This window comes from Stegostoma tigrinum, chromosome 5, assembly GCF_030684315.1.
Source record: "Stegostoma tigrinum isolate sSteTig4 chromosome 5, sSteTig4.hap1, whole genome shotgun sequence".
Lineage (NCBI taxonomy): Eukaryota > Metazoa > Chordata > Chondrichthyes > Orectolobiformes > Stegostomatidae > Stegostoma > Stegostoma tigrinum.
Genome location: NC_081358.1, coordinates 20,055,862 through 20,320,152, shown reverse-complemented (window position 1 = coordinate 20,320,152; position 264,291 = coordinate 20,055,862). Strand labels below are relative to the sequence as shown.

The window sequence follows — 264,291 nt, the reverse complement described above, 5'->3', positions numbered from 1 at the left end:
TATCATCACCCCCCATATTCTCATCTATATTGTTTATGTTGTCTATTGTTGGTATATATCATGAACAATATACCTGGAATAATTCTTGTATCTTTCATCCACCATCTCTAAAGTCTCCACATTTTACTTGGTGTAGTACGCCGAGTTGAGTATTGGGTACCCAATAATTCAGTTGAGGCTGAAATAGAGTTCTATAAAGGTGCATAATTCCTTGCTTTCACACCGTGTACCTATGTTTATAGAACTCAGGATCCCTTCTTTATCACTCCCCTGCCACCTTCAACAATTTATGCACATGTATTTCCAGTCCTTTCCATTTCCACGCTCTCTTCAGAAGTGTGCCCTTTATTTTGTATTGCTTCTCTTCGTTCCTCCTACTAAAATAAATAATTTCACACTTCTCTGCATTAAATTTCATCTGTCATGTGTTTGGCCATTCCACTAGTCTGCTGATGTTCTTTTGGAAACCATCAGTATCATTTTCATAATCCATAATACTTTGAAGTTTTTTGTTATCATCAAATTTTGAAATTATGCTCTGAATATCCAAGTCAAGGTTATCGAGGATTGGGATAGTGGTGGACATTTTGCAGCAAGGTTTTTTACCATCCTGGGAAATGATGCCTGGCTGGGTTATTTTCATGTTCGTTGTTTGCAGAATTCAGTTAATTTGTAAACGATCTTTTTTTAAAATTCAATTTTAGAAAAAAGTTAGAATACAAGTTTATATATCATTACTCAAAATGTCATTCATTCTGATGTTTATGCATTTCAAGTACAAATCTTTTCTATTTATTGATGCACCAAAGTAAGAGGGACGGCCTCTCATTCTTCCATGTCACTGTTGTAATGCATCAGGACAGACTGCAGGAAAAACACATGGATTGAGCTGGAGTACGAATAAAACAAAGAAGCTACAGATGCTGAAGATCTGAAATGAAAACAGAAGTTGCTGAAGAAATCCAGCAGGTCTGGCAGCATCTGTGGGGAGAAAGCAGAGTTAATGTTTTGAGTCCAGTGACCCTTTAGAACTGAAAGGAAGAAATCTGATGTGCTGTTCTCTTTAGTAGCTCTCATGTGACTCTAGCTTGCAGACTAAGAATTGCATTGGTATGATCTGAGGAAGCTAAGGGAAAATATCTTAATTTTATAATTTTAATATAATTTTATTCCTCACTTTAAATTCTCGTGAAGCAACTATCTGTGTTTGTTATGTAGTTTGTATCTATGAACAAATGGTGTGTTGATGTGGTTCACTGTCTTAACTGTCCTACGTTGACCTTTCAGGGTTATATTCAAATGTACACTACAAACCTCAATCAGGATCTGCACAATTTACTGAATGAATTGATCCTTTCTTGACAATTATCTATGTCAGAAAATTAACAATTATTTATCAACTGAAGAACGATAAATGACAACATGAATAAAGGTTACAAGGGTAGTTCATTGCAATTCAGCAATAACAACATTCTACTTTTCAATTTAATGTTTACACTATTGACTAATGTTGATATTAGTTGGTGAAAATCATTTCAGGTTACACACTTATTAAGATGATAAGTTAGCAGAAAGTAATGCAACTATTGAATAGATTAAAAGCTCTGTGCTTGTGGCTGGAAACATTTTCAGACTTAATGTGGTGCCTATCAGTGCCAGCTTGACTGTTGCCTCATGATTCGCTAGGAAAATGGTATTATCCTTCTGAAACAGCAAAAGAAATACATCTCCTGCACTCATGGTTCTGTCTGGTCAAGCTATCATAAATTACACCCACCCCAGAGTAACTAAACTCAATGTTTCATGGTCTCCCTCATGTGATATCACTGCCCTCTTAAACACTCTTGGTTAATCTCTGGGTCCATAACAATCTTCCCTATCCATATTCACGGTCACCCTCTTGACAATACTTTCACATGTGGGTTTGACACCTCATGTGGTCTCTCTGCTTACATCGGGTGCCAATCACTATTTCCAGTCACTTCCTTGGATCATTCTCTCCTCCCATATTTCTTCCCAAAACCTACTTCCTTCTTTCTCTATTCCTGGAGAAACCAATCTCTTTCCTGATTCTCTTATAAATTCATTTTCAAGATCCCAACTGTTCTGTCGCTGGCCTTTCTTTCAGCACAACATTTCCACAGTGAACAATTTTCTCGATCGCAACCTCATCTTCATTTGCAATGCATTGTTACTCAAGAAAACATTAGTTTCTCCTAGCCTGCCTGTTTCTCATGGCACAGCCTCCAATTCCAATCCCTTAGGTCTGAAGGACACATAATTAAACCTGTGTCCTTCAGATTAGTCTGGACCACATTAAGCAATATTGGGCCATTCCCTCCTCTGCACAAACTGCTCACCATTGCAGGATCATTTCGCAGTGGTGTTGCCCAGTTGATATTGAATGTTCCTTGTGCAGCTTATTTTCAGATCGCTTTCATGAGAATTTGTATTCATTGATGTGAGTTACAAACATGCTTAAGACCCACGGTATCTTCTCGTTCTACATGCCTCTGCCACATCATGATCTCAAATTCCCAAATGGTCCTTCACCCTCCCATTATTTCAGCTGAGTCAGTTTTATGTTACCATCAATGTACATATTTTACCCCCAGAGACTCGGACTATCAAGGTCCCGATGCCCTTTTTGCCACTGCGCTCTCTGTATCTTAAGGTCACAGTGACCTGACTTGTCTTGAATATCTCCCACACTCCAAGACTATCCAATCCCCTTCCTCATCCTACCAGGTGCTACTCTGTTCAATTGCTGCTCCACCCCGTGACTGTAACCAATCCCTCAGCCAGTGAATACAACTTAGGCAAATGCCAGTATCAAGTTACCTACAGCTTCAATGACACCCAAAGAAACCCCTAAAAGATAAAATGCAACTTGCCCCCCTCCCGCCCCCAGTCTTGACTGGCAGACTGTGACCAATGCCCTAGAGAGAATCTGTGCAAGACAACCCTGAAAGATCAAGCTTGATTTCACTCAGCATCCATCACTGACAGAGGTCTAAGTCCAGATTGAAATGGACCCAATCTCTGGACTTGATACAGACCAAACTGAATAACTGAATATAGCCAAACTTGCAGACAAGACTCCCTGACCAACTGGAGTCTATCCTCAGGAGTCTCCTGTTCCCTTCACACATTGCTATGCACATGGCACTGAGTTTACCCCTTAAATTGCTGGAACATGCATCACCTCTTACACTGATGCAGCATCGATCCATAGAGCAACATGATGTGTCACATTGAAGCCTTATTGTTTGCTGCAACTACATGCCCCTGACTAGCCTCCTGTACAAAGGTCTTCCTCTCTGCCAATAAACTGCCTGCCTTGCTGCCTGACCCTGTCTACTGACTTGCCACCTGTGAAACTTAAGTACTTTGCCATTCTCCAGTTGGGTACAGCAATGGGCCAAGGACACTTCCTGCCCTAGAGCCCAAGGAGGAACCTACAGCAGTTGAAGAGATTACAGCAAAAGTGAAGGCAATGACCGTTGAGAAAAATTCCAACAGAGACAGCTGCGCACTCACCCAGACTGGAGACAGAAGAGTAAAGTTGTCAGTTTACACCCTTGGTTTATGCAGTCAAATTTCTGAAGCATCGAGCATCTCAATTGGGCAGAAATTAATTGGGAAGGGGAAGTTAATCAGATAAGTAGGGTAATTAGTGAGATGCAAATACATACGCAGCAGTTTTTTCTTGATGTGGTGGCTGGACACAGGTCTCAAAAGCCACAGTTTTTCTCAGTTGCAATAAACTGGTGGACGGTTTCTCACGTGAATTAAATCATTGTACTTACTGCTATTCCCTCGGCTCAGGGTAGGGAAAGCACCCCCTTTGACAGTGAAAACAACTTTAGTGACAACAATATATTTTGCTTTATTAGCTGTCCTGGTTAAATTAGCATTAATTGTTTTTGATAATAAGATACAATGGTGGAATCAGAAAGACATCAATCGAGAATAGATACGTTTTCTAACAGACATTCTGAGCAGGAGAATGTTTGATTATATCCTGGAGAAGTCACAGAGATCCCTGGAATTAAGATTCAACTTGGGAAAGATAAAAATTGCTCTCTTTTCCTGGTAGCAGAATTTCCCAAGCTATAGCAAGAATCAGCATATGAAGGAATATGGACTGAGCTGCCAACTCTCAAAGACAGATAGAGAGGGGGAATGCATGTTGCATTTGTAGTGGACAAATAAATATGGGAGCTGTGTCCAATATTAAAACCTTCAATTTGTTCCTCCTCATGTCCGACAGTCAATATAAGATTCCTGATGGGGCTGTGGGTCCTGTATGTGTGCGTGTTTCATGCAGTATATCCGTAAAAGATGACCTGCTAGTCTGGAGGAACTGGTGGTGACAAGGCCACAGGATGCATACATTCTTTTCCAGAACCCTTATCTTGCCTGAATTTCTATTGAATAACCGGTAGCTAAAATTTGCACAATGAATTGTTTAACTTTTAGCATTAAATGTCAAAACAGGGACACTGAAGAGGCCCTTTATGAAGAAAACAGTTTCCATCATTGCTTGCCGTTATTATTATCAGTAGGGAATAATCAAGGTCATTGCCTAGTGACATTATTGGGGACAAGTTAGAATCTGACTAAAATAATTTTTAAAAACCTCCCCACTTAAGTTACATATAACATCTAACTTGCAAGTTCCATGGTGTACTTTTCATTGATAAAAGCACAAACATATTTGATGCTATATTGATGGGATATTGGGTAAAGGTTTTCAAAACGAAGTATAATCTGTGAAGCAAATAGAAAAATAGAGAAAAAAAAATTAATTAGGGAAAGGCTATAGGGTATTGCCGTACTCAGGGAAGTATTTTCATAATTGAATCAAAAAATGTTAACGTTGGGCCTAGTAAATAAGTAGTAAAATAATTGTAATATTTGCCTTTTTTTGTAAAGCAGATTGAATGTTTAAAGTAAGAAACTATTGCTGCAATCAAACAGGGCATTGTTGGAACCAGATCTAGAGTACAACATATAGTTTTGGTCTGCCGATTTCTGAAGAAATAATCCCGCACTGGGGGCAGTTTAGGTAAAGTTCACTGATCTATTACTGGTTTAAAGGGACTGTATTACGTGGAAAGGTTGAACAAGTTGGGACAATAATTACTGGAGTTTAGAAGTGTATGAGGTGATTTTATTTTAGATTCTTAGTGGACTCGACAGAGTAAATGATGAGAAAATTTTCTCCTTCACAGCCCAATCAGAACTAGGCGACGCCATTTCAGAAAAAGTTTAAGACAGAGATGATTTTTTTTCCCCCTCTGTTGGATGGTTGTGAATCTTTGGAATTCCCAGGAAACTGTAGAGACTGAGTCATTGAACATACACAAAGCTGAGAGAGATAGACTGTTGAATTGTAAGAGAATTGAGGGTTATAGGAAACAGTCAAGAATAGAATTGAGGCCAGATCATTCCTGGTCTGATCTTACTGAATGGCAGAAAAGGTTCAGAGAGTATATGGTCTATTTTTTGCTTTTATTTCTGTCTGAATGTTCAACACATTATTCAGCACAAATAATTAAAGCTGGTACAAGAAGTGAAAGTATATGCCTAGCAAAGATTGAACAGACTTGCGACTTGATTCATAGATTCTCTAGTAAAGACAAGATTGAGGGGTGATTTGATAAAATTTATACTTATCAAATTGAAGGAAATCTGCTATTCTTACATCCAAGATGAGCGCTGTCTGGTTCATTATTACCTGACATTGGAAATGGCCCAGCAAACCGTTCAGTTCAAGCCGATTAGGGATAGACCATAAATACAGATTCTGTCAGTGATGTCTGCAGTCCATGAAAAAAAAATTAAAAAGTCAATTAATCTACTTGCTATAAGTGCTGCATGAATTCATTTAAAAATAGTTTTTGATTTATTCATTTCATCTATTTTTCCATATGCTGACCCCATTTGCTGGTGCGCTCTTGTGTTTGTGCATTTTGTTCCTTTCATTCACATTCTGATCATCATAGTTGTCCTGTTGTTTTTGCTTTCTAAATTTCAAATTGAAAAGCAAATCGACTATTACAGGAGAAACTAAGATTTGTTGTCCATTCTGAGCTCCTTCTGTAAACTCTTGCAGCCTTCAGTTCAGGTCTTTTGGATGGCCATCATCTTCACACCTCCTATAACGTGCCAACCGTTGAAAACAAACAAACGTGCTTCTGCTGAATGGGTTTATTACATTTTACCATGGCTATCAGTTCAACCATTTCCAGACATGTTATCTACTCAGTCAAGAGTGAATGTCCCTTCAGGGAATCCAATACCCAGCTACTGGAACTATTGGAAACAAGAAAGTCTGAATCACTTCACTAAATTGCACAGTTCAATTCTCCAGGAAAAAGAGATTAAGAAGAAATTCAATGGCAGTGTTCAAAATCAGGAAGGATCCATACAGAATATATAGAAACTGTTACCAATGGTGGAAGGGTTGAGAATGACAGAGCATTCATTGACTCTAAGGAAAAATTGGCCAATCCAGGCTTGTTTCCTCTGGAGTTCAGGAGCATCAGAGGTGACTTGTTTGAAACCTATAAGATCCTGAGGGGACATAACTGATTGGTTGTCAAAAAGATGTTTCCTCTAATGGAACAGTCTAGAACTAGGGGTCATAGTTTAAAAATAAGGGGTTGTCCATTTACGACAGAGATGAGAAAACTTTTTTATTTCCTCTGAGTGTTAAGAGTCTTTGGAATTCCCTTCATCAGAAAGCAACGGATGCAAAAATCTTTAAATTCTGTTAAAATAGAGGTACATGGATTCTCAATAAGTAGGGGGTTAAGAGATTATCAGCATGCGCAGGAATGTAGAGTTGAGCTTTAGATTAGAGTAGCCATGATCTAACAGAATGATACAGCAGACCAGAAGGGCAGAGTGACATATTTTTGTTCCTCATTCACATGTTTGAATTTAAGATGACTGGTAAAAGAGCTAATGATCACAAGAGGAAAAACATTTAAGATTTGTAACGCACTGCCTGAAGTTTCTCAGGCCTTTCAAAAGGGAATTGAAATTTTTAGGTCTTTGGAGAAAAGGTAGGGCAGCATGAAAACTGGAGAATGGATAAAGCGTTGGCTAATATTTAAAAAATAACAGATAGGGGCTTATCAGAGAATTTATATTGGATTGGAAGGGACAAAATGTGTATGGTATAGGATTTGACACTCTAATGATTGTACTTGTAACTTCGATTGATGACCTCCATCGAGAAATTTGCAGATGATACTGAACAAAGAAAGACAATATAATTGGAAAAGGCTGCTCAAATTATAGAATGAGTGGACAAAATATCTGTGTGGGTTGAATTACATCAGATGGTGAAATACGTGACACAGTAGTGTTATGGACCAGACCAAACCCTCTCAAAATATAGTAAAATAGACTGGTCACCAATCTTTTCTTACTTCAAAGGTAAGTGTAGGGCATCGTGTTTCAGAAATAATTCAATTTGTCAAACTGCTGAGCTCTAAGCAGTACACAGTTTGTTTTTATACTACAGTTAAGATTACAGATGGACTAAAAAGAAAAGAATCAGCTTAACTGTAACTCTATTGAAATAATATATATATACACACTAACCAGTACTAATGAACTCTTCCAATGCAGTAATATCCTATAAACATACCTTTGGCTAAGGCAAATTCAGTAAAATGGACTGTCTCACACATAATTCTAGAAGCAGGAAGGGAACCCCAGCTTTTAGCTGTAACATAGAGAAGAATAAAAGCTTCCATATCCAGTTCCAAGATGCCAGAAACTGCAGAATGCTAAAACTAAAAATCCCTGGTTCTGTGGGAGGTTGAGCTCACCCAGCCAGGTTGCTACTATTGTTCCAACTTTTTAAAAAATTCAAGGCGTCATAAGCTGTTTACTTTATTGGCTTAGAGCAGCCAGCTTGTTGCCTCTGTCTGAATCTTTCTTCACAAAAAAGGACAAAATGCAACTCTTAAAGCCATAGTATTGTCACAGTAGGTAGAAATTTACAAGACTGAATGAGTAACAGCAAAGGAGGAAGATGAAAATTACCTGGATGTCTTAATAAACTTAACATTCTACATGTTCAATCAATACAGGAAAAAAAACCACCAAGAAATGCAAGATACAGTTGGACTTCATTGGTAAGACAATTGACTATAAATCAAAGGAAAAGAAACATTAGCCAGACCACATCTACAATGTTGTGTTCAGTTCTGACCACCATGAAAAACATGCAAATACTGGAAACATTGAAGGCAATAGGCACAAGGCTGATCCCTGTCAATATTTTGAATTGAAAGGCAAAGCAAGCCTTTTGTTTTACTGTGTTATGGGGATGTCTAAACTGTTCTTTGTCAGAGGTTCATGAGATTTTCTAAGAAATGCAGGGGTAGATTTACATCCTTGAGGAATGGTCGCTTTGACGGTGGTTGGGTAGTGAGGCGATGGCAGACGGGCTATGGACTCTCTTTAAGCTATTTCTTTATATTCTTAAACTCTTAAAATGGTGCCTGATTGATGTGACAGCGGAAGCTTTTCACTGTAGTTTACTGTATTTTTCACTGTAAAATATACACGACAGTAAAACCATTCATAATTTATTCATCAGGTAGCTGAGTGTCGGGGAATTATTGTCTTGGCCTGCCTGTCTCAGCAGAAAGGACAGGATCTTCATTGCCTGGAAGTGGGTGACGGTGACAGTTGGCGAAACCCTGGAAAATGTTTGGATACTGGCATAGAAGCCTTCAGGCACCAAGGCAGTTTGTAAAAGAACCCACCTCGGTGCGGGGGATATCGTCCCAGCAACAATAAATCAGAGAGATTCTCCAATTCTTGCTGCTTAGAACGCTTCATCCTTCCCCATTCATACACTCCACATGCTCCATCCATGTGACTTCATGTCCCCTCCCAACATCAATGGGCCCTCGGTCTCCCATATCAACAGTCCCCATGGCACTTTAAGATCACCAAGGTATTTCCATGACTATTCACCCTCTGTTCACTGTACAGAAGCAATGTACCCACTAGTGAAAGTTGGATGTGTGAAAATGTTACTCATTGATAGTTTACACTACGTTTAAAAAAAACTTATGATCAAGCTATAGAATTGTCAATCATTTAAAGTTTCTAATAGCTGTCTTTAAATTCTTTAATGTTCAAAGTTACTGTTCCAAATGTGGAGTTGAAAAGTCACAAGCAGAAGCAATATTCAGCTTTACGATGCCATTGCAATTTTTGTAATGAAGTGGAACTTTCCAGAGAATGTGTACGACTCAAAGAATAACTATTGAATCACGGATTTAATAATGCTGATATGCACTAAATGGTTAACACCAAACAGCAAGTGATCTTGCAAGGAAACACAGAATATGGAGGTATATTTTCATTTGAGCAAATATCGCTAAATCATGTTGCACCACATTTCATGATACTGATCAGCTTGTTTTAGGGGTAATAGATGATTCATCCGGATCACATTTGTTCCTGCACCACTTCATATTTCTGCCCTCTCAGACTTTGATTTTTCCTGTGATTTTCTTTAAATGAATTTTAGGAATAGAGATAGATATAGAATCCCTATAATGTGGAAACAGGCCCTTTGGCCCAAAAAGTCTGCACCGAACCTCAGAGCATGCCACCTAGACCCATTCCCCCCTATAACCCACCTAATCTACACCTTCATGAATGCTATGGGCAATTTAGCATGGTCAATCCACCTAGCCTGCACATCTTTGGACTGTGAGAGGAAACCGGAGCACCCGGAGGAAACCCAAGCAGACACAGGGAGAATGTGCAAACTCCACACAAACAGTCGCCCGAGGCTGGAATCAAACCTGGGTCACTGGTGCTGTGAGGCTGCAGTGCTAACCACAGTGCCACCGTGCTGCCCCAGGGAGGATTCAGAATATTCATCAAATGCATGCAGCCATGCAAAGCCTAGCACGAGTGGTAATTGATAATTTACAACGTACTTAATATAGATTTCAAGCATCAGTTCATGTTGAACAGTCTAAATGGGGGCGCTAGAGAGGGACATCACAGGGACAAAACAGGGACTGTCTTATGGAATTGAGAGTACAAAATAGAACAAAAAACTTCTCATACTTTGCATTGTAGTTTCAAAATGTTTTTCTTCAGGTCCATTTGACTTTATGATCATGAGCATATAAGGGATCCCCCAGATAGGGGGCCATTTTCATAAACTAATGGAATCTACACCCACCTATCATGTGACCTTTTCCTTAAGCAGTTGAAAGTTACCATAGGAAATACTGCATAATTTAATAAAACTTGGTGTTTAATTAACTAATTGACTAATCTTATGTTGGCAAGGTGTGGGTTCAGAAATTGTGCTGCGGTATGTGGTGATACATCTTTATACTTAGAATTGTTGCTTCATTAGAAATGTGAATGAATGTGATTTCACATTCGTTAATCTAATTACACGCACTAAAAAATGTTTTCCCTCGGGAAAACAGAATGCATTTGACACCCTCCCTCTACTTGACAGTGGATCCAGTCCTGCTAAATTTGTACTTTTTTCACAATAATACACGAACATGGCAGTGGGGATCGATCGAGTGCACCAACAAATTTTCAGCAGTTGAAAGCAGGTTCCATAGATCTGACTGCCAACAGTGCCTTTTGCTTGAACAGTATTTTTAATATTTTCTTTCATTCAATGAGAAACTTTTTTTATTAAATGCTTACCAGTTTTTAAAATTAGAATATGGAGCATGATACTTGCCTTTTAAATTAAAGGTATGCAGACTAAAACAGAATATACTGGACATGAATAAAGTCAAAATGAAGTTAGCACAAACTTAAAATTAAAACATTCTTATCAGCTCAGTTTTATTTTCTTATTTTTTTAAAATAAGTGCCTCACTGACCCCGCCATAGTTTTATACCCAGAGCACTCAGGTATTTGTAGAACAACTATTGATTTGGGTACAACCCCATGGCTATAAAATTTGATAAATATGTTACTTATTAACTTCTCTGGAGGTCATTTGTTTGTTTCTCATAGGTTATGTTAAAAGCTCCCACAAATCCTTAAATCAGCATTATTGATTTTTTTTGTTGGAACTCTAATCATGATGTGTCAACCTTAAAGTGGGCACGCCAAGGTTAATAGTTCATTTATGCTTTGCATTCTGGGAATGCAAAGATTTAAGCTTCTTTGTGTTTTTAGGGGATATGTATTTCTTTGCTGTCAACGGTAAAAATGCAATTGCATTACTTAATTCTGGCTGCTGTCACGATTAGCTTTTTGTGCAAATATGTTTTTGCAACCACTTTTGTAAGGAATACAGTTTGGAGCTATGCATCGTAAGGCTGTTTTTTTACGCCACTTTCACACAGTTTGCTGAATGTTAACAGAATATCAGGGCAATGGCACAAAATATCCACAAATAAAGCTTCAATACGATTGCCGATCATAATATTGGACTTATTTTTCAGCCTGATAGTTATCAGAGAGCTGTCTCCCTCTGCTATCTAAGAATAGAATAGTTATTGACCTGCCCTACTATATATGAATTTAAACAATACAATGAAGAAATGAAGGAGAACATATTGAAACACGTAAACATCTAAATGGAATTTAGTAGAAGTGGTTGTAAAATAAAATTAAATAGTTGGATTAAATTCTAAAGAATATTGCTCATCTAAGTCAGTTAGCATCTGCAATAAGGCAGGTTAACTTTCAAGGTAGACAAACAGAAGGCTGGAAGAACACAGCAAGCCAGACAGCATATGGAGGAGCAGTCAGCTTTTTGGGTATTACACTTCTCCTGGATGTGAGGTAGGGGGCGCTGCAGATAAAAGGGGAGGGGAAGAGGTGGAGGTGGAATGGTGATGATTGGTGGTAGATATGACCCAGTTGGTCGATGAGATTTATGAATCCGATTGGTGGCTGGAAGGGAGTGTCAGGAGGTGGAATGGAAAGGAGGAGTGGGGATGAAAAAGGAGCTCAACATTAGGTGGAAAGGTTATTTGAAATTGGAGAACTCAATGTTGAGTCCTGTGGACTGTAGGGTGCCCAGGCAGAAGATAAGATGTTGATCTTCAAATTTGTGTTCCGAGTCACTGCGACACTGGAGGAGGCCGAGGATGGACAAGTCAGAGGGGAAGTGGGAAGGAGATTTGAAATGGCTGGTGTCTGGGAGGTTAGGTTGGCCGTTAAGAGCCAGGCAGAGATACTCGGTGAAACAGTCACCTAGTCTACATTTGGTGTCACTGGTGTAGAGAAGATCACATGGGGAACACTGAATGCAATAGAGTAGGTTGAAGGACATGCGGGTGAAGCTCTGTCTCACCTGGGAGCACTGTTTAGGCGCCCTGAATGGAGGTGGGGGAGAAGTGGTATGTGGGCAGGTGTTGTATCTTTTATGGTTACAGGGGAAGGTAGCGGGGTGGGTGGGGAGGGGGTTTGGAGTAGTTGGTGGGAAGTGTGACGCGAACTAAAGAGTTGCGAAGGGAATGGTCCTTGTGCAAGGCAGAGTGGGGTGGGGAGTTGAAGGTGTTCTGGGTGCTGGGGTCTAATTGTAGTTGGCAAAAGTGTTTGAGGATGCTACATCGGATACGGAGGTTGGTGGGGTGGAAAGTGAGGTGACCGTTTTGCCTCGTCCAGGGTTGTAGCGACTTGGACTGCAAATTTGACGAGCAACACCTTAGTTCCACCTGGGAACCCTACAGCCCAGAGAACTCCACACTGAGTTCTCCAATTTCAATTAACCTTCCCAACCATCCCCTTCCAGTCTCACCTCCCCCCTTCCATTCCATCTTCTGAACCTCCCTTCCAGCTATCAACCAGATTCATACCCCCATCGACCAACCAGGTTGTGCCTACTACCAGTGTGCACCTATCGGCACTATTCTGACTCCACCCCTTCCTCCCTCACTTACCTGCAGCTCTCCCTACCCCCACATCCAGTTCTATAGAAGGGTAATACCCGAAACATTGACTGCTCCTTTCCTCCAGAGGCTGCCTGATCTGCTGTGTTATTCCAGCCTCTTGTTCATTTACTTTGCATTCCAGCAGCCGCAGTTTTTTATTTGTCTCTAATCAAGGTTAACCTTCATGATGCATAACCCCATTAGGTCGGAATATTTAAATAGTGAGCAAACATTTTAGTGATATAAAGATGGCGAGAAAGTAGGAACAGCAAATATTCGGTGAGGGAGCAACACATGCCACAGGGTAGGAGAAAGTTATTTGTCTCATTAAATCTGTGCCAACATTGTCAGAGATCAATTCACTGAGTCCCACTACACCATTCTTTCTCCATATTACTGGAAATCTTTCTCCACCTTACGTTTATTCAATTCACTTTTGAATTCTATGTTGAATCCATTTCCAGAAGGGTGAGAGAGCAAAGATTTTAAATTAAAGTGGCTTGATCAATACAAGATGTTCAAGGAGAAGGTGCCAAATGGTTAGGAAGACAGACCACAGAGTCCCTTTGCAATGACAGACACACCATACAGTACAGTGATTTGGATGAGGCAAGAGGTGAGGGATGTTATCACGAAAGGGAATGGTTTCTTCACCCAAGTTTCTGTCAGTATACCAATTCAATTCTCCATTAATATGCTCATTGTTGTCAAGAGAAATTCTCATGAGTGAATGAATGCTCTGGAGGCAGAGGTTGAGAATTGATCTGTTCACTCAGTTTACAATATCAGTGAGACACTAGGATGGAGCAGAGCCAAATAAAATGTTATGGTTGCTACTCAGAATGAGGAGGAGATAATAAAACCATAAGACGTTGGAGCAGAAGTCAACCATTTGAACTGTTGAGTCTACTCCCGCATTCACGATCTGATCATCTCAATCTGCTTTCCTGCCTTATCCCCATAATAGAAGGGGAACGGAAGTATTTTTGAAATTATTGTGGTAATTTCATGATCAGTGTGGGACAAAGGTAGGGCTGAAATGCTAAACTTGATTCTCTGATTCACAGTTCCTTCATGTGTAACTCTCTGTTGTTGAAAGTGGTGTTGTGCAATTATCCTTAAAAAGCATTCCACAAATGCTGTGAAAAGCAGATAAATAACTGGGGCTGATGCAGATTCTCATAACAAACATCTCCTTTTAGAGTGAGTGAGTCAGTGGAATTCAAACAGATTTGTACAGGATCAGAACAAATTCAGCTGAGGGTGGAGGGTAAATGCACCATAGAGCCACAGAGTCATCGAGTCATACAGTGTGGAAATAGATCAACCAGTCCATGCTGACTATAGTCCAAGCTAAACTAGTCCCACTTGCCTGTGCTTTACCCATATCCCTCCAAATATATCTTATTCATGTACTTATCTAAATAACTTTAAAAAATAACTGTACACATATCCACCACTTTCTCTGGAAGTTCATTCCACACACGAACCACAGTCATGTCAAAAAAAGAATTGCCCATCTTGTCTCTTCTAAACCTTTCTTCTCTCACGTTAAAACATGGCCCGTAGTTTTGAAATCCCCCACCCTAGGGAAAACACACCTGCCATTCACCTTATCTATACCCCTGGTGATTTTATAAACCTCTATAAGGTCATCCCTCAACCAGCTGTGCTCCAGTGAAAGAAGTCCCAGCCTATCCAACTTCTCCTTAGAACTCCAACAGTCCATTCCTGGCAACCTTCTGGTAAATCTCTTTTGAACTCCGTCCAGCTTAGTAATATCCTTCCAATAACAAGGCTATCAGAACTGGACACAGAACTCCACAACAGGCCTCACCAAAGCCCTCTACAATCTCAACATGATATCCAGAATCTGATTTTCTTTAAGGTGTCAACAGGCAACAGTAGAGTTACAGCTGCAGGCTGATTGAAACTCGATAAGGCATCAAAGCATACAGTCATGGTAAGAGCATATTAGTTTATGAGGATAAAAGACTAATTACAACTGTTTCCCAGGCAGAACTGGTGCCATCTCAGTTCAATAATAGGCACTTTAGTTATGACCAATAGAATTGAAGGACAGGGTAAATACAGTGTGGAAGAATTTTTTACTTGTAAATTTTACTTGGCTTTAATTTGTCTCATCTGTTTAGGTTCTCACAGTTTGATCATTTAAGTTCCTGGTATCATTTTGTTCAACTTTTTTGGATACCATTTAAGACTAATGTATTTTTCTTGTAGGTTATTTTCCAAGACTAGATTTCAGATGAGCCCTGATTAAGATTTTGTACAATCAAACATCAATTCCTCACTTGAATTCTGATCTTTCTTTTTTTAAAAGGCCAACAATTTATAAGTGTGCTTGATTACTTAATGTAGCCACGCCTAGCATTTGATGATTTATGCTAATGGTAGCCTGATCACATTACCTTGCCTCATTGCTGAGTCTTTCACAATAAAGAAAATATTTTAATTCTAATTCAGAGTGCATCTTCACATTCAGCCTTATTCTTTCATAGATTTGGCCACTGCGCTGTATCACCTACATCCCTTTTTAACTTTCTGATGCCATCAGCACAATTTATTGCATCTCCTAACTGTGTGACAATGGGAACTTGGAGAAACAACATTCTGTTGTCCAAATTATTAATACACAATGGTGAAAACCACAGGTCACCGTAGAAATCCATATGGAGCACCACCTATCACATTCCTTCACCAAAACACTTTATTTCCTACATGTCAATTACCAACCTTCAGCACAAGGTTGCTTTTAATTCTGCACATATATTTTTGTAAATAATCTCTTGCATGGAGCCATATTAAATGCAATTTACAAATTAAGATAGATAACATCCATGGATAATCCCCTATGTACCATGCTAGTGATCTCCTCAAAATGCTCACCTAAATTAATCTGACATGATCTGCCTTTCCCAACTCTATGCTGATTCTCTTTAACCAGCTCACACCACTTCAAATTCTCAGTCATTCCATCCTATTGATATGTTCCAATAACATCTTCCTATTGATGCTAGACTGCTACATCTGTAGATATCCAGTTCTTTCTCTCTGCTTTTTAAAATGTTGGAATGACATTTACAATTTTTGAATACAAATCTGGAGAGTTTTGGGCAAACTATGACCAATGCACTGGTGATTCCCTCAACTGTTTCCTTTTGATGGTTGGAAACCAATAGATTTGTGTTAAGTCTCAATATTTTCTTAATTATTATTTATTTCACCTTGAATTAAATCTGTTAAGCTTCTCAACAGGCTAATTTTAACATTCCTGTGAACTGTATGTATTCTGTCCTCTTCAATATGAAAACAGATGTAAGCTATTACTTAACAAGTCTTCTAATTTCTTGTTCTCCATTATAACCTAACTGGCACCTGTCTTATCACTCCTCATTTCTCTTTACCACTCTCTTTCTCTTACTATGTGTATATAAAGTAAACTTTAACTTCTGGCTTTCTTAGCCCTTTCAAGATTTTCGTATTTATTTTTGCAGTTCACTAATTCCTTTGTGTCCCTTAGTTGTTATTTATAAGTTCTCTAAGTTTGCTCGTTTTCCATTCTGTCTTGTATTTGTGTAACCCTTTGCTCTGAGCATGATGCTACCTCATTTTCATCATCACATTTGCTTGACTATACAAATGGCGTCTCCTATGGCTTACAAAGCCCACATGGTCACCTGGCCTGCAGTTTCCTGGATCTACCTGATGATCAGTACTTTAGGGGGCTGTACTGCTCTAGAGAGATTATTGCTGATTACTGCAGTTTAGGTATTAAGGGTTGTGTTCTTCTTCTGAAGAGTAGTGCCGAGAATGAACCAGAAGAAAATGGAAGATTTGGCATGATGGACTGGACAGTCATAGTTGGCAGGCTTCACAATGCAGCCTGAAATTGTCGAGCAAGCTGAATACATAACTTGCTACCTCAAAGGTACATTGCACAAGAAATTGTTATGGACCAGGCCAAATCCCCTCAAAATTTATTTAGAAGATATCTGCGACCCTAGCTTTTCCTTATTTTAAAGACAAATGCCTGGAATTGTGCTCTGGATGCAATTTGATTGGCCTAAATGAAAGAAGAAATTGGAATAATATAATTCTATTGGAAAACTTAACAAAATAATGAATTATATAACAAATAAATAGTAACTGTTCCAATATAATAGCATGCCATAAACACATGGTTGGCAAAGGCAAATTCAGTGAAATAGGTTGTTTCACAGGCAACTCTCCAGTCAAGGACAACACATCAAGAGAAAAATCCAAGAGAGAAAGTAACAGGGAAAAATGTACCATAGCTTCCAAACCAATAGAAAATTCTGATTCGGTGAGAGCTTGACCACACCCAATCAGGCTGCTTTTATTGTTCCAACTTTTAAAAAACCCAAGGTCTCACAAGCTGTTTGCTTTATTGTCTCTGATTAAGCTGACCATCACCGCTGTCTCAACATTTCTTCATAGAAAAAGCCAGGACAAAATACACCTCGTAAAACCATAATATTGTCATAAAATGCCACTATTTGCAGAGCATCCTGCTCCCTTTAGGTGAGGATCATGCTATTGGTATGATGCATGATTCTTTCTGGGCCTTACATTCTATTTTGGACTAACCTGGCCTGCAGCAAGATGGTGAGAATTAGTGAATGATTACTGAAAATGGGAGTGCATAGATGTGGGACTTCTGCTTGTAGCCTTCTTACAGATAGAAGGAAGGAGTAAGTTGCAAGCAGAATGGGGAAATGTTGAATGGAAAGTAAGCATCTGGAATGTGAAGTGCAGAGAAAGATAATATACAAGCTGCACAACTGGAGCCTTGAGTAAACAGTTAGTAATTATTGTGAAGGTTATAAATAAGAGATATATGTGTCTATTTGATTTGTGAATGAGATGTGATATAATATGTCCTTTTGGTTAACTGTGAAGAATGTAATGCAGGTGAGGAGAAGGATAGTTTCTAGATGTTATTGGGAGGAGTAAAGATATAGAGAACTGCACTCACTGTACAGTTCTTTTCAAATCATTACAAAATTTTTTATGTTTCATCGAGATCCTAGAGTAAAGTACCTAGAATTGATCTAGTGATGCACCCAGAGTATAAAATTCTAACTGGACTAGACAGAGTAGATACAGGGAGGATGTACCCAATGGTGAGTGTGTCCAGAACCAGGGGTCACAGTCTGATGATTCGGGGAGACTATTTAGGACAGAGATGAGGTGACATTTCTCCGCCAAAATAACAAGGAGCCTGTGGAATTCATTACCACAGGAAGTAGTTGATGCCAAGACATTGAATATATTCAAGAGGTGGCTAGATATAGCACAGGGGGGTATGGGATCAAAGGTTATGGGGAGTACCTGGATTAGGCTACTGAGTTGATTGATCAGCCATGATTGTGAAGAATAGCAAAGCAGGCTCGATGGGCCAAACGGCCTCCTCCACCTTCTTTCTTTATTTGTTTCTGTGACCACCTCTATCATCTACCTCCAGGCAATGCCTAAGTAGGTCTTGGCAATCTTCTTTCCATTTCTCAGAACCAAAATGCCCTTCCTGGCCCTCAGCCCTTAGGCATAGACCCCCAATTACATGAGAACCGTGGGACAGGGGGAGCAGGGAGCCTTCTGATTCAGTGATGAGAACCTCCATTTATCCCAGAAGTATTCAGTGGTAGGGAAGCTACTGGAGAAGATACTGAGGGATAGGATCTATTCCCATTTGGAAGAAAATGGGCTTATCAGTGATAGGCAACATGGTTTTGTACAAGGAAGGTCGTGTCTTACCAACTCAATAGAATTCTTTGAGGACGTGACAAAGTTGATTGATGAGGGAAAGGCTGTAGATGTCATATACATGGACTTCAGTAAGGCGTTTGATAAGGTTCCCCATGGCAGGCTGACGGAGAAAGTGAAGCCACATGAGGTCCAGGATAATAAAATGTGAGGCTGGATGAACACAGCAGGCCCAGCAGCATCTCAGGAGCACAAAAGCTGAAGTTTCGGGCCTAGACCCTTCATCAGAGAGGGGGATGGGGTGAGGGTTCTGGAATAAATAGGGAGAGAGGGGAAGGCGGACCAAAGATGGCAAGAAAAGAAGATAGGTGGAGAGGAGAGTATAGGTGGGGAGGTAGGGAGGGGATAGGTCAGTCCAGGGAAGACGGACAGGTCAAGGAGGTGGGATGAGATTAGTAGGTAGGAGATGGAGGTGCGACTTGGGGTGGGAGGAAGGGATGGGTGAGAGGAAGAACAGGTTAGAGAAGCAGAGACAGGTTGGACTGGTTTTGGAATGCAGTAGGTGGAGGGGAAGAGCTGGGCTGGTTGTGTGGTGCAGTTGGGGGAGGGGACGAACTGGGCTGGTTTTGGGATGCGGTGAGAGAAGGGGAGATTTTGAAGCTGGTGAAGCCCACATTGATACCATTGGGCTGCAGGGTTCCCAAGTGGAATAGGAGTTGCTGTTCCTGCAACCTTCGGGTGGGATCATTGTGGCACTGCAGGAGGCCCATGATGGACATATCATCTAAAGAATGGGAGGGGGAGTGGAAATGGTTTGCGACTGGGAGGTGCAGTTGTTTATTGTGAACCGAGCGGAGGTGTTCTGCAAAGCGGTCTCCAAGCCTCCACTTGGTTTCCCCAATGTAGAGGAAGCCACATCGGGTACAATGGATGCAGTATACCACATTGGCAGATGTGCAGGTGAACCTCTGCTTAATATGGAAATTCATCTTGGGGCTTGGGATAGGGGTGAAGGAGGAGGTGTGGGGGCAAGTGTAGCATTTCCTGTGGTTGCAGGGGAAGGTGCTGGGTGTGGTGGGGTTTGAGGGCAGCGTGGAGCGAACAAGGGAGTCACGGAGAGAGTGGTCTCTCCGGAAAGCAGACAAGGGCATGATGTCCAGGGTGTACTGGCTAGATGGATAAAAAACTGGCTGGGCAACAGGAGACAGAGGGTAGTAGTAGAAGGGAGTTTCTCAAATTGGAGACCTGTAGCCAGTGGTGTTCCACAGGGATCTGTGCTAGGACCACTGTTGTTTGTGATATATGTAAATGATCTGAAGGAAGGTGTAGGTGGTCTGATCAGCAAGTTTGCTGATGACACTAAGATTGGTGGAGTAGCTGATAGTGAAGGGGACTGTCAGAAATTACAGCAGAATATAGATAGACTGGAGAGTTGGGCAGATAAATGGCAGATGGAGTTCAATCCGGGCAAATGTGAGGTGATGCATTTTGGAAGATCTAATTCAAGGGTGAACTATACAGTAAATGGAAAAGTCCTCGGGAAAATTGATGAACAGAGAGATCTGGGTGTTCAGGTCTATTGTTCCTTGAAGGTGACAACGCAGGTCAATAGGGTGGTCAAGAAGGCATATGGCATGCTTTCCTTCATTGGGCGGGGAATTGATCACAAGAGTTGGCAGATCATGTTGCAGTTGTATAGGACTTTAGTTCGGCCACATTTGGAGTACTGTGTACAGTTCTGGTCGCCTCATTACCAAAAGGATGTGGATGCTTTGGAGAGGATGCAGAGGAGGTTCACCAGGATGTTGCGTGGTATGGAGGGTGCTAGCTATGAAGAGAGGTTGAGTAGATTAGGATTATTTTCATTATAAAGATGGAGATTGAGGGGGGACCTGATTGAGGTCTACAAAATCATGAGGGGTATAGACAGGGTGGATAGCAAAAAGCTTTTTCCCAGAGTGGGGGATTCAATTACTAGGGGTCATGAGTTCAAAGTGAGAGGAGGAAAGTTTAAGGGAGATATGCGTGGAAAGTTCTTTACACAGAGGGTGGTGGGCACCTGGAACGCGTTGCCAGCGGAGGTGGTAGACGCAGACACGTTAGCGTCTTTTAAGACATATTTGAACAGGTACATGGATGGGCAGGGAGCAAATGGACACAGACCGTTAGAAAATAGATGACAGGTTAGACAGAGGATCTTGATCTGCGCAGGCTTGGAGGGCCGAAGGGCCTGTTCCTGTGCTGTAGGCTTCTTTGTTTGTTTCTTTGTTTCTTTGTATTCACCGCCAACCTTGTATCAGTGTGTGAATTCTGCCAGGATGAGTTACATTCATAACTAAATAAGCTTATAGATGGCAATTGAAAATCCCAAATGTAAAAGGAGTGCACTGATTGTTTGTGATATAATCTTATACGTAGCCCACCCACCACATGTAAGTGAGTACCAGGCGATGAAACAGTCCAGCCCTCACATTTTGACAACAAACAGGTTTGACATTCAGCTTATCCCAGATACTGCTCACCTAATTTCAGCTACTAGTTAGACTTCCTCTACGTCACAAACAAAAAATGGCTGCGATTAGCACTACGGAAACACAGAGACTGTGATCTTTAAATAACTTTTCTACAAAGCAGTCATATTGGTCTCAAAACTAAAACTCTGTTTTTCTTTCTGAAATGCTGTCAAGCCAGCTGAGTTTCACCAGCGTTGGCTATGTGTATTCTTTTGCGAGCTTTAATTACCCCGACATGCAGTATTTAGATGTCATGAGTTGTACTTCTGTGGGTGCTGCTGTGAATTCTGGAGCTACGCCTTCTGTTTAAGTATTATCTCAGAGGACCTTCACACCCACAACTCCACTATCTCAGTAAAATACCAAGAAATGTAGGCATAAAATTAAAACAGAAAGATTGAATACATTTACAAGTAGAAGACAGTTCAATTTTCACATGCAAATGACTCCTACCTGAAGGAAACACTTTATGTGCAAACAGCTTTAGACTGCCTAACATTAATTTAAAATTTCACTGTGCATTTTTCACGCACAAGGGAGTGTGAATAGTTTGAAAATGATTTCATTGCACAAATGCTATATTGATTGATCTTTTTAATTCTAAGGAATTTCCCAATCTTTCTTTTGGTGCACACTTTGACCTAATAAATCTTAGCATTTACAGCTTTTCACAGCCTTCAAGTGCTGTAGCTTGTGAATCATTTGGCTTTAGACAGTCTTGCACTCTCATCTCCGAGAGGGAAGCATCAGTGAGTACTACTGCATATACCAGGGACTAACTATACCACTCCATCCTTCTCCATAACACTTAGGTTGGTTTTGGGTTGAGGATTCAGTTTATTTAATCTGATTATGTAAAACCATGCTGTTTGGCCGTATGTGTGATTGGCACATCATTATTAGTTAATGATCACACTGAACTGTCACCACAATTACTTTGACAAGGTGACCAGTGATGAATTAGGCTGAAGAGGCGAGGGTGCAATTACTATATCTTAAACAAAGTTTACTTAGGGCTTTTACATCCAAGCTTCTAATTGTTTTCTAAATTTAAACTTTGGTGCTGCCAGCCGGTGAAATGTTCCCAGGACACCCGTTTTTGTTGAGTGAGAATTATTAGGAATGAGTAATTCCAGGTGTTTTCCTTTGGGATGAATTGATTCTTGAAGTAGTAGTAACACGTCAGTCAATTTATGTAAACTGCATTTCAAAATGATCAATGTGGACATATCTTCAGATTTATTATGATAATTTGCATGATATAAATAGAGTAAGAGTGCCACAGTATTCTTCTGAACATTGTGAATTCTTGGCTTCAGCTATATATAGAGGCCAGTAAAATCAATACTAAAGTTTTCCATTGTAGCACACTTCCCAGTGACTGGCTTTCAATAGCTGATGCCTTTAAGCCTGGTGGTAACTAGGTTCTGAACCAAGAAATCCTCCTGGCAATGAGGTATAATAGAGTCTAATCCTAACTATTTAAAGTTACTCTCACATTTGAATGTTTGAAGTGGCCAATATTTTCTGAAACAATGCTGATAATAGAACACAGTTAGATATATGGGGGAAAATAATTTTCAAATAATTCAAATTAAGCAACATTGAACACAAAACTAAAGTACTGCGGATACTGGAAATTAGAAACAAAAGCAGAAATCGTTGGAAAAACTCAGCAAGCCTGGCAACATCTGTGGAGAGAGAGTAGAGTTAAAGATTTGGGCCCAGTGACCTTCTATCAGAGCTGAAGGAGGGCCTCTGGACTCAAAGCATTAACTCTGCTTTCTCTCCACAGATGCTGCCAGACCTGCTGAGTTTTTCCAAAAATTTCTGTTTTTGTTAAGCAACTTTGAACTAAGAGAAATAGATCTAATGTGACGACACATCAAAAGTGCACTAAAAACAAAATACTTCATTCTCACTTTCAAACTTTTTGCACAAAATGAGCTTATCATAATTTTATGTCTTTATCAGCTTGTTCTATAACAAGTCCGATAAATTAATAAATTACTTGATTATCAGTAATTTGTATGGAATATAATTTCTATCTACAAATATTTAAGCAGTATAGATCAATGTCAACAGCATGATCTGTGCCAAATAAGATGGTTGGATACTCTTATACTTTACTTGGTTTGCATATGCCACAAATTTCCTTAGGTCTGAGGGTGAACATCATATTTGTTTTTTTCCAAGAAATACACAAGAATGAGCTACAGAAGGTTACAAATTGTATCTCACTTTGGAACACACTGTGCAAAGAATTGTGAATGTGAAATTTTGTTTAGCTACTCAGTGGCTTAATGCCTCTGTGCCAGTACACTAAATCAACGGCCTGTTTTTCACAGTGAATGGAAAATGATAAGTACAAGTGTGAAATCGACCACTGAGAGAGCTCACAGGGTTTTTTTCTTATACAGACTATCGCACATGGCTTGGCTCTACAGCAAGTCAACTTGTTAATTTCTGTGGCATGTTCAGTAGATCAGTTGGTTAGAGTTACCTCTGCACTTTTCTTTATATTTCAAGCAGTGGAGACATTAACTAGGGCATTAACTGCTACAAATTCTGGACCAATGTCTTTCGCTTAAAGGTCATCTCAGGGGAACTTCACTCTACTATCTCTGTACAATACCGAGAAATGTAGGCATAAAATTAAAACAGAAAGATTGAATACACTTACAAGTAGAAGAAAAGCTCAACTTTCACATGCAAATGACTTCTACCTGAAGGAAACACTTTATGTGCATTTAGCTTTAGACTGTCTAACAATAATTTAAAATTTCACTGTGCATTTTTTCTGCATATGGGAGCGTGAATAGTTTGAAAGTGGTTTCATTGCACAAAAGCAATATGTGCAATACACTTTGTCGTATTTTAACATAATAACATTGCCAGTGTGTGGTATCTGGTTTGGATAGATCACTATCACCAGTACTCCTTCCCCTGTCCTGAGTCTAGGGCTTGGTAACTATCAGTTATAAAGGATAGACCACCAGTGAGTTTAACAGAATAGGCACTTGCCTTGATTATGTCTTGTTGGTAGAAATAGTTACAGTTTATATTAATGTGTGAGGCAGTTATCTGAGGTCTGTGCAGAATACCTTTGTTCCCTTCAGTTAGTCATGCAGAACCTGAGTGTGTCCGTCCAAGACTGCACGATGTCATCAAAATGGGTGGTGCTCAATGCAACGTGAATATTAACTCCTTAGAGTCATTGCAGTATAAAACACACTTGAGCAACCTCAATGCTTATGAAGGATGTTACCCATCCAATTGTAGCCATAGAATTGCCTGCAATACTTTCTTACCCAATCCCACCAATATTAACTGTGGTATCCTGATGAATCTATCCTTGACTTCCTACTATTATTCATATATTTGCTGTTATCTCCTGTTATTGTGTGAGGTGGGTGTTGGTGTCATAGTTCTGGCTGTTGAACTTGTGATCCAGATCCCTAGGCTAATGCTTTGATGACATTCAGGCTGGATTCCACGGAGTGGTGATCTCAAGCAAATTCCCACTCTGGCGTTGCTTTTTAAGAAAGAAAGGAACTCTGCAATCCTGGGCTCCCTCAGAATTCCAGCGCTATACTTCCCATTCTGACAGTTCTTTTTTAGAGCAGGACTGACTGAGGAAGGGAGAACTCCGTCCCCCTTACAAAGCAGTCGTATATGGTATTCTGACCATTAAAGATCCTGGGAGCTATTGTTGAATGGTAAGTACATAAAGGAGGTGTAATATTAGGATGCCAGGCGTGAAGGGTGGATAGAATGCTAGGTTCATAGGGTTCCAGCTGGCTAAGGTGCGAGGTAAATAGAATGCTAACTGGGAAAGGGATAGGGTGCCAGTTGGTTAGGGGTTAGGGTGCTAAGGAGCAGGATAGAAAATTAAATTATACAACATTTAGGGTAAGCCAGGGTAGGTGGGAGAAATTGGGTCCAGCCAGGGACTACTTTGTACCAAGCCACTTTGCATCTTGTCGAGTGGTGTGTGAGGGGGGCGGTGCAGGCAGATTGGTTTGGGTTGGGTCCAGCAGAGAGGATAGAAAGTCAGGTCTCAGTAGATAGCGAGGGCAGGTGTTGGACCCTGGTCTCTGGGTGAAAGAGTCGGGGGAAGATGTAGTTGTGGGTGTGTGAGCTAAGTATAGAGTCAGCTGATTAGTTATTCAGGAGTTAGACTATGTACTTAATAATCTGACTTCTCCTGAGTATCTATGTCACTTAATTTAATTCATTTGAAGTCCCCAGCTTAAATGGAGACTTTCAGAGTCTTCCAGACAAGAGCAATTTCCTGAAAAATGTCTTCAGAATCTGCAACAAATGGGATTCTGCCCCATGCTCAGCTCCTATCAATGCTGGCACAACAACATGCAGCAGAAAATTTGGACCATGTGTTCAAATCCCACAATGGAAAATAGTGAAATTTAAATTCAATAAAATACCGTCATACAGTCATTGAGATGTGCAACACAGAAACAGACCCTTCGGTCCAACTTTTTCATGAGGACTAGATATCCTAAATAAATCTTGTCCCATTTGCCAGCATTTGGTCCATATCCCTCTAAACCCTTTCTATTCATGTACCAATCCAGATGTTTTATAAATGGTGTAATTGTACCTGCCTCCACTACCTCCTCTAGATGTTCATTCCATACACACATCACCCTCCCTGTGATAAAGTTATCTCTTAGATCCCTTTTGAATCTTTACCCTCTCACCTTAAACCTATCCCCTCTGGTTTTGGACTCCCCTACCCTGGGGAAAAGACCTTGTCTATTTACCTTACCCATGCCCCTCATGGTTTTATAAACTCTGATAAGATCACCTCCAGCCGCTGATGCTCCAGGGAAAATAGCCCCAGCCTTTATTCATTCACTGGATGAGGCTGTTGCTGGCCAGGGCAGCATTTATTGCCCATCCCTAATTGCCCAGAGGGCAGTTAAGAGTCACCCACATTGCTGTGGGTCTGGAGTCACATGTAGGCCAGACCAGATAGGGATGGCAGTTTCCTTCCCTAAAGGACATTAGTGAACCAGATGGTTTTTTACAACAATCAGCAATGGATTCATGGTTATCATTAGACTCTTAATTCCAGATATTTATTGAATACAAATTCCACCATCTGCTGTGGTGTGTATTAAAGCCACAGGACATTATCTGGGTCTCTGAATTAAGAGTCTAGCAATAATACCACTAGGCCATTGCTTCCCCTAAGCCTATTTAGCCTCTCCCTTTAGCTTAAACCCTCCAACTCTGGCAACATCCTCGTAAATCTTATTTGAACCCTTTCAAGTTTCACAATATTTTTCTGATTGCAGGGAGACCAGAATTGCATGCAGTGTTCCAGTCGTGGCCTACCCAATGTCCTGTAAAATCTGGTATTAGAAGCTGGCCTAATGGCGACTGACATTGTTGACCGTTGTAATCGCAATAAAACTGACACAATAAAATATAGGAGTTGCTGTTGGTACACAGCGAGTCTGTCACCTTCTCAATTGAGGAAAAATAGGTTGATTTCTCAGGTAGAGGCCATCGATCAAAATTAATCCATGTGCAGGTTCATGTACATTGCTTACAATATGTTTTAATTATATTACTTATTGCTTTGACTTGAAAGGAAATGGGATTCGTTCAGGGAAGTTTTGCAATGGTCAAAATATGGGGTAAAAAATCCACGGGTGAGGCTCACTGAGCAGACAATCTGAAACAGAGTCAGAGAATCTGAGATAACAAGATGTAGAGCTGGATGAACACAGCAGGCCTGGCAGCATCAGAGGAACAGAGCTTTCCTGCTCCTCTGATGCTGCTTGGCCTGCTGTGTTCATCCAGCTCTATATCTTGTTATCTCAGATTCTCCAGTATCTGCAGTTCCTACTATCTCAGAGTCAGAGAATGATGTTACAGTGGGATCGCCAGGTGGTCTTGCAAACTATTTACATTAGGTACTATTTTACTGCTATATTGAGGAGTTTTATGAGGATGGAGCACTTGCACAGCCAATGGGATTCCTGTTTCACTTCATTTCATAGAGAATGACGTATGAGTTTGTTTGAAGTTTTTCGCTAGATGCCCACGGTTAATGAAAGCCATTGGCAGAGACTGTCATGGGACTTAAGGAACTAGGGGGCTCCATAAGACTCAACACAGCTTCCTGGCTCAAAGCCCTGTCATGTCTCTGGTAGTATTATTCAGGCTTAGAAATTGCACTCTTCTCTCAAACCCCTGCCCCCACTCCCACAGCCTTGGTATTTTCTAGCTCCTTACGCTTTCCAGCAAAGATTAATTGTCATGTAATCCCATAAAGCTTTAGTATAAATTGGTAAAAACACAAGTTGTTGATACTTTGATGAAAGTGTTGTTCATGTGTTTGCAAGATTACAATGAGTTCCTTCGTGTAAATTATTCTCATGTATGGGGAAGGCATGAAGATCATGACACAGGGCAGTTTTCTGGAGCCTGCATCAAATTTGTGCTCCATATGTAATTCTGTTGTCAGTGTCTGCTTACTTTACACCTGATGACTGGCTCCCAGGAACACTGAAAGGCAATTTTAGGACGTGTAAATGCAAGCTCTGGGATTCAGAGGTCTTAGATCCAGTCCAAAGATTAAAACAACAGTTGATGGTGAGCAAAGCTGGTATGTGCTGTCCTGAGGCCGGGGTCAGTTGCAGGTCATCCTGAAATGAATATGAGTATTCTGCTCAACTGGCAAAAGCAAGAGTGGGGGTGGGGATGGTGATGGTTGAGATGGTGGTACAGGAGAGACCTCCTCTGCTTCTTGAGCAGTGAAGGTGTTTATCAAGGACAAATCATGCAGAGGTCATGAACCAAGCAACTGCAGATCTACAAAGACATTGCCTTTAGATCCAGGGGTGGATTAATCCTGGCCAGTGTAAACAAACACAGAGGAATACAAAAACTACTGTTAAAACATCTGAAGACATTGTGTGCTGGGTTACAATATTCTGTGTTAAACTATTCCTGATTGTTGTCCTAGTAAATGAGTACATCAGAAGTGTGAGCAGAAGAGTGCTCGCATTGTGAATGGCGCTTCCCTTTATCTGATTGACTTGAATGTAATTGTAGTCATTCAAATTGTTAAGAGGTTGGGGCAGAGATATAACAGAAAGACTGCAGCAGGAGATGGGGGTGGAGAGCTGGCAAACAATTTCATTTGGATCAGTTAAACTATAAATATTCAAGTAAAACCACAAATATTTTAAAAAAGAAACTTATAGACTCTGTTTCAAAATTTCTGCAGTAAATTACATTGTATAAGATTTCAGACAACTCCCTTTTACTTAACTGAAAGTTGTAAAATAATCCAGTAACTGAAGCGTTTGAGTCCTCTTCTTCGAATTGGTTTGTAACGATGGACAATGGCTACCTGACTTTATCAGTCTTATTCTTGGGTGAATTTTGTCAGCTTTCAATAGACTACAAGGCAGCACCACAAAGTCGAAAGCGATTTCCCTTGTGAAGGTGGGTGCGCGGGAGGGGAGATGCTGGCTTTCTGTGGATGAATCACACAATATTGAGCTCATCACAGAAATGTACTCACAGCACCAGCAGATCCACTCTTTTTGATTTTCACATCATGATGACTGGAGGAAGTTTCTGCAGTATAAATTGGTTGCAAAAACAGTAATATTCCAGCATATGATAGAGTGACAAGAAAACATGGGCTAAACTAATCCACCTGATAGATTCCACCACATTGCTCAATGTTCAGCATTAACACCTGAAGCATGACATACCCTAGAATAGGCAATATAAGGCAAGAAAAATATAGATGACTTAGTCAAAAAACTCCTCTTAAAAATTCCTCTCTGATCTTCAGAAACAATTAACAGACAATTAAATAATCACAGTCGGTCAGTGGTTGGCACTGCTGCCCCAGAGCACTGGCTTCAAATGCAGCCTCGGACGATTGCCTGTGTGGAGATAACATGTGCTCACTGTGTCTGTGTGGGTTTCCGCCAGGTACTCCACTTTCCTCCCATGGTCCAAAGACATGCAGGTTAGGTGGATTGGCCATGGTAGATGTGGAGATATGGGGATAAGATGGGGTCTGTGTCTGCATGGAGGGCTGTTTGGAAGATTGGTACAGATCTAATGGGCAGAATGGTCTCTATCTGCCCTGAGAGATTAAATGCTAATGTTGCATATAACTGAAAGTACCTTCTATTTGCATGAACTTACTCAGCTCTATCCGTACTCCTTGCATGATCGAGCAATATCTTTGATTACTCAAACCAATCTCAATAGATGGACGGATTTTACTAGCACCTAGTTTGGGGGGGTCGGGTGGTGGGGGTGGGAGGGGCAACTGGTAAAATAGTAGAGAACCATGTCAGAGTAGGCCCTTTCACAGTTTTACTAGTACTGAAGTTTTGCAGTGGTGATCTAAGAGATAGATAGCTGCCCAATCCACAGATGGGAGCAGTGATTTGCTTATTTAAGCCTCACTTCATAGGAGCTCTGTTGATGATTGCCTTCCGCACATACAGCCCTTTCAGTGTGTAATAGATCCTCTGTCTCTGATGTGGGCTGGGCTGTCAAAAGAATGCTGCCTCCCCAGGTGGCAGGGTGTGTAGGGGTATACTGCCAACAGCAAAATGCTTTGAGAATGGCCCATAACTGGGGGTTTTAATTGTGCAGATCGGTAAGGGCAGCTCATCTGTCCTGCAGCTCATTGCTGGGAAACTTCCCCAAGTGACAGGGAGCAGCTGTGACAGATGTCCTTATTATTTTACTTGACCTCCAATCTCTGTTCCTTTGACGCATGGTCTGAGAAAAGTCAGCCCTCATTTTGCTATGCATTGTAGACTCTGTACATTATCAACTCACAATATTGGTCATAGAACACCAGCATTTCTTCAACAATAATCTCCAAATGTCCCTCCCGCTTCATGTCGATCAACATCTCAATGGGATCCATTGTTTATTTCATCCAAAATGTCATCTGCTAAACACACCTTTGTTTCACCAGCAAGTTTGAGGATTGCACTTCTATGACCTAAATTAGAAAGATGGCAAAAGGTAAGGGCATGAACTAATTTACAATTCAGAAGACTGCCAATCCCCAAGACTCAGATAAGCTTAACTTTAACGGAACATTTTACTTTGCAAACCAAATACACAATATCTATTGTTAATTGTCACTAATCATCTGTTTGACACCCTCAAAATTAAAGTAAGATAGGATTTCGTTGGCATAACTATTTTGGGAATTTCTGATAATTCGTTCCCTTCCCAACTGGATCATGGAGCTATCTCTGATAATGCTTGATTATAAGTCATGCCAAGTTTTCTGATTTATAATTCCTGGCCTCTGACTTAACTCTGATATATGCTGGCAATTTACGGTTTCCACCCAGCCCTAGACTTCAACAACGTGAAAAGTATGTGATATACTATGTAGTATATTTTGTTTGCATTTAAGGGTAAATGCCATTAGAGCAAGGATCCCGCTCACAAGGATAAATTTCAATGCAGTTTGCCCAGACCCGCCCCTTTATAACCCGCACACCCCTGAACACTACGGGCAATTGAGCACGGCTAATCCAGCTAACCTGCACATCTTTGAACGTGGGAGGAAACCGGAGCACCTGGAGGAAACCCACACAGATGGGTGTGGGGGAATGTGCAAACTCCACACAGTCGCCCGAGGGTGGAATTGTCCCTGGCACTGTGGGGCAGCAGTGCTAACCCCACTGAGCCACCATGCTGCCCCTCTACATTAATGATTTCTCTGCCCCTCCCTTTCTATCAATGGCAGTGCCTCTAATCAAGATTTTTGGATTTAATTAATATTTCTTGTTTTAACATAAGATATTCTGAGCCAGAAAAGAAACTGAAATAACTTATTGAAGGTTGGTGCCTTGTCACCAACTCACCCTTTATTTATGTGTACATTGTGAATGACACTGAATAGCTAGCACAGGTCCAGCTCCTGGAGTGAACAAAACCCCTGATACTGCTGTTTATGTATGTCAGCCAAGGCTCCCTGATTGGAAAATGTTAACAGCTCCAGTCAAGGAACTCATATTCCAACTCATATTCCAATTACCACAGGAATGAGTGCAAAATTCTAGAGTAATGTTGTTAATGGTATTTGATTTATCTCATTATGGAAACAGATTTCATTTGTAGGGCTTAAGACCATACAGTGGGAGTTTCTATTAAAACATGTATAGCTTTTTAGCCTGAAAGTTTGATTGCCTTCATAGCTTTGACATTCCCGATAAATTCAGTCAAAATGTTCATATTAATAATAACATTGATAAAACAAGTACACTAGTGTCAAATATGTCTAACCTTATTCAAATGCATTGTTCATAAGCTCTCTAATTACAGCACAAATTGCCCTAATTGTACAAGGATCAGAACAGACTAGCTACCTTTCTTAAGATGAATTTGAAATTTATAAGATGCCAATGGAAAATGGGTACCATAGTTCAGGGATATCTTTTGAGGCCTCAAAATTGAAATGAGGAGAGAAGCAAATGTTGGAAATCAGAAGCAAACGGAGGAAATGCAGGAAATTTGCAGCAGGTTAGTCAACATTTGGTGAGTTACATCCAACAAAAATGAGGGCTTAAAGTTTGAACTGATAAAAGAAAATGCTGGAAATCACAGCCGGTCAGGGAGCATCCATGAAGAGAAAGCAACCTAATGTTTTGAGTCTAGATGACTCTTCATCAATAAATATTCTTCCAACCGTTCCTCAGAGCTCAGTTCACAATCGAAATGTTTATTTCTTACCTGTTCACTAACCCGTTATGATGTTCTGTTGGTTTTATTTAAATCTCTAGGTCATCACCTGGAAACATTTCAATTATGTATTCTCACTCTAGTTGGAGCAATTATAGAGGTCAATAGTCACAACTGAACTAGGAGGTTTTTTTTGCCTAACTGTAAATACTCAAAACCATTTGACGAAAATATACCATTTTTTGATACAATTGCCTTGGAAGTCTTAATGAAGACAATGTGTCACGTTATTATTACATTGTTCTTTGCATCCTGTCTGCCCTTCATCTGTCACATTTCCTTCCCTATTGTACTTCCAAGATTCTGTGCTTGTTTAAAAGCCATTTGTCTCTAAGATCTGGAAGGTCAGCTGAAAGGTCACAGAAAGGTAATCTACCTTCTCCACTCCACCAATGTAACTGCCACCATTCTTCTCTCTGCTGCCTCACACTCACTTTATCTCTCCACTGCACACACCTCCCACCAAGGCTCAGGCTTTGTCACTCTCACTATTGCCTACAAAATCTTCCCTTATTTGCTGTCAGCCATCCTAACCCTTGACACAATTAACTCTGTATAGTCTCAGTACTGCTGACACACTCACTCAGGACACCTCCCCCAATTTATGCCAAAAGTAACAGATAAGCCACTGAATTATGGTGGACTCCTCAACATTTGGCTCCTCACCCTTTCTGTGGGAGAGCATCCTGATTCTGACTGTCCCGAATGGCTAACTGACTGGGCCTAAGGCCTTGGGCTGGTATTGGAAACTACTCTATGCTGGGTTCTCCTGAGTAAAGGCTATCTCCCTTGACCCGTTGTAGAATTACAGACAACCACAACAAGTGTCCTGGCTATGCATTTGTGTTAAACAGCATGGCAATTCAGAGTGTTGTGTGAGTCTGGTACCTATGTCTGAGGGGGCAAAGTGCAGAAAGGCCAGGCAAGTCAAGGCAAGGCAGAGATGCTGCAAGTGTCCATGGAGGCTCAGATAGAGTAAGTGCTATAACAGAGAGTGAAGAAGCGGGCATCCAGTCTATGAGCTGGGTGTGTGTTCCTGAATGCAAAGTGTCCTTGATGCAGCATTCCAAAAATAATTGTTGTTGTGCCTTGAATTCAGCGTTGATGTGTAACAGCAACCTGTAAATGTCTGGAGATGTGATGTGAAGGTTCTTAGAGACGTCAGCTTTTGCGCTCCTGAGATGCTGCTTGGCCTTTTGTGTTCATCCCGCTCCATACTTTGTTATCATTGTAATGTTTGTTGGTGAATGACTCCCAACTGTATCGGCTAATGTGCTAAAAGTTGCTCTAAAGAATTTTAAATGATAATAGCAAATAATCACTGTGGCTTCCGTTCTGACTCTACATTAAGCTATTTACTCAAATCAAAGGCATGGTATAGTGCAGATTGTAGCTTTGTTATTCATTAATGAAATCTAGATGTTGCAGACTGACCCAGCATTTATTTCCCATTCTTAGTTGCTGTTGAGAAGGTGCGGGTGAGCTGCACCCTTGAACTGCCACAGCCTATGTGCTGTAGGTGCAGTCACAGTGCTGTTAAGGACAGAGTTCCATTAAATGTGCAAATAGCTGAAGATGTATAATTCATACCTCACATTCAGAGCATTGGCAGTTTTCATCAAGTAAGCACACCTGCTCAAATTCACCCAAGTAAAACCATGGCCTCAGATCTGTCTCAACAACAGGTACCAAACAAAATAAACATTAAACTTAAAGACACGTTGAACAAACACTTTGTTGTTTGAGTGATGTGAATCATTTTTAATATGTTTATTGTTTATGATACATAGTTGTCAAAAACATATCGCTGTACTGGATGGTTTTTCTCCTAAGTTAATAAAAACATGTAAACACCATTTCATAAGGTTAACTGACATTAACAAATAGAAGTATAATTATTTTACAGGTACAGAGTCAAACCATGCCAGATTTGGGTATTGCATGGTTCAGGTTATGTGATTTGTATCAAGTTGGATTCGGTGGAGTGACGATTCACTTGGTGAGTGGAATATAGTAGTGTGCAAAGTGGTGAAGCCAATAACAAATCAGGAATCATTCTTCTCCAATGCTGCCCTACCTGACTTGTCCATATAAGTTACTATTTTTAAATTTTCTTTTAATTTAAATTGATGAACGGAACATAATACAGGTAACTCTTTGGTTTTTGAAAAACAGTCCAAGCCGCATCTTTGTCTCCCTGAAAAGGAAGAAAGCACAATGCACCAGTTGAGAATCAGAAGTGCCACTCAAGCCAGCTCAGAATTAATGGCTGCAGAAGAGCTGGCTTTGTTGTCAGAACTGGTGATCAATGGCGTCTTGGCATTGTCTGGCCGTCTGAGATGGGATGATCTTCATGGTCTCCTGATATAAAATTAAGCATCTGTTGGTCACATGGCATGCAATACCCACACCTGTTGAATTAATTCCTTGTGATAACTTCGTTTAATAATCCTTTAAATTTGTTAGTTACTAACTGTTGAGAAGCAAGATTGTTTGCTTCGTACAATTTGCTGACAGTAGAATGTGCATTTAGTCACAGGCATAAGCTGTAATGTAATAAACTTTGTAAACAACACTGATTATGTTTTCTGCTTGATAAACAAAGACATCATGACAATAATAAACTAATCAAGTATATTGCTGATCAAGAGGACAATGAGCTACAGTAACCTAATCAGGAGAGCCAAAGATGAGGCTATATCCTGCTCAACACTGAACTAATCAAGTACCTTGTGATGAAGGCAAATGGAATGTTTATTTCAAAGGAAATGGAGTATGAAAGTAGAGAGATACTGGGAAGACTCTACAGGACACAAGTCAGACCACAGCTAGAGTACCTTGAGCTGTTTCAAGTCCCCTTTCTGAGGAAAGACATATTGGCATTGGAGGCATTCCAGAGAATGTTCACGACTGATCCCAGGAATGGAGGGACTGTGTTATGTGGGGAGGCTAAGTAGGATGGAACTACACTGTTTGAAATATAGAAGAATGAAAGTTGACCTTATTGAAGCATTAAACATTCTTAAGGATAGATATAGTCTGGTTGTTTCCTGTTATAAGAGAATATAGGACCAGAGAGCATTATCTCAGAATAAGGAGTTGTACTTTTAAGGCAGGGATGAGGAGGAATTTCTTCTCTCAAAAAGTTGTGCTTCTGTGGAATTCTTTGCCCAGAGGACTGGGACATTCAGTACAGTCAGGGCTGAGTTGGACAAATTTTTAATCAGAATGGGAATCAAGGGCATTCAGTGGCTAGCACTGCTGCCTAACAATGTCAGGGTCTTGTGTTCAATTCCAACTTTGAGTGACTGTCTGTGTGGAGTCTGCATGTTCTCACTGTGTCTACATGGGTTTACTCCAAGTGCTATGGATTCCTCCCACAATCCAAAGATATGCAGGTTGGGTGGATTGACCATGGGAAATTGTTCAATAGTACCCAGGAATGTGCAGGCCAAGTGGAATGTGGGGTTTTGAGGATACAGTGAGGGTGTGTGGTTTTGGTTTGGGTGGGATGCTCTTTGGAGAGTCAGGGCAGACCCAACGGATGGAATGGCCTCCATCTGCACTGTAGGGCTTCTAGTTTCCATTGAAAAGATAGGAAAGGGAAGTTGAAGATTGTCCATTCAGCTGTGATCTCATTGAATGGTAGAGTAGATTCAATGGGCTGAATGGACTACCTCAGCACCTGTGTTTTAATAGGCAAAAACCAGAATAGGGTATAAATAAAAAGGGAATCTTGAGACCTTTAAGCAAATCTGAGGAGAAGAAAGAAACAAAAGATGACTTTGGTCAACAGAAAACCTCAGGAACAAGCACCACAGCAACAGAATGTCCATAGTTCAGAATGCAGCTGAATCAGCTGTACCATATTACTACACCCAGGGTTGCCACAAACGTTAATGATTTAGTCAAATTTTGCAAAGTCCTCAATTTACCCACCTGCTGAAATCGGAAAACATTGACCAATTTCCTGTACTTAACCAGAACTACCATCAGTTGCAAATAAATGTGTTCTAGCCACGTGTGAACAAAACTGTGATCTATCAGCATTTAACTCTAAGACCCTTTTGAAACCCCTGCACACTCATGTACAGACAGACGCAGACAAACAAAAAAAATGGTGTTATGAAGGGAGGAAAAGTTACTGGAAAACAGATTCAATGGCGCTAGTCCAGAGGATTTTATGACCGGCTACTTGTGCTTCCTTTGTTCTCAAATGTCCTTTCTAGATTCTTTTACTTCTTCACAGGAGGCTTTTGGAAATTTTGACACTAATTATAAAATCTCTTAATGACTGGTTAAAGGAAACAACAACTGGTGCGGTACTTTCTTCTGTGAGACTGACTGACTTACTTCAAAGTTAGAGACCCAGATCCTGATTCTTCCAGCCTGGGGACTTTCTGCCTCTATATCATTCACACATTCTGCCCAGGAATCAATCCAAGTTGTTATCGGGTATCCATGGTTGGTGACAACTGTTCTAATTTGGAGAAAGAAAATGGCAGAATGGACTGAGGTCTGGAGCAAAATTAGAATTGCTGGTGAAACTCAACAGGCCTGCAAGCATCTGTGGGAAGAAAGCAGAGTTAACATTTCACGTCTGATGATTCTCCATCAAGCTCGAGGATTGGGCATAGATAAGCCCTCTCAACATAGAAAATAACATTTTTTTGGTGTCTTTTAAGCTATGTTCTCTCCCAGGGAAGCTTTGGAACTGTGCTTTTAAGAGATTCAACTGCCATTTTAATTAAAAACAAATCAGTTACCTGCTTTTAATTAGTGAAAAGGTGTGAGATAGAGTTTTGGGGCAGGTCTGTAGCTATTAGTTTTAATTGCACTTGAACTTCTGCCTTTTTTTATTTTTAAGCAAGTCATTCTTAGATATTTTGTGTCCGGAACATACTTACATTCTGATCAAAAAGAAGTTACCTCTCCCTCCTTTCTTGTCAAGCCCTATCTGCAGATCTGTGTAGGAAGTACAGTCAGAAGCTGATAGTACTGATTACCCAAATTCTCTGATGTCCCAAGCTGTTGTCTGGTTGGTCTCCAATTAGTTTCCCAAATATCTGCTCATGAGATCATGGAGTTTTTTTTGTATAGATAGCTATTACTGCTAATGGCGTGTATTTACCTCCAGCAGGCTATTTTACCTGATGCAGCAAAGTTTATGTGATCCCCCATAATGTAAGAAACCAGGCACAGATATTCTAGTGTTGAAAAATCTAACATATTTATTACAGTTAACAATTAGACAGAAGCATTAGATTACCTCTCAGCAGCACACTCTCGTCATATTTCAAGCGACGCTGCAGTAAGGTAGAGTATGAGAACCATATATCCTTAAGTTACATGCTATGATGCAGTGAAGATATCATGAAGTCATATTGACATACATACTGATAGGTATAACACAACATTGTGAACAAATCCATTCATGAAAGCAAGAACACAGCTATGAGAACTGAATATTAATTTGCATAGTTTATTTTCATAGCTTCAACTGCCTCAGTTGTTGTTCCCTTCTCAATCCACTTTCATGAGCAAATTCCAGCAAACGTGGGAATCCCTGGACTCAAAGCTGAAATGAAATATTACATCAGAAGCACTCTAATTGATTAACATATGTTAAATAGCAATCTTCCTGTCCAGAGGGGATGCTCAATTTGTACCTCATGCCCTGCATTGAAACTGCATTGTGCTCAGCCATTTCTTTACATTACTTGGAGTGAATGGAGTTGGTTGAAGACTATCGTTGGTGGTGCTGGGGGCATCAAGAGGAGGCTGAGATGGATCATCCACTTAGCAACTCTGGTTGAAGATGGATGCAAAAGCTTCTGCCTTGTCCTTTGCATGGGATTCTGGGCTCCTTCGTTGTTGAGGATGGGGATGTTTGTGAAGCTTTCACTTCCTTTTGGTTATGTAATTATCCATTCAGCTGGATGTGGCAGGACTGCAGAGTTTAAAGCTGGTGTTGGCCCTGGCTTGTTCTGCAACCTTCATTAAACCAGGCCTAATGATCCAGCTTAATGGTAATGATCAGTGAGTTGGAGCTGCCTTCCCAATGTGTTACTAATTTCATTAATGTTTAACCCCTACCCTTCCCAACTCTATAGATGGCTGCTTATTGAAGTGCAGCCCTTTGTTTCCATGGGTTATTCTTGCCCCACATTTAAAAGCAGGCCATGTTTCTCACTTTTATTGTTGTGAGCAAGGTGAAACAACTGTTCATATGTACATTATAGTCTCTTCAGGACTTTTAGAAATAGTAATGATATCATCACAGAACATTTTGCTGGAGTTTGGGCCTATCATTAGATATACCTCCACTAATGTCCTGTGCTGAGAGACGATCCAAAACTATGCAACTCCAGGCCTGTCCAACCTTTTCCAACCTATTGATGATGTGTTTCTACTGATTGTTGGAAGCTTTGCACAAATGAAAATGGAGGACAGAGACCAAAGCTTTCTGTCATTACTGTCCTTTTTCTTTACCCAAATCACTTCTACATGACCATTTACATTTTGCACATGAGGCATCTTAACCGCCTGTTCCACTTGCTCCTGCTTCCCCCATTGTCCACGGCATAAAAGCTATAAGTTTACAGGCCATCTCACTTATGGTCAAAACCCAGCCTATCTGAATTTCCAACTGTTCCCACAGGCCTACAATGGGGATCTACCAGATCGGCAACAGAATTTCAAGACTGTGACTCTACGCTTTAATGTGATGCAAAGGAGTGAATTTGTTTAAACATTGCAACATTTATTGAGATGAATAAATTAATTAGCTTTACAATGCCCCCAAAGAAATAAATTAAACAAGTGGGCAATGAAGCCAAGTTAAAAAACGAATGAAGATAAACATAAAACATTATATGAAGAACGAACAAACAGCAGATGGAAATGTGATGAAGAGCTGCTCATGCAACAAATGTAGAAAAATACCTGGATATGATTATTAATCATTCACCTAAGGTTTACAGTCAGTGTGAAGTTTTTATCAACAAAAGTAAATAAATATTACAATCTATCTCAAGGAGATTTGATGAATATGACCTTGCTCATATCATGCTTAAGGCCAAACTTAGAATTATGATCATTTTCAGGCACTAGATCTTTTAAAAGGACAGTAATTTGAGAGGGAGTTTTAAAAAGTAATAAAAATGAAATGACTAAGGGCACTTTATTTTTTTTCTTCTTTTTAAGAGCACTTTTTGGCTGAATGGATCAGTCAGAGATCAATATTGTGAGTCTTTAGCATCAGGCAAGCACATTGTACAGTAGTCACTGACACATGTTCCTCCCGTGTCCAAGTCAAGATGGCACACAACTGCAGGCAGAGGGAGCTAACTGGAGTGGGTATAGGTGGCTGTTCACTTAACCCAGTGCCGGAGACAGTGCTGGCATTATTAGGACAGCTACTGCTGATGCCATGGTTTGCAAAATGACTGACAGGGGTCTACAAATCCCCACACCTGAATGCTTCTTCTTGCCTTTGTAGTAAACAGTGCCTCCAGCTCTTTTTCAACGTCAATAGAATGAATCAATTTAGCTGAAAATGTACATCTGTGATGCTGGAGGCCTTAAGAGGATACTGAAAAGAATTATTGACTTAGCACTTTTGGTTGAAGATGGATGCAACTGTGTTAAAGGGGTTTTACCTTATGGTGTATTTTCTAATGTTCTTGTATCTATCTCCCACCTGAATTCAGAACTTGTATCAGTGATAATGGGAACTGCAGATGCTGGAAAATCCAAGATAACAATGTGTGGAGCTGGATGAACACAGCAGGCCAAGCAGCATCTCAGGAGCACAAAAGCTGAGGTTTCGGGCCTAGACCCTTCATCAGATGGGGGGGATGGGGAGAGGGAACTAGAATAAATAGGGAGAGAGGGGGAGGCGGACCGAAGATGGAGAGAAAACAAGACAGGTAGAGAGGAGAGTATAGGTGGGGAGGTAGGGAGGGGATAGGTCAGTCCTTTTCAATTCAGAACTTGTTGGCTGCTACATTACTGACACAAAAAGAGTAACTCAGCTACTGTAGACCACCTGAGGCATTCAGAATCATAAGACAATTTTGCAATCCATTATACACAAAGTCCCTAATCTTATATTACTAATACTGGAGAAATGTATTGCTGATTTATAAATCTCCCACCTTGATGGAATTGGGAATGTGCAGCTGCAAACTGTAATGAAAAACATTAGGAGCAAAGATACTATGAGTCCATTATGTCAAATAATATCCCAAATTATGACATTGTTGGGTTGATAAATAGATCTGACTATTTTAAAAGAGTTTCTTTCTGTAATGTTTCTATATTTATAGAATTAGTTTTATTCTGTAATTGTTTATTCTGGAATAGTTTTCCCTTGTGAATCCAACTAGAAAATAGACAGGTTCAGGTCAATAATGTATACAATGTGAAATACTGTGACAAAAAACAACAAACAAATTTGTACAATCACATTGAGGAAGGACTTGGTGTTTCCCTGTTTCATAATCTATTGTAGTTCATCAAAACAAACAGGAGAGAGCTTTTAAAAAAAGTATTGTTTACAAAAGGAACCAGGCTAAGTCACATGTGAAACCTATTAACTTTTTGAAGAGTTCTTCTAGAGTGACAACTGCTGATGGGATCATATTGAATAGTTAACATAATTATCTCCTTTAGCCACCAACTAGCTTCAAAGCCCACTTGAAAAAAGAAAACTAAATAATTTAACAAGATTCTGCCTTATTCCTTCTATATTGGGATGGTACATCTGAATCCTAGCACTGCAGATGAATGGTGACTTTCCACGCTGGTTTGTGCCCAAAAGACATTATCAAATAGTTTGCAGGAGAAAAAAAATTTCTACTTTAGCAATAATTATTGCTGCAATATCTAGATGAAGGACCAATTGTGCGAGGGCAGGACAAAAACAACAGTGAATAATGTAAAAATACACTATGAAGCAAATCAGCTTGATTCCAGTATAAGGAAAGCTACATTCCACTTTTCCTGTCTTTTCAGTCTTTTGAAATGAATTGTCTAAACAGTCCCACTTGTCAATAAAATGAGCCAACATGCAGCAGTAAGACCGCCACATAGGTACTAAACTAAAGACCATTTTCAATAAGAAAGAGCAAGACATCCATCAGCACTTCCACCATCAAATTGTTTCCTACCAAATCTTGGATGTGTTGAATAATGAATCCTCACCACTGTATATTGTGTGGTTTAAGATAACTATATTATTGGTCAAAATAAGGCAGATGTTCTGCCACTATCCTCCATTTGGGTTGATATTTTGAGGGCCTGCTGACTTTTCAGTGGTAGAGGAAAAAATCTAGGTAGTCAGACAAGAAGCAGCTCTTATCTTTAACTATATGTCATTTATTGCTTGGCACCAATCGTTCTCATGTTACATTTGTCGGATAGGGTTTGTTACAAACGCTATGAGTGAGACCTAGATAATAGATCTATCTGCTTCAAGATCCAGAGCTTTGCACCCACCTAAATCGATCTGATGTCACCATGTGTGCTGCACTCTTCACACATCCCCTTTCAGAGCCGAAACTCTGAAATGACAGTAATTAGAAGCAAAACAGAAGTTGACCTTTCAGAACCACAGCTACTAGACCAGAAGAGAAACTGGGTACATACATTTGAATAGCTCACTTCCTTATCCTTCAAAAACCCTACACCATCCACAAGGCTCAGACTAGGTTTCTGATGGAATATTTATCACTCACTTAAACAGCCCATAAGAAACTCAAAGTAATTCAGGAGAGAGCTGTGCACATGATTAGGGCTTCTGCCACTCAAATCAATATCCATTGCTTCACCAGTAGTGCAATGTGGCTGCAGGTATTTACTACAGGTTAAATACACTGCAGCAACTTGCCCAGGATGATTCTACAGGATATCCCAGACTTGTTACTGGACGTTAGAACTAAAGGACCACCATTATCTGCAAAATCCCCCAACCCTAAAAACACAATATTCTAATGTGAACCACTCTGTCAATTGGCATACTCGATTTCATTTTAAGCAGGGCTGAATGTTTAGAGTAGTTATTGGGTGGAATATTTGGCTTCTCCAAACAATCTCCAGAAATAAAATCTGCTTCTCCAATTGCAGGCCTCATCCCATCCTCGATAAAAAGGCTTGTAAGCAGTAGGCAGAGATTCTGCTGAAACAAAATCCTGCAGCAGTGCCTGTGCTAGGTTGGGATCTGACGGTGAATCCAAGGCTTATATTCAGGCGCATTCAACTGCGGTTAGGGAGAAACTCTGCTGAAAGGGTCCTGGAATTTTGATCCTCATGGGTTCCTGTCTGTGTCTCTGATCTGAGCCAAGCTAACAACTTATGTCAATAAGAAGCAGTTTTCTTTCTCCATCTTTGTAATTTGGTTATTGCATCAGCTAAATCTAATTTAGGTGTGAGGAGTGAGGGGACCTTCAGGAGTTAGTGCAATGTTAAACTCTTCCAGGCAATGCCATATAATCTGAACATGTGGTACTTTCTGATGGTTAGGAATACTTCATGCTTAATGTCAACCTTTAATGATGTCCCACCTGAGAGTTCAAAGGTCAGTCCACTCTCTGCTAATAGTTTACGGCTTGGAACAAAAAAGAAATGTTTAGTGGAGTTGTGTCAACATACTTTCTCTGCTCAGAAAGTGGCATGGAGCTAGCAGCTAGATGAATGTCACAGTACAGTACATCAGTGCCAGTCTCAAACCAACACTAGACTTATAATTTGCATCCAAATAGACAGATGGGAAATTAGTAAATAATTTCAGGATGACTACCATACCAGCCTCAACAGAAATCACTGACAAAACAGGTGCTTACAGAACAATCATTTTACTAAAATCCTTGAGTAAAAGAAATTCATTTAAATGAAATTTCATTCAGGTTAACATTAAAGCAATTGTGCAGAGATAATGGGAACTGCAGATGCTGGAGATTCCAAGATAATAAAATGTGAGGCTGGATGAACACAGCAGGCCAAGCAGCATCTCAGGAGCACAAAAGCTGACGTTTCGGGCCTAGACCCTTCATCAGAGAGGGGGATGGGGGGAGGGAACTGGAATAAATAGGGAGAGAGGGGGAGGCGGACCAAAGATGGAGAGTAAAGAAGATAGGTGGAGAAGGTGTGGGTGGGGAGGTAGGGAGGGGATAGGTCAGTCCAGGGAAGACGGACAGGTCAAGGAGGTGGGATGAGGTTAGTAGGTAGCTGGGGGTGCGGCTTGGGGTGGGAGGAAGGGATGGGTGAGAGGAAGAACCGGTTAGGGAGGCAGAGACAGGTTGGACTGGTTTTGGGATGCAGTGGGTGGGGGGGAAGAGCTGGGCTGGTTGTGTGGTGCAGTGGGGGGAGGGGATGAACTGGGCTGGTTTAGGGATGCAGTGGGGGAAGGGGAGATTTTGAAACTGGTGAAGTCCACATTGATACCATATGGCTGCAGGGTTCCCAGGCGGAATATGAGTTGCTGTTCCTGCAACCTTCGGGTGGCATCATTGTGGCAGTGCAGGAGGCCCATGATGGACATGTCATCAAGAGAATGGGAGGGGGAGTGGAAATGGTTTGCGACTGGGAGGTGCAGTTGTTTGAATCAAAAACAACTGCACCTCCCAGTCGCAAACCATTTCCACTCCCCCTCCCATTCTCTTGATGACATGTCCATCATGGGCCTCCTGCACTGCCACAATGATGCCACCCGAAGGTTGCAGGAACAGCAACTCATATTCCGCCTGGGAACCCTGCAGCCATATGGTATCAATGTGGACTTCACCAGTTTCAAAATCTCCCCTTCCCCCACTGCATCCCTAAACCAGCCCAGTTCATCCCCTCCCCCCACTGCACCACACAACCAGCCCAGCTCTTCCCCCCCACCCACTGCATCCCAAAACCAGTCCAACCTGTCTCTGCCTCCCTAACCGGTTCTTCCTCTCACCCATCCCTTCCTCCCACCCCAAGCCGCACCCCCAGCTACCTACTAACCTCATCCCACCTCCTTGACCTGTCCGTCTTCCCTGGGCTGACCTATCCCCTCCCTACCTCCCCACCCACACCTTCTCCACCTATCTTCTTTACTCTCCATCTTCGGTCCGCCTCCCCCTCTCTCCCTATTTATTCCAGTTCCCTCCCCCCATCCCCCTCTCTGATGAAGGGTCTAGGCCCAAAACGTCAGCTTTTGTGCTCCTGAGATGCTGCTTGGCCTGCTGTGTTCATCCAGCCTCACATTTTATTATCAAAGCAATTGTGCAGTCTGCTTTAGAGCAGGTTATGGAAAAGACAGCTGGTTTTATTAAAGAATGGATACCCTTGTAAATTGTGGTCAAGGCTTACTCAGTAAAATTGCCATTATACTCTGATAAGAATATCACTAGATTTTACAGTGATAACAATAACTGAGATTGATTAGAATAAAATATTCGCTTTGTAAAAAAGGACTTCAGTAGATGAAGCTAAGGTACAAAAATGAAACAGAGCATTACTTGAATAAAATAAGATAAACTTTACTTAAATTCTCTTCAATTTTCCATACCATCTTTTGGCTGATGAGAATGTAAACTTAGAGTAGCAAGTAACAATTTCACTATCTCTTGTATGAATAGAGGCACTGGGAAGCATTAATTAATGTGCAGATATATTTTAATTCAAAAACTGTATATCTTTCTGACCACTTTGCCTTGCTGTTTCAGCAAAGGATATGTTAGAGGCTTATGAAACTGGGATGATGAACATTTCTGTGTACTTTCTCTCTTTAACTTCTTTTTATTTGCATTAACTGTATGTAAGCCATGCGCAACATTTCACCCATAAATATATTGCAAATTTTAAGAAGCAGGCATCTGCTATCTGTTGGAAGTGGCAGCAATGTTAGAACACATTTATACCAAAACTTGGAATGACTCGGGTAAAGTTCAATTCAGGTATCACGGAGATAATTAACAGATCTTCCCCTGTTTACACTGCAGACTCACCAGGGTATCTTCAAATGTTGATAAGTGTGGTGATGGACAAGCACCAGCAGGATGACATCAAGCACAGTTGACATCACCTTGTTAGCATTCTCTGTCGCCAAATAATGGCAACGCCTTTCAGGGAAGTCTCCTGAAATTGTTTACACTACTGCATCTCTGGTGTCATACTGGTCTGAAGCAATAGATTACTCTCTAAATTAAACACCATACCAATTGCTTCTTGCTGGCTTCATTTAGGCACTGGAATTTACACCAGATGCACAATTCATTTTTTACACAGGGTGTGGGATTCTTCTGAATGTAAGCAATTATAAAATATTCCTGAAAGAAATGGATGAAAAACAATTATTGAAGGGAATGCTGAATTTTTTATGTAACTTACTATGTTGTAGAGACATCTCAGACATTTCATACACCAAATGTATTTTGATATGCAATGATTCATCATTATGTAGACAAATACAGCAGTCACTTTGACCAGTAATATTTAACAAAATAAATCAGTGATGAGTGACAAGTTATTCAGTTTTTGTTTAAAGCACTAACATTGGCTTAGACATGCTTAAGACAACTTCTTGTACTTCCAGGCAGTGCCATGGAATACTTAACAGATGTTTGAATGAGCAAATCGTTGTCTAAGGTTATGATGTTTGGCCGTTTGCTAAGAATAGCTGACTCACTGAAAGCAAGGGTCTTGCAGAAACGCAATCGTTTCCCAGTACTGCACTTCATTGTCAGAAACTTTCTTTTAATTTAACAAATTCTGCAAAGCATGTTACTGAAAATATGTTGCATTAAACTTTCACAATTTCATGGAATTTTGGACTGCTTGGGTTGGATTTTATTTAAAATAACTTAGCTCCCTCTGAACATAAATAAGCATTGCAATAGCAATGTGACTGAGATATAAAATTTTCAATCTCTGCTGGACCAAATCCTGGAAGTTTCATCACATGACCTCTTACCTCCAAACACTGTTTTCCTGGCAATAGTGGCAGGTAAGGATTATTTTATAACTCATAGAAACTTCAGAAAAAATCCACAGGGTTGGCAATATTCTTGTAAATTAATGGCAATCACAAACAATAAAATGGTTTAAAAGCAAACAAAAACATAAATGAGTAAATATTTTAAACAGAGATAATGGGGAACTGCTGATGCTGGAGAATCTAAGATAACAAGTTGTGGAGCTGGATGAACACAGAGGCCAAGCAGCGTCATAGGAGCAGGAAGGCTGACGTTTCAGGCCTAGACCCTTGTTCAGAAATCGGGGAGGGGAAGGAGATTCTGAAATAAAAAGGGAGAAATGGAGAGGTGGATAGAAGATGGATAAAGAAGATAGATGGAGAGGAGACAGACAGGTCAAAGAGGCGGGGATGAAGCCAGTAAAGGTGAGTGTAGGTGGGGAGTTAGGGACGGGATGGGTCAGCCCAGAGAGGACGGACAGGTCAAGGGGGCAGGATGAGGTTAGTCGGTAGGCGATGGGAGTGGGATTGAGGTGGGAGGAGAGGATAGGTAGGAGGAAGGACAGGTTAGCGAGGCGGGGACAAGCTGGGCTGGTACCAATGTGGACTTCACAAGCTTCAAAATCTCCCCTCCCGCAACCACATCCCAAAGCAAGCCCAGCTCTGGCCCAAGCAGATTTAATTGAGTTGCTGAGCATTGGCACAACTGTGACACAGCATTTATTTAATATTCCCAGGCTCGTCAGTGTTTTCGTTTTAGTTACTATTGTGCCACCACTGGTGAAAGGCTGTGATTACAACATAACAAATATACATTGACAGTTACCAGTATAAACTGTGGATATCGGAATTTATAATGGTTAAAGTTCAGACAAGAGTGAGTCAAGAACATGTTAATAGCTCGTCAGGTTTTGTAGGCAACAACTGCACACACGTGAAAAGGTTTTAACATGTTATTTTAAAATTAATTATGCTATTTTGATTTTTAAAAAGGTGAACAAGCATGTATGGAATAAATTAGTTGAAGTTATTCATTAATTAATTGGCTGGAGAAAGATCTTAGAAGTAATATGAGCTGTTGGCAGTGCCCATTGTAAACTTATATTGCCTCCTCCTAAACTTTGAAGGAGAAAATGCTAAGAGATGTGTCTCATTTTGGAAAGGTGGTAGGCCAACTTTCTTTCCTTTAGCACTTTCCTTTAGTAAACTAACAGAAATGGAAAATAGAATTTAAGCATTTTCTCTAACCTACTACTATACAACAAAGTGATGAAGGTGATAATTAATGTGTAAGTTCATAACACGAAGCTACACAAAAGTTATTTTGATCCTATTATTTCATTTATTTGTTCTAAAACATCAGACATCTTGCGGTGATGACACATGGATTAGCAGTATAGTGACTTACACTGTTCATTTAAATCAAATACATTTTCATCTGTCAGAGATGGTCCATCAAACCGTCCAGTCAAGGCTTAGCTGTAACCTAAAAAAAGTAGAAATGACCCACTTGATCTAGGCGGTTGAATGTGATTGACAGCATTGCTAAAGCAATAACTGGCAACAGGTCAAAGGATCCCAATCAGGAGTGGAAAACCAGGCACAGTTTTCTTTCCTGAGTCTAAATGTTAACACCAATACAGTTGTAGTTTTGCCTTAGTTGATATTAGCAAACTCAGCACTCACAGAGGTAGAAACTGGTTCATTCCTGCATTTTTTTAGTTCACATAACATCAAATGTACACTGTTTATTTCCACCATTATAAACGAAAGGGGAATTGCCTCACTGGCAAAAGAGAATAAGAAATCACCTTATTAATGCATAGCTGGGAAAATACTTACAACAATCCTGTTTCACCACTCGATGCTGCACATTGAACAGGACTGTCTACCAAAGAATAAACACGGCTTCAGAAAACGACAAAGTACAGTTGACATAGTGTTTGCACTTTAGCTCCAGCAGCAATACTGAGAACAGAAATGTAACTAAATCTCAACGTTTGTTAATTTGACTAAAGCTATCTGGGCCAGTAGGAACTCGAGGCAAAATTTGAGTGTTCAGAAAATCCATCACGTGGTGTGACAATTCTGCAACAACATGTTTGCTTGTGTCCTGGATGGTAGACAGAGTTCTGATGCTTTCCCGGACACATATGGAGTGAAAAAAGCCTGTGTGGCAGCTCTTACTTGACAATATCCTTTGTCATGCTTTCTGCGTTAGCCAGAGTGGCACTTACATTCGATATTCAGAAAGTAAGGTGTCACTTTAAAGAAATTACAAGGCAAAACCAAAGTGCATGAAGTGCAGTTTGTGACGTTTGTTTTGCCAAGGAATGAGCTCCATGTTCCTGCTCAGGATAAGAACTGCAAATGCATTATGATCAGAATTGAAAAGATTGAAGTCATGCATCAAGCTGTGCCACAAAAACAGTACGCATCTACAAGGCACAAGTCAGGAATGTGATGGAATACTGTACTTGCCTGGATGAGTGCAGCTGCAATGACTTTCAAGAAGCTAAAGACACTATCCAGGACAAAGCAGCCCACTTGATTGACATCACATCCACAAACATTCACTTGCTCCATCACTGATACTCCATAGCAGTTGTGTGGACTATCTACAAGATGCACTGCACAAATTCAGCAAAGACCCTGAGGCAGTGCCTTCCAAGCCCATGACCACTATCATGTTCCACATTTAAATTAAACTTTGAACTTACTTGGAGGAACATACATCATACCGTTGTTAAAGTAGTAAATATGACATTAAAAATCTAGCAGTATTGAAAATAAGATCATTATTAGTAATCTCATCAAAGCCAAAGCCGCCTGCTTAACTGGAAGACCATGCACAAATTCAGGCATTCACTTCCTCCACCACTGACGCAATGTGGTGCATACAATATGATAAACTGCAGCAATTCACCAAAGCTTCTTTGACAACATGCTCCAAATCCATGACCTCTATCTACTACAAGGACAAGGGCAGCAGATGCATGGGAAGACTACAACTTGCAGGTTTCTCTCGAAGCCACATGCTATCCTGATGTGTAAGTACATCACCATTCCTTCCGTGTCTCTGGAACAAAATCCTAAAACATGCTTCCTGGCAGAATGATTGAAACCCCTGCACCAGAAGCTTGCAGTTGTTCGACAATATGTCTCACCACCACATTCTCAAGGATTGCTATTAAATGCTGTCCTTGCACCCAAGCAAGAATTTTTTTAATAAAGCTTATTTTAAATTACAATTTTTGAGTAGTTTTAGATATAATATTTTTAAAACTCAGAATGATAACAATGAATCTGCTCTCACTGTTTGCAGTGCTGGAATTGTATGTTTCCATTTGGCAATAGGCAATGTTGTATTGACAAGAGTACAAATCGAAAATGCTGGATATACTGAGCAGGTTTAGCAGTATCTCTGGTGAGAAACAGTAAATGGGTGTAGTAATATGTGATTTACACTCTTCTGTGTGAATAGCAGCGAAGATTTATTGAACGTAACTATATGTGGTGGATGGTAAGAGACGACATCTTATCCAGAGCCCTAATCACTTCGGCTCCAATTCAGACATCTCTGATGAAGGGTCTAGGCCCGAAATGTCAGCTTTTGTGCTCCTGGGATGCTGCTTGGCCTGCTGTGTTCATCCAGCTTCACACTTTATTATCTTTGTGACATAGTTCCTTTTTCACAAACTCAGCGGCTATACTAAGAATGAAGGTACAGCTCCCATTGCATTACAGTTTTCAAATGATGCTCTTGGCTGATACAGTAGGATATACAATTGGTTATGAAATTGCTGCAGGAGTGGGCTGTGCTGTAAATATTTAACTTCTTGTTCGCTGACATTGATAGGGCACATTGATTGATATGCTGAATCTGTCAAGGACTGCTCAGTAGACAGAGGAAACCTAACAGTTTCTGAAGGGGCTGATAAAACAGTCAGAACACGGAGAAGGGCAGAAAGGAATGTATAGGCTTCCATGGCTCTCTGACCCTTAACTGAAGGCTGTGCTGGAGGCAATAAGGGCCAAGAGAGATATCTTTTCCCTGAGGATAGGAAATGTCAATTAGCCTAATAAAACTGGCATGACATAAGTAGCAGAGGTGGTAAAAAAAATGCATATGATCTTAATGGTGAGAGGCTGCAGAGCTCTGAGATGTGGAGGGATCTGTATGTCCCAGGGCATGAATCACAGGAGGTTTGTGTGCGAGTACAGAAAATAATCAGGTAAACTATTAGAATGTCATTATTTATTGCAAGGGCAATTAAATGCAGGGAGGTTATGCTTCATTGGTGTGACCACATCTGAAGTTCTGTATACAATATCGGTCACGGTTCTTATGAAAGGGTTTCATGTGTTGCAAATAGTTTGGAGAAGTTTCCCGAAACTAATACCTGGAATGAGCGGATTGTCTTATGAAGTAAGGCAGGATAGCGTTAGGCCTGCATGCTTTGAAGTTCAGAAGAGTCGGAAGAGACATAATTGAAACATGAAAGGGTCCTGAGGGGACTTGACCAGGTGGATGTGGAAAGGATGTTTCCTCTTGTGGGAGAATCTAGAACTAATAGTCGTAGATTAAAAGTTAGGGCTCGCCCAGTAAGACAGAGTTCACAAAACAAAATTCTGTCAGAGGATCTTTGGAATTCCCTTCCCCAAATGAAGAATCTTTAAATATTTTTAAGCCAGAAGTAGGTAGATTCTTGATTACTAAGGGGATTTAATGATTGTTGGGGGAATGGAGGAACAAAGAGTTGAGGTTAAAATCAGATCTGCCATGATCTTATTGAATGGTGGAGCAGGGTCGAAGGACAGAATGGTATATTCCTGTTCCTTGTTTTGAGCCTAGGGACAAGGGAAAACTTACCTAGGACAATCAGAACTATTTATATAATGCATTTGACAATGCACTGAAATGTTGGCCTAGATTGTGTACCAAGTTGGGTGGCACAGTGGCTCAGTGGTTAGCACTGCAGCCTCACAGCGCCAGGAACCCAGGTTCGATTCCAGCCTTGGGTAACTGTCTGTGTGGAGTTTGCACATTCTCCCCGTGTCTGCGTGGGTTTCCTCCCACAGTCCAAAGATGTACAGGCTAGGTGGATCGGCCATGCTAAATTGCCCGTAGTGTTCAGGGGTGTGTGGGTTATAGGGGAATGGGTCTGGGTGGGATGCTCCAAGGGGCGGTGCGGACTTGTTAGGCTGAAGGGCCTGTTTCCACACTGTAGGTAATCTAATCTAAAAAGAAGCTGTCTTGAACAGGGCTTAAACATTTGATGTGGAGGTGGAGGAACACGGCAAGCCAGGCAGCTGCCTAGTCTGCTGTGTTCCTCCAGCTCTACACTAAGTTATCTCCGACTCCAGCATTGACAGTTCTTACTATCTTTGAACATGTAATGCTCTGGCTCAGTGGTGAAGGCAGTGGCACTGAACACTGCTCTATTGAAAGTTAATTGTCTCAATGCTCCCACTGAAGGAAGGGAAAATAGCAACAGGATTATTGCTCCTGATTGTGACACTGCAGGATAAGGATTGTCTGATTCTATATTTGATGAGCCTGCACATCTTGTCAATGTTTAGGTGCTGAACGAACACATGGATAAGACATACTGAGGGTAGGTAGCAGCCGTGGAATTGTACACCAGATTGAACTACTGCTTCATCAGAGAGGACAATTTAGATTAATGGGAAAATATCATAGAATAACTATATAGAAAGAGGCTGTTCAGCTCCCTCTGTCAGTGCTGGCTCTCTTAATGAACATCTACTCAGTGCCTCATAATATAGTATAAATACAATTGATAAAACAAACAGGAGAAAATCACTTTCTGAAAATAATTTAGCTGAGACCATATACTGATATTTTATTCATTTATTGGGTGTAGACATCACTAGCTAAGCCAACTGTTATTGCTCATCCGTAATTACACTGATGATTGTGGTTTTAAGTATATGATCAAACATGTTGCACTATGAATAGGGAGACTTAAAATGATTAAAACATTTTGTCGTATTTACAATTAATAAGTCACTTGGTCACAAAGCCCGACTGATATCTTCTAAGAAGCGTGACATGACAAACCTTTATTCTAAACAATAAAATGAAGCTCTCTTTCATCATTTAGTCATTTTAAGTGGCACTTCCAATAAAAGACATGAAGTTCCAATGTGCATTTTGTTTGCAATTTAATAGTGATATCAGGACTTTGCCCAGCAGCCAACTTGTAAGCAGTAAGCATCACAAGGTCATACATGTGCACGTCCAGTGACGACTTTCTGTGCTTGTTATCTGCAATGTAGCAAGTACCAAGGTCATTCTGTTCGTTAGTAGTTGATCCAGCTAAGAGGTGAAATTTCATGGAGATTGTGGTCTCTGTCAAAGACACAACAGTAATTTTCAAAATGAGACAGTGACTGAATCAGTAAACAAAGAAAAACAGTTTTTATGTTAAGCATCTGAAATTCAATGTATCTGAGCAAGCAAAATTCTATTCTAACAAAGATGCCTGCATGGTTCTAAATTATTGTAACTAATGCATTGGATTGAGTTCCGACCACCATGGGAATCAGAAACCCAGGATAAATGTTGTGCTAGATTTAATTAACATGGACACTTAGCAGTTAACATAGGCTTAGTTGGTAACCTGCAAGTAATTTAACATACGGCTTCTAATGATCACCGTACAATTCTACTTCATCTTATTTTTGAAGCTCATGTTAAAAATAACGGCACCTTTCTGTGAAACTCAGAAAGCAAACTTTGGATGAATGCATCAGCTCCAAGAGGGATCAAATGTGAAATAGAATTTTTAAAAAGTAGTAAGAAAACATAGAACAAAAACGTATGCCCATGTGACTGGGAAACAGAGAAGAGTACTAAAAAAGGACAGGATAAAGAAATCAAAAATAACTCAACAATCATTCAGAGATATCCAAGAAAGCTAATAATATATGGAATAAAACATTGTGAGGACTGTTAATCATGCAAATACCCTTTGGGGATAATTAAAAATTATTATTAGAGGTAGACCAGAGGAAAGGTGGATTGTGAAGAGAACCAAAAGGTATTCACATTAATTCTTTTCTTCTTGATCTTCATGGATGGGGGCATATCTTTCACTGGGATATTTGAGTTGAATAGATACATAGATTAAACAATGACATTTAATGAGAGAGACAACACAGTGTGGACTTGGAGGAACACAGCAGGACAGGCAGCACCAGAGGAGCAGGAAAGTTGACATTTCGGGGCGTGACCCTTCTTTAGAAATGGGGAGGGGGAAGTCAGCTGGGAAATAAATGGAGAAGGGGTGGTGTTGGGGACGGTAAAGTAGGATGCTGATAGATGAATGTAGGTAGGGAGTGGTGGGGTTTGGTCAGTGGGATAGATGGGACGCTATCAGACAGGAGTTGGGAAGTACAGATTGGGAGCAATTGTTCCACAGAAAGGGCACATCAGACATGTGGAGGCTGTTTAAGGAGCAGTTGTTGTGAGTGATGTATAAATTTGTTCCTCTGAGACAGGTAAGAAAGGGTAAGATTAAGGAGCCTTGGATGATGGGTACAGAGGTGTTTCTTGTCAAAAAGAAAAAGGCAGCGTACGTAAGGCGGAGGAAGCAAGGGTCTAGCACAGCTTTAGAGGATTCCAGGTTTGCTCGGAAGGAGCTCAAACGCGGACTGAGGAGGGCCAGGAGGGGGCACGAGAAAGGCTTGCAGGAAGGATTGGGGAGAACCCGAAGGCATTTTACTCATATGTGAGGAATGAGAGAATGATCAGGAAGAATGTAGGGCTGATCAGGCATAGTGTAGGGTACTTGTGCATGGAGTCTGAGCAGATAGGGGAAGCCCTAAATGAGTATTTTGCTTCGGTTTTCACGAAGGAAAGGGACCTTGTTGTGAATGAGAACTTTGAGGAGCAGGAAAACAGGCTTGAACAGATCAAGATGGAGGAAGTTGATGTGCTGGAAATTTTGGCAAACATTAAGATTGCTAAGTCCCCAGGGCCAGACCAGATTTATCCTAGGTTGCTCCGGGAAGCGATAAAGGAGGTTGCTAAGCCGCTGGTGAAGATCTTTGCTTCCTCACTCTGCACGGGAGTCGTACCGGAAGATTGGAGGGAGGCAAATGCTGTTCCTCTTTTCAAGAATGGGAATAGGGAAATCCCTGGAAATTACAGACCAGTCAGTCTTATGTCCGTGGTCAGCAAGGTTTTGGAAAGAATTCTGAGGGATAGGATTTATGACTATTTGGAAAAGCATAGCATGATTAAAGGGAGTCAGCATGGCTTTGTGAGGGGCAGGTCATGCCTCACAAATCTTATTGAGTTCTTTGAGGAAGTCACGAGACAGGTTGACGAGGGTCAAGCAGTGGATGTGGTGTACATGGACTTCAGCAAGGCATTTGATAAGGTTCCCCACGGCAGGCTCATTCATAAAGTCAGGAGGTATAGGATACAGGGTGATTTGGCTGTCTGGATTCGAAATTGGTTGGCTGACAGGAGGCAGAGAGTGGCTGTAGATGAAGTATTCTGCCTGGAGGTCAGTGCTGAGTGGTGTCTCACAGGGCTCTGTTCTTGGGCCTCTGCTCTTTGTAGTTTTTATAAATGACTTGGATGACGAGGTTGAGGGGTGGGTTAGTATGTTTGCTGATGACACAAAGGTTGGAGGTGTTGTTGATAGTATCGAGGGCTATTGCAGGCTTCAGCGAGACATTGACAGAATGCAGAGCTCGGCTGAGAAATGACAGATGGAGTTCAACCTGGATAAATGCGAAGTGATGCATTTTGGAAGGTTGAACTTAAATGCTGAATATAGGATTAACGGCAGTATTCTCGGCAGTGTGGAGGAACAGCAGGATCTTGGTGTTCAAGTGCATAGCTCCCTCAAAGTTGCCACCCAGGTGGATAAGGTTGTTAAGAAAGCATATGGTGTTTTGGCTTTCATTAACAGGGGGATCGAGTTTAAGAGCCGCGATGTTTTGCTGCAGCTCTGCAAAACCCTGGTGAGACCACTTGGAATATTGTGTCCAGTTCTGGTCGCCCTATTATAGGAAAGATGTGGAGGCTTTGGAGAGGGTGCAAAGGAGGTTTACCAGGATGCTGCCTGGACTGGAGGGCTTGTCTTACGGGGAGAGGTTGACTGATCTCGGACTTTTCTGTCTGGAGAGAAGGAGGAAGAGAGATGACCTGATCGAGGTGTACAAGGTAATGAGAGGCATGGATAGAGTCGATAGCCAGAGACTTTTCCCCAGGGCAGGGTTGACTGCCACGAGGGGTCATAGTTTTAAGGTGCTAGGAGGAAGGTATAGAGGAGACGTCAGAGGGAGGTTCTTCACCCAGAGAGTTGTGAGTGCATGGAATAGTTTGCCAGTGGTAGTCGTGGAAGCAGAGTCATTAGTGACATTTAAGTGACTGCTGGACATGCACATGGACAGCAGTGAATTGAGGGGAATGTAGGTGAGGTTATTTTATTTTTGGATTAGGATTATTCCACAGCACAACATCGTGGGCCGAAGGGCCTGTACTATGCTGTACTTTTCTATGTTCTATGTTCTATGTTGTAAAATGGACAGGTTGTGTCAGGTCAGGTCAAGGTTGCAGGGTTGGGATGGACATGGGATGAGGCTGGGGATGGGAAGATTTTAAAACTGGTGAATTCTATGTTTAGGCCATCAGGCTGTAGGCTCCTGTCATACCATTTGCGTATGGTGTCAGTGTGACACTGGAGGAGGCCCAGGATGGAATTGTCACCCAGGGAGTGGGAGGGGAAGTTAAAAGCGTTGGCGACCAGGTTTTTTTGGTGTCATTCCTACAAATTATAACAGTGCACAAATCTGAACCAATTTAGGATCAAGTACTTGTAATGTGTTTGAACATGAAAAAGAAAGGTGAACATGATAGCACTTGTTATGTAGTATAGATTAACTTTCCTTTCTAAAGGAAGAAATTTAACATAAAATGAACTAGAAAATCAGAATTATGATGCATTTCGGCATAATTATTAATCATTTCAAATTATACGATAAATAGGAACAAAATTGCCATCTGTATAATTGAGCAATAGGACAAATAGCAATTGAAATTCTTTAGCGTGTTGCAGACCTTTATAATTCAGTCACCTCTGAGATGTAATCAGTGTAAATCTTTACTACAGTGAGATGACCTCTGTAATCCATCTGCTGGTTATCCCTTGGAGTGGTGCTGATGTCTGCTTAATAAAAGTCATGTCAGAAGTTAATCTGTTGCAACCATGTCAACTTCAATGCCTCAGTTGCTGAAGAAGCAACTGTTATGAGGGGGTTGGTTAAACACTGAAACGCTCACACACTTGTTGTCAGTCTCACTTCTAATGTGGACAGTAGAACTCTTTTGATGTCAGTAGCAACAGAGGGGAACGCAACCACACAAGTCAGAAGATTTTAAGTTCCTCGGCTGCTGGATGAGTTAATCTAAGATGCTGATGGAGGGCAGCACAGTGGCACAGTGGTTGGCACTGCTGCCTCACAGTGCCAGGGGCCCAGGTTCAATTCTGGCCTTGGGTGTCTGTCTGTGTGGAGTTCGCTCGTTCTCCCTGTGTCTGCGTCAGTCTCCTCCCACAGTCCAAAGGTGTGCAGGTTAGGTGGATTGGCCATGCTAAATTGCCCGTAGTGTTCAGGATGCCGAGCTTAGTTGGGTTATAGGGGGAATGGGTCTGAGTGGAATGCACTGAGGTTAAGTGTGGACTTGTTGGGCTGAAGGGCCTATTTCCACACTGTAGGGATTCTAATTCTAATAATTGTATTATTGCTCTGCCATTTAATAAGATCACAGCTGATCCTCAACCTTACCTTCAATTTCTCAGTCAATCCTCATGGTCTCGATTTTCCCAGAGTCCAAAATCTATCAAGCTGAGCGAAGAAATTTCTCTTGTGAATGACGTGTCAATCAAGTCGGTTGCTTTATCCTGGATGCTCCTAGTTTGTTCACTCAAGGGATGCAGATGTTGCTGTCTGGGCCTGTATTTATTGTCCGTCCCTAGTTATCCTTGAGAAGGTGGTGGTGAGCTGCCTTCTTGAACTGCTGCAGTCCGTGTGCTGTAAGTAGACCCACAATGCCATTAGGGAAGGAATTTTAAGATTTAGATCCAATGACACTGAAGGAATGGGAATATATTTACAATATTTACAATCCGAAGTCTCCACCTGCTTCAAGAAGCCACCATCATCCCACTGCCAAAGAAAACACATGCAATGCACCTCAAAAACCATTGCCGGTAACTCTGACCTCCACAGTTATGAAGTGCTTTGAGAGGTTAATCATAGCTGACATCAACTCCAGTCTCCCAACCTGCCTTAACCCCTTGCAATTAGTTTTTTGGTGCAACAGGTCCATGGCTGACACCATTTCCCTTCATTCTACACTCATCCCTGGAGCATCTGGACAATAAGGATACCTATGTCAGTTTCCTACTTGTCGCCTAGAGCTCTGCCTTTAACACGATAGTGCCAACCAAACTAATCTCCAAACTCTGAAATTTAAGTCTCGGCTCTGCCCTCTTGAACTGGATGCTCGGATTCCTGACCCACAGACCGCACGCAGTGAAGATAGATAACAGCACCTTCTCTACAATAATCCTCAACACCAACACCCAGCATGGATGCATGCTCAGTTCTCTACTGTACACCTTGCACACTTACAACTGTGTGGGCAAATTTTGTCTGAACGCCCGTACAAGTTCGCTGATGACACTAGTATTGTATGCTGGATACCGAACTGTGACAAGGCAGAATTCAGGAAGGAGTTAGGTTGCTTGGTGTCATGGTGCAAATATAACATCTGTCTGTCAATACAAGCAAAACTAAAGAGCTGATCATTCACTTTACGAAGCAATGAGGAGGGCGGGCCCCTATCTATGTCAATGGAGCTGAGGTGGAGACTGTCAAGTTCCTAGAAGTGACAATAACCAGCGATGCGTCCTGCTCCGCCCATGTAGACGTGACGGTCAAGAAGGCACAACAATGCCACTTCTTCTTTGGGACACCAAGGAAATTTGACATGTCCATGTGGACCCTCACCCAACGTTTACAGATGCACCATAGAAAACATTCTATCTGGGTGCATCATGACCTAGTATGGCAACTGCTCTGCCCAGGACTGTAAGAAACTACAGAAAGTTGGGAACACAGCCCAGACCATCATGTAAGCCAACCTCCTATGCATGGACTCCATTTATACATCTCTTTGCCACGGAAAGGCAGCCAACATCATCAAAAACCCATCTCACCCAAACTCTTCTGTCAGGCAGAAGATACAGAAGCTTAAATGCATGCACCAACAAGTTCAAGAACAGTTTCCTCCCTGTTGTTATTAGACTGCTGAATGGACCTCCCAAATTTCAAATCTAATGTTGATCTTTCTTTTGTGCACCTCCTGTGCAGCTATAACCATGTATGCATCATACTGTCTAAAAAGCCAATGGTGTATTTGTTCACATTTCGGGTGTGGTGACCCTTCCTCATTGACCTTTTGGGTCACTGGACCTGCAAAGTGAACTCTGTTTTCTCCTCCACAGATGCTGCCAGACCTGCTGAGCTTTACCAGCAACTTTGTTTTTATTCCTGATTTACAGCATCTGCAATTCTTTCAGTTTTTATGATCTATTTGTCCTTGTATGTTATGATCTGCCTATACTGCATGGAAAAAAAAATCACTGCACTTGGGTAGAGATAGTAAGAACAGCCAATGCTGGAGGTTGAGATAATACAGTGTGGAGCTGGATGAACACAACGGGCCAGGCAGCATCAGAGGAGCAGGAAAGCTGATGTTTCGGGTCAGGACCCTTCTTCAGAAATGGGGAGCGGAAGGGTGCTCTGAAAAAGAGAGAGCTGGGGCAGTGATAGCAGGTAGGTAGTGGTAGGGATTGGTCAATGAGGTGGGATGAGTGGATAGGTGGGAGAAAAGAAGGACAGGCCAAGGAGGTGGGGATGAGAGAGGGGTGCAGGTCTTGGGATGAGCTCGGGAGTAGTGAGATTTTGAAGTTCGTAAAGTCCACATTGAGATCAATGGGTTGTAGGTGCATGTGACAACAATAAATCAAATCAATTCAAATCAAATTCTTACTTTTCCAAGTCATGTTGGTGAAAGCTTCGGATGGAAACTTACTAGTTGTGGTGTTCCCATGTATCTGCAGCCTTTGTCGTTGGTAGATGGTAGTGGTTATGGATTTGGAAAATGCAGTCTAATGATCGTTCATGAATTTCTGCAATGTATCTTCAGCTTCTTTTAGGTTTCTTGAGTATTCTTGGACCTGCACTCATCTGGATAAGTATGGAATATTTTAACAAAGTCCTGTCTTGTGCCTTCTAAATGTTGGATGGGTTTTTGAAAAATATTGAAGTGAATTATTTGCTGTAGACTTTATTATCATGTCTTGCTGCATTTGGCTATGAATGGCCTCAGTATCTAAGCAATGACAAATGGTGTTCAGCATTGTGCAATGATCAGCAAACATTCACACTGCTGACCTTGTGATGGAGGGAAGGCCAATGATGCAACTGAAGATGCTTGGCCAAGAATGCAACGCTGATGAATTCCTATAGAGATGCCCTAGAGCTGAGATGGCTGACCGCCAAAAACTGTAATCATCTTGCTATGTGATTTTGATTTTATTGTCACATGTTCCCAAGTGCAGAAGTACAGGAGTAGAGTGAAAAGTATATAATGTCACCACACTAGGGACCATCTTAGGTACAAGTAACTAGGTACAGAATCTTTAAAAACTAGGTAGAAATATAGAACAAAGCGAAAAGTTAAAGATTGCAGTAATTATAGTATTGTGTAAAACATACCAAGTAAGATTAAGATTTGCACATTGCGGACGTTGTTCTAAAAGGATCATTTACATCAAAGCAAGCCATTCATTCTTTCAGTTATTGCTGCAAGTCTTATAATTAAGTTGGTGCAAGTAGAAATCAGTGCTCTGATGTACATTCTCATCACAGCGAAAATGACGTCAATACCAAACTGACATCATTGGTCTGTGCCCGTTGTTGGCGTCTCTCCCTTTTTGGTCCCAGTCTTCACTCCCCTCACTGACATTCTGTCAAGCATGTTCATTCCTTCAACCAGACAGTTGTCCAGCGGCTATGGGACTGGTGAATGTGTTGCCTTCAGTTGCGTGAGGCAGTGAGCCGAGCTTTTACCGATGTCAGACTATTTAGTGGGCCCATGGAACACAACACTGCATGGGCCGTTTTGACCAACTGTGTAGACATAGGCTCGGCGAGGGAAAGGAAGGTAGCAGGAGGTGAGCCCTTTTTATTCTCACTGCCACAGGTTGTCCTGAAAGGTGGAAAACTGACTGGTGCGGGGGGAGCAGTCAATTATGGTAATTAATCGGTTTTATTGATCACCGTTTTAAATGGGTGTGGGCAATTTACTGGTATTGGAATAGTACCCCCACCCCTGGCCAAGTTGGGAGAAGACAAGTATATTGAAACAGCCTTCCAGCAGCTTCCCACTGGGAAATGGTTGCAGACTTATTTCCTGGACGTTCCCTGACCCTCAGAAGATCTTCTGGTGGCAACAGCCGGCCCCTGTGTTCATGATGCCACAACTTGAAAGGTTATCCTCCTGTTTTTTGGAGCCTGCGGCCTTGCCTGGCCCAGAAACATGGTATAAAAAATTGTACTGGCCACTCCAGAGTAGCCCAACATGGGGGGATGCTCTCCATCACTCTGTAGCCTCAGCAGCGACCAACTCCCCTTAGGACAATGCAAACACTGGCCCTCCGGTTGAGTGGGCAGTAGGGAGAGGAATGCAGCCACTTCATTGGAATACCCTCTTAATGGGATACCAGTTTTAAAATACTGAACTGTTGATCTGATCACTGCACTGCAGTGTTGCTGTTGCATCTGGGACCCCATGAATATTATGTCCAATGGTGTATCTTCCTCATAAATCATGCCATTAACTGAGACATCCTGCATAATGTAGGTGAGATTTGGCTTTGAGAAGCCAGTGGTCTACAACATCAGAAAAGATCTTAAGTGTATAAAAAAGTTTATAAAAACATATTTACCATGCAGTAAAAGAATAACTTACAATTTTGCTTATGCACCTTTTCGTAGAATGGATGTCTCAAGTGGCCAGTGATATATATTTGCAGAATGTCCGTTAAAATAAAAGGATCCATCATCCCTCCTAGGTGTTTGTGGACACAGCACAAGTAGATGCTGGGGTCTCAAAGGGCAAGAAATCTCCAGGAAATTATCATGATGAGGAGCAGGGCAAGACTCGTGTTGTGACCTTCATTCTCCCATTGTCAGGAAGAAAATTCATTTAAGAAGGACTTTCAGTGGAGCTTTATGACATGGGCACTGAAAAATCTGAGAAAATGTCAAGAAGTCCAGCCAGGCCTTTCTCAAACTTGGGAGGAACTAGTGACATATTCTAACAAAATCATCAAGACAAGATTCTCGCCAGTCAGCAGCAAGATGCCGATTAAGGGAGATTGTTGCTGAAATTGATGCCAGCAAGAAAAATGTTTTAAGATTCATCTCCTTAAGCACTAATGAATAATAACATACCAAATAAACAAAGATTTTCCCCGTAGGTAAGTTCACGGGGTATTCCACTAATTTCCTAGGTGTGGCATGAATATGCTTGCAGTAATAAGGATTTTTAAACATGAGTCTTCATTAGCTATTCCTTGCTGAGTCTGATGTCTTGCTTTTAGATGTGTATTACTAAATGCCATCTGGGTGCTAGATATTTTTGCATTGCAACAGAGTCATAGTCCATGTGAGTGTTCAGCACTGTAACTCCAAGCAAAGACAAAACATTGCAAACTTCAGCCATGTTTTCCCTCAACAATTTATAATCCAGAAATATCACATCAGCTCCTCTTGATGGCCCTGAACAAATTGTAGCGCCATTGTAAAGCAGAGGAACATGGCAGATTTATAGCAGTGACTGGAAAAGGATCAATTATTCTCACCATAACATTGGAATTGTTTTACATCAAACGGGACTGATAGCTATTTATCTTACTCAATTTTGCTTCATTCTGGCTGCATAGCCAGCTTTTTTTTATTTTCAAGTTACATATTATTGTACAAGAAAGGTACAACTGTGCAATTCACAAGGTCTCTCCTCCCACTCACTTCATCAGGAAACAGAATGTTCCAAGGTTTCAAATTAACATTGGTTGACTAGACTGGGACCCGTAGATTTGGCAGAAGATCAAAAAAGTGGGATCTCAAACAGCCAGATGGAACACCGAAAATACTATGACCAACATCCACACACAGCAATTTATTTATGCAAGCTTTTTACAAATTACTTCCAACAAATACCTGCCTATTGTTATAGTTATGAAGTTTTTAAGATTATAATGTTTTGGGGATTGCAGTTTTAAATAAAATTGACAATAAATTAAATCAGGTGACTTGTTCTGCTATCTGCCTGGTGGTAAAGCTGCATAGTTTGTTAGAAATCAATAGTTGGCTCAGTTTTTAATGAGAAGAAGCTACAAGGTATTTACATTTCAAAAGTACGCATGAAATCCTGTGCAGTTCTGAGAAGTGGGCATCAGGGCAGATGGAGACATGTTAGCAGACAAAATTTAATTTCCCAGTGGTGACATAAAAATACGAAATTAACTTGGTAGTGGATTGACATCTCTTGTCATGTATCTTATGCATGCTCTTTCTCACCAACGCCACCAGAAATAGGTACAACTTTACAATTAAATAATCAACAACAAATAAGAAACACGTGCTTTCAGATTTATGGCTGACCACTGGGTTCAGGTTTTACTAATTAAAGTGGAATGGGACGTGGTTGACCGAGGGACAGAAATATACTGGAACTGCGTGAATTCTCTTTGGAGACTGAGCATGGAAGCTGGACTGTGAAGGGAAGACTAATTTTAGCAGATGATAGATCAAACGTAGAAACATAGAAGATAGGAGCAGGAGGAGGCCATTCAGCCCTTTGAGCCTGCTCTGCCATTCTTCACGATCATTGTTAATCGTTCAACTCAATAGCCTAATCCTGCTTTCTCCTTATAACCTTTGATCCCATTTGCTCCGAGTATTATATCTAGTCACTTCCTGAATACATTCAATGTCTTGGCATCAGTTACTTCCTGCGGTAATGAATTCCACAGGCTCACCATTCTTTGGGTGAAGAAATGTCTCCTCATCTCTGTCCTAAATGCTCCACCCCGAATCCTCAGACTGTGAACTCTGATTCTGGACACACTCACCATCGGGAGCATCCTCCCAGCATCTACCTTATATAGTCTTGTAATGATGGAAGGGAGATCAAGAGTCATACAAGGAAGGTTAATGGTAAAGTCCTGAGGGTTGATAGGAAAATCAAGGATGATAAATAGCAGGTTGAGAGTAATGGGAGGCTTTTACGCTGTGCTGGAGGAAACTGGAGGGTCAATGGGAGCTGGCCAAAAGTGATGGGGGATTGATGGCTTGTAGGTCACTTATGGCAGTGCAAGGATGATGGATGCTGTGAAAGGGCCTGATATTGAGTGCTGAATGAAAGCTTCCAATTCAATGGATCCAGGTGGCAGATGGAAAGAGAATGGCAACAATTGCAGTTCCCAAAAGGTCCTCAGAGAGTGAGAATGATATTCCTGCCTTGTGTATCCTGGGGTCCTTGAAATATGATGCCTTAACCTTTGTTCCAGTGAAAGAATGGCAAATCTTTGCCTGCCCCGCTCCTCCACCTGATTTGCTGCATTCCATGACAATGGATCTTTTGGCTGCAAGGTCACAAGTGGCCAGTGTTGTGCTGACAAGTGGAGGTGTCGCACACTTCCTGGCCAGCTGTGAAAAGCTTCACTGTTAAGGGAATATTCTGGCCACTGCTTTTACCGTAAGTAGAGTTCGAGTCTCCTAAAATTTTAAAAAAAGAATAGCTTGCAAGTAGTTAGGCTATAAACTACTTACTGACTTCTAAGATGAATGGGAATTGGGGTCAAAAGTGATATTTTGCATTTACATCTAAAAGCAAATTTAATATATTTTATGTTGCCATCACAAAGAGGTAGAGGAAACCAGTTGGACCTTAGACTGCAGGCTTCCTTACAAGTCAATGAACATGTCACAAATAGATGATAATTGACTTGATGTGATTCATAGCTGCTTAAAGAACAACAAGCAGGAGACAGAGGCTGCTACTTCTGCACCTAAAATCGCGAAAATGGTTATGCTATTATTCACCATGGGTTTATGGGTTTGAAGTTGTGTTTCATCTGATGAGATTGAGTTTGCATGGCTTTAAATGAGACTGGGAGACTCACATAGCTTGGGCTCGAGGGGCATAATTCAGATCTGGGATCATAAGTTGCCCAGCTTGGAACATAAAAGGAAACAAGCCATTAATAATAAAATGCCAGCAACATTGGACTTGGTTTCAGCAACATCTCAGGCTTACTATGAATGATAAAGCCATGCCATCCTCTATCTCTGCTGAGCATTTTATTTCACTTGAATCCTATTTTGAAGACCATCATTTTTATTCCTAAAGACTGCTTTCTTAGAAAATAGCAGCAGAATTAGGCCGTTTGGCCCTTTGAGCCTGTATTCAATTTCATCTTTGCCGATCCTCTATCTCAATGCCATTTTCCCATTTTCTCTTCACATTTCTTGATACCTTTAATATTTCAAAATGTACCAATCTCTTTATTGAATATACTTAACAACGTGGCTTTCACAGCCTTCTCTAGTAGAGAATTCCACAGATTGAGTATCTTATGAGTGAAGAAATGTTTCCTCGTCTCATCTAAGTGGTCTAGCCCATATCTTGAGAATGCCATCAACCTGTACTTGTCTACTTCTATTGATTAGCCGCGCCAAGATTTTAGCCCTTATTTTCAGCTTTCCCACTGCCTTGCTTCACAAGGTTTGAGTGATTTCCTTCAGTCTACATGTCTCTTCTAAAACCCCATGCCTTTTGATTCCAGATTACTGTTCCCTCCATCCCACCATGGGTATTGTTAATCGTTCAACTCAATAACCTAATCCTGCTTTCTCTTTATAACCTTTGATCCCATTCACTCCAAGTATTGTATCTAGGAACTTCCTGAATACATTCAATGTCTTGGCATCAGTTACTTCCTGCAGTAATGAATTCCACAGGCTCACCACTCTTTGGGTGAAGAAATGTCTCCTCATCTCCATCCTAAATGTTCCACCCTGAATCCTCAGACTGTGACCGCTGATTCTGGACACACCATTGGGAACATCCTCCCAGCATCTACCCTATCCAGTCGTGTTATGATGGAACGGAGATCAAGAGTTATACAACAAAGGTTAATGGTAAAGTCCTGAGGGTTGATTCAGACCCATCTTTCAGCTATTGTACCCATGGCCGGTAATTCTCTGTCAAAATTACCTTGCCACACTATTTCTCTCATTTCAACATTTCAAATTACTTTTTGTTTGCCTTTCTTGTCACGTTGGTCACTGCTCAAGTTGAAAATTTTGAAAGCTGAAAACTTTAAAGAGAATTATGATATAGGAAAGTCTATAAAGAATCATTTAACATAAATGATTCTTTATCTAAGGAACTTCCAAAAGTAAACAGGTTAAAGGCTCATATTCTAAAAAGTAAAAATTTCTCTTTGTGTTTTGATAACAATCTATGTTAGTCTTTTGAGTGTTAGAGCTAATTTTTTTATATGTAGTTATTTCTTCAATTGAGCTGAGTTCAAATGTCAGAACATTATGATTCATAGCAAGTATTTGAAGCACATGATTTGCAAACAGAAGGCAATAAAATGTGAGCTAGAATGATAACTGAAGATAAATGATCTTCTTGAATGATTGCCAATTTTACAAGCAAGATTGGTCATGAAAGTGAAATCTAAAGCTTATTAGCTACAGCATTTTAATGATGAATATGTATTTAATAGAAATTGAGATAAAATTGTGAAATATTTCTGTAAAATTATGTATCATTTTGTCATTTTATACCTGCCAGAAAGAAACTTCGACCTGAAGCTATTTTGACAGATGTCATGATAGTGATAAAATATGGGCCATCAATTTGCAACTTCCATCATCTGGTTTTAATACCTGAGGTCTTCATAGGCTAAAATGCTTTTTAAAAAGGAAGAAGCATGACCTAAAGTGGCTTCAGCAATCACTTGAATATAAATCGAAGAAAGTTCAAGAAACTGATGTGGAGTAAATAAAATTGTCTGATGTGAACTTGACATTCATCTAAAAACATCGAAACACCCGGCAAGATGGCAGAAGGATAAATTGCTTCATTCTCTCCAGAGCTCCACTCTGATTGCCAGTTCTTTTTCCCTTTCTTTCTTTGTCCCTCCTTTTTTCCCCTCTCCTTCCATCTCTCTCCCTCTGCAATAATTCTATCCCCTTCCCACCCCTTTTAACTACTTATCTAAGGAGTTGGGAAGGAGCTGGGTTGTGACTGGGAACCACATGGTGGGTTGTGTTCTGCGGTGATGGTGATGAACTATTCTATTTGTATATCTAAATGGCTTGTGAAGGGGTTTCCAAGGGCATGAACATTAAATCATGCATTGTGAACTGGAGCCACACATATTCCTGATTATAATAAGGAGAGTCTAACATACATAGAACATAGAACATAGAACAATACAGCGCAGAACAGGCCCTTCGGCCCTCGATGTTGCACCGACCTGTGAACTAATCTAAGCCCCTTCCCCTACACTATCCCATCATTATCCATATGCTTATCCAAAGACTGTTTAAATGCCCCAGTGTGGCTGTGTTCACTACATTGGCAGACAGGGCATTCCATGCCCTTACCACTCTCTGAGTAAAGAACCTGCCTCTGACATCTGTCTTAAATCTATCACCCCTCAATTTGTAGCTATGCCCCCTCGTATAAGCTGAAGTCATCAGCCTCGGGAAAAGACTCTCACTGTCCACCCTATCTAATCCTCTGATCATCTTGTATGTTTCTATTAAATCCCCTCTTAGCTTCCTTCTCTCCAATGAGAACAGACTCAAGTCCCTCAGCCTTTTTTCATAGGGCCTGTGCTCCAGACCAGGCAACATCCTGGTAAATCTCCTCTGCACCTTTTCCAATGCATCCACATCCTTCCTGTAATGGGGCGACCAGAACTGCACGCAATATTCCAAGTGAGGCCGCACTAGCGTTTTGTACAGTTGCAGCATGACATCATGCCTCCAGAGCTCAATCCCTCTACCAATAAAACCTAACACACCGTAAGCCTTCTTAACAGCACTATCAACCTGGGTGGAAACTTTCAGGGATCTATGTACATGGACACCAAGTTCCCTCTGCACATCCACACTACCAAGAATCTTTCCTTTGACCCAGTATTCTGTCTTCCTATTATTCCTCCCAAAGTGAATCGCCTCACATTTATCCACATTAAACTCCATTTGCCACCTTTCGGCCCAATTCTCCAGTTTATCCAAGTCTCCCTGCAACCTGCAACATTCTTCCACACTGTCCACCACTCCACCGACTTTAGTGTCATCTGCAAACTTACTAACCCATCAACCTATGCCTGCGTCCAAGTCATTTATAGAAATGACAAACAGCAGTAGTCCCAAAACAGATCCTTGAGGCACACCACTAGTGACCTGAGTCCAGGCTGAATATTTTCCATCAATCACCGCTCATTGCCTTCTTACAGAAAGCCAGTTTCTAATCCAAACTGCTAAATCTCCCTCAATCCCGCGCCTCTGTATTTACTCCAATAGCCTACCATATGGAACCTTATCAAAGGCTTTACTGAAGTCCATGTACGCCACGTCATCGGCCCTTCCCTCATCCACATGCTTGGTCACCTTCTCAAAAAACTCGATGAGGTTTGTGAGACACGACCTGCCCTTGACGAATCCATGCTGGCTATCTCCAATCAAATTGTTGCTTGCTAGATGATTATAAATCCTATCTCTTATAATCCTTTCCAAAACTTGTGTCCAATACAAAGCTAGAGATGTTTACCAGAGGAATATTGCTATAATAAATGGAAGCAATCATTGTTGTTGAGATGGAAACTTCCTGTTCCTGAAGGAATTAGTGAACCATCTTGATACTCACAACAAAATCCATTATCTTTTTTCAGTGCCAACCTACAAACAATCAGATGAACTGAAATCAAAACAGAAATTATGGGAAAATCTCAGCAGGTCTGGCAACATTTGTGGAGAGACAAACAGAGTAAATGTCTCAAATGCAATAGAACTCTTCTTCAGAACAGTGTTCTGTGTTATCAGATTAATTGAAACACTGGCTGCATGGACTGGCAAGGCAGGCAGCATCCTAAAGTAGACAAATTGGAAGATAGAAAAGATCCAGTGAGCCAGGCAGCACCTGGAGGAAAGGAGCAGTCAATGTTTCAGATATTACCCTTCTTCAGCATCTGCAGTTTATTTTGTCTCAAAGGCAACATCCTAACATTGTCAAGGAGCATGAGGGTGTCTAGCTCTGACTTGGCAGAGGGCAGTGTGCAAGATTGGTCTTTTCCACAGCCCCTGTTACATCTCCTTGTCATGCTACAGATTCAGAAGAACTAACATTTCTGTCTCAAACGTGTTGCAGCCTTAGTGTGGACAGTCCAGCTACCTGGCTACCCTCCACTACCCCTCAAAACCTGTTATTTCTCCAACTCCCAAAACCTATCATTCCCAAGGTGTGGCAATACTTTCTAACAAATCCAGGAATTTACCATTACAACCTCATGAACACTCCAGAATACCACACAATAGAAAAAGCCCCTAAAAGATAACTGACCTACCATTGAGTAATGTCTAATGGGCCCATCTTGCAGCTTCATTATTTTTCCTCTTGAGTCGGCAATGAGGATGCTGCTTGAAGACTTGTTGCGAAATCTAGGATCAGATCAGTCCATTGTGTTGAGTAACATCAGGATTATGTTGAATCAAAGCCTCCTGGTGCATGCAGGGTATGAACCTATGCGTGTTTTTATCCTGGCACATTGCACACATTCCACAGGAAACAGGTGGGGTCAGGAAAGTGACAAAATCTTCCACAGCAACCCTACAAGTTGTCTGAGTGTATGTCTCTGGTTAGAAGATTCAACGACAGGGAACCCATATTGGAAATTTAATTACTGACTGAAAAACCAAGTTTACACATGACCAGATTTAAAATGTCCTGGATTTGTGCTCAATAAAATAGCCTTAGCTATTCATAGCACTCACTTTTGTTCCCAAATTTGAACTGTGACTTACAAGTAATTGAGACTCAATATAGTGTGGTACCACTTCAGAGGATCTGAGACAAATATGAACAGGGCAAAAATTCTCAACTAGTCAACTTGAAGATTTCATGTTTTTCTAACAGCCCAGCACATCAGTGCAAAAGACAAGGCTGAAGCATTTGCAGCAATCTTCAGCCAGAAGTGCCAAGTGGATGATCCATTTCAGCCTTCTCCAGTGGTCCCCAGCATTACAGATACCAGTCTTCAGCCAATTCGATTCACTCAACATGATATCAAGAAACAGTTATAGACACTGGATACTGCAATGGCTACGGGTCCTGTAAACATTCCAGCAATAGTACTGAAGACTTGTGCTCCAGAACTTGCCGCTCATTCTGCCAAGTTCTTCCGGTACAGTTACAACACTGGCACCTAGCCAACAATGTAGAAAATTGCCCCAATATGTCCTATGCATAAAAAGCAGGTCAAATCCAATGCAGCCAATTACCGCCCCATCTGTCCACTCTCGATTATCAGTAAAGTGATGGAAGGTGTCATCAACAGTGCTATCAAACAGCACCTGCTCAGCAATAACCTGCTTAGTGACACCCAGTTTGGCTTTGCCAGGCCCATTCAGCTCCTTACAGTTCAACTCATTACAGTTTTGTTTAAACACAGATTGAATTTCAGAGGTGAGGTGAAAGTGACAGCCCTTGACATCAAGGTTGACTTTGGCTGAGTATAGTATCAAGGAGCCCTGGCAAAACTGGAATCAATGGGAATCCAGAGGCAAACCCTCCCCTGGTTGAAGTCACAGCTCATACATAGGAAGATTGTTGTAGTTGTTGGAGGTAAATCATCTCAGCTCCAGGACATCTCAGTAGGAGTTCCTCAGAGTAGTATCCTAGGCCAAGCCGTTTTCGGCTACTTCATTAATGATCCTTTCCCCATCATAAACTCCAAAGTGAGGATGTTTGCCGATGATTGCATAATATTCAGCACCATTCGTGACTCCTCAGATATTGAAGCAGTCCATGTTCAAATGCAACAAGATCTGGATAATATCCAGGCTTAGGCTGACAAGTAACAAGAAATATTCGTGCCACTCAAATGCCAGGCTATGACCATCACCAATAACAGGCAATCTAACCACTGTCCCTTGATACTCAATAGTGTTGCCATCATTGAATCCCCCACTTTCAACATCCTGGGGGTTATCATTGACCAGAAACTTAACTGGACTCACCATGTAAGCACAGTGGCTATAGGAGCAGACCGGAAGCTGGGAATATTTCAGCAAGTAGCTGACCTCCTGACACCTCAAAGTCTGTCCACCCATCTACAAGGCACAAGTTGGAAGTGTAATGGAATACTCCCCACTTGCATGGATGAATGCAGCTCCAATAACACTCAAGATGCTTGACACCATCCAGGACAAAGCAGCCTGCCTGATTGGCACTACATCCATAAATATCCATTCCCTCCACTACCAATGCTCAGTAGCAGTGGTGTATACTGTCTACAAGATGGTCTGCAGAAATTCAGTAAAGATCCTCATGCAGGACCTTCCAAACCCTTGACCATCTTCATCTAGAAGGACAAGGGCAGCAGATATGTGGGAACTCCACCACCTCCAAGTTCTCCTCCAAGGTACTCACCATTCTGACTTGGAAATATATCACTGTTCCTTCACTATTGCTGGGTCAAAATCCTGAGATTGTCTCCCTAATTGCATTGTGGGTCAACTGAAAGCAGGTGGACTGCAACTGCTCAAGAAGGCAGCTCACCACCACCCTCTCAAGGACAACTAGGGATGGGCAATAAACGCTGGCCAGCCAGCGATGCCCACATTCTACAAAAATGAATAAATAAAAAAATGCTTGGCCTTGACAATTTTGATCACAAATCCACACTTTTTTCTCCAGCTGGACTTCTACTGGTTTGGCTCACTCTGGACAAAAATGAAAGTTATCAGCAATGTTTTTCTTTGTGCTTGCTAATAAACAACACAAACAATGCAATTGAAAATTACTTCCTCTAACAATTTTGACATCCCTGGTCACCAAACAGGAGTTTGAACTCTGGCATGGCAATTTATGATACTGCAGTGAGCCTGCTGTATTGAGTCTGAGAACGCTATCTATGACCAATTTCTCAATATAAATCAAAAATCTCCACTGCACTGAGATGTTTTCTTTGTTCAAAATATCACTTTCAAGTAGGATTGTGCAGAAAATATTTTGACAATCCTTTGACGTAGTATTCATGATTTTAAGCCCGCTCTTTATCTGACTTTTGTGTATTTTGAAACTTGTTAGTCATAGTCATAGAGGCATACAGCACAGAAACAGACCCTTTGGTCCAACCAGTCCACGCCGAACATAATCTCAAACTAAACTAGTCCCACCTGCATGCTCCTGGCTCATATCCGTCCAAACCTTTCCTATTTGTGTACATATCCATATGCCTTTTATAGGTGTAACTGTGCCCACATCCACCACTTCCTCAGGAAGTTCTTCCTACATGTGATACACTTTCTGTGTAAAAAAAAATTGCCTCTCATGTCTTTTTAAAATCTCTCTTTTCTCACCTTTGTGCCTGCTAGCCTTGACATCCCCCATCCTAGAGAAAAGATAACTACCATTAACTCTATCTATACCTCTCATTATTTGCTTAACTTCCATCAGGCCGAGTCTCAATCTCCACATCCTATCGTACATTACAATGTTGCTGGTCAATGCTTGATCATTAGTGAGGTAAGGGTTTCCACAACGCAAACAAATTTGACAGGGAGGAAACGTCTGGATGCTCTAGGTTCCTCCCACAGTTGAAAGATGTGCAGGTTAGATGGATTAGCCATTCTAAAATGCCAATAGTGTCCAGAGATATGCTAGATGGATTAGCCATGGGAATTGCAGGGTTACAGGATAGGGAAGGGGATGCTCTTCAGACAGTTGGTAGGGACTCAATGGGCTGAATGGCCAGATTCCTCTCTGAGCAGATTCTATGATTCCAGGAAAATTTATATTCACCTTGCTGCAGAAATATACAACATAGAACCCACTAAAGTTTGCCTCTTCTCTTTCAAATATTCAGTTGTAGCATCAAATCTCTTCAACTGCAAATGAAGCATCTTCACTTTTGGCAGCATCTTTGTTAATTTTTTAGCTTTTAATAGGACACCTAAATGGTAGTGGTCAGTCTTGATTGCAAACTGAAAATCTAGGACATAGCCTGCAAATATTTTCACAGACTCAGGTAAACTAAGGCTTCTATTTCAATGATTGCTTCTCTTTGCTCTGTTTTAGTCAAAGAAAAAATGTGTGCTACATCAATACACATTTACTATCCCTGTGATTCTGGGAAAATACAGCTTTCGACCCAGGTGATGGTGAAATGTACGTAGTACTGGATCGTAATGTTTTAAGGTTTACAAAGTTGCAATGGGCTTAATTTGCAGTCCCTACCGACTAAAAACCAACCAAACACACAAGAAGATGTTGGGGTTTCTCCATTCAGGTGTAATTGAATTTTAAATTGCTTGACTAGATCTTAATTATTGAAAAACAACACCCATGCTTGCACCAGATATTGACTTTTAAAATTGTGGAATCTCACTTAATCTGATTTTATGAATAATTGGAGATTTTAAAATGTTTAAGAACATAAGGACTAGGAGCAAGTGTAGGCAATTCAGCCCCCGAGCCTGCTCTGACATTTGGTGAGACTACGGTTGATGTCATTTCAGCCTCAACTTGACTTTCCTGCCGCTCTCCATAATCCTTCAACCCGTTACTAATTAAAAATCTGTTTATCTACAACTTAAATTTGCTCAATGCCCCAGCATCCAACACACTCTGGAGTAGTGACTCTTTGAGAGAAGTGTTATGGACCAGACCAGACTCCTTCAAAATATTTTAAGAAAGTAGTCTAACTTTTTCTTATTTTAAAGGTAGATGTGAAATTCCAGACGCAATGCGAATGCTCAAACAATTCTATATTAAACAAAAATACAATTTATTTAAGCACTGTAGTTAAAATATAAATAAAAGACAGAAGACCTTAGAATAACTTATCCCTATTGTAGCTGAATAATAGGTACAGTAATTGTAACTAATTAACTGTTCCAATATAGTTACATTCCACAAATGTACCCCTTGGCAAAAAGGCAAAGTCAGACATAGATTCTTACATGCAGTATGGGAGGAAAAAAAATCAAGAGAAAATTCAGGGACAGTAGCAGCCAGAAGACATTTAATGAAACTTCCAATTCTGTTGAGACCCCTACAGGTTCTGATGCGACTGAAAAACCAGAACTCAGATATCCTGATCTATGAGAGCTGGCCACACACATTCAGGATGTTAAACAAAAATCCAAGGTCTCCCAAGCTGTTTACTCAAACCATTCTGGTAAATTACTCATTGCCTCTGCCTTCCAACTTCTCTTTCAAAAAAAACCTGAACAAAATAACTTTGTAAAGACACAGCATTGTCGCAGAAGTAATTTCTCTTCATCTCTGTTTTAAATCTGCTGCCCCTTATTCAAAACTATAACCTGTCACTCTAAATTGGCCAACATGGGGAAACATTCTTTCTATGTCTACTTTGTCAATCCCTTTTAGCATCATATACTTCTCTTGAATCTCCTCTCATTCTTCTAAACTCCAGAGAGTATAGGCCTCAATTGCTCAATCTCTCAGAACTAACTGTCTGTTCTGAAGAAGGGTCACTGGACCTGAAACATCCACTTTGGTTCCCCTCCACAGATGATACCAGGCCTACTGTGCTGTTCCAGAAATTTCTAATTTTGTTGCAGTCTCAATAATGTCTTGAACAGTTTCAGCAAAACTTCCCTACTTTTGTACTCTTTTCCAAAATTCTATTTGTCTTCCTTACTACCTGCTGTACCTCCATACTAATTTTCGGCATTCATCCATGAGGGCACCCAGATCCCACTGCACTGAAGTATTCTGAAGTTTTACTCTATTTAGATAATAAGTTGCCTTTCTATTCCTCTGACCAAAATGGATAACAGCACACTTATCTGTGATACATTTCATCTGCTATGTTTTGGCCCATTCACTGACCTACTAAGATCCATTCGTAAATTTCTCATTTTGTCATTTCAACTTACTTTTCCATCTATTTTAGAGTCATCAGCAAATTTGACTTTAGTACTTTCCATCCCCACATTCAAATCATTGTTATAGCTTGTAAATAGTTGGGGCCCGAGGACCAAACCCTACAGTACTTCACTAGTTATATCTTGCTAACCAGAAAAAGTCCCCTTTATCTTAATTTAAGAAATTCTCTGTTCTAATTTTCTTCCTCTCTCTTGTTTATTTTTCCTTTATTAAACCAACATTTATTTCCTTCCTAGATAATGGGAACTGCAGATGCTGGAGAATCCAAGATAATAAAATGTGAGGCTGGATGAACACAGCAGGCCAAGCAGCATCTCAGGAGCACAAAAACTGACGTTTCGGGCCTAGACCCTTCATCAGAGAGGGGGATGGGGAGAGGGAACTGGAATAAATAGGGAGAGAGGGGGAGGCGGGCTGAAGATGGAGAGTAAAGAAGATAGGTGGGGAGGTAGGGAGGGGATAGGTCAGTCCAGGGAAGACGGACAGGTCAAGGAGGTGGGATGAGGTTAGTAGGTAGCTGGGGGTGCGGCTTGGGGTGGGAGGAAGGGATGGGTGAGAGGAAGAACCGGTTAGGGAGGCAGAGACAGGTTAGACTGGTTTTGGGATGCAGTGGGTGGGGGGGAAGAGCAGGGCTGGTTGTGTGGTGCAGTGGGGGGAGGGGACGAACAGGGCTGGTTTAGGGATGCAGTAGGGGAAGGGGAGATTTTGAAACTGGTGAAGCCCACATTGATACCATATGGCTGCAGCACGAGAGGGCACGAGAAAGGCTTGGCAGGAAGGATTAGGAAGAACCCGAAGGCATTTTACTCATATGTGAGGAATAAGAAAATGATCAGGGAGAATGTAGGGCCGATCAGGGATAGCGTTAGGGACCTTGTGCGTGGAGTCTGAACAGTTAGGGGAAGCCCTAATGAGTTTTTTGCTTCAGTTTTCTCTAAGGAAAGGGACCTTGTTGTGAATGAGAACTTTGAGGAGCACGAAAACAGGCTTGAACAGATCAAGATGGAGGAAGTTGATGTGCTGGAAATTTTGGCAAACATTAAGATTGCTAAGTCCCCAGGGCCAGACCAGATTTATCCTAGGTTGCTCCGGGAAGCGATAAAGGAGGTTGCTAAGCCGCTGGCAAAGATGTTTGCTTCCTCACTCTCCACGGGAGTCATACCGGAAGATTGGAGGGAGGCAAATGCTGTTCCTCTTTTCAAGAATGGGAATAGGGAAATCCCTGGAAATTACAGACCAGTCAGTCTTACGTTTGTGGTCAGCAAGGTTTTGGAAAGAATTCTGAGGGATAGGATTTATGACTATTTGGAAAAGCATAGTGTGATTAAAGGGAGTCAGCATGGCTTTGTGAGGGGCAGGTCATGCCTTACAAATCTTATTGAGTTCTTTGAGGAAGTCACGAGACAAGTTGACGAGGGTCGAGCAGTGGATGTGGTGTACATGGACTTCAGAAAATGCATTTGATAAGGGTCCCCACAGCAGGGTCATTCATAAAGTCAGGAGGTATAGGATAGAGGGTGATTTGGCTGTGTGGATTCGGAATTGGTTGACTGACAGGAGGCAGAGAGTGGCTGTAGATGAAGTATTCTGCCTGGAGGTCAGTGCTGAGTGGTGTCTCACAGGGCTCTGTTCTTGGGCCTCTGCTCTTTGTAGTTTTTATAAATGACTTGGATGATGAGGTTGAGGGTTGGGTTAGTATGTTTGCTGATGACACAAAGGTTGGAGGTGCTGTTGATAGTATCGAGGGCTATTGCAGGCTTCAGCGAGACATTGGCAGAATGCAGAGCTCGGCTGAGAAATGGCAGATGGAGTTCAACCTGGATAAATGCGAGGTGATGCATTTTGGAAGGTTGAACTTAAATGCTGAATATCGGATTAAAGGCAGGATTCTCGGCAGTGTGGAGGAACAGCGGGATCTTGGTGTTCAAGTGCATAGCTCCCTCAAAGTTGCCACCCAGGTGGATAAGGTTGTTAAGAAAGCATATGGTGTTTTGGCTTTCATTAACAGGGGGATCGAGTTTAAGAGCCGCGATGTTTTGCTGCAGCTCTGCAAAACCCTGGTGAGACCACACTTGGAATATTGTGTCCAGTTCCGGTAGCCCTATTATAGGAAAGATGTGGAGGCTTTGGAGAGTGTGCAAAGGAGGTTTACCAGGATGCTGCCTGGACTGGAGGGCTTGTCTTATGGGGAGAGGTTGACTGATCTCGGACTTTTCTGTCTGGAGAGAAGGAGGAAGAGAGGTGACCTGATCAAGGTGTACAAGGTAATGAGAGGCATGGATAGAGTCGATAGCCAGAGACTTTTCCCCAGGGCAGGATTGACTGCCACGAGGGGTCATAGTTTTAAGGTGCTAGGAGGAAGGTATAGAGGAGACGTCAGAGGGAGGTTCTTCACCCAGAGAGTTGTGAGCGCATGGAATAGTTTGCCAGTGGTAGTCGTGGAAGCAGAGTCATTAGTGACATTTAAGTGACTGCTGGACATGCACATGGACAGCAGTGAATTGAGGGGAATGTAGGTTAGGTTATTTTATTTTTGGATTAGGATTATTCCACAGCACAACATCGTGGGCCTAAGGGCCTGTACTGTGCAGTACTTTTCTATGTTCTATGTTCTGAATGGATGGGGCCTGGTGAGAACCTGCAAGCATCCCTGTTACTCAGCTGCTATCTTGCACTGGTCTTGCACTTATGATGGTAATTTACTGGAAATGTGCACATACTCAAATACAAGATCGAAACCAAGCCACTAATTCTTCATACCTTGACTCTGTTTTCTCCCTCCTGGTCCAGGAACTCCCCACCTGTATCTGGGACAGCACCCACGCCGTCCACCTCCTCCAGGCTTCCAATTCCCTCGACCCAATAATTAATCTTCACTATGGACATACAATCCCTGTACACTTGCATTCCCCATGCAGATGGCCTAAAAGCCCTCTGCTACATCCTCTCCCACAGTCTCAACCAGTCCCCCTCCATCGATACCCTCATCCACTTAACCAAACTCGTTCTTAACCTGAGCAATTTCTTCTACAACTCCTCTCACTTCCTGCAGACTACAGGGGTGGCCATGGGAACCCGCATGGGCCCAAGCTATGCCTGCCTCTTTCCTAGGCCCTACCTCTTCCTCTGCTACATTGATGACTGTGTTGGTACTGCCTCATGCTCCCACAAGGAGCTTGAACAGTTCATCAACTTTACTAACACCTTTCACACCAACCTCAAGTTCACCTGGGCCATCTCTGATACCTCTCCCTCCTTCCTGGACGTCTGTCTCCATCCCTGGTGACCACCTTGAAAACAAAATCTATTTCAAGCCCACTGACCCCCACAGCCACCTAGACTACACTTCCTCTTAACCACCTTGCTGCAAGAATGCATTCCCCTACTCCCGATTCCTCTGCCTCCACCGCACCTGCTCCCAAGATGCGGAGTTCCACGCCTGAACATTCCAGATGTTCTCTTACTTCAAGGACTGCAACTTCCCCCTGTTGTTGGTTGAAAGTGCTCTTGACTGCATCTCTTGTGTTTCCCACACCCCAGCCCTCACATTCCCTCCCGCAAAAATACAAAGACGGAGTCCCCTTTGTCCTCACATATCATCCCACCAACCTCCGGATTCAACATATCATTCTCTGCCACTTCCCCCACCTGCAGTCTCACCCCACAACCAAGATATATTCCGCCCCCCCCCCCCCACCCCATCTGCCTTTCGTAGGGATTGATCTCACCGTGACTTCCTTGTCTGCTCCACATTCCCCACTCGTGCCACCACCGGCACTTTTTCCCGGTTAACCACAGTACGTGCTATACCTGCCCCTACACCATCCCCCCCACCGCCATCCGAGGCACCAAACCTATTCCATCAGACAGAGGTTCGCCTGCACATTCACTAATGTGGTCTATTGTACTCGCTAATCCAGATGTGGTATCCTCTACATCGGTGAGACCAAGTAGAGGCTTGGAGACATCTTTGTAGAGCACTTATGCTCTGTTCATGACAAACAACACCTTCCAGTCCAAACCATTTCAACTCCCCCTCCCACTCCCTGGGTGACATGTCCATCCTGTGACTCCTCCAGCATCACAATGACACCACCAGGAAACTGGAGGAGCAGCACTTCATATTCCACCTTGGGAGCTCACAGACCAATAGTCTCAATGAGGACTTTACCAGTTTCAAAACCACCCCACCCCTGGCCTCATCCCATGACCAACCCTCCCACTCATCCCGCCTCCATGACCTGACACAACCTGTCCATCTTCTCTCCCACCTATCTGCTCCTCCCACCTCACTGATCAATCCCCATCACTGCCTACCTGCACGCACCTAACACCATCCCACCTACTTTCTCCAGCCCCACCGCTCCTTTCCCTATTTATTTCAGAGCTCCCTTCCTCCTCCCCAATTCTGAAGAAGGTGTCTCGACCCGAAGCATCATCTTTTCTGCTCCTCTGATGCTGCCTGGCCTGCTGTGTTCCTCCAGCTCCACACTGTGTTATCTCTGACTCCAGCAGCAGCTGTTCTTGCTATCTCTGAACCAATTCTCGATGTGTTTTTACCTGATTAAGATAAACCCATTTTAAACGCAGTTTTAGAACTTGGAGGTACTTTAGCTCAGAAAAATGCTGAAAGATATGACAGGCTGTCTCGAGCTTGCCACAGCTGATGCCATTTGAGACATTGGCTGAACAGTGTTGTCCATTTGAAATGTATATCATGCCAAAAATGTGTCGACAACTTTACTGTTATAGCTATGTGTTTTAGGACAAAATGCCTTTAACATTTTAACGAAGATCGGTAGCTCAATTTGCGTTTGGAGTTGTTGGTTGGTCTCCCCGAGCTGACTGGTTTTCATACAAACGTTTCGCCTCTGTTCCAGGTGACACAGTCAGTGTTGTGTAGGCTCTGTTGAAGCGCTGTTCTGCCCTGCTCTGAATTTATACAGTCCAGTGTGTCATGGTGGGCAGTCTTGTATCAGAGATAATGGGAACTGCAGATGCTGGAGAATCCAAGATAATAAAGCGTGAAGCTGGATGAACACAGCAGGCCAAGTAGCATCTCAGGAGCACAAAAGCTGACGTTTCGGGCCTCGACCCTTCATCAGAGAGGGGTTGGGGGTGACAGTTCTGGAATAAATAGGGAGAGAGGGGGAGGCGGACCAAAGATGGAGAGAAAAGAAGATAGGTGGAGAGGAGAGTATAGGTGGGGAGGTAGGGAGGGGATAGGTCAGTCCAGGGAAGACGGACAGGTCAAGGAGGTGGGATGGGGTTAGTAGGTAGGAAATGGAGGTGAGGCTTGGGGTGGGAGGATGGGATGGGTGAGAGGAAGAACAGGTTAGGGAGGCAGAGACAGGCTGGGCTGGTTTTGGGATGCAGTGGGGGGAGGGGACGAACTGGGCTGGTGGTTTTGCACTATAGTGGTATTTTGATGGGGTCTATTTCACACGTTCGTTAACTGCATCGGTTGTTGAAAACCAGGCACCCAGCTTCATCTGCCGATGCCTGGCAAATAAACAACACCAACAAGACACTATATGATCCATCACACTGGCCATCCTACCCAATGTTAGAAACACATCAGAACTGACCACAAGATTCCTACAACCTCTTGGCATAAAGATAGCACACAAACCAACAGCCACACTTCACCAGTTACTCTCAAAGATGAAAGACTCCATAACCACAAAAAGCATGACAAATGTGAGATATAAAATACCACGCAACCACTGCGAGAAACACTGCATAGGACTGACAGGTAGGAAACTCGCCACCAGGATACATGAACACCAACTCTCAGCAAAACGGCATGACCAACTCCCCCTCATTTCATCATAGAAGGGCATCAGCTTAACTGGGACAAAGTTACAGACTAAGACAAGCAAGACAAAGACAAACATGAGAATTCCTGCACAATTCAGAGTGGGACAGAACAACAGCACTTCTACGGAGGCTACACAGCAGTGGCAATGTCACCAAGAAGGGAGACAAAATGTTTGCATGAAAACGAGTCAGCTCAGCGAACCGACCATCGACTACAATGTACCTTCAAGATGCTAGCACACCGCAGACGTCCCATTTAACAAATCTACAACCATTCAGTAACCAAGGGAGTAAAATAATCAAATGATCAAAAATCACACACAAACTCTGCTGTCAATCCAAACATTTTACCAATAAACAGGCAGAAAGGTTAAAATAAACATGCATATACCATGCAAGCATAAATATTGTGATCACAGGCTAACAGTGCTGCTCTTTTATTCAGTTCTTTTCAAATTTAATGATTGAAAGCTTAGTTTGCCATATCTGAATACTTAATTATATATCGAGGAGGTATCCAACAACAATTCAGTCTGGCTTTGTGCTCGCTGATGAAAAGTGGCAATTAAGTCAAGTATGTACTTTTTCTCTATGGCGCTGAATCAAAATGTTCCAGCCAGACAGCCATCCCTAAAAACATGCACTTATTAAGCAACATGTCTCAGTTCTCAACAGAGGCTGCATATAGGGTGGGTTAAAAGAATCAGTGTCTTAATTGGTCTCAGAAATATTGGCTCAACAGAGGCATCAACTTGTGAAAGTGAAAATGTCAACAGCAGTTCCCACATAACTCTAATACTTGCACCTTTCTAACATTCTTTCCTGACAACCATCTCCTTTAATGTGATCCAGACACTTACCAGAAAATGCATGTTGACCCTAGGAGTGCTTAAAGCAAGAATGCCTAGCTCACTGAAGTAAGATAGGTTACAGATCTGCCTTCGGTCCTGTTAGGTTTCATTGCATCAGGATAGCTTTATGAACAGATTTGCCTCTGTTGTTTTAGTGGCATTTTTAATTTAGTTCAAACTCTTTACAAAAGAACAAATCTGATTAATGACTGTTAAAAATAACAGTCACTATGTCCTTCTTGCACCTGCAGAAGATCAAACTCGTTGCTGTATTTTCATATTTTAAATTGTCTTGCACTAAGCAATAAACCAGTTTATTATCTTCTCTATGATATACTTCTTCAACTGACAGCTGTCTGAACTTCAAAGGTTTGAAATATTTTCGCCAGTAGCCTCTTTAAATATATTGGCACACAGTCTAATGATCATTGCACTGAATGTGCAGACTTCATCTGTTCAGGACATTTTGAACAACATTTGTAACAAGATGTTAGCCTTCTCTTAGCCTGGAAGCCCGATAGCATTTTACGAGCAGAGCTCCTTCTGCGAGTCAACAATGTCATGAAGCCAGTAGAACATGAGAAAAATGTTTTAATAGAGACAGTATTACAAACAGATCCACATTAATCTAATCAGCAATAATGAACTCAGATGTAAGTGTTTTTGCAAATTTTATTTAAAAATCATACATTTAGTACTTACTGCTCTCTGTTTCCAAAAGTCATGTGCATCATATTTCTTTAGTGGTGTTAGTTATTGCCCAAGTGGCCAGGATAGGTGAAGAACCCAATGTCTTACTCAAAGTGTTCTTAAATTGTTCCAATTCCAATTTATTTGTGAAGTATCCAAATGACTCTTCATGTATTTTCACTAATTAACTGATGAAGTCATAGACAAAGGAACAAAACCTTCCTGTGCCATCAAATTGCAATTACAAACTGGAAAACACAACATAATTGTAAACACCATTGCAATATATTTCATTCTTGTTTAATACAAGGCTAAACATCTGACATTTGTAGCAAATTTCCACTGGAATGAACAAATCATTTCTACATTGTAGAATATATTTAAGTACAGAATTGAACTTAATGCAACATTACCTATTGTAACTGAAAGCAGGAGTATTTCAGTCCCAAAAATCTCTGGTGAAATCAATTGGACGGCTCCAAAAAATGACACATCAGATTATTGGTTTAAATGCCAAGTTTATTTTGCAATTTAGAAAATCTTTTCAACTAAAGTCCAGTGAGTTTTCAGCGGTGTCATTTTGGGGACGAGCTGGTATCAGCTACAATGGGATATAGTGCTTAAAATGTCATTGTGTGATGAAAGTTATGGAACTGGATTTATGATCATTTATTCATTAATTCCAACACAAACAGGACTGCTTACCTCTTTTGTCAACTTTTATTCTGTAAGACGTTGCATACCTAGATTCAATATGGATTAAACATGAGTACATAGAAGAATAAACTGAGAAAGATCTAAAATGATACTGAGCAAGATAAAATGGTCTTGATTTTATTGGTCAGTAAAGTAACACTTGTTACTCTTTACTCTTCCAGTCATGTTTTTAATCAGCTACTGATCAGCAGCTAGTAGTTATTAGCTGTCTAAAATAATGCAATATTCTCCATGAGGGATCTGGGATTGGTGCCACAGCCAATTTTCTCACCCAATCAATGCTTTACCTTGAATGTAATGGGTTTCAATATCAGCTAGCAATCTCTTATGAAGGACTTTAAAAGATGCCTACTGGTAGGCATTATAAACAAAAGTCTTATTTTGACTGCTACTTCAGTCACCTCTTTTAAAAATTCAGTCAGATTTGTCAGGCTTGTTAGCCTTTACAAATTCATGCAGGGTCAACTGAAAATCTTACTGGTGTTTGGTCATCCTATCCTTAATTACGAATTCTAGTGAATTCCTAATTTTGGTCTGTCATGTTTCATAAATTGCGGAGTGAAATCTGCAATTTTCCAGTCTAACAGAATGGCTTCTAAATTGTGATAAACTTGGTTTATAGTTTATAGTTAAGGTCGCTGCAATGCTCTCACAGTTTTTAAAATGCCTGTAATTGAAACTATCTGGCCTGGGAATTTGACACTCATTATTGGCATTATATTCACTATTACTGCATCCTTACTTATGTTAATTTTGTTGTTAAAATCCCCCTCATTCCTTTAAAGTCCATGAATGTAGTCCTAACCGATCCAATCTGTTTTCATATAGAATTGAATCCCTACAGTGTGGAAACAAGCCATTTGGCCTTATGAGTCCACCCTGACCCTCTGAAGAGCATCCCACCAAGATCCACCCGTTATCCGATCCCTGCATTCCCCACCCTGGACACTACAGGTAATTTAGCATGGCCAATCCATCTAACCTGCACATCTTTGGACTGCGGGAGGAAACCTGAGGATCTGGAGGCAATCCATGCAGACGGGGGGTGGGGGGGGGGGGGGGAGCGGAATGTACAAACTCTTCGCAGACAGGTTGTCTGAGGCTGAAATTGAACCCAGATCCCTGGTGCTGTGAGGTAGCAGTGTCAACCACTGAGCCACTGTGCCGCCTTTCCATCCTAGGAATTAGTACAGTATGTTTTTGTTGCACTTTTTCCATGATTAGAAATATCCTTCCTCAGTCAAGCAGACCATACCTGTACACAATACACTAGGTGTGGCCTCACCAAGGCCTGTACAATTAAAGCAAGACATCCCTGTTCCTCTTGCTATGAAGGCCCACATGCCCTTTTCACCACCTCTTGCATTGACATGCTTACATATATAAAGATACCCAGGTCTTGGTGCAGTTTCCTCTTTCCCATTGTATTACCATTCAGATGATAATTTATTTTGAGATAACAAGGTGTAGAGCTGAATGAGCACAGCATCAGAGGAGCAGGAGAGCTGACGTTTCGGGCCTAGACCCTTCTTAAGAAAAGGGGCTTGGGGAAGGGAGTTCTAAATAAATAGGGACAGGGGGGAGGCGGATAGACGACAGATAGAGGAGAAGATAGGCGGAGAGGAGACAGACCAGTCAAAGAGGTGGGGATGGAGCCAGTAATGGTGAGTGTAGGTGGGGAGGTAGGGAGGAGATAGGTCAGTCCAGGGAGGACGGACAGGTCAAGAGGGCGGGACGAGGTTAATAGGTTGGAGATGGGGGTGGGGCTTGAGGTGGGAGGAGGGGGTAAGTGGGAGGAAGGACAGGTTAGGGAGGCAGGCAAGTTGGGCTGGTTTTGAGATGCGGTAGGGGAAGGGGAGATTTTGAAGCTTGTGAAGTCCACATTGATACCATTGGGCTGCAGGGTTCCCAAGCGAAATATGAGTTGCTGTTCCTGAAACCTTTGAGTGGCATCGTTGTGGCACTGCAGGAGGCCCAGGACGGGCATGTTGTCTGCAAAATGGGAGGGGGAGTTAAAATGGTTTGTGACTGGGAGGTGCAGTTGTTTAGAGCGAACCAAGTGTAGGTGTTCCGCAAAGTGGTCCGCAAACCTCTGCTTGGTTTCCCCGATGTAGAGAAGGCCACAATGGGAACAACGGATACAGTATACCACATTAGCAGATGTGCAGGTGAACATCTGCTTGATGTGGAAAGTCTTCTTGGAGACTGGGATGGGGGTGAGGTGGGAAATGTAGTGGCAGGTGTAGCACTTCCTGCGGTTGCTGGGGAAAGTGCCAGGTGTGGTGGGGCTGGAGGAGAGTGTGGAGCAGACAAGGGAGTCACGTAGAGAGTGGTCCCTCCGGAAAGCAGATAAGGGTGAGGAGAAAAGGGTGGAGGGGTCGGATTGTAGATGGCGAAAGTGTCGGAGGATGATCGTTGGATCCAAAGGTTGGTGGGGTGGTATGTGAGGACTAGAGGGATTCGGTTTTGGTTTTTATAGCGGGGAGTGGGTGTGAGGGATGAGTTGTGGGAAATGCAGGAGACACGGTCGAGGGCATTCTCAATTACTGATGGGGGGAGTTTGTGGTCCTTGGAAAATGAGGATATCTGGGATGTATGGGAGTGGAATGCCTCACGAGGAAGAGTTGTGGTTTAGGGCCAGTGCAAATATGGAAGAGGGATTGTTCCATCTAGCCTACAAAGAGGCAGGCATAGCTTGGGCCCACCTAAACCCCCCTCTTCCTCCGTTATATTGATGACTGTATCGGCACTGCCTCATGTGCCCAGGAGGAGCTCAAACAGTTCATCCACTTCACCAACGCCTTCCAATCCAACCTTAAGTTCACCTGGACCATATCTAATACCTCTCTCTTCTTCCTGGACCTCTCCATCTCCATCTTCATCTCCGGCAACCACCTAGAAACCGATATCCATTTCAAGCCAACCGAATCCCACAGCTACCGAAAATACATCTCCTCCCACCCACCTTCCTGCAAAAATGCCACCCCCGATTCCCAAATACTTCGCCTCCACCGCATCAGCTCCCATAATGAGGCATTCCACTCCTGTACATCTCAGATGCCCTCGTTTTTCAGGACCACAACCTCCCCCCGGCAGTGATTGAGAATGCCCTCGACCGTGTCTCCCACATTTCCCGCAACTCATCCTTCACACCTCGTCCCCGCAATAAAACCCAAAACAGAATCCACTTCATCCTCATGTACCACTTCACCAACCTTTGGATCCAACGCATCTTCCTCCGACACTTCTGCCATCTGCAATCCAACCCCACTACCAAAGACATTTCCCTCCTCGCCCTGCTTTCCAGAGGGACCACTCTCTCAGTAAATCCTTTGTCCGCTCCACAGTCCCCTCCAGCCCCACCACACCCAGCACTTTTCCCTGCAACTGCAGGAAGTGCTACAGCTGCCCCTCACCTCCCCCCTCACCCCCATCCCAGGCCCCAAGAAGACGTTCCACATCAAGCAGATGTTCGCCTGCACATCTGCTAATGTGGTATACTGCATCCGCTGTTCCCATTGTGGCCTCCTCTACATTGGGGAAACCAAGCAGAGGTTTGCAGACTGCTTTGCAGAACACCCACACTCGGTTCGCACTAAACAACTGCACCTCTCAGTCATGAACCATTTCAACTGCCCCTCCCATTCCTCAGAGACACGTCCGTCCTAGGCCTCCTGCAGTGCCACAACGATGCCACCCGAAAGTTGCAAGAACAGCAACTCATATTCCGCTTGGGAACCCTGCAGCCCAATGGTATCAATGTGGACTTCACAATCTTCAAAATCTCCCCTCCCCCCACTGCATCTCAGAACCAGCCCAGCTCGGCCCAACTCCCTAACCTGTCCTTTCTCCCACCTATCCCCTCTTCCCACCCCAAGCTCCACCTCAAGCCCCACCCCCATCTCCTACCTACTAACCTCATCCCAATCCCCTTGACCTGTCCATCCTCCCTGAACTGACCTATCCCCTGCCTACCTCCCCACCTACACTCACTTCTACCGGCTCCATCTCTGCCTCTTTGACCGGTCTGTCTCCTCTCCACCTATCTTCTCCTCTATCCATCTTCTATCCACCTCCCCCCATCCCTATTTATTTCAGAACTCCCTTCCCCAACTCCTTTATCTGAAGAATGGTTTCGGTCCGAAACGTCAGCTCTCCTGCTCCTCTGATGCTGCTTGGCCTGCTGTGTTCATCCAGCTCTACACCTTGTTATTTCAGATTCTCCAGTATGTGCATTTCCAACTATCTGTAATAATTTATTTTCCTGTTTTTGCTACAAAATTCGATCCCTCACATTTGTCCATTTATACTTCATCTGCAATTTACCGACTCACTCAACTTGTCCAAGTCATGTTGAAGCGCCCCTGCATCCTACTCACCCATCCAGTCTTGTGCCATTGGCAAACTTAGTGATATTACATTTGGTTCTGTCGTCTGGGACTTGCCAATTCCTGGAGATCCTACATTCCAGGAAAAGCTTGTCATCAACATGTCAATTGTGGGCCTTCTTAGAAAGAGGTGATGCAAGACTCCCAGTAGCCCTCCATTTGATGGAGATTGCTATCATAAACCCCTCAAGATTCTGCCCACTCAGTGTGAGGCCTGGCAGATGCCTGGGGGCTGTCTGCCCTGGGCTGGCCTTATAGGAGCTTGCAAGACCTTCTGAATGACCACCAGCAACTAAGGCGGCAGTTGCTGCCCATCCTTTCCCTGGTAGCTGTAATTATTGCCCATTTTCAAGACACAAGCACCTCCACAGAAGGTAATTGAAGATTTGACCTTGCAAACCTAATCCTACAGCGCCTACATCTGCTGTTGGACCGCTGATATCCAAGGCTAGAAGAGCCATATAATCATAGGGCATGGAACCAGACACTATAGTCCAACTAAGGCATGCTGTCCATGTTCCCAAACTAAATTAGAACCACTTACTTGCCTCAGGGACCTACTGACCATCGTTAATAGACAGCGAACCTGGAGGCTGCTTCTTAACAGGTATTCCTTGGGAAGATCTCCCAGGAGGGCTAAATGACAGCCAAGCAAGTGGCTGAGACCCTAAAATGCTTTCAGCTCATGCTAATATCCTAACAGCACCAGATTTCATTGTCCACCCTGTCTCATTTGGCTTTCTAAGCAGGAATCAAGAGGACCTAAGCCAGCCTCCAAGATGATCCAATTTAGAATAAATGCATGCTTGAAATTGAATCTCCTTTTGCACGAAACCGTTAAAGAACTTATTTGCAACATATCCAATTTGTGTCATTTCTCACTGATGAAGTTGTATCTTGTTCTGCAAACAAAGGGATGGTTTTGAGATGCTGGAAATTTTAGATGTCACTCTGCTTCCATGATCAAGAGTCAGTGTGCATTATGTAGCTCAGCAGTTACACAAGGATCAAAACTCTTCACGATTTCATTGTAACAGAGCTTTCAGTTTGGAATTGCTGCCAGACCACAGTACAACCATACATGATACGCTGTCACAGGCTGTTTCTACTCAGCAGGACTGAACATCATAAACTTTGAAGAGGGTAGCTGTAAATGAGTTACAAGTTGCAGGAAAACACTTTCTTCTAATTGTACCTTCAAGCAGCTACTTCACATCGAAAGCTTTTCTTCGGTTTTTCCTTAACAGTTTTCTTCAGAAACGCATCTTCTTCCTGATCAAGGTCTAGGATCTCAGGGTCACGTAGACAGCAATGATCACACCTGCTAACCTCTGCCAAGTTATCTGTTCATCTTTTATATCTGATGGTTGTCCTTTGGCCCTAGATAAGGAAGCACCCATTTCTTGCACTTTCTATGTGAGCATTTCCAAAGCCACATTATCAGAGAAGTCACTTTGTGGGTGAGATAGCTTAATATTAAACATATTTTCAGTGCAACCTGCTGTCCTGTTTTCAAATATAATTATTTCTATACCTGAAAGCATGTCTGAATATGCTTGAAGTGGAAAGAGCACCCTAGGGTGGGCCCAGGAAAGCTGTGAGTAAAAGATGCACTGCAAGCAGTGGAAAGAAGTGAAGGAGGTTGAACAAGAAAAGCTACTAGTTACATGTACAAAATGATGAAGCAGTCATAACACTGATACATCCTGGTATCTCCTGCCAGGCCATGAGCACCATGAACTGCTTTCTGAATGATATTTACAAGCTCATTATGCAACAATGTTCTCACTTGGCCAATGGCAGCAGATATTTTACCATGAGATCCTGGGAAATTCAGGCCTCTATACTCCAGCTTTTACGTGTCTAAGCTCATTGTATTGGAGGGAGCAAAAGTGGTGAACAGATTCACCAGCTCCAAGTAAGTCTACTCTTGCTGCTACATTATTTATCTTCTTATCAGATAATGGAGCTAATAATAGTTTATAAAGTCACCAAATTTCTTCAAAAGTTCAACAGCTCCATCAGCCAATACACTGTGGCAATAGCAGTTCATATGAATTACACCTGACTTTCTGAAAAGAGAGACAGATTACAGAAGATTTTCATCTCTCAGATAGCAGGACAAGCTCAAAAATACTAAATTCCAAATGATCACAGTATATTAAAGGATGCTGATTGATTGACAGATCTGCTCTGATTGGCTAAGACATTGATATGGAGAAAACAAAGAATTTCAAGTAATTCCATGAGACAATAAACTGGAGAGCACAAGCAGGCCATTCAGCCCATCGAGTCTGCCATCCAATGAGATAATGGCTGATCTGATAATTCTCAATTAACTTAAATAAGTTCAAGACCTATAAATGTTCTTTTTGTTTACAGAGAATGAACCCTGTTTATTAATGCATGCCATTTTAGGAAAGCATAAATAAATCTTATTGCAAGCTTGAGAGTTTGCCTTAAATTATTGTTGGTGTCACTTTCAGTATGCTCAGAGTTATTCAACAAGAGTTGCCCAAATACCGAAACACATTTATCAATGCATTTCTGTTTGCCAGTGCATGTAGGCTGAATATGTCTGTACTCTGCCTGTAATGACAAGTCAGAGAAAATGCTGTTTGATTCAATCAGACAATTGTTGGGACATATCACCTGTATACCAGGCATTGCACTGGCACTGAAGTTCATACACGTCATTGCTCAACTGAGTATAGGCAGAGTGTCTTTTTGAACTGATGGCAGTACCCTATTGGTGGAAAATGCCACTCAGGTCACTGCTGCAAAGTAGCAATGTGAAATAACTTGCTCAACCTATTGTTCAAATTTTTGGTATTTGTACAAGGCATTTCTTTTCTGCAGTGTGTAATTGTTATGACGATTTGAATTTGGCAATCATGTATTTGCCTTGGTAAGTGCAAGATGAAAAGTTCTGGCAATATGCTTTTAGCAATATTTAACTACAGTACTACCAAGAAACTGTTTTTGACATGACTTCATAATTAAGAATATTAGGGATTAACCAACAAGAGCTGCTACTCTTGAAAATTGTCCAAAATTCACATTAATTTTCCCACACAAGGTTTCCTGAATCTATCTACCATAGGCCCTTAAAGAACATGAATACCAATAATTACAGCATTCACAGCAACTGCAAATCGTTAACCCCAACTGCAACCAATCTTTATTTACATAGCACCTTTAAAATAATGTAATCACCTAAAGCATTTCACAGTTGAGTACAAAACAAAATTTGACAATGAGCCCCCAAAGGCAACCAACAGATGACCAAATGGGTCTGTCAAAGGATTATGTTTTAAGGAATGCCTTAGAGGAGGAAAATGAGATTGTGATATGAAGAGTTACAGAGACAGTGTTTCAGAGTTTAAATCCCAGATTTATAATGGCATGACTATCAATAATGCTCCTGAAGAAAATCGGGAATGTGCCGGAAATAGATGAGTGCTGAATTCACAGACGGCTGTGGGACTTGAAAAAATTACAAAAACAGGGAGGAGCAAAAACATGGAAGTGATTGAAAACAAGGATAAATGTTATCTGGAGATATTGCTTGGCTGGAGTTCAATGCAGGCCATGTTGCCTAGGGATCGAGGCTTCGAATGTTGCTGAAAGATTGAAAGATTCCAATGATAAATCCTTGGGTGATATTAAAGGGAGTGATGCAGACTAAGAAGAGAACTGTTATAGCTGATAGAGCCATAGAGTATTATGGCATGGAAAGAAGTCCTTTAGCCCATTGTGCCAATCATGAAGCATTTGTCTATTCTAATCCCCTTTCCCAACACTAGGTCCATTGCCTTGAATGCGATGGTGTTTCAACTGTTTATTTGATTCTTATCAAATGATGTAATGGTTCCTGCATCCACCACCATTTCAAGCAGCCAGTACCAGGTACCCACCACCCTCTAAGAGAAAATCTTTAAATCTCCTCTTTCTCCTGACCCTTACCTTAAACCTCTGCCCTTCAATTACCTAACTAAAGGGAAAGGTTTCTTCCTATCAATCCTATTTATGTCCCTCATAATTTTGTAGACCTCAAATAGATTTCCCCTCATCCTTCTCTATTCCAAGGAAAACCTAACTGAAACACATTAGCCTGAGCAACATCTTAACGCATCTCCTCTGCATCTTTTCCAGAGCTTTGTGTCTTACCTATAGTGTGGTGATGAGAACTGCACACAGTATTCCAGCTGTGGACTAACCAATGTCCTATGATGATTCATGACAGTGTACCAGAGATTGAATTCTATATCTCAACTCGTAAAGGCGAGTAGGAGGTATGATTTCTTAATCACACTAACAATGTGCTCTGAGTACGATTAGGTAGGTAAGAATGGAACAAGATGAGAGAAGTCCCAGCCAGTTGGACAATAGTAGAGGAATGTAGGAGGGGGATCAGTGGTTGACCGTGTCAAAAGTTACAGATAGGCCCAGAAGAATGAAGAGGGAAAGTTTTCCTTTGGTGCAGCCACTGAGTATGGCATTTCCATAAGAGCAGTTTCCATACAACCTTTCAGGAGAGGGGTGATGATAGCCAATTTCTGGTAAGATGGCAGCGGAGTTGGGTGTTCCAGCCAGAGCTTCTGTGCCCCGCCTGTTCCTTTCTTCTTTTAATATTTTCTTCCTCTCTTTTCCCTTGCCTCGGCCTTGGACGCATGGCCTCTAGCCTCTGGCTCCCGGCCTCTGAAGTGGGGTCAGCAGTGGTTCCAGTGGCCGTAGTGGGGACGCCAGCAACCAAAGGCCCAGTGTGGGGGTTGAGGGGGTGGGGGGTTGAAGAGAGTAGTGGCCTGGTGTGGGATTGTGTTGGAAGGCAGGTGTCAGGCTGCAACCCAGCATGGAGCATGATGGCAGCCAGCAGTGAGACCATGTGGAGCCTCCCTGCATTGGTTTACTGTGGAGAGCCCTTGGAGACAGCCTAGGACTGTTGTCTTTTTAACTTTGCTTGTTGTTTTTTCTGACCTATGGTCCTGCTGTGTATTGGTGTAATGAAACTTTTTTTTCTTCATTTCTCTATGCTATGACTAAGGATTGTATCTAGGTACCACTGTACCTAGGATGGTGCTCTAAGAGCAACTTATAAACTTTTCACTGTACTCATTTGAATACATGCGACAATAAAGCTAATTCAACTCAGAATTGAAAGAAAGAATTATAGAATCTGAGGAGATAGAACGGTTTGCAATATGAACTAACATGGGAGCCAAAAGGGGAAGTTGGGTGGAAAATAGTTGTGTGAGAATAGGGTGGAAGAAGCAGGGAGTGGATCTCTCAAACAAGATGAACTTGGGGAAGGTATGAGGGGAGATGAGAGAGAAATTTAGAAAAAGATGAGTTCAGGGCTAGGATAATGCCAATAAATCCAGCCACTGTGGATGTCAGGAGATACGTGGGATTGGACAAAGTGAAAAAGGGAGGTTCAAAACAGAAGCATTCCTAGAGGAGTACAGAATATTCAAGAAGGAACTTGGTAAAAAAAATTGAGAGAGCAAAATTGGGCACACAAAGAGAATGGTAGGTAAAATAAAGGGAAATCCTAAGTTATTTTGCAAGTACATTAACCATAAGAGAATAACTAGAGAAAGTGCAGGGCCCATTAATGATGACAGCTCATGGATATGAAGGATTTGGGCTGGGTCTGAATTGAATACTTTGTGTCGCTGTCCGCTGGTGAGGGATGATGTAGGAGTACAAATTAGGGGAGAAGGACATTTCTATTCATTTACAGGATGTGGGCATCACTAGGTCGCCGGCATTCCTTGCCTGTCCCTAGTTGCCCTTGAGAAGGTGGTGTGAGCTGCCGTCATGAACCGCTGTAGTCCACCTGCTTTAGGTTGACCCACAATGCCATTAGGGAGGGAAATCCAGGATTTTGACCCAGCAACAATAATATATATCCAAGTCAGGATGGTGAGTGGCTTGGAGGAGAACTTGGATGTGGTGGTGTTCCTGTATGTCTGCTGCCCTTGTCCTTCTAGATGGAAGTGGTTGTGGTTTGGAAGTGTTGCCTGAGGATTTTTAGTGAATTTTTGCAGTGCATCTTGTAGATAGTACACACTGCTGCTACTCAGCGTCAGTGGTGGAGGGAGTAGATGTAGTGCCAATCAAGCTAGCTGCTTTGTCTTGGATGGGGTCAAGCTTCCTGAGTGTTGTTGGGGCTGCTTTTGTCCAGGCAAATGGGGAGCATTCCATCACACTCCTGACTTGTGCCTTGTAGATGGGTGGACAGACTTTGAGGAGTCAGGTGGTGAGTTACTTGCTGCAGTATCCTGAGCTTCTGGCTTGCTCTTGTAGCCATTATGTTTATATAAGTCCAGTTGTTTCTGGTCAATGATAGCCCCCAAGATGTTGATAGTGGGGTATTCAGTGATGGTAACATCATTGAATGTCAAATTTTGTTGAATTACATAATTAATATATATTGTGATATAATTACAGAAATTAGCATAGACAAAGAGATGGATAGAGCTCTTAAAGATAGTGGAATCATGGGTTATGGGGATAAGGCAGGAACAGGATACTGATTGTGGATGATCAGCCATGATCATAATGAATGGTGGTGCTGGTTCAAAGGGCTGAATGGCCTACTCCAGCACCTATTGTCTATTGTCTACGTCAAAGCAGACATTCTGAGTGGCCTGGGGACTTAAAAGTAGATAAATATATAGGGCCAGATGAAATATATCCCAGTCTGTTGAGTGAGGCAAGGGAGGAAGCAGCAGGGGTACTGGCAATAATTTTCAATTCCACTGTGGCCTCAGGAGAGATGCCAGAAGGCTGGAGAGCAGCCAGTGTGATGCGTTATTTGAGAAAGGAGGAAAAGTTAAATCTGGAAGCTACAGGCCAATCAGATTAAGCTCAATAATGGGGAAACTATTAAAAACAATTTTGAGGGACAGAATTAATCTGCACTTGGAGAGGAACGTAAGGAATATAGGAATTAGAAGTGGGAGTAGGCAATACAGACGGTTGAGGCCAGCGTACCATTTAACATGATCATGGCTGATCATGTCTTGGTTTCAACTTCACTTTCTTGTGGATTCCTCATTGGCCTTTATCCTGCTTTTCATCAGAAACATATCTATTTCTTCCTTGAATCAGTTGATTGATTCTGTATCCATTGAATTCTGGGGCAGTGAGTTCCACACGTTCTCAACCCTCTGAGTGAAGTAGTTTCTCCTCATCTCAGTTTTGATCCTATCTCCTCTAACTCTGTGACCTATTGTTCTACACTGTCCCACAAAGGGGAACATCTGATCAACATCTACTTTATCAATCCCCTTTAATATTTATAGAAGTCAGTCAGAGACCCCTCATTCTGCTGAACTCCAGCCAGTACTGTACAATTCCAAATTATTCAACTGCTTCTCGTGCGATAGCCCTTTCATCCCAGGAATCAGTCTGATGAACTCTGTTTGAACTGTGTCCAGTGCCATCATATCCTTCCTCAAGTAAGGAATCCAAAACTGGGCAAAATACTCCAGGTATAATCTCACCAGCACCTTATATAGCTGTAACAACACCTCTTTACTTTTTCCAGTCCTTTTGCAATAAATACCAAGGTTCCATTTGCATTTCTTATTATATATTGCACCTGCATACCCACTTCCTGTGATTCAAGCACAAAGATGCCTGGACCCATCTGCACTTTGAATCTGTTTCTCATTTAATTCATAATTTGCTCTTTTATTTTACTATTCGAAATTGACAACCTTGCACTTATTGACGTTAAGCTGCATCTGCCAGATTCTGGCCCATTCTCCTAGCCTATTGATATTAGATTAGATTCCCTACTGTGTGGAAACAGGCCCTTCGGCCTAACTAGTCCACACTGCCCCTTGCAGCATCCCACCCAGACCCACCCCCTCATAACCCACATACCCCTTAGCACTACAGGCAATTTAGCATGGCCAATCCACCTAGCCTGCATATCTTTGGACCGTGGGAGGAAACTGGAGCACCCGGAGAAAACCCACGCAGACAAGGGGAGAATGTGCAAACTCCACACAGATAGTCGCCTGAGGCTGGAATCAAACCCGGGTCCCTGGCGCTGTGAGGCTGCAGTGCTAACCTCTGAGCCACCGTGCTGCCCCAAATCTATCTGTAAACTCTTTATCTCCTCATTACTGCTTGCTTTCCCATCTATTTTAGTATCATCCACAAACTTTGATATGGTGCACTCCATCCCTACTTGCAGATCATTTGTATAGATTGTAAATAGTTGAGGTCCAAGAAATGAACTCAGTGGTACCCCAATAGTTACTGTTCACCATCTAGAGAAGAACTAATTTGTCCCAACCCTCTCTCTCAGCTAATACTCTAATTTTAATGCCCTTTTATCTAACCTGCTGGATTAGTCTTTTATGCAGCAGCTTATCAAATTCCTTCTGGAAGTCTAGATATACTACATCCACCAGACCCCCATAATCCACCTTGCTGGTTACGTCCTTAAAGAACCCCAGCAAGTTTGTCAAGCATGACTTGCCCTCAATGAAACTGTACTGACACTGAATTGAACTTTGCTTTTCCAAGTGTTCAGTTATCTCCTATTTAGTGATTGACTCTAGCACCTTACCCCTACAGAGGTCAAACTAACTGGTCTATAGTTTCCCACCTTTTTCCTAGCTCCTTTTTTGTATAAGGGTGTCACATCAGCATGTTTCCAATTCACTGGCGCCATTACAGAACCCAAGGAATTTTGGAATGTCATAACTAATGCGTCCACTAGCTCTGCTGTCACCTCCTTTAATATCTAGGGTTCAGGCCATTAGGCCCCTGGGATTTATATGTCTTTAATCCTGCCAGTTTATATAATATTTTCTCCCTAAATATAGTAATTTCATCAAGTTCCTATGTAGTAACTGCAGTTTTTGGGAAGAAATTAAAAACAGTTAAAACGGAGAAAAATATTGGTTAAGTGGCTTTACCATTTCTGAGTTTCCCATTATTACCTCAACAATTTTGTCCTCTAAAAGGGTCAACGTTTACTTTCACTACCCTCTTCCTTTTTATATAGCTATAGAAATGTTTGGTATCAGTACAAATGTTTTCTGCTAGTCTCCATTCATAGTTCATCTTAGATATTTTGATTTCATCTTTTGGAACACGTTGCTGCCATTTAAAGTTCTCTCAATCCTCCAGAGTGCCATTAACTTTTGACCTATGATATGCCCAAGTTTTTGCCTTTATGCTACCCATGACTTCCTTGTTAAGCCATGGATGATTTTTCACTTTTTTACAATTCTTCTTCCTCTCAGGAATATACTTTAATTGAGTGGTATTTAGTATCTCCCTGTTTTTCAACAGTCCTGTCCTTTAATATCTTTACCCAGTCCACTAGAACCAACAAGAACAGAAAAGATTTGGAAGGTTACGGGCCAAATGCTGGAACATGGGACTAATTTGGTTTGGGAACATGGTTGGCATGGACGAGTTGGACCAAAGGGTCTGTTTCCACGCTGTATAACTCTATGACACTATAACTCCTTCCTCAGGCCTGTATACTTAGCTTTGTCCAACACTAAAACTCTTGTAGAGATAACACAGTGTGGAGCTGAAGGAACACAGCAAGGAGGCAGCATCAGAGGAGCAGGAAAGTTGACATTTCGGGTTGGGACCCTTCTTCAGAAAAAACTCTTATATGTGACTCTGTCTTCATTCTTTCAATCTGAATTTGAAACTGCAGCATGTTGTGGTCATGCCTTCCAAGAGGATCCTTAACTGAAAGGTCATTAGTGACTCTGTCTTCATTCTTTCAATCTGAATTTGAAACTGCAGCATGTTGTGGTCATGCCTTCCAAGAGGATCCTTAACTGAAAGGTCATTAATCAATCCTTCTTCAATACATAGTACCAAACCGAAAATAGCCAGTCCTCTGGTTGGCTCCATGACATGTTGCTCTAAGAAACAATTTCTCATACACTGTATGAACCCTTCTTAAAAGCTATTCTTGCCAAGTTGATTAATCCATCAATATACTGTTTAAATCACCCAAGTTCGGGGACACAGATTATTCAAGAATCGTCAGCATGGTGTTTCTTAATGGAGGTTATGTCTGATCAATTTGGTTGAAATTTTGGAAGAAGTGGCCAGGTGTGTAGATAAGGAAGCAGACGGTCATAACTGAAGAGTATTTTTGTGACTGGAAGCCCATAACTGGTGGAGTTCTGCAGCGATCAATGGTGGAACTTTGCTGTTTATGGTACATATAAATGATCTAGAATACAATGTAGGATGGTTGATCAGTGGACACTGGAATTAAATCTCCATGAGGTTGAAGATGAGTGAAAATCCACACTGTTCTATTTGGATGCTAGTGTAAAATGAGTAATAGACAATACGACATCTATTTCAGTTGACATAAAAATAATGAGATTGTGAAGAAGGTTACCATTCACTGTGCTGCATTTTACATTTTCACAGAGTCAGATTTACCCCAATGAACTGACAATGTATGACAACTTGGTAGTTGGGTCATTTATAAAGGAATGGAATGCTCCAATGGGTGGGATTGCATTCTAGTCTTCCTTTAGATGGATAAACTAAGATAACATGAGTCCTCACCTATAAATGTGAATGTGTAACAACAGACTGTTTTGCCACTACCAGTTGTATTTTTCTCAGCTGTAGATTTACTGTCCGAACTGTCCTTATATCTGCCAGTTTCAAACTGCTGGAAATCAGCCCATTTTGCCTTGTTGTATTCATGACACAATCACGCTAGCTTTGGATTCCTAAAGTTTGGGGTTGAAGGGGAAGGAAAATTCATTGCCATGAGAGCATCTGTAATGATTAATCAAGATGTTTAGTGTTTGTAAAAATGTGGCTTGGTGTATTGACACTCGTTGAGATTCATGAGCCAATACAGCTGAAGACGGCCTGCTGACGGACTGTCACTGTGAGTGATTTAGTAAGGAAAGACACCAGACTTGAATGTTAGTGTCATCACTTTGTAAGATAGGAATAAAAGTTTTGTTAAAGCATATATTAAAGATATAATGACTTTTGTTATTTATTTTAAACTATTGTGTATGCAATGTCAGGCAACTGATTAAAATCTTTATGCTTCTTGTGGAGATCACATGTGTCTTTGTCATTCATTAATTATACAGTATTCTTACTGATCAGGTAAACATACTGACACAATTACTCATTGAGAGCTCCTTTGCATACAATTTTCTCAACCCCTGCTATTTGAAAGTGGTCAACATTAACGTTACAGTCCTTTACAAGAGCTGTGCCTAAAAACTAAACCGAATGTGTCTTTTAAAAATTTTTACAATTTTAAAATATTTTTCAGCATTAAAAATTACTTCAGGCTCAGAACTGTTTAAAAAGTAGTATCTTATCTACTTTAAACAAAGGCTTATTTATGAAATTGTTCAAACTACAAAGGTTACTATTCTAGCTTCGTTTACAGCTTAATTATCTACCACTTTCAACATTGCAAGTTAATAACCCTTTGACAATAGCATGTATAAACTTTATAGTTTTATGCTTTGACCTGCTTGAACACACTTGGGGCAAAATTCAATAACTTCTGAAAATGTGTGAGTGGTACACAATGCATGTCAAACATTGCTCATTGATTGCAATTCAGGCAGTGTGCTACCTGCTCAATTCAATGATTTCAGCCTTCAGTCAGTGTGAGTCCTGCTGTTGATTGGGTGGATGCTTGAGCAAGAGACTTATGTTGTGTGTGGTTGGCACCAGTTGAAGCTAGGCCAAAATGTTAGAATAATACTGCACTTCTTAAAGGGAAGGTGGGTCGTCAATGGCACCTTTCAAAACCACAACTCTATCTCCTAGAAAGTTAGGGGCAGCAGATGTATGGGAACACCACCCTTCCAAGTAAGTCACCACAAGCCACTAACCATTCTCACTTGAAACTGTATTGCCATTTCCTTACCTTCGCTGGGTTAAAATCCTAGGACTCCTAATGAGCATCATTACGAGTGTACCTAGACCACATGGATCCGGTGGTTCAAGAAGCCAGCTCCTCACCATCTTCTGAAGGACACATAATAATGCAGATCCGCAGCTTTCCACCACTCATACTGCAACCAATGGGGTAACAAGCACCACATCCCACAATGACATTTAGAAAGCAGGCACTGTAGAAGTGCGCAAACATAATTAGCTGACCTTAGGATGCAATGTAGAAGCATTTCATTTATGAATTTAATTTGGAACATGTTTATGTTAACTTTCAGTTTTGCATTGTGGCCCAGCAGTCTGTCGACATTTTGAGATGGAAGGAAGGTAAGGTGAAGGACAGCTGACAAGTGAGGTATCAATGTTGTGGCTACTGAAACCATATTCACATTAATCCTTCAAGAAAGGCCAACCAGAGAGCAGCGGCTGCTCATCAGAGTGAAGCTGTGTAGCATGCACAAGCTACTGTGAATCTTGATACCTAATCTACTCAATAATCTTATGAGCGAATCCAGCCAGCAAAAATGTTTCTGTGTTATGCTTTTGCTAGATTAGTAACTGAGCAGGAATATCAACCGTGGGCTTTCCTGTCCTGAGCTCTAATTCTAGCAGTGGTGAAAGATGTGCCTGAGTCAGCGTATGTTCGGACCCTAGCTAATTAAATGCCCTCCTTGCTTCAAAGCTTCATGTACCTGGCAGCAGTAAATTACATTCCTTTGGGGGATCTGAACTTCTGCTTATGTCCCTTCTCCTTCTGTATGCAACTTCTCCTGTGTTGTCTTTATTCTGCTCATTCTCCTAGGTGAAACCTATTTTAAGGGAAATAGCTACGAACGCACTCAGGTCTGGGGGTAACTGGTTTTATGGAAGACTTGAAATCATTAAAATTTCTTTAGCAGCTGCCAAAATACTCCTTGTAGACATTTACAATTTGAAACAACTTTAGAAAACAGCAAGCACTTATAAAATTGAAGTAACAGAAGTTATTACTCCAAATTCCTCCATTATTTAGCAATTGATACAGCACACCAACTTAAATCAATGATACTAGCTTCAAAAGCATTGACAATAATTTCCTTTATCACATATATTACCTTTTTCCATATTCTGTATTAAGTAATAGCAGGCTATGGAAATGTGTATCATATTAAACTGGAATACTGTGAACAGTGTTGGGCACCGAATCTAAGGAAAAGATGTACTGCCACTGGAGGCAGTCCAGAGAAGATTCACTCGGTTGATACCAGGTATGAAGAGACTCTCTTATGAGGAAATCCTGAGTAAACTAGGCCTATACGTGTTGGAAAATAAAAGAGTGAGAGGTGACATTCTTGTAACACAGAATTATTCGTGGAGCTTTACTGGGTAGATGCAAAAAAGTTGTTTCCTGTTGCGGAAAAGTCTAGGGCCAGAGGGCATAGTCTCAGAATAAGGGATCACACGTTTAAGAAAGAGTTGAGGAGGAATTTCTTCTCTCAGACGGCAGTAAATCAATAGAATTCTTTCCCATAAAGGGCTGTTGAGGCTGAGACATTAAGTGCATTCAAGACTGTAATAGACAGATTTTTAAACATTAAGGGAATCAAAGGTTATGGCGGGGGGGAAGAGACTGAAAACTTAGATTATGGATTGACGGATCAGCCATGATCTCACTGAATGGTGGAGCAGACTTGATGGGCCGAGTGGCCTACTTCTGCCTCTTATAGACTTATTAGAGTGAGCACAGAGAGTTTTATGGTTTATTACCATTCTTATATCCATTTTACAATACTTTTGCAGCCAATTATTTAGCGTTTTCTTTTCAAAATTGAATAAATTCATAAACATTCTGTAAAGTTGATTAACACATACTGTTAGAAATCACATAACTGCAATTTGACTAAAAATTTCTGTTGGTGCATTCGCAGATGAAATGTGGTGGACATCTCTCCCCTATTTTTATGCAATTAACCTACTTATGATATGTGGGTTCAAGCATCTAATAAAACAGCAGACAAAAGAATGTCATGTCAATTATTTATGTGTTAATATTACAATAGTACTTTTGAGATTTATGCATGTCCTATGTGCAAATGCTGTTCACAGTTCAGATCATGTCATCTGAAAAATAATATCAGCTATTTTAAAAAAACTGACAAAAACATGTTTTAATGGGTTACAGATTATAAATGCTGCTCACATGCTTCATTAGTACAAACCTTCTAATCAATACTTACACTTGCAACAGTTGACATAGCTGAGATTGGCTCTTTGTAATCAAACAGGTGATCCTGAGTTGGCCTGGCTCTGTGAGAGAATGAGCAATTGTCTAGTAATTAATTGACTGTGATCAATGGAGGTAGTCAAAACTTCAAATTTGGCCATGGATAGACAATGCTGGAAAATAAGCACACTTGATCATTTTACTACCAGAGTTATGGCATACATCATCAGTTTTAATTCATTTCTCATCAATATTCACATTGAGTATGGGAATCACGACAATACTGTGGTTTTAAGAGATGTATTTTATCCATTTTTTTCATGAAGAAAGATTGAGATATAAGTTACAAGCAATCTGCTCAAAACCAATAAAATAAACAGTTTGTGAGGCCTTGGTCTTTATTTGAAAGTTGGAACAATAGAGGCAGCATGAATCGGGGTGGGGGTGGTGTAGTCAAGTTCCCACAGCACCAAAATTTTTAATTTTAGCTTCGCAGTTTCTAGGTATTGAAGCTGGATATAGAAAATCTTATTTCTGTCTCTGTTACAACTACAAACTGGAGTTCTCTTCCTGACACCAGAATTGTATACGAGACGATCTGTTTTACTGAATTTGCCTTTGCCTAGAGTGTGTCAATGGGATGTTGTTATATTGGAAGAGTTGATTAGTAATTGTTAATACATATATTACTCTGTTAAGCCTTTCAATAGAGTTAATGTTAAGCTAATTCTTTTCTTTTCATTTTGTCTGTATTTTAACTGTAGTGTAAATTAAAGTGTGCATTTCTTTCAGTCGAGTAGTATGGCCAATCGAATTGTATTTGGAAAGTGATGCCTTCAGCTTACCTTTGAAATAAGAAAAAGTTATGATCTACTCTATCTTCTTAATATATTTTAGAGGGTGTTTGGTCTGGCCCATAACAGAATTTCTAATCCAAAACTACCCAAACTGAAGAAGAAACATCTATGAATGTACCAACCATTTCAACCATCTCCACCAAGCTTAAATGGAGGCCACACGCAAAAAGCAGATAGATCGTAGAAATCTAAACATCTCACCTATCCACTTCAAACACCACCTTCCCACCTGTGGCAGGGCTTGCAGATCGAGTACTGGAACATTTAGTAACCTCAGGACTATAATGCAGAGTGGAAGGGTGTCATCCTTGACCCTGAGTGACTGCTAAGAAGAAGTAGGAGTATTAGGATTGATGTGGGGGTGGGACCTCACAACGTTTAAAAAATATTTGAATGAGCTCTTGAAATGCCATAACATTCAAGGCTATGTGTCAATTGCTAGAAAGTGTCAATTTAGAGTCGTTTTTGTCAGCTCTTGATCGGCAAAAGGGTCTCTTCTATCCTGATGATTCAATGATACTATGATGGGCAGAGAGCAAATAGAATCCATTGGGAGTGGGTAGCTTCAAATGGTACACTTTTGCTGATGTTTGAAGAGCCCAGTTGTGGAAGCAGAATCTGCGAAAGTATCATACGTGAAATGGTTGTCAGGTAGAGTTTAGGTTGTTGACGCCAAGCAAGTCCTTCCCTAAAGGACATTCGTGAACTAGATGGGTTGTTACAACATCAACAGTGGTTGAGATCAGCTGGTTTGCCTGCATCTGTGGAGAAAAAATCAGAGTTAACATTTCGGGTCCAGTGAAACGTTAACTCTAACTTTTTCTTCACTAATGCTGCCAGACCTGCTGAGCTTTTCCAGCAACTTCTGTTTTTGTTTCTGATTTACAGTGTCCGCACTTCTTTCAATTTTTATCAGTAGTGGTTGCGTGGACTCCATTAGGCCTGCTCTTTATCCTACACTTTATTTAATGCAAATTTCACCAGCTTTTCTCACAAATCCTTCATTTCTAAGGGGTAAATCTAAGAACAATATGAAACATCAACTGGATAAGGGACATTTGCTTGCAAGTGTAATACAGATGGACTACAGGAAATTTTTCTATTTTCAATTCACCTTTGCTTTACTTAACATTTCAAAAGAGGTTATAGTGATACTAAGTTGTGTAATGATCAATTCATAGCAGATTTTGTATTGAATTGGTGCAAACTTAAGCAAAAATCTGCAAATCAGTGTTAACATAACAGTACAATTTGCAGCGTATTAGTTTTAATAACAGTGGCATGAGAGAGCCTCATAATGTTTTAATATTACAGCCCCAGTGTAATTGCAACCAGGTATGAAGCAAACTCGAAGAAAATTCAACCTTTCTCAACATTTCGATAATATTTAACAATTGATCACACAGCTCATCAATAATGTTCAAAGTTTTACTGATGTATTGCTGTTTAAAAGTGCCTTTGTTTAAATGCAAATATGAACAGATTTTACGATAATGGGGCATTGTCTACAATGTTATTCAATTCTGAAGACTTGCATGGGTCTTGACCAGGTACCATTATTAAATGACTAATTGCAGCAAAACTAGGGACATAATTTTTAGTGGGTATCCCCTCAAAACAATTACCTTCCTATGTACTGGGCTGCATCAAATATTGTGAATATAATTTAACAGATTTTTAAACATTTGGACAATTTCAAGGTCACAGTTTCTAAGAAAGGTGAGAAGATCAGATGCATGGGATTACCATCACCTTCAAGTTCTGCTCCAATTCACGTCTTATTCAATTTAGAAAACACAGAAAATAGGAGCAACAAGAGGCCATTTGTCCCATCGAGTCTGCTTTGCCATTCTATATGATCATGGGTCATCTTCCACTCCAACAACATACTCCCACTTTCTGCACAGACCCTTGATGCCTTTAGTGTCTAGTAGCTCATTTATTTCATTCTTAAATACATTATGGCTTCCACTACATTATTTGGAGAGAATTCCATAGGTTCATCACCTACTCGGTGAAGTAATGTCTTCTCATCTCGGTCCTAAATGGTCTACCCCATATTTTAAGACCATGACTGCCTGATATAGACCCCCTCCCACAGCCAGGAGGAAACATCTCTGCATATAATCTGCTGAACCAGTCAGCATTCCATATATTTCAATGAAATCCCTTCTTGTCTTTATCAAGCTGCAGTGATGCAAGCCCAGTCAACCCAATTTCTCATCAGATGAAAAACCTAACAAGTCACAAGTGAGCCTATTGAACACTCAATGTACACCCATTTGACCAAGCACATTTTTTCACACTATGCACAATATTCCAGGTGACACTGCCTGCCAACTGAGAAAAGACCAATTTATTCCTAATCTCTGTTTCCTGTCTGTGAGCAGTTCTCAATTCATCCCACATGTTACTCCCAACCCTATGTGCTCTAAAAACCGAAAGAACTGGGCAAAGAAGTGGCAGATGGAATTGAACCCAGAAAAGTGTGAAGTGATTCATTTTGGAAAGTTGAATTTGAATGTAGAATACAGGGTTAATGGTAGGATTCTTGGCAGTGTGGAGGAAAAGACAGATCTTGAGGTCCACATCCATATATCCCTCAAAGTTGCTACCCAAGTTGATAGGGTTGTAAAGAAGGTGTTTGGAGTGTTGGCTTTCATTGGCAGGGGAATTGAGTTTAAGAGCCGTGAGGTTATGCTGCAGATCAATAAAAGCTCTATATGTGATAAAAAGGCCTGGTGTGTGGGGTAGGGGGCTAGAACATGGGGGAGTTTAGGCCCTAAAATTATTGAACTCGATCCTGAGTCTGGAGGGCTGCAGGGTCCCAAAGTGGAAAATGAGCTATTGTTCTTCCAGCTTGTTTTGAGCTTCGCTGGAACACTGCAGCAGGCCAGAGATAGAGATGTTGGCCAGGGAACAGGGTAGTGTGTTAATGTGGCAGGCAACAGTACATAGAACATAGAACATAGAACATTACAGCACAGTACCGGCCCTTGAGCCCTCGATGTTGTGCCGACCTGTCATACCGATCTCAAGCCCATCTAGCCTACACTATTCCATGTACGTCCATATGCTTATCCAATGACGACTTAAATGTACCTAAAGTTGGCGAATCTACTACCATTGCAGGCAAAGCATTCCATTCCCTTACTACTCTCTGAGTAAAGAAACTACCTCTGACATCTGTCCTATATCTTTCATCCCTCAATTTAAAGCTATGCCCCCTCGTGCTCGCTGTCACCATCCTAGGAAAAAGTCTCTCCCTATCCACCCTACCTAACTCTCTGATTATTTTATATGTTTCAATTAAGTCACCTCTCAACCTTCTGCTCTCCAATGAAAACAGCCTCAAGTCCCTCAGCCTTTCCTCGTAAGACCTTCCCTCCATACCAGGCAACATCCTAGTAAATCTCCTCTGCACCCTTTCCAAAGCTTCCACATCCGTCTTATAATGCGGTGACCAGAACTGTACACAATACTCCAAGTGCGGCCGCACCAGAGTTTTGTACAGCTTCACCATAATGTCTTGGTTCCGGAACTTGATCCCTCTATTAATAAAAGCTAAAACACTGTATGCCTTCTTAACAGCCCTGTCAACCTGGGTGGCAACTTTCAAGGATCTGTGTACATGGACACCGAGATCTCTCTGCTCATCTACACTGCTAAGAATCTTACCATTAGCCCTGTACTTTGCCTTCTGGTTACTCCTACCAAAGTGCATCACCTCACACTTGTCTGCGTTAAACTCCATTTGTCACCTCTCAGCCCAGCTCTGCAGCTTATCTATGTCTCTCTGTAACCTACAGCATCTTTCGTCACTATCCACAACTCCACCGACCTTAGCGTCATCTGCAAATTTACTAACCCATCCTTCTATGCCCTCATCCAGGTCGTTTATAAAAATGACAAACAGCAGTGGACCCAACACCGACCCTTGCGGTACACCACTGGTAACTGGTCTCCAGGATGAACATTTCCCATCAACTACCACCCTCTGTCTTCTTTCAGCAAGCCAATTTCCGATCCAAAAGCTCAGGGTCTTTTTTGCGAGCAGAATATAAATGTTCTGTGAAGCGGTCACCCAGTCTACGCTTCGTTTCCCCAATGATTCTTCATCATCACTGAGTCAAAATCCTGGAGTTCATTACCTAAGAGTTCTGTGGAAATATTTTTCACCACAATGGACGAAATTTGTTCAAGAAAGTGGCTTATCTCCACCAGGGCAACTTAGATTTCGCAATAAAAACTCAACTTGCTAACTGTACCTATATCAGGAGAATGAATGAAAAACAATTCACAAAAGTGCTCTTCCTTTTAATTTCGAGTGGTGAAATTTATTTAAATTGAAAGTTTGGCTCGGAAGACACAGTACTTATTGCTGTAATACTTTGCAACATAGTATTCTCAATTATATTTACCACTTGGGATACTTTTGACTGGCAAACCTTCCAAGCATGAGATTAACAGCGAGGCAAAATTGGAAAAATAATGCAATTCCATACAATTTGGAAGAAGTTTGTGTTCAGGAGAATTTGCTTTGAAATATATAATTTAAAAGTCAGATCATTTTTTTCAGAAGTAGAATTTTAAAAAAACTCAATGTAGGCCTGAATTATTCAAACTTCAGAACCTAGAAGGTTATGAGTTAAATATTTAAGAACTAAGTTATGTAGCAAAATTCTCTTAATTATAAATGTGAACAAAATGGTTGAATTCTTTCAGATTTGCAGTGAAAGAAGAATTCTTCACAATTAGTGCTGTCTGTAAAATCAATTTTAGGTGTTCTTTTCCAGTGATGGAAAAAAAATAGGCAAAATCTTTTCTCTTCAAAGGATTTCAACTAGTAATTGAAATGATTCGCATTGGTATCTAATTATTAGAATATATTGATAGAATTGGAGTGTGACATGGTGCTTGGTTTTGTTGTGATTTTTTAAAAATGAGAATTTAAATAATTCTCTCAGAAGGACAGTGTTACCCTGTTTGGCAGTACTTTCAACCTAGCTTTTTTTTTAAGAATCTAGACCTTGACATATTATCTCATGAAAGCAAAATATCCTCTGTTACGAAATGCAGTTAATATGTTGCTTTTGCAGTTGCAGTCTTGGAGTGTTTTGTATCAAAATAGTCCTCAATTCCTTGCATAGTTGAACAAAAAATCTATGCTTGTGTTTCAATATCTCAAGGCTGAGAATGGCCAAATGAACATAATGAGCCCATTATTAAAAGAGCAATGTTCTTTGTAAACCTTGCAAATTTTACATGATAGGATGTTTCACGAGATAAGACACAAAAATTTTGCAAATGCAAGGAAAAAAAGATGTGCAGCACAATAATTACTCAGTGCCCCTAGTTATAAAATACAATGACATTGCAATGCCCCAAATTTTAACAGATAATTTCATCTCCCTTCAAAAGTGACAGGTTTTCATGTTCAGTAGTCAACATGCATTATATTAAAGGTGCTAATAATAAGACTCTTGTTGCAGTTTAATGATCTTTTCATCCATTATCAATAACTATTTTCAAAAAATGTGTAAATGTGATGCATTTAGCTTAAGGTAAGGATTATTGATTGCTGTATAACACAATGTATGATAAGAACTGTAGCATAAGTTCCAATATCTTTTCCCAGCTATCCTTTTCTTCCTCTGCTCCCTTATTCTTGGTTCTGAACTTGTTTAAAAGCATTTCATCACTAACATTTTCCAGTTCTGATGAAAGGTCATAAATCTGAAACATTAATTCTGGTTTTACCACCAGAGGTGCTCTGTCATCTGTTCATTCCTGTATTTCAGCTTCTAATTTGTGGTTCCAAAGTCTGCAATATTTTGCTTTTGATTAATTAATCATGCTGTGTGATATTTCTATTATATATGTTAATACCTATGTCTGAAATTCTTGTATCACCTTATATTTCCCTGAATGGGCAATAAATTTGCTTTATAAAGTCACTGTTAAGTTTAGTACATGCTATTGATAGAGGTACCCGGGCAGTTGCTATGTTTTGTGCACTTTGGGTACAGCATGTAATGTGAGTGGTCAACGTGTTTTAATGACAGTCCCCAAGGCATAACTGAATAAGGAATGTCTTTGGACATTACTGTTTGTGGAGCTCTGGTATGGTGGGGATTGGAGGTTTGTAATTCCTAGTTGACAGGTTATGTATTTCTAGGAATATGCTGAAAGCAGCTTGCTACTTTCTGATTTCCATGTTGTGTACAATCATTTTGGTTTTTGACTGACATATGTCCCACTGATGGTTCATCTATATGTTTGATACGTGGGAGATGCTGCACTGTATTAATGAGATGACTCATTAGCTAACAGCAAGTAGTAATACAACTAATCTGAGTTCTGTAAGGGTGTGGGATGCTTTTTTCCGAATGAATACACCGAAAAGCCATATAATTTAGCGTCTTCCAGGCTGATGATCAGGAGTGTTGAATGGTAGAGGGGAAAGTGACAGTGGTTATCATCACGTGTCCAGTAGTGTGCACCATTAGCAGTGGTTCTCCACCAGGAGGAATGGAATTTGTGTCAGCCAAGGTGCATTCATTATGTTACATTGAACCAATATTTTATTGCAAATAACCACATACTGATGAATATGAGGATAATTAATTCTATTCTTTCCCTGTTTCTGATAGCCAAAGTCACAGAACAAAGCAAGTTTTAGGCTTTCTATGATTCTTTTGACTTGGATTCACTCACAGTAGAGTGGATGGGAATATTTAGATGAGGTAAAGTCCAGTACAGGGAATTTGATCTATGTTTGAATTATGCAAGTTTAGCTGAATGCAGATTTGTTTTGCTCAAAGATGGAGGAAAGCCTCATGCTATGTTAAATTGCATTTGTCTTCCTTCAGTCTACTTGTTGTTGTAAGAAATCTAGCCTCTGTCAGAGGGTTGCAATGGATTTGCAGGTGACTTGCAGTATGCTCATCTCCTTAAATTATGATAGAGTTTTAGTTGGACAGGTGCTAGCCTTGGGACCAGAGCCACAAAGTCTTCGCAGGACTGTTCTTTGGTCCTGGCACTTTCATAAACCAGCATCTTAGGAGCACAAAAGCTGACGTTTCGGGCCTAGACCCTTCATCAGATGCTTCCTATCAATATTTGGATCTTGGCTGAGATTGAACAATGTCTGTCTTCTGCCTGGCTGACATCTGAGTGTAGAACTATGATAAGACATTGTAATGTTTCCTGTGGGGAAGTATGTAAATGAGGTTATAAAAAGCAAGCTCTTTGCTGATTTTAATGAGGTAATAGTTTAGATCAGCTGCTTTCCTAATCGATGTGGCATTCTGTTCTGTACCAATTGCTGCAGAGTGTGCTATAGCCTTCTTCTTGATTTGTCCTCTGCTCGCGATATTTAATCTTGTCCTTCTCAAGTGCTATTTCTGATTCAATTGACAACAGATGGATGAGTTTATATCTGTTTCAGGTTCATTCCTTGAGCGCTGGCTGTAGATCAAAATACACAACTCGGGTGACAGTTTATCAAGGGTGAGTTAGATAGTTGCCAGTGAATAGACAGCGAACAGACTTCGATTTTGTGAGATAGGTAAAATTGATGACGGTGAATTGTGATTTCAAATTCCATTATAAGAATTGAGGGAGCTACAAAATGGTTTTGGAAATGGCTATCAGCCACTTTACACTTTTAGAAAAAGACAAGGGATTGATTCTTGGAAGTATTTTATGTATGTTTGAGCAGAAGGTTAACCTCTTCACTGGGGATGCTTTGTTTTCCAGTTATCTGTAAGGACATGGTTCTTACATTGCTCACAGATTGTCCTGGTAGTTTACCATAAATTGTGTTGAAGGTTTTCAATCTGTGAGCAGAAGGGACAAATTAAATCATTTCCTCTGAATGCCAAGTGTTCCATTAAAGGGAGCAGGTGAGAGAATTTAGAAAGTGATAAATTTTGGGAGGAATCCTCATTTGGTGTGCAGATAGTGATCAGCTCTCTTGTGATCTGATCATTAAGATAGAGCAGGATGGACAAATCCAGTATTTTAGACTAGCTTCCAGCTCATTATGAGCAACTGGTGAGGTAGGTTTGCTCCAGAAGTCACCTCCCAGCTCTCTGTTATGAGGAAAGTCAAAATTTGCATCGCTTTGTTTGGATGATCCCTGTCCTAAATACTTAGGGATAATATTTTGATTTTAGCCAAGGGGAAGGGCCATGAAGTGACACAGTGACCTGAGTTTTGGTTGTCATAGAAATGTACAACACAGAAACAGATCCTTTGGAGCACCTCGTCTTTGCTGACCAGATATCCTAAATTAATCTAGTCCCATTTGCTGGCATTTGGTTTATATCCCTCTCACCCCTTCCTGTTCATATATCCATTCAGATAACTTTTAAATGTCACAATTGTACCAGCCTCCACCACTTTCTCTTGCAGCTTGTTCCACACATGCACCACCCTCTGTGTGTGAAAGTTACCTCTCAGGTCCCTTTTAAATCTTTCCTTTTTCCCCTTAAACCCGTGTCGTCTAGTTTTAGACATCCCTACCCTAGGGAAAAGAGCTCAACTATCCATGCCCCTATCCATGCCCCTCATGATTTCATAAATATCCATTAGGTCACCCTTCAGCCTCCAATGCTTCCGGGAAAATGAGGAAAGTCAAAATTTGCATTGTTTTGTTTGGATGATCCTTGTCCTAAATACTTAGGGATAATATTTTGATTAGGGAAAATAGCTTCAGGGAATATAGTCCCAGCCTATTCAGTCTCTCCCTAAAACTCAAACACTCCAACCCTGGCAGCATCCTTGTAAATCTGTTCTGAACCGTTTCAAGTTTCACAATATCTTTTCAATAGCAGGGAGGCCAGAACTGAATACAATATTCCAAAAGTGGCTGAACTAATCTCTTGTACAGCCATAACATGATCTCCCAACTCCTGTACCCAATAAATTGACCAATAAAGGCAAGTGTACCAAACGCCTTCTTCACTATCCTGTCTACCCATGATTCCACTTTCATGGAACTATGAAACTACACTCCAAGGTCTCTTTGTTCAGCAACAGCCCCCAAGACCTTACCATTAAGTGTATAAATCCTGCCCTGGTTTGCCCAACCAAAATGCAGCATCTTGTATTTGTCTAAATTAAACTCCATCTGCCACACCTTGGCCCATCAAACCATCCAGAAGGACTCTGACTTAACCTTTGTTGCTGTCCAGTACAACTCCAATTTTGGTGTCATCTGCAAACTTACTGAACATACGTCCCATATTCACATCCAAATCATTTATATAATTGAGGAAAAGCAGTACTCCTAGCACCAATTCTTGAGGCACTGTGATGGTCACAGACCTCCAGTCTGAAAAGCAACCCTCCACCACTATCTCCTGTCTTCGACTGTCAAGCCAGTTCTGTATCCAAATCATTAGTTCTCATTCTATTCTGTGTGATCGAACCTTGCGAACCAGTCTACCATGCAGAACCTTGTCAAAAGCCTTCCTGAAGTCCACATAGATACAGGAAAAGAGGATTTTCCTATTACTTTAATCTCTTCTCCCAGTATGATTCTCAGATATTAAGATTATCCCTTTCCTCCTCACTTTGTTGTGTGATGTAAGAAATTAGTTTTCCTTGAGAGATGTTACTGTGTTTATTTGCACAATAATGTATGAACGACTGCCTTAACACTGCGTTTGAGGTATCGTTCTTGATTCAATAAATATTTCATGGCTTTTTTCCATAGATTGTAGAATTAAATTGTTGTAGCTGTAACAGAGATACAGCTTAAGGATAGGGCAGGACTAGATGTTAATTATTCCCTATTACAAAGTGTGCAAAAAAGATAGGAAAGGAAAAGAAAATGGTAGAAGTGTTGGTTAAAGGGACAAATGGGAGTTAGAAAATATAATTGCAAAACCAAGCTGAATACAAAAGGTTCAGAAGTGAAGTGAAGACACAAACAAGAGTCGCAAAGAGGGAATATGAGAAAAAACTAGCAGTTAACATAAAGAAGAATCCCAAATTCTTCCATAGACAGTGTTATGACATGGAAACAGATAACTGAACCAAATCAGGCTTTCCAACTCTGCATTCACAGCACCGTAAAATTAAAACCTTTAAAGACCCTCAAAATTGACTGCAATTGTTCCTAACCAGACTTTTAAATAACTCAACCCAGCAGGTAAGAATTGTTAATTCCGGGCACTGGTTTGTATTTTAAACAATAGATTTAGCAATTTATTGCTGACATAATAGCTTTGGCACAGTAAAACAAAACAACAAAGTAATCTAATTGGTCTATACTTCAACTCCAAAAACATTTGTTTTCAACACCATTCACACACAAGACAGACAGCTAAACAAGTAAATAAAAGAAAATAACTGGCCAGATTACTTAAATGGTTCACAATGCATTGTTCCTCAGGCATAGATGGCTTCTTGGTTGATTTTCTGAAGTTAAGAGTCAACTACATAGTTTGCACAGATAAAGGCAGTAATAATTATAACTTAGTTTTCAATTTGCTCAACTTTTAGGAGCTGCTTATGGGAGGTTGGGCAGGGAGCTTCAAATTTTCATGTCATCATCAACAGCCAGACTCTTTCTCACTGGAAAGCACAATCCAAGAGCCAATTCAAATTCTGACAACCCCTAACAGATTAACCATCTCTTCCACGAGATTCAAGTTACCATTCAATATCTGCCAACTGCTTGAGCATAAGTCTGTTCCAGGCTTGCTGGTACTTGTTCCCAGATACTGATCTCATTAATAGTCAATGTCTGCCATACATTTAAACATAATACCCCTCCTCAGTGACAAAATGTCTGCAGAATCTTTTCATCAGGAAGCAACTTGGAATTAACTTCCAGGCCTGACCTCATGAATAAACAGAACTTGTTTGATCTGTTTTCCTTTTAATACAAGCTGCTATCCATGGCCCAATGTTGATCTTTAGCTCAGAGTTCCCAGTTCACAGCTCCAAAACAAAATTGTTCAAAGAATAAAATATAAATATTAAAAATCAGCAAAGTCTCTGACTCTACATAAACAGAAAAAGAGTGGTAGAAGAGAGTGGGGCTGATTAAGGACCATAAAAAGGGATTTATATATGGAAGGAGTAGGCATGGCCAAGATGTTAAATGACTGCATTTGTTTTCAGAAAGGAAGCAGATGCTATTCAGGCCCTCGTAACAGAGGTGGAAAAAATTAGAATTGATAAGGAGGATGTACGAGATAAGGCTGCAGATATTTAAAGTTAATAGGTTATCAGCACTGTGTGAGGTGCATCAAAGGATTTCGAAAGATGTAAGAATAGAAATTGCAGAGACACTGACAATAATCCTTCAATATTCTCTCGACCCAGGGATCGTGCCAGGGGTCATTGTAAATTTAGCATTCTCGATCCAGGATGGGCCCAGCAATTTCAAACCAGTCAGTTTAACTTCAGTGGCGGGGATAATTCTTGAAGCAATTATTTGGAATAGAATTATTAGTCATATGGCCAAATGTAAGTTAATTATGGCGAGTAAGCTTAGATTTCTTAAACAAAAACAGAGAGAGTAAGTGAGAGTAATGCTGTTGATGTGGTGTACATAGACATCCAAAAGGCAGAAGAGGAGAAGGTGATTGGAGTAGAGGGGATGAGTTTCGGGACCCTTGCTTTTCCTGATATACAGTAATAATCTTGGTCATAGAGAAGACGATTTCCGAGTTTGCATCTTAAACAAATTTGGAAGCACTGTAGACCACGAAGAGGGCGCTGTAAAACTACAAAAGACATTTACAAGTTGGTGGAATGGGTAGGTAGGTGGCAGATGAAATTCAATGCAGAGAAGTGAGAGGTGATACAATTGATAAAAGGAACATGGAGATATGGTATAAAATTAAAGGTGCTTCCCTAAATGGTATGCTGGAGCAGACAGGCCTGGGTGTATATGTGCATAGGTCACTAAAACTGACAGGACAGATAGAGCAGTCAAGAAAGCAATGACTATCCCCTCTTGATTAAAGGAGATATAGAAGCAGGAGCAAGGAGGTTGTGCTGAACCTGAAGAACACATTAGTTAGAATACAGTTGAAGAATTATATACTGTCTAGTAAGAAGGTTATGAACACATTGGAGAGAATGCAAAAGATGTTTCCAAGAGTGGATTCTTTGATGTGAAACTTCAGTTATGAAGCATAGGTCAGAGAATTTGGGGCAGTTTTCCTTGGAGAAAAGGTTGAACATAAGTTTTGAGAACCATGAAGGGTCTAGGCAGAGCAGATAAGTTAGTCTCATAAAAGAATCAAGAATGAGAGGGCACATATATAAGCTAATTTGCAAAGGAAGCAATAGTGATGTGAGAAAAACATTTTCACACTGTGACTGGTTGGAGGATGGAATGCTCTATCTGGAATTGTATTGGAAACAGGTTCAATTGATGCATTCAAGAAGAGACTAATTGGTCATTTAAGTAGAAACAATATTTACAGTTATGGGGAGAAAGCGAGAGAATGGCACGAAGACGTAATACTCAGTCAGAGAGCCAGTGCAAATACAATGGTATGCATGGCCTCCTCTGCACGGTAACAATTCTGAGACTTTGTGGATTAACTGTGCTATATGGAATGGGATAGGATAGTGCGGTCTGATCTATTCCTGGATATTGTGCTTGCTCCTGATGCTATGAAAATACCTGGTCAAAATGCACATGAATTTACTGAACCATTCACATTACGCTGATGATCATAGCTTATGAATTCTTCCATTTTTGGAGGTTTGCAACCTACATGTTGGCATAAAATATTCAACAATTGATTTGTTCTGACGTAGTGACTAGGCTAATGTTACACTGCCATGTTTTAGTGCGTGAAGGCCCCAATTTGTCTGTTTGGGTAGATATGGGTAGGCACAAAATTAACAAATTGATCACATCAGAATGAGAACAGATAGAAAAGATCACATTGCAATGCGATCTATGAATGAAGTATTTAAAAAAAGCAACCCCATTTTTAAGTATTTCTGTAGCTTAGGAACATAATGATTGAGTGGCCATGGATTTGAAGCTATTGAACATGCAGGTAAGTCCAAAGGAAAATATAAAAACTGGCCAAATGTTCAAGGTGAGGGACAAGTAGCCAGGGCCATGAATAAGAGTAGAAATATTAGAGAATTGGAAAATGCAGTTCCAAGCTGATTCAGGGCATTCCTTCAAAACAAAAAGGCCACATGCAGCAGATGTTTTGATAGGACAAGTCCAGACAGGTCTCAACATACAAAGTGCGATCATAGTTGAACAAGACGACCATAGATAATGGAGAAACTTCTGAGATGGTTGATAACATAGAAATTCCCATGATAGAGAAGTGTTTGTGTCTAGATCTAACATGGATGTTTGAGTGTAGAGAAAGGCTAAACTAGAAGTTACAGAACTGGAAAGAATTCTGAGTATATTTGGAAGTTGAAGGTAGAGGTCAAACTGCTTTGTTACATGGGAAGATACAGCTAAGATCCACCAGATCGGGTCGACAAGGGCAAGGCTAAATTGGCAGCTAGAGGAGCTGAGGAATGTTTTTGTTAAAGAAATTAAGGTGGTTCCTCTTAATGTCAGCAAGGTAATTTTGAGAATCTGTTGAGCCATTTTAACAGGCGTTCCTTGGAGTGTGGTTCTACACATATCAAAAGTCCTTGAGGAATATAAAAGATATCAAAGTGGCGTGCCTTCAGGCTAACCTGTTCGAGAGGAAACTATTCTCACAAGCTTCAAAGGGAACACCAGGAATGGAAGGCGAAAACTGTGAAAATTACTTAAGTACATTTATCGGTTAAAAGAAGCTTCTTGGGTGTGGTATTTTAGAGTAAAGGTAGTCCTATCAGTGTTAAAGTGTTCAGATCAGTAAGCGGACCCAACAATATTCTATTGACATTACAATAGAAAATTCTCAGCCATCTTTATCATGCATATAATGATCATTTTTTTTGCGCAGGTGGGTGAATGTGGTGACACCAATGACTTTCAAGGAGAGATTATTAATTGAACTCGGAAAGAATTGCAAACTTATAGTGATGCTGCTAGAGTTTCCAAATGTGTGGATTTGGAAATTAATCAGGGTGAGTCAAATGTAATTCTACATCAGGGGTTTTACATGAAAATGTCAATCCAATTGCAATTAGAAGTACCAGATCTGAACAGAAAGATGAAGCTGATATCAAGGATGAGATGGAACATATGACAAATATCACAGGCAGCTCAACTGGTCAGATGGGCAGACTAGACGAGATGAAAGGTTCATTATTCTGGAATTTAGTCAGGCCATGAAAAATGCAAAGGTGGAGAACATCTTCAGACTGAATAAAACTTCAAAAAAAAATAGAATATATCCACTTTGGTGATCCCAAAATGTAACTTTAATAATTTTTAGTGAAGTCTGCCTGCAAACCCTGCTGATAAGTTTTCCAGTGTTGGCCGATATGCCAAATGTGGGAGAAAATCAAAAAGTTGCTCCTTGGCATGGGAGGCAAAGAAAATAAAATCAGCAAAGAGCACATTAGCTACACAAACTCTGGCTCTTGTTGATGCTATTGATATGGTGTTCTATTTGTCTAAGAACTTGGAAGGACTGAAAAAAAACACAATAGAATGTTACATCAGCTTTTGGTCTTTATGGCATAATGTGAGAATAAACATAGAATAGATATAACCAGTTTAAAGCAAATGCTGGAGAGTAGAGAAATCTCTCAGCTTGAGTGGGTTGGTAATAGTCATCAACTATCTGTAAAGGTCCTGCCTTTTTCTTTCTCTATGTTTTCAATTATAGACTGTAGTGATTGGAAAGAGACCAGGTGGATCCATTGAACTGTGAGATCTTTGATTGGGGCTGTTAACCTGGGCCAATCAGGGCCACAGTCCTAATCAAGGATCTCAAAGTCAATGGATCCACTTGGCCATTGTTCCAATCACTACAAGACCAAAATGGAAACAGGACTATAGTAAAGCCAAGGATTGCTGAAAGGTTACTGCAGCTTTTTTTTTAAAAAAGACACTCATTCTAAGCACTGTATATACAGCTGTTGGTTCAAACAATAATAGGAGAAGGTGCAAATGGAGTTAAGTCAAGAGCGTGTACCAATAGAGATTCAGCTGGCAAAGAGTAACTGATTACCTGTGGACTATCAACCTGTTATCAATGAGAAAGACTTTCTGCCTGCCAACAAAAATGTGATTCATCAGGTAGCTGAGCAGCTTGAGGAGGTGACCAAGACAGAGAGAAGTCATGAGATCTTCACCAGATGTGTCTGTTTTGTGGAGCAAAACCCACTTTAAGTTTGAAGAAAACCGTTTTGTTTTTCCTTCATCTACTGCTGTAAGTTATGGCTCAGAATTCATTTTGTAAATCTGAACCAGTTACCCTGCACCTCCAGCAAATCAGTGAAAACATCCAGAGCAGGGAGAACATGAAGCAGCATTCTGATCAGCACAAGATCTTTATTGAGCAGATCCTGCACACAGGGATCTCTGAACTGCTTTCCTAGTTTCCCTTTGCCTATAACAGCTGTTTTTGTCTCTCCCCCCTCAAATGTGTTGTGACAATACCAAAGCTTTAAGAGGTGTGCTTTGTCCTAAAACTTATTGTGGAGAGAGGGTGAGATGGAGGTGACAAGGGTCTCTCCCAAACCAATAAAGTAAACAGCTAATAACGCGTTGCATTTTTTTAAAAGTTGGAACAATAAAAGCAGCACGAATGAGTGGAGCCAGAGTGCCAAAGAATCAGGATTTTAGTTTAGTGGTTGCTGGAGTTTTGAACCAGCAAACATCTCTTCCTTCTATAGCAAAATGCTTGAATTCTTCCTGTCAGAATTTTCTCTTGATGTTCTTTCCTCCTGGACCAGAAAAACATTGCATGTGAGACAATCCATTTTACTGAATTTACCTTTGCCAAGGTTGTGTTCATGGAATGATTTTCCATATTGTAACAGTTGCTGGTGAGTATTTAAGTAATTTACTATTCTGTTAATGGAGGTAAAGTTGTACCAATTATTTTTCCTTTGTTTGTATTTTAAGTGTATAATAAAATTAAGTGTGTTTTTCTTAAAGCTGAGTAGTGTAACCAATCAAATTACTTCTGAGCCCAGCACCTTAAACTGATGATCAAACAAGATAAAAGCTGGGGCCTTGCTATCTCTTTGACATATTTGAAGGGTGTGTGTGTGTGTGTGTGTGTGTGTGTGTGTGTGTGTGTGTGTGTGTGTGTGTGTGTGTGTGTGTGTTGTGTATGCGCGCGCGCGCCCATGTAAGTGGTAAGCGGGTCAGAGTTTTAAACAATAATTTTACATGCCAATGGTTCATAAAAGTTTATCAGTAACTAGAGCCCATTTGCCTTCACATAAGACAGTCCCTCCATATCTGGGATCAACCTAGTGAATATTCTCTGGGCGTCCCTGCAATGCAGTATAGCTTAGATAAAGGTCCCAAAACTGTTTACAGTATTCTAACTGTGATCTGACTAGGGCCGAGTAAAGTTCTGGAAAAGCCTCACTAATTTTTATACCCCATTCTATTTGCCTTCCCTATTATCCACTGAGCTTGGATGCTCGTTTTTTTTTGAGATTCAAGGATGAGGATTCCCAATTCCCTCTGTTCTGTAGTTTTCTGCAGTCTTTCTCAATTTGATTAATATTCACCTCCTCTATTGTTCCTGCCAAGTGCGAAACCTCATGTGTCTGCACATTATATCCCACCTGCCAAGCTTTTGCCCATCCATTTAACATGTCTATATCCCTCTTCAGACTCCTTGTGTTATCCCCACCATGTGCCTTCCCAGCTGTTTTTGTCTCATCTGCAAGCTTGAGTATAGTACATCCAAGTCATTAATAATTGTGACCCCAGTAGTTCTCTGTGGCACATTACTAGTTACAGGCTAAAAATGTCCTCCTACCCTCAACCCTATCTTATATTAGTTAGCCAATCCTTTATCCATTCTAATACCTTACCTCCAAAACCATGAGCTTTTATTTTATTAATTAACCTAATGTGTGATGCCCTCTGAAAATCCACTGCTTACTCTATCCGCGATAACAAAGTGTGGAGCTGGATGAACACAGTAGGCCAAGCAGCATCTTAGGAGCACAAAAGCTGACGTTTCGGGCCTAGACCCTTCATCAGAAAAGGGGGATGGGGAGAGGATTCTGAAATAAATAGGGAGAGAGGGGGAGGCAGACCGAAGATGGATAGAGGAGAAGATAGGTGGAGAGGAGAGTATGGGTGGGGAGGTAGGGAGATAGTCTATCCTGCTTGTTATCTCCTTAAAGTATTTCAGTAAATGATTTCCCTTTCATAAAGTCATGCTGACTCTGTTTGATCACATGATGTAGTTCTAAATGGTCCATAATTACATCCTTTATAATAGACTTTAACATTTGTTTCCTTAAGCTAACTGGCCTACAGTTACTAGTGTTTTGTTTGTTTGCTTGTGGGTTTCTCTTTTTAGATAAACATGTTACTATGGCAATTTTCCAATCCTATGGGACTTTCCAGAATCTATGGCTTCCTGAAGATCACTTTCAGTGCATGCACTATCTCTGAAACTACTTTCTTTAGTATCCTTGAAGGCATCCCATCAGGTCCAGCGCACTTATCAATCTTTAGTTCAATTATTATCCCTAGCATGTTCTTTTCTCTAGTGAAAGTTATTATGTGTAATAATTCACCCTCCATTTGAAAATTTTGTGATGATATTAGTATCTGCTATTGTGCAGGCTGATGCAAAGTATTTATACAATTTATTTGTTATTTTCTTATTCCCCATTATTACTTCCCCAGCCACATTCTCTCAGAGGACTATGTTTACTTTGGGTTCTCTCTTACTCCTTATATTTTTAAAGAAGGTCTTGCCTTGCATCTTGGCATTACTTGTGAGATTAACCTCAAAGATTATTTTCCCCTCATTATTATTTTCTTATTGTCTTTTATGGATTTTTAAAACTTTCTCAATCCCAGATAGGATAGTGAAGAAGGTGTTTAGCATATTTGCCTTTACAGGTCACTGCACTGAGTATAGAAGTTGGGAAGTCATGTTGTGGCTGTACAGGGCTTTGTTTAGGCCACTTTTAGAGGATTGTGTGCAATTCTGGTCTCCCTCCTGTAGGAAGGATGGTATGAAACTAGAAAGGGTTCAGAAACGATTTAAAAAGATACTGGCAGGGTTGGAGGGTTTTAGTTATCGGGAGAGGTTAAATAGGCTGGGGCTATTTTGCCTGGAGAGCTGGAGGCTGAGGGTTGACCTTATAGAGGTTTATAAAATCATGAGAGTCATGATTAGAGGGAATAGCCAACATAGGGGAGCCCAAACATAGGGGGCATAGGTTGAAGGGGAGAGGGGAAAGAGTTAAAGGGGACCTCAGGGGTGACTTTTTCATGCAGACGGTAGTGCGCATGTGGAGCAAGCTGTCAGAGGAAGTGTTAGAGGCTGGCACAATGACAGCATTTAAAAGTTATCTGGATGTGTATATGAATAGGAAGGGTTTAGAGGGATTAGGGCCAAATGCTGGCAAATGAGACTGGATTTATCTAGGATATCTGAGCGGCATGGGCTTGTTGGACCGAAGGGTCTGTTTCTGTGCTGTATCTCTCTCTGACTCCATGACTGGCTCTCAATACACACGGTAAAGATAACTTTTTTACTTTTAGATTTTCTATGGGATGTTATTGACGGATGTATATATCTGATGGGAAGCTATAAAGAACCACAAAAAATGTCATTATCTTTTTATCTTAGATTACCTTATATTGTTTTAAGGATGTGAGGCTAAAATGATTGATGATAACTGTGCAGATATTTTTCATTTTTTTTAGAATACCATTTTATGTCTGGTTAAGTGTGTCTAATTCAACAGCACATCTTTGGTGGTAATCCATGTGCTGGTAAGATTGTTAGTGATCATTTCTCTTAACTTACATTCGGTGTTTGCCTGCACACAAGCTATTCTTCCACGAAAAGCACAGAGATTTGTGGCTCCTGACAAACATAAACGAATCTATTGTGGGAAGGAAAATGTCACATTGTTTTCTTACAGGACAAACCTTCTGGAAAAGGTAAAGGAACCTACTGTCAGAATGAAGAACTTAAAAAGAGATAAGTGTTTCAGTTCTCACAAATGTATGTATTTTTGCACTTCTTTTTTACCAGGTTTCTCCAGAGGTACCTGCTTTCACCTATCTTTGCGCCAGGAGTAAAATGAGAGAGTAGGAGGTGCATTGTACTCCTCTAATTGTGGCCAGATGAATAGTTACTCCAGTTATAGCGTTGCTGATTGCCCACTTCAGGCAGAAATTTATGTGTCCATTGAGGATAGTTAATGTTGATTGATGAAGTCAGTACTCTCTTTCCTATGTAAACTCGATGTTAATGATTAGAAACTCTATAAGCTAATGTTTTGCCACACTTTCAGAGCTCAGGGTGAGAAGTAAAAGATGTGCCCTGACATGAAGATAAGTCTTTCGACGTAATTGTAACTTAATCCACTCAGTGAGGAACTTTCAGGATTGGATTGGCTGCCCATTACACAGCCCACTCAGTTTCATTGTCCATTCACTGACGGGTATACCAGACAGGCATGCCAATCCTGTCAGTTTCTTGCTGAGTAGTTTGTCTTAAAATAAACTATGTTTTGCAGAGATGTTTTCTTACAAAAGAGCATTGATGATTAGGACAGAGTTGTCCTGATTTTACATTTGACATATTGGGTTGGTATTGGACTTTGGCCTGCTGTCTCGATCTTGTTATGACATTGACCCAACATCTGTGTTGAGACATTTATACTGTCCCAGTCCAGAATTCCATCAGCAAGTGGCAACTTACCTGCAGCTAACAGGAATTGTTAGTGCTGATGTGGATTAACAAATGTAGCAGCAGAAGAGATGGGAGTGAAATTAGAGGTATATAAGATCCAGGAAGACTACAAGGAATCATCAACAGTGTTCCTTAAACTCAGTGCAAGAAGATGTTGCTACCAATCAATTTGCTTCCATTTGTCACTTGAACTGTCATTCTGAACACTATCCTTGGTAAACTTGCAAGCCTTATCTGGAAGTCCCCAGGAGTTATAGAAACAGGAGCAGACGGAAGGGAAATAAGCTGAGAAAATGTTCCTATTCTTCCTTATATATTGGTTGCTTTTTTATGTCACACAATTTTTTTTCATGAATTGCAGCTAAATTACTATGGTAACAAAATGTTTATACTTCTCAAATAATTATTTCACTCAGGTATAGTGTGGATAATTTGCAATATATTTGCTATCTATATCGTGCAAAACTATACCTATTTCCAATTATTGCTATAGACGTCTGATTTTTGTGATTTTGCATTGATAGTATGATTAATTTTATTTGCAGATCTTGGAAAATGCATTGAAATGAATATTTGCCAATCTACCCGATGTAAACAGTAAAAGATTCATTTTATAATCAGGAGCATGCTGGATGCTTTTAACAATACGATGTGTTATTTAAATTAGGTCCTCCGTTCTAATCTCTTTTAAGGAATTGCCAATAGTGTTGTACTAAAACCATTAAGTCTATGATTAGAGATACGTCGATATACATGAGTTCCCGAATGTTTTGTTTAGGTTAGAAACTTTCAAGGAAAGACTGATTTAATGATGCCTGCAGTCTGTTCACAGGGAAATAAAAACCCAAAATAGGCACCAGATCCAGCAGAAATGTCCTCATAGTCTGTTAAAAATTATCCAGTATTTAATACAACGTCCACATTCTCCTAAATCCTGGCAGCCAAGCTGTAATGAGTAATTTAAATTCAAACTAACCAAACTTCTGTAGAACCAGTGCTTTAGCAACAGAGGAATGAACCAAAAATTGAAGTAAACTACACATGTGAAATATTTGATGTATCTAGCGCATATTGGGCATGGATCATAACTTAAAATGTAGAAACCTCCCACCCTACAGATACCTCAAATGACACATAGTATTTTATTTGACCACATCTTTCACCATGTTTTGTTCCAGCTGAATTTCTCTATAACCTAAAATTCCTATGACTTCGTGCAGAGTTCCTGGAAGAAGTGGAGCAATCTGAAAGTAGTCCAGCATTTCTTAAGGCCTTTATGTACTCAGCCCTTATCAGAATATAACTTTGTGAAACATTCTTCAATTGATCCAGATCCTAATCTTTACCGACCTGTCACTAATAAGGTTTTGTATCCAATTCCTTGTGCCCTTTATCTTATTTATGTTTATGATGTTTAATATTAGTAGGAGTAAGATATATTTTATTTTAGACTAAAAGAAGATAAGAAGATGCTAATGCTATTTGAATCAGAACAGACCATTTCTTTGTCCTGATGACGAACCACCAGACTTGAAACATTAACTTTGCTTTCTTCACATGGATGCTTCTGGATCTGCTGAGTTTTGCCTGCAATTACTATTTTGCTCCTATGCCTCCATATGTTTTAAGATGAGTGAAAATTGTAATTAAATAATCAGAAACGTTGAGAGTTTTCAATAATTTAGAGAGAAGTCACACAACTAAGACCAGGGTCTAGGCCCGAAACGTCAGTTTTCCTGCTCCTAAGATGCTGCTTGGCCTGCTGTGTTCATCCAGCTCCACAACCTATTATCTCAACTAAGACCTATGATGGGCAACAATTTAGAGTAAACTTTGTCATGTCTGTAATAGATTCCAAAAGCAAGAAGAAGCATTTATGGCTAAGTACTCAAAATTACCCCAGCATTTAACATCCCAACCAGTACCTTGCTAAATACTAAGAAGAGTTTTAAAAAAGCTTAAGCTTCAATTAAATTTAAGAAAGTCACCCCTTTTCACTCTTTTGTTTGAAAATTGTATCAGTGAATTGGGAAGGAGTTAACAAAGTGTGGCCTAGACCCTTCACCAGAAACCGGGAAGGAGTGGTGAGATTCAATTCATGGAATAGTTCAGAAAAAATAAAGCAGACTTTGTTCCATGGTTGCTTAAGAATTTGAAAATTAGGTAGAGATTGTCAGCATTTCTCCACACCATCCAGTCTAACAGCTGAAATTCAACTGGAACTCAAGTATCAGCTTCTTTTTAAATTGAAACCTTCAAACACTGCAAAAATGAACTGCTCGGGAACCCTGTTTGAGGCCTTCTTAACTAGTGGTCACTACAGGGAATTGTGTGTCTGATAGTCAATTGAGTTATTTTGCTCCCCTTAAATTCAAATTTGTGATAAATTATTTTATTGGTTGTGTCTCTTTAAAACAAGGAGTCATCTGGAAATTTGTTTTTTTGTGTCATCTTAATGGATCAAGCAAAAAGACACAGCTTCACACATAAGTTTTCATTAAATAGCCTGTGAGAAAAATATACTTTTGCAAATCTTTGATATTCAAGTTAAGAGAAACTTGCAGAAATTGAAATGAAAAGCATACCTGCTGTAACATGAAAATGTAGGAATCGCAAAGGTAACAAAATCCATAGGAAAATAAGTTTAAAGTGGGATAGAATTAGAAATAACTCCAGCTATGAACGCTAAATATCTTGATAGTTGTAAACTAACAAGAAACTCTGAATTTTAAAGGTGTAAAAACTCTGAGAATAATTTGAAGCCATTATAATATGAATTTTAATGTGTAGAAAACAAAGAATATGAAATAATTCTCCACATTGTTTTCACAATTGATGGTTGCAAAGTGCTTTAAGCTGTTCTGAGATTGTGACTTTAAAATGATGTAAGTACAAGGTTTTCCTTTCTATTCTATATTATTTGTCATAATGCTTGTGATAAATAGCCCATTAATGAAGCCCATTGGACAACTCATGCTAAATGTTACATGTGTTGCAGCAGATAGCTAGGTGATGAAAGATGGAGTTGGAATCCAGTATTCATATGCTTACAAGCTTTCCACTTGCAGAGTTTCTGTCCATGAGCACAGGTGAATCCCCAGTTAATACCCACTTCCCAAATATAATCAAATACCCAATTAGTGTACAATTAACATATGGTTGATGACAACCTTTGTGGTGCAATGTTTTAACAGACTGCCAGCCAGCGCATGTTCCTATTCCTAACTCGTGGCAAGAATTCAAAGGAGAGAAATTAATAGCATCAATGTTGCCATCAAAATAGTAGAGAGACTTTGTGCTTGCCAACACTTAGAGCAAATACAACAGCAACTTCAGGCGAGCGCACATGCATGATCAAATAAAGGCATTAAAGAGTGACAGCTTTTAGGCCGATATGTTTGATGTTCTTGTACCCCCAATCGTTGTTGAAATTACTTCATCATTCTATTTTATCTTTCTCTGTAATGGTTCCAGAAAAATTGTAAACATTCATTTCAAAACATGTTTATGACTTTTCCATAATTTGGCAGAAAAGAAATTTTTAAGAATTTATATTCAATTGTATTTTTTCATGTAGACATTTATGTAAGGTCATTGAAACATAAAAAAGAATAAAAATTGGAGCAGTAATAGATTATTCCACAAATGAGCCCACTCCACCATTCAATATGATTGTGTCTGATCCTCTACGTCAATACTTTATGCCCGTTCTTTCCCCAACCCCCTTGATGTGTTTAGTGTCTAGAAACCTATCTATTTCTTTTTTAACTATATTCAATAATTTGGCCTCAAGGTTTTCTTAGGTTCACCGCTCTCCTCATTTCAGTCTTAAATGCCAACAACATATCCTGGGACCATAACCCCTTCTTCTGGATCTCCCGGTCAGGGTAAACATCATCACTACATCTAGGATAATGCAATGTGAGGCTGGATGAACACAGCAGGCTCAGCAGCATCTCAGGAGCACAAAAGCTGACGTTTCGGGCCGAGACCCTTCATCAGAGAGGGGGATGGGGTGAGGGTTCTGGAATAAATAGGTAGAGAGGGGGAGGCGGACTGAAGATGGAGAGAAAAGAAGATAGGTGGAGAGGAGAGTATAGGTGGGGAGGTAGGGAGGGGATAGGTCAGTCCAGGGAAGATGGACAGGTCAAGGAGGCGGGATGAGTTTGGTAGGTAGGAGATGGAGGTGCGGCTTGGGGTGGGAGGAAGGGATGGGTGAGAGGAAGAACAGGTTAGGGAGGCAGAGACAGGTTGGACTGGTCTTGGGATGCAGTGGGTGGAGTGGAAGAGCTGGGCTGGTTGTGTGGTGCAGTGGGGGGAGGGGACGAACTGGACTGGTTTTGGGATGCGGTGGGGGAAGGGGAGATTTTGAAGCTGGTGAAGTCCACATTGATACCATTGGGCTGCAGGGTTCCCAAGCGGAATAGGAGTTGCTGTTCCTGCAACCTTCGGGTGGGATCATTGTGGCACTGCAGGAGGCCCATGATGGACATGTCATCTAAAGAATGGGAGGTGGAGTGAAAATGGTTTGCGACTGGGAGGTGCAGTTGTTTATTGCGAACCGAGCGGAGGTGTTCTGCAAAGCGGTCCCCAAGCCTCTGCTTGGTGTCCCCAATGTAGAGGAAGCCACACCGGTACAGTGGATGCAGTATACCACATTGGCAGATGTGCAGGTGAGTGCGGGCAAGCGTAGCATTTCCTGCGGTTGCAGGGGAAGGTGCCGGGTGTGGTGGGGTTTGAGGGCAGTGTGGAGCGAACAAGGGAGTCATGGAGAGAGTGGTTTCTCCGGAAAGCAGACAGGGGTGGAGATGGAAAAATGTCTTGGAAATATTACTTTTGATTCCCTCATCCAAATTGTTGATGCATTTTGTGAATAGCGAGAATCCTTGGTACCCAACATATCAATGCATTCCACTCCGGTAAAAATCCATTCGTTGTTACTCACAATTTCCTGTATGTTAACCAATTTTCGAGCTACATTAGTATATTACAATCATGTCCTTTGAGTTTGCACACTAACCTCTTATGTGGGATTTAATCGAAAGCCTTCTGAAAATCCAAATGCACCAAATTTGCAGGTTTTGACTCATCTATCTAGTAGTTACTTCTGTGCCAAACTACAGTAGATTTGTCAAACATGACTTTCCTTTCATAAATTTACACTGACTTTATATAATTCCATTAGCATTGTCTAAATGGCCTGTACTGCATACATTATAACAGGCTTCAGGATTTTCCCTTCCGTGGGTGCTATTCTAACCAGTCTGTGATTTTGCTGCTGGGGCCCTTGTTTCTTCCACTTTCTATTTTTGGTTTCACCCTTTATCCAGCTTTCATTTCCATCTTTGTTTCCTGCACTCCTGTTTCCCCACTCAGGTTCCCGTGTTGCTGCTGCACGAGTTTAAAACCCTCCCACTGCGCTAGTGAACACCCCTGTGGGAAATCTCACTGTCCCTATAACACCCAACTAACCAGATGAAGCGTTCACTTTGCCGAACAATGTGGTATACTTTGACTGCAATGCATATTATCTATTGCAGAACCTCCAACACTTAGAAAGACAAAGGCATTGGGTGTATTATGCCAATCTGACTCGCAAAAATATCATTGCTTTCAACCTGGATACTGGCTCAACAAAACCTTGGGACTTGCTACTTAACATGGAATACACTCCTTACAAGACTGCAACTACTGAAGAAGGTCCATTTACCTCCTAATCAGCATCAATCATTGATGCACAATAAGTGCTCCCTTGCCAGTGACACTCATATCCTGAGAAGGTTTCCTTTTAATATTTAATTTACTTTTTGTTAACTATAGTTTTATAAAACTCACATTTCAACAACATAAAAAGGAAATTACATGTTTAAGTCATGTTCATTTGGTAAAGATGTGGACACATGGCATAAGAGCAACAGATATATGGGAAAGTTCCCCTCCAAGCTACTCACCATCCTGACTTGGAAGTATATTGCTGTTACTTCAGTATCACTGAGTGAAATCCTGGAGCTTTCTCCCTAATGGTATTATAGGCTTACCCACAGTACGTGGACTACAGCATTTCAAGAAGTCTGATCACCACCACCTTTGCGAGGGTAGCAAGGGATGGGTATTAAATGCTGACCATAACGGCTACATCCCATCAGAGAATAAAAAAAATGCCAGTGAGAAATTAAGAAAGAGGCCCCTCATCTTCACTAACTGATGTTTATCATGCAAAGGTTAATCCAGGAATGACAGAATTTTTTTAACAGTTCAGACATCATACAGAAACTACCATTAAATAATATATTTTATGATGGTGTATCTAATGTTTGGAATTTCCCTGCAAAGTTGTAAAGAAAATAAATTGGCTTCTGTAAATGACTCTATGGAACTAAACCAAAGCTAAAGTAAGTTTAATACTGGTAGGCAGGACACTGGATGCTGCAATAACTCAATACAATTTGCTATAACTCTAGTTGTTGCGTTTGAATTTCCTTCAGTTCTTAGTTGAGTCAATGACAGCATTTAGCTGGCATCAAATTGTCATTCTGACTCATGGGCACCATAAGGAACACTGAACTTGCACTTATACTATGAATCTCTATAAAGTAATGCAACTTTATTTTATTTCCCTATTTTGTATCTAAGATTTGTACTTATGTACTTTGTATCTAAGGTCGTGCGTGAAGGGCGACAATGTGAACTTTTCAGTGAACTCCTGTCGTCTGTACTTGAGTAGACGTGACAATAAAGCTAATTCTAATTCCATTTGGTGACTTCACAATTTCCCAAAGTCCGAAACACTTTTGAAGTGCAGTCACTCACATATCGATAAATGTGATTTTCAATTTTCATCCTGAGAAATGGCAACAAAATAATTAAAATAAACTATTTTTGTCTTGTAGAATGATGGATAAGTATTCAGTAAACTCTCCGGCTGTTTTTTTTAAAGTGCCATGGGATTTTTTTACGGGAAGGCAGAATCTCAGTTTAGCTTCTCATCTGACAGATGATTGAAGGAAGGGCAAGAGTGGCAGCTTAACATTCCAGGGGCAGACATTTCAGGTGCAATAGTGGGGTAAGTAAGAGAGGTGGGGGCATTGCATTATAGGTAAAGGAAACCATCACTGCAGTATTGAGGGACAATGTCCTGGATGGATCTTCATTTGAGGCCATCCAGATAGTGATTATAAACAAAAAGAAAGGGGTGATTACTTTTCTGGGATTTTACCACAGGCCTCCCAACAGTCAGAGGGAGATGGGGGAGCAGATAACTATGCAAATCACAGGAAGTTGCAAGAGAAATTAGGTTATAGTTTTAGGGGATTTCAACTTTGCTACCAATAGCTGGCATAAGTTTAGCGTGAAAGGATTAGATCGGATGGGATTTTAAAAGTCCATCAAGGACAGCCTTTTGTACCACTATATTGATAGTCCTCCTTGAGACTGGGCCGTGCTAGATCTAAACCTAGGGAATGAATGGTCAAGTGATTGAAGTTTCAATGGCTGGGCATTTTTGGAGAATAACCATAACCCAGTAAATTTCAAAGACATTATGGAGAGGGATAAGATACTGCAGAATTTAAGTGTCTAAACTGGAGGAAAGTCAATTTCAATAGCATTAAACGGTCTGGTTAACATAGACTGGGAGCAGTTACTTGCAAGTAAGTCTACATTTGGAAAGCAGGATTCTTTTAAAAAATAGAATAGTGAGAATTCAGGGTCAGTGTGTTCCTCTAAGAGTGAAGGAAAGGGTAGTAAGTCCAGGATATCCTGCATGTCTAGGATGTCGTGAGTTTGATAACGAAAAAGAAAGCATGGTATGTCAGGTACAGCACATTATAAACAGGAAAGTCCCTTCAAAAATACAGAGACTGTAGAGGATTGCTTCAAAAATAAAACTGGAGGGCAAAAGGAGTCTTGAAATATCTTTGGCAGATAGGAGTAAGGACTAAGGAAAACGTAAAGTCTTTTTTAATGAGTTTATTAAGAGTAAGAAGATCACCAGAGAAAATCAGAGGGGCTTGGAGACTGAGGATTTTGGTGAGGTCTTAAATGAATGCTTCTCATCTGTATTCACAAAGGAGAAAGGCATTGTAGTTGGGATTTCATGTAGTTGGATTTCATTTGAAGTTGGTGAGGTTCTGAAGTTAAGATTAACGAGGAGGGAGTAGGGTTATAAGGCTTTTGGGATATATTAGATGATTTAGTGGGCATAATAATACATAAATTCCCAGGGCCTGATGAGATGTATCCCAGGCTGCTATTGGAGGCAAGGGAGGCGATTGCTGGGTTGTGGATGATATGTTTAATACTTCACTGGTCACAGGGGAAGCACCAGATGACTGCACGATAGATAATATGGCTTATTTGTTCAAGAGAGGCAGCAGGGATAGGCCAAGGAATTACAGGCCAGTTAGTCTGATATCATTGGTAGAAAAAATTACTGGAGAAAGTTTTGAGGGACAGGATTAGTCAGCATGGATTTGTTTGGCGAATTGAATTAACTTTTTTGAAAAGGTGAGCATATATAGATGAAGGGAGTGCAATTTATGTGATTTACATGGAATTCAGTGAATCCTTTGACAAGGTCCCAAATGGAAGTCCAAAATGTAAAAGCGCATGGGCTTCAAGGCAAGTTTGCAAACTGGATTCTAAGTTTGTTTACAAATAGGAGGTAAAGGGTGATGGTGGGGTGTTTTTGTGATTGGAAGCCAGTGATTACAAATGTACCACAGGCATCAGTGCTCCGACACTTGCTGTTGGTCATGTAGATGAATGCTTTGAATATGAAAGTAGAAGGTATAATTAGTACGTTTGCACATCACAAGGAAATTGATGGTGCTGTTGATGGGGTGAAGGATTGGCTCAGGCTACAGTCTGATATTGATTAGCTGGTGAAGTGGTCAGAGCAATTGAAATTGGGATTTAAGTGCAAGCTAAGTGCAAGGTGATGCCTTTTAGTAACTCAAATAAGGAAATTTTACCCACAATGAATGGTAGATCCCTAGAGAGTATTGAGGATCAAAGGCACCTTGGCGTACATAATCCACAGATCTCTGAGGTTGTTGGCAACAGGTAGACAGGCAAGTGAAGAAAGCCGATGGGTTGCTTTCCTTCATTACCAGGGTGTAGAATATAGGAGCAAAGAAGACTTGTTACAAATTAATAAAACATTGGTTAGGTGACAGGTAGAATACTATGTGTAGTTCCAGTCACCACAGTATCATAGTATCAGAAGGATGTGACTGCACTGGAGGGGATGCAGATTTACCAATAATTTGCCTGGGATGAAAAATCTCAGTTATGAAGAGAGACTGGATAGGCTGGATTTATGCTCCTTGTTGCAGAAGAGGCTGAGGGGGCATCTGATTATGGTATACAAAATTATGAGACACATTGATCGAGTAGATTGTGAGAATCTTTTCCCTATTGCAGAGATGTCTAAGACCAAAGGGTGTAAGTCTAAGATTGGGAGTAAGTGGTTTAGAGGAGATCTGACAAAAAATGTTTTCACCCAGAGGGTGGTCAAAATATGGAACATGCTGGCTGAGAGGGCTGTATAGTCAGGTACTTGCACCTTATTTCAGGAACGTTTGGATGAGGAAGCAGGTAGGCCGGAAGTGAGCAGTTTTAAGAGTGTAAGAGAACAGCTCGAAGACAAAGCAGATCCAATGTTTTAGCTGCAACACTATTGGTGCATGGAAAGTGCCCCTTCTGCAAACTTCCAATATTATTTGCCCTTGCATCCTGCAATGCAAATCTGAGCTTCCACACTCCCCTGCCAGTGTTTTAACAGCTTCCATGATTACCATGTTGCCTCAGCAAATGCCAGATGACAATAGCTGTGGATGACGCATGCTTGCATCTTGTGCCTGTGGAACGTGCCCCTGCTGAGGTTTGATCAACTGTAGCGTGTCTGCCAGGCACTCAATCTGGTTTCCACATCTAGTTTTATCAACATCTAGCTTGTTTGGCGAATTTAGGAAGATAGAAAGCTGAACATTTTTGACGTGAGTTGAGTTGTTAACAAGGCATTTAACAAATAAAACCTGTCTCCCCCCTAGTTGGCGACTTACTGCTGCATATCGAAAGCCTTCTCTTGCTACCTAGTTTATAAAAAATATAACAGATGAAGCAATATCGGCCTTGCCAGGCTCCTTGTCTGATTCTGCCACAGACATTGGCATAGCCTGTGACCAAATGTTGCAAGGTTTGCAACCAATTTAAGCAGGTGAGGAAGGGGTGACAGGTGATGAACACTAATGCAAGTTAGGCTATGGGCAACATAGTTTTGATTGATGTAGGATTAATACAGAGTTGTCCAGGTGAAGTCAAGGATAATAAAGGCACAGTGAATGAATTAATTGCACATAAGCCAAGACAGGGCAGAATTGTAACTTTTTATGGAAATGATTGTAGGTAATGGGGCAGGTTCGGAATTAATAGATCCTCTCAAAGTTAAAATGCTTAGCAATCTTGTGAGCAGTCTTCTACAGTAATACGCAGTGAACATAATTTCTGTTGCTGTGAAAACGATCGCATTTGCACATGAAATGCTTTCTTTATCATTCCAGTGAATAGCCATATCCTCCATATGTGACCCCACAAAAATTATATCATGCCAGGCTGGAATTCTGTTACATCCACTGGGCATGAAAACGTGGTCTCCTAGGTCCCTTTTAAATCTTTCCCCTCTAACCTTAAACCTATGCTCTCTAGTTTTAGACTCTCCTATCCCAAGAAAATGACCTTATCTATTTACCCAATCCACGCCCTTCCATGATTTTATAAATCTTTATAAGGTAACCCCTCAGCCTTCAACACTTGAGGGAAAACAGCCCCAGCCTATTCAGCCTCTCCCTATAGCCCAAACTCTCCAACCCTGGCAACATTCTTGTAATTCTTTTCTGAATCCTTTCAAGTTCCAACATCCTTCCATAGCAGGGAGACCGGAATTGCACACAACGTTCCAAAAGTGGCCTAACCAATTTATTGTGCTGTCAAAGGTTTTAAACCTACATACTCAAACTATTTGAGTTTCATGTTTCCTGGTTTCAATGTGATCCAGGTTGTTGACCTGTATCTCAAGTTACGCTGCCACTTTCGCAGGGGTGCATAGACATCAGTTGGCCTTAACATAGAGTAATAGAGTCATAGAGATGTATAGCACAGAAGCGGATCCTTTGGTCCAACTTGTCCATGCCGACCTGATATCGTTGATAAATCTAGTCCGATTTGCCAGCATTTGGCCCACATCCTTCTTACCCCTCCTCTTCATATCCCCATCCAGATGCATTTTTAAATGTTGTAATTGTATCTGCCTCCACCTCTGCGTCTGGCAATCATTCCATACATGCAACACTCTCTGCATGAAAATGTTGTCTCTAAGGTCCCTTTTAAATCTTTCCCCTCTAATCTTAAACCTATGCCCTCTAGTTTTAGACGCCCCCATCCCAAGAAAAAGGCCTTATCTATTTACCCTATCCATGCCCTTCCATGATCTTCTAAACCTTTATAAGGCAACTCCTCAGTGTCCAATGCTGCAGGGAAAATAGCCCCAGCCTATTCAGCCTCATCCAATAGCTCAAACACTCCAACTATGGCAACATCCTTCTACTTCTTTTCTGAACCCTTTCAAGTTTTACAACATCTTCCTAAAGCAGGGAGACTAGAATTGCACACAATATTCCAAAAGTGGCCTAACCAATCTACTGCAAAGCCACAACACAACCTCCTAACTTCTATGCTCAATGCACTGACCAATAAAGGCAAGCATACCAAGCACCTTCTTCACTATCCTATCTACCTGTGACTCCACTTTCAAGGAACTATGAGCCTGCACTCCAAGGTCTCTGTGATCAGCAACACTCCCCAGGATCTTACCTTACATTGAGTGCATAAGTCCTGCCCTGATTTGCCTTTCCAAAATGCAGCACCTCACATTTATTTAAATTAAACTTCATCTGCCAATCCTTAGTCCATTGGCCCATCTGATCAAGATCCCATTGTGCTCTGAGGTAACCTTCTTTGCTGACAACTACACCTCCAAGTCTGGTGTTATCTGCAAACTTACTAACCATACCTGCTCTATTCACATCCAAATCATTTATATAAATAACAAAGAGCAGTGATCTGAGCACTGATCCTTATGCCACACCACTGGTTACTAGCCTCCAGTCTGAAAAGCAAACCTCCACCACCACCTTCTGTCTTTTACCTTTGAGCCAGCTGTGTGGCCAAATGGCTAGCTCTCCCTGTATTCCATGTAATCTAACCTTGCTAACCAGTCTACCATGAGGAACCTTGTCACATGCCATCAATCCTCTTCATTACTTCTTCAAAAAACTCAATCAAGTGAGACACAATTTCCCATGACATAAAAATGGTAGATAATAGCACTGACTCGTCTCAATTATTTCTCATTTCCATTAAAATAATCCAAACTTCTACTAGAAATAATAGGTAGAAAATTTCTTTAGTTCTAATGAAACAAAATAACTCTTGAATTAATCGGGAATGTTTTTGAAAGACTTCTTGTAAGGTACACTTTGTTATGACTTTGGCTTTCATTCTCAAGAGTTCAGTTTAAATTTAATCCAAACTAATGGAATGGAAGTTTCTGGCTCTCAAACCTGCCAGGAACGTTTATGAAATGATTTTGGCCACCAATTCCTAAGGGACATGGACCCAGACCAAGAAACTTCTCACAACTTATGAATAAATTCATAGCCTCACTCAGAAGCACTATTTGGATGGAAATGGAAAATCTCACACTGCTGCAGTAAGATGGACTTTGGAGGCTGCAATAACAATATGGTTGTGGGCTGCATTTGAATGAGCTGAAAGGTTTATTGCAATAAGAGAAAATTTTGCTGCAATAATTTACCTCACCTTGATTAGCATAAAAAATCCTCTAAAGATAAAAACTAAGCCACATGTGAAAATCACAATTAAAATTGATTATCTAATTTCACTGACCACAATGATATAGATATTCGAAAGAATTATATTGAGATAGTTATGACACTGGCATGGTGGTTCAGTTTAGAAGTTCATAAATAAATTCAATCAACACTATTGCAAATACAAAGCAGAATGCATATTTCACATTTTGTCATACATTGATGTGAAACCCAAAACCTTAAAAATGTCCTTAGCTAACATCAAAAATTTGAAGAAGCCAAACATTTGGCTTTTGGTTCTCAATAGATTAATGCAATGTCAGAAATTTTATACTTTAACATTTTGACTCTCAAGAATGTAAGAAACTTACGCCAAATTGAAAAGTTGCCACCCATTGCACAAAGGCCACGTTCACTCCTTTATTTTCATACAGCTATGTAAGTGAATACAGCTGGCACCTCAAAAGGTTTGAGTCAGTGGGTATTTACCCCAGAAAACATGGACCTGATCTGAGCAAAAATAAAAGTCAGCTGATTAAAGCAATTCCATTGCACTCATTTCCTGATCCAAAAAAACGAAATATTTGAAACTGAAGCATAAAATAGAAAAGTTATTTGCATTTAACACTCTGGCCTGAATCCACTGCTAATTTTCACTGTTGACATTGTTGTGCAGCCACTACTAATTTGACATTGGTGTCTCTGCTCCATTTTTGGCTTTCATTCCTCCTATTTGTTACAAGCTCAACATTTCAGTCCATAGGCATGTCGACGCTCCATATTACAAACTGCACCTTTGCTTGCCCAGTGATTAGGCAACTAAATTTAAGAATTGAACTGGGGTGTCTTGTCATTGTTCATTTACAGATCAGTTATATCACACACTTAAACCATGATCTTTGTGAACCTTCATAGAGAAGGAAAATTTCACTGAACAATTATTGGACAAACTGCCAAACAAATTTACTAATCTGTTACTGGATAGATGAACAGATGCATTAGCACATTGGGTACCTCAATCGAAACCAAGAATTACTGACAGAGATAAAAGGTATCCAAACATATTTTCCAAAAACTACCAATGAAGGACAATGAAATCTTAATCAGCCAATGGGCTGAGGAGTGGCAAATGAGGTTTAATTCAGTAAATGCGCGGTTGTTACATTTTGGTAAGATAAACCAGGACAGGATTTACACAGTTAATGATAAGACTGTGGGGACTGTTGTTGAACACAGAGACTTGGGTTTTGGAATCATAGTTGCTTGAAAGTGGCATCACAGATAGGCAAGGTGACGAAAAAGGCCAGGCCTTACTTTTCATCATTGGCCAACCTATTGAATATAAGAGTTTGGACATCATGTTGTGACTGTACAAGACGTTGGTGAGGCCACATTTGGAGTACGCTCACAATTTTGGCTGCCCTGCTATAGGAAGGCCATTATTAAATGGAAGGGGTGCGGGAAAGATTTATAAGGGTGTTACAAAGACTAGTGGGTTTGAGTTATAAGGAGAGGCTGGATAGACTGGGGCTATTTTCTGTGGAGCATAGGAGGCTGAGGGGTGACCTTATAGAGGTTTATAGAATCATGAGAAGGATAGATAAGGTGGTTAGCATTGATCTTTTCACCAAGGTAGGAGTGTCCAAAACTAGACAACATCATTTTAAGTTAACAGGGGAAATATTTAAAAGGGACCTGAGCATGGACCATTTATGGAATGAGCTACATGAGTAAGTAATAGAGTCGAGTACAATCACAATATTTAAAAGACATTTGGAGAGGTACTTGAACAGGAAAGATTTAGAGGGCTATGGGCTAAATGCAAGCTAATGGGCCTAGTTTAGTTTAGGAAACCAGTTGGCATGGATGAATTGGACTGAAGAGTCTGTTTCCATACTGTAAGACTTTATGATTCTAAATGTATACATAAACTAATCTAAATTTTTGTTTCTGAATTGGCTACAGCTATCTGACATCAAAGTTCACACATAAAAATGAAGTAGGCGTTTTTCTGAGTAAACCTGACTTCTAGTTGCATATTGTACTGTGGCCACAAGAAAATAAAAATTACATGACATATGAGAAACTTAAGACCTTGTAGGATCTTTACAATATTATTTTATACTGCCAATTCCACAACAACCTCTAGTCAGAAAAAAATGCATATTTTGGAAAGATGTCTTTGTAAACATTACAGTCTGAGTGCTTGTTATATTTTAAATGTACATAAAAGCAATCTGACAACTCAAAAATATTAAAAAGTAATGTAAAAATTCAGGCTGCACTGTATGCAGATTTCTGAAGTTGGTGCGAAATTAAAATGAGATAAATACAATTTTATTTAGATGGCCTCATACTATTTGCAAAACTTCAACGGGAGGGCAGGCTTGATAACTTTATTCCAAGGTATTATCATATGCTTGCTCTACTTATGCTGCTATTTTCTACGTTTCAATATTTACATGGATATGAAACTGAAATATCTTCATTTTAATGAAGAATAAGCTGGTCTACTACAGATGGTAACATCACTTTTGTGTCTCACATAGGTTGAATTTATGATTTTATGTATATAGATAAAGAATTACTGATTAATTGCTAAACAAGCAAAGACAGAACAGTATACTTTGCATTATTTATTTATTTGAAGATTAATAAAATCCAGAACATGAAACAAGCCTGATTTAAACATGATTTTCCATTAGAACGTCATGAAACTTTCATTAAAAATTCAAGTTTAATCTCTTTATTAATAGAAATCCTAAATGTTGATTAGCAATTGAGATATAAGGCAGTGTTCAAATTGCCTCTGGACTGACAATTGTAGTAAGCAGTCTGTAGCATTAGTAAGTTGCAATGCACAAGTTGGCTGTTAATATTAAACCTCTATTGCTTGTGGAAATAGATGGAAACAAATACCTCATTTAAAATAAATATAAGACAACAATACATTACAACTATTAAGTATAGTTTTGATATTAATAAGTCTAGATGAACTACTAATTGTGAAGTTCCCTTGTCATTAACTTCAGAAGTGTCCAATGTTCAGCATGAATTCTGTCTCTAGTCAGTGACTATGTGCATTCACTGGTGTATCTACAACTCTTGGGTCAATAGTTTACGTCTATAGCTCCAGACTGTAAACAATATTTGGATTATGCACTGGACTCCACATAATCCCCTTCTAAATCAAGCAACATCAGGCAACTTTCTGACAATGAAACATAGGAAATGTTATCAAATTGGAATTTTCCTTCCACCCAGGATTTGGTCATCCTGTAGAACAACGACACAAGCCAGAGGTCACAACTATCAGTTACAGAGACTGCTTTTTAAAAAAATCTAATATTCTGCGCAAGGACTCAACGAAAAAGAGTAGAACACGTTCTGATTGTCGTACAGAAAGACTGACTTTCTGTAAGTCAGATAGGAATGTACTTAACCAAAAAATTAAGACAAAGGATCAAAAGGATACTCGGTTGGAAGGATTATTTCGCATGGCAGACATTGGCTGTTTGGTTTATATCTGGAGTGAGAATAATGGAAAGATAAGATGACCTATGACAGTACTAGCGCCAATTCTATCTTTGTTCCTTCTCCGTGTTTACCTTCCGTAAGCCATGGGAAGATACGGTGTCCCGTTTACTTGAATATATTTGGATTAGCTGTGCATTGCAAGGCATAAAAAAAATGAAGGGCGTGTTATAAAAAAAATCTAAAAGACGTGATAACACTTCCTCACACGAAGGAAATGTTAAATCAAAGCTCTGGGTCTACTGAAATGTAACCAGGGAAGAGGACATTGACTCGTTCATGGAGAGCAGCCAATAAAACAATGTACACGGTATATGAATAGACTACAAACTCGTATCCGAGCAGTAAGAAATGCACTAGCTTTCCGTCCAACTGTTTCAATTTTACTCAATAACCACCATACAACTTGGAATTGTGGCAATTGGTACTAAGAGGAGAGCCCAAATGTATTCAGTTTGCACCTGTCAATTATTTCACCAGGTTTTTCCAAATATAACTATTCATCCTTTTTTTAAAAAAAAGTATTATATGATTGATTGCCGTGCAACAATATATTGGTAAAATAATACGCCTGAATATTTAGAGATAATGGGAACTGCAGATGCTGGAGAATCCAAAAATAACAAAGTGTGGGGCTGGATGAACACAGCAGGCCAAGCAGCATGTTTAAAAATTATACACTTGCAGTGGAGGCAATTTCAGCTGAGGTTACAGATACTTCACAGATTTTCGATTCACATTGGTATCAATTTCGCCCTGTCTGTATTAGTAGCTATATTTATAGTCTTTGTTAACGACATTCCTAAATAATTTACTGATGATTCGTGCTCTTTTGTAACGAATGTTTGCTAGAACGCAAAATGAATACATGTATACATAGATAATGGCGAATTATAAAATGCAGTTAGCGCTAAAGTATTAGTGGTCACGAAGGTTTGATTCACTTTGCTGCTTTTAAGTGGCGACTTCATAAATAATATTCATGAATTTAAAGATTTGACATCTACTTGGGAAATTTAAAAACAGAAATTGGAATCAGGCATCAGATCTCTCAAGTAGCATCTCCACTCCACGCTTCAGTGACCCTTCACATGTAAACCAGAGCGTGTTTTATTTTGTGTGAAGAACAGACTGGGAGTGCGATCACGTATATCATTCCGAATACACTTGTAAATAGATAACAGAAATTAATGTATATATAGAATAATAGTCCTATACTATAGGGCGTAAAATGAAGAATCCACACGTGTGAACTGCATATCACATTTAGAAAGAAGCAGTGTCAATAATTGTAATATTTAGTCTCATTAACTGCAATGCACCGAAAATACTTATTTATTACATACTATTTTGAAACTTTATCACCAATATCGCGTTAAATTAACTTTCTCAGTATCCGGATGATGGTGACCTATTATTTTACTGTTTCTGCTTTGCACCTGTAATTGTGGAAATGTACAAAATCGAATCTTCAATTGTTTAATGATGTGGTTATTATAACGGTTAGGAAGGGCATGCCGCAATCACTTCTATAATTTTTTTAAAAAGTATCGCCCAGGCATTAAAAGTAAAGAATTTGAAGCTTGAAGAATTAGCCAGCTTATTGTTTAAAATATTCGAGATGCTGACTCCGAACTCCTCAGCTGCATTCGTAAAGCTGGGATTTCGTACTCTCGCTAGTCAGTTAAACATGAATTTTATCCTAAATGTTAAGATGATGTCGGGAATGGTCATTCCAGTTAGGGTGAAGACGCGAATGAAATTAATATAGAGATTGCATTCTGCTCAGTTCAAATGCTTAATGCTGCTCACATTATTTGGTAACGCACAAAAATGTGGAAACTGAGCAATATATGTCTTCATTGATCAGATCCATATTAGAATTTCGGCAAGTAACATTGTCTTTTTTTTATGCTCCCACACCATCAGTCTGAGAGCTCTAGCGCTAATTCTTTGTGGTTAATTGTATTACTGGTTAAAGAAAATGATGTTTCGTACTAGAACGTGAATCATAGCAAAATGGATATTGAGTCAAACAACTCATGCAAAAGGTCGTGTAACCCGCACTCGTTTATTTTACTATTCAGGGCTAAACACATCAACACAGAGATCAATATTCACTGAAAAATATCAATGGATTGTCTATGCCTTCAGTATTTTGGAACTCCATACATAGACAAACGTAGAGTTTGCTTTATCCAAATGTTAAAAAGGTCACTTCTTGTCTGGATAGTATGATGGAAGTATCTACTCAATACTTGGTGGACCCGACGTTTCTATATAGATTGCCGTGTCTGATAAAGAGCGGGGCAGTTTTTTTTCCCCATTCGAAAGTTTATATTACTGTGATTGGAACCATATTCCATTCACTCTCTGACTACAAATTATTCCTAAACCACACCGCCTTTGATTCGTTCGCAATCAATCAGGGTTGATTCTATTTTCGATGTCTTTTTTTTAATTCATCAAATTATGCATTCTTTTGAATGTGCTGTCCAACATAACTAACCTCGTTTCATCAATTCTTCGATTGAACGTAAGAAACTAGAACTAAAAGCAAAACACGTTTGACATTCATTACTGGAACATTTCGATAGGGTAACTTTGCTAACAAGCCAGTGAAACTTTGAGCAAACTCATTTTACCTTGCCAATGCACATTCATGAACTTTTGAGATATGTACTGTACTTCACTGGTTTCAAAATTAAGGACAGATTTTTAAATATATATGTATCACTGTGAACACGGGGAGAGTGAATGTGCGCGGTTTGACTCGGTTCTGTAAGAATCTGCAGCTGACCGGAAGGTAATGATTGACCGCTGAAAAGACGGTTGGTTTACAGAACCCATCCGATACAGTCATTTATTTTTCAGCGTTGGCTACGTTACAGAAGTTTGAGAACTTATGTGAGGAAAATGAATTGTACGCTGCTGGATTTAAAACTAATTTGTCATCTATTTAAGTAGCCCGGAAAAGTTAGATCTACTACTGGTAATGCTAAATTGTAATGCCAGCCTGGTCAAATGGCGAGCTGTTGGAACTTTTGAGAGCTTCCTGGTGAATAAGCAAAGCACAAAGAAACAGAAAGAAGTCATCTTTATTGGCAATGATATCATCATTGTAGAACTAGAGTATCATTCATTTGAAAGCACATGAACACCTTTAATCTATTTGTTAAGAATTTGTTACCAGCATGGTTTAATGGGATGTCTGATGGAGTATATTTTGCATATACACAAACATCACTATGACTTTGACATATTAGGCGGATTAAACTATATTAAGACCCGACTCCAAGTAATTAGGGAATGTAAATGTTTTGATGTTTTCCTTTCTTCCCTGTTAAAACGTGAGAGAGGTCTCGAATAGGGAGACAGTACGGCGTCCAGCAGTTCATTTCTGTGTGCCATTCTTTAACACTGCTATCAGAAGAGAACACACACACAGCTTGTTCTGTTTAGCGCAGTCACCTCATCACTCTTTCTGTTGACCGCGGCAGCACAACAATCTGTGCAGCTCAGCGAGCCAGCAGCCGTTCTCGACTGTAGCAAAGAGCCAGACACTGAACGTAGAATGAAATTCTCAGTCTTCCGACTCGGCGCAAAATATATTTGTATATATATAAAACCTGCCACGTTTCATTGCTGGGCGACTCGTTTTAAGCCTAGTCAACACTGAGAATTAGATTGAGAAAGGTTATATGCACCGTCGGCAAAAAAATTCATTATTTTTTCAAAGTAATCCCATCATTGTTCTTTGCACGACATCAGTTACAGCGTTATCACAGCAAATCCAGTAGATTTCTTCAGTTTTATTATTAGCAATGTAATTCCGATTTGGAAGATTATACTTTGGCTCAATTTACTAAACAAGGTATTTGAAAAGCTTTATGAAAATTCTCTCATCTTCAGAAAGATTAGAAACTACAGGATAGACCATATATCTTCGTTTACCAAAGTGAACTCATACAAGGACGTTTGTCATGTCAGACTGGAAATCGCTATGAACAAAAAGTGCTAAATTACTTACCGTTACCCTGAATGAATACACAAATACAGTCTAGAGAACGGTCAAGTGCACCTCAAAGCAGCTTAACAACTGTCTGGCCGCGCTGCAGGCTCGACACCACATTGCGAGTCTTATTTATACACATGTAGACATATGTATGCTGAGCTTTAGATATACTAAACTCGTAACTATTTCTATCAGAGATATAAAGTATATTTATTTTAAAATTCCTGACAACGAAATCCTAGACGAGTTTTCTAATCACTTTTATCTTTGAGCTGTTTTTGGACGTTGTAAAAGGTCATTTAAACGCTACTTGTAAAAACTTTTAAAAGGTGGCCATTGTAGATGACTTGCCTATTTATAAATCACACATAGACACAATCTGATTCATTTTTTAACCAACGAGAGGTAAGATCATCCCACGGTTTCGATCAAAGCGATTTAACCATTGACGTGCCTATTGAACGAATTTGTTTGTTTTAATTTGCACTTTTTTCGATTTACAGTTTTTTTGCAAAGAACTCAGGCTGTAAATTATCACTTACTTTTAAGGTTCAAAGAAGGATTCCTGGTAAGGCGGTGAAGATGTCAGGCCGCTGACGCCCAGATGGTGTAACTAACCCTTTGCAAACGGTTCGAGTGCAAGACAGGACAAAGCATTAATAAAAGAGAAAAAAAACTACTTATACCGCGATACAGAAAGATTTGTAACTCTCTCGCAGGACTGGACGTGAGGATTTTTCAAAACTGATAACGAAATCAAAACCATGTCTTGGAAACGACTATTGCCCAATTGCAGTCTCAATACAAACCACTTTGTGTCGGAATTAAATGCCCACATTACCAGTGATAGGATGGCGCGAGAATATCGATATTTCTGTAAGTGTAGCGACAGTTTCGATCGGGCTTTGTGCGGGCAATGGAGATAGCTGCATTGTTGCTTTTTTGTGAAGTTAGCATTCCTTCGAGTAGGGAGGCAAAGACACTTTAAGCTCTTGAAGACAAGCTATTTTACGGTTTGGGGATTCTGTCTCCTGTGTTGTTCAGTATCACACAATCCTGCCAGTTTATAGCAGGCAGGCAGAAAGCCCGGTTAGGGTTAAATTTGTCGGTGACTCCAACAGATGAGACTTCCCAATTTGGACGCTTTTTAAGGTTTTCTTTTTTAAACACTGGGGTCTGCGCAAATAAAGTTAAATAAATGGCTCGTTCAATTAAATCGAAACCTTGCAGCACTTCCGAGTTTCTCCAAACCACTGCCTTCGCTGAAGCTATGATTTATTTTTTAAAAAGAAAACTTTTATTTAACTCTGAATTTTCTTGTAGCGAGCCCAGCTCGTGTCCTCTGTGAAACCCGGGCCAAATTTTTGTCGGCTTGGGCCAAGATTGATGAAAGGACGCTGAATGTTGTACTGCGCACCTGACCTCTGGGTAAACCAGTTATTTTAACCGTGCGACATCTCTCTCTCTCTATACCCCCACCCCCTCTCCCAGCGGCGGGGTCGCTTCTTCATTTACAAGATAGTACAGGCACAGCAGACTTGCGGCAACGGTCGCGTCCACATAACGTTGCATAATATCCCCTAACAAGCATTCGTCTCAAATTATTTAGACCTTAAAGAAAGTCACATCGACTGCAGGAGACAAAGTCCATTGAGTATTTCTCAATCATGGCATCATTGATTCTGCTAAAATAGAACTCTTTCTTACTTTTTTAGTGTGTGTTGCTGAACACGGTTAATTATAATATTAGCTCGAGTTATCACATTCTTCGACTAGAAGGCAGACTGGTGTTAGTTGGAGTGTTTAATAGTGGAGTTCAAAGATTCTCCAACTCCCCCTTCTCCACTCGATCATTTTCACATTCTCTCTCTCTCGCTCTGTCTCTCTCTTTTATTTTTATTTCTTTGTAGTTGCCACCCTGTCTCTGATTCCTTCGGTCTTCCTAACTACGGGCACTGGAGATATGAACGAGTCCCGTAGATCACTGCGGAGACTTTCTGCGGGTCAGTTCTGCATGGGGTCATGGTGTATGTTAAGAGCTGACACTGCTGTGGAGGCGCTGCAGAGTCTCTGTTTAGTCAGCACTGTGTGAATCCAATCAGGATCTCCAGTTTTGCAGTGAATTGTGTTCAAGGCGCTGCCTCCACTCAAATAGTCCAGCAGAGTGCAGAACCACGCACTCTACCACCCAGCACCTAGACACACTGGTCTTAAGGCACACTGGACTTCTCCAAACACCTAACTGATGGCAAACCACCATTAGGTCGGCACCTTTCTTTCCACACTCTTCTAGATGCAGAGCGGTCTGGTTCAAGTGTAGAATGACGGCTGTGATAGTACGCGGATCTTTTTGTGGTTATTTATCGTGCGTTTAGTTCTTATCTGTTATAGTTCTTATCTCGGAGTTATCTTACACTAGTCTGGCGTAACTAAGACATATTACTTACTGTTCGTTTTGGGCCTATCTCTATCGATGTGTGGTTTCTGTAATTTCTGATGAACTTATCTCTCGAAACCTCAGCCCTTTTTCGCTACTCTGGAGAGAGCTAATTACTTTCGAGTTTGCAAGTTGGCGATATTTCTTGATCAGTTCGGTCGAGGTCCCTCGTTATCAACGGGGAATTATGAGGAGAGGCCCAATTGGTTTTAATGCAATATCGACGTTAATGTCATTTTATACATTTATATACAAAGAGAAAGCTGTGTTGGCGGCAACGGCGGAACACGCCAGTGAACAGGTCCCGGCATGTTTCGACACACGCTTGCCTTGTGGATCCGTTTAGGAAGGAATGCGAATGGTCTTTTTAACCTAAAATTTAAAGACAGGATTTGGAATGATTTAGATCGATGCCGTGTAAAATTCAGGGCATGTAAACCAGGTGGGTGAAAGGTACAACGATGAATAGCGAACTCTGTTGAACTAGGCTGCTGCATTGTAGGTTTGCTCCTTCCGAGTTTCCACTGTTTAATCTCAAAGCTTTTTAACCTCCTATTTGAAAAGTTGTTGGGGGGTTGGGGCTGTGATTTTTTTCCGCCTGTAACGCATCTACGGGCTTCGCTTTTTTTCGACCACGCTGCAGTTTTTGTTTGCTAGCCAACAGAGTGGTTTATATTAGATATCTGATGCAAAATGAATAAATGCAGTGAACCATACCTTATCAGAGTCGATACAGTCAGAACCAAACAGAAAGTGAACTTTCTGCTTAACTTGATGTATGTTGAAAAGCGCTACATTGGTTTGTAGGTGACTTCATAATCAGCAATTACATGCCACCAGCTCCTAAGTTTCTTAAGGTCACCACACAAGTCCAAATTCAGCCAGGTGTGATGCCAAAAATAATAGCGCTACTTTTGATATTGCACGGGTTATTTGCGCTTTCCCGTTCTTGTTTTTATTCCTCATTTTCGTTTTTAACTGAGGACCAGTGTTCTCTTCAAAATGGGACGCCTTTGAATTCTATCTGTACCTTAGTCCAATTTTTGAGAGAAAATTAACGCCACTGATAAATGGTTTAAAGTACCTCTGGAATATTTAGGTCTCATCATAGATGTACAAAGCAGCTTCTCAGAGGAGATAGGCCGTAGCAAGCCCCGAAGATCCGTTATGGAAATCAGCAAGTCAATTATCCTGAACCACTTTATCAAATCAAATTGTGTTGAGAAAGAACAGACACGCCAAATTGCTGGAACGTTTGTTTTTAGGAGATGCTTAAATGTCTGATCCTATTGTTCATTTTGTCTGGTGAGCGACAGCATGATAATAGAAGACTCGAGTTAATTGAATTAACAACTAACTGGAGAATTGTTGTCTTGCTGTGTGTGTTTTTCTGCCCCCTATTGTTATTGACTCTTACTGTGTTATTTCTTTCGGGCTGCTCCCCAGGACCCCATTTTTGACGTTTGGATTGCTCAGAACCTGGATGGACCTGAATGAACCGGACTGGTCAAACGTGGCTAAACATCTAACGTCAAACGGGCTAAACTCGCCGGCGGCGGAGCAGCCTTACCTAAAATTTGCCGGTCGTCCTCAGCGTGAGGCAGAGGGACGCTCGGGATCAGAAGACCGCTTGAGACTAGAGGCATCCTCGGCCAGCAATCTGAACACTGACAGGCGTCAGCTTGTACAGGAGAGATCAGTGGACGCCTACGTTCACTTTGGTCAGAATTCGGAAGAGCTTGCACCTTTTATAACGGATCTGGATCAAACAGGCAAACTGTTCCTGCCCAGAGGAATAAAGAGGGAATTTGTGACACCTCCGTGTATTGAAATGTACCAGAGTTTGCCTGTGGCAGCTGGCCAGGGTCCGAGTGGGTACCCTCACGATGTTCCAAACAATTTCATGCACTCCAGTACGAGTTCTCCGGTCTATGTTCCCACCACCAGGGTTAGCTCCATGATCCAAAGCATCCCCTATCTCCAGGGCAGCGGCTCGAGCCAACAGAGTCACCCTGTTAGTAACCATTCGGCCTGGACTCAGCCTGCCACAGATAGCTCGACCTACAGCTCCAGCAGCCCTCACCATATGGTTTCCAGCCGATTCTCCTTCTCCCCGAGCCCTCCCATTTCCAACGGAGCTGCTCGAGATTCCGGCTATACTAACAGTCTGAATATGAATGGCAGAGATCAGTACACTAGCCCCTTGGCCAGGCCTCTTAATGGATCTTACCCCAGCCCTTACACTTCTTACGTTGGGCCACAGTTGACTTCGGCTTGGTCAGCAGCGGGATCTTTTGAAAACTCAATGCTGCACAGCCTACAGAGCAGACCGACAGCTCTACCCGTCCGAGGACCCAATGGGGGTAAGTCAACGCTTGTAGCGTTTAAAAACACCCGTGTCAGGATCATTCACTCGCTCTGACCCTGTCTACGGCCTGAAATTATATTCTTGCTCTTTTCTTCCGAAATCTGACAAACGTTATAATTTGGTGTTGTGTTGTGCTTACGGGCAAAATCGACGAGTCGCTACTGCGAATATTGTCTCTCAACGCTTTTTCGGGTTTGTCCGGAATTTCTGAACCTTATGTACAAAAGTATTGTTTTAACTTGGCCCTTGCTGATACAAGGGGAGAAGGTAGGCGTTCTTCAATATGTGACTGGAAATTAGCCAATGTTCTTGGGCAACGTATATCATTTAGCCATCAGTAAACAGTGTTATGAAAGTAGAAGTCAAAGTCGAGAGGAATCAAATTGGAATGGATATAATCGGGACAAAATGGGTGCTTTTAGGACTTAGGATCAGTTCGCCTATTCACTTTTCGCTAAGTGACATCTACCTTAGCAGCATGTAATGGGATAAACCACTGTCTGTAATGAATAGTTACAGAATGATTACATGTGACAAACTTTGGTGACACTCAGGAATATTCGAGAACAATGCAGCAAATAAATATTTTAACAGTGAAGTCTTAAGGCACTGAACAGAAAAATAAAAGCATCATATCCGCAAACACCCCGCAATATTGAAATATGTTGTTGGTAATCTACAGAAACTATGTAAGTTTCTTAAACTGAAATGGTGAAACAACATGCTAAGCTAGAATACACTGACAATTCCTGCTGCTCTGATACACCACATCTGGCCCTATTGTGTGTATTCAACTTTTTAGTAGATTTACAATATCGCACATTCGAGTATATTTGCAAATTTATTTGCTGCTTAAACCAGATTTTGGTGGAACACATGCATAAGTAGTGAAGCCGTGTCACTCTAAGTAAAAACATATAATGGTTTGCGAGCTCTCAGAATACAGATTTCCTATGCAAAAGGAAATAAAAATAAACACGAGAACACTCGTTCCTTTCCATTGAGTCTTCAGGCCATTGCCGTCTTCTGGAATAAAGGCTAAACTGCTGCGCCCACTTACTTCATGAAGTGTGCAAGTTGTGATGGCCCCAAACTCAACCGACGCCAATCTGGGGTGGAGCAGATTGTATCTGAAACGGTGGCTGACGCAAATATGTTTGGGAATCGCCATGGTCTTACCAGACCATAGAGCTGCTGTCTCATTAGAGAGACGACGAGTGGCGATTTAACCCGAGGGCCACCCATCCCTCAGGCGAAGGGGAGAGGTCGAGGAGTGCCCTGCATGGGTGACCTCAGCCGGCGATGGCAATCGAACCTTGGCTAGTAGTAATGCTGTTAGCATTAACATTACTTCATAACCCAACCGTCCTGCTAATTCAGCTAAACCGACCCGTAAATATATATATATAGGCAGTCCACCAAACAGTAACAAAATAATTTTTAAAATCTTGCAGTTCTTTCCCCATTTCAAAACTTTAAAAAGGCTTTATGTATATTTGTACGATCATGTGGGATTTAATAATGAAAAACAAGTTGGACCGGCGGATCCCCGGGTTTAATTTGCCAAATAATTGTAAAATGGAGCTAGTATCGTGCATTCTTGTTAAATCGCTGTGTAGTTTCTCAATCATATTCTGGTACTCTCGAACCACTCTTTATAAAGGGAAATTATATGATTTGAACAGGAAAATGCATTCTGAAGGGAGACAGACAAAACCATATGACAAGAAGTGCTTAAACGACGTCAAATCTGCACTTTGACTCAGAGCAGATAAAATTCAGCTCAACATTTTTTTTTCTTTGGGAGCTTGATTCTCTACGAGGTAATCAAATTCAGTTAATCATTTCTTACCAAACATAAAGCGAGTCCAAATGGATCGCATGTGTGTCTTTTCCACCGACGATCATTTACGAAATACAACAATTTCTTTCCCTTCATTGGCCGTTTCTTTTAGTCTTTAATACAAGAAGATTCAATGTTACAAGCCCCTGAGCCTGTGCAACTCTTTCTTTCTGAACATAATTTGTTGATAGATTCTTACTATGAATAGTAATAGGAACAAAAATAAAAGTTGCTGAAAAAGCTCAGCAGGTCTGGCAACATCTGTGAAGAAAAATTCTGATTGGCGTTTTGGGTCCGGTGACACTCAGAACTTCTGAGGAAGCGTCACCAATCTAAAACGTTAACTCTACTTTTTCTGCAAAGATGCTGCCAGACTTGATGAGCTTTCCCAGCAACTTCTGTTTTTGTTCCTCATTTACTGCATCTGCAGTTCGTTCAGTTTTTATGAATAGTAACAGCCCTACAAACAACAAAACGTAGGGAAATATTCAAATACCAAAATCTTGGTAAGATTTTCAGAAACTTTGACTCAGGGCAGGTAAAATTCTGCTCAACATCTGTTTTTTTTTCTTTGAGAACTTGATTCTCTACGAGGTAATCAAATTCAGTTAATCATTTCTTATGGTGAGAACAATAAAGAAAAACAGACCATTCGGCCTTCCAAGCCTGTTGCTCCATTCAGTATGTTCATGGCTCATCATCCAACACAATACCCTGTTCCCAATTTCCCCCATATCCTTTGATCTATTTAACCCTGCGAACCATAAGAGAAAATGTTTTTGAAGTTTATCAAATGCTTTATAAAATAATAAGCATTCTCTCGTGGACCTAAACACATTGCTAACTTGAATTCTGTTGGCTTTTTAAAAAATGTCAGCTGTCTTCTAATGTTCTTTTTTTAAAGATATTCAGCATGTAATCCAGAATCCTTTGTGCTCAGAAGTCACATCGATCAACTGCAAATGTTCGGAAAAATAAACGGCAGAATTGCATAATGTCATTCTGGCGAATGCTCAATTGTATATCCTTGCCATTGCGCTGTAGCCGTCATAGGCCAAAGGGATGGGTTAGGGTTAAGAATGGCATGCTGAGGGGCTCACGAGATCACCTTTGTGAGTCCCAATTTTGAGGAATATTGGCTACATTAAGGCACAACTGCTACTTGGGTCAAACCACAACGTTTAATTGCTTCAAAACGCTCGTTTTAGCGACATTAGTCATGCTTATCTTGTCTGACCGATTTTAAAGGATAAAATAACTTTTGGAAGACAACGACACAATGGGGTTTGCAACAAAGACGAATCTTTAACATCAATCGCAATGAATAAATATTAACTTAAAAGTGATAGGTTTAGACATTTGTAAGAATCTAGAGCTTTGGAAAATCAAGTAGATATCATTATTTGGATATTCCGCAATGGACATTTTGCAATGTGTTTTCAACTAAGTCTCTGCATATTGGTATTTTGTTAGCACAGTGTGGCCTCCAGCATCGGCAGTTCTTACTATCTCTTGGAATTATGTTGCCTTCATTGCAAAATTAATTGGCTGGTGCCCCTTACTCCTAATGTTGAAACTTTTGGAGAATGTTCTTTAGGCAGGAAAAATCCAGCTTTAGGGAGGTCAGAGATTTGTTTAGGACTCACTTGCCACTCAGCTGAATCAAAGGAAGCGAAATAAATGTCAACATTTACTCCTTCAAACAGTTCACAACTAGAAATGTTTGAATCAGTTAAAAATAAGTTGACATTTTACTTTCAGGAGTTTTCACCAACTTTAAAGTTCACACGTTCTATTCGAAGAACTCTTCATTTGTCGAGATCTAATTTATATTGCAGGGAATATGATAGGCCCTGATGAAAGCCGCTAAATTAACACAGATCTTTGCCGAAGCTTTCTAAATATTGATTACATCGTCCCACAGTAGGACAGAGAAATTTTACCCCACAAGACGTCATTTCTACTAATCAGAATTTTTCAATAGTACTGTTTTTACAAGTTCAGATTGTCAATCAAAGAACAGGAGCGACTTTGTAGTCAGTGATAACAAGGTGTAGAGCTGGATGAAGACAGCAGGCCAAGCAGCATCAGAGGAGCAGGAAAGCTGAGGTTTGGGGCCTAGACAATCTTGCTTTTAAAGCATAGCAACACAACGTGATCCACTTTAGCAAAATTCTCCGAAACTGCAGCCATATTTCTGAGTGAAATGTGGTGTAATTTCAAGAAATGGAGGCACCAGATATGGCCTAGTTTAGTCTTATCGTACATAAACTCATTCTGACAACTTTGATGAACAATTTGGAATTTTTTTTATAAACTAGGGTGACAGTGTAGCGATTCAAAAATTGGGTTCATAAACACCCCTCTGTTTGGTATATTTCCTTAAGCAAAAATCTGAAACTCTTCCTTCCCACGTTTTCCTGGAATAATGGTTTGCTTGAGCTGGTTAAATCGATGAAACCACAACCAGTTTCTCCACCTTACAAAATGTGATGCAGATTGTGTGTTACATGGAGTGTTTCTACATCACGTTTCGCCTCTCAGATATACATTCTGTTGAGCGGTCTAGCCCGATATCTAAAACTTCTATTAAAACAGCGCAACAACTTCCGATTTTCTGGTCAGTATTTTGAATGTTGAACTAACAACGAATTGTTAATATTTCATTGTTAGGAATTAATTTAGCAGGATAGCCCTCCCTTCACATATTGAGCATTTTTGCTCTTATCTGGTAGTTTCAGATTTCCAGAACTGGCAATCTTTTACCTTTGTATTTAGCAACTTGTCGGTTTTAATTTTATAGTAAAACTCCACTTTTAATACAAGTGTGGGGGCAAAGATAATCGTTTCAGTATCAATTCGTATTTGCCAGCTCATCAGGGCGTTGTTAGTCTCTTGTGGGAATGACGGTGCTAAATCAATTAACTTCTAAACAACCCGCAAAGTAAACCGTTCTGTTGTGGAAACATCGCAACTTATTTGCAGATAGCGTCTATGTAGCAATTGCTGTGAAATATAGACCGAATAAAGGCCATTCTCTCCGGGCTGCTGGGCTCATGTTTGTTGTTTTAGTAATCAGTCTGGGAGATTATCCCCTCGCACAATTATTTGTTGCATAGACTTGTAAGTTACATTTACAGTTTCTGAACAACTTTGCAGCGTTTCCTTTCCAAGGCTCGACTCCTCACAGTGTTTCGATTGGTCAACTTCGATAGAGGAAAAAGTTTCAAAAGGTTTTGAGAGGAAAGAGCGCTGACTACATGTTTGGTCGGAAATTAGTCAGAGGCTTTAATAAGTACCGTGTTATTAGGTAATACACTAGAGGATGACTTCGTTTATGGATCCCACGAGGACTCGCTGGTGCATTCATCATCATTATTAACGAGAACAATTGCAGGAAAGTCCAGCCGTCTTGTTTGATGGCATTATAGCGCTATTGATTTACAACCTGAGGCTGTGGGTCGTGCACTTCCACGAGGACGGAGAACAGCACGTGTTCCTGCAGTTATACAACCAGACAAGAGATAGCGTAAACTATGGCTTTCCCGCAGTGCGGCCAGTGATGGTGGCGACATTTGTGTGTTGTTTTCATTGCACACAGAAGGACTCGGTTTTAAAACTTGCTATCCACATTACCCATCATCCGAAGGCTGACAAGCCTCTGACATTGGCCATAAGCAAGAGAAAATGTTGTATCAAGGTCAGGCTGGCCAACATCAGTGCAGAGAAAATACATGTTCGCGGATCGGAGGGAACTTGGGGTCAGAATCTATCGTATTCCCTCGCTGTGTAAGGGAGAGAAAAGTGAAACTTTGATCCCGAAATGTGATCATCTCTGTCACTTCAGAGAATAACTAAAAAAAACGAACATCACGTGCAAACAATGCTAGGCTACTGAACAAATCGCTTTAGTTATAAGGTTTATTCTGCTTGACAGAACTCTCGGTGGTGTCTAATTTGTTCCAGTCTCTCTTTAATGTATAGGGCTGATGGTCTAAGAAATACCAACAAAAAATGAGTGCAGTCACTCTGCCTGCTCACAGCATCCAGACAGAAAGGGAAAATCTCATTTCATTCTAAAATTCCAATTTTTGCTGCAATGTCTTGTCAAGCAGACTCTCTATATGCATGCACTTCATAGCGCACTTAAACTTCATTTTCTATCCTTATTTTCAGTGCAAATATGTACTTTTCTGGTTTAATTATTTTTAAATTACAAGAAAAACTACCAAATAAACTAAAGTCCAATTAGCAACAGTCGAAATATTACTAATAAGAACTGGTAGCGTTCGATTCATAGAATCATACAGTACAAAAGAGGCACTTCGGCCCATCTAGTCTTTACAGCCAAACCTATGTTTCTACCTGAACGAGTCTCTTGTGATATATTTATATTTTTGCGGTTTTTAGCAAAACAAAAATAAAATCAGCAAGATGAGGATAATTTCAGAATTATAAATAAGGGGACGTTCTTGAATCCATTTCTACTCTTCTCCTAACTACCTTAGCTGCGGGTGGATGTATACCCAACTTCAAAATGTTTCACCAGCTTACGGACACACCTGACTTTATGATATAACAGATAATTTACAGCCTTGCTTTTAGTGATCGGTCTAGAGGAAGTTTTTGGTCAGATTTGGGCTGATACAAATCATGAAGTCATATCGATAAACGAAAACACTGATTGATAACGAATTATGATGACCTACTAAATAGGAAGAAATTATCCCGTTTGTTTAAAATGATTCAGATAAGCCAAAGACAATAAACAGCCGAATGGATGGAGCAGAAGGAGCGAATTTCATCCCATTTTGTAGTGTTATTTTTAGAATGTTCCAAATGCCCAGGATTTGAGAGTAGTCCAGTAGTCTGCAGTTATACTATCTCGTTAAGAAGTCGAACTTTTCATTTGAGAGGGCAGCGTGGCAAAAATAGCATAACTGATGTGCCAGCTGACGAGGTCAGGAGTTAAGAGAGAGTCCAGAGGTATACAGTCAACAGTAAAACTGTTTGGAACAGGCACTAAATGAGGTATAACCCCAGGCAGGTGGCAAAACCCAGTTTTTTTAAAAAATGCCTTTTTCCACAAGCGTGTGCATTTATCGGGGAAATCTGAGATATACTTCCTGCAATTAGACTGTCCCTACTTTTAACGGTACTTCTGAATTTCCTCTCGGCTATTTTACTGAAGAAGAAAAAAGAAAAAAAAACAATTTTAAGGAAATACCGCGTTAGTGGAGAGTGCGAGCTCAGCATGGCTAAACACTTTAAAAAGACTGTTTAACGTTATTTTTCTACTTAATTCCAAGGACTGTGATGTTTAACTTCTAAATCTTATTTATTTTCTACTTTGTACTAAGAGGGATTATAATATAACTTTAACTTTGTTTCTTTATTATGCTATATTGTTGCTAAAGTTTTGTGCTTGGGTACCTTCGTACCTAAGATGGCGCCAAAAATGGTGACTTTGTACGCTTTTCACTGTACTCCTGTATTTGAGTACACGTGACAATAAAATCTAATTCTATTTTTAATTAGAACAGCGGAGGGGTGGATTTTAGACGATGTGCCCTCCTGTTTGCAAAATAACATTAGATTTACCCTGCAACAAGATTAACGCTTATTCTAAGAAGGGAAATGCTGAAATTCTTCTCACTTCTAAGGAAGGATTCTGATACATTGAGAAAGTTTGATTTGAGTACTCTGAAAGCGCTCGCGGTCGAAATTTGGGGAATCAGGTTTATTTTCCCTTTAGACAAACAAGAGGCTGGAAGAACTCAGCCTGCAAGGCAGCATCTGGAGGAAAGAGCAGTCAACATTTCGGGTAGTACCTCTCTTTAAATGACAGCCAATATAAACCACGGAATTTCATGTCCTTTGGTGAAATTTAACTATCACATTTCAAACTTCTACAAAGGGTATACCAGATGAATAGTATACAGTGGGACCAGAGCGCGATGTTATGCAGTATTTCAGTGTCGAACGTTCTTTCAATAACTTAGCCTTATTTCTGTTGTGTGAATGTGGATGACAGAGCTTTTGGATGAGCTCTCCGAAGCCCGAGAGTGTGTGAACTGCGGCTCCATGTCCACTCCCCTGTGGCGACGCGATGGCACCGGACATTACTTATGCAACGCCTGCGGGTTGTACCACAAGATGAACGGACTCAGCCGACCTCTTATCAAACCTCAGAAGAGAATGGTAAGCGACCTATGTAACTCTTGCCAGCGTAAGCCAGATACAGCAGGTACTACTGATAAGAATGTAAGATAACCTGACTCGACAATGCAGCAAAAATCCTGAGAACATGCATCAAAGTGTAATACGAAGAGAGGGAAAATTGCATTTTTGCCTTTGGGATTTGTAAACATTGATCCAATCACCCGATTATTTAAAAAAAATCATTTTTTTGTGACTGTGACGTGTAACATCTTACTATTAACACTCTATTACTCAACACCATTAACAGAACTTTAACCTTGACATTTATGTATCACCTAAGGCCTCACCTACAATAAACAGTATCTCAGTATTTGCAGCTACAACGTTATTCATACAAAATATGGCTCGCCAAGAACACACTGAAATGTATCAATCCAATTGAAGTTTTCTCTTATTCGTCTGTTTTCCCCGAGGTTTTCCAAAACCCCTGATAGTTCACAGAAAGACGCAACACGAGAGGAATGTTTAGCGATAATAGATTACTCCCAACGGGGAATCTTTAAACACAGCGAAACCAAAATTAAGGAAAAACAATGCTGGCCTGAAATACTCAAAAGGTCTGTCAGTGTCTGTGCACAGTTGCTGGTTAGAACAGAATTTGTAGGAGCAAATGACCGCAGATGCGGGAATCTGTGGTGAAAACAAAAAAAAATGCTGGAAATCACAGCGAGTCACACATCATCCATGGAAAGAAAGCAAGCTAATGTTTCCAGTCTAGATAACTCGTCTTTTTTGTGTGTTTTAGAATAGAATTGTAGCGTCCTGGCTCGGTGCAGTTCACACTCCAAACGGTACCAAGTAAATTCAGCCTTGCTCCGCTTCTCCGAACCCCTCCCCCCAGGGCCAACCAGCTTGAAACCAATTTTTTTTACTTGAAAATGGAAACAATTTCTCTGACAATGTAACCAGAAAGAACCAAAGACCAAAAAAAATGTGATTCGTCCAATAGGAATTTCCAAGCGAGTTTGTGTGAACGATTTTTTTCTCTGCTGTTGATATTAAATGCGTCTGTCACAATGTGACAAAAATCCGTTTTCATGTGCTGCCGACTGAAGCGAGTCGACGTAAAGGGTTAAGTAGGTCGACAATCGCAACAGGAGAAAGAAAAACGATTGTGAATCTACAAATAGGCCGCTATCGACACCTTTCTTGCATTCGTTCTCAGGCGATAACAGTGAGAGACTTTTGAAATGAGTGTTAATTAGTTTTATTTTAATCACTGATTCCCACGCCCTCCCCCACTCGGCCGGCTGAGGGTCCCCTTTTATAAATGTGTTAAACATGGTTTTGAAAGTCAGTTTTGAGATAATACTTGTCCGATCCCTTCATTTGATGAGACAAATGGACACGGTAGGATTGAAATAGTATCTGTATAAGCAAGGGAACTGAGAGCCTCTGCCAGATAAAATGAAAGATTGCGATCAAGGAGATTTTCCATTTTGTTGTTTTCAATCGGTTTTGGTAGGGGATGAGTTAGAATTTGTTGTTAGACTGCAGGGAACATTTAGCGCCGATATATTACACGATGGCATTTTGTTTTTGATTTATAGCAAGATATATCAAGTCTGGATCTAAAGGGCAACGCGGCGAGAACTGATAAAGTAAGAATTTAAAATCTTGAAAATATAATTAAATGTCGACCCACCCCATTATTCACAAACTTTGAACCGCAACCCAATTGAACCCTGGGTTTTCCAGTTTGAAGACGCACTTGATATGAAGCAATTGAGAACAGGGAGTGGAGGGGACGAACAGAAAACTGACAGTTTAATAATCCACCTCCCGGTTTAATAATCCACCAGAGTCCAACTGGCAATTCGAATAAAAGATACCAGATCCAATTTTGAATTGAAAATGCACGGAATATTCCAACCTTCAGGCTACTTGAGTGAAATCTTACTGTACTTGGTGGCTAACCTATAATATGAGTATCTCACAACATTGGATAATATTCAAATTAACACAAAAAATGTAGTTTAGCTTTTCACTGCTTTTATTTACTTACATTTCATCATCAAGCAAGACACTGCTGGGATTGTGGTGATACTAATAGCAGTTTTTTTAAAGAAGCAAAAATTTGCTAAAAAGCAAGATTTAACTAACACAACACTGTCCAAAGAGAAAGGAGTAGGTCTGCATCTATTGAAGATCTAAGTCATCCAAATGTATGTTTTTGAAGAGAGATAATGGGAACTGTGGATGCTGGAGAATCCAAGATAACAAATTGTGAAGTTGGATGAACACAGCAGCCCAAGCAGCATCTCAGGAGCACAAGAGCTGACGTTTCGGGCCTAGACCCTTCATCAGAGATATGTTTTTGAAGTGTTATTCTTTCTAACTGCTGCAAATATTGCAAAGCAAATTTTCTGAGGAAGGGTCCTGACCTGAAAATTCAACTCTCCTGCTCCTCTGATGCTGCCTGGCCTGTTGTGCTCTTCCAGCTCCACACTGTGTTATCTCTGACTCCAGCATCTGCAGTTCTGACCATCCTTAATCTATCACTGAATGGTTCTGTTCCTATACACCTCATAGACTAGTCTGACATTAGAACATAAGGAACTGTGGATGCTGGAGATCTGAAACAAACAATAACAGAAATTGCTGGAGAAACGTAGCAGGTCTGGCAGCATCTGTGAAGAGACAAACAGAGTTAACATTCTGAGTCCAAGGTCAGGAGTCACACCACAGCAGGTTACAGTCCAATAGGTTTACTTGAAATCATACGCCTTTGGAGTGCTGCTCCATTGTCACTTCACCTAATGAAAGAACAGCACTCTGAAAGCTTGTGATAGACTATTACTTGTTGTCATGTGACTTCTGACCTTGTCTGCCCCAGTCCGACATCAACAACTCCACATCATTCTGGGTCCAGTGACCTTTTGACCAAATGACCTGAAGAAAGGTCTCTAGACTTGAATCAATAGTCCTGTTTCTCCCTCCGCAGATGCTGCCAGTCTTGCTTAGTTTTCTAGCAGTTTTTGTTTCTGTTTGTTTTACACCTGTATATTCTTTACATTCATCTTTACATCTTTCATCTTTACTTTCATCTGGTCTTGTTACCTGCTTTATACCACACTCATTTAGTTATTTATGATGGCAAATGTATTTTGATGTAAATACACTTCGTCTACAAAGGCCTGCAGTTCGACATTATAGTATCACTCAGAGCAGTAGGAGAAAACTAAATTAGTGTACCATTACAATGTTTTGGGGATATGAACTCCAGCTAGCATAACTGTCCATTGCTATGCTCATCTTGCTAAATTAAGTTCTTTGGCCATAATTGATGTGAACATTAAAGGGAATTAGTTTACATGCACATATGCTGCCAGAATAGATGTGTAAAATAGTTTTGCCACAGGGAAAATGTGACCAACCTGAGCAAATTCTAATGTTTGAATACTCCTAGATCTCATTAGTTGATTGATTTCTTGTTGTCACATGTACTTAAGTACAGTGAAAATTGTTTTGTGAGTAGTACAGTCAGATCATAACAAACAACAATATACAGATCATAGACTGCTTAGACAGCGTGAGGCATACACAGTTACAACTGTACAGAAGATGCACAAAATCAAGGTCAACATTGGTTCGAAATTAAGAGAGGTCTAATAACTGCAGGTGTGAGGGTGGTGTTCAGAGGTGTTCTCATTGTCTCTTCCATAAATGATGTTGGGAGCCAGATTGAAAGTAAACTATGCTTCTTTTATTGTGGTGATATAGAGGCATCTCTCTATGGCTGAACTCAAACCACCATCACATCGGGGAAAACATTGAATTCAGTTTGTGTTAACAACTCAGCTGCTTTAACAGGAAAGGTTGCTGATGGTGATATCTTGGTCTGTTTGGGTCCTTTTAGACCATAAGACATAGGAGTGGAAGTAAGGCCATTTGGCCCATCAAGTCCACTCTGCCATTTAAATCATGGCTGATGGGCATTTCAACTCCACTTCCCTGCACTCTCCCCTTAGCCCTTGATTCCTTGTGAGATCAAGAATTTGTCGATCTCTGCCTTGAAGGCATCCAGCGCCCCGGCCTCCACTGCACTCCGTGGCAATGAATCCCACAAGCCCACCACTCTCTGGCTAAAGAAATGTCTCCTCATTTCCATTTTAAATTTACCCCCTCTAATTTTAAGGCTGTGCCCACGGGTCCTAGTCTTCCCGCCTAACGGAAACAACTTCCTAGCGTCCACCCCTTCTAAGCCATACATTATCTTGTAAGTTTCTATTAGATATCCCCTCAGCCTTCTAAACTCTAGTGAGTACAATCCCAGGATCCTTAGCTGTTCATCATACGTTAAACCTACCATTCCAGGGATCATCTGTGTGAATCTCCGCTGGACACGCTCCAGGGCTAGTATGTCCTTCCTGAGGCGTCGGGCCCAGAATTGGACATAGTATTCTAAATGGGGCCTAACTAGAGCTTTATAAAGCCTCAGAAGCATATCGCTGCTTTTATATTCCAACCCTCTTGAGATAAACGACAACATTACATTCATTTTCTTAATCACGGACTCTACATGCAAGTTAACCTTTAGAGAATCTTTTGATAGGCTCTCTCATGATAATATTGAAATTGACTTGAAATTGTGAGGTTTCTGACTGTCAGTAATTGTTACTGAGTTATAGAGTCAAACAGGATGGAAAGAGATCCTTTGTTCCAACCCCAAGGCGACCGTACTCCCAAACTAAACTAGTCTAACCTGCATGTGCTTGGCCCATATTCTCAGAAACATTTCTTGTTCATCTACTTATCCAAATGTCTTTTAAACATTGTATTGTACCTAAGTCCACCACTTCCTCTGGAAGTTCATTCCACACGCCTGCCACTTTTTGTGCAGACCTTTCTCCTCTCGCCTTAAAAATATGCTCCCTAGTCTTGAAATCCCCTCACCTAGGGAAAAAAAAACACCTGCCATTCACCTTGTAAGGTCACCCATCAACCTGTGCTTCAGTGGAAAAATTCTCAGCTTATACAGCCTCCTCTTTCAACTCAAACTCCTATACTCAAAGGTCTAAGCAATGACGGCAAACATGCTAAATACCTACCTTAACTACCCTGCCTTCATCCGATGAAAATTTTAAACAATTATGTTTCTGAGCCCCTAGGTCTCTCTATTCTACAACACTAGCCAAGACCCTACTTTTCACTGTATAAGTTGATGGCCCAATTGGGGCAGCATCTCACAGTACATGCCAGTTTTCTAATAACGTATTCTTCTGATCATATTGTTTTTCTTAGTAGCAAATACATGGAAGTGCAAATTGATAAGGGCATGGGGCACCACCAAAAAACATTCGGGATCTCCTGAACTTTGAGTCAGTGATTTATCTTTTTAGGACAGTGCAATTTAAGGATAGAGAAATCAACTCTTGTGTGACCTCAAAGGAAAAAGAGTGAATTTCTATCAAATAAAGAAAACAGATAGAGAAAAAGAAGAGGGGAAGGAAAAAGAAAAAGAAAGGAAAAGAAAGAAATAAAATTGCACATGCATTCAAAGAACTAGGAACCACTCTAGGAAGTGATACAGTTTCATTATTACGTTTCTAGACCTCCAAGATGAAGTGACATATCAGGACCATAAGTCATATTGTAACAGAGTTCTGTGAAATGAATTATTATGCCCATAGACTTGCACAGACATTCATTCATAGTTGCAAAACCAATTTCCCAATGATAAACGTGTCATTGATGTGTTATATTCCTCAAGCTGTTCAGCATGTACCCTGATGCTATCTTAAGAAACATAGAAGATTTACCTGGTTACACTATTGGGTGTTGGGCTTGAATGTCAACAATTGGAGATACGCAGATGACACTACATTGGTAGCATAGTGTTGAAGAGGCACTACAGGAAGTTGTGAATAAAGTGAAAGCAAGAAGTGAGGAACATGCATTAAGAATGAACATGAAGAAGGCCAAGAAAATGATAATAAGTAGAGACTTACTAAGGTTTTCACTTCCGGGGATAAATGTACAGGTCTTAGAGTGAAAAGGTTCACATGCCTTAATTGGTTTCACAGATGTGTCTGAGATTTGAATGAGGATTGAGATAGCCAAGACAACTTTTGTCAGCATGAAGTACCTGTTTAACATCAAAGAAACTGAACCTGAATCTTAAAAGAAGAATGCTGAGATGCAACATTTTGTGCCTTGGAGAGACATAACAGAAAAAAGATGATTAATAAGCTCGATGCCTTTGACATATAGATACAAATGTGGATGTCCTGCATATCCTGCACATTTAGAGTAATGAGCAAGAGTTTGAAATGGTAAGATGAAATTAAAATATAACATTAAAGGAAGAAAGATACATTACTTTGGCCACATCATTAGAACCGGTGGTGGACAGAGACCAGGGCTCAGGGAGCAAAATAGTGAGAAAATGTAGGAAGAAGTGGAGAAAAATGGATGATGGATCTAATGGTTTGATTACCTCCCACCCATATGGAATGAATAAGGGAAGAACAAAGCAGAGATGGGGATCCATGGCAACCAACCTCTTGGTAATGATACAGCATCAAGAAATGGACAAACAAACAAAACTAGCAATTTCATGATGTCCAATGACTTATAGTGATCTGGTGATTTTTTTCATATGACAAGTTTAATGGAGAGAATATACGTTACTTGTGACAAATTGGAACTCATGGCCTAGCTTTATTTTACTGAAAATTGTCATGTTTTACACACTAATAACACCACATGCCACCAATGACCAACAATTTTCCTAGCAATTTCGGGACAATTAAAACAAAAATATGTTCTATTCAGCCATTTAGAAGCTACTCAAAACTATTATCTGTAAGTATAAATGCTTGGTTGAGTTAAACCATAGTCAAGTGTGAAGACGAGATGAGGTGAGACTGCGTGTTGAGATCTGTAGCCAAAGATTGGTCTTGGGCCAGCCGCATAATGCAATCTCAGCTGAAGCAATGCCAAAAAGCAACAATGCTCTATAAGACAACAACAAAATTCATAAATGGAAATGCAGTGAAGCTGGTTGAATGTAATTTTTGATAATAATCCAAGGTGCAACAATTCTTGCTTTTCTGTAATTTCTGTGCATTTCACTGCTGTGGATAGTGCCAGATGCATAACTGCAGTGAAACCTTGTGCTGCAACAAATTTTGGACAAACATCTGACACCATTCTTTCATAATATGGCTCAGGTTAAACAGCTACTAGCAGCAGCAATTGCTTGTAATCTGGAACATATGGTAAAAGTGCTTGTACTGATGTGAAAATCAAATTTAAAAACTCACAATAATCCCATTAGTTGCAAATTATGAAGCATTTAATACATTGTAATGCTAACAGTATGTAATTTTCCTGTGGCTTATAGTTACCTTCACTAGTGGAATAAAAAAATTTACAAAATATTTCTACATCTACTGTCCATTAAGGTAGTGGTGCACAATGTATGAGCAACCTTTAGAAAAGGTTGCATCAGTCTGGTTATTAACCCAATTCCTACACTGGAGATACTGAAAATGTCTAAATATGAAAATATTTCTAAATCTTAGTCTTGCTTCACTAGATTGCATTTTATAGTCAATTTCTGAGCGGTTTTAGAAGTGATGACGTTAACTATGAGCAATTATGACTAAAAAAGACCTTCACTTATTTGTGCATCTTGATTGCCTGTTTGTGTGTCATTCTCTTACAGTCTTCTTCCAGACGTATTGGTCTGGCTTGTGCCAACTGTCATACAACCACTACCACCTTATGGCGCCGAAATGCCGAAGGAGAGCCAGTTTGCAATGCCTGTGGGCTTTACATGAAGCTCCATGGGGTACGTTACCTTCTCTCTCCCACTGGGGACATTGTAACAGAGACACCATGAAATTCCTACCTTAGAAAAAGCTTCACTGACTTTCTTCAGATGGAATGAAAACTTTGTTGTTCAACAATGGACACATAAAATATATAATAATCATTTCATTTGTTGAAGACAAAAATAATTCATTTATTTTTAAATTGGTAATTTCATCCGCAACATATTAATAATCATCAAGTGAAAAAGAAAATATTTTACATTGACTTACTTGGTTCCTTTTGCATTCATCTTATAATTTTGTGTCAGGAAAATAAATTGATCATTTATACTGTTTTGTAGTAATGAAATGTAGTGATTTTAATGCTATATACTACATGTTCATTCAGGTATTGTACATTTTACAATCTACTAAAACAATTAACTTGCAGTTTTAAATGGTTAATTGTTATTTCATAATCAGTTGAGTTTAAAAATATGTTATCATTTAAATCAATAGGTACCACGGCCTCTGGCAATGAAGAAAGAAGGAATCCAGACTAGAAAAAGAAAACCTAAGAATTTAAACAAGTCCAAGAGCACTTCAAGTGAGTCTGAGATTACTGGTTGAGAGGAACTTGAAAATACAAACACTGTACCATTGTCAACCAAATAATTGAACGGCTGACAAAATATTTTGCAGGCACAAGCAATACAGTCACAATGACTCCAACTTCATCATCGTCTTCTACATCTAACCAAGAGGAGATACCCAGAGTGAAAAGTGGCTCACCCCCTGGTCAGACGACAGTTGCAGCTTCAGGGGTAAGTTTGTTAAGCAAATTGCCTTTTCTTTTCCTATAAATTTCAGAGGTCCTACTAATGCAAGAAAAATAACATAATTGTGATTTTTTTTGTGATGCAGAGGAGGCTTTTTGGCAGTGTTACACAAAATATCTTTCGGGTTGTTGTGAAATTTTCTGCTGGGCCACCATTTCAAATTTACTTTGACTCAGATAGTCAGTGCAAACTGTTCCAATTTGGAGAATGTGCTAAGTTGATGAGGCAGTCAAATGCCTGGAAAATGGTAAGGATATAAACTTGAAAATGGGCTGAAAAATTTCAGGTCAGATTTATGGGTAAGTAGGGAGCCATTGTCAACAAATGCTCATAAGCATTTTGCTCCATTACAAAAAAGATAATGGCTGTGTTTAGGTCGAGGGTAAGCACTCCACAATCCTGGAGTAAAGTGAACATCACAGCCAATATAGAGATTCAATCCACAGTGCTGACTTTATTCTGCTCCAAACTCTAGTTGTCGAGCCAATTGAACTTCTTACTCAAATAAGCGACAGCTATAATATGTATTAGAAATTACAGTACATGGAAACAAAAACAGCATCGGCAATAAATTGTGTCCAAATACCAGGTAAATTTGGAGAAGTGATTTTGGCAGAAAGTATTTTATGTATTTCATAGAATTTACAGCCCAACAAATCTTTGATATTCATTGCCCCCACGAGCCTCTTCCGATCTTATTTCATTTCATCCTATCAACTTACTCCACTGATGACATGCCCAGTCAATATAAGTAACAACCAGAAAAATAGCAGGGGAAAATATTTTGCTAAGTTGAGTATAAATTGACTGAAATAATGCTAAAACAGTACACTGTTCTGACCGCAAAAACCAGATATATTGAGTACTGTTTACAGGTAAGTCAAAGAGGGATGAAAGGCAAGTCTTGGAATAATTTAGATGCTGGGATTGGCGGAGAATGGCTTGTTCTAGATGCATTAATGAATGGCCTCCATCATTTGTATTTTACCTTGCGATTTTTAGTTCTTTTGATTCTTTATGGTAGCAAGGAAAAGAAATCAATTTTCAGGAAACTGCATGGTTTTATAACATGGCCAAGAAGTTTAGTGCAAGCTTTGGGACAGGATTGAGCTGCAGAAAATATATAGAAATAAATCATATGAAGGGGAGGTGATGTTTTTATAGTAACAGGGCCAGTGATCCGAACGAAACAGGATGGGGACATGTGTTTGAATTCCACCATGACAGATGGCAAAATCTGAATCCAATCCAGTACAAATCTGGAATAGCATACTAGCCTAATGATGACCATGTAACCACTGTCAATTGTCATCACAAAATACCCATCTGGTTCACTGATTTGCTTTAGGAAAGGAAATCTGCCATCCTCGCTTGGTTTGCCTTCATGTGACTCCAGATCCACAGCAAAATATTTGACCTTGAAGTACCCCCTGGGCACTGCATGCCTGCCAGTGATGTCATGTCCCATCAGTGAATTTTAAAAAGATGCTCTAACATTATTAGCTAATTTCTATGTTTTGTTAGTTCACATTCTTTAGCAGAGGCAAAGTTCAAATTGTTTCTCTGCTGAAAACTAGCATGATTTTTCCTTAGCTGAAGGCATGAAAAGTGATCAGACACCCTGCTTCTTAATTAAGCTTGTATTCAGCTAAATTTGTGACTTTGAAGAAAGCTTACTGCTACTGAGGTGATTTTTTTCTCACCTGTGGAGAACTGATGAAAATTTTCCTGATAATTTTAATATTTTTGTCTGATGCTAATTAAGAGAGGCAACTGTACTCCTAAGTTTTTTTCACATACATTAGTCATTAAAAAATAGTTTTACTTGAATATTATAAGCCCTGTCCCTCACTAAATGATTTTGTACTTCGATTTGACATCAAAGATTTCTTGTCTGGTTATTTACCATATAGTGGCAAACCATGGAATTTCGATGTAATCTAATGCTTTCACTAATCTTTATTGGCCACTATGTTTTCAGCAGTGTCAGGCTAAAGAGAAAGATATAGCCTAGAAAGCAGTGCAGTTATTAAGTTTGTACAATAAGAGTCAGGCTTTGCAGGAATAAATCTAAGATCTGTATCTGAAATTTATGATTCTTCGGATAGGATTGGTAGGGCAGTATGATTCTGATGGCATTGATATCCCTCCCTCGTGTGTGTATACATTTTAAAAATTATCCTCTCCTCAAATGTTCAGATGTTTTGCCAGTTAAAGTAGAAAAAAATAATCACAAGCAGTAAAAATGGCAAAGTGAATAAAATATTTCCAGCTTTTACAAGGTTTGATTGAAGAGGCAATTTGCCAAACTTTCTCTTACTCATTTCTGTCTTCTGACTCCAACTTTGCAGGACTATCAACCTTTCCAGCAGCCAATGTGGACTGATGATGAACAGCTCCATGGAGTCAGATAACAGCACATCTCTGAACATAATTTCTCCCATATCTCCAAGGAAAGGCACATCCTCCAGCAGTCAGTAAAGCTGCCTGTTTATTTTGGATTCGTTTAGTTTTATTTAACAAAAAGCTGTAATGAGTACTTTCAGAATACATATGATCCAGATGCCGAAACGCATCCAAAGAAACAGCTGAGGCATGTCCCAACACTGTAGTCAAGAGTAATCTGACATTACTTAATCTTCACCAATCTTCAGAAATAGAAATGAGCCTCCCACATTACCTTTTGAGTTTGTTCCTTCAAATATTCCAAGAGAATCAAATCATGTTTGAAATGACACACTGACAATGATCGTTAGTTAAGAAAATGCATATTCTGAAAGTTCCCATTGCAGTCATTGGCTTCATACTGGTCAATGTTTTAGAGACAGGGTAACAAGCGGATGCATTCTTCCACATTTTAACAACTTCATTGTACAAAACAAAATGCAAATAGCATTGCAGCAATCAGTATTAAATCAAAATGGTTCAAAATTAAACAACCTTTTTCTAGCAATGAATGTAAACCTTCTAAGTTAATGGTACTTGCGTAATTTAAAGTTGATAGCTAAGTCAGTATCTGCAACGAGATACTTTATTCATTTTCTGTGTTTTAAGAATCATCCGTATAGTCTTTTTGGTAGTTTGGGAAAAGAAACATTATATGTTAAGAACAAATTTCCTCTCAGGTAAATTCGTTATTGCATTACATTTTGTAAGTTTTGTAAAAAAAACAAAAATGTTGCCTAACTATAGGTTAAATATATGCAAGACGAAATGAAATGCAAACTTTACTACCTATGTGATGAAATGTAAATATTTTTCTGAAACAATTGTTGAGGATTGTTTGGCTCCGATGATGCAAAGTGTATAAAAAGTGACAAACTGGTGTTTAGACCAGTACATGCATTTTTAAAGGTGTATGTCTTTGCTTGTATTGTTATTTGTTTCTTGAAAACAGATTAAAAACTGTCATTTTTCGAAAATATCACTGGTGTTTTACTTCATATTTCACCACTGTGTTACCAGTTACAATTTTCAGTGAAATACATATCTAGAAAAGACAGAAATACTATTGTGTACTCGTAATGGTTAAGTTTCACTGTATCCTTTTATATTTTTGTATGTGTCTTTCTTGTAGAGAAGAGTGCTTTTGTTTGAATTTGAAAACATTTTACAAAAATTCAAACAAGCCACAATGATAACTGATACTAGTCCAATCTCTTTAGTATTATGTTTAACATTTTAAAATTGTGGGTATAAATTTTCCCTTTTTGCTGTGGTGTAGACAGTGCTGAGAATGTTAGGAACATACGTCAAGAATGAAGAACTCAGAATTGGGATAACTTTTTCCTATTTTTCCCTTAAACTTTAAATGACAACTTCTGAACCATGTTATTGAGTGGAGACTACTTCAATTCCATGCACTTATATCTCATTAATTAGCCTAAGTCAGAGCAGGTACCTGGAGCTATAACTCATTGATGGCTAACCATCATCCAATTAGTTCTTCATAATGTCACTGCATGCTCCATGCCTGCCAGTCTCCTCAAACCTTTGTCCATGCAAGTTAGCATTAGCAAACGTCCAACCTCTACACATGATCATGTTTGCTGTTTGCTTAACTTTCAATACCTTACCCTGGAGTTCATGGACACTCAAGATTGCATGCTTCTGCTAGATTTCTTTGCAGGCAGGGACACAGGGCCATCTCATGCATTTAAATGAGATATACTTATGGCTTTGGTCTTCCTTTCTTAGTACCCATTCACTTCGGAGTCTGTCTAACATTGCTTTTAGTACACAAGACTTTCATTGTTCAGTTATAGGGTGCTTTTTTAATGCAGAGAGTGATGCAGGAAGATTTTCCCATTGAAGAGCACTGAACAGTCAAGGAAGTGGGCATATCAATGTGTAGCATGATGCCACATCAGCATCAAATTGTAGCAGATGGTAGTCGTTTACATGGCAAACATATTGCATGTGCTTCAAACAAATGGCTATTTGGCTGGAAAGTCAAAAGGGAGCTGTCTTTAGTGGGGTCAGGAGAGGATAACAGTCAGGGGGTGTGGTCAATTCCAGTCAGCTCAACACCTTGTTATCTCCAGTCCAAAGAGTTGGCTGCGGCCAGGTAATTGGTCCTACCAGTCTCCTGGTACTCAGTCATTATCACCCCAACAGACTCAATGCTGGGGGAGTGTGGTGTGCTCATTTAGTGCTGTCCTGCTATGTCAGTCTCAGGAATGTTCTCAACAATGGCCAAGGGACAGTCCATAAGAATCCTTGGTAAAGTGGGCAGATGGGGATGGGCTACATTGCATTATGTTGCTGAGACAATATTTACAGTGAAAGAAGCAATTCAATTCAGAAGTGTGAGATCTGTTAAGAGTGTGCGAAGGAATTGGGAGCTGTCGAAGATTGGTGCTTTCCTCAGATTATGGTATCTTTGGCCTCTATGTGTGAAGGTGTAGGGCCAACAAGGGCATAGCAATTCACAATGCCATGGATTTTGAAGGTAACATTGGGACATAGTTAAATAAAATGGATCAACAGGATCATGGGGAAGCTGAAAATGATTGGTACCACAGGGACGTAAGAGAATAGAGGGATGGGGAGGTTTATGTTGTGTATCAAGTGGAGCTGGTGAGACACCCTCAAGAATACAATGTTATAATCTTATCGAGTTAGATCAGAAGTCAAATGCACAATTATTGTGCAAAATAGCTGACATTGTGAACCAAAGTGGAGGCATAAGTTTTTTTTTCTTCAGGGGTTGGGTAAATATTTTGGAATTTGAGATGTTGCTAGGGATTACTGCAATAATCATGACTCCACTGATTCAGTAATGTCACCCATTTGACTTCAATTTTATTGGCAAGTCATTCAATGTCCAAAGAATGCACCTTACAAATTATGGCCTTAAGCAATCATGACCATTACATGACCCTTGAAATCGGAAGACAGCATAGAAGAAGACAGCAATTATAACTTTTTTAGCAAGTCCAGGGGCAGCAACAACTTCCATTCCTGCTACAGAATCTTTAGAGGGAGAACAGGTAATGGTCTACCAAGAACGATTCAAACCCACATCTATAGACCCAACTGTTATTTTTAGCAAATTCCTGAAAGAAAGTTCAGGTGTGGATTGAAGATGTCCAGGCCACCTTCATGGTAAAACTAAAGACAATCCAAAGATTTTTTTAAAAAGTCAGTACATTAAGGCCAAAAAAAGTGACTAAGGAAAGAGTAGGACCTGTCAGAGAGGCGTACATAGTAACTTGTGTGTGGATGTCAAAACTCAGAGTAGTGATTCTTGTTGGGTACTTTGACTCTATCTCCACAGATGAGAGGAAGGATGATGCAGACATTCTGGTTAAAGATGATGTGTGAAAAATTAGATAAAATAAACAGAATAAGAAGGGAAGTACTAGAAGGGCTGACGACCTTGAAGGTGGACAAATTACCAAGGCTGGATGCATTGTACCCTTGGCTGTTAAAGGAAGCCAGGGAGGAAATAGTGGATGCAATGAGGATCATTCTCAATCCTGGCTAGATGCAGGAGAGGTATCAAAGGATCGGATGCCTGCGAGCATTGTGTCATTAATCAAAAATTAAAGGTGCAAGGGATAGACTAAATAATTATAGAGCAGTTCATATGACCTTGATGGTGGACAAATCACTGGAATCAATATTGAAAAATGGGATTAACCTCTTACTTGGAGAGGCATGGATCAATTAGCAATAGTCAGCATGCTTTATTGAAAGGAAGTCACGTCTCATCAACTCAATTGAAGCTTTTGAGAAAGAAACAAAGAAGTTTGAGGTTAGTAAATTGATTTTATTCTCATGGATTTTCTTAAGGTTTTTGACAATGTGCCACATGGCAGACTGGTCAGAAAGTCCACAGGATACTGCGATTGTGCTGAATTGGATGAAAAATTGACTCATTGACAGGAAACGTATTCTAATGATTGACAGATGCCTTTGCAAAAAAAAAGGTGGTTTCTGCTCGTATTCCACAGGGCTCATTGTTGGGCCCCTTGCTGTTTGCAGAACATTTAATGATTGAGACTGAAATGTGGGGGTCATAATTGGGAAATTTGTAGACAACACATAAGTTGGTTGCATAGTTTGTAGTGATAAAGAACAGCTGTTGACAACAGGAAGCTATCAATGATTTGACTGAAATGGGTGGAAAAGTAACAAATGGAATGCAATTTGTTAAGGTTGAAGTAATGCTTTTGGAGAGGTTAAAAAGATCAAATGCATACACAATAAATAAGGAGGATATTGACAGTGATAGTGGAAGTGACAGACTTTGGAATGCATATCTGAGTCCCTGATGTTGCCAGAGAACAGATAAAGTAGTAAAATTATCAGGTGAGATGTCTTCAGCCTTTGCATAAGGCCCCAACTGCGAAAGTATGGATGTAATGCTGGAATTATATGAGACATTGGTCCAGCCACACCTGGGTTTTTGTATCTAATGCTGGCCACCATTTTACAGAGAGAACACCGTTGTTCTAGAGAAAATGCAGAGAAAATTAAGAAAAAATGTTGCCAGGGCTTGAAAATTGCAGCTATGAGAACATATTAGACAGGTTAGAGTTGTTTTCCTTACAACAGAGGAAGCTGTGGGGAGGATTATTTGAGGCGTACACAATAATGAAAGACTTTGGTGGAACAGACAGCACAAACCTGTTTACCCTAGTGGAAAGGTCAATTACTAGTGGCACAGATTTAAGGAGCTTGGCTGAAAGATTACAGAGGACATGAGGAAATATTTTTCACCCAGAGCGGTGGATGCCTGGAATTCACTGCCCAGTTTAGCATTTGAGATGATAACCCTCAACTCATTTAAAAGGAATCCAGATCTGCACCTGAAGTGCTATAACCTCACCTTACTTTAAACTAATGCACTTAGACATATCTGTCAAGGGGAAAGCAGCTCAATGATCAGGCCCTGTGAATTTATGCACTTTTAAGCCCACTAAAGCATCTGATACTTCCTCCTTGATCTATACCTCTCTATCCCGACTGAAATCCTCGACTGCAATGTCTTTCTCCAGGTGAGAAGTATTCATTTAAGAACTCACCCATGTCCTCAGGTTTTCTGTACAGGTTGCCTCTTTGGTCTCATTCCTTCTTGCTCCTTTTATTAGTAATATGCTGCTTAAAAGCCTTGGTTTTCCTTGTGGGTCAAATTTTCCTGCAATGTGACAAAGAGGGAGGGAGTGACTGTGACAAACGTGGATGAAAGCAGCTTATGGGCTATAGGGATAATGGGAACTGCAGATGCTGGAGAATCCAAGATAATAAAGTGTGAAGCTGGATGAACACAGCAGGCCAAGCAGCATCTCAGGAGCACAAAAGCTGACGTTTCGGGCTTAGACCCTTCATCAGAGAGGGGCATGGGGAGACAGTTCTGGAATAAATAGGGAGAGAGGGGGAGGTGGAAGGAAGATGGAGAGAAAGGAAGATAGGTGGGGAGGTAGGGAGGGGATAGGTCAGTCCAGGGAAGGCAGACAGGTCAAGGAGGTGGGATGAGGTTAGTAGGTAGGAAATGGAGTTGTGACTTGAGGTGGGAGGAAGGGGTGGGTGAGAGGAAGAACAGGTTAGGGAGGTGGGAACAAGCTGGGCTGGTTTTGGGATGCAGTGGGGGAAGGGGAGATTGTAAGTCAACATTGATACCATTGGGCTGCAGAGTTCCCAAGCAGAATAAGAGTTGCTGTTCCTGCAACCTTCGGGTGGCATCATTGTGGCACTGCAGGAGGCCCATGATGGACATGTCATCTAAAGAATTGGAGGGGGAGTGGAAATGGTTTGCGACTGGGAGGTGCAGTTGTTTATTGCGAACCGAGCGGAGGTGTTCTGCAAAGCGGTCCCCAAGCCTCCGCTTGGTTTCACCAATGTACAGGAAGCCACACCGGGTACAATGGATACAGTATACCACATTGGCAGATGTGCAGGTGAACTTCTGCTTAGTATGGAAAGTCATCTTGGGGCCTGGGATAGGGGTGAGGGAGGAGGTGTGGGGGCAAGTGTAGCACTTCCTGCTGTTGCAGGGGAAGGTGCCGGGTGTGGTGAGGTTGGAGGGGAGTGTGGAGCGGACAAGGGAGCCATGGAGAGAGTGATCTCTCCAGAAGGCAGACAAGGGTGGGGATGGAAAAATGTCTTGGGTGGTGGGGTCGGATTGTAGATGGCGGAAGTGTCGGAGGATGATGTGTTGTATCCGGAGGTTGGTGGGGTGGTGTGTGAGAATGAAGGGGATCCTCTTGGGGCGGTTGTGGCGGGGGCGGGGTGTGAGGGATGCGTTGCGGGAGACGCGGTCAAGGACGTTCTCGACCACTGTGGGGCGAAAGTTGAGGTCTTTGAAGAACGTGGACATCTAGGATGTATGGGAGTGGAATGACTCATCCTGGGAGCAGATGCAGCGGAGGTGGAGGAATTGGGAATAGGGGATGAAATTTTTGCAGGAGAATAGGTGGGAGGAGGTTTATTCTAGGTAGCTGTGGGAGTCGGTGGGCTTGAAATGGACATCACTTTCTAGCTGGTTACCTGAGATGGAGACTGAGTGGTCCAGGAAGGTGAGCGATGTGTTGGAGTTGGCCCAGGTGAACCTGAGGTTGGGGTGGACCACTCCCACAAATCCCAGATGTCCACGTTCTTCAAGGACCGCAACTTTTCCCCCCGCAGTGGTCGAGAACGCCCTTGACCGCGTTTCCCGCAACACATCCCTCACACCCTGCCCCCGCTACAACCGCCCCAAGAGGATCGCCTTCGTTCTCACACACCACCCCACCAACCTCCGGATGCAACGTATCATCCTCCGACACTTCTGCCATCTACAATCTGACCCCACCACCCAAAACATTTTTTCCATCCCCAACCTTGTCTGCTTCTGGAGAGACCACTCTCTCTCCATGGTTCCCTTGTTCGCTCCACACTCCCCTCCAACCCCACCACACCCGGCACCTTCCCCTGCAACCGCAGGAAATGCTATACTTGCCCCCACACCTCCTCCCTTACCCCATCCCGGGCCCCAAGATGACTTTCCATATTCAGCAGATGTTCACATACACATCTGCCAATGTGGTATACTGTATCCACTGTACCTGGTGTGGCTTCCTCTACATTGGGGAAACCAAGCAGAGGCTTGGGGACCGCTTTGCAGAACACCTCCGCTTGGTTCGCAATAAACAACTGCACCTCCCAGTCGTGTACCATTTTAACTCCCCCTCCCATTCCTCAGACGACATGTCCATCATGGGCCTCCTGCAGTGCCACAATGATGCCACCCGAAGGTTGCAGGAACAGCAACTCATATTCTGCTTGGGAACTCTGCAGCCCAATGGTATCAATGTGGACTTCACCAGCTTCAAAATCTCCCCTTCCCCCACTGCATCCCAAAACTAGTCCAGCTCATCAGCTCATCCCCTCCCCCCAGCGCATACTAAAACCAGCCCAGCTCATCCCCTCCCCCACTGCATCCCAGAACCAGCGCAATTTATACCCGTCTCCCTAACCTGTTCCTCCTCTCACCCATCCCTTCCTCCCACCTCAAGCCGCACCTCCATTTCCTAACTACTAACCTCATCCCGCCTCCTTGATCTGTCCGTCTTCCCTGGACAGACCTATCCCCTCTCCACCTCCCCACCTATACTCTCCTCTCCACCTATCTTCTTTTCTCTTCATCTTTGGTCCACCTCCCCTTCTCTCCCTATTTATTCCATAACCCTCTCCCCATCCCCCTCTCTGATGAAGGGTTTAGGCCCAAAACATCAGCTTTTGTGCTCCTGAGATGCTGCTTGGCTTGCTGTGTTCATCTAGCTCCACACTTTGTAATTATGGGCTACAGGGGTAGGGGAGCTGGTGAGATGTCTCCAATGAGTGAGTAGGAATTGCAGAAGGCAAAAGTGTTCATAATTTGACAGGTTAAATTGGTGAAAGCCAGTGAGCAGACACAATGCATTGCAATATTGAGAGTTGTAGCCCATGAAGTGACGCATAGCTGGACTTTAAATATAACACCAGCAAATTTAACATTGGAAGCTTCTGGAAGTGGCGAGTATTTGTGCCTCTCCTGCTGTGCAGACCTTGGTCTAATGCTTATTATTCTTCTGTGTGTTGAATTTATTAAAACAGATAATCTTAAATGTTTTATAGTCAACCAATGATTATCAACTGTAGTTCTTGACATTACTTGAATCTGACAAAGAAATCGTTCTGTTGTTCCTGCCATGAATGGAGGTTTGGCCAAACCTGATGCAAAGATGCGACATTTTAACATTTACCTCACATTTTACCAATAAATGTGGGTATACTGCTGTTTACAGGGCAGTGGAAACCATCCCAGGAGTTAGTTTTACATTAAGGTTTTGGAGGCAATATTGCAGCAATGTAAGCAGCTCTCACCATTTTTTTTGGGGGGTTATTAATGAACACAGTCAAATAAGACGGTTTTCATGTTACTGAATGTAAAATGCTTTTGAACAGCTGCTTTGAGAGTATTGATGCGGAATGCATTGTCAAAATGCAAAATAAAACAGAATTGATTATATTCGACTAAACATATTGTTCAAAGAATAAAATACTTCTAGGGAAGATACTTATCAAGATATTCCTACATGCATGCAATTTTGATACTTGAGTGATGTGATATTCCCAACAAAAAAGACATAATCATGTTGTATGGTTTTTGACAGGAACAAAAGACCTTCAGAACAACTTAGGTGGGAGGACAGTTTGCCTAAACTAATGATATCAGATTAATCTCTCTGAAAAACATTAAGCGCAAATTTCAGACCGTAAAGTAATGAGTTTCTTCTGTGTACAATGATATTCCAATAATTATTCTATCTAAACATGCTTACACCTTTGTTAATCACTACTCATTGAAGAAATCTTCACCATATTGCCCTGGTCTGATTAATGAGCATTTTATTAAAAATTAATATTGAATCCAAAGACAAAAGGAGTATTTTTTGTGTTGTAACTGTTTCAGCTTTTTGAACACATACTTGTAACTGGTTGGCTGTTCTGGCCAATAGTGAAGATTTGACTGATTTTGGGTTCCCCTGTTGCGACATGTATCAAGGTATATTCTGGAACTCTTCTTTCAACCTCTCAATTTCCTTCACTCTGAGAATGTTAGGTCTGATGAACAGATATAATCAGATTGCCTTGTTATCGATAATGAAATAAAACCAGGAACAAATAACATGGCCTATAGAGGTTTTTCAGTTGAAGCGTACTGGCCATAAATTGTGCAATGGTGAGTGATTTGTTGAGGAGCAAAGAGCACAAATGTAGAGGTGTTTACCATACTGCATTGATGGGAACAAATGAACTTTGGCCTGTACACAGTCCTAACATGAGGCATGCAAAAACAGGCATGTTGAAGTCAGAAATCAATTTTTCAGAGCCACTTTATTGTAGTCTCTGTTCAGCAAACATCATGAATATCTATCACAAACTTAATTCCACTAAATGTTTGTCTTTCTTAATTGCTTTTTTTTAAAAAAAGAGAGAAGGTAGATTGAAAAATCAATTAAGTACCTCTGTGGTAAATCGAAAGCTGACAGTTTGCATTCAATTCTGGATTTACCCTTGACTACTTGTCATGACGTAAATCTGTCATCATTCCTTCAAAATGACTGCTCATTTAGAATCAGTACTTGCACATCAATGTAGTCTCCATGTAATAACTTAATGAACGATAATGTCCTCATGTGCATAAATAAAAATAAAGGTCTTCCAAAAGTCCTGTTTGACTTTTGTTCACATTTCCACTTACATCAGATTCAACTTTTATTGCTTTCTGTTGATTTTTGGTCTGCTACGTGGCTGCAATGGTTCAGATATGAGGCTTTCAGATTATTGGCGTTCTGCGTAGTTCACAAAACAATACAAAATCAGTGCTATTAGTCTCGCATGGGTGAAACATTTAACCACTCCTGAGATGGCCTGATACATAAATACTTAACTCTAGCTTGTGTTGCTGTGTTAGTGGAGTATATTTCTCAGGGTTTCATTGCATGCACAGAGCACCAGCTGTATTAAACTGCCTGAAGGTCATTTTCATCAAGCAGGAATTAGTCATCAACGTATACATCATAACGCAAAGGAGTCCATATATTTAAGGTGTGTCTTTTAATAAATGAGACAAATAAAGTGTACCATGTGACACAGAAGCCTGAATCTCCATATCAAGATGGGAAGTTGGGCCAGAAATTGTAATGTTGTGGTAATATGGAGGGGTAGGAGTTGCCATGTACCAATAGAAATGTTGTTGCAGGGAGAAATGGGAAATATATGTATTGCTGTATTGAATGTACCCAGCCTGGTTAATTCCACTTCAATGGAGTGGATTGCTGCAGAGAGTGAAAGGGGTAATAAGTTTTGAAATGGGAGTCAGGCTTAAGGTTTGGTTAGTGATACAGATCAAGAGGTGTGTGTAGATGTTTGGATATGCTTTGAATAGCCAATGAATGAAAAAACAAGAGACTAGTATAGAGGTTGGCAGGCGAAGCTGACAGTGGCTGGGTATGAGGGGGCGGAGTGACCAGAACATTGGTTAGGCCACTTCTGGAATACTGAGTTCAGTTCTGGTCTCCCTGCTATAGGAAAGATGTTGTGAAAGTTGAAACGATTCACTTAAGATTTACAAGAATGTTGCCAAGGTAGGAGGTTTAGGCTATGGGAAGAAGCTGAATAGGCTGGGTCTGTTGTCCCTGGGGTGTCGGAAGCTGAGGGGTGATCTTATAGAAGTTTATAAAGTTATGAGGAACATGGATAGGGTGAATAGCCAATGCCTTTACCTCTGGGTGGTCGAGTCCAAAGCTACAGGGCATAGGTTTAAGGTGAGAGGGGAGCCAATTAAAAGGGACCTAAGGGGCGACTTTTTCAGGCAGAGGGTGGTGCGTGTATGGAATAAGCTGATAGAGGAAGTGATGGAGGCTGGTACAATTACAACATTCAAAAGGCAGTTGGATGGCTACCTGAATAGGATGGGGTTCAAGGGATATGGGCCAAATGCTGGCAAATGGAACGAGATTAATTTAGGATATCTGGTCAGCATGGACGAGTTGGACCGTAGGGTTTGTTTCGACACTACATCTCTATGACTCTATAACAGAACGTGAGAACAACCAACAACCATTGTAGATCAGGAGAATATCTAAGCTTTTTAATATTCATTTCACAGTCGGAAAATCCTAAACCCAGATTGCTTACAACAGCGTTCAGAAGATCAAACTTTATGTCGTTGAGACTCCGAGGAATCCATGTAGTCGTGTAGTGCTGCTGCCATGTCATACAATGCCACACTTCTGACAGACAGAGAAAAGAAAGGGGCAAATGTTGAGACCTTATTTGTTGTGGGTTCTAACACATGCCACATTCTTTTCAGTTTGAACCTTCCAGTGTTAAAGAAATACTGACTTTACCAGCTTCAAAATCTCCCTACCCCCAGCCTCATCCCATGACCAAATCTCCCCCTCATCCCCGCCTCCTTGGCCTGTCCGTCTTCTCTCCCACCTATCCACTTCTCCCACCCTGCTTACCATTCCCCAGCACTGCCTACCTGCACTCACCTATCGCCATCCCATCTACCTTCCCCAGCCCTTTCTATCCCCACCTCCTTGACCTGACACAACCTGTCCATTTTCTCTTCAACCTATCCGCTCCTCCCAACTCACTGACCAATCCTCACCACTACCTACTTGCCACTCACCTATCACCTTCCCACCTAACTTTCCCAGCCGGATCCCACATCTCTCTATTTATTTCAGAGACCCCTTCCCCTCCTCCATTTCTGAATAAGGGTCCCGACCTGAAATGGCAGCTTTCCTGCTCCTCTGATGCTGCCTGGCCTCCAGTGTTTCTCCAGCTCCACACTGTATTATCTCAGACTCCAGCATCAGCAGTTCTTACTATCTCTTTCCAAAGTGCCTTCAGTCCTAAGCTATTAACTATTTTTGATTGCAGCTGGTCACATTTATGCGAATGCAATAGATCAATTTAGATCACATTTTGCACGTCAATGCCCACACTTTTGACCATGCAATGGACCTCTGCATCCTTGTTTGGGTTTGGTCATTTGCTTGGTGTATCTGAAGCAACCACTTAGGTAGCAGACATTGAAGTTGTATTCCTAGATAATAAAATGTGAGGCTGGATGAACACAGCAGGCCAAGCAGCATCTCAGGAGCACAAAAGCTGACGTTTCGGGCCTGGACCCTTCATCAGAGAGCCTGTACAGTTAACAGAAGTCATTGCAATCTGGTTTGTGCACTTACCAGTGGTTTTTGGAAAAACATGTCCAATGGCTTGTGATCAGTTACTGCAGTGAATTATTTAATGAACAAATAGGCATGGAATATTGTAATACTGTAAAATATGGGCGGGATCGTGGCTCAGTGGTTAGCTCTGCTGCCTCTCAGTGCCAGGGACCCAGGTTTGATTCCAACCTCGGGTGACTGTCAATGTGGAGTTTGCACATTCTCCCCATGTCCGTGTGGGTTTTCACCAGGTGTTCCGGTTTCCTCCCACAGTCCAAAGAGGTACAGGCTAGGCAGATTAGCCATGCTAAATTTCCCATAGTGTTCAGGGATGTGTAGATTAGGTGGGTTATGGGGGATGGGTCTGGGTGGGACACTTTGGGGGTCGGTGTGGAATTGTTGGCCTGTTTCCACACCGTAGGGAATCTGTGATCTTCTGCGAGTAGACCAAGTGTTTTGTGTATTATGTTCAAATAATTGAGTTGTGCTTGTGTAACTAAGACTCAATGTCTGCTCAATCTGGTACCTAAGTGGTTGCTTCAGATACACCAAGCAGATTACCAAACCCAAACAAGGATGCAGATGTTTCATTGCATGGTCAAAAGTGTGGGCATTGACGTGCAAAATGTGAACTAAATTAATCTATTGCATGGTACGTTATGATTCAGGAATGTGGATTCTAGAGTGGAAAGAGCAGGCAGTCCCTGAGTTGTAAGTAAGTTGCATTCCTGAGTGTGCTTGTAAGTTGAATTGTATGAAAATCAGAACACTGTGCAGTACAATTTAAAATAGCCAATAGTAAATACAGGATAGGTTTGTATATTGGATCTTTCTTTAATTATGTGGGATCTTTGAAATTCACCCCCTATATAAGTTCAAGCATTCATAAGTTGGTCATTCGTAAACTAGGGACTCCCTGTATTTTGTTCTAATCTCAGCTGATGTTACTACTGGATGAGTCACATCCCAGGGTGAAATCCAGTTTGATCATATTTTTTCTAATTTAATGTGGTAGTCTTTCAGCAAAACTTAAGTATGTTGTATCTGCTTTCAAATACAAATTCTTAACATTGTTTCAACTGATTAGGTGCTGATCAGTATCTTTAAGATTGTTGGGGAACTTATCACAATCCCGTGCCCTTTAGAAAACTCCTGCAAAAGAAGAATAGCTCATTCCTGAGGTGCTTTTGATTTTCTGATTTCATTTCAAAAGCAGTGCATGATGTAAAATATAAAGCATGCAGTTAACAATATAAGAATTAGTTTGTATTTCATTAGGAAAAACAAAGCAAGGACTTTACTTAATCAGCAGTCACTTGCCAGTACAGAGCTTGAACATTTCTGAAAGCAGAGACATGTTGCCAAAGCTTTTCACTCTGCACTCATCAAAGCAAACACAAGAATACCAAATTTTAAACAATGATCTTGGAGATAGGGTGGGGGAGGTGGTTGGTTGGTGGTAGGTGGTCTCTGGGGAGCTGGAAGGGCCGAAATTGTGTGGGGTGTGTAGAGAGTTAGCAGTTGTAGTTTGAAGCATTGAATTCCAGTGATGCTGAGATAATGTACAATCTATGTGGGAAGAATTGAGAAATATGAAGGGCCAAAAGACATTATGGGGAGTTTATATATAGACTACTAAACAGCATTCCGTGGTGCTGTTAGGAATGACAATAAACAGGAAATCAGAGATACGTTCGCTAAAAGAACATCTGTAATTATGTAGATTAGGTAAATGAAATGTTTCGTAATACTGTTGAGGGAGAATTCCTGGAGTCTATACAGGATGGTTTTCTGGACCAATACGTTGAGTTACCAACTAGAGAATGGGCTGTCTTAGATGGGGTATTATGCAATAAGAAATGAAAAAATTAGTAAGCTTGCTCAGTGCAAGGTGGAAGAATACCATCTCATTTTACATTTGGGACCCTCCAGCCTTCAGGACTCAATATCAAAGTCAATAACTTTAGGGCCTGACCACCTTCATCCATGTCTTTAACCTACCCAAATGCACCTAGCCTTATCATCACTTGAGCTTGCGAGTTTTGAGAAGATTTGTAGCTCAGGTTGAGGTTTTAGATGTGAGTTTGCTCGCTGAACTGGAAGGATCATTTTCAGACGCTTCGTCACCATTCTAGGTAACATCATCAGTGAGCCTCCGGTGAAGCGCTGGTGTTATGTCCCGCTTTCTATTTATCTGTTTAGGTTTCCTTGGGTTGGTGATGCCATTTCCTGCTTCGGTGATGTCATTTCCTGTTATTTTCCTCAGAGGGTGGTAGATGGGCTCCAAGTCAATGTGTTTGTTGAAGGCAAATGTAACAGTGGCCAACCCATGGCTTATGAGGGAAGTTAGAGATAGTACTAGATGCAAAAAAGAGGCATACAAATTGCCAAGAAAAAAATAATCGACTTGAGGATTAGAAATAGTTTATAAGTCACCCTCAAAGGACCAAGGGATTGATTAAGAAGGAGAAAATAGAGTATGACAGTAAGCTTTCGGGGAACATAGGAATTGGTTGTATTATAATTTATGGGTATGTAAAGACAAAAAGAGTGGTGAAAACTATCTTACTGTCAGAAACTGGGAAATTGATAGTGGGCAACAAAGAAATGGCTGACAAACTAAATACATTTTGAAAGAAATCTATATAAATAGATAAAAAGACGTGATTGAAGGCTAATAAATCCCTAAGGCCTGATAATTTACACCCCAGAGTACTGGAGAAAGTGGCCTTTGAAATAATGGATGCTTTGGTAGTTACCTTCTAAAATTGTCTAGACTCTGGAACAGTTCCTACAGATTGGACGATAGCCAATGTAAATCGTCTATTTAAAAAGGGATGTAGAAAGAACACCATTATAGATCAATGAAGTCTCTAGTTGCTAGAATCCATTCTTAAAAATTTATAGCTGAGCATTTGGAAAACAGTGCTAGAATCAGACACAGTCATCATGGATTTACAAAAAGGAAATCATGCTTGACAAACCTACTGGAATTCATTGAGGATGTACCTAGTGGAGTTAATGAAGGGGAGCTGGTGGATACGGTTTACCTGGACTTTCAGAAGGCTTTCACCAAATCCCACATAAGAGTTTAAAGTATAAAATTAAAGTACATGGGATTGGGGATAGTGTATTGAGATACATAGAAAATTGATTTGCAGACAGAAAACAAAGAGGAGGGATAAATAGGTCTTTTTCTGAGTGGCAGGCAGTGACTAGTGGGATGCCAAAATTGGTACTAGGACTCCAGCTATTTAAAGATATATTAATTATTTAAATAAGGGAACTAAATGTAGCTTCTCAAAATTTGAAGATGACACAAGGTTAGGTGGGAAGGTGAGCTGTGAGAATGGTGCAGAGATTGTTCAGTCTGATTTGGACAGGCTGAGTGAATGGGCAAATACATGGTAGATGCAGTATAATGTGGATAAAGATGAAGCTATGCACTGTGGTAACAATAATAGGAAGGCAGATATTATCTGAATGACCATTAATTGAGAGTAAAGAATGTTCAGCGAGACCTGGGTTCCCTCATGCACCAGCCACTGACAGTAAGCGTGCAGGTACAGCAGTCAGTAAAGAAGGTAAGCTGTATGTTTGCCTTAATAGTGAGAGGTTTCAAATACAGGAGCAAGGTTGTCTTGTTGCAGATATCCAGAGCATTGTTGAGGCCATACCTTAAATATTGCGTGCAGTTTAGTTCTCCTTATCTGAGGAAGGATGTTCTTGCTCTAGAGGGAATACAGGGAAATGTTTACCAAATTGACTTGTCGGATGGCAGGACTGATGTATGAGGAGAAATCGAGTCAGTTAGGATTGTATTCACTGGAGTTAAGCAGAATGTGGATGGGGTTGGATCTCATAGAAACTGAGAAAATTCTAACAGGATGGAACAACTCAGATGCAAGAAGGATGTTCCCAATGGTGGGGGACTCAAGAAGTAACAGTCATAATTTAAGGATTAGGGATAAACTTTTAAGAATGAAATGATAAATTTCTTGACGCAGAGCGTGGTCAGTCTGTAGAATTCACTACCATAGAAAATGGTTGAGGACAAGACATTACTGTTTTCAAGAAGGAAGTAGATACAGCTCTTATAACTAACAGGATCAAAGAATATAGGAGGAGTGCAAGTTTAAAGTATTGAGCTCGATGATCAACCAGAGCATATTGAATGGCAGAGCAAGCTCAAGGGTCAAATGATCTACTCTGTTCCTATCTTCTAGGTTTCTATGTTTCTACGTCCTGATAGGACATTTACATAGGCTTCTTTGACTTTGGAGTTTGTGTTTACCAGTTTTCTTTGTTGATTGCTGTAAAGAATCAGTTGGTTGATTTCATCCAAGCAATTACATTCACAACATGGAAAGCTGTTCACTCTCAGGTTGGAAATTTTTCTACTCTGGATCTTGACTTGGCTTTGTGTTGATGCGAACTTTGTGAGTGAGTTTAGATTTACACAGGTCCCTGGCACATTTTTTTTCTGCCTTTGGTATACTGCTGTGCCAGTCTCTGGTGGGCTGCACATCTTGCATAGATGAACCAGTCGCCTTTTGAACAGCATGAAAACATGCAACCTTGCATCGGAATTCAGGACTGCTTTGTGGTGGGTGCAATTGACCACACTTTGCACACATCTTGCTTTTTGTGTCCTGGATGCAGTATCAATGTTGTCTGCTTCAGGGATGTTTACAGAAATATCTGTCCAGCTTTAATGTTTCATATTTTCTGCAATCTGCAAGCAGTGAATCATGTTGTGACCTTTCATTTTTACCAAGCGGTACGTTTGGAATGCTTCAATAGGTGTCGAGGTAATCACCAACTCTATTATCTATTTTGATAAGTCAGTCTCTAAAAATTCACATTCATTTCCCCTGTTAAGCTGTGACAAATTGATTTATTAAGTCCTGTGACTTTTGCCTAAACTAAGATAAGTAGAGCTGTTGAATATTGAGTTTAACAATTTCACAGGATGAACATCATAATTCTTGTCTATTAACCATCCCCACAACCTGTTATAGAATGGGTCACTTTCAGTACAGCCAACCCATTCTAACTACTCAATGCCCCTGTCATCACCTATCTAGCTTATTATCAACAATTCCTTCCCATTATCAACAATGTCTGCTTCAAACAAAAGCAGAAATTGCTGAAGAAACTCAGCAAGTCTGGTAACATCTATGGGGAGAAAGCACAGTTAATGTTTTGAGTCCAGTGATCCTTCTTCAGAACCTTTCTCTGCCTATCCTTTTATCTCTCTCTGTCTTTCTGGTCTCCGCTCCACCTATCCGCTCACTCGCCCTCTGTCGCTCCACCTCCAATCAGCATAAATGCCACCTTTACCTTGCTGCTCCTAGTTATGAACAGTTTTGGTCTTACTCAAGAAAGGATATAAATAAATTAGAAGCAGTTCAAAGGAGGTTCACTCAACTGAGAGTGGTTGACTTATTAGCGAAGGCTGGAGAGGATGAGCTCGTATCCACTGCAGCGTTGAAGAATAGGAGATGGTCTTTTTGAGAGACATTAGACCCTGGGAGGAATTGGCAGCGTGGCTGATAAAATGACATTTTCTTTTGTGTGAGAAATTAAAACTAGGGTATGCAGTTTAAAACTAAGTGGGGTCTTCCATTTAAGGTTGAGGTGAGGTGAATTTATTTCTCTGAAAGGCTATTGAACACTGTACTCCAAAGACTGCTGAAGGTAGATTCCCTGAACATTTTTATGGCAGAGGTAAATAAATTCTTGACTAACTAAGGAGCCAAATGTTATCAGGCAGGAATGTAGAATTAAGGTCATAATCAGATCAGCCACAATCTTTCTGACTTTAGATGGGTCAGATGACCTGCTCATGTTCTTTATTCATATCACTGTATGATTTCCCTGAATACATCTTGTTCTCAATTAATAATTAGGGCTGAGTGTTACTCACCTGTAAAAGTACAAACAGCTGTGCCAGACACTTTTATCTCACTCTGCCTCTCCCTCTAACTAACTCCAAGACAAAAAGTCAACAATAAGACAAAAAGGATCAAGGTAGTTGGTGAGATGTCTGATATTTGGTTCTGATTGACTGACTGTGCCCAAGTCCTGGAGTGATATTGGATAATGCTCTTGACTTACAGTGCTGGGATCACTGCCTGAAGGCTGACTCCCTTGGCTTTACTGAGGACAACTTTCCTTAGACTGAGACACGGACAGTACATGCAGTGTGCTTGTTGGGCGTTCTGGTAAATGCAGCAGGCTGATGTAGCATCGTGTCATATAGCAAAACGACCATGAGAATGAGCTTGCATCCGTGAAGCTGCACTCTGCTCTAATCTCTGAGATGCATGTTTAACCTAACGTGCAACATGTCCTTGCAGCGGAATTACAATCAGAAGTGTTGGCACAGAGTAAATTTCAGCACTTCAGTGTAGAACAGTATGCTTTTCCGGTGGATTGGAGAATTGCCATGAGTATGATAAGTGTTGGGTGACAACGGATGTGGACACGAAGTACGCATGACTGCTGCTGATGGAGTGTGACTCAAATGTTGGTGCTGGGTGAACAAGATGAAGGTCTGTAGGAGCAAACAGTGAGCTACCACACTGATTTTCATGCTGGGAATTGCTGACTTCTATTTCCTATCCACTGAATGGGAAACTTGATGACTTGAAATTAAGCAATGATGAGGTTGATGATGAATACTAATAGGCCTCTTGCTGCTTATTAGTGAGAATCTCATTTTACCATTCAACGCTTGACTGTAAAATGGGACATACTGTTCTAGATGTCGAGAACCTGCTCACGAGACTTTTGAACCAATTTTCTCAAAGTTCTCGCCACGACCCACACCAATCAGAGGCTGGGAACATTCTGCCATTGGTTCTAAATATGGTGAAAGTGATGGTTCTGGGGAACGCAGCGTAGGTCCATATCCATATCCATGGCATTGTGTCTACTTGGTTATACAGAGGGGCAGGAAGTAGATTGGGAAGGTGACATGATCAGTATTCTAACTACGGAGAAGCAGACAGATTTTTCTGTTGGTACAGATATGAGTCCGGGATGGTATTTGTCCTTGCCAATGCCAAGGTAAAGGACCATACTGAGTGGCTGTATCACATTCTGAGCAGCGAGAGTGAATAGCCAGTGGTCATGATTGCTATAGGGACTAACAACATCAGAAGAAAGGGGTCCTGTATGCAGTATTTGGAGAGCTAGGAAAGAAAATAGCAGGCAGAATTTCAAACAGATCTCCTGATCACTCCCAGCCATATGCTGCTGAATATAGAAATAGGAGGACAGAGCAGATGCAAGTGCAGCTGGAGAGGAATTCTATAGATGTGTGGGATGTTTGGACTGGGTTGGAAGGAGAGAGTAACCACACAGATGAATGGTTTGTGGTTGAACAGAGCTTGGGCAAAATCCTTGCAGGATGGCTTACGAGTGATTTTAGCGAGGGGAATTATTGTTGCCAAAATTTTAAACTTTGCAAGGAAATGAGAGCCAGGAAATAAAATTAGAGATGGAAAACAAGACATACAAAGAACGAGGAGAAACAGTTAATACTTGAGTAAGAAATAGTTTGTTTTGTAGGTTAGGTCAGACTAAGCTGGAATGCAATAAAGCCCAAACTATATTTACTGTGGTGCAAATGCATGGATTGTAGTAAATAAGGTATCAAGCTGCAGGTCCTGAGACAGTATGATATCATGGCAATAAAAATGTAAGAACGAGGAGCAGGAGTAGGCCATCTGGCCCTTCGAGCCCACTCTGCCATTCAGTAAGATCATAGCTGATCTTTTCATGGACTCAGCTCCACTTACCCACCCTCTCACCATAACCCTTAATTCCATGACTCTTCAAAAAAAAATTATCCACCTTAGCTTTAAAAACATTCATTGAGGAAGTCTCAACTATTTCACTGGGCAGGGAATTCCATAGATTCAGAACCCTTTGAGTGAAGGATTTCCTCCCCAATTCAGCCCTAAATCTGCTCTCCCTAATTTTGAGGCTGTGCCCTTTTGTTCCAGTTTCTTCTTCCAGGGGGAACAACCCCTCTGCTTATATCTTATCTACAACCTTCATACTTTCAGATAAGATCCCTCCTCATTCTTCTAAATTCCAATAACTATAATCCCAGTCTACTCAAAGTCTCCTCTTTAGCCAACCCTCTCAACTCCAGAATCAACCTAGTGACTCTCCTCTGCACCCTCTCCAGTGGCAGTACATCCTTTCTCGAGTAAGGAGACCAAAACTGCACACAATACTCCAAGTACGGCCTCACCAGCACCCTATACAGCTGTAATGTTACCTCGCTGCTTTTAATCTCAATTCCTCCAACAACGAATGCCTTCTTAATTACCTGTTGCACCTGCAAACTGACCTTCTGCAACTCGTACACAAGGACACCTAGGTCCCTCTGCACAGCAGCATACTGCAATTTTTTACCATTCAAATAATAGTCCCTTTTACTGTCATTCCTACCAAAATGGATGACTTCACATTTATCAACATTATGCTCCCTCTGTCAGACCCTTGCCCACTCAAACAATCTACGTCCCTCCGCAAACTTTCAGAATCTTCTGCACACTTTGCTCTATCAATCATCTTCGTGTCACACCCACATTTTGACACACTACATGCGGTCCCCATCCGCAAATCTGGAAATTTGCCTCTCTAAAGGGCAAAAGGTGTGTGCTAAATATTCTTAGATATAAGATGTTTAGGAAAGAGATTGACTCAGGAGAATATTACAGCACTGGAGAGAGAGGATATCTCTGAGGGATCAGAGATGGAATCTTTCTGGATAGATCCCAGAAACACGAGAGGTGCCATCAGATATTTTCTAATGGCCACCAGTTGTAGGAAAGATATGGGAAAACAAATCTACAAGGAAATTATAGAGAAGTGCAAAAATTATAAAGCAGTTACTCCTGTGAAACTTATATACTCTAATAAAGACAGGAATAGACTAAATAAAGAGGCAGAGATCAGCAATAGTTGTGGGGGTATCTTGTCCAATGAGAAATTGCTCAATCAGATTCTGGCGAATGAAATAGTTCATGAGATCAAGTATGAATCACAGAACATTTAGTAGTCATCGCATTGTAAGATTCAGCCTACCTTTGAGAAGGACAAGACACAATCTAGAGTAAAATTGATTAATTTGAGAAATGTCTGTAAGGCAGATGTCCTAAGCTGAGCTCAAGGAGGACAGAAGGATAAATTTGGCCCAAAGTAATGGAAATCAAGGATGGTAGGCAAAATTATACCTGAACAATGGGCTGCTTTTAAAAGCGTACAATAGGTACAAGGGTACAATCCTAAGAGAGGAAGATATAAGACAAATAAATCCAGAGCTTCCAGAATGTAGAAAAAAATACAAACAGTTCTCTTATAATGCAATAGTTGCATTCTTGCATGATCTCGTGCTGTAGAAAATTGCACTATAGAAAATTATGTTATAGGGAAATTGCTATCAAAACTCACTATACCTGTACAGCAGAAAGTTTGTGCTATCCAAACAGCACCCAGTATTCATCATTTGCTTTACAGCTAACTTGCGCCAACGATGCATGCTTTGTAGCAGAATTACCTGCAGAGGCTAAGATAAAGCAAAACAGGAATGTGAATGGTAAATATCAGGTGGATAATAAAAATGACAGCCAGGCTAAATATAGAAAGTTCGAAGGGGAAGGGAACTGAAATATAATGCAGAAATGATACGAGTCGAGACAAGGAGGTCATTTAAGTGGGATTCAGAAAGAGTTAGATTGGCAAGCAAATAGGGGAAAAAGGTTCAAAGGTTAAGTGGGGTTGGTTTTTCTCTCTTTTGAGACCCAAAAGGGGATTTGCACATGAGGCAGAGGGCAGAACAGAGACACTGAGTGAATAGTTTGTACCTGTCTTCACCACGAAATAAAATCCTGCCAAAATCATTGCAGAAGAATCACCAGGACCAGAAAGAAATAAACTTAAAGTGGAAATTACAATGGCCTTATGTGTGATGCCATGTTCTGTGACAGAATAAGGAAAAAAATACTGAAGTACTGGCCATAATCTTTTAATTCTCTTTAGATAAAGCCCCAGTGTCAGCGGGCTGAAGAATTATGGGTATTTTAATCTTGTTCAAAGAAAGGGTATAAGAATGAAATATGCACCTACAGACCAGTCAGTTTAACCCTGGTCATGGAAGTTTTTGACATGACAATCAAGAACATCATTCTCAGTCACTTGGGAAAATATGGATTAATTAAGGCAGCAGAGATTTATTAATGGCAAATCATGTTTAAATTGCAAGTTTGATATTTTTGATGGAATAGCAGCGGGTTGATGAGAGTCAGAGATTAATGTGGTGTACGTGGATCTCTTAAAAGTACTGTCACTTATCAAGAAATTTGAGGCCTCACAGAATAAAAGGAACAATGATTGTGTAAAGAGTTATAGGAACTGCAGGTGCTGGAGAATCTGAGATAACCAGCATGGAGCTGGATGAACACAGCAGGCCATGTAGCATCTTAGGAGCAGGAAAGCCGACGTTTCGGGCTGAGACCCTCATCAGAAATGGGGGAAGGGAAGAGGGTTCTGAAATAAATAGGGAGAGAGGGGGAGGCAGATCGAAGATGGATAGAGGAGAAGATAGGTGGAGAGGAGACAGACAAGTTAAAGAGGCGGGGATGGAGCCAGTAAAGGGGAGTGTAGGTGGGGAGGTAGGGAGGAGATAGGTCAGTCCAGGGAGGACAGACAGGTCAATGGGGGGGGGGGGGGGGGTGAGGTTAATAGGTAGGAAATGGAGGTGGGGCTTGAGGTGGGAGGAAGGGATAGGTGAGAGGAAGAACAGGTTAGGGAGGCTGTGAAGAACTGGGCTGGTTTTGGGATGTGGTGGGGAAGGGGAGATTTTGAAACTTGTGAAATCCACATTGATACCATTGGGCTGCAGGGTTCCCAAGTGGAATATGACTTGCTGTTCCTGCAACCTTCGGGTGGCATCGTCGTGGCACTGCTGGAGGCCCAGGGTGGACGTGTCATCTGCGGAATGGGAGGGGGAGTTGCAGCTGTTTATTGCGAACTGAGTGTAGGTGTTCTGCAAAGCGGTCCCTAAGTCTCCGCTTGGTTTCCCCAATGTAGAAGTTCCCAATTTCTTCGCCTCTGCTGCATCTGCTTCCAGGATGAGGCATTCCACTCCCGTACATCTCAGATGTCCTCGTTTTTCAAGGATCGCAACATCCCCCTGTCAATGGTCAAGAATGCCCTCAACAATGTCTCCCACATTTCCCGCAACTCATCCCTCACACCCCGTCCCTGCAATAACAACCAAAAGAGAATTCCCCTCGTCCTCACATACCACCCCACCAACCTTCGGATACAATGCATCATCCTCCGACACTTGCGCCATCTACAATCCGACCCCGCCACCAAAGCCATTTTTCCCTCCACACCCTTAACTGCTTTCCAGAGGGACCACTCTCTCCATGACTCCCTTGTTTGTTCCACACTCCCCTCCAGGCCCACCACACCCGGCACTTTCCCCTGCAACCGCAGGAAGTGTTACACCTGCCCCTACATCTCACCTCCATCCCAGGCCCCAAGAAGACATTCCACATCAAGCAGATGTTCACTTGCACATTTGCTAATATGGTATACTGCATCCGCTGTACCCGTTGTGGCCTCCTCTACATCGGGGAAACCAAGTGTAGGTTTGGGGACCGCTTTGCAGAACACCTACACTCAGTTCACAATAAACAGCTGCACCTCCCCTTCCCATTCAGATTAACGGTGCAGTGATAATACCTTTAGGCCATTACCTCCCCTTTTTTGACATAATGATGTTGCCAAATACTACTGTAATAATATGGTACCTTATCTGGTGCTGCCTCACTGCTTAATAGTTTTGTTCATCAGTTCATAGGATGTGGATATTGCGGGTTGGACCAGCAATTATTGCTTATCCCTCACTATTTTCCTTTTTTATTCATTCATAGGACAATGTTTTATTGAGTTGCCGTAGTCCAGTGGTGTAAGTTGACCACAATAACATTAAGGAGAGAGCTCCAGGAAGTGGATGCTGATTAACAAGACTGTGTGTGTGTGTGTGTGTGTGTGTGTGTGTGTGTGTGTGTGTGTGTGTGTGTGTGTGTGTGTGTGTGTGTGTGTCTATATATAAATTTATTTTGTATTAAGAAGGTTTTGTCGTAAATAGTTATACCCATTGTCGGAATTAATCATATTATATAACCTAATCTGTTTGTACCCTCCTGATATTTGATGTGAATTAGAAGGAAATGACAGGGTAAATAGTAAATGAATTCAAAATTATTAAAATGTTTCAAGTGTATATATCTATATTTTCAAAGCCTTCAAGTTAGCTGTTGGAGGCACTCACCATTTACATTGCCCATTTACTGACGGCTGCTCTGAAGTGGTTCTGAAAGTGTAATCATTCAATAATTTTACATCTGTGTATGCACATGCACTCAAAAGCTATTTTTACAGAATCAAACACACATTGCAGCTTATTGCTTCTGGAGGCTTTCTTGAAAGCTGAGCTTTACTATCACTAATTTTACATTGGTAAAATATGACAAAATTACCAGACCATGAAAACCAAACTGAATACAACTTTGAAGTAGGTCTGCACAGATCTGAGGCTCCTTGTATTAAATCCCTCATCAATTATGTTACAGTAGTGTTCTGCATGCTGCAAAACTCTGTCATACAGAGGACTGTATATGGAGGCTGTACAGCAATGGCAACCCACATCAAATGAAGGTTGCTGAGGGAAAAGTGAGGAAGCCATAGAGAAAAATGTTTCACCTTAATACAACACAGCAAGAGATAATGAGGGACCAGCCAATGATTCAACTAACATGCTTATTTCACTATCCTGAAACCTGGCACAAAACATCTGTTTAACGATTCATGATACTTTTTTCAGTATTTTCTTTGCCTGGCATTGAAGAATGTTCAAACCTTTCATGCAAATTTGATATCTATAAGAATCTAACAGTATAGTCTTAGAGTTCTGTAAAGCCACACTGCAGTCTAAATTAAAAATATGATTGACTTTTATTCCTTTCTACCCATATAACCAACTCACAGTGCTTTTCCTCAAAGAAGATGAAGAGTAGGACTTGGGATCATGTCACTGCCAACTCCAGGGCAATGAGAACTCACTTCCACTGACCTCTTGATACAGCAGAATGCAGGGTGTGAGCTACTTCTGAAAAGCTCCAATCCATTTGGTACATCAAAATTTGTTGAACGTAGACACATGTTTGTCTAATCTGCAACCCAGAGCCTGTGTTGCAACTATTTGAGCTTCCAGAAAACACACAAATATTTGTTTCAGAGATAGTAGGAACTGCAGATGCTGGAGAATCTGAGGTAACAAGGTGTAGAGCTGGATGAACACAGCAGGCCAAGCAGCATCAGAGGAGCAGGAAGGCTGATGTTTCGGGCCTAGACCAGAAACGTCAGCCTTCCTGCTCCTCTGATGTTGCTTGGCCTGCTGTGTTCATTCAGCTTTACACCTTGTTACCACAGATATTTGTCCTTGTTCTGAGAGACTGACTGTAGCTTCACTCAAGGTAACCACACTTACAGTACAATGCAAAATTACATGGTGTCAACCAGAAATTGACTCCTCCATACCTTAAAACCACGGTTGTGACTGTTCTTGTCAGATCTATCAATATCTAGTGCACCTATCCATCTGATTTTAAGAGTTTCATTTTCATGACTGGGTCCTTGAGACACTCATATCTATCTTCTTTCATAGACCTGACAGAGAGCCAATTCTGTCCTTTATATCAGCATCTGTAGCTATTCACTCTTCTGTGTATCGCACTATAGGCCGCTTCTCACATTCATTAAATAACAGGAGTAAAGTGCTAAGATAATAAAATGTGAGGCTGGATGAACACAGCAGGCCAAGCAGCATCTCAGGAGCACAAAAGCTGACGTTTCGGGCCTAGACCCTTCATCAGAAAAGGGGGATGGGGTGAGGGTTCTGGAATAAATAGGGAGAGAGGGGGAGGCGGACCGAAGATGGAGGGTAAAGACGATAGGTGGAGAGAGTATAGGTGGGGAGGTAGGGAGGGGATAGGTCAGTCCAGGGAAGACGGACAGGTCAAGGAGGTGGGATGAGGTTAGTAGGTGGATGGGGGTGCGGCTTGGGGTGGGAGGAAGGGATGGGTGAGAGGAAGAAAAAACAGCAGGGGTCCTTTGCAGGTCTGGGAGAGGGAGGCTCAGAGCTGGGGCAGGTTGGATTGCAGTGCCTGGAGGTGCCGGCGCATGGCTGCGAGTGTCTGTTTCAGGACTCGCAGGGAGAAACGCTTCTGAAGGGTCTGAATATTCTGGGTGTAGAGGTGGTCACGGTTGGGGCCAAATTGGGAAGGCTGAAATGTAGACTGTAGTCCCTTGGGGATGATCTAGTTCCGTAGGAGTAAAGTGCTAATGTCTGGGATGGTATCTTGAGATTGTCTCCATGACAGGACATTGAACAGGGAGAGGAAGGCCTAGTGGTATTATTGCTGGACTGTTAGTCCATAGACCCAGATAATTTACTGAGGACCTGGGTGCGAATCCTGCCATGGCACTTGGTGGAGAGATAATGGGAACTGCAGATGCTGGACAATCCAAGATAATAAAGTGTGAAGCTGGATGAACACAGCAGGCCAAGCAGTATCTCAGGAGCACAAAAGCTGACGTTTTGGGCCTAGACCCTTCATCAGAAAGGGTCTAGGCCCGAAATGTCAGCTTTTATGCTCCTGAGATGCTGCTTGGCCTGCTGTGTTCATCCAGCTTATGCTTTATTATCATGGCACATGGTGGAATTTGAATTCAATAAATATCTGGAAATGAGAGTGTAATGATGATCATAAATTGATTGTCAGGGGAAAAACCCATCACTTTACTAATGCCCTTTAGGGAAGGAAACTGCCATCTTTATCTGGTCTAGCCTATATGTGACTCCAGACCTACGGCAATGTGATTGACCTGTGATTGCCCTCTGGGCAATTAGGGATGGGCAATAAATGCTGCATAGCCAGCAACACCCTCATCCCATGAATGGATGAAGAAAGTAAACCAACCTCCCCTAAGTTGCCATTTTGTGCAGTAGCCTTTTGCTGCTGCAAATGACTGAGAAGAATGAGAAAATGAACATTAGATAGGATAATAGGTGGATGCTGTGCATTTGCAACATATGGTTTTAAGAATACAACTTGAAGTTAGAGTTGTTGGTACATGTTTTCTGAGAAAAATGATACAAGAAGACAATGCCTTGCCCTCCTCAGAGTTCCTTTCTCTTCCTGGGCTACTGATCTCTAGGGTATCCTGTTGGAAAAAGACTGTTGAAAAGTTAAATGGAGAATGAAACTTGTGCACACAATGGATGGATTGTGAGATGAAGTCAGAAGCTAGAATGAAAATGGAGGTGATAAATATAAAGACAGTGAGGAAGGAGAGTTGGCAGGAGTTGATGATAATGTAAATGCTGTGTTACGAGAAGAGGTTGACGTTAATCTGCTGTGTTAAGAGAGAAAACCAGGATATGTGTTTAGAGATAATGGGAACTGCAGATGCTGGAGAATCCAAGATAACAAAGTGTGCAGCTGGATGAGCACAGCAGGCCCAGCAGCATCTCAGGAGCACAAAAGCTGATGTTTTGGGCCTAGACCCTTCATCAGAGAGGATTGAGGTATGTGTTTATTTCAAATTAAAAAGCAAGGCATACACTGTGAACTTATAAGTATTGTGAAGAATGTGATTTTTTTGCAGTTTAGCATAATAGTGGTTTTAAGGATATTCCTGCCTGTGCCAGTCAGGATTATCTGTCTCTGTGCCATGACTCACTCACTAAGACTTTTAGGTATGCAAAGGAAAAACAGGCATTCAGATATACATATACATTACAGGAACAAAGTTATCATCTAAGGTTCTTTAAAGCAAGCAAAGCTGGTGAACCAAACTCATTTAAAAGTGAGACTCTTGCATCTTCCTTTAAATGAACCTTGAAATTTGCAACAGAAATTGTTGCAGTAGGTGGTTAGATGCTACAACTGAAAGGTGATTTAGCAGTCTAAATGTAGGCTGTTTGGACAGTTGAGCTGGCATCATTTGGAAAAGCATTATACTTGTAGGAAAACTGTCATCAAGAATTCTCTCCCCGAAAAGTAGTATTCAGGCAAGGTCAACTGATAATGCCAAAACTGAATTTGATTTGATCAATCTAGACCAATAGAGTTTAAACGTATAATCTGAAAGAATTGCAGCAGCTGGAAATTAGAAACAAAAACACAAAGTGCTAGAAAAGCTCATCATGTCTGGCGGCATCCGTGGAGAGAAATCAGAGATGACATTTCAGGTCCAGTGACCTTGTCAGAACACCTGAGTTCTGAGAAAAGGTCACAGAACCCAAGACACTAATCCTGATTTCTCTCCACAGATGCTGCCAGAAATGCTGAGGTTGTCCAGAAATTTCTGTTTCTGTTTGTGGGTTTAAATGTAATTCAGTCATAATCCAGTTGTATGGTACAACAGACTTGAGGGGCTGAATAGTCTGCATGGATGCTTGAATCCCTACTCCAAGCCTGGATGTTAAAATCATGCAGGCCCATTTCTCATGATGCTACACATGTCGCCTCTCCAATTCGTACCCTAAGCTAAAACCTGCCCTTTAGTACTTGAAGATTAAATTATTTTATCCACTGTCTTAACAGAATTGCCAACAAAAAATGTTCAACATGAACGAAAAATACAGACTGATACTTTAAATGTTCGCATGCAAGTTTTCATAAGGTAATCTTTTAATTGCTTTCAATTTGATTCTTCTAAATGTTAGCTCAGAACTTAAATCAGAGTCAATTATGCTGTTGGCTGTCAACATTAGAAATTATCTGCCACTGTCACACTATTGAGTGTAACTCTGTGTTCATTTGTTTTAACTGATGATAAGCATAAGTGACAGTTTATCTTGGCTATACCAATTCAGTGTTGATCTGTGCAGGTACAGCACTCCAACTGATACTTGTTTAAAGCCCTATGATAGACCTTTTGCATGAATCATTTTTATCATCATGTTTGTTTGTACAAAATTCCGATGATAAATGACTACAATTACTGCAAATAACTACAATGATAAATTATTGCACATTTTAATTTACATTAAAGATATGACATAGCATACATTCCATGTGCATGAAGAATATTCAGTTATAAAATAGTCACTATTAAACACTTTTTTATTGCAGAAGGCAGTTATTATTTGTAATAACACTTCAAGCTGCTTAATGTTTTACATTGTTCGAATGTTCAACAGAGCAGAAAAAATGGGCTTTTCAATTTGAAAGCTTGCTGCACTTAAAGGACAGCAATAACAACACCTTAGCAGTTATTAAAAAGTTTTTTTTGTATCTTGTGAAAAGATTTCTGTGCTTATTTTGTAGAAAGAAGAAAAGTTTATGAACGGAGTCATCGACAGCAGGAATGAGATGATGCAGATTCCAAATAATGTGTAGGAGAGGAGTCAGTCTGTACAGAGCCCACAGTAAAACAATTTTACTGCTGTAAGGCTGTAAATCATGAAGTCAGCAAGGGTCCAGGTTTAACTTTATTCTCAAGTTTGCAACAAAAGTTGTCACAGTCATTAGGATTACTTCAACTACACTTTAAATAATTATTTAGCTCAAACTTCTTTAATCTGTCGACTTTAGCCTATGTTCTTGATAGCATCAACATTATTATTTAGAGCACATTAGCTGCACTGAGTCAGAGGCTGTAGTTCGGGTCTTGAGAAAAAATTAATCAGGTTAAAATAGATAATTACTGACTACATAAGTAATGGTAATGTAATGTGTTTTCTCCCCCACATTTCCTTGAAAACATTATATTGGAATGTATAGGAATAATAATTTAGGAACAAACTTATTGCAATTTGGTAAAAGTACCAACAAATTGTTTAAATATAATTAGACAACAGGTAGGTATTGCTAAGTGACATATACTCATGTAACAGTAAACGTATCGAGATTGTTCAAACCATTCCAAATGACACAAACATCTGATCTGCATTATTTGAAGAAAATATAATAATTCTTTCAAGAAGCAAAAATCTCATGAACTCATTAATTTTGTTAGCCTATGGCATTATGGCCACTTGGATCTCTCAGCTTCTGAGGGGATATACGGACTGAATTGGTTAAACAACATTCTTAATGGAACCTAAGACAAAGCTTAGCATTAATTCTGAAATAATGCATCCTGCCCTTGACCAATAGGTGCTATTTTATTACAAGCAAAGACTTTTCTACTTAATACTTATCATTGTGAAATAACTGAATAAATATTAAGGCAAAACATGAATGTGCAGGGCCAAGACTAAAAACTGCAATACAATAATGCCTAGGCACTGAGAACCAGCGCAAAGCATCTGCTGATCTGTAAACTTAGTGTCTGGTTTGGAGACAAATTTTATCACAAGGGCATATATGGATTGTCACACTTCTATTTAGCTTAATGATTATTATCGCTATTACGATTCATGATTTGAATGCAACTTGATTCGTATCTGAAACAAAGGCTAATTTTCCATCATCCCTGCCTGCAAAGTAACCTGGTAGCTCACGATACTGCTCTGCTGTGGTTGATCACTTTTAGCCCATTATTTTTGTGAACTAATATTGTCACAGACACAACTTCTACATTGTTGTGTAGTTACTGGTACAGCTCTCTTGTCAATTCTTTTCTTGGGGGATTGTATGGCATTCTTGAAACTACTCTATCCGTTTCGATTGTTCCTACCATGCATCTGCTGTGTCTAAATAATTTTGATTTATTATTGGCTCAAGTACTGAACTACAGTGAAAAATATTGTTTTGCGTGCTAACCAGACACATCATACCTTACATAAGCATATTAGCATAATAGAACAGAATGCAGAATGCAGTGTTACAGCCACAGAGAAGGTGCAGATAAAGGTCAACTCTAATATATTAGAGGTCCATTCATAAGTATGATAACAGCAAGGAAGAAGCTGTTCTTAAATCTGTTGGTCATTCTTGGTCATTAAATCATTGACTTATCTAAGAGCAACTGTACCTCACTCACCACAAGTGGAGTAAACTCTTTACTTACATCCTAATATGCAGAATCCTGATTACAGTTCTCTAGTACATTGTATCTATTCTTCGATGTTGGTACTGTGTAATTGTTGATGTCAGAGCTGCAACAAGCATATATATCTTTATTGTACTTATTCCCTATTACACGACAATTGCACCGTTGTTACCTGAAGGGAAGTTTTTTTGAGGGAAAGCACTATTTTCTGAGGTGAAATTTCCTCAGTTGAGAGCTCAATTGTCTCCACCCTATCCTTCATTATAGTGACAGATGAAGGTGTACTCATGAGAACATCACTTCTCTGCTTAATTTGTTTTCACTTTATGGGAGAAGGGGGAAAAATATCCCAATAGCCCTGCAGTCACACAGGCAACCCACAAACCAGTCCCAGGATATTGAAACTCAAAGCAACAGAAGGAATTGCTCATAAACATTGCTCTAAGTTGCAATAAATAGTTCTTTAACTTATAGGAGTCTTGAGGCTCAAAGCCTACTCATTTCCACCACATAGAGATGATCCAGGCAATAGAGATGCCTTATGTTTGTCTATCTAGCATGCTCTACAGTACATTGCAAGAATAACTTCTGGAAACTTAAGGTTTCAGCGCCATTGAATCATTATTAGTTTATGTAATAGATCAGACACATAGGTGATATTATGTGGAAAGTAATACAATTACTGGTCTTTTCTTTCTTTCTTTCATGGCATGTGGATGTTGCTGGTTGGGTCAGCATTTGTTGCCCATTCCTAATTATCCTTAAACTAAGGGACTTGCAAGGACATTTCAGAGAACTGTTGAGCATCGATCAGATTATTGTGGGAGGAGGCACTTGTAGATTGAAAGATAGATAGCAGGTCTCCTTTCTGAAAGGGCATAGTAAACCAGATGATTCAACTGATGATAATTTTATGGTCATGATTTTTAAATCAACATTACATTCCACATTTTAGGAGTTGAATTTAAACTCCACCAACTGCCACAGTGGGATTTGAATCCATGGCCCAGGGCCTGACTCTCTGACTTGCTAATCCAGTGATGTTATCACATTGTCAGCACCATTCATCAGAATTTTCTTCCCGAGTGGAAAGCTGGTGGAAATGGTAATTCTGCCTTCGTTTTCCAGTCATTGCTCCAGTTGAGTGCCTCAGGAAATCTTCTCTTTTGGTAAAGAGAGTTGGCCAATTCCAGTGGCCTCTCACATTCACTCATGCAGGCAGTTTGCAGAGCCTTGCATTAGTCACAGAATTCCCATTATCCTGGTTGCAGAACTCTTCGGATCCAGAAGTAACCTCAATTCTGATGAGAGTATCTGTGAACTCCCAGATGTACTTTAGGGTCACAGGCTGGGCTATCCCACTGACCTCCCCATTGAAGGCCTGTAATGAACCACTGTCACTGATGTTTAGGAGCACGGTGACTGTCGAGGTAACTGTCACGGCATTGTCTTCAAGTCCTTAGAGTTGCTGGGTCCTCATGCAATAAGTATTATGTGCAGTATACACCTCCTGGACCGTCCTAAAGCACCTCCTGGATTGCCTCTCAGTTAATTGAAGACAGCGCATCTAATTGTTTCAATATTGGACCATTGCTCTTGAGTACTTTTGGTCCCTGATTGCCTGGATCTTCCACCTTCAAAGATTGGTCTGCTGCCTCGGGCAGTTGTATAATATCCTCTGTACCTGGTTCCTCCTCAGCCAAACCATGGCCAGCAGAAGGGCAGTGCTAAAGGGCAGTGCTGTTCGGTTTTGTTTCATCATTAGTGACAGGTTCAGGGAATCTGTGAATATAATACATTTTTATCCATCTGGTCAGTATATTGTCATGGCCAGAGGGCACAAGTAGAAGATCCCAGAGAAAACTGTATCCTCTTCAATATAGTCATGTTTAAATTCTGACCCTTTTAAAAATGGATAATTCTGATGGAATCATGAAATGGCTGAGGTGGATCATATTTCCAAAAATTTCTAAAGATCCCTGTGTTGTTTAGATATTCCAAAAAAAGCTGGCACAAAGGACTTGGAGATGAGCAAATTCAGTTCTCTACTTGTTCTGAACAACCTCCATGTTGAAAATGGGGCACCAAAACATCTCAAGGCATGCTCCATGGGCATTGACCACACGTGACTCATGTCTATGGATATTGTATTATAACATGTGCTAACCTCTAAACACTTTGATGGCACATCCCCCATCCAATTACAGTATGCTTCTGCATTTCAATGCTATACCTTGGACTGCACTAGCTCCTATCTTTGTAATGTTGCAGCAAAGGCACATGGACTGGGCCAGGCTATAACTTGGGACTCTTTGCCTGATATCATTGTGCTCAGTCACTACAAGCCTACCTGGATGCTCACAAGGTACATCCCTGCCTTGCCCACCCCAGCCAGAGATACTCTGTCACATATTACTGCAATTTGGCTGTGTCATTCAAGACCGTCACAAAGGAAGGAGATGCAAACTGAAACAAACATCAACTGTGCCTTGAGGACCATCAACTCAATGAAAGATACTCTGTAGTTTATCCAAAACTTGTTGGTTTTCCAGACCAAGGAGCTGACCTCAGCTGAGTGTAGCAGACTGGCACATTCTAAGTTCCAGGACTATGTGCTGAGGGACTCACTAAAGCTTGGGGCAGCTGCACTGTCTGAGGCCTTCCTGATGAAATTCCTTTTGGTTGGTTAATTATCAGGCCCTTCTGATACCTCAAATGCATGTAAATATAGTCTGGTTCAGGTAAGAGATGCTTTTGGATAGAGTCAAATTCCAATGTTTGATGGTCTCTTTGACATGCTACTGTGCAGAACTGAATGGTATTTATGGCTATGCATATATAAAAGTATATTTTATGAACAAAGTATATTTTGAAAGAAATAAATAAAAGCTAGTCATAGTAGCTAGCAGTGAGATAGCGCTATAGGAGATCGGTGGAGCATGTGCCTTGTTGGGAGCTGTTTACAGTAAAAGAAAGAGAGTGTGTGTTTGTGAGGTTTTGGAGAGAGGATAGTGACCCTTACCACAACACAATAGAGAAGGTGGCTGACCTTCTTCTTACATTGCTGACCATTTCTTCTGAATCTGTTTTAATCTGGGCACCAATCTTGAACCAAGCTGGCATGGTCTGGTGCCATGGTCTCCATTGCTGGTCCTGTGGGGAGGAGGAAGTCCAGTGCTAGCACCGCTGCATCCGACCGGACCACCAGGTCCCTGCCCACAAAGTGGGGCACCAACTTCCTCATGACTACAGTGGCCAGGGCAAAAAGGATTATCCTGCGTCTTCATTTCAAAAACCCAAGAAACAGAAGTTGGAGAGCACCCTTTTGCTGACTTCAGTAACAGATTGGAGTAAAAAAGGAAGCAATAAACCAAACAATAAATCACCGTTTCAGGCTTATGAGGGGAAAATAAGTCATAATTTCCCTGTTTGTCTGAGACAATATTCTTTGCAGTTTGTCTTCCAAACCTGCTCTTTTATAAATCCACTTTATGTCCTGGACCTTGCTTCTGTCCTCCCTCTCCTCCTTCTCACCCCGATGCCCCCAATGATGCGGTCTACCCTGTAGCTCACAGAGGAGACCTCTTCGTGGTAAGCAGTGCATATTCATATGGTCATTATACATTTACCGGGGCAATTAAAGCATGGCTATGTACCTCCTTTGATACAATAGTGAGTTTCCAATCAGCAACTTTAAATCACGACCTTACCACCCTACAGCGTCCACCTAACCTGCACTTTCCAGGACATTACAGACAATTTAGCATGGCCAATCTGCCTAATCTCATAACTTTGGACTATGGGAGGAAGCTGAAGTACCCATAGGAAGCCATGGCGAGAATGTGCAAACTCTACACAGTCACATGAGGGTGGGATTGAACTTGGGTAAATAAATGAATCATTCTATTCTCATGCATATTTTAGTAAACAGTAACATACAGGTCCCTGGTGATGTGAGGCAGCAGTGTTAGCCACTGAGCCAATGTGCCACCCCCAATTCTTAACAAGAATTTATCCACCTTCGCTTATAAAGGCTCAAGGTTCTGCTTTTACCAAATTTTCAGGAAATAACTTTCAAAGACTCATGAACATGACAGAAAGAAGTTCACCAATTCCCTGCTTTAAATGGCCAGCTCCTTATTTTAAAGAAGGACACTGAGTTCATGGTCCTCCCAATAGAATTAAGGTCCTCTCCACATCCACCTTGTCAACTGCCCTTAGAACTTCACATGTTTCAATCAAGTGACCTTTAACTCTCCCAAGTTCCAGCGATACAAGTCTTGCCTGTCCAACCTTTCCTCATAAGGCATCCTACTTGTTCCAAGTACTAATCCTGGTAAACGTTCTTAGAACTACTTCTACCATATTAGAGCATAGAACATAGAACATATAACAGTACAGCACAGAACAGGCCCTTCAGCCCACAATGTTGTGTCGACCATTGATCCTCATGTATGCACCCTCAAATTTCTGTGACCATATGCATGTCCTTCACATCCTTCTTTCAATAAGCCTACCAACACTGTACACTATACTCTAGATGCGGTCTCACCAGTGCTCTGTATAACTGAAACATAATCTCCTTGCTTTAAATGTAATTCCCTGCAGCTTGGTTTGTGTGGAAACAGTGTCATCAGCACAAAAACCCACTTTCTTCAGTATTAGTGCCAGTGTCCCATGAGCATGAACTCAATTCACACACATCAGTCTTTGAAATACACATTCATCCTCTAATCTGATTTTCTCGATGCCAATTTGTGCGCGCCTCAGGAAATAAACCAGAAATTATGACCTTTTAGGTTATTCTTGATTTGGTGCCTATTTCCACACGAGTCTATACAGAACCTCCTCCTTTGTCTTGTTTACTCCATTGAACATGGATCATGACAGTAGTTATACGTCCTCTCCCCCACTCCATGATCTGCACTGAAAGTTTATCTTTGGCTCTGAACAGACGTCCCAAGCTCTGGCACCAGATATAGTCCTGCTGACTATACTGTGTACTACTACCGTGACGTTTCTTTGACCTTGCTTACTGGAATGGTTTTCTGTACTACGGTGGCCTGGTCAAGTGGTTTATCTGCCCTTCTCAGACAGTAAAGCTGAATGAACCTCAAACCCTTGGACAATTCCAAAGGCTGTGTGTCCTGCATTCTTGCTGTGTGAGCTCCCATTTCTGTCTCTCGGTTTTAGTTACACTCTAGTGTCCTTCAGTGCTAACCAAATCAGATGATCCAATGTGAAGATGTGCGACCACTTCCAAGCAAAAGGAATCAGGGTAAGCCTACTCCCGCCCCTCCCCCCCCATCTTGTTAATTCTCTCCCTCTTTAAACATTCTTCTCTATAATGACAATTTCAGTGACCTGAAGCTCCTACGTTTTGACTTGCCCAATGTTCTCCTGACTCTTTCTATGTTTAAGGTCCGTTGCAGCTCCACTTTCCAGACTGCTGCCCATGACCCTGCAACTAGAAGACTTGAAAATACAACTCTCCCAATCCCCTCACTGTGCCTATCAAAGGTAATGGTAAAGTCATCAGAGATAATGGGAACTGCAGATGCTGGAGAATCCAAGATAACATAGTGTGTAGCTGGATGAACACAGCAGGGCAAGCAGCATCTCAGGAGCACAAAAGCTGATGTTTCGGGCCTAGACCCTTCATCTAGGCCTGAAACGTCAGCTTTTGTGCTCCTGAGATGCTGCTTGGCCTGCTGTGTTCATCCAGCTACACGCTTTGTTATAATAGTAAAGTCATCATGGTTCTTCCAGAGCATGGAGAGAGAAACACTTGGTGGTAGAAAATAACAGGGCCGATGACACTTGGTGGAAAGTACCTGAATTTGGAACAGAAGGAGCAAAAGTGTTTCTTGGCTCTCAGAAGAGTCAGTGAAATCATGCCTGTAGACGAGGGCTGAGCTCACTTCCAGAGATATGTTGTCCCTTGATAAAGAGGGACATATCTCAATTGTTCATCCACATTGAGGCCTAGCCCACGCAGCAACTTGGTGAATTTGCCATTCCAGCTGCGTAACCACCCACTGTCATGGAAAAAAAAGCGCTCTGACCCATACCTACATCGAAACTCAACTTCTCGCTGCATTCAGTACAGACTATCATGATACATGAGGTAGATGAGGAATTGGTGTTGTGCGGTTCACACAGGACCCTTGGAAATTGGTTCCCTTCAGCCAGGTGCCTTTTGTAGCACCATTGCCATGTGCTTCCATATTGTCGAGGCGTTCATATTCAATTTGCAATGACCAATGGTATGTAGCAAATTGCTTTTGACCTCATTCTGCATGTTTGGTAAAACAATGATGAAATGGTCGATGATTAAATGTAGCTGGGCTTTGCAAATGGCTCCTTCATGTATTTATTGCTACAATGTCGCAATTCCCAGCAAATGTGAATCCTGCACTTTCACCCATCAGACTGACGCTTACTCCACCCACTCTGGTCTCTGTTCAAGCAATTTTCTGTTAGAGAACAGAAAGTGATAGCAGGCAACACAGTCTGCGATGGTCACCTTCAAAGCTGGCCCCTGCCTGGTTGCCAAGTGACCCCATTCCCTACTTCCAAAGAGCACCCTTGTTCCCTTTTACCTCGGTCTACTCTGACAACCCGTTTTCGCCTAATCCCACCCCATGTGGTGATCCACTGCATTGAGCTTTGCTTTCAATTCTCCTCCCTGCTACCTGAATCCAGGTTTGACACTTTAATAATGCCCACCTTGGTCATCTCTGCTTCCCTATGGTATCCTTTCTATTCACCTTGACTTGTCCCCACTATGCTTCCTGTCATCATCCTCACACATGCAAATGCATCTGCTTTACCCTCTTGCCCTCCAAATGGATTTGCCTCCTACATCCCTTCTGGCAGTGCTACACCCATTGCCCCAGTAGGACATCCCATGAATCCTCCTGAAAGAACAGACAATCACTATTTGAACCAACTTTGCAAAGCAGAATGGACACAATTTGGAGAAGTGAGGAATGCAATGGATGTTGCTGTTATCAACTTTCACAAGTGTATAACAATCTTGCTATGAAGTTTAAAGCACACAGAGCAACTTTTGTACCCTTACATTTATACCAAAAAAATTGTTAGCAGTGATCAGATAATTATATTGGATGTGATCTTAACCAATTGGCTTTGAAACATAATCTTTATTTTCAAGAGGTCCTTGCTGTCAGAGATCTGTCTGAAAAGGCTTATGTGACGTCAACTCAAGTTTATCACATTATCTTCCCATAAACAGCTCATCTTGGACCAATCCATAAATTAGGTATGTTACAGACTCTCAGGCCGTCGCATAAAGTGCAATTTAAAGGGACACTCGGCTCTAAAGTTTTGTGGAATTTATGGGCGCACTCTCTTGCAACAGAGTTGGAATAAATGTTCCCGCATTCGGTTATAAGTTGTATTATTTGCTACTAAGTACATATATGCTGGATTGTGAAGATGCTTTGGTTTTTGAAGTTACTAGATTTTTAAATTCTCAGGCTGCTTCCACAAATTCCAATCTGCAAGTTAGCAGAGGAAAACAAAGTAAGTGGAACTGTGGCTTCATACTTCTTTCTGCCTTTATCAATGAGACAGGCAACACATTTCTAGTGAGTAATGTGCACACATGTCTCAACCATCATATTAAATGTCTAGGCATTCATTTTGCACCTAAAAAATTGGTGTAGGACCATCAAATTTTGGAGCCATATTTTAAATATTTGCATTGAAACCTTGTACACTTTTAATTGATTTTTTAATGCACCATGGCAATCTAAAAGAATAACTTTCTATTGCAATATGTTGTAACTTAAAATAAATGGTACAAGCCTGACATTTCCCAGTAGGTTATTGAAGCTGGGCCTATTGGTGCATTTCTGGTTAATGTAAAACTGGGAAACAATGTTGAAACTCTTGTATGTCAGATCTGCTGTAATGTTATAGAGTTTGTCAATCTGCAGTGGCCTGTAGAATATCTGTTTTTGTGAATGTCCACTATTTATATCATTACCTTACTTACAACAAAATATATCTGCCCATATCAAATTAACAATGCATGGCTCAGCTTGAAAGATACATGTGTCCTTTCTTCAGATATATTTCAGATTTTTCACTGCAAAACATTAATATTTAAATTTGTTTATTCATTTAGAAAATACTCCTGAAAAATAAATAGATCGATTTGGTAAACTCATTGATTTACGTAAAAAGTTTTGTATCACTTGACTTATTCATCTTTTGTCTAGCAACTGAAATTAAATCAGTAATCATTAGTAGAAAAACTACTATAAATGTTTTTCTAAAGGCCTCAGGAATCTATGATCCACCATATGTTTTATATTAGTACTGATGCCAATCAATAAATATCATGTCAGTACATAGACTGCTAAATTTGTGAAGCATCTATCTTTCTGTTAAAAACTGTCCCCAAGCCAAATATTAGAAACACATATAAGGGTAAGATGAACCACTTAATAGATTAATCAATCTAAGGCTTTGCTGTCTTGGAAGCTTTTATCTAAGGCATTCTTGAGCATTCCTGTGACCTCCATTTTCCTGAGTTGCAGGGGAGTGTTTTAAAATTTCCTTACATTAAAATAGCTGCACAAAGTGTTCTGTTCCCTACATTAGCAGCTGTTGATTGATTGTATTTTTTTTAGTAAAGAACATGAAAATGCCTCACTAAATCAGTTTTCTGCAAGCACATCCCACAGTTCTAGACTGCAGTGCCCTGACTACTGAATAGTTTGTGTAGTCTATCTCTTTACAGTTGTATTTTTGAATAGCACAATTCAAATGCACCTCTCTTGATATGTATAGCGCATTATTTGCCTTTTGACAAAAATATCCATTGAAATGAGATTTTTACTTGGATATCTATTCATTCCCCATATAACTTATAAAGCCTTTTTAATTGGAATATTAGAATAGCAGGAACATTTTACTCACTACCAAGATATTGCTATTTACAGATTTCAATTTGCGTCATTTATCCAGTTGTTTGAGTGACATTATGCTGCAGTAATGTTTCTGTTAACCGAATATGTGTCATATTTGAAAGTCAACAATTTGATTTGATTTTAGTTTTATTGTCAAGTACTCAAGTACAAAAGTGCATAATGTCACCACATAAAGTGCCATCTTTGCTGCAAGTAACTAAGTAGAGAATTATAAGAGTAAGGTAGAAAGTAAGAGCAAAGTTAAACATTAAACATTGCGATGATTTTAGTGCAGTGACACCTTAGATTTAAGTAGAAAAGAAAGCAATAAAGCTGAAAGTTGAATTATCAGTACATAATAACAATGGGCAAGGGAACGGATGATGTGGAAAAAAATTGGACAGATTTTGTTATGTATTTTCACAGAAGGTAAAACTTTTTTTTGTGAGGATGTCTCCTGAACAATCCTAAAGGGGGCACTGTATTGTTTCCAACAGCTGTTTTTGTGTATTAATAAATGGGCTTCACCAATGCCATATTAGAGATTTTATTGTCAGCTCATTTCTCATTATTCATTTAACCAGTTTCTGATAGTAAACTTTTAACCAATTTGAATTTTAAAACTTACGTTGAACTTACTTTATTTACGGATACAAATAGATGAAAATCCAAATAACGCTGCATATCAAATATGCAAATGTCACAAACAACCTATGTATCTCACTATTCATTACAAACAAAGATATAAAAAGGAAGGCAAAAAGGTAATGAGATCCGTTTAGTTTTCCCTGTTCAACTGATATGACTGCATTGTATACTGCTTACTCACCTGAGAAAACAACACAACCATGTCAGAGAGCAAAAATACTGAAGAAATAAACAAACTGCCAATTCAGGAAGAATTTTGGGAATTCCTCTCCAGTTATCTAAGCTAATCAAATACATTCCATGAGTTGACTTCTGACTAAGAGTCATCACAGTCACATACAATTATCACCATGAGCAAGTTTCTTTAAAATGGAGTTGTCATGTTCTTTCAGTGTCTCTGTTCACATAATGCCTTTCATATCCTGAAGACCTCTCAACGATTTATCTTTGAAGTGTTGTTACTGAAGTTCTGCAGACAAATGGGTACATATAGGCTGCACAAACTGAGGACGTTTGCCTTAGGTGGCTTTTTATGCCTCTATCTATGCTAGAATGGAGGTTGTATGGAAGAATGTAAAAGTAGCTAGCAGGATCTGCTTACAGGCTTCCTGTATCTATTCATATTTCAGCAATTTTGCTGGCCTGAGTTATGTGTCCACATGCAACACTCCCAACATTGCCACTGCCATTGTGCATTGGGCATTCCAGACAAAAAACAGATGCCTGGCAATTTGTTCTGCCTCTTTCTGTTGATAAGGTTGCCAGATTATCCCATTATGAATGGCTTCCTCAGCTCCGAGAATTATTAATGTAAAGTACGGGACTACATATTTTTCCTTTATGGACTAGAACCCGGAATGGAAGTCAGCTCTGCCAAATAGCTGAAATATCAGAACAGTTTTACAATTTGGAAAAAATCAAAGTATACAAGAAATTGTTGCTTTTGGAGCAATGAGGTTGTTATATTATTGAGTTAGAGTGGCACCAGGGGTTTTTGAGTTAAGGAAAATCTGCCTAACGATAACCCTCAGATCAGTTGAGCTGTAGTTTGCTCTCACCAGTCTGTAACAGTATGGAACCATCCAGGGGCAGCAGGCAGAAAATGTGTTTTGCCCTCTCTCCATGTGAGAGAAATACAATAAAAAAACTTAAAACAAATATTTCTGATACAAGAAAAGACCTAGGTCAACCTGATCAACTACTGAATTGAAGAATGCCTATTGTTTTGCAGACTGCAGTGTGTCATTATTGTATAAATTAATATAACTGGGAGGGAAAAAAAACTAAATGCACTCTCGTGATCTGGACTCTTGCTCATCTTTTCCCTCCACCTTTTTCCGCCCAGATATTTTGTCTTACCATTGATCTTTTGTCTGTATTATTTGTGAATGATTATATGCGTATTTGTGGCATATCTTAAGTGATATGGCTGTTGATTGATTTGTACTCCTTTCTTTCCTTTGCTATTTATTGAAAGTGTGTTCTCAAAGCATGTATTTATAATAAATAATTCCCTGTTAATGATGAAACCTGGTGTGAATGGCTTTTGTCCTGAATAACAGTTAGTAAGGTAATTTGATCACCTTGACGGTTTAATTCGTAATTATACATTTGTTATTGATTATGGAACAATGGGTCTTGATGAAGAATGCACTCTTTCCAATGCAGTCAGAATAGTCTCAAGCCTGCTGAGGGGCTGTTTCGCTAGCAGGTGAGACTAGAAACTGGGTTTTACTGGCTCAGAGACACTACAATTGAGCCACAAATATCTAATTATGGAAGCCTGAACATCTGCAAAATGAAGGTCCTCCACCCACCTGGCCCGGCATTGTAGAATGAACACCTGATAATCAGGTCCATGTGCTGCTTTAGAGAATATTGACCAGTTCCAACACCTTGGAAATGGCCTGCTGGCTAGTGCTCCAGACTAATCACATGGACACTGTGTTTGCGGTAACACTTGCTTTATATAACGGGCTACAAAATGAAGTTGAACAGAATCGTGGGCAACAAAACATCCCTGCCTGATGACCTTTATGCATTCTATGCTCACTTTGAATAAAAGGTCAAAGAAACTGTGTCACCTAACCCAACAGCCTCTGATGCAAATGTACACTCGGTCACCACCTCAGACATTAGATTGGCCTTCTTGAAGCCATGGAAAGCGATTGGATTGATGGAGGGGGTGAATATGGGTACCTACATGCGCCCAAGCTGCGCCTGCCTCTTTGTAGGTTACGTGGAACAATCCGTCTTCTGTACGTACACTGGCCCTAAACCCTACCTCTTCTTCCGTTACATTGATGACTATATCGGTGCCGCCTTCTGCTCCCACGAGGAGCTCGAACAGTTCATCCACTTCACCAACACCTTCCACCCCAACCTCAAGTTCACCTGGACCATCTCTGATACCTCTCTCTCCTTCCTGGACCTCTCAGTCTCTATCTCAGGCAACCACCTAGAAGCCGATATCCATTTCAAGCCCACCGACTCCCACAGTCACCTAGAATACATCTCCTCCCACCCAACTTCCAGCAAAAATGCCATTCCCTATTTCCAAGTACTTTGCTCTGCCCATCTGGTCCCAGGATGAGGCATCCCACTCCCGTACATCTCAGATGTTCCCGTCCTCGTTTTTCAAGGACTGCAACTTCCCCCCGTCAGTGGTTGAGAATGCCCTTGACTGTGTCTCCCACATTTCCCGCAACTCATCCCTCACACCTCCTCCCCACAATAACAAACAAAGCAAAATCCCCTTCGTCCTCATGTACCACCCCCACCAACCCCTGGGTCCAATGCATCATCCGCCATCTGCAATCCAACCCCACCACTAAAGACATTTTCCCTCCCCACCCTTATCTGCTTTCGGGAGGGACCACTCTCTCCATCACTCCCCTGTCTGCTCCACACTTCCCTCTAGCCCCACCACACCTGGCACTTTTCCCTGCACCTGCAGGAAGTGCTACACCTGTCCCTTACCTCCCCCCTCACCCCAAGCCCAGACCCCAAGAAGGCTTTCCACATCAAGCAGATGTTCACCTGCACAACTGCTAATGCCGTATACCGCAACCACTGTTCCTGTTGTGGCTGCCTCTACATCAGGGAAACCAAGCGGAGGCTTGGGGACCACTTTGCAGAACACCTATGCTCAGTTCGCACTAAACAACTGCACCTCCCAGTCGTGAACCACTTAAACTCCCCCTCCCATTCCTCAGATGACATGTCCATCCTGGGCGTCCTGTAATGCCACAATGATTATACCGGAAAGTTGCAGGAACAGTAACTCATATTCCGTTTGGGAACCCTGCAGCCCAATGGTATCAATGTGGAGTGATAATGGGAACTGCAAATGCTGGAGAATCCAAGATAATAAAATGTGAGGCTGGATGAACACAGCAGGCCAAGCAGCATCTCAGGAGCACAAAAGCTGACGTTTCGGGCCTAGACCCTTCTTCAGAGAGGGGGATGGGGTGAGGGTTCTGGAATAAATAGGGAGAGAGGGGGAGGCGGACCGAAGATGGAGAGAAAAGAAGATAGGTGGAGAGGAGAGTATAGGTGGGGAGGTAGGGAGGGGATAGGTCAGCCCAGGGAAGACGGACAGGTCAAGGTGGTGGGATGAGGTTAGTAGGTGGGAGATGGAGGTGCGGCTTGGGGTGGGAGGAAGGGATGGGTGAGTGGAAGAACAGGTTAGGGAGGCAGAGACAGGCTGGACTGGTTTTGGGATGCAGTGGGAGAAGGGGAGATTTTGAAGCTGGTGAAGTCCACATTGATACCATTGGGCTGCAGGGTTCCCAAGCAAAATATGAGTTGCTGTTCCTGCAACTTTTGGGTGGCATCATTGTGGCACTGCAGGAGGCCCATGATGGACATGTTATCTAAAGAATGTGAGGGGGAGTAGAAATGGTTCGCGATTGGGAGGTGCAGTTGTTTATTGCAAACCAAGCGGAGGTGTTCTGCAAAGCGGTCCCCAAGCCTCCGCTTGGTTTCCCCAATGTAGAGGAAGCCACACCGGGTACAATGGATACAGTATACCACATTGGCAGATGTGCAGATGAACCTCTGCTTAATATGGAAGGTCATCTTGGGGCCTGGGATAGGGGTGAGGGAGGAGGTGTGGGGGCAAGTGTAGCATTTCCTGCAGTTGCAGGGGAAGGTGCTGGGTGTGGTGGAGTTGGAGGGCAGTGTGGAGCGAACAATGGAGTCACGGAGCGAGTGGTCTCTCTGGAAAGCAGACAAGGGTGGGGATGGAAAAATGCCTTGGGTGGTGGGGTCGGATTGTAGATGGCAGAAGTGTCGGAGGATGATGCGTTGTATCTGGAGGTTGGTGGGGTGGTGTGTGAGAACGAGGGGGATCCTCTTTGGGCGGTTGTGGTGGGGCCGGGGTGTGAGGGATGTGTTGCGGGAAATATGGGAGACGCGGTCAACGGTGTTCTCGACCACTGTGGGGAGAAAGTTGCGGTCCTTGAAGAACTTGGACATCTGGGATGTGTGGGAGTGGAATGCCTCATCGTGGGAGCAGATGCAGCGGAGGCGGAGGAATTGGGAATAGGGGATGGAATTCTTGCAGGAGGGTGGGTGGGAGGAGGTGTATTCTAGGTAGCTGTGGGAGTCGGTGGGCATGAAATGGACATCAGTTACAAGCTGGTTGCCTGAGATGGAGACTGAGAGGTCCAGGAAGATGAGGGATGTGCTGGAGATGGCCCAGGTGAACTGAAGGTTGGGGTGGAATTCACAAGCTTCAAAATCCCACCTCCCCCTACCACATCCCAAAACTAGCCCAGCTAGTCCCCGCTTCCCTCACCTGTCCTTCTTCCCATCTATCCCCTCCTCCCACCTCAACTTCACAAGCTTCAAAATCTCCACTCCCCCTACCTCATCCCAAAACAAGCCCAGCTCTTCCCCATCTCCCTAACCTGTCCTCCCTCCCACTTATCCCCTCCTCCCTCCTCAAACCCACCCCCATCTCCTACCTACTAACCTCATCCCGCCCTCTTGACCTTTCTGTGCTCCCTGGGTTGACCTATCACCTCCCTACTTCCCCACCTACACTCACCTTTACTAGCTCCATCTCTACCTCTTTGACTGGTCTATCTCCTCTTCACCCACCTTCTCCTCTATCCATCTTCTATCTGCCTCCTCCCTCCACTCCCCCCCCCCCACTATTTTTGAAGAAGGGTCTAGGCCCAAAACGTCAGCTTTCCTGCTCCTATGATGCTGCTTGGCCTGCTGTGTTCATCCAGCTCGACACCTTGTTATCTCGGCTTGATGTAGTCCCCAGCTGTGCACTCAGATCCTGCATGGACCAGCTAGCAGGACTATTCACTGATATCTTTAACCTCTCTGTACTTTAATCTGTAAGTCCCCGCGTGCTTCAAAAAGGCCACTATCATTCTGCTGCCAAAGGAAAATCATGCAGTATGCCCTAATGACTACTACCTGGTGGCTCAGGCCTCCATGAATATGAAGTCCTTTGAGAGGTTGGGCATGGCTCACATCTACTCTAGCCTACCAGGTTACCTTGATTCTTGATAACAAAGTGTGGAGCTGGATGAACACAGCAGGCCAAGCAGCATCTCAGGAGCACAAAAGCTGGCGTTTCGGGCCCAGATCCTTCATCAGAGCAATTCGCTTACTGGCATAACATGTCCATGGCAAACACCATCTCCCTGGCCCTATACTCAATCCTGGAATATCTGAATGACAGGAAACTTGCGTCAAGCTCCTACTTATTGATTACAGCTCTGCCTTCAACACCATAATTCCAAATAAACTCATCTCCAAACTCTGAGACCTCGGCCTCGGCTGCCCCCTCTGTATTCGGATCTTGCCTTCCTGACGCATAGACCACAATCAGTAAGAATGAGTGACAGCGACTCCTCCACAATAATTCTCAATACTGGTGCCCCACAAGCTTTTATATATAGCCCCTTACTATACTCCTTATACAATCACAACTGCGTGGTCAAATTCTGCCTAAACTTCATTGACAAACTTGCTGATGACACCACTGTTGTAGGTTGGACCTGAAACAACAATGATGCAGAGTACAGGAATGAGATTGACACCACTGTTGTAGGTTGTACCTGAAACAACAATGAGGCAGAGTACAGGAATGAGATTGAGTGCTTGGTAGCATGATGAAAGGACAACAATATCTTGATCAACAGCAGCACAATGAAAGAGTTGGTCATTGACTTCAATGGTGTTGAGATGGGGATGATTGACAGAGTTACTGGGAGCGATGATTATCAACAATGTCTTGGTCTTCCCAGTTTAATGCAATACTCAAGAAAGCACACAAATGTCTCAACTTCCTCAAGGGGCTAAGGAAATCTGGCACGTCCACAAAGATTTTTTTATACCAATTTTCACAGATGTACCTTTGAAATCTCCCCACCCCCAACCTCACCCCAAGACCAGCCCCTCTTGTCCCTGCCTCCTTGACCTGTCCACCTTTTCTCTCACCAATCCACTCCTCCCACCTCACTGGCCAACCCCCAACCCCCACTTCCTACGTATTAGACTCATCCCCCCCTCCTTGACTGGCCCGTCTTCCCTCCCACTTACCCGCCCTTCCCTCCTCACTGACCAATGCCCATCCCAACTCCCCACCTACACTCACTGGTTTCATCCCCGCCTCCTTGACTAGTCCATCTTTTCTCCCACCTATCTGCTCCTCTATCCACTTTCTATCATCACTTCCCCCTCTTTCTATGTATTTCAGAGCACCCCTCTCTCCCCCTTTTATGAAGAAGGGTCCAGACCCGAAACATCAGCTTTCTTGCTCCTCTGATGATGCTTGGCCTCCTGTGATCATCCAGCTTCACACTTTGTTATGTCAGACTCCGGCATTGGCACTTCTTATTATCTCCAAGCATCCTGTCTGGATGTATCACTGCTTGGTATGGTAACCGCTGTTCTTAAGACCACAAGAATCTGCAGAGAGATGTGAACACAGTCCTGTCGGGCATGTAAATCAGTCTTCCGTCCATTAACTCCATCTATACTTCCCACTGCATTGGGAAAGCTACCAACATAATCAATGATCCCTTCCATTCCAGTTATACTCTTTTCCAGCCTCTTCCATCAGGCAGAAGATGTAGAAGATTGAATATACATACGATTCAAGAACAGATTCAAGAACAGCTTCTTCCCTATTGTTATCAGACTTTTGAATGGACCTCTCAAATGTTAATGTTGATCTCTCTCTCTACAGTTTCTCTGCAGCTGTAACACTGTATTCTGCATTCTGTCCTGCTGCCCTAATGCACTCTGTATGGTATGATCTGTCTGTAATGTACGCAAAACAGCACTTTTCACTGTATCTTGATGCATGAGATGATAATAAATCAAATCCGAGTACCAGGCTGGCTGTGGAAGTTTGAGCAAGGAAGTGAAGAAATAAAAGACAGCTAACATAAAAGGGCATCCAAAAATCTGTAAAAGGCATAGAAATAGTGAAAGGATTAATGATTAAAAAAGTGAATGGGACCAATTAAGAAACAAAAAAAAACGGGGAGTTATAAGTGGAGTGGCATTGCTAATGTATCAAATGAGGTGCCAGCATGATAATTTTGCAACAAAGGACTATTGTATTCCAGGTAACAGATGTGGCACATAATAGATACTGATAAGTGATGCCACAAGGTCAGAGCAAAGCTTTGTAACTGTGCGACATTCAGTCATGAACAGTGATGGGCAATTAAATAACTAAATGCAAAGGATGGTTCCATACATATCTTCATCTTCAATGATCTGGTAGCTCAGCATAGTGCATCAACATGAAAAACAAGCATTTGCAATCATCTTCAGCCAAAACTATTGAGTGGACTATACATCACAGTTGCCTTCTAATGTCCCCACACTCACAAATGATGGTCTTCAGACAATTTGATTCACTCCACATGCTATCAGAAAAGAAATGCTGAATGCACTGGATATTGAAAAAGCTATGGGCTCTGACAACATTGTGAAAGCAGAGCGGAATACTTTTCTTCCAGAATTATTTGCATCCCGGTCCAAGCTGATCTGGTATAACTACAACACTGGCATCTCCCTGGCAAAGAGAAAAAATACCCAGGTCTGTCATATGCACAAGCAGTAAGAGAAAATTCATAATTTGCAACAAAGATATATTCTTTTGAGAGAGAAAGGACTCACAGAAAATTTGAACTATCGGTGACACACTCAAGATATTACAGAGTGGAGCAAGTTAAAAGTGAAGTCCACAATCCTGAAAATGTTAGCAGCAGGCTAGGAGATTGGGAAAACATTAGAACCCAACAAAGGATAACTAAAACAAAAGTTGAGGAATTAGAACATGAAAGTAAATTATCAAGATATGTAAAAATGGCTACTTACAAGTGTAAGCAAAACAACAGAGGAGCTAAATTAAGTATTGGTCTCTTACAGGATGGTGCTGGAGCATGATTAATGAAATACAAGGAACTGGCAGAGACTTTGAACAAATAATTTACTGCATCTTAATCGTCAAGGAGTATGAAAACATTCCAAGTATAATAGAAAATCAAAGAACAAATGGAGAAAGGAAATTAAAACAATTCCTATTGCTAGAAAACAGATCAGAAAATTAATAGAACTTATTGTTTGGCAACTCTTCTGGAACTAGCAGCTTGCTAGCAACTAGCTTCCAAGGGTCGTAAAAGAAGTGGCTGCAAGGAATCTCTTGGCTATAACCTTCCAAATTTGCTTGGACTCAATAGAATCGAAAACCACAGATAGAACATCTCTATTCAAGAAAGGAGAGGCAGACAGTGGGAAACTATAGGTTGAGTTTGAGCAGCACCAAGTTTTTGGATGGCTATTTGCTGTGATGGCATTAAAAATTCCTTGCCCTATCTTACCAAACCCGCCTCATTAATAACCTACCAAGCCCGTATGGCATGACTCATATGTGATTGCCACCCCATTTGCCATGTGCAACTCAGAACAGCTTGCCACTCAACGACTATCCACCAAAACACCAGCATCCCTTGCACCTTTGCACCTGGACAAGCACTGGTATTTTGAAGCTGCTTGGTTAGGGATAAAGTTTGAACATGCCAGAGAAGAGGAAGATGGCACGGCAATTCACTGACAGGGATTTTGAGATCCTGGTGGGTGGAGTGGTCTAAAGAAAACCAGCAGAATAGTCCAGGCCACTAGACTCTCATAGCCTGGTCTGGGATCATCACCCGGGTCAATCCCATCTTCAGGGTGCAGCGAAAGGGCCAGAATGGAGAAAGATGATCAATGGCCATCTCCGCTGTGCCGGAGTAAATGTCACTGTATTCTTTTTGCCCTCACACTCACTCTAACTCTGTCACTGTGCAAAGACTCTTGTTCTGCCACTCTCACTATTGCATCCAGCACATTTCCTCACATACCTTCCCCCTCAGCCCCCATCACTAATGCTACATGCCCTCTTAGTCTTTCTGTACATTTCAAAACCTTTTTCCCACATGTACCAACACTAAAATTTTTCGGCAGAAGAGCGAGAGAGAGACAGAGAGCACCAGGAGGCTGCTGGGAAGATAAGTTTTTTCCCACTTTAAAAGCTTACCTCGAGCAGGAGCCGGTCTTCATTTATTTGGGCAGTGGCTCAGGATTGCTACCAGTGCCACGTGCTAGTCAGTGCAGAAATGAAAGAATAGCCGGGATGAATGTGTGGCATGAGAGATGGTGCAGGAGGGAGGGATTCAGATTTTTGGGACATTGGAACCAGCTCTGGGGAAGGTGGGACTATTACAAATTGGATGGTCTACACCGGAGCCAGGCTGGAACCAATGTCCTTGGGGGTGCTTTTGCTAATGCTGTGGGGGAGGGTTTAAACTAATATGGCAGGGGGATGGGAACCAAATATTGGACAGAAAAGAGGTAGTAACGAAAGCCTGTAGAGAACTAGATAATCGAGTCAGTGTGACTAAAGGGAATAGTAGTCGGGGAGCAGATGATGAACACAGAGGGACAGGTGGTCTGAGGTGCATTTGTTTTAATGCAAGAAGTGTAGTAGATAAGGCAGATGGGCTTAGAGATTGGATCAGTACCTGGAAGTATGATGTTATTGCTATTACTGAGACTTGGTTGAGGGAAGGGCATGATTGGCAACTAGTTGTCTCAGGATATCGCTGCTTCAGGCGTGATAGAGAAGGAGGTAAAAGGGGTGGAGGAGTTGCAGTACTGGTCAAAGACAATATCACAGCTGTACTGAAGGAGGGTCCCATGGAGGAGTCAACCAGACAGGCAATATGGGTAGAACTCAGAAATAGGAAGGATGCAGTAACAATGCTGGGGCTGTACTACAGGCCTCCCAACAGCGTGCGTGAGATAGAGGTACAAATATGTGAACAAATAATGGAAAGGTGTAGGAGAAACAGGATGGTGGTGATGGGAGATTTTAATTTTCCCAACATTGACTGGGATTCACTCAGTGTTAGGGGTCAAGATGGAGCAGAATTTGTAAGGTGTGTCCAGGAGGGATTTCTAGAGCAGCATGCATGCAGTCCTACTTGGGAAGGGGGCCATACTGGACCTGGTGTTGGGGAATGAACCTGGCCAGGTGGTAGAAATTACAGTAGGGGACTACTTTGGAAATAGCGACCACAATTCCGTAAGTTTTACACTACTCATGGACAAGGATAGGAGTGGTCCTAAAGGAAGAGTTCTAAACTGGGGGAAGGCCGACTATACCAAGATTTGGCAGGAGCTGGGGAATGTAGATTGGGAGAAACTGTTTGAAGGTAAATCCACATTTGATATGTGGGAGGCTTTTAAAGAGAGGTTGATTAGCATGCAGGAGAGACATGTTCCTGTGAAAATGGGGAATAGAAATGGCAAGATGAAGGAACCATGGATGACAGGTGAAATTGTGAGACTAGCCAAGAGGGAAAAAGAGGCATACATGAGGTCTAGGTGACTGAAGACGAAGCTTTGGAAGAATACGGGGAATGTAGAGCGAATCTGAAACGAGGGATTAAGAGGGCTAAGAGAGGACATGAGGTATTGCTGGCAAACATGGTTAAGGAAAATCCCAAAGCCTTTTATTCATGTATAAAGACCAAGAGGGTAACTAGAGAAAGTAACTAGAGAAAAACCCTGCAGCCATATGGTATCAATGTGGACTTCACCAGTTTCAAAATCTCCCCTTCCCCTACTGCATCCCTAAACCAGCCCAGTTCGTCCCCTCCCCCCACTGCACCACACAACCAGCCCAGCTCTTCCCCCCCACCCACTGCATCTCAAAACCAGTCCAACCTGTCTCTGCCTCCCTAACCAGTTCTTCCTCTCACCCATCCCTTCCTCCCACACCAAGCCGCACCCCCAGCTACCTACTAACCTCATCCCACCTCCTTGACCTGTCCGTCTTCCCTGGACTGACCTATCCCCTCCCTACCTCCCCACCTATACTCTCTCCACCTATCTTCTTTACTCTCCACCTTCGGTCCGCCTCCCCCTCTCTCCCTATTTATTCCAGCTCCCTCTCCCCATCCCCCTCTCTGATGAAGGGTCCAGGGCCGAAACGTCAGCTTTTGTGCTCCTGAGATGCTACTTGGCCTGCTGTGTTCATCCAGCCTCACATTTTATTATCTTGAAATTCTCCAGCATCTGCAGTTCCCATTATCTCTAGAGAAAGGATTGGCCCACTTAAGGACAAAGAAGGAAGGTTATGCGCTGAGTCAGAGAAAATAGGTGATATTCTTAATGAGTACTTTGCATCGGTATTCACCAAGGAGAGGGACATGACAGATGTTGAGGTTAGGGATAGACGTTTGCTTACTATAGGTCACGTTGACATAAGGGAGGAGGAAGTGTTGGGTATCCTAAAAGACATTAAGGTGGACAAGTCCCCAGGTCCGGATGGGATCTATCCCAGGTTACTGAGGGAGGCGAGAGAGGAAATAGCTGGGGCCTTAACAGATATCTTTGCAGCATCCTTAGACACCGTGAGGTCCCGGAGGACTGGAGAATTGCTAATGTTGTCCCCTTGTTTAAGAAGGGTAGTAAGGATAGTCCAGGTAATTATGGACCAGTGAGCCTGATGTCAGTAGTTTGGAAGCTACTAGAGAAGATACTGAGGGATAGGATCTATTCCCATTTGGAAGAAAATGGGCTTATCAGTGATAGGCAACATGGTTTTGTACAGGGAAGGTCATGTCTTACCAACTTAATAGAAGTCTTTGAGGACATGACAAAGTTGATTGATGAGGGAAAGACTGCAGATGTCATTTACATGGTTTCAGTAAGGCATTTGGTAAGGTTCCCCATGGCAGGCTGATGGAGAAAGTGAAGTCACATGGGGTCCAGGGTGAGCTAGCTAGATGGCTAAAAAACTGGCTAGGCAACAGGAGATACAGAGTAGTAGTAGAAGGGAGTTTCTCAAATTGGAGACCAGTGACTAGTGGTGTTCCACAGGGATCTGTGCTGGGACCACTGTTGTTTGTGATATATGTAAATGATTTGGAGGAAGGTGTAGGTGGTCTGATCAGCAAGTTTGCAGATGGCACTAAGATTGGTGAAGTAGCAGACAGTGAAGGGGACTGTCAGAGATTACAGAAGAATATAGATAGACTGGAGAGTTGGGCAGATAAATGGCAGATGGAGTTCAATCCGGGCAAATACGAGGTGATGCATTTTGGAAGATCTAATTCAAGGGCGAACTATACAGTAAATGGAAAAATCCTAGGGAAAATTGATGAACAGAGAGATCTGGGTGTTCAGGTCCATTGTTCCCTGAAGGTGGCAACGCAGGTCAATAGGGTGGTCAAGAAGGCATACGGCATGCTTTCCTTCTTCGGATGGGGTATTGAATACAGGAATTGGCAGGACATGTTACAGTCATATAAGACTTTGGTTCAGCCACATTTAGGGTACTGTGTATAGTTCTGGTCGCCACATTACCGAAAGGATGTGGACGCTTTGGACAGGGTGCAGAGGAGGTTCACCAGGATGTTGCCTGGTATGGAGGGTGCTGGCTATGAAGAGAGGTCGAGTAGATTAGGATTATTTTCATTAGAAAGACGGAGATTGAGGGGGGACCTGATTGAGGTCTACAAAATCATGAGGGGTATAGACAGGATGGATAGCAAGAAGCTTTTTTTCCCAGAGTGGGGGACTCAATTACTAGGGGTCATGAGTTCAAAATGAGAGGAGGAAAGTTTAAGGGAGATATGCGTGGGAAGTTCTTTACACAGAGGGTGGTGGGTGCCTGGAACGCATTGCCAGCAGAGGTGGTAGACGCAGACACGATATAGCGTCGTTTAAGATATATTTGGACAGGTACATGGATGGGCAGGGAGCAAAGGGATACAGACTATTAGAAAATAGATGACGGGTTTAGACAGAGGATCTTGATCGGTGCAGGCTTGGAGGACCAAAGGGCCTGTTCCTGTGCTGTAATTTTCTTTGCTCTTTTGTTCTTTGTTCTTTGTAAAAGCTGTATCACCCATTGTAATCTCATTCATTCCTCCAATTTTTCCAGCTACTGGAGAAGACAGCCCAAAGTAGGTGGAGCGAGCCTGTATGGGTGGAGTAGTTCCTGGTATTTGCATCATTTTCCCCCATAAGGAGATCATCCTGGCCCTTGCAGAAGAAGACTGCATTGTCCCTGCGAGAACACGGAAACATGCAGACCTCACCAACTTAGCAAGCAGTGCTCTTCACTCCAGTGCAACTCTCAAAGTAACCCCGCTGTCGGTGTCATTCATTGCACATCAATGCTAACCATTGGCTGCAATATGTTTCTCTCTTGTATCTTACAGGTGCAACCAGTTTGCCCAAGACATCTGAGTAGAAATGTCCTGCTGCTCTTGACTCGTGTTCATTCCCTTGGAAAGCTCTACAATCAATTGTTGCTGCAATGCTTGCCCCTTTCAAACTGAGTCACTTACCCCATTCAAGTGTGAGAGTCCTTGCAGCTATATTCTTTCCCCATTGCACACTTTGGATTTGCGTACAATGGAAGGTGATGGGGAGTCACAGATTCTGCTAGTGGCTTCCTGCGTTAGCCTGAACCACCAAACATCTGTGTACACCTCCCACCAGAATTCAGAGATATTCTCTGGATTTAAGTAGTGCAAGCTTTATAAAATTGCCATTATTTAACTTGATTTTTGCATGAAGCTAAAGGGAAATAAATTTATTTTAGTTATAGATGCGGTATGCAAAAAAGTTTATCATTGATACGGCTTTATTAGTGGTGCCAGACTCATAAGTCAATTGCAGCTTTCGAACAGTAGCCTTCTGTTATTTATAATCGCTGAATGTTTGTCCTACCTGCTAATAGATCACAAAATCATATGCTGTTAGGTAAACACTATTCACATTTACTAACGGCTGCAAAGTGTCAGATTAAAGAGACTCTGCAGCCTCTTTAGCTTTTCAAATGTGAGTAGAATTTTCCCATGCCTTAGGGGCAGGTGTTTGCTTTCTCTTTTTCCTGTGTTCGTTGGTGCCAGGCTGTTGAATAGCAGAAGGGTAGATATTTCTGTAAAGCCACACCAAGTTACACCAATGTCAATCTGACTTCTGCTATTCAGATTTAAGAAGTATGTTTTGTAAAAATTGGTTTATTAAGTACATATGAACATTATCGTTATAACAGTTTTACAAGGTGAACTCCCTTTCCTTGGCGCCATGAGAGATTTATCAACAGTTTGCTTCTAACCTTTCTTTTCTTGTTGTGAACCCAACCTCTATTTCATTTTGCATATCAAAATAAATTGAATGTTACAATGATATGAGCATATTCTTTTGAGTCAAAGACTTGATATGGAGGTGCCAGAGTTGGGCTGGGGCGGACAAGATCAGAAGTCACACGACACCAGGTTATAGTCCAGCAAGTTTTTTTGAATCACAAGCTCTCAAAGTGCTGCTCTTTCGTCAGGTGAACCTTGTGATTTTAAATAAACCTGTTGGACTATAATCTGGTGTTGTGTGATGACTGACCTCAGTCTTTCTCTACTGGCCTTTCTCTTCTGACTACTATTCATTACTTTTTCTTGGTAACTAATGGTAAAGAACACATGGGAGAGAGCCAGACAAAGTTTTAGGTGAAGCTCAAGGTCTAAGACATGGAAATTTAATTGTAAAATGCTTGATGTTTAGGTATAAAACAGACAATTGTTATGGTCCAATATAGGACACGTTCTGGCTTGATCTGCACCCCATAGTCAACCAGAGCACGCAGCAGAAACATGCTCGGGGAGGACTAATATGCTTTGTTGTTTGTAAGGCCTTTTTCATGAAATTGCTATTTCTCAGGACTTGAATTGATGTTTCCTTACCTTGCCCAGCAAATCATGGCACCAACTCGAAGCATCCTGTAGGATAGCTTCTGGAAGTAATCAGACCATTTCATACCACATCCAGCTACCCATTATCCCTGTGCTTACATGCTACTCTCACCTTATTTGTCCTGGAAACCAGTGCCGTTACCAAAGGGTCGCTGCTGCCATGCACAAGCAGCTCAACGAAGCCACAGTGCGAGCTGGGTGAGTGTCAAGGACCAGGAACTTTTATTCATTCAGCTATGAAGTGGGACACAGCTGTCTTCTGTGAAAGAAATCCCTTGGGCACACACCCACACTCAGTCCTTTCATCATTCAGAACAGCATGGATGTTAAGTGGGACAACAAAGAACCCAACACTGAGATATTTCAAAGAGCAGAATTGTCAGGAATTGAAGCAGTCAAGAGCAGAGTTTAGTTGAGGTGTTTAATGGTTTAACAGGATGAGCCTAACATCATATGACTAAAAAAGAGCTGGAGAGAGATCTCGTGAAGGAGATACACCAAACTAGTAGAAATCGATGGCTGTATTTAATTCATCTGTGAATCAAAGGTTATTGTTGAATGTGCAGAGTCCAGAATCATTTGAGACAACACACCTTGCATCCTGACCATAAATGAAATATGATGGTAGTGAAGGCACAAAATGTGCAAACAAAATGCTGCAGAGGAGAACCAAAAGCAGTGGAAACTAAAAGTGAGAGCACATTGGTCAAACAGCAGAGCAATACCTCTACTGTAGGTTACAAGAAGAAACAGAAAAGTCTTCAAGTCACCAACAAGCAGCCAATGCAAACTGAGAACAGAGTACGTGTCCAGAATCACAGGTGAGCAGCAGAGCTTTTAGCAGTTATCAGTCAGGAGAAAGGAATCTCCACTACCACTTCCAAAACTAACCCTGAGAGTAGAAAGCCCATAGCAGACACACACATAGGGGAATGACTGGAAAAGAAAACACTTTGTCATGTATTGAACAGCCTCAGCATTAGAAAATAAAACGATATATTATGTCAATACTCTGTGCAATCAGTTTGGGCCACCACCACTTTGTGAATCAGTATTAATTCAATTTATAAAATCAACGGTTGCACAGTTGATCTCAGTTTCAATAATACCTGTAGTGGGTGTTATGTTCTGAAGAAAGATTACTGAAGCTGAAATATTGACTCTGCTTTTTCTCCACAGACGCTGCCAGACCTGCTGAATTTTTCCAGCTATTTCTGTTTGTATCCAGATAACGTGATTGTAATTAGAAAGAAGGAAGGATAAATTAAAACCAGATAAACAACTTGGGATGCTAGAAACCTGAATTCAGAAATTGATGGAGAAATTCAGCCGGTCTGGCAGCATATGTGGATTGAAAGCAGGGATAATGTTTCCGATCCAGTGACCCGTCTTCAGCTGTTGTTGTAGATGGATAGATTGATTGAGTTATTGACTGATTGATCAGAAAAGCAGATCAAGGAGTCGGAACTGTAAAATAACTCCATAAAAATGCTTTTGATTCGGCTCCATTGAATTATAAATTGGAACCAAACAAAAATCTTCAATAATCATCATGTGGAGTTGCTGGTGTTGGACTATACTTCCTGATGATAGAGCAGCACCCTGAAAGCTTGTGATTTCAATTATACCCGTTAGGACTACAACCTGGTGTCATGTGACTTCTGACTTCAATAAATGTCATTGAGCAAGAGAGATAATCATTCTTTAAAAAGAGGTATAAGAGAATATGCAACAGTTGGTGAAAATATAACAAGATATTATTATTTATTCTGATATCTAATATCACTCTAATATCACTGCACAGAGAATGAGTACAAATATAGCCATATTACTTTGATCCTGAAGACCACAGAAGGACCGTTGAAAGCTCTACATATACCCAAAGAATGCACATTCAAACAGAGCAAAGGAAGAATGTACCAGACCATCAATATCAGAAACAAATCCGAATGAGATTGTGAGAGTTTTGAAGCCTTCACAAAGACTGGTCCTATGGTTCTCGAGACCTCGGTGGCAGACAGACACATAATGTAAAGAATAAGAACATAGATGTGGGGGTGGGGGGAGGGGGAGTAGTGACAAGATGTAGAAGCAATGCTGTAATGATGTGAACCGAGGGATATATGGGAATGTAACATAACATGCCTAGGAGGAGACAATCTGCACTAATGGCAGTGAAAATAATTGTTTTGCATGCTATATAGGCAAATTATGCCTTATATAAGTACAAACAACCCACTGTTAGCCACAAACAGTTTCCATTAATAGTATTCTCCCTCCCAGGCAGATTGTTACCCGCTTCTTTGTCTGTCCAACTGTTCTTCTCTCTCTTCGGGCTCTATCCCCACGTATCGTTTACTCCTTCCCCCAACAACCCCACCACCCTATTGTCTGCATATAAGCTGAAACTTTCCTAGCTACCGTCAGTTCTGAGATCACTTGGTGTGGGCTGGACAGCCTGGAGCGGGACCCTGGCAGAGGCAGAGTGAAGGCTGGAAAACCCTGAGTGGGGCTGTGGCAGTGGTAAGGAAACCTGGACTCTACTTGAGTTATCTTTTCTTTCATTACATTGAATACATGTGGCAATAAATGATTCAATTCAGTTCACTTCAATTCAATTTGTGTTAGCTTGTACGTAAAAGGCTATTAATGAAATGTACCCAGGCAACAGTTAAAATCTCTATTGCATCAAGTAGAAGATGGAACATAATGGACAGGTAGTATACATGACTGATGATAAAGTCCTTAAGGTATCAAATACTCATAAATGTAAACTTGAACAGCAGCTGTAAGGCCGGCTCAGATTTAAAGACTCTCTGATCGCACACCTCAGGAAATGTGGCACATCCCCAACAGACTTGGAGGAAAATACATAAGAAAGAATTGCCTGGGGAACAATCTCAAGAAGTGGCACTGTTTCCTCCAAACAGCAAGGAAAAATTACAATGCTAGAAAGACTGGATAGTGCCAACAAAATCAAAGAATTCATCCTTGCCTGCACTGTTGAAAATCAAGTGAGCCTGCAAGTGGGCTCCATAGGCATTTTTAGAATGTACAACAGATGACTCGATACAGACAAAAATAGCAATCTCCAATTAAAAGCTGACAATGACAGACTTGCTTTGGTTTCAATTGACAAAATGCCTCAAATGTCTTGGCCATGTCTTTATACTTAAAGCCTTTGAGGTCAGGTAACCCACGATCTCCAGGATTTGTACAGAAATATTGAAAATTTTTCATGAGCATGGACAGAAACTCGAAACGTGGAAGCGAAGTTTAAACCTAGCTAGACTGCAATTTGAAAACTGCGGAGCTGGAACAGACAGCATTCAGTCAGCCAGGCCTTGGACAATCAACTTCCCTTCGAACACAGACAGGCCAGGAACTGCCTAGCTGGTGCTAATGGTCACATTGTTTCAGAGTGAACTGTTTTTTTTCACCAGCAGTGAACCTGCTCTGTCAAGAGAATGTTACACAGACTTGGTGGCATCCAGCTCAATAGGAGGCCTGACGCACAGTGTGACAAGGACAGCACTTGACAGTTGAAGGTTTAAAACCATGTTCTGCAACCTTCAAATATGGTAAGTAGTCACCTCATTGGATCTCCCTGTGCCTACCTAATGCTAGTATTGATCACAGACTTTGAGAAAGGTACAAAGAGATCACATGGTGTGGGCACATAAAAGGGGCAACCTGGAGCTGCAGGTCACTCTGTTTTTGCAGCTTCTTCAACAACATCTCCAGAGAGCACCTACAAACAGCAACCAAGCTGCACAGCATCTCCAGCTCCTTGTATCTGTGGTGAGCATCATCAGGCTGACCAGACCCAGAGAGACCACCACCAGGTGAGATGGCCTGAAGACCAGAACTAGTCCTCGATAAGAAGGGAAGCAAAAATCAATCGCTGCAAATCTGAATCATCAATCACCCCTCAAAGACTGAGGAACAGCCTCTCCTAGCCTTACTGAATGGGTATTATCAGTCTTCTGAGACAAACAGTTCAAATAAAGTGGCAGGGCCTTGTGGATAGAGCATATTGGATCTTTGGAAGAACATGTAAGAAGTAGATAGATAGTGTAGATTTGAGGCTGTTTATTTAGAGATTTAAGGCTGTTTACTGAAGAGTCCCATGAAGAGACTGATAGTGTGCACTAGTGTTCAATAAACTTACAATAGTAGAGTCTGATAAATATGGCTTTTCCTTGATAAAGTGTATAATAAAGTAGTTTTGGATATTCCGTCATTCTTGTCCCCTCTGCCTATCCCACTGCGTAATGTGACTTCATGAGAAAAGGTTACTGCAAACTGTTACATTTACGCACCTTTCACTTTACAACACTCCCCTTTCATTTCCACCTTTCTATCTCTATTATCTCTCTGATTTTACAACGCATTGAGAATTATGCATTTCTTGGTTTGTGGTCTCTAGTTTACACCCCCCCCCCACCCCCTCTCTTTGCTTTACTATTAATAGCATCTTTCCAGTGTCTCAGCCCCACATTCTGGAATTGCCTCCCTGAATCCCTCCCAACACCAAACTCTCCCTATTTCTTTAACTTCTGTAAGACCAATTGGTTGGTCAACCTTTTGTTCCCTCCTTATTTTTATTCTTTGGTTCATGGTTTTATGAAGCACCTTGGCTCAATATTTGACCTTAACATTGATGTACAATTTGAAGCAATTACTGTTCCATTCCTGCAGTTGTTGTGGTTACAGGAATCATTGGAATGAAAGATTGGCTTGGACGTTTGTGGATTTATTGGGATTTGGCAAAATGGTAGATGAGTCCAGTTCCAAACATTCTGTTCTCAATCCTAACAGATTCCATTTTGATACTCTGGATAGTATTAGATATAGGAATGGAGCCATGTGAGAGGAGAATGAAAAACCATTGGAAGATGATGTTGTGATCAACCACATCTAAGGACCACAGGAACATAGAACAGAACTAGGCCATTTGGCCCATTGAGCCTGCTCCACCATTTAATCTACCCCTGGGTCATTGAACACTTTAATGCCTTTTATCCGTATTATCTCCATATTATTTAATCAAGGATTCATCAGCCTCAACTTTAAACATATTCAGAGACTGAACTTTCACAGCTATCTGGAATTGAGAACTTCAAGGATTCACCACTTTCTGAACAAAAGAAACACCCTCACCTTGATCCTAAGTGCAACTCCTTTTTTAAAATTGTGTCATTTGGTTTTAGACTCCCCTACCAGGGAAAACATTTTACTTGCACCTGCCTTCTCTATCTCTTCAATTATTTTATAGGTTTCATTGAGATCACTTCTCACTCTTCAAAATTCCTCAGAAAACAGGCCCAGGATGACCAATTTCTCTTTATTAGACAGTTCTGCCATCTCAGAAACAAGTCTAGTGAATCTTTGTCAAACTCCCTCTATGGTAAGAAGGTATTTCCTGAGATAAGGGGACCAAAACTGCAGTCTGTCCTTTAGGAGATGTCTAACCAAGCTCCTCTCTGATGAAGGGTCTAGGACGAAATGTCAGCTTTTGTGCTGCTGAGATGCTGCTTGGCCAGCTGTGTTCATCCAGCCTCACATTTTGTTGTCTTGGATTCTCCAGCATCTGCAGTTCCCATTACCTCTCCTATTAAACTGCAGCAAGACTCCTACACTCAAGATAACAAAGTGTGAAGCTGGATGAACACAGCAGGCCAAGCAGTATCTCAGCGGCACAAAAGCAGACGTTTCGGGCCTAGACGCTTCATCAGAGAGCTCTCTGATGAAGGGTCTAGGCCTGAAACATCAGCTTTTGTGGTCCTGAGATGCTGCTTGGCCTGCTGTGTTCATCCAGCTTCACACTTTGTTATCTTGGATTCTCCAGCATCTGCAGTTCCCATTATCACTCCTACACTCAAATTGTCTTGCAACAAAGACTGACATTCCATTAGTTTTCCTAATAGCTTGGTGAATCTGTATGTTATCCTTCATTGACTTATCAACTGTGGCAACTGATACTATTATACTTGAAGAAAGTTTGACATATGATAGACTAATATTGGCAAAGTTACTCAGCCAGGAAGATGGCTTAGCCATTTGCATTGCATTCATCTGAAACTACGGTCATCTGCTCTGTCGTTTCCTGCAAAGCAGCTTTCTTTTTTTTCTCACATCCTAACAGTCTTCAGGTATCTGCTTAAGTGTAATTTCTGCATTTCCTTATACCATAAACTTGCGTGAGTGACCTTATAAGGATCTTTAAATTTGCTGCTACATTAGAAGTCTCACTCTACAATCCACGTGTTCTCTGCACAGTCTGCAATCAGATTACTTGTTAAGTATATATGCTCAAGTCAGAGCCTCTCAATGCAAGATGTGCTCACAACTTCCTGGTCACAAAGCAGTCACTCATGCATGATCACAAATTCTGACCACCATTGTCAATAACAATAGTTCTAATGTACTGAAATAAATTGAAATTTATACTCTGCCATTTGTCCTTTTCGATAGGAAAGGAGGAGTAGAATATTGCATAGATACTATCCACATAGAATGTTTTCCATGCGCATAATTGGGTTAAATACATTTTGTAATGCCCAGTTCAAAGTAAGCCAACAACATTGTCGCTGTAACAACTGAAGTGTGTTGTTGCATCCTAATAGACCTCAATAACGTTATTATAGTGTTACCAATCGTACAGAGTGAAGGAGAATATTTCTCCTTTTTGACCATTCTGAACATAGAAACAGAAAATAGTAGCAGGAGTAGGCCATTCGGCTTTTTGAGCCTGCTCTGCCAATCAATAAGATCAGGGCTGAGCAAATAACTCAGTACTTGTTCCTTCTTTTGCTCATAACCGTTGATCCCATTAGTCCCAAGAACAGTGTCTAGTCAAAAATGCAAATAGTAAGGTTAAATAACCTTGGTTGAAGAGGCAGCTTTTGGAATTGACATAGAGAGCGAGAAGTGGGAAGTTAGTGTGTCCAATTAGAGAATTTCACATGCAGCTCATTTAGGAATCATATCGCTCTTAACATAATTGATCATTCCCATTTTGGTGCTATTATATGACTTGATGTTTAAAAAGCTCTTGTATTAAATTTGTACTTGTGAAAAAGTATCATTCAATGTATAAGTTGATGGCAAAAACCTTTAAAATGCTGTTGAAATGTGTTTCCTGTGTTGTTTTGCATGATTATTGGCATGGAGTAAAAACACTGTGGCTTTTAAGATATTGTTTGTTTGATGAATTTTTTAAAAAATGACTCTTTTTATTAAGACTGCCAACACCTCATGGAGACAGCTACAGGCCCAGCTGCCAGTTGTGGAGTGCAAGAATGTAAGGATGCACAAGAGACCAGAATTGGAGGCACACAGAGTTCTTGGAAGATTATAGCAATGGAGGAGGTGACAGAGAAATATCATGCAGAAATATCACAGAGATGAACATTTTAAATTCAAGGCATTGGTTGACTGAGAGACAACGCTGTTCAGCAAATACCGCGTGATTGATGAACAGGGCTGTTTATGGATGGTGGAAGATTGGAAGATGGTCTGGACAGCATAGGACTATCTGAGCCTGGAGGTAATATAAGTATGTATGTGTTAAGGTGGGCTGAAATACTGGTTGAAATAGGCATTATTAAGAAATTTGAAGTTGCTGGTATTAGTGAGAGAGTGGAAATTTGATTGGTAACTCAGCTCAGGGTCCATTAGGATGTGAAATTTGGGAGTCGACATATTCAGCCTGATATGGTGTCTTGGGAATGGCATTGCTAGCTTGGATCTGCAGTTAGTGGGGCCAAAGATTATGATATCTGTCTTTCCAAAGTTTAGTTGAAGGAAATTTATACTTATTCGATGCTGGATGTCAGCCATTCAGCTTAGCAACATATAAGGTGTGGAGGGCCTGTCAAGTAATGTTTGGATAGAACTTGATGTTTTCCACGTAATATAAGGAACCTGATGTTGACAGTGAATCTGATGTGGAAATTAACACTTTATTCTCCGATTTCTGTGATCAGTAAGAAAATACTGATAATGGCATCGATTTCAAATGTTATTGTTTAAAACTGTGTATTTGTTAAAACACTCATTAAAATAGTTAAGCTCATCTGGTAAAAAAAATACAAGATCTTACAGCAGCTAACACTGAACTGACACAGTTCCTGCTGATCTTTCAGTTCAATTAACAGCTATAAGATTTAACCAAATCCTGTTTGTAATTTATAGTAATGTTAACAGAGCTGGAACCAACCTTTATTTTTATACATACTGCAGTAGCATTCCTTCAAGACATTAACCACGGAGTGAACTTGAGGAAAACCAGCTTTCGAGCTGACTATCAGACCCTGACATCACTGGCGCTGTGTAAATGGTCAACTCTAAAAATATTCTCTGAAATTAGCCGGCAAAAGAATTTGACTGTCTGGTTAAGTGGAAAATTTATTGTTGGTAATTTGTGGAGCAATTACTTGGAGACTTTCCTGTATCTGACTTGTTCTTTTGGCAGATTTACATATGAGTAAGTATAACATGCTTTTATCAGAATCAGAAAAAAAAACTGAGAGGCCGGTCTGTTCACAATTCAGACACTGGGGAGTTGCAAACTGAAAAGGATTCACAAACAGCCCATTCATTGCTTATTGCACTTACTTTAAAACAGCACTTTATACATTTCAATGTCTTCTGCGTCTTTTATGAGTACTGCAGTATAATTATTGGTGTTAACAAATTCTTATTTTTATATCTGTTTAATATACTTTACATGCAATCAATCTCTTTAATTGTGTTTTTTGTCAGTTTTGTTAATTTCATGGTTTTTTCCCTCGATTTCGCTTCATTTTATCCTGAAATTGCCAATCTCAAATTAGACACGTCCTGCATACAAGCCACATCTGAGTCCTTGCCTAGGCATGGTAACATTTCAAAATGGTACACAATGTGAAAAGGTCTACATCTGTTCCAAGCGTAGTTTGGGTGAGGAAAGAATTTCGATGCAGTTTTGTTGGCAAATAAGGCAATGAGCTTGAACCCAAAGTCAGTAATTGCAAAAAAAAGCTTAAAATAAGAAGAATGTTGTAAATGGGGGAAATTGTGGCCCACTGTGTTGGTAACGACATTTGTATCATGAGTGTGAACAACCTGAAATTCGCCCCATCATCATTGGCATTATTCTTATTTGTGTAATTAAAGTGATGTCAAGGGAAGATAAGTATTGCAGCCAACGTATGATTTCTCTGTTGCATCATTTATCAATCATTCTTAGCAACAGGAAGGTCCACATTAATTTAGTGAGTGAGGAGTCTGATATAACTATTAAAAATTTTTACATCTTACGCTGCGGTATTTTACTCTGCAGACACTTAATGTATTGTATAATTTTAATGTAGATATTGGTTTATTAATTTACCTTGTGAGCTAAGGTCTCTGTTATGGGAATTGAACAATGGAATTTGTTACAACATATTAAATTTTACATTCTAATACCACATAACATAATCTGTAAACTCCAGCAAATTAATTCAATCAAAGCAGTGATTTCTTTCTTTTTCCCGAATCCTTTTTCATGTAAAACTGCATTTGTGTGAGAAAGGCGAACTCTAGTTACTTTCTTTATTCTTCTACTATTAGTTTGAGACAATGATAAAACTGATTCAATAAGTGACGTGTCATTTTCAAAATAAATATTTACTTATCGCAGCCTTCAGCATATCATTTATTAAGAAGTAAATATAAATAACTTTGTTCTATGTGTACATCATTACGTTTTGTTGTACAACATAACACGATCAGAATGAAAACTTGTCAATAAATTTCTCATTTTACACAGAATTATTATCTTTGCAGTTATTATTCAAAGTCATTATGGAATGGTGCTTCTAATCATTTATAGGGTGTGTAATACCAAGAAATGCTTTCAACTAGAAAATCCTTTGCTTTGGCTGGTATCAGCCTTCTGACTCCAAGTGGGTGTAATAAGCTGGGAGGTTATGTAGAGCGAGGCTTCCAGGGGTCAAGTACAGGTTGCTGAGTCTGGGCTTGGTCACTCCTCCTCCGTATAGTGTATGGAACATTGGGGCTACTCCATCTATGTGGTATGTCTGTGTAAACATCATTAGCCTGTGCAGGCCGACACACTGTAAATTTCATTTGAGGTTACAAATTACTGTTCTCAGTTACAAAAATAGCATATTTTAAACACAACACACACTGCCAGAGGATGGATCTCTGATCTGCACTACTTTGATGTCTGATCCTCACTCTGGGTTAGATGCACCATTGTTTGGATTCCTGCTATTTAATAAATAAATTTTAGCCAAAAATTAGCAGGAGAATTTAGGAAGGAAAAGATATTTTGCAGTTGAGCCGTGTTGGGTATAGTGTTTGTCTCATTTTTAAAGCTGCAGGCTCATATGTTTTTAGTAAAAAGTTCAGATTCTAAATATCATTATTATCAAATTTGGCAATTAACAGAACAAGGAATGACAGAATTATTTTCATTTTAAAGACATTTGGCCAGACTAGTCTCATTTACTGAGCAAATGTCATGTTGTTATATCACATTCATGAACAATCAAGTCAGTATATATTCTGCCAAAGTTGGACAACACTGGTTTAACGACGTCGCTTCCAGACCTACACTTCAGGAAAGTGTCTGGAGAAAAGTACTGGCTCTCAAATTGTATCAAAATAAATAGGTTACAGACACTTCATAAATAGTTTGTCTTCTACACAATGTAGATTATGATACATGTTACTATAAAATGAAATGTTCATGTCCCATAACTTAATTTCACTCGTTATTGTCAAGTAAATTCAAGGTCACGGGTTAGTAAGGCTTTTCCCTTGTCTAATTAACTACAGTATTATAGCCCACCTGTAAATTTGTCATTTGCCACTTACAGGGTCAAGCCTATCAAAGAATAGATTTGACAAACCATTATCATCTGTCATTTATTATTCCCATACTGCCACAAACAGTAACATTGAAAGGTTGCTGGCTATGATCCGGTTTTCAAAGCCTTCATTTTAGACATTAGAGGGACAATTAATTAAAGCAACAGTTCTAAATTTCCTGTTTTATTATTCAATTCACTAATTACTGTGTCAATCTAAGCAGAGGAAATAACTAGAGTATTGTTCACATTTTTATCACATTAACTTTATATGTGTTGGGAATAGATTATATCAAGTTGTGCCAATGTGAAGTTGAGCACTTTGATCAGAAGGAAATTATGTCTGTCATTTTTTTCCTGTTTGAGAAGCGGTATTGTGGGAAATAAATCATGAAAAATCCCTAAAGTGCCTGTCTCCACACTTGTCTGTTAGCGCCTACGTGCATTTCATAATGTTCCAGTCAGATTGAGATAGGGTACAAACGTCTTCAAAAATATTGCATTCGTGGAAGGGCTGAGCAGAATGATTCTTTAGCCCAGTGAAACAACTAAACTGTTTCTTCAACTGAGTTTTGCATTAAAGCTTTTCACATAGTTTTTGAAATAATCAGCAATTCATAACCGGGGGATCAGTTTAGCTGGATAGCTGCTGCACAGTGCAGAATAACACTGACAGCATTGGTTCAATTCCTGCAACTGGTTGAAGCTTCCCTGAAGGACTCTCCTTCTTAACCTCTCATCTGGGACAGGGTGACTGCCAGGTTAAGCCACCACCAGTCAGCACTCTCCAATGAGACAGCAACCCTATGGTCTGGCAAGACTATGGTGACATTATCTGGAACATAAACTGGCCAATCCCACCACTCCCTGATAACAAGGTGCAGAACTGAATGAATAGGGAGGTGGATGAATAGGGGTAGGCAGTAAACGATTGGATAAAGCCCAAGAGAAAGACAGTTGGACAGACAAAGGAGCTGCTAACGATCAGGCTGGGAGGATGAATGGTTGTTATTGGGGACCGTTAGTGAGTAACAGCAGGAGGTGTGTAGTAGCCCTCCAGACGTAATATTGAGTTCAATAATTTTAGGGCCTCAACTGTCCTATGTCCCAGCGCCCCCATCCTACCCACCAGGCCTTGATATCAAATAGCCTGCCACTACAACACCCGCTGCTGTTAGTCACTAACAGTCCCCATTAACAACTATTCACCCTCCCAGCCTGATCATTAGCATCTCCTTTGTCTGTCCAACTGTCTTTCGCTCTCTTTGGGCTCTATCCTATCGTTTAATTCCTACCCCACCCACCTCCCTATTTTCTGCATTTAAACTGACGTTTTCCCAGCCACCATCAGTTCTGGGTAAGGGTCATCGGACCCGAAGTGTTAACTCTGTTTTCTCCTTCACAGATACTGCCAGACCTGCTGAGCTTTTCGAAATTCTGGTTTACAGCATCGGCAGTTCTTTTGGATTTTAAAAATATAATTTTGTTGCACGGCACCTTGCAAATGTTTTGCAAAACAAACTCTTTCAATTCAGATTTTTATGTTGCAGGCGTAAAATGGACTAAAACATAACTTGCTCAAAATTTCCTCTTAAATTATTCACAACATCATGCTGCTCGCCAAACTACATTCATTCACTTGCATTCAACTACAGTTTTTGTGTTAGCACAGAGGCCTTATTAAAGTTAGTACAAAAAGAATACAGCGCAAAAACCATATCCGATACAGCAGTTCCAAATTATCTCCTTTGAACATATGAGTTCCAAGCCAAGTTGTCAGCTATTATAACTGTGTTTTATTACAAATATTTCAAATTACTATTTTCTGTGAAATAAACTCTGCTGGTGGGTGAAGTTGGAGGTTTTCAACATATTATTTAATTTGAGGTATGAGGCTTTAGAAAAGTTGCAAACAAAACTCAGTGATTTTTTACAAAAAAATCAATTAATGCAGCAATTGGTTAAGATTTTGATTAAATGTTGCATTTTGTTTAAATAGAATTCTTATAAAACAAACGTTACTGCAGCACAATGCTTTGTTTTCTGGTTGATACTTACCTTCCTCCATCTATATGGGCAGCCTGTTCATCTGGAACAGCGCAGTGTATGATGTCATATTCCCTCTGCTTGTGATATAATATTAACAATGTGAATTTGGCCTTTCATTCAAATAAAAGTTAAATTACTAATTGCAAAAGCATCTGGAAACTTTTTGCCATGAGTCGTTGCTTCATTAATGAACATAAACAGGAAAGGATTTTGAAGACATGCCTATCATTGAGATGGAAAAATATTTTTTCCCTTTTATTTAGGCTGACAGAATCTCACAGAATGCCTATGCAGGCTTTCACAATTTTCACAGTCTCTCAGATCACATTTTTACAAAGTGTTACCACATTAAAATGGAGGGGACTAAATAATTCAAAAAGATATGTGACACTGTTATGATCCCGGTTGATGGCATTCCTGGGCAAATCAGATCCCAGGGTGAAATCCAGCTTGATGGATGTAAGTTTTAGTTTTGCTACTTCTTTACTGGGGTGTAGAATCATTGAATATATTCGCAACAGGCTGTAATGTCTTTTAACACAAGAACATACAAATATTTATACACAAAAAGTATTAAAACACTTTATTACATGATATAAGAACAATTTGAAATGGTTTTATTACAAATATCAGCGATCAAGATTCAACCCATTTATGTTAATCATAGAGTCAGAGAAAATTACAACATGAGAACTAAACCTTTGGTCCCATTCGTCCATGCTGACCAGATATCCTAAATTAATCTAGTCCCATTTGCCAGCACTTGATCCACATCCCTCTAAACTTTTCCTATTCATGTACCCCTCCAGATGCCTTTGAAATGTTGTAATTGTACCAGCCTCCACCACTTCCTCTGGCAGTTCATTTTGTGCACGGACCACTCTCTAGGTGAAAAGATTGCCCCTTAGGTCCCTTTTAAATTTACCCCTCTCATCTCAAACCTTTGGTTTTGGATTCCCCGATGTTGGGGAAAAGACCTTGTCTACTCACCCTATCTACTCTCCTCATGACTTTATAAACCTCTATAAGGTTACCCCTCAGCCTCTAATGCTCCAGAGAAAATAGCCCCAGCCTATTCACCCTCTCCCTATCACCCAAGCCTTCTAACTCTGGCGACATTCTTATAAATCTTTTCTGAAACCTTTCAAGTTTCGCAACATCTTTCCTACAGCAGGGAGAACTGAAGATAACAAAGTGTGGGGCTGGATGAACACAGCAGGCCAAGCAGCATCTTAGGAGCACAAAAGCTGACGTTCCGGGCCTAGACCCTTCATCAGAAAAGGGGGCTGGGGAGAGGATTTTGAAATAAATAGGGAGAGAGGGGGAGGCGGACCGAAGATGGATAGAGGAGAAGATAGGTGGAGAGGAGTGTATGGGTGGGGAGGTAGGGAGGAGATAGTCAGTCCGGGCAGGATGGACAGGTCAAGGAGGCGGGATGAGGTTTGTGGGTAGGAAATGGAGGTGCGGCTTGAGGTGGGAGGTGGGGATAGGTGAGAGGAAGAACAGGTTAGGCAGGCGGGGACGCGCTGCGCTGGTTTTGGGTTGCAGTGGGGGGACGGGAGATTTTGAAGCTGGTGAAATCCACATTGATACCATTGGACTGCAGGGTTCCCAAGCAGAATATGAGTTGCTGTTCCTGCAAACTTCAGGTGGCATCATTATGGCACCGCAGAAGGCCCAGGATGGACATGTCATCTAAGGAAAGGGAGGGAGAGTTGAAATGGTTCGCGATTGGGAGGTGCAGTGTTTACTGCGAACTGAGCATAGGTGTTCTGAAAAGCGATCCCCCAGCCTCCGCTTGGTATCCCCAATGTAGAGGAAACCACACCAGGTACAGCGGATGCAGTATACCACATTGGCAGATGTGCAGGTGAACATCTGCTTGATGTGGAAAGTTATCTTGGGCCCTGGGAACGGGGTGAGGGAGGAGGTGTGGAGGCAGGTGTAGCACTTCCTGTGGTTGCAGGGGAAAGTGCTGCGTGTGGTGGGGTTGGAGCAGAGTGCGGAGCGGACAAGAAAGTCACGGACAGAGTGGTTCTCTCCGGAAGGCAGACAAGGGTGGGGATGGAAAAATGTCTTTAGTGGTGGGGTCGATTGTAGGTGGCGGACGTTTTGGAGGATGATGCGTTGTATCCGGAGGTTGATGGAGTGGTATGCCAGGACGAGGGGAATTCTCTAAATGCGACCCCACCACTAAAGACATTTTTCCAATCCCACCCTTGTCTATCCTCCAGGGACACCCCTCTCCCTGTGACTCCCTTGTCCGCTCCGCACTCCCCTCCAACCCCACCACACACGGCACTTTCCCTTGCAACCGCAGGAAGTGCTACACCTGCCCCCACACCACCTCCCTCACCCCCATCCCAGGCCCCAAGATGACTTTCCACATCAAGAAGATGTTCACCTGCACATCCGCCAATGTGGTATACTGCATCCGCTGTACCTGGTGTGGTTTCCTCTACATTGGGGAAACCAAGCGGACGCTTGGGGACCACTTTGCAGAACACCTACGCTCAGTTTGCAGTAAACAACTGCACCTCCTAATCGTGAACCATTCGACTCCCCCTCCCATTCCTTAGATAACATGCCCAACCTGGGCCTTCTGCAGTGCCATAATGATGCCATCCATAGGTTGCAGGATCAGCAACTCATATTCCGCTTGGGAACCCTGCAGCCCAATGGTATCAATGTGGACTTCACCAGCTTCAAAATCTACTCTCCCGCCACTGCATCCCAAAACCAGTCCAGCTCGTCCCTGCCTGCCTAACCTGTTCTTCCTCTCACCTATCCCCTCCTCCCACCTCAAGCCACACCTCCACTTCCTACCTACTAACATCACCCCGCCTCCTTGACCTGTCCGTCCTTCCCGGACTGACCGATCTCCTCCCCACCTTCCCACCCATACATTCCGCTCCACCTATCTTCTCTACTATCCATCTTCGGTCTGCCTCCCCCTCTCTCCCTATTTATTCCAGTTCCCTCTCCCCATCCCCCTCTCCGATGAAGGGTCCAGGCCCGAAACATCAGCTTTTGTGCTCCTAAGATGCTGCTTGGCCTGCTGTGTTCATCCAGCCCCACACTTTGTTATCTTGGATTCTCCAGCATCTGCAGTTCCCATTATCTCTGACCAGAACTGAACACCGTATTCCAAAAGTGGCCTGAACAATATCTTGTGCAACTGCAACATGACCTTCCAACTCCTATACTTAATGCACTGACCAATAAAGGTAAGCGTACCAAACGCCTTTTTCATGACACTGGATACCTGTGACCCCACTTCCAAGGAACTAAGAACCTGCAGTTTGTTTGGCAATACTCCACAGGGCCTTACCGTTAAGTGTGTAAGTTCTGCCTTGATTTGTCTAATCAAAATGTAGTACCTCCCATTTACCTAGAATAAACTCCATCTGCCACTCTTCGGCCCACCAGCCCATTTAATCAAAGTCTTGTTGTACTCTGAGGTATAACAACCTTGCTGATACTCAAAAATCACTTAAGGGTCATTCTGTCTTCACGTTAATGTTCTGTGTTCAATTGACAGAATGTAATTGGCAAACCAGGAACTGGGTGCTCTCATCCATAAATCACAAAAAAAGTCAGGTTTTAGGTTTTGCAAAGTAAGCAGGAAGTCCAGTGGAATGCTGGTTCTTTTCTCAGGAGTGATAGAGTATAAAAGTAGGGAGGTCTTGCTACATCTGAAACAGGGCTTTGGTGAGATCTGGAGTATTGAGCATAGTTTGGCCTTCTTATTTAAGGAGCGGGCATACTGGCAACGGATACCATTAAAACAAGGTTCAGTCGGTTTATTCCTTGGATGGAAGGGTTGGCTTATGCAGAAAGGTTGAACAGGTCAGGCCTAAACTCACTAGAGTTTAGAAGAATGAGAGGAGACTTTAATGAAATATTTAAGATTCTGAGGGGCAGGATAGATGCTGAAGGGAGGCTTCCTCTTTTAAAGGGATCTAGAACTCAGAGATAGTTAGGGTCTCCCAGTCAAGAAGAAAAAGAGAATGAATTTCTATTCTCAAAAGTCCACTAGACTTTGGAATTCTTTAGCTCAGAGTTCAAGTTAGATCACTTATTGTAGTGAAAGACTAGTTAGATAGTTTTTTTTAATCTATGTGAGTGATGGGCAGAGAAGAACATGGATTTAAAGCCATAATCAAATAAACCATGATTTTATTGTATGATGGGTTAATTGGCCTACTGCTGCTCCTACTATGTTGTTCAAAGCAAGTACAGGAACAACAGGATGAGATTGTATGTAAAAAAGACAAAATAAGAAAGATTTCACAATTTCAAGACATTTCAAATTGTTCAACAGCCAATGAAATACATTAGAAACGCTAACACTGTTGTAACTTTGGAAAGACATCAAGCAAAGATATCTCCTAAACCCTTGTATGCTAATGACCAGATTTTTTAAAATGATGTTTGTTGAATGATAAATATTAACCAAAATATCAATGATGATTTCCCCACTGCCATTCAAATAGAAGCTTGGGATTTTCACATCTGTCTGAGTGAACAAACAGGATCTCAGTTTGACACTTTATCCAAAAGATGGCACCCCTGACAGCTCAGCATTCCCTGGGAATATTCTATTTGCCTAGGGTCTTTGGTCATGTGTCTGGATTGAGAGCTGAATCTATAATTTTCTGACTTAAAGATATGAGTGCTCTTTAATGCTGTAAAGAAGGGTATTAATAAGTTTCATGGTATCCTTTGCATTATGAGCAGAGGAATGGAATACACAAACCTCAATCTGGTAATGTGCTGGAAATCAAAGAAAATTCAAAAACTGTGGATGCTTGAAATCAGAAACAAAAACAGAAATTCCTGCCGAACTTGGCAGGTCTGGCGGCATCTATGGAGAGAAAACCACCCAGTGACCCTCGTCCCCGTCCCCACCCCATCATCAGCATATAAACAAACATTTTCCGAGCTAAAGTATGCTCTGAAGGAGAGTCACTGGACCTGAAATATTAACTCTGATTTCCGCCTACAGATGCTGCCAGACCTGCTGAGAATTTTCAGAAATTTCTGTCTTTTGCGATGAAAATTGAACCTTGTTATTTCTTGTGTTATGACAAAAATTACAAATTTTACCACATTTTATCCAAATCCTAAATTTACCCGATTAATAGATCCAGGTTAAAACAAAACATGGACCAAGCTTTTATACTCTACAAGAGCTATTACTTATTACGGATGACTAGATTCTAACCGCAGATACACAACTGTAAACTGTTGACATGAACCTCAACCAATTAAAACTCTACCCCCACACTTCTAAAGTCCCTCTGACACTCTTGTGCAACCAAAAAAAAAGCATGGTATTCTGGATGGAGGGAAAAGAAAACACTGGGAAAATTGTTCAATAGCACAAGTCCTCAAAATTTGTTCCTTTTGTTTGTCAAGAACTACAAAACTCATTCTTTTTCTTACAGGTTCACTCATTTCTTCACAGGGAGCAGAGTAACTGGTTCTTGTGTTATAAAAGTTGCTGACTTATTGGTTAAACAGAGTACAACGACTGGTAGGAGAAAACAAACTGGTTTGCTTCAGCTTGAGGTATTTTACTGAGAGACAGGCATATACCATCTACCTTTTCAGCATTCTGAAGCCTTCTGCTGCTACTGTTTATGACATAAGCTTTTCAGCTACCCAGTTGTCAGGCTGATAAATTTTGGTCTATAAAACCGGTCACAACTCCACACGCCAATCAGCAACATGTTGCTAGGCAGATCTCACTTTGTACACAGAACTCCCAGAGCCTTTCCATCTACAAGCATCTCCCTAATGCCGCAACAATGTAAACACTACACACAGTGAGTCTCAGCACCTTGTCTTTTAAAAGTAGAGCAATTCCATGTTTAGTGCTTTGTTGTAAAACTGTTCTTTCCCCATTTCAGTCTGCCATTGAAAATAAAATAAAATGAAAACAAGATGCACAGAAAGAAGGATATTCTGCTAAATTGTGATGAACCAATGCTTAGCTCCCATCAGTTCCCTTTACCATATCTGTAGAAGGTGAAAAGGGGAGTTTTTAGAATTGTAGCACGGATAAAAGACTTTGTTACATGGATAGCCTTGGGAAATGGGAATAAAAACAGAGAATGCTGGAAATACTCAGCAAACCTGACTGTATCTTGGGTAGAGAAGGAGGTTCCAGATTGTGAATTTTATCATAAGGTAGTTTGTTCCCATCACAGCAGAGAAAGTGAAGGATGGGTGGGATAGAAGTGCTTGATGTCTATGGATCTGAAAGGGTCAGAAAGAGTGAAGGGAGCAGTAGGCATTACCCATTGTGAAGATGTCATGAGAACTTGGTTAAAGGAGGAGCAGATAGGAGACATGCATGAGGCTAATGTGCTCCTTTCAGCCTCAGAAGACACACTGGTCATGTTCGTGGTATCTCCTATTGTTTGTGCAAAAAATACTCTTCCAGTTAGACCAGAAAGGCAGCTATCTTCAGGCATGGCAGATAACTTACGAATGGAAGGAAAAAAAACCTGACAGGATGACTGCGGTGAGGTGAGTAGTATTTTGGTGAGCAATTATGTGGCGCGGAATAGAATGGTGAGCACTCTGGTGATGGTGGTGCGGTGAGCAGAGTCGCAGTGAGCAGCGATGCAGTGAGCAGTGGTGCGGTGAGCAGAGTCGCAGTGAGCAGCGATGCAGTGAGCAGTGGTGCGGTGAGCAGAGTCGCAGTGAGCAGCGATGCAGTGAGCAGTGGTGCGGTGAGCAGAGTCGCAGTGAGCAGCGATGCAGTGAGCAGTGGTGCGGTGAGCAGAGTCGCAGTGAGCAGCGATGCAGTGAGCAGTGGTGCGGTGAGCAGAGTCGCAGTGAGCAGCGATGCAGTGAGCAGTGGTGCGGTGAGCAGAGTCGCAGTGAGCAGCGATGCAGTGAGCAGTGGTGCGGTGAGCAGAGTCGCAGTGAGCAGCGATGCAGTGAGCAGTGGTGCGGTGAGCAGTGGTGAGGTGAGCAGTGGATTGTTGAGCAGTGGTGCGGCGAGCAGTGGTGCATGAGAAGTGGAGCGGTGAGCAGTGGATTGGTAAGTAGTGATACTATGAGCAGTGATGCAGTGAGCAGTGTTACGGTGAGCAGTGATGCGGTGAGCAGTGTTACGGTGAGCAGTGGTGCAATGAGCAGTGGTGCAGTGAAAAGTGGTGTGCTGAGCAGTGGTGTAGTGAGCAGCCATGCGGTGAGCAGTGGTGCAATGAGCAGTGATGCAGTGAGCAGTGGTGCAATGAGCAATGATGTAGTGAGCCGTGGCACGATGAGCATTATAGTGATAAGCAGTGGTGCAGTGAGCAGTGGTGTGGTGAACTGTGGTACAGTGAGCAGTGGTGCGATGGGCAGTGGTGTGGTGAGAGGTGGAGCGGTGTGCAGTGATGATTTGCGCAGTCGTTCTCTGAGCAGTGAAGAGGTGAGCAGTGCTGTGATGAGCACTTTACTGATAAGCAGTGGTGCAATGATCAGTGGTGCAGTAAGCAGTGATGAGGTGAGCAGTGGTGCGGTGAGCAATGATGAGGTGAGCAGTGGTGCAATGAGCAGTGATGCGGTGAGCAGTGGTGCAATGAGCAGTGGTGCAGTGAGCAGTGGTGCAATGAACAGTGATGCGGTGAGCCGTGGTGCGACGAGCAGTGGTGCAGTAAGCAGTGGTGCTATGAGCAGTGATGAGGTGAGCAATGGTGCTCTGAGCAGTGATGAGGTGAGCTGTGGTGCAATGAGCAGTGGTGCAGTGAGCAGTGGTGCAATGAACAGTGATGCAGTGAGCAGTGGTATGATGAGCATTTTATTGAGAAGCAGTGGTGCGGTGAGCAGTGATGCAATGTGCAGTGATGCGGTGAGCAGTCATGTGGTGAACAGTGGTGCGGTGAGCAGTTGTGTGGTGAGCAGTGGTATGATGAGCATTTTATTGACAAACAGTGGTGCAGTGAGCAGTAATACAATGTGCAGTGATGCGGTGAGCATTGGTGCTCTGAGCAGTGATGAGGTGAGCAGTGGTGCGATGGGCAGTGGTGTGGTGAGCAGTGGAGCGATGGGCAGTGGTGTGGTGAGCAGTGGTGCGATGGGCAGTGGTGTGGTGAGCAGTGGAGCGATGGGCAGTGGTGTGGTGAGCAGTGGTGCGATGGGCAGTGGTGTGGTGAGCAGTGGAGCGATGGGCAGTGGTGTGATGAGCAGTGGTGCGATGGGCAGTGGTGTGGTGAGCAGTGGTGCGATGGGCAGTGGTGTGGTGAGCAGTGGTGTGATGGGCAGTGGTGTGGTGAGCAGTGGTGCGATGGGCAGTGGTGTGGTGAGCAGTGGAGTGATGGGCAGTGGTGTGGTGAGCAGTGGTGCGGTTGGATGTGGAGCGGTGTGCAGTGATGAGTTGAGTGTTGGTGTGGTGGGCAGTCGTGTGGTGAGCAGTGATGATTTGCGCAGTAGTTCTCTGAGCAGTGATGAGGTGAGCAATGGTGTGGTGGGCAGTGGTTGTGTGAGCAGTGGATTGGTGAGGACTGATGCGGTGAGCAGTGGTGCAGTGATGGGTTGAGCATTGGTGCGGTGAGTAATGCTGCGATGAGCAGTGGTGTGATGACCAGTGGTGCAGTGAGCAGTGATGAGGTGAGCAATGATGTGCTGAGAAGCGGAGCGGTGAGCAGTGATGCGGTGCGCGGTGATGAGTTGAGTGGTGGTGTGGTGGGCAGTCGTGCATTGAGCAGTGGTGGTTTGCGCAGTGATGCTCTGAGCAGTGATGATGTAAGCAGTGGTGCGGTGATCAGTAATGGGGTGAGCATTGGTGTGGTGAGCAGTGGTGGGAATAGCAGTGGTGCGGTGATCAGTGCTGAGGTGAGCAGTGGATTGGTGAGCAGTGGATTGGTGAGCAGTGGTGCGGTGGGCTGTGGATTGGTGTGCACTGGTAAGGTGAGCAATGGGTAGGTGAGCATTGGATTCATGAGCAGTGGTGTGGTGAACAGTGATGAGGTGAGCAGTGGTGTGGTGAGCAGTGGTGGGAATAGCAGTGGTGCGGTGAGCAGTGCTGAGGTGAGCAGTGGATTGGTGAGCAGTCGTGCGGTGAGCAGTGTTGGGGTGATCAGTGATGAGGTGAGCAGTGGTGTGGTGAGCAGTGGAGTGGTGTGCACTGGTACAGTGAGCAGTGGGTAGGTGAGCATTGGATTCATGAGCAGTGGTGCGGTGACCAGTGGTGCAGTGAGCACTGGCGCTGTGAGGAGTGATACGGTGAGCAGTGGATTGGTGTGCAGTGATGCGGTGAGCAGGGATGCCTTGAGAAGTGGAGCGGTGAGCAGTGGTGGGATGACCCGTGGTGCGGTGAGCAGAGATGCAGTGAAAAGTGGTGTGGTGAGCAGTCATGCGGTGAGCAGTTGCGCAATGAGCAGTGCTGCTGTGGGAAGTGGTGTGGTAAGTAGTGGGGCATTTTATTAATAAGCAGTGGTGCGGTGAGCAGTAGTGCAGTGTGCAGTGATGAGGTGAGCAGTGAAGAGGTTAGCAGTGGTGGGAATAGCAGCGGTGCGATGAGTAATGGTGCGGTGAGCAGTGGTGCGGTGAGCAGAGATGCGATGAGAAGTGGAGCGTTGATCAATGGTGGGATGAGCATTGGATTGGTGAGTAATGGTGCGGTGAGCAGTGGTGTGGTGAGCAGAGATGCGATGAGAAGTGGAGCGTTGATCAATGGTGGGATGAGCATTGGATTGGTGAGTAATGGTGCGGTGAGCAGTGGTGCGGTGAGCAGTGGTGCGGTGAGCAGTGGTGAAGTGAGCAGTGATGAGGTGAGCAATGATGCAATGAGAAGTGGAGCAGTGAGTAGTGGTGCGGTGAGCATTGGATTGGTGAACAGTGTTGCGGTGTGCAGTGATGAGTTGAGTGGTGGTGTGGTGGGCAGTCGTGTGGTGAGCAGTGGTGCGGTGATCAGTGCTGAGGTGTGCAGTGGATTGGTGAGCAGTGATGCAGTGAGCAGTGATGCAGTGAGCTTTGGAGCAGTGAGCACTGGTGTGGTGAGCAATGGATTGATGAGCATTGGATTCGTGAGCAGTGTGGTGAGCAGTGATGCTGTGAGTAGTAGATTGGTGGGCATTGGATTCATAAGCAGTGGTGCAGTGAGCAGAGTTGCGGTGAGCAGTGGTGCAGTGAGCTGTGATGAGGTGAGCAGTGATGAGGTGAGCAGTGGTGGGAATAGCAGTGGTGCGATGGGCAGTGATAAAGTGAGCAGTGGTGTGTGAGCAGTGGTGTGTGAGCAGTGGTGGGAATAGCAGTGGTGTGTGAGCCGTGATGTGGTGAGCAGTGGATTGGTGAGCAGTGATGAGGTGTGCAGTGTTGCGATGGGCAGTGGTGCGGTGAGCAGTGTTGCAATGGGCAGTGGTTTGGTGAGCAGTGGTGCGGTGGGCAGTGTTGCAATGGGCAGTGGTTTGGTGAGCAGTGTTGCGATGGGCTGTGGTTTGGTGAGCAGTGGTGCGGTGAGCAATGATGCAGTGAGCAGACTTTTGTTGAGAATTTGTGTGGTGCGCAGTGGTGCGGTGTGAAGTTGTGTGTGGATGGTGCAGCAGTGAGCTGTGCTGGGACAAACAGCAACATGATGCACAGTGGTGAGGTGACAACATTTAGCTGTTGCCGCAACTCATTGCGCAACAGTCACCAAAGCTATTTCTAAATGACACAAAATAAGAGATGTTACATTTCAGACCTTCAAGTAAAAAACAGTGAAAACAACATGCTGATGATCCAGAAGTCTGCAAAGGAAAAAGATCCTGCCCATTGATAATGACAGTGAAACCCACATCATGTTGTGACTCACCACAGAAGACTCTCAGAAGATGACATGGGAACAATTTCAAGCCTGATGGAATACAGGCAGGAACAGAAGAAAATCTGCAATTCCAGGGCAGGGGTACAGACTGCATTGTGAGGCGCTCGTCGGTTGAAGTGGTACTAAGTCCAAGCTGATCCAGTGGACTGATTGGCTATCAAGAACTGCATACATTATAGCGAAAATAAAAGACCTTGTGTAGAAGTGGAATCTTAAACTGCACAGATATCCAGGTGCAATTATTCAAAAACGTCAAGTTGCAGCTCCGACTGGACATTGCTGCCATAAGATCTAGATACCATGAGGCAGCGTTGTGAAAATAGCACCGAGAGAACCTTGAAAGAAGATTAACATGTTTGGAGAGCGGAGAGTTGGGAATATGCTCATCAAACCACCGAGAGCAAATAAAATTTTACAGTTTAAAGAAGTTCCCAATTCTGGTCCAACTGTGGTTGTTTTTTTAGAGACTCAGAGAATGCAGTGGGAATTATAGTGAGGCTGTGCATTCCAGATCTTAGCTACTCACATCATTTAAAAATGTTTGTACTCATGTTGCCTTTGTTTTTTTGCCAATTGCTTTAAATTGTTGCCTTGTGGATCTTGACTTTTCCCACAATAGGAACAGCTTCTCGTTAGTTATTCAGCCCAGACTCTCAGGATTTTGATCATATCTAGCAAATCACCTCTCAACCTTTCCTTCTCCGAGGAGGAGAACACCAGTTTCTCCAATCTATTTGTTGAACTGAAGTTCCTCACTCCTGAAACCACGCTTCTAAGTGTATTCTGTACTCTTCCCATCTGCTTTGAAACATGCACTGCCTAAAGGAGCCATTCTGAATTTCTTCTTCAAAAGTTTTAATGAAAGTTCATTGAACTTAAAACGCTAATTCTCTTTCTCTCCACATGTGCTGACTTTCTTTCGTAATTTCTATTTTTGTTCGTTTCAGATCTCCAGCATCCATGGTTCTTTCTGTTATTCTTTGCTTTGGACTTTGTCTCGGTTTTTAAAGCCCAGTGATGAATCCGAGGCGGGAATTCTCAAGCTGCAGTCAAGGGAGAAGGCAATGACCTAGTGGCATTATTGCTAATCCGTTAATCCAGAGACCCAGGTAATGTTCTGGGGACTTGGGTTTGAACCTCACCACAGCAGATGGTGGAATTTGAATTCAGTTGAAACGTCTGGATATTGATTGTTGGGAAAAACCCATGTGGTTCACTAATGTCCTTTAGGGAAGGAAACTACCATCCTTTCCTGGTCTAACCTAAATGTGACTCCCGATCCACATCAATGTGATTGACTTGTAACTGCCCTCTGGGCAGTAAATGCTGACCTAGCCAGCAATGTCCTTATCCCATGAATGAGTTAAAAGAAATGAAAGATAACGAAGCATGTGGCTGGATGAACACAGCAGGCCAAGCAGCATCTCAGGAGCACAAAAGCTGACGTTTCGGGCCTAGAGCCTTCATCAGATGAAGGGTCTCTTTGATGAAGGATCTAGGCCCGAAACATCAGCTTTTGTGCTCCTGAGATGCTGTTTGGCCTGCTGTGTTCATCCAGCTCCACACTTTGTTATCTTGGATTCTCCAGCATCTGCAGTTCTCATTATCACTAAAAGAAATGAAATGCCAGTTTGCTGACCTCAACCTATTTTTCCAAAGGTGGGATTAGTCTGTTAGGGGCAGGTAGTTGATTAAGGTTTATAAATGGCTATACAAGTTCAATAAACAGACATCAAATAGAAATTCCCAGTTTGTGCTTCTAAGTCATCCAAAGAGGCGGGAACAAGACTGGCTGCCTGGAAGCGACAAACTGGGGCACCAGCAGGCCATGCAATGTAAAAGGTCCTCCCAGCTGCCTGGCTATAATTCTAGAACTGACTGGCTCTGCTACTGTGTTTGTGACTTAACTTAAAACTAGTGATTGTAACGAGATCAGCCAATGGACCTCATGGAATATGAGTTCTTTGTTTGGGGCTTCTTGATTTATCATGGTGTGCTGGCTGACAGATATAAGCAGGAGTGTCAGGGGTTCTGTTCCCTCTGAGAGGTGGCTCTGAGGGAGCCAGACCAGTGTTAAGTGATAAGCACATCTAAATAAAGAGTGACTTGGTGACAGCCTCTGTGGGGTTATTCAAAAACTTTTCAAAGTTCCAAAAAAGGTCCCGAAGGAAGTGAGTTCTCCTCCCTTACCAGAACTGCCAAGCTGCAACTCTTGCCTTACTCTAGGGCCTCCTGGTAATAGGATCGGGAGCTATCCGGTGGCCACTAATTGGCTAATTCAGGGAAAATCACTGCTAGGGTGGATACGATGTGGCGTCATGATCTCCATTTGAGACTGATTTTGGGTCCAGGCTCAAAATGCAAAGGTCTGCCCACCATCCACTATCACCACAACCGCCCCGCTCCACATCCCTATCCCTCTCCTCCCCCCACCCCCGACAAGAAGAGACCTTGCCAGCAGCATGCATGTATCGAGAATAAATCATGCTTTAAAGAAGAATCCACAAATTACTCAGTCATTTTTGGCTTTGGTTGCCACAATGATTCATTTGTTTTAGCCTACGGTATGAGAACTGAAGAATGACTCTTGTGATCTTTGTAAAATGACACTGCTTCCCACAAGACTGGCAGTGAGAAAGTGAGAGATTGAATAAACCCCGATACAACTAATAAAAATCACAGAACAAATAACTTTAAAGGGCAATGGAATGATGTAAAGGTTGTATTCTGGATAAAGTGCACTACTGAGACACTGAAAACCCCAAGAGATCTCAAAGTTTATTCTCTCTCTGATGTCACTTCTACCTTCGGCAGCGTGGATTCTGAGTTTTAGCAATGCGTGTATTCAATCTTTTGCTGTGTGTTTTTATGCCTCACAATGACTTTTGGGTTCAAGATAAATTGGTCCAAATGATTATCTTCAGGCTTAGCTACAAAATAGCACTATCTACTATCTTTTACTACTGAATATTATTACACAAATTAATCTTATGCCAGCTTCTGATTTTCATTACATTTGGTAACCTATCATTTAATTATTCAAGCCAATGCGCTCTCTATGTATTTCTCAGAGAATCTGATTCTGGTATATCTTACAGGGTGTTCCTTCCAGACTGCCATAACTCTGGCCATGCTGTGGTATTTATACCTGGTGATGTGCAGCTCTGTGACATACACAGCAAAGTTACTCATGAATCGTCCCGAGGTTTATTCCCAGGTCCTAAACATGATTAACATTTATATGTTCTCTAATGAATCACTTACATTTCTTCTTTTTACAACATTTACAGTATATTTATCCTTATACCTTACTCTCCGCCCTCCCATGTCTTTGATTTGATTCATCAAGTAGGTGTGGAAATACTTCAGGTAAAATTGGTAAAGTTTCACGCTCTCTGCTTCAATTTAATCAGGAAATGATTGTGTGAATCAAGGGAATGGGTGAAGGTACTGGTGCTTTGTGGAACATTCCAAGTGAGGAGCGGTCCCTGTGGTAAGGAGGGTAATGAGTTTGGCTAGAACAATGAAGTGAAATGATGGCAAATACAATAATTGGCCTGAGGTTCCATGTAAAAGATATGATCGATGTTGCCCAGCAGATGTTCTCTAATAGTACGTCCTTTTGGATGTTCAGTACCCAGACTTTTCATCAACGACCTAGGGTAGGCAATGTTTTGGTGTGGTAATACCTAATATTGTCAACTCTGGGGTTGGCATTTTTTCTGGGAAGTGACTTGAATTGTCCTCCTATTGTCTCTCAGGACCAAGTTACTTGGTCATGTAGGGAATTGGGTTTTTAACAGCTGGCGGGGTCAGCTGCCAGGAGATTAGGGAGGGGTGGTCAATGCGTAGAGCAGTAAGAAAATATGGGCTTTTCATCAGCAGATTTTCTACTGTCTGAACCATCATCTTGCCTCTCCATTGGACTGAGGGATCCCATTGACATGTTGAAAGCCCACTGTTGTTGCAAATGCTTCAAGCATCTCATTAGAAAATAGTGAGCCATTGTCAGAACCAATGACATCTAGAATACCACGGGAGGCAAATACCTCCCAAAGGACTTTTACAACTACTTCAGCGGCCATTGGCGTTAGTTTGCAGGTTAAAAAATCACCTTGAGTAATAATTTATAAAGTGATAAGATGGGAATGACCTTTATTTGAGAATAGTTGCATGACCAACAGACCCAGGAAATTCAGTGTGAATGAGAGGATCCTGGGTTGGGCTATTCCTGTTGTGGCCTCCTCTACATCGGGGAAACCAAGCGGAGGCTTGGGGACTGCTTTGCGGAACACTTATGCTTGATTCACAACAAACAACTGCACCTCCCAGTCGCGAACCACTTCAACTCCCCCTCCCACTCCTTGGACGACAGTCTATCCTGGGCCTCCTGCAGTGCCACAATGATGCCACACGAAAGCTGCAGGAACAGTATCTCATGTTTCGCCTGGAAACCCTGCAGCCCAAAGGTATCAATGTTGACTTCACAAGCTTCAACATCTCCTCTCCAAAACCGCATCCCAAAACCAGCCCAGCTCGTCACCAGCTCCCTAACCATTCCTCCCACCTCAAACCCCACCCCCATCTCCTACTCACTAACCTCATCCCGCCTCCTTGACTGGTCCGTCCTCCATGGATAACCCATCCCCTCCTTAACTCCCCACATACATTCACCTTCACTGGCTCCAACCCCGCCTCTTGGCCTGTCTGTCTCCTCTCCACCTATCTTCTCCTTTATCCATCTACTATCCGCCTCCCCCTTGCTCCCTATTTATTTCAGAATCCTCTTCCCCTCCCTCATTTCTGAAGAAGGGTCTCAACCTGAAACATCAGCTTTCTTGCTCCTGTAATGCTGCTTGGCCTGCTGTGTTCATCCAGCTCTACACTTTGTTATCTCAGATTCTTGAGCATCTGCAGTTCCTGCTTTCTCTGTTATTTAGAAACCCTGGACTCATCATTTCAACAGCTTTTTCTTCAAAATGTTTACTCAATAGATATCAAAGTGGGACTCCTCCGGGATAACCTAATCAAGAGAGACGGAGTCTTACAGCCCCCAATGGAAACACCAGGAATAAAGGAGGAAAGCTCTTCAAATTGCACAACTGTGTTAGTGGGTGAAAGAAAGCTTCTTACTTCTGGTACTTTTAGTAACGCCAGTTCTGTGGACCTGACAATTATTAATATAATATAATGGAACATTATCAGGGACCTTTAAGATGCACCTAGAAAATTATTTGTGAGGTTCAGCAATGACTTTGAAGAAAAGATTATCAACCAATTTAGGTAGGAATTCAAGATTGGCAGTTAAACTTTCGTAGCTTTCAAATATTTGAGATTGGAAATAAGTGTGAGCCAAATGTAATTCTATACCAAGAGTATGACTTGGAAAATGTCATTCTTATTGCAACTAGCTGTACCAGATTTGAACAGAAAGTTGAGGCTGCTACCAAAGATGAGATGGGACAGCTGAGAAGTCTCATCAGACAACTCAACTGGTTAGACACACTGACTAGATGCAAGATTTGATGCATTGGAACTTAGTCAAGCCACATCTTGAGAGGGAATAAAACCTTTTAAAAATTAAAAAATGGAGAAGTGTGTGCAGAGGTTCTCAGTTTTGGGTGATAATAATAATATGGCATTAATCATTATTAGCAAAGTCTTGCTTGCAAATCTTGGTGAGAGATTTTCCAGTGCCGGAGGGTTTGTGATAATTAGGAACTGGGAGAAAATGCATAAAGTCGCCGCCTAAGCAAGGGGTTGAAAGGTTATTGAAGGTAGGCTGAGCTTGGAGTTAAGGTTAGAATCAGATCAACCATGATCTACTGAATGGTGGAGCAGGCTCGAGGTGGTGAAAAGGCTCCTCTTGCTCTTGTTCATATTTGCTCATGAATCTAGACGCCTTGATTAGAAGACTGTGTGACCTGGAAATGAAGTTGATGGTAATGTCTTTGCATACTTGCTGCTGTTATCCTTCTAGATGATGGAAGCAATGGGTTTGTTAGATGTTAATAAAGAAGTGGTGATCACTCATTGCATGGCAGTCACCAGACATCAGTTATGGAGGGACTGGTTGGTGCTGCTGATGAATGGAGCACCATGGTGGTAATCAGATGGCACAATGAACAGTGTCCTCAGTATGCAGGTGAGATTTAATCCTCGCATAGACCTTGTGTTGGTCAAATTTACCATTGCCATTGTGGCAGATACCCCCGTAACAAGTGGATTTAGTAAAAATGAGATCAAGTCAATCATTTGCTCATGCTGATTCTCTCACTGTCAGTGGAAGGCCCAGTTTAGTAGCTATCTCCATCAGATTTCTGCCAGTTCAGTTCATGACAATACACCTGAATCGTTCTCAGTGATAGAGATTGAAATTCCCCCAATCAAAGAGTTGACCCTTTCGTCATCTGTAAACCTCACACATTTCTAGGAACTATTCTAATCGTAACACTTGCCTACATAGTTTTTTCTGTGATGTTTAGCAGGGGAGGAATACTGATTCATTATTGAGGGATAATCACAGAATTACAGAATTATTAATATGCGAACAAAGACAATTTGCCCCAAGATAATAAAGTGTGAAGCTGGATGAACACAGCAGGCCAAGCAGCATCTCAGGAGCACAAAAGCTGACGTTTCGGGCCTACGCCCTTCCTCAGAGAGGGGGATGGGGTCAGGGTTCTGGAATAATTAGGGAGAGAGCGGGAGGCGGACCGAAGATGGAGAGAAAAGAAGATAGGTGGAGAGGAGAGTATAGGTGGGGAGGTAGGGAGGGGATAGGTCAGTCCAGGGAAGGCGGACAGGTCAAGGAGGTGGGATGAGGTTAGTAGGTAGGAAATGGAGGTGCGGCCTGAGGTGGGAGGAAGGGATGGGTGAGAGGAAGAACAGGTTAGGGAGGCAGAGACAGGTTGGGCTGGATTTGGGATGCAGTGGGGAGAGGGGACGAACTGGGCTGGTTTTGGGATGCAGTGGGGGAAGGGGAGATTTTGAAGCTGGTGAAGTCCACATTGATACCATTGGGCTACAGGGTTCCCAAGCGGAATATGAGTTGCTGTTCCTGCAACCTTCGGGTGGCATCATTGTGGCACTGCAGGAGGCCCATGATGGACATGTCATCTAAAGAATGGGAGGGGGAGTTGAAATGCTTCGTGACTGGGAGGTGCAGTTGTTTATTGCAAACCGAGCGGAGGTGTTCTGCAAAGCGGTCCCCAAGCCTCCGCTTGGTTTCCCCAATGTAGTGGAAGCTACACCGGGTACAATGGATACAGTATACCACATTGGCAGATGTGCAGATGAACCTCTGCTAAATATGGAAAGTCATCTTGGGGCCTGGGATAGGGGTGAAGGAGGAGGTGTGGGGGCAAGTGTAGCACTTCCTGCGGTTGCAGGGGAAGGTGCCGGGTGTGGTGGGGTTGGAGGGCAGTGTGGAGCGAACAAGAGAGACACGGAGAGAGTATCCGACCCCACCACCCAAGACAGTTTTCCATCCCCACCCTTGTCTGCTTTCCGGAGAGACCACTCTCTCCATGACTCCCTTATCAGCTCCACCCATCCCTTCCTCCCACCCCAAGCTGCACCTCCATTTCCTACCTACCATCCTCACCCCACCTCCTTGACCTGTCCGTCTTCCCTGGACTGACATATCCCCTCCCTACCTCCCCACCTGTACTCTCCTCTCCACCTATCTCCTTTTCTCTCCATCTTTGGTCCGCCTCCCCCTCGCTCCCTATTTATTCCAGAACCCTCACCCCATTCCCCTCTCTGATGAAGTGTCTAGGCCCAAAACGTCAGCTTTTGTGCTCCTGAGATGCTGCTTGGCCTGCTGTGTTCATCCAGCTTCACACTTTGTTATCTTGGATTCTCCAGCACCTGCAGTTCCCATTATCTCTGATACAATTTGCCCCAATGCGTCTGCGCTGCTTCTCCAAGCACTTTAACTCAGTGCCGACCTCTTGATTTTTCTCCATAATATTGTGCACTGTTTCTACTTAAGTAATCAACGTTGGTCTTTTGTATGCTTTAAATGAACCTACCACTGCCATAGTTCCGGTCCATGTAGCCCTGACCCAAGGTGGCTATACAGCCCTAAGGCACAGAAACAGATCCTTCAGTCCAACTTGTTTGCATCAACCAGGCACTCCAATCTGACCTAGTCCCGTTTGCCAGCAGTTGGCCCATATGCCTCTAAACCCTTCCTATTCTTTACCCATCCAGGTGCTTTTTAACCTTTTTAATTCTACCAGCCCCCACCAACTCCTCTAGTAGCATGTTCCATGCATGCTCCACCCCTTATGAGAAAATGTTGCCCTCAAGTCTCTTTTAAATCTTTCCCCTCTCACACTAAATCCTCTAGTTTTGTACTTGCTCTGGAAAAAAAGGACCTTGGCTTTTTACCCTATCTGTGCCCCTCATGATTTTTTAAACATCCATAAAGTCACCCTTCAGCCTCCAACACTCCAGGGAAAAAGCCCCAGCCTATTCATTTCTCCCTATAATTCAAAGCCTCCAGTCCGGACAACATGCTTGTAAATCTTTTCTGCACTGTTTCAAGTTTAACAACATCATTACTATGGAAGTACAGCCAGAATTGTACACAGTATTCTAAAAGTGGCCTCACTAATGTCCTGAAAAGCCGTAATATGATGACCCAACTTCTGTACTCAATGTACTCAATGAAGACAAGCGTGCCAAACACCTGCTTCACCAACCTGTCTACCTGCAACCCCATTTCCATGGAACTTTGCACCCCAGGGCTCCTTGTATAACAACACTCCCAGAGCCTTACTATGAACCGTATAAGCTCTGCCCTGGTTTGTTTTACCAAAATACAACCAAACGCAAGTTATGAAGTAATTTTTTTTTCATTTAATTCTTTGGCAAAATGCTTTAAAACTGTGCTCTTCTATCCTGAATTCACTCGTAAGTGGGAACAGTTTATCCCTATCCTCTAGGCCTCTTCTGATTTTTAAAACTTCTATCAAATCTTCTCCTGGCCTCTGTCCAAGGAAAACAGTTTCAATCGCTCCAATCTTTCCTTATAACTGAAGCTTCACATACCCAGAACCACTCATCATAGCCTCTTCTGTACTCTCTGTCCCAAGCATTTATGTCCTTCCAATAGCACCCAGGACACAATAGTTCAGTAGAGTCCAACTAGTGCCCTATATAAGTTCACCATAACTTTGCTGCTCTTGTTATCTACGCTGTGATTGATGAAGCCTAGAATACTGAATGCTTTATTAACAGCTTTCCCTACCTCTCCTGGTGCCTTTAATGACTTAAGCACGTACTAGTTCTTTGCTTGTGCGCACTCTTTATATATTCGACATTGAACTTCATCGACCAAACATCCAGCAGCTCCACAGAAGTATCAATGTCCTTTTGAAATTTTAGACTGCCCTCCTCACAGTTTACAATGTTCTTAGACTTTTTTGTAATTTGAAAACTTTGAAATTGTTCCCTAGACAAAAAGATCTAGATTGTTTACATTTATATCAGGAAAAGCAAGGGTCACAGTTCCAACCCCTGGATTCTCCATGGCAAATCCTTCCCAGTCTAAAAAATGCCCAATAGCAATGAATATTTCCTAACCCTCAACCAATTTTTTAAATTTACATTGCTTCTGGCCTTTTTATTCCATGACCCATAACTTCACTTACAAATCTGTGTCAAATGTATCGACAAGATGTTCCTTTGAAGCCTTGAAACTTCACAGAGCCCCAGATTAATGTTAAAGTTCCCAAGCTCGCCCCCACTGTCCCAACCTGCAGATCTTCAAGGCACTAATTAATCCAAAACCAGATCTGCTTTGTGGAAGACATTTGTATGCTTGACAACAGATTCCTGAAGCAACTGCTTTGCTTAGAAATCAGTCAGGGCAGGAGACTCTCGGAAGGACAACACAAATGGTATAGGAATGCTGTCATCCCAGAGACGTCAAACATAACCACTGACAAATGAAAGACCTGAAGTGCGATGGGCAAAAGTTAAGGAGGCACATTCTGGAAGGTACTGGGCCTATCGAGAAATTTTGTCGGGAACTTGCAGAGGTGAAATCAAAATTTTGGAGGAAAGTCAAAATCCTCCAACATCACATTTGTCTGACCCATCAAGCACTATCTGTCCTGTGTGAGGCAGAATCTTCAGATCACACATTGGACTTATTAGTCATTGCAGTACCCTTCAAACTAGAGTAGGAATCAGGTCATCCTTGATCCCGTTGTATTTCCCAAAAGGAAGCTATTGTGACATCTGAATGTTGGGACAGAACATATCCAGCAATGTGAAGGAGTAATTTAGGACATTTGCTGATGGGTTGATCCTGTGCATCTACTACGCTGTTGCGTGGTTAGTTTGTGGGTCAGTTTTAGCACTAATCCTTTGATGTTATTGAATATGGAATAAACTTTTGTGTTATGTTATTCGCATTATGGGGTTTCATTAACAATATAAAATGTACGGCAGGACTGTCTCTGTAAGCATTTTAAAGCTCTGTGCCTATTTGTAAAGTCTCGTAATACTTGGGACTTACATATGTCAACAGAATGGAAACTCTTGCAAAATTTATGGTTTCACTTATCTTCTTTTCTATTGCTTTTGGGTTGATTATGATACTTCGCAACACCTCAGGAAATAAATGCAGAATGGACATTTTTAAGAAATATTTTAGGTGCAATGCTGCAGGTCATTATAGCCTTATGTGCTGGGTAAACACTACAGTTGAAGTGGCCAAGGTTAATTGTATAAATGGACATGCAGGTGTTTGCAAATTTACTGAAAATTGTGTAATTCAGAGGGTGCTATAAAGGTCACCTAGTTCAGCAAATTGAACATGAACACAACTATCAGTACACAGCTTCATTATGTGTAAAATGTTATTTAAATAAATTGTTACTTGTACTTACTTTGAGGTCTCTTACCATTGGATTCTTCATATTTAAGCTTTGGTGCACTCCTTTCCCCTCTGCTAGCTGAGTTTGTTTTAGATAAGTTGCTCCCATTTCTTTTAGGATTAACTCTTCACAAAAAAGACTAAATATTTTTAGATAACAAAGCGTGGAACTGGATGAACATAGCAGGCCAAACAGCATCTTAGGAGCGCAAAAGCTGACGTTTCGGGCCTAGACCCTTCGTCAGAAAAAAGCTTTTTTCTGACGAAGGGTCGAGCCCCAAGATGTCAGCTTTTGTGCTCCTAAAATGCTGCTTGGCCTGCTGTGTTCATCCAGCTTCACACTTTGTCATTTTGATTCTCCAGCATCTGCAGTTCCCACTATCTCTGAACATAAATATTTTTAGAGTTCAGAAATCTGGAATCAGAATATATTGTTTTCATGACAAGAGTTCCAGTCACCAAACTACACAGATTTAAGATGATAGGCAAAATAAAAACTGTAAGGAAATTGAGGAGAATTTGCACCAGGTGTATAGGATTAAAAAAAAACTCTATAGTTGTTCTTCATCAGTGAGCTCGTCAATAAGGGCACTAAATTATTTGGCTCTGGAAATGATGTTATAAGAGACACAATAGTGTAAACTCAGAAAATTCCAGAAAACATGGCTTTATATCCAACATCAGAGCTTGAAAATTTGCTTTTGAAAATAGATTTAGAAACATTTAAAAAACATCAAAAGTGATCATTAGGCTGCTAGATATCTAACAGTTTCACTCATGACCTTTTAGGGAAAGAAATACATCATGCTTCCCCAGTCTGGCCTATAAATAACAAAAACAAAGTTGCTGGAGAAGCTCAGCAGGTCTGCCATCATCTGTGAAGAAAAAAGCAGATTTAACATTTCAGTTCCGGCGAGCCTTCTTTGGAACTCGGACCTGAAACTTTAACTCTGTTTTCTCCTTCACATACGCTGCCAGACCTGCTGACCTTCTCCAGCAACTTTGTTTTTGCTCCTGATTTACAGCATCCGCAGTTCTTTCGGTTTATGTTCTAGCCTAAAAATAATTTCAGTTCCACACATATCTCTTAACTGACCTCTGAAGTGGTCTGCAAAAGCAGGTGTGCAAATCACTATTTGTTTGATTCAAGAAAACGCACCACCAAAATTTCATGGCGACAAGAGATGAAAAATGCTTATAGACCTGCAATGAATAAAACAAAATAATAGCCAAACCCAATTCACACATAAGCTGCTTTTAAAATTATCATTGGGCATTACTGGTAAGGCCCATAGTTATTGTCCTAGTTGCCTCAAGAAGACGGGAATGAGTCTTCTCAGTGAACCACAAGGATACTCCTTTTGCAGTAACGTGGACAACTACGAGGCTAATTCAGAAATTTTCTGCTTCCATTTCTGTACCAGTGATAAAGATAATAATTTGAGTTACATAATGATGAAAATTCAATATTACCTTGCTTACACTTCCATTGAAGTTAAATGTTCTGCCTCAAATGACTGTGGAACAGTTACTTTGATGATAACTGTGAGTAAATGCTGGTAAGAAAATCATTATCAAATCAGTAAGCATTTAGGTTAATTACATTAAATGTGAATTTTGTTTAGCAAACTTGGAAGAAGGATTTGGAACAATAGCTGATTTGAACTGAGGTAATATTGGAGGAACAGTGCATGCAAAATTTTCAGAAATGACTTGAAAAGATACCTCGAGGCATATAGAGTTCATAGATATGTAGGAGCATCGATAGAAAGTCGGTTAATAGACAAGAAATAAAGTGTTAGAGCTAATGATTTTGTTTGGACTGACAAAAGATTGGATGAAATGTTCCCCACGGGTCGGTGCTGGGCCCTCTTTTATTGTCAGTGCATATACATATAGTAGTCTGATTTTTGCCTGAACTGACTTTCTTCCTATATAGTAGGGAAGCACAATAACCCATTCTGCATTTGATTTGATAGTTTTGATAGCTTGTAATTTTCCATTGGAAAGATTGGTACAGAGAATTTTGCAGGGTTGGCTGCTTGATGGCATGAACTTGAAGTTGTGGACTATTACTTGATCTGAATGACCATTATTAAGATATTAATCCCATTGTACCACACTCATTTTGTTGGCTTTTTGTACTCTTAGTTTTTTTTTAGTACAGTTTGTTATTATAGCACTAATACTGAAAGCTGTTAAAAGTTTTGTTGTTCTACATTCTGATTCGATCATGAAGTCCGGTTTTCCTTTATCAATATGGCATTATTTTGCGGAGTGTGAGTCGATTCCTTTTCCAAGATGGCTGAAGGACTCCTTAACAATCTGTGGGTTAGAAACATTTTCAAAATGGCTTTAATCAATAAACTTAAATGACTTTTTGGCTGTATCAAAGATAAGTGCTATGATGTCACTTGCACCAATTTTCCTTTTTGCATTTGACAGACTTTCACGCTGAGTTCAAAAGTGCAAAGTCAGATTTTGTGCTCGTTTTCTTTATCTTTTTAAATTTTTTTAACATTTGTGCTTTTTTTAAATTCATGTCGAAGAGATTCCTTATTTGCTGAATCAAGCTTGTTTTTCCACTTGAATGGTAGAAACCATAAAAGTTTAGTTCTGACACTACAATATCCAAGAAACAATTTGTTATTCCTGATTTTCTTTCAAGTGATTTACTTTAAGCCTGTTTCTGGAGAATTTCTCAATTTTCTTGTTGTTAACTTTGTCAGTAAGTAAATAATTTATAAGTTGTTAAACTACTGTTTGAAGTTTATTTTTTCTAGCCTAGTTTTTCAGGTGAAAATAAATTTTTTTCTTTCCTCTAAGAAATTGGTAATCAGACACTTTTTTTGTGGGTGTTTGATCTGGCTTAATCTGGATTAACCCTGCCTGTTTATTGGACGTTTAGTGCTCTCACTCCTTTGTTTCTCCTATGTTTCCCTCCTGTTTAATTTATTATTGGCTGTAAAAGTCTTTTATTGAGATTTGCAGTTGTTTTGGGTGGTTTCTCTACAGGAGTTTACTGTTCAGAGATTTTTTCCATCAAAGCAGCTACTCAGCTCCGTGACTTTTCTGTCTTAAAGTTGTACAAATGAGTTTTGGGAAAAAGTGGCTTTTTTAGTTCTTCTCCAAACGATTTCATGTCTGTTCCTGATCCTTAACTGCAGTTATAAATTTCCAGACAATGGCAACATCTGCTGTTATGCGGTTCTACATCCACGTCCATGAACTTGTTTCAAAACAGACTGGGCCAGAAGAAGATAAGGTCCAGGATTGAGCTTCTTTCTAATACTCTTTATTACATATTAAAATTAGATTGTACAAGACATATATTCAGTGATACACCAGGCTTTCATTTTACCGTTACATTCTTGAATTACGCTATTTCATATGCTCTACTGTCCAATGCTAGATGGTAAATTCTAGATGCTCCTCCGCATATGTTTTTAACATTCTTACGAATAGACTCCATTTTTCACCAAGATCTCTCTCCCGATGTTTCTTTCTTTTTTTTAAACTTTGTTCAAACTGTATTTTTATGCCCAATGAAAAGCAACTTCATGACATCATTTCAAGGTTTTTCCAGAGTCCGAAAGCTCCTGAACAATAGTTGGTTTGTTTCACTGATATTGCATCACAAGTGTTTCATAGCATTGTTTGCCAACCAATTACATCTCAGAAAATGAGAAAGAAGAGAAGCAGAATTGCACACTGGCCCTGTGGTTGGCAAGGCTGCTCCAACCTTCCTATCTCTGTCTGCCTGTCTCCCTCTCCAGGAACAGTAATACTTCCTCCTAGTGAGAAAATGTGAGTCTGGGTGTTGAAGGACCACCACCTGTGACCGAATGTTCTCTGTAGTTATCAGTAGCCTTTTCATTTAGGAGGAATGTATAAACATGAGAATGCCTTTTGATTGGTGAAGGATACAGTCAAAACCAGGCATCAGCATCTGAAACATTTAGCAAGGTTCATGAATTTAAGGTTGTGAATGAAGTAACACTCACACTTGAAGCCTTGGAGGGCTCCAAGGAACTTTCTCATTTAATCTTGAATGATTAACTCCTGAAGCCCTTCAGTTGAGGGAGAGGAGCATGATTGCAAGTAATAAATGTGTTTAACACAATTTTGGAAAGTATGAATGGGTTGTCTTACCTTACAGTGCCTTTTGCTCCTTGTCTCAAGCAGAGCTTCCTGCCTTATCCTAATTTTGCTAATCCCTATAAAGACAGGGAAGCACTGTACCCTGAGCCACACTGTCAAACTATTCTTTGTCCCGAATGCTAAAAATAGTTTCCTCATGGAGCTCAGCCCTTTAAGCTACTGCAGTCAGTTAAATCCTGCGGGAACATGCCATCCTCACCCCTCCTCCACATATCCTCACCACCTCACACATGCTCGTGAGCATCAATCAGAGACTTGTCTTTTTTTAAAATGCAGCTGACCCTACACGAGGCACTAGAGTCAATGTGGGTTCATCTGGGTGGTTGGAAGCTCTGCCTAGCCACAATTCCACAGCTGATCTTGTCAGAGAGGAAAATCGACGTCTAAGATGAGTCTCCCTGACTTCCTCTCAATCTCTTGCAACATCCTCCAGTAGGAAACTGAGGCCTGAACTGCTGTAGGGTTGTATCATGCAACATCAGTCCATTGTCTTGTATATATTGCCTTTCCGCCCTCACATTCCTTAATGCTTCTACTGTGAACAGAGTTAAAATTATAACACTGCCACTCCATTTATTTCCACTATTTTTACACATGGGCAAGCCTACATTCCGTCATTGCCTTTTATAAATTTTTTAATTGCATAGCTTTGACTTTATTAGCCAGGAACATAAAAGACTTTTTGTTATTACACTCCTCAACATTTCCTGTATTCAGCAACTCAATATGTACAGCAGTGACAACACATGCGGTACACATAAGTCAGTTATTGAAACAAGCCTTTTAAACAATCTGTAATATGTTCTTATTAACCGAGAAAGATTTGATATACCAAACAGCAAGATGAACAGGAATTCATGACAACTGATATTTCAATGTTGGGGCACTCTGTTATCTGAGTGTAGATGTTGGATATTGCATGCCCCTGCCATGTGCGGGGCACGTGAAATTGGATGGGTGGCCAGTCCATCACCATTCCCCTTACCCTGGTACTCCCGTCATAACATGTCCATAGGCCCATGGTTGGCTGTGGGTCAGGCACGGCAGTCTCAGCGTGGGGGTGGAGCAGCCTGGAGCTGCGACCGTGGTTCAGCTAGGAAATGGTGACGGCAGAAGCGGTGGAGGCGATGATTGTATTTGAAACCCAGAGCCCGAGACAAGGAGGAAATGTAAAGGTAAACTATACTGATGTATTTTCTGGCTCCATGTTCTGCGCTTTGCTTCATTTTATGAGTTTAAAGATGGCATGGAAGAATGGCAAAACCAAACAACACTTTTCACTGTATTTGTAATACAGTGACAATAAATAAATAAATCGAAATCTAATATGGAGGGTGGCTGGGCTGTCAGCTCCCACACTGTCCCTCTGTACAAAGAAAGAGTCAAAGTTCAATGTCATTATTTAAAGCCTGATAATACGCTGTCCGTGATAAAATGCGGCAGCATGGAAAGTTGGGCAGGAATGAGTAACCACAGAATCTTTCTGCAAAATTAAATCTTCCCAGGGCAGCCATGTTCCTCTTCAGGCCTCTTTCTCGGGCCTGAGCAGCACCCACTATTTATCTCTGATGTTGATGGGGATGATGCAGCAGGTCCTGAGTGGTGGAAGTCCTGTAGTTAGACAACGTAGCCCACCCAAAGCAGTCTGCAACTGTGTTGCGGGCTTGCAAGGTGCGAGATTAGCTTCCAAATCACTTTCCTTTTGGAGGACAGGAGCTGCTTCCCCGCACACCCCGCACCCCCCAACGCCCAACCCTCCCGACTGCCCCTCACAAATTTCAAACCTTCATCTTCAAAACACTCCACCTCAGTACTGAAAATGAAGATTAAAATTTCCCCAAAGCCAAAGCATGTTTTAGAGACCCGTTTAAAAAATCTGGTAGTGAGTATAATAGCTATTGAGTTAACAAGCCAGTAAGTATTGAAACGACCTTTTAAAAAAGAATTATACACTAATGGCTCAAATATGACATCAATTTAACTTGGGTGAAACTTTTTGTAACATTTATCACGTCACATTCTTTACACAGTTGGCTGCTTAAAATGTCATTCCATAACCACCGCAGCAACCTCTTTGATCAGTGGAGAGCAGAAGGCTCTATCCCTCTCTGATCAGGTTCCTCCCTAAGTAAATCATCCCAAACTCTCTGGACAGATGTGACTGCTGCATTTGTAAATATTATCCTGTACTATAGGAGCTTCATTCTTATACAAACTTGCTGTAGGATTCTATCCACAGCAATAAATACGCATAATGTTCAACGTTAGCATCATGTTTCAAACTTTAACATAGCAAAACCAATTTTAGTCTATAATTTTACAGAAGTTTGGTGTTTTATCTTCTGGGCTTGCATCAAATTAATTCTCATTAATCCATAAAGAGACAGTTTAGCATGTGAACATAGAACATAGAAAAGTACAGCACAGTACAGGCCCTTCGGCCCACGATGTTGTGCCGTGAAATAATCCTAATCCAAAAATAAAATAACCTAACTTAGGTTCTCCTCAATTCACTGCTGTCCATGGGCATGTCCAGCAGTCGTTTAAATGTCACTAATGACTCTGCTTCCACGACTACCACTGGCAAACTATTCCATGCGCTCACAACTCTCTGGGTGAAGAACCTCCCTCTGACGTCTCCTCCATACCTTCCTCCTAACACCTTAAAACTATGACCCCTCATGGCAGTCAATCCTGCCCTGGGAAAAGTCTCTGGCTATCGACCCTATCCATGCCTCTCATTACCTTGTACACCTCGATCAGGTCACCTCTCTTCCTCCTGCTCTCCAGACAGAAAAGTCCGAGCTCAGTCAACCTCTCCTTGTAAGACAAGCCCTCCAGTCCAGGCAGCATCCTGGTAAACCTCCTTTGCACCCTCTCCAAAGCCTCCACATCTTTCCTATAATAGGGCGGCCAGAACTGGACACAATATTCCAAGTGTGGTCTCACCAGAGTTTTGTAGAGCTGCAGCATAACCTTGTGGCTCTTAAACTTGATCCCTCTGTTAATGAAAGCCAAAACACTGTATGCTTTCTTAACAACCTTATCCACTCGGGTGGCAACTTTGAGGGAGCTCTTGGACACCAAGATCCCGCTGTTCCTCCACATTGCCGAGAATCCTGCCTTTAATCCTATATTCAACATTTAAGTTCAACCTTCCAAAATGAACCACTTCGCATTTATCCAGGTTGAACTCCATCTGCCATTTCTCAGCCGAGCTCTGCATTCTGTCAATGTCTCGCTGAAGCCTGCAATAGCCCTCGATACTATCAACGGTACCTCCAACCTTTGTGTCATCAGCAAACATACTAACCCAACCCTCAACCTCCTCATCCAAGTCATTTATAAAAACTACAAAGAGCAGCGACCCAAGAACAGAGCCCT

The 264,291-nt window shown here is 41.3% G+C and overlaps 1 protein-coding gene and 2 long non-coding RNA genes across 12 annotated transcripts; 1 reads left to right on the top strand and 2 right to left on the bottom strand.

Annotated features, from left to right (window-relative positions):
- Positions 1-33,816: 33,816 nt before the first annotated feature.
- Positions 33,817-47,854, bottom strand: LOC125452005 (uncharacterized). 3 transcript variants are annotated; one of them, XR_007247436.1, is made up of 4 exons: positions 47,743-47,854; positions 47,309-47,386; positions 36,309-36,435; positions 33,817-34,316 (listed from the first exon to the last, which is right to left on the bottom strand). It is a non-coding gene; the product is annotated as an uncharacterized LOC125452005 (long non-coding RNA). The 3 variants fall into 3 exon arrangements; XR_009445799.1 differs by having other exon boundaries at positions 36,309-36,430; XR_007247435.1 differs by lacking the exon at positions 47,309-47,386.
- Positions 47,855-51,786: 3,932 nt separating this feature from the next.
- Positions 51,787-143,041, bottom strand: LOC125451786 (uncharacterized). Of its 3 annotated transcripts, XR_009445730.1 has the most exons (5): positions 142,507-143,041; positions 101,916-102,039; positions 100,871-100,940; positions 56,728-56,973; positions 51,787-52,276 (listed from the first exon to the last, which is right to left on the bottom strand). It is a non-coding gene; the product is annotated as an uncharacterized LOC125451786 (long non-coding RNA). The 3 variants fall into 3 exon arrangements; XR_007247394.2 differs by lacking the exon at positions 101,916-102,039 and having other exon boundaries at positions 142,507-143,036; XR_009445731.1 differs by lacking the exons at positions 100,871-100,940; positions 101,916-102,039 and having other exon boundaries at positions 142,507-143,032.
- gata6 (GATA binding protein 6) lies at positions 142,527-166,857 on the top strand. 6 transcript variants are annotated; one of them, XM_048529355.2, is made up of 8 exons: positions 142,527-142,840; positions 145,848-146,764; positions 154,647-154,813; positions 156,385-156,435; positions 162,507-162,632; positions 163,114-163,201; positions 163,297-163,418; positions 165,785-166,857. In XM_048529355.2, exons 2-8 carry the CDS (start codon positions 145,885-145,887, stop codon positions 165,845-165,847), a joined length of 1,497 nt encoding a protein of 498 aa, XP_048385312.1. In that variant the 5' UTR covers positions 142,527-142,840; positions 145,848-145,884; the 3' UTR covers positions 165,848-166,857. The 6 variants fall into 6 exon arrangements, with proteins under 6 accessions (XP_048385312.1, XP_048385309.1, XP_048385311.1 ...); XM_048529352.1 differs by lacking the exon at positions 142,527-142,840 and adding an exon at positions 144,102-144,227; XM_048529354.1 differs by lacking the exon at positions 142,527-142,840 and adding an exon at positions 144,189-144,300.
- Positions 166,858-264,291: the final 97,434 nt, after the last annotated feature.

Excerpts from the sequence above, each read along its gene's own strand:
- gata6 (XM_059645836.1), top strand. The coding sequence starts at position 144,286 with ATGACGGCTGTGATAGTACGCGGATCTTTTTGTGGTTATTTATC. Across the intron at positions 144,330-145,847 it reads TCTTTTTGTGGTTATTTATC|GACCCCATTTTTGACGTTTG; the intron begins GTGCGTTTAGTT and ends GCTGCTCCCCAG. Across the intron at positions 163,419-165,784 it reads CGACAGTTGCAGCTTCAGGG|GACTATCAACCTTTCCAGCA; the intron begins GTAAGTTTGTTA and ends CCAACTTTGCAG.